We start from the raw sequence: 262,570 nt of genomic DNA, 5'->3' as shown, positions 1-262,570 counted from the left end.
CTGTTGCAAAACTACAACTCCCAGCATGCCCAAAGACTGTCAGGGAATGCTGGGAGTTGTAGTTTTACAAGAGCTGGAGGCACACCGGATTTCCTTGGGGGGGGGGGGGGGGTAGGGGGCGGGGGGAGCAGCAGCGTACAGGGAATCATGGGAAATGTAGCCCATTTTCACCTTTAAAGGGGTACTCCGGGGGAAAACTTTTATTTTTCAATGAACTGGTGCCAGAAAGAAAAGATTGTAAATTACTTCTATAAAAAAATCTTTACTTTTTTTTAGCAGCTGTATACTACAGAGGAAATTCTCTTCTTTTTTTATTTCTTTTGTCTTGTCCACAGTGCTCTCTGCTGACACCTGATGTCCATATCAGGAACTGCCCCATAGCAAACCTCTTCTGCTCTGGACAGTTCCTGACACGGACAGAGGTGTCAGCAGAGAGCACTGTGGACAAGACACAAAAGAAATTCAAAAAGAACAGAATTTCCTCGGTAGCATACAGCTGCTAAAAAGTACAGGAAGGGTAAAGATTTTTTAATAGAAGTCATTTACAAATCTGTTTAACTTTCTGGCACCAGTTGACTTATAAAGACCTATAAAAAAAAATTTCCACCGGAGCACCCATTTAACCCCTTAAGGACTCATGACGTTCTCATACGTCTTCATTTCAGAGTCCTTAAGGACTCATGACGTATGAGAACGTCATGAGCTTTCCCGGCCCCCCGCAGCCAGCTGGAGCGGAGCCGGTGCCCGATGCCTGTGAAATCGTTCAGCAGGCATCGCGGCATATCGCCCAGGGGGGGTCATGATGACTCCCCCCCCCCCCCCATGCCGGCGATGGCCGCAGATCGCTGTACAATTCAGCCCAGCGATCTGCGGCGGATTCCGGGTCAATCGGGTCCCCGGTGACCCGGAATTACTGGCTGATCGGGGCAGTCTCTGACGGCCCCGAACAGCCATAGCCAGCAGGGGTGAGGTGGCCCGACCAATCAGGGCAACTGCTGCGGGTGTCACTCCTGCAACCCGCTCCGCTCCGCCCCTCTTCTGGAGGACGTGAGCGGGTGCGGAAAGTTGACCCTGGCAGCTGGGAACCCCGATCCCCGGCATCCCTGTTGGGATCGGGGCCCCAGGAGCGGGGGCGGCGATGAGGGACTGACCTGTGTGCCGGAGCAGCAGTTGGAGCTGAGTGACAGCCTCCTGCTGTTGCTTAGCAACAGCTCCCAGCATGCAAAAAGGGCATGCTGGGAGCTGTAGTTATGCAACAGCAGGAGGCAGACCACCACAACATTCCCTTATGAGCATGCTGGGACTTATAGTTTTGCAACAGCTGGAGGCACATTTTTTCTATGGAAAAGTGTACCTTCAGCTGTTGTATAACTACAACTCCCAGCTTGCACAATCAGCTAAAGTGCATGCTGGGAGTTGTAGTGGTGCATCTGCTGGTTGCATAACTACAACTCCCAGCATGCCTGTTGGCTGTCGGTGACTGCTGAGAGTTGTAGTTTTGCAACAGCTGAAGGCACACTGGTTGTGAAACACTGAGTTAAGTAGCAAACCAGTGTGTCTCCAGCTGTTACATAACTACAATCCCCAGCATCCCCAGCCAAAGTAGTATGCCTCCAGCTGTTGCATAACTACAACTCCCAGCATGTACGGTCTATCAGTGCATGCTGGGAGTTGTAGTTTTGCAACAGCTGAAGGCACACTGGTTGCAAAACACTGAGTTTACCAAACTCAGTGTTTCACAACCAGTGTGCATCCAGCTGTTGCAAAACTACAACTCCCAGCATGTACTGATAGACCGTACATGCTGGGAGTTGTAGTTTTGCAACAGCTGGATGTCCCCCCCCCCAATGTGAATGTACAGGGTACACTCACATGGGCGGAGGTTTACAGTAAGTATCCGGCTGCAAGTTTGAGCTGCGGCAAATTTTCTGCTGCAGCTCAAACTGTCAGCGAGAAACTACTGTGAACCCCCGCCCATGTGACTGTACCCTAAAACCACTACACTACACTAACACAAAATAAAATAAAAAGTAAAAAACACTACATATACACATACCCCTACACAGCCCCCCTCCCCAATAAAAATGAAAAACGTATTGTACGCCACTGTTTCCAAAACGGAGCCTCCAGCTGTTGCAAAACAACTACTCGCAGTATTGCCAGACAGCCACTGACTGTCCAAGCATGCTGGGAGTTTTACAACAGCTGGAGGCACCCTGTTTGGGAATCACTGGCGTAGAATACCCCTATGTCCACCCCTATGCAAGTCCCTAATTTAGGCCTCAAATGCGCATGGCGTTCTTTCGCTTTGGAGCCCTGTCGTATTTCAAGGCAACAGTTTAGGGTCACATATGGGGTATCGCCGTACTCGGGAGAAATTGTGTTACAAATTTTTGGGGGTATTTTCTGCTATTACCCTTTTTAAAAATGTAAAATTTTTGGGAAACCAAGCATTTTAGGTAAAAAATATTATTTTTTTTACATATGCAAAAGTTGTGTGGGGTATTAAGGTTCACTTTACCCCTTGTTATGTTCCCCGAGGAGTCTAGTTTCCAAAATGGTATGCCATGTGGTTATTTTTTTTGCTGTTCTGGCACCATAGGGGCTTCCTAAAGGTGACATGCCCCCCAAAAACCATTTGTCGCTCCTTCCCTTCTGAGCCCTCTACTGCGCCCGCCGAACACTTTACATAGACATATGAGGTATGTGCTTACTCGAGAGAAATCGGGTTTCAAATGCAAGTAAAAATTTTCTCCTTTTTTCCCCTTGCAAAAATTCAAAAATTGGGTCTACAAGAACATGCGAGTGTAAAAAATGAAGATTTTGAATTTTCTCCTTCAATTTGCTGCTATTCCTGTGAAACACCTAAAGGGTTAAAACACTTACTGAATGTCATTTTGAATACTTTGGGGGGTGTAGTTTTTATAATGGGGTCATTTATGGGGTATTTCTAATATGAAGACCCTTCAAATTCACTTCAAACCTGAACTGGTCCCTGAAAAATAGGGAGTTTGAAAATTTTGTTAAAAATTTGAAAATTGCTGCTGAACTTTGAAGCCCTCTGGTGTCTTCCAAAAGTAAAAAATCATAAAATTTTATGATGCAAACATAAAGTAGACATATTGTATATGTGAACCCAAATTTTTTTTTATTTTGAATATCCATTTTCCTTACAAGCAGAGAGCTTCAAAGTTAGAAAAATGCAAAATTTTCATTTTTTTTCATAAAATTTTGGGATTTTTCACCAAGAAAGGATGCAAGTTACCATAAAATTTTACCACTATGTTAAAGTAGAATATGTCACGAAAAAACAATCTTGGAATCAGAATGATCAGTAAAAGCATTCCAGAGTTATTAATGTTTAAAGTGACAGTGGTCAGATTTGCAAAAAACGGCCGAGTCCTTAAGGTGAAAAAGGGCTAAGTCCTTAACCCCTTAAGGACCAGGCCATTTTACACCTTAAGGACCAGAGCGTTTTTTGCAAATCGGACCACTGTCACTTTAAACATTAATAACTCTGGAATGCTTTTACTGATCATTCTGATTCCGAGATTGTTTTTTCGTGACATATTCTACTTTAACATAGTGGTAACATTTTATGGTAACTTGCATCCTTTCTTGGTGAAAAATCCCAAAATTTGATGAAAAAATAGAAAATTTTGCATTTTTCTAACTTTGAAGCTCTCTGCTTGTAAGGAAAATGGATATTCAAAATAAAAAAAAATTTGGGTTCACATATACAATATGTCTACTTTATGTTTGCATCATAAAATTGACGAGTTTTTACTTTTGGAAGACACCAGAGGGCTTCAAAGTTCAGCAGCAATTTTCCAAATCTTCACAAAATTTTGAAACTCAATATTTTTCAGGGACCAGTTCAGGTTTGAAGTGAATTTGAAGGGTCTTCATTTTAGAAATACCCCATAAATGACCCCATTATAAAAACTGCACCCCCCAAAGTATTCAAAATGACATTCAATAAGTGTGTTAACCCTTTAGGTGTTTCACAGGAATAGCAGCAAAGTGAAGGAGAAAATTAAAAATCTTCATTTTTTACACTCGCATGTTCTTGTAGACCCAATTTTTTAATGTTTGCAAGGGGTAAAAGGAGAAAATACTTATATTTGTAGCCCAATTTCTCTCGAGTAAGCACATACCTCATATGTTTATGTTAATTGTTTGGCGGGCTCAGAAGCGAAGGAGCGACAAGGGGATTTTGGAGAGTACATTTTTCTGAAATGGTTTTTGGGGGGCATGTTGCATTTAGGAAGCCCCTATGGTGCCAGAACAGCTAAAAGCCCCCACATGCCATACCATTTTGGAAACTAGACCCCTTGAGGAACGTAACAAGGAATTAAGTGAGCCTTAATACCCCACAGGGGTTTCACGACTTTTGCAAATGTAAAAAAAAAAAAATTATCTAAAATGCTTGTTTTCCCAAAAATTTGAAATTTTTTATAAAGGGTTAAAGCAGAAAATACCCCCCAAAATTTGAAGCCCAATTTCTCCCGATTCAGAAAACACCCCATATGGGGGTGAAAAGTGCTCTGCTGGCGCACTACAGGTCTCAGAAGAGAAGGAGTTACAAATTTTGCTCTGGAGGCATGCCGCATTTAGGAAGCCCCTATGGTGCCAGGACAGTAAAAAAAAAAAAAAAACACATGGCATTACATTTTGGAAACTAGACCCCTTGGGGAACGTAACAGTGTTACAGTGAGTACTTACACCTCACAGGTTTTTTGAACAGTGGCCCGTAAAAGTGAAAAATTAGATTTTTTTGCACTATATTGATAGTGTTACCCCAAATGTTTCATTTTCACATTGGGTAATAGGGCAAAAGGCCCCCAAAATTTGTAGAACAATTTTCTCTGAGAAAAAAAATACCCCATATGTGGATGTAAATTGCTCTGTGGACGCACTACAATGCTCAGAATAGAAGGAGTGAACATTTTGTTGTAATTGAAGTCGGGGGTCATGTGCATTTATAAAGCCCCCATTGTGCAATAACAGACAAAGATAACACATGTGACACCATTGGTACAGTGGGAAATAACACCTCACAGGTTTTTTGAAAAGTGGGCCATAAATTGAAAAATTTGATTTTTTTTACAGTAAAATGCTGGGGTTACCCAATTATTAACATTTTCACAAGGAGTAATATGAGAAATTGGGTTACAAATTTTGGAGGGCTTTTCCCCCTGACTATAAAAATACATCCACATATGGGGTAACGTGCTGGGCGGGCACACAACAAGGCTCAGAAGTCATAGAGGTCACTTTGTATTTGTGGCCTTTGGCATATCAGTAGCTGACGGTTACATACATTCCGAGGAAAATACAAAAATGAAACACCCACATGTGACACCATTACAGAAAGTACCCACCCTGAGGAATGGGTATAGGGGTAAAGAGGACATTTTAATATTTTTTATGCACAGGTGTTTCCTAAATTTATTTTCCAGGAATGGATGAAGGGTAGCTTTTGAAAATTGCAATTTTCAACCTATGCTCTGCTTCATTTTTCTAGGAACAACTAACATGTGACTCCGAATTGTCGCCTGGAAATACGACAGAGCTCAGCGAGAACTCTTCGCATTTGAGGCGGATATTTGTTACGGACCTAACAGTTACATACATTCAGAGGAAAATACAAAAAAGGAACACCCATATGTGAGATTATTACAAACAGTACACCCCCTAGGGAAGGTGTATAGGGTGAAGTGGAGATTTGGAACAGACGGGTGTTCCCTTCATTTATTTTCCAGGAATGGATGAAGTGTACTATGGGGGGGGGGGAAGAAAATTGCAATTTTAGTACTGATATGCCAATTATTTTCCCAGAATGATGACCCAGAGTACAGCCAAAAGTAAAAATTATGCCCGCCCCAAACCCTATACTCTGAATCATCATTCTGGGAAGGGGATGTGTGGGGCCATCCCTATTCTGTTACCTCAAATGCGCAACCCACTCAGGTGGGGAGAGAGAGCGTTGCGCATTTGAGGCAACTGCAAACCTCCAATGCTGTTGACTGTGTCCCATGATCCATTTTTGGGGGGACAAAGATATGAGGAGCATTGGGAAAGAGGTTTTGGGTTTGATTTTTTGGGGGTAGGGTATTTTGGTATAAAATTTGGAAGATAATGTACCCTGGACTGGTACATTGGAGCTGAATTCTGGGGAATGAAATTTAGGGCAAAGGATGGAAAATTTAGTACTCCATGGAAGTGTGATACTCCCTGAAGCAGCCTATGCAGAGGCCCGGATGATCGGGGCAAGTGTCACACTGAGTGGTGGTGTCCCTCCGTCTCCCCTTCCTGTGACACACTCTGCATCTTTTCTGGGTTCGTCCCGACCTTCCAGTGTTGGGGATCACACCTGGAAAGTGTTGGCCGGGGACGATCCGGGGACCTAAAGTTCCAGAGGTGCTCTGACCCGCTCTTTGGCGGTCACCAAAGATGAGGGCCTTTAGAACTACCTCTTGGAACTCCAGGTATGTCCCTGTGTTGCCAGCATTCTGGTACAGTATAAAAGAGTTGTACATGGCAACCTGTACCATGTAGACCGCAACCTTTTTATACCATACGCGTGTTTTCCGCATGGCGTCATATGGCTTGAGGACTTGATCAGAAAGATCAACTCCCCCCATATACCGATTGTAGTCCAGAATACAGTCGGGCTTGAGGACCAGTCCCGCGGTACCTCGCACAGGGACAGGGGTGCTGCCATTCCCATGAATTGTGGTGAGCATAAGGACATCCCTCTTGTCCTTATACCGGACCAACAACAGGTTCTCATAGGAAAAGGCACAGGACTCACCCCAGGGGATAGGAGCATGTAGGGAATGATGGGGCGGAAGGCCTCTTTGATTCTTCTGGACTGTCCCACAAGCGACCGTGGATCTGGCGGCGAGGGATGAAAAGAGAGGGATACTAGTATGAAAGTTATCCACGTAAAGGTGGTAACCTTTATCTAGCAATGGGTGCAAAAGGCCCCAAACGATTTTCCCGCTAACACCCAGAGTGGAGGGACATTCTGGGGGTTCAAAACGGGAATCTCGTCCCTCATACACTATAAACTTGCAAGTGTACCCGGAGGTACTCTCGCAAAGTTTATACATCTTCACGCCATACCGCGCCCGCTTGGTCGGGATGTATTGCCGGAAGCTGAGTCTCCCCTTGAAGCTGAGTAGCGACTCATCAATAGAGACCTCCCGCCCCGGGACATAGGCCTCCCAAAATCTGGCCCCGAAGTGATTGATGACCGGCCTGATTTTATACAGGCGGTCATACGCGGGATCAGTTCGGGGGGGGACATGCCGCATTATCAGCATAATGCAAACATCTCCGAATGGCCTCGAACCGGGAGCGTGCCATGGCCATACTGTAGTGGGGTGTCTGGTAAAAGACGTCCCCACTCCAATATTGCCTGACACTGGGTTTTTTAACTATACCCATATGCAGCGCGAGGCCCCAAAAGGTCCTCATTTCGGCTGCATCGACTGGAGTCCAGCCGCCGGGTCTAGCTAAAAGTGAGCCCGGGTTAGCGGCGACGAACTGTTGGGCGTACAGATTCGTCTGTGTAATCATCAAATTAACAAAGTCGTCACTGAAAAAATGACCGAAAAAGTCCTTTTCAGTGAACCCGGCGATGTTAATTTTGATTCCTGAGTCGCCAACAAACTCAGGAATCACAGGCTCGTGGTCTGCTGGCTCAGCCAGTCAAGTTGTCCGGTACGAGGTACCAGTGACCTTGGCAGGGGGGCTTCACTAGTATGAGCGCCAGGGGGACTCATACTAGCATGGGGCACAGGGTCAAGGGCAGAGGAGGTTTGCGGCACCGCATGGCGGCGAGTACGCCGCCTTGGTGGCTCATCATCTGAACTAGATGAGGAGGACGATGAAATAAGGAAGGTGGGGTCTTCATCGTCCTCTGAGATGCTTTCAGAGTCGGAGGCAATTATGTCATATGCCTCCTCCGCCGAAAACACTCTGCAGGCCATTTCCCTACTCTAATGGGGATACAGGTATGTGTGTGTGTGTGTGGGGGAAAACTTTATTGGTGTGTGTGCTGCGTGTGGTGTGGTGTGGTGCGGTGTGGTGCGATACTACCTCCCTAACCCGCCCTAACCTAACTAAACTAAACTAACCCGCCCTAACCTAACTAAACTAAACTAACCCGCCCTAACAGAAAAAAATATATAAAATAAAAAGGGGACTTTTAAAAAAAAAAAAAAAAAAAGGGGGGGACTTCTAGCACAAAAAAAAACCCTGTGCAAAGAAAAAAAGCGTTTATCTAATCAGTGGTGTGCGCACTGATTAGCGCTTGTGACAGCAGGGGGCGCAGAAGTCAATGGGGGGTCCGGCCACTCAGCCCAGAACAGTGGCTGGTGGCTTGTACACAGGTCCCCACACAAAAAAAACCGAAAAATGAAATTTAAAAAAACGCTTTACCCCGAAAAAAAATGCACACACGCTTAGTGGAAAAAAAAAAAAAGATCTGCGCCAAAAAAAAAAAAGGCTGGCGGCAGACCGCAGCGACCCAGCAGGTGCTACGGACCCACAGACACCCACTGAGGTACGCCGGAAAAAAAAATTTTTAACTTTTTTTTTTTAACCCTAACCTGTCCCTACCTAATCTAAAGCTATCCCTGGGGATTTCTGTGCCAAGGGGCAACAGAAAGGGGGCAAGGGGCACTTTTTTTTAACTGAGGGGATGGTGGGCAGCACGGGGCTCCGTCCTGCTCGCCAGATCTCTTTGAAATGGCGGGCAGAACGGAGCAACATGCTCCTAGCCCACCAGATCCCCTCCCATTACATTGTGATTGGTGTGGCCACTTTGGCCACCCAATCACAACTGTACTGAGGGGGGTGGCCACAATGCCAGCCCCCAGTACAGCATGGATGGTGATTGGTGGTGTATACTACACCACCAGTCACCATCTATATCCGGGTCACAGGGTCACACGTGACCCTGATGACCCGGAACCGCTGCAGAATGCCAGTAAGGCTGGGTTCACACTACGTTTTCTCCCATACGGGAGCGCATACGGCAGGGGGGAGCTAAAACCTCGCGCTCCCGTATGCCTTCGTATGCGCTCCCGTATGTCATTCATTTCAATGAGCCGGCCGGAGTGAAACGTTCGGTCCGGTCGGCTCATTTTTGCGCCGTATGCGCTTTTACAACCGGACCTAAAACTGTGGTCAACCACGGTTTGAGGTCCGGTTGTAAAAGCGCATACGGCGCAAAAATTAGCCGACCGGACCGAACGTTTCACTCCGGCCGGCTCATTGAAATGAATGACATACGGGAGCACATACGAAGGCATACGGGAGCGCGAGGTTTTAGCTCCCCCCTGCCGTATGCGCTCCCGTATGGGAGAAAACGTAGTGTGAACCCAGCCTAAGTAGTTACCGGCGTCCTGCAGCGATCGCCGGTATAGGAGGTCCTCCGGCACACTGCCGGGATGTCTGCTGATAGAAATCAGCAGACATCCGGCTCCGATCCCCGCCCAGCGAGCGGCGGGGAACGGAATTGCAGCGCATCGCTCGTCTGAATTGACGAGCGATGCGCTGCGATCGCCGACATGGGGGGTCCTGATGACCCCCCTGGGCGATATGCCGAGATGCCTGCTGATCGATTTCAGCAGGCATCGGGCGCCGGCTCCGCTCCAGATGGTTGCGGGTAGCCGGTAAAGCACATGACGTTCTCTTAAGGGGTTAAATGGGTTAAGGACCAGAGCATTTTTTGCACATCTGACCACTTTAAGCATTAATAACTCTGGGATGCTTTTACTTATGAATTTAATTCCGGGATTGTTTTTTCGTGACATATTCTACTTTAACATAGTGGTAAATTTTCGACAATACTTGTATAATTTCTTATTGAAAAATTCCCAAATTTCATGAAAAATTTGAAAATTTAGCATTTTTCTAACTTTGAAACTAGACATACCATATAAATTATATATTGATTCACATATACAATATGTCTACTTTATGTTGGCATCATAAAGTTGACATGTTTTTACTTTTAAAAACGAGAAAGGGGGCAATCCAGAAGTGGTAATCCAATGGACAAGAACTAACATGCGGTGACTGGGATCATAAATAAGTATTGCAGTATTAAGATCAAAAACTGATCATAGTAGTAAAACACCAGGAAGAGAAAATACAGATAAGGTGCATCAATATACTCATGCATAAAAACACATGAGCATGGTATAATGAAGTGCAAACATTATAAACTTTACCAAAGGTGAGTATATCAAATAAAGTGCAATGGGTAAAGGAGGAAAAAAGTGCATAACAATAAATAGCAAATCCTATACTGCATACAAATAGCTACAAATAGGAAAGAGCATATATAAGCATGGTAGCAAATACATAATACAACCTGGAGTACAACGCCCTGGTCACCCGCCAGACCCGATGTTTCGCTTAACGCTTCAACTGGGGTGTGGCCAATAGACACACCTGCCTCTTATTTAACCAGCAATGGAGCCAATCACCTTTGGCCCCCTGCATCAGCTGGTAGCGGACCATTAAAGCATGTAAATGGCGTCCTGTGTCGGTGCCCACATGGCAGATGTTCTTTTAGACCCAGTTTTTGAATTTTTACAAGGGGTAAAAGGAGAAAAAGACCCCCAAAATGTGTATCCCAAATTCTCTTGAGTAAAGAAATACCTCATATGTGTATGTAAAGTGCTCTGTGTGTGCACTAGAGGGCACACAATGGGATTTTGGAGAGTGAGTTTTTCTGAAATGGTTTTTGGGGGGGCATGTCACATTTAGGAAGCCCCCATGGTGCCACAACAGCAAAAAAAAAAAAAAAACATGGCATGCTATTTTGGAAACTTCACCCCTCAAGGATCGTAATAAGGGGTACAGTGAGGCCTAACACACCCCACAGGTGTTTGCCGACTTTTCGTTAAAGTTGGATGTGTAAATTTATTATTTTTCACAAATGCTAGTTTTTCCCCAAATTTGACATTTTTACAAGGGGTAATAGGAGAAAATGCCCCCCCAAAATGTGTAACCCCCATGTCTTCTGATTATAGAAATACACCATGTGTGGACATAAAGTGCTCTGCTGGCACACTACAATGCTCAGAATGGAAGGAATCGCATTTGGCTTTTGGAAAGCAAATTTTGCTTAAATGGTTTTTGGGTTGCATGTCTCATTTAGGAAGCCCTTATGATTCCAGAACATCAAAAACTGGCCACTAGGGGTTCCTCCTGTCTTCTGGGACACATACAAGTCTGCTACGTCCTGCTCATTGCCTACGTCAGGAACGGGATATCCTTGATTGACAGCAGGTCCAGCGCTGCTGTGCTCGCTCCCGGCCCTCTCACTACCCGTGTGAGCGCGTAGCAGCCAGGAGCAGCGCCTGCCCATACATCAGGCACATCAGCAGCAACCCAAGACCAGGGAAGTTGTTGGTATGTGTATGTTGTAGGGCTGCAACGGCTAGGCTGCACACAGCAGCCTCTGTTCAAGTCCTTGTCCCACCCTCCAGGTGGGTCACCAACAGGCCTGCTTCTCTCCCTGACACACTTCTTCAAACTGTAAAATTCAAACTCCCAGCTGTTCTTGAGTGCAGGAGATTGCACCTGTGTAGTGTTACCATGGTGACCGTACAGGTAAGAATATAATACTTTGTGTGATTGTGTGTATGTAGCAGAGTTGAGTGTGTGTGTGTGTGTGTGTAGCAAGTGAATGTATGTAGCAGAGTTGTGTGTGAGTGTGTATGTAGCAGAGCCAAGTGTGTATATGCATCAGAGTTGAGTGTTGTGTGTATGTAGCAGAGCTGAGTGTGTATGTTTATATGTAGCAGAGTTGTGTGTGTATGTAGCAGAGCTGAGTGTGTGTATGCAGCAGTTAACTGTGATTGTGTGTATGTAGCAGAGTTGAGTGTGTGTATGTAGCAGAGCCGTGTGTGTATGCAGCAGAGTTGAGTGTGTTATGTTTTTATGTAGTAGTGCTGAGTGTGTGAATGTGTGTGTATATAGCAGAGCTGAGTGTGTGTGTGTAAGCATCAGAGTTGAGTGTTGTGTGTATGCCGCAGAGGTGAGTGTGTATGCACTAGAGTTGTGTGTATGTAGCAGTGCTGAGTGTGTATGCAGCAAAGTTGTGTGTGTATATGTAGCAGAGCTGTGTGTGTGTATGTAGCAGAGTTGAGTGTGTTGTGTGTATGTAGCAGAGTTGAGTATGTTGTGTGTATGTAGCAGTGCTGACTGTGTGTGTGTATGTAGCAGTGCTGAGTGAGTGTATATATAGCAGAGCTGAGTGTGTGTGTATATGTAGCAGAGTTGAGTATGTGTAAGTAGCAGAGTTTAGTGTGTGTGTGTAGCAGAGTTGAGCATGTGTAAGTAGCAGAGTTGAGTGTGTAAGTGTGTATCTAGCAGGGCTGAGTGTGATTGTGTATATGCAGCAGAGCTGAGTGTGTGTGGTCATGCTTGCACATAATCACACATTCAGCTCTGCTCCATACCCATGTCGCACACTAATTTCTGCTACCAGGGTGCTTCCAGCTTTTGCAAAACTGCAACTCCCAGCATGCCAAGTTTTGCAACACTTGGAGGCATTCTGGTTGGTAAACACTGATATAGAGGTAAGGGGACAGATTGTTCAGCAAAATTACATATTTTTTTTATTGTTAAAACCTAACAACACATCGCCCACCCGACGTTTCACCACAATCAGTGACTTTCTCAAGGGCTTGAAAGTCTTCAAATTCTAACATCATTAGATGTATTGGAACTTATCAAAATAATCATAAAATACTGAATATAGTCCAGAGATACTGGTCACTGCTATCACTTACTGTCGTGGTCATAATACTGTATACAGAATCAGATTGTCAAAAGTATGTATCAAGAAAAAACTTCAACTACATGGCTTAAATCTATGATTCAAGGCTCTCGTCCTTGTGGACGTTGTTTCTTTAATCGTTATATGCCAGGTACAAAAAAATTCAAGAACTCAATCGATAATCGGGTAAATAGGATAAAATATTTCATTACTTGCCAAACTATGAGAGTAGTGCACCTGGCACAATGCAGTTGTCCTAAACTGCAGCAATTACGTAGATGGATTTCTAAACACATCTATACAATAAATACTTATACTGATACTCCTTTATCAAGACATATGAGACAAACATGTTGAAATTTTAGGGTATATCCCAATGCAAATTGGGGCCCAGACGAGGTAACTTAAATCGGAAATTGTTACAGGAGGAGGCCCAGTGGATTCACCAACTTCAAAGGGATTAAATTAAGGATTTACCATCTCTGCCATTCTATAGACATCTATTCTTTTTGCCTGCAGAACCTTAATTCAATTATCTATATAGCCGTATTAGCCTGATATGTTGTGTGATGTGGGAGGATTGTGAAATACATTGGTGGTACAATTATGAGTTGTATACTTTTGGATAGTTTTCAACATGATATATCCCAATATAAGTAGTGCCATTATTATGGCCACTTATTACCACCGTGGGATATAGGTTGCCTGTCCCTGTATTGTGTGGGATATAAGTGCCCCAATATGCAGTTACCTCTTGTTATTAATAATATACTAGTATACAAATGATTGTCCAATAGGGATTAATGATACTCTCCTAGGATATTGACTTCTATTGGATTCTGCTAGCAGAATTTTCGCAGTGTGAACAGGACAGCAGAAATAACATTAATGGCAATGGGCAGAGGAGATGTGCATTAATTTGAAGAGGAGAATCCAAGAGGAATTACTCGAGTAAATTCCTCTTGAATTACTCAGTGTGAACACACCCTTAGGTAAGATGATCACATTCCACTACTGACATCACAATTAAGAGGTTATAAGAAAAAAAAGAAAAAAAAAAACCTGAACGGCTAGTTCACACGTCCGAAATGTTGTTAGGTTTTGACAATCACCTATCTGGTCCTTGAGTATAGTTACATAGTTAGTACGGTTGAAAAAAGACATACGTCCATCAAGTTCAACCAGGGAATTGAAGGGTAGGGGTGTGGCGCGATATTGGGGAAGGGATGGGATTTTATATTTCTTCATAAGCATTAATCTTATTTTGTTCCAGGAATGTATCTAATGCTGTTTTAAAGCTGTTACATTTTCCTGCTGTGACCAGTTCCTGAGGTAGACTGTTCCATAAGTTCACAGTTCTTATGGTAAAGAAGGCATGTCGCCCCTTGAGACTAAACCTTTTCTTCTCCAAACGGAGGGAGTGCCCCCTCGTCCTTTTGGGGGTGGGGTTAACCTGGAACAGTTTTTCTCCATATTTTTTTGTATGGGCCATTTATATACTTATATACATTTATCATATCCCCCCTTAAACGTCTCTTCTCAAGACTAAACAATTGTAACTCCTTTAATCGCTCCTCATAACTAAGTTGTTCCATGCCCCATATTAGTTTAGTCGCGCGTCTCTGCACCCTTTCCAGCTCCACAGAGTAGTTGTGGACTGCAGCCATAGCACCTTATAAGTGCACTTTTAGATTTTTGTTGTTTTACTACGCCGATGAGACCAGTGGGTTGAGGTTACTAAACTAAATTATCGGCTTTAATATAATTTACGTTTTACAATTGGTTTAGTGGATGGAAAACTAGGGTATTTGTGATTGTCTATACCAGGGGTCTCAAACTCAAATTATCTGGGGGCCACTTGAGGTAGCGGCTGGGTGAACCTGGGGCTCATGCGCCCCTCACATATAATGCCCCTATCATGCGACCCTCACACATAATGCCCCCATCATGCACCCCCACCATCATCCACCAGTAGTAGCATACCCATCATCCACCAGCAACCCCCCTACCCCCCCCCATCATCCACCAGCAGTAGCATACCCATCATCCACCAGCAACCCCCCTACACCCCCCCCCCCCCCGTGGTAATAGCTGAGTTGATGGATGATGGGGGTGCTACTGCTGGGGGGGGGGGGGGGAGGGAAACATTAGGTAGGCAGCAGTTTCCCCACATTAGGTAGCCTTAGCACAGATTCCCCACATTAGGTGGCCTTAGCACAGATTCCCTACATTAGGTGGCCTTAGCACAGTTTCCCCACATTAGGTAGCCTTAGCACAGATTCCCCACATTAGGCAGCCTTAGCACAGATTCCCCACATTAGGTAGCCGTAGCACAGATTCTCCACCTGGACTGCACTACTTACATCTGCCTGTGGGGACTTCCTGACGCAGGTGCGCGCTATAAGTGACATAATTTAACGCACTGCGCAGGACGTCGGCATCCCTGCGCGGCGCTTGCGATGACATCACTCACCGCGCGCACCTCCGCCAGGAAGTCCCCGCAGGCAGATATAAGTTTTAGTGATGGGGCAAGACTGGTTGCCCCGTCATATGTGCACCGGGTCCCATGTAGCAGTGTTTGCCGAAGTGTGTGATGTCTTCTGGCATTTAGCCCTGCTTGCCTGAAACAGGGCTAAATGCCTGAAGAAATCACCTGCCTGGCGCCCAAAACTGCATGTCCCGGGTGTTGGGCGATACAAATTCCAGATCCCTGGTGCGGGCCGCAAAATTTCGTTCTGCTGGTCTATACCAACAATTGTGGGTACAAAGTTTAATTAACCCTCCATCCATAGGTCCTTCTTATGTTAATGTTTTATTTTTCTCATTAAGTTATTTTGGGTTAGCATAGCAGGGATCAGTGATATCTACAATTTATTTTGTAGAGTCTGCCAGAAGGCAGACCATACCAATGGATCCGGGAAGAGTAGCATGAAGAAGGTGAGGAGAACCCTGGCTACAATCTGACTTTTCTGACTCCCGCAACCGTGCAGCAGGTAGTCCAATATGCCCTTTCCAAGCCCCACTGATGTCTGCTATTATCCGTGAGGTCCTAGGTGGTGATAGCAGCAGCCGGCTTGGCCTCGTGTCCTCTAGGGGTTAAAGGAATAAGGTGGGTATACAAGACCAATACTACATGGCATACATTTATCATTCTGTCTGATAACAAAAACTACCATTCACTGCTCAGCTTTTATATCTTACTAGCTGAGTACCCGGCGTTGCCCGGTTTTTCCTTCCTAATCCTTTTTGAGGAGGAAAATAAACAAAGGAGGAAGCTTTTGACTTCATATGCAGTCCTCATATCCCGACCTCCTATCCCGTCATCGTATCCCGACCTCCTATCCCGTCCTCCTTTCCCGTCCTCCTATCCTGTCCTTCTTTCTCGTCCTCATATCTCGACCTCCTTTCCCGTCCTCCTATCCCGTCCATCTATCCCGTCCATCTATCCTGTCCTCCTTTTCCGTCCTCCTATCCAGTCCATCTATCCCGTCCTCCTATCCCGACCTCCAATACCGTCCTCCTATCTCGACCTCCTATCCCTGTCCTCCTATCCGGACCTCCTATGTCGACCTCCTATCCCGACCCGTAATATGTGTACCAGTTATTGAAATATCTCCAGCCGTACGGAAGTTATGTGGGAACATACATTTCCCATTGATTTGCATGGGACTTTAAACAAAAAAACCCACCCTCACAAATGGGGGTAGTTAAATAGGGTAGGGTTAAATTAACTATCCTATATTTTAAGTGGACATATCAGTAACGTGACCAAGTATTATCGCAATATCTCCTGCCGTTTGGAAGTTATGCAGTAACATATTTGCCATTGACTTGTATGGGACTTTAAACATAAACCCCGCCCCTGGCAAATGGGGGTGAGTAAGGGTTAAATCACCTATCTTATGTTTGTTCACGCGCACACATTGAGTTTTATATATATAGATCGAACTCTGGTAAAATGAAAGCTGTAAACCAGACAGTTTTTATCCTTTAATACATCTTTATCCCACAGAATGTGTAAATGAAAGATGCAATAAATTAGTGGAACTTGTACTTAAGGAAGTTGCACCATATTTTTTGCATAGTGTATGAGCAGGTGGAGGGCAGACAGAGATACACTGCTCAAAAAAAAAATAAAGGGAACACTTAAACACCACAATGTAACTCCAAGTCAATCACACTTCTGTGAAATCACACTGTCCACTCAGGATGTAACACCGATTGACAATCAATTTCACATGATGTTGTGCAAACGGAACAGACAACAGGTGGAAATTATAGGCAATTAGCAAGACAACCCCAATAAAGTAGTGGTTCTGCAGGTGGTGACCACAGACCACTTCTCAGTTCCTATGCTTCCTGGCTGATGTTTTGGTCACTTTTGAATGCTGGCGGTGCTTTCACTCTAGTGGTAGCATGAGACAGAGTCTACAACCCACACAAGTGGCTCAGGTAGTGCAGCTCATCCAGGATTACACATCAATGCGAGCTGTGACAAGAAGGTTTGTGTGTCTGTGAGCGTAGTTTCCAGAGCATGGAGGCACTATCAAGAGACAGGCCAGTACAGGAGGCGTGAAGGAGGCCGTAGGAGGGCAACAACCCAGCAGCAGGACCGCTACCTCCGCCTTCGTGCAAGGAGGAGCACTGCCAGAGCCCTGCAAAATAACTCCAGCAGGCCACAAATGTGCATGTGTCCACTCAAACGGTCAGAAACAGACTATGAGGGCTAGACATACACAGGTGGGGGTTGTGCTTATAGCCCAACACCGTACAGGACGTTTGGCATTTGCCAGAGAAAACCAAGATTAGCAAATTCACCATTGGCGCCCTGTGCTCTTCACAGATAAAAGCAGGTTCACACTGTGCACATGTGACAAAGTCTGGAGATGCTGTGGAGAACGTTCTGCTGCCTGCAACATCCTCCAGCATGACCAGTTTGGCGGTGGGTCAGTAATGGTGTGGGGTGGCATTTCTATGGGGGGCCCCACAGCCCTCCATGTGCTTTCCAGAGGTAGCCTGACTGCCATTAGGTAACGAGATGAGATCCTCAGACCCCTTGTGAGACCATATGCTGGTACAGTTGGCTCTGTGTTCCTCCTAATGCAAGACAATGCTAGACCTCATGTGGCTGGAGTGTGTCCGCAGTTCCTGCAAGAGGAAGGCACTGATGCTATGGACTGGCCCGCCCGTTCCCCAGACCTTAAAGGGGTTATCCAGCATAAGGTGATTTTAGTACATACCTTGCAGACATTAATGGACATGCTTAGGAAGGATCTGCGCTTGTCTTGGGCTAAATGGCTATGCTGTGAGATTACCATAACACTGTGGCTAGCTTTCTGTGAACTTGTATTTCCTGTTTTCAGTTTTCTTGTTTGCCTACAAATCCCTTGATACCATTTGCCTCCTTCCCACACACCAGCTACCCGACCCAGACCTGTGGTTTTCAATCAGGATGCCTACAGCTGTTGCATTAGTTGCAGATTGATCCCTCCACCCATTGAAGCAGACCGGCTCCCTGTCATCAGCTAACTAGTGAGTCAGGTCTCGGCCGCATTGCAAGCTGGGAAAAATCCGAGACAGGAGTCATTTTGTATGCTGGTAAAAACATATGTCGAGTACATATGTCTATGTAAAAATGGTAATTGGTTCTGGGGCCTTGGAACCATTGTATGTTGAATGCATATCTCTATGGGAAACTGCTAATTGGTTCTGGGATGACCATTGTATGTGGAGTGTATGGGGAGTGTTTAACAAACCAGGGTGCCTCCAGCTGTTGCACAACTACAACTCCCAGCATGCATGTACAGCCATTGACTGTCTGGGCATGCTGGGAGTTATAGTTTTGCAACAGCTGGAGGCACACGGATAGGGAAACATTGATGTATGGGGTGTATAGTGTGTATATGTATTGTATGTGATGTGTGACATCGCATACAGTACTGTACAGTTCTTTAAATACCTTCAGGGGGGACAGAATGTCCTCCATTACAATCCTGCCGACTACAGCTCTATAGGAAAGGAAGGGGAGGGCAGCCAGCAGCTCATTGGATGCCTGCAGCAAGATGCTGCAGACTATTGGCTATGGCTGCACTGGGGGGGCGGGGCTTACATGGAGCTCACAGTGGAAGCCTGTATGAGTTAGCAGGACAGCATGTGAGTAACAGGAGGCAGAACGGGGCACATTAAACAACTGTCAGTTGCTGAAATTGTCAGCGCTGTCAGATAGCTGTTTGTAAGATGGCCCCGACACACAGCAGCATCATATGTCGATGCTGCCTTCAACATACGATGGGCTCTGAGAGGCCATCATATGTTGAAATGATCATATGTCGGGGCCATCGTAAGTCGGGGGGTCACTGTATCTGGGACATCATGTCTCGCTCCATCCAGCAACGTCACGTTGCACCACAGACTGCCCAGGAGTTGGTGGATGCTTTAGTCCAGGTCTGGGAGGACATCCCTCAGGAAACCATCCACCACCTCATTAGGAGCATGCCCTGGCATTGTAGGGAGGTCATGCGGGCACATGACTTGTTTTAAAGGACGTTACATCAGCCTGTAGTGTGGTTTTCCACTTTGATTTTGAGTGTGACTCCATATCCAGACCTCCATGGGTTGATACATTTGATTTCCATTGATACTTTTTGTGTGATTTTGTTGTCAGCACATTCAACTATGTAAAGACGAAAGTATTTCATGCGATTAGTTCATTCAGATCTAGGATGTGTTATCTTAGTGTTCCCTTTATTTTTTTGAGCAGTGTATAAAAACAAAGGAGCTCAAAGGGGAAGCTTGACAACAGACACTGTAAGAAATAGACTGTGGCACTCACCAGTCGGACGGCTGTAAATCACTCCTTTATTGCTTCATATGGACAATGGAACAGTACTTTAGTGTTGGGGAAAAGGGAGTGGAAGAGCTTGTGGGGGAGAAGGTGAACAACAACCGTTTCTCACCGTTTGGGCGCTTCAGTACCAGAAAAAACACGCTAGCGGCAAGAAACTGTAGTTGTCCACCTTCTCCCCCGCACACTATTCCACTCCATTTTCTCCTGCTGTGTGAAGTATTGTTCCATTGTTCATACGGAGCAATATGGGAGTGATTTACAGCTGTCAGATCGGCAAGTGCCACGGTCTTTTACTTACGGTGCCATTTGTACTATACCGTAGAACACAACACAGACAGCTACCACCATCTCCCCTATTGCTACTAACTGCTGTGCCGGGAATTCCATTAAAGGGGTACTCTGCCTCTAGACATGTTATCCCCTATCCATCGTGTGGTGGTGGGGTCCGGCCGCTGGGACCACAGCCGTCACGCTGCCTTCTATAGACATTAATGGAGGGCCGTCCAAAACCGGCATTCTGAACATAAATGTTTAGAACGCCGGGGTGCTGACCCAGAAATACGGCGATAAGATCTTATTCCCTATCCTTTGGGAATAAGATATCTAGGGGAGGAGTACCCCATTTTAAGGGAATATTACCAAGCTATAATACTTCACAGAACATAGCTGTTTTTCTATTCCTGGATAATCCCATTAAATCAAAATTCCAGCACTTGAAAATGTATCCCCTATCAACAGGATAGGGAAAAGGTGTCTGGTTAAGTAGAATGGAAATGGACAATCAAATTGAATCACAAGCTATTTAAAGTTTGTAAAGGGTCTAAAAGACAAACCTCTGGAGGAATGTTTAAACTTATATAAAAAGATACCTGGGCAGCTCAACAAACATCCAGGCAAAGATAGGGTCACATAATAACCTAACAAAACACAGTTAAAGAAGACCAATCAACAATACAAAGAGGCTGCAGAAACAAGCCAGGGGGACCAAATTTCAACATCTTCAAGATCCTCATTTTAATATGTAGTACTATTCTGGATGTCAGATATGCCAGATTACTAATAGCAATGCGTTGGCAATAACCAATCATATGGGAGACACTGCAGCCAAACTAGATATTTTCATAAACATGCGTCATTGTTTATATTAATATCGCCTTCAAAGGTGTACTCTGTCGAAAAATATCTTATCCCCTATCCAAGGGAACACAGAAACTTGGAGCATCCATTTTCGTGACATCAGGCCACACCCTCTCCATTCATGTCTATGACGGAATATGTATAGGGTAAAGCATAATAAATTTGTTAATATATGTAGAAAATAATGGTTATTACTGTCATAAAGCTATAATAATGGATTATAAATCACCTTTACATTCTGCAATGGTAAAAAAAGGAAGATGGGAAATGGTGGTTAGGTGTAGGTGGTGGTACTGCATTGATCAGTATCCGTATTAATCCCCCCCCCCCCCCTCCACACCTTTTCCTAATAGAGAGAAAAATGTAAAAACATATTTGGTAACACCGCATGCAGAATTGTCTGAATATTAAAATGCAAAATGATTGGCATCAACAAAATACAAAATAGCAAATGTCAGAATAGTTTTTTTCTTAATATTACATCCTGAAATATTTTTTTATAAAAAAAATCAAAAAGTCTCATCTACCACAAAATGGAACAGATAAAAGCTAAATATTAAGAAAAAATACAAATAAAAAGCCTTAACATATGGGGGGGGGGGGGGGGGGGGGGCAGAATATGGTCAGAATAAACATAATGAAAACTATATAAATTGGGTATTGTTGTAATTAAACAGACCTGACAAAGATAACATGGCAATTTAACCGTACAGTGTATGGTGTAAAAGCAACCTCCACCACCAACATTTGCATCACTGCCTTTTTTCCAATTTTATCTTAAAGTGCACCTGTCATTAGCAAAAACTTTTTATATACTGTAAAAAATAACATTATATGTATATATACATTGGTTATTTTTGTCCCTGCAGCTATTGCCTGTGTGTCTCTGTGAGAGGAGGCCAAATACAGAAAGTGAGAGCAGGACAAGTAGGGCTCTGTGCAATGAGGACAAGCAGGGCTCTGTGCGTGAGGACAAGCAGAGCTCTGTACACGGAGGACAATCAGGGCTCTGTACATTGAGGACAAGCAGGGCTCTTTGCACTGAGGACAAGCAGGGCTCTGTGCACTGAGGACAAGCAGGGCTCTGCACTGAGGACAAGCAGGGCTCTGGGCACTGAGGACAAGCAGGGCTCTGGGCACTGAGGACAAGCAGGGCTCTGTGCTGTGAGAACAAGCAGAGCTCTGGGCAGTGAGGACAAGCAGGGCTCTGGGCAGTGAGGACAAGCAGGGCTCTGTGCACCGAGGACAAGCAGGGCTCTGTGCACCGAGGACAAGCAGGGCTCTGTGCACCGAGGACAAGCAGGGCTCTGTGCACCGAGGACAAGCAGGGCTCTGTGCACCGAGGACAAGCAGGGCTCTGTGCACCGAGGACAAGCAGGGCTCTGTGCACCGAGGACAAGCAGGGCTCTGTGCACCGAGGACAAGCAGGGCTCTGTGCACCGAGGACAAGCAGGGCTCTGTGCACCGAGGACAAGCAGGGCTCTTTACACTGAGGACAAGTAGGGCTCTTGCATCGTTTTTCATTTGTTTTCTATCAATTTTTCTTTTTTTTTATTATTACTTATCTTTATTATTATTTTTTATTACATTTTTAATTTTTTTTGTTTTTATTTCAATCTCTTCTTTTTTGTATATCGATATTTTCTTCTCCCTCCTATTTTTTGTCTTTTTATTTATTTATTAATTAAATTTTTTCGTCCTTTATTATACATATATTTTTTGTTTTTATATATATTAGTTATTGCTATCCTTGTTTCAACATGGAATATTTTCCTGATCATGACCATGTTAGGAGCTCCTTGATCAGCCAACTTTTGGGTGCAGTTAAAATTAACAGAGGACGATCTTACACAATTAACGGCTCTTTTTAATGACTATGAAAGTTGTTGTAAGTCTGAATTACAGCATAATCTAGATGTTTTATTTTTACAAAGATACCTTAATGATAATTTCACTCTGAGAGGTTTGAGATTACCATTTGAATCCTCCTTTCCGGAGGATCTTCTTTTTACTAAAGAGTGGGATGAGTATACGGAAATTTGTTCTAGGGGACTTGTTACACGTCTCCTGGACAAAAGAAACACATTAGTCCTTTATTATCGGGACAAAGCTAGGTCTATTAAAAACATTCTCGCAACTTTTTCGGGTTGTTCCGAATATCACAAACTTGAGGGACTTATATCTAATAGATTACAAAAATTGGAAATCGAAACCATAAACAAAAAAGTACACAAGTTTAATCGTGACAAAGAAGATTATATGTGTGGCCAAATACATAAATGGGCAAAATATAATTCTCAGAAACAAATGTCTAACAATCCTCTCAAAAACAGGAAAACTCAATTAATCCCACCTTGAGAACATCATCTATCACTCCCTTGGGGACTGATAGAAGAATTGAACATAGCAGAACTATAGTAAACTCAGAATGTTTGGAGTTACTACGAGCTAATTCAAAAAATCCTAACAATAAGAAAAATCAAATTACTTCTGAAATTAAACCATTGGCTACTAAGCCTCCTATGTCTGCTACTAATGTCAATACAAGTTGTAGCCATAAAGTCACTACTATTGCACAGATCACTTCTGCTAATCCTAATAGTAATGTTCTTAACAACACCACCTCTAATATTTCTTCATTACTAGACAGGCCAGCACCTAATATGGTCTGTCCCTTGCTTTCCCCACTTACTTTTCCTGATCCTTGTCATGAGTTGTACCTGGGTCCTGGGGCAGTGGGAGGTCTCTCTGTTGGGCAGCCCTGTAAGCATCTCGACTGCTCCATTGATTCCTCCCTCCTCACGGTACACGAGGTTTCATCGTCTGATATGAGCTCCACACTTATTGATATTTCACAATATGATACTTCTGACACTCCAGGGAACTCTACTCCTGTTTCCACTCCCTCATCTTCTTTTTACAATTGCCCTCCCACTACAAATGTCACCCTAGCGTGCAATGCCAATTTGGATGTACGCTTACGCACGATCACTCAGTATTACCCCTCTATAAAGACACTAAATCGAACTCAATCAATAAAAAGAAAGGAAAACCCAGAGGCTGCAGAGGCGGTCAAAGAAAACGTCACCCAACCTCTACAACCATCCCAAAGACAGAAAAATTAGAAACAAAAGAAAAATTTTCAATTTATCTAGCTATATACTTTCTGAAAATGAAACTAATTTACTTATGAAAGGACTCTCTTTTTGTCCTGCTGTACGTCCGAATGACTTCCAGCTATTTTTAGATTTAAATGACTTTATCCGTAGATTAACATTGAGCCGTCATTTTTTTTATCCAGAACACATCTGATCATCATACTATTAATACTCCCCAAATCTTGAATTTGGGAATTTGTAATTCCAGTGTCAGTAACACTCCTATTCCTGTCACCACACCAGTTGATATGACTCCAGCTCGTCATGTACCAGTAAAACCTAAATCTTCGTTTTACCCTTTACACAACCGTGGCAGCCATCTTGAGACCTTTTATCATATGGTCATGCAAGATTTTTCCAATTTATGTGACAAATCAGTTATTTTTAAGGAGAACGATAATCTCACTTTTGCTGAGAGAACTGCAATTAAATCCATACAGAACAATAAATCCATTATTGTTCGCCCTGCAGACAAAGGTGGGGGGGTCGCTGTCCTGAATAGGGCTGATTATAAAAATGAAGCCCTTAGAATTCTATCAGATCTTGAATATTACACCCCGCTTTCCTATGATCCTTCTTCTCACATCTTTTCACAATACTGTTCACTCATAAGTGGAGCTTTAGAAAATCAGTTGTTGGACAAAAGGGATCACACATTCCTCAATATCAAAAATTATAATTTACCCATTTTTTATTATTTACCTAAATTACATAAATGTTTAATTAATCCCCCTGGTAGACCTATTATTTCTGGTATTGGTTCCATTACTGCAAACCCATTTTATAGATTTATTTCTCCAACCTTACGTTTTGCATTTACCATCTTATTTGAGAGATTCAGCTCAGCTCATTTCCGAACTACACGCTTTACCCTTACCTCCTCAGTATAGTTTTCTTACCTTGGATGTGTGCTCCCTTTATTCCAACATCTCCACTGATTTGGGTGTTCCTGCCATTAGACACTTCCTACAAGAGGACCCCTTACTAAATTCCAGTCAGTCAGAATTCTTACTGGAATCTATTAGATTTATTCTTCTTAATAATGTCTTTGAATTCAATCATACTATTTATCGGCAGAACAGGGGCTGTGCCATGGGGACTCGATTCGCCCCCAGTTACGCTAATCTGTTCATGGGGCGATTTGAGTCCCTTATTATGGCACAGTCCCTGTATTTTAAGTTTGTTTTTTTCTTTCGTCGTTATATAGACGACCTCTTTTTGATCTGGGTAGGTACCAATCACGAAGCTGATCTTTTTGTAAATGAGCTGAATACTAATGAATGGGGCATAAAATTCACTATGCACTATGCAGAAAGCTCTATCCAATTTTTAGACCTTGATATTCACAAAACAGATAATGGTACTATTTCTACTAGGACTTTTTTTTTTAAATCCGTTGATATTATTAGTTTCTTGCAGTTCGACAGCGCACATTATCCAAGCTGGTTAAGAGGGTTGCCATACGGCCAATATCTGCGAATTCGCAGAAACTGTACTTCTGACTTAGATTTTACTTCCCAAGCTGATATTCTAAAGGAACGTTTTATTCAGAAGGGTTACCCTAGATCGCTCCTAACCAAGGCATACATAAAAGTGAAGGACAAAAAAACAATCTGATTTGGTCACATCTATTCCCAAAAAATCTAGCTCCAACCAGCCTCATAATCCTTTTTGATATAATTTTGTCACAAATTTCAATATTGAGGCATCTAACATTAGAAAAATATTAACTAAGAATTGGCCCATTATTAAAAATGACAAAATTTTAAACCAAATCATTCCCCCAATCCCAAATGTCACTTATAGACGCTCCAAAAATCTTAGTAATTTGTTAGCCCCGAGTAGATTTTCTGAATATCCGATACCACAGAATATTCGTACCTCTAAACCACTTTGTTTCCCCTGTAAAAAAAAGCCGCTGCCTCTGTTGCAAATGGATTATCCAAACTGACACTTTTTCCTCCTATTCCACACAACAAACATTTAAAATAAAAGATTAATTAAATTGTGACACCAGTTTTGCTATTTATCTATTAACTTGCGGTTGCGACCGCCAATATGTCGGCCGTACTACACAAACTGTACGCTCCAGGATGAACAAGCACAGATGGAACATAAAACATGGTTTTATGTTACACAGCCTGTCCCGACACTTCACTCTTCCCCATCAAAAAAATACTGAAACATTGAAATTAATCATTTTAGAAACTATCCCCATTCATTTATCTAACAGAATACAAAGATTAAATAATCGTGAATCGTTTTGGATCCATAAATTACACACTTTGCACCCTAAAGGTTTAAATGAATGTATCGATACAGTTAAATAATTTGATAGATTAGGGTTTATAATATCATATTTTTTTAATAGATTAATCTCTACAATATCACATTAACCCCTTAAGGACCAAGGACGTACTGGTACGTCCTTGGTCCTGCTCTCCTGATATAATGCGGGGTTACACAGTAACCCCGCATCATATCACGGCGGGCCCTGCGTCATAGTGAAGCCGGGACCCGCCTCTAATAGCGCGCAGCGCCGATCGCGGCGCCGCGCTATTAACCCTTTAGCCGCGCGCTCAGAGCTGAGCCGCGCGGCTGAAAGCGAAAGTTGCCGGCTAGCTCAGTGGGCTGTTCGGGATAGCCGCGGCGAAACCGCGGCATCCCGAACAGCTTACAGGACAGCGTGAGGGCCCCTACCTGCCTCCTCGCTGTCCGATCGCCGAATGACTGCTCAGTGCCTGAGATCCAGGCATGAGCAGTCATGCGGCAGAATCGTCGATCACTGGTTTCCTATGAGAAACCAGTGATCAATGATGAAGATCAGTGTGTGGAGTGTTATAGGTCCCTATGGGACCTAAAACACTGCAAAAAAAAAGTGGAAAAAAAAGTGACCAAACATCATTTAACTCCTCCCCTATTAAAAGTTTGAATCACCCCCCTTTTCCAATAAAAAAAAAACACAGTGTAAATAAAAATAAACATATATGGTATCACCGCGTGCGGAAATGTCCGAATTATAAAATATATTATTAATTAAACCGCTCAGTCAATGGCGTGCGCGCAAAAAAATTCCAAAGTCCAAAATAGTGCATTTTTGGTCACTTTTTATATCATTTAAAAATGAATAAGTCCTATCAATGCAAAAATGGTATCGTTAAAAACTTCAGATCACGGCGCAAAAAATGAGCCCTCATACCGCCCCATACACGGAAAAATAAAAAAGTTATAGGGGTAAGAAGATGACAATTTTAAACGTATAAATATTCCTGCATGTAGTTATGATTTTTTCCAGAAGTCCGACAAAATCAAACCTATATAAGTAGGGTATCATTTTAATCTTATGGACCTACAGAATAAAGATAAGGTGTCATTTTTACTGAAAAATGTACTACGTAGAAACGGAAGCCCCCAAAAGTTACAAAACGGCGTTTATTTTTTTCAATTTTGTCGCACAATGATTTTCTTTCCCGTTTCATCGTAGATTTTTGGGCAAAATGACTGATGTCATTACAAAGTAGAATTGGTGGCGCAAAAAATAAGCCATCATATGGATTTTTAGGTGCAAAATTGAAAGAGTTATGATTTTTAAAGGCAAGGAGCAAAAAATGAAAATGCAAAAACGGAAAACCCCCCGGTCCTTAAGGGGTTAATACCCGTTTTGTGGTGTTCCCTCTTTGCTGTTCATCTTGGAGCGTCCTACTCAGGATACTGTCTTTTTGTCCCTCACTTGTCCACTGAAATAGGTTTATATGTATGTCTTATGCTGCGTTTTACGCTTATTATTTTTTCTTCTTTTTTACAAGTGTCTATTTATTATTGTTTATGCTTTAGTATCCAGGTTTTATTTATTTTTTGTATGCAGGAACCTCCGTATGTTTATTATAGTTTGCTGTATGCGAAGTTTGATTCTATAGGATGTTGTCATTATTCTAAGAGTATTCACACCTCGCGTTTTGGCCAGGTGCTGTATTTAATACCGCACTTGTTATTGTTATTTTATTCTATTTTTCCTTCTTTTTCCGCTATTCTAAGAAGTATTCACACTTCACGTTCGGGCCAGGTGCGGTATTCAATACCGCACTGTTTATTTTATTCTATTTTTTCGGTTTTTGTAATATCCCTTTGTATTGTTTTCGTTACTGTCCATGTGGATAGTGCAGTCATATATAACTCACCTTTTAAATTTTGTTTTTTGAATTAATGCATATAGTACCTTCAAGGTCCATATGCTTTCTTCTATACTTTACACTTTGAAAAAAACATCCCAAGTGCGGTGTTGAATGCCGCACCTGTGACCAAGTGGTGTGACTTCTTGAGTCGCATGTGGTGTGTATTCACACCACATGCGATATTTATATGTTTAGTGCGGTTTTATTGCATGTCTACATTATTGTTTTATTCTTGTGATTGTTGTTTGTCCATTCATATCTATTGCTTGTTTTTTTTACATATTTTCATATTTATATGTATACATGTAATTTTATGTAACAACTTTTCAAAAAGCACTCTAATGGTTAATTTCTGGGGGTATATATACATGTTACCAGCCTCCTCTTGTTATGCCTGATGAAGCTGCGCATGCGCAGCAAAACACGTTGCATTTAATAAATCCATTGATTTTATCTGGCTTCCTGATGGTTCCTCTCTGCGCCGGACTAACTCCTGAACTCACGGTGATCCTGTTTTGATTCTAAATCCTCTCGGATGACACCTGTCTCGGGAAACGCCCAGTTTAGAAGAGGTTTGCTATGGGGATTTGCTTCTAAACTGGGCGTTTCCCGAGACAGGTGTCATCAGAGAGGATTTAGACAGAAAAGAACAACCTTAATCCTTTCAGTACTTATGAGTCTCTGAAGTTAAGTTTTTTTAATAGAAGTAATTTACAAATCTGTTTAACTATCTGGAGCCAGTTGATATATAAAAAAAAAGTTTTTTCCTGGAATACCCCTTTAATTATACCGTATGGTGAATGGCGTAAACGTAAAAAAAAAAAAAAAGTCCAAAAACGCTGCTGCTTTGTCACATTTTATAAAATTTTTTTTTTTTATAAAAAATGATCTAAACGTTTTATATATGCAAATGTGGTATCGATAAAAAATACAGATGAAGGCGCAAAAAATTAGCCCTCATACCGCCCTATATATGGAAAAATTAAAAAGTTATAGGTTGTCAAAATAGGGCGATTTTAGATTACTGATTTTGTACAAAAAAAATTAGATTTTTTTTTAAGCAGTACAAAAATATAAAAGTATCTAGCCATGGGTATCATTTTAATCGTATTGACCCACAGAATAAAGAACACATGTCATTTTTACCGTAAAGTGTATAGTGTGAAAACAAAACCCTCCAAAATGTCCAAAATTGTGGTTTTCATTAAAATTTCCTCCCTAAAATTTTTTTTTTTTTGGGTTCGCCGTACATTTTATGGTAAAATTAGGTTTCATTACAAAGTACAATTGATCACGCAAAAAACAAGCCCTTATATGGGTCTGTAGATGAAAATATAAAGGAGTTATGGATTCTAGAATGCGAGGAGGAAAAAACGAAAACGCAAAAATAAAATTGGCCTGGTCCTTAAAGGGGTACTCCGCCCCTAAACATCTTATCCCCTATGCAAAGGATAGAGGATAATATGTCAGATCGCCGGGGTCCCGCTGCTGGGGACCCCGGGGATCGCTCTGCAGCACCCCGCTATCATTACTGCGCAGAGCGAGATCGCTCTGCACGTAATGACGGGCAATACAGGGGCCGGAGCATCGTTATGTTCATCACGCCCCCTGCCATAGACTTGCAGTAAGGGGACGGGCCGTGAAGTCATGAGGGGCGGAGCCATGACGTCACGCTGCTCCGGCCCCTGTATCGCCCGTCATTACACACAGAGCGAACTCGCTCTGTGCAGTAATGATGGCGGGGTGCCGCAGCGGCGATCCCCGGGGTCCCCAGCAGCGGGACCACGGCGATCTGACATCTTATCCCCTATCCTTTGGATAGGGGATAAGATGCCAGGGGCGGAGTACCCCTTTAAGGTTAAAATGGGCTTGGTCCTTAAGGGGTTAATGAAACGAACTCCAACAGGAAATAGCCAGTTCACAAAAAGATAGTCTCCGTGTTTAAGTAATCTCACAACATAGCCATTTAGTCCCAAGACAAGCACGGATCCTTCCTAAGAATGTCCATTACTGTATGGCATGTACGATATGGTGGATAACCCCTTTAATTGAAAGTTGTGACAGTCAACACATTTTAGTAGCAAACAACAAAAAGAAAAGATGGAAAAAAATTAAATACATAAAAGACAAGTGATACCTGGCAGGTAGCAGACATACAGATAGGAAGTTGCATTTTCCCAAAGATAAATAAAAGCTAGGTGCTGCATGTCATGAGAGTGTGTTGGTTGTTTTGCTCTCCCATGGATGGACTCTTGGACTATACTTCTGGCAGTGTTTCCCAACTAGGGTGCCTCCAGATACTGCAAAACTACAACTTCCAGCATGCCTGGACAGCCTTTGGCTGTCCAGGCATGCTGGGAGTTGTAGTTTTGCAACAACTGGAGGCACCCTAGTTGGGAAACACTGACTTATGGATAAGTAAGTGCTTGTTGAGTGTATGATGAATGGGACAGAATCTTTTCACCAGACCTCAGTAACTTGGTCTAGCGGAGCTGTATCTAATAGACAGCATTTCTTGCATTTTTTTTTTTTTTACGGTGGTTATCTTTTACACCTTATCTTTTTTAATCAACTTTGGCATTAGAGTCCACAAGTGCTCTGTGTTCTCTAGGCCATTTTAGTATAAATAAGTTGTATGAATTTTCTTTGGTTTAAACATGAGTATATTAACTATCTGATTATTAATTATTTATTGCATTTAATTCTATGTGCACTTTCACACTATTTGGGTGTCTAATTTTATCCTGTCTGCCATTAGTCATACATTACCCATTATGCAATCATAATCATATCCTTTTTCCCATACAGTTCATCATACACTCAAAAAGCAAATATACTAGTAGCAGAAATAGAATGGGCACTAATAATGCGATAACACTAAATAGTTGGAGCAAGTGAATATGTGTGGTTCGGCATTAGCCGAGGGTGAAAATCCTAGCTGGGGTGCACAACTAACAGATGAAGGTAAATGCAGGTAATGTCCAACAGAGGAGGTACAAAGAACAAAGTCCGCACTGACCGGCTGTTAAAAAAATGCTGAAGAATTTATTCAATCCATCACTGTACTATCAATTCATTTAGTCCTAGAGAACCCCTCATTTTAATACAGTAGAATCTCCCAATAGCGGACACTCACAAGAAATTTTAAAAAAAAGTGTCCGCTATTGAGAGATGTCCCCTATTGGGGAAAAAGGCTAAAAAATCTTTCTAAATGACCGATTACTGTACTGTACTCACTCCAGAGTGTAATCACCTATAAAACATGATAAAAAGCAATATTACAGTAGAATATCCCAGTGAAGTTAAATCACCCCTGATCAACCCCCTGTACTATTTCATCTCAACTTTATACCCTGTGCCCCTTTATTCCCCCTGTGCCTTGTGCCAAATCATCCCCCCTGTGCCACATCATTTCCCCTTGATCCCCTCCCCGTGCCATTTCATTCCCCCCCCCCCTTATTACCCTCTGTGCAAATTTGTCACCCCCTTACACCTTGAGCCACATAACTTTTCCCCTTCCCTCCTCCCCTTGTTGTTCTTCTTACCTGTCCAGCAGGCTCAGGTGCAGGGGCTCTTAGCGGCATTCTCCTAAGGTCCTCTGGGTTGCACTTACTGAGAGCAGCAGCGGTGGCTGGAGGAGCTTTACTCGTCAGTGCCTGCAGCTGCCGCGCAGAGGACAGATTAAATAAAGGGGGACAGAAATGGAACAGGGGGTGGTAAAGAGGGGGTGATGAATTTGCATAAAGGGGGAATGAAATAGCACAGGGGAGATCAGGGAGAAATTTTGTGGCACAGGTGTTAAAAAGGGGGGGGGGGATAATTTGTCACAGGGGGAATAAAGTGGTCAGCGAACGTACAGAAGTAGGAGACCACTGTTTAAACAGCAGTCTTCTGCTTCTGTGCTGGGGCTGCTGCAGGGAGGTGCACCAGGGCCAGGGCCCCAATTGGGAGTGTTTTGTCCCCTATTGGGAGTGTTCTGTCCCCTATTGGGTGTGTCCGCGTCCACTATTGGGAGTTTCCCCTATTCGTATGGTACAAATACATCAAGTCTTATAGGACTCTTCTGGGGAATTAAAAACTGTCCGCTAAGGGAGATTTTACTGTATCTTATTCTTCATTTTGCCCAGCAAACCCGGTGCTTTAGAGGATAGCACCAGACTCAGTTCTCGGAAGCCAGTACAGATTGAGCACACCCCACATCTCCTTTTTCTTATATTGGACTATACTAAGAGCACCACTGACAACACGACTACATAACTGTTAAACAAAACACTCTGTAAGCCCACGAGTAGTGTAGGATGTAAGCTGCCCAACATTGTAAGATAAATAAAAACGAATTTTGTCAGTTATTGGTTTATTAACTTTACAGAATAGCAAAACAGGTTATATATTCCAATAGTTAAAGCAATGTTATGAAGGATATAAACATGCACCCTTAAAACAGACAATGTTCTTATGTAATGATACATTGTATTATAACTTGATTTTGAAAGTATTTTGTTTTAGAATTTGTATAATCAGATTCTGTGTATCATAGGGATCCAAACACAAAGTCATTTACATGTGAATGTGTTACATCTACTGACTGTGACAGAGACAAACATCTACAAGCCAGTTATTTTAGATTTATTAACAGTCTGCCAATCTACCGACCTACCTTGTACAACCTGTATTACAGGATATGTTTTAGATGCATATAACTTAGCAGAAAGAAGGAACTTTAACCCAAAAAGAACAAATTCAGTCGGCCCAATGTCAAGGAGCGATGGTCACTCTCTAGCCATCTCTTTTCTCTTAGTCAATAATAGACTGTAGCTGTCTGTTCACGATATGAAGATGCTGCTCAGCCTTCAGAATATTTTCTGCTTCCAGGCACAATGCTGGGAGACTGGATGTCCCATACTGCAAATTTTTTTTTTACCAAATAATGTTTAATAAACAGATAGGGTCAAAGACAATGAATCACAATAATAGATTATATGTCATTGTATTTATCAAATGTTAAAGTCATTGTGACATTTCAACATATTAACGAATACTGCATTTCATATTTGCTACATAGTACAAAGAAACATTAGCATTGATATTCTTTAGGGAATGGTCATATGAATTGTTTTAACATGGGTTTAGCATATGATATGCTCTTATGGATCCTTAAAGACTTAAAAGGATTTATTATCCCATGATAAAAATGGTTGTCAATTAGACAGGGTGGGAGTCTAACGTCTGAGACATCCACTGATCCTGAGCATGATAGACCCCAAGAGCTTGCTGCACAGCTACTCTCCATAAAAATAAATATAATGTAAAAAGGACACTGTGTATTGACTTTATTGGTCAGCTTTTGTAAACATGACTAATATTACAAGATATTACCATTTATATATATATATACCGTATTTATCGGGGTATACCACGCACCGGCCTATAACACGCACCCTCATTTTACCAAGGATATTTGGGTAAAAAAAGTTTTTTACCCAAATATCCATGATAAAATGAGGGTGCGTGTGTGCGCGTGTATACCCCGATATACCCCCAGGAAAAGCAGGGGGAGAGAGGCCGTCGCTGCCCGCTTCTCTCCCCCTGCCTTTCCTGGGGTCTAGAGCGCTGCTGTCGGCCCTTTTCACCCCCTGGTTATCGGCGCCACTGCCCGTTCTGTCCCCCTGACTATCTGTGCCGGCGCCGATAGCCAGGGGGAGAGAAGCGGCGCCGACAGCCAGGGGGAGAGAAGGGGCAGCGGCACCCATTGCCGGCGCCGCTGCCCCGTTGCCTCCCCCCATCCCCGGTGGTATAATTACCTGAGTCCGGTCCGCGCTGCTCCAGGCCTCCGTCGTGCGTCCCCAGCGTCGTTGCTATGCACGGCGCGGCGCTCTGACGTCATGCGCCGCGCCGTTCAGCGCATAGCAATGACGCCGGGGACGCACGACGGAGGCCTGGAGCAGCGCGGACCGGACTCAGGTAATTATGCCACCGGGGATGGGGGGAGGCAACGGGGCAGCGGCGCCGGCAATGGGTGCCGCTGCCCCTTCTCTCCCCCTGGCTGTCGGCGCCGCTTCTCTCCCCCTGGCTATCGGCGCCGGCACCGATAGTCAGGGGGACAGAACGGGCAGCGGCGCCGATAACCAGGGGGTGAAAAGGGCCGACAGCAGCGCTCTAGACCCCAGGAAAGGCAGGGGGAGAGAAGCGGGCAGCGATGGCCTCTCTCCCCCTGCCTTTCCTGGGGGTGTATCGGCGTATAACACGCACACAGACTTTAGGCTAAAAATTTTAGCCTAAAAAGTGCGTGTTATACGCCGATAAATATGGTATATATATATATATATATATATATTTTTTTTTTTTTTTTTTTTGCAATCTTGACAAAATACTTACAGTTTCTTTAATGTGTTTAATGGTTTTTTTAGCTTTGAATTTCATGTAAACATCTTGTAGATGTGCTAGATCGTAAAAGAAAGCTCTTGCACTCTTCAGCGATTCCTGATTTTTCTCCAGCACTGAATATTCCTTTTGCAACTCATTCAATTTAGGCCGTTTCCTAGAAAAGTGAGAAAGTTTAAGGGTGCGTTCCCACTTGGTGTATACGCAGTGTATTTCATGCTGCGCAAAATTTACGGCAGCAGCGGGAAATACACTGCATATTCCTTGCTCACTATACACACAAGGCTTTCCGGCAGCAGCCCTCTGTGTGCAATGCGCTTTGGAGGCGAAGCCGCGTGTCACAGTCACACCGGCACACGGCCCCGCCTCCAAAACTCACTACACACATAGGGCTGCTGCCGGAAAGCCCTGTGTGTATAGTGAGCGAAGAATACGCAGCGTGTTTCCCGCTGCTGCTGCAAATTTTGCGCAGCGTGAAATACGCTGCGTATACGCCAGGTGGGGACGCACCCTAAACTACACATCAGGAGATGCTGCTTCTTAGCTAAATAAGACAAAGAGTTTAATTCAATCTTGGGAACAAAATGCCTCTGTGATCCTCAGCACACAATGAGAGTACTTTGTTTATTGAGTAGTTATCTAAACGTATAATAAACAGATGAGGGAGCAGATAATCTTTAGCCAAGGACTAGGCTGCAATTGGTGTTAAAAGGGGTTATCCAGTAATAAAAAAACAGAATTTCTGCTGAAAAAAAACGCACCACATCTGTCCACATGTTGTGAGTGGTATTACAACTTCTCTCCATTCACTTCAATAGAGTGGAGACACAAAATCACACCCAACCTGCAGACAAATGCAGTGCAGTTTTTGTAAAGAAATTTGCTCTGGCTAATGCAGGATAATCTTTTTAATATGCTAAAGCCCTGTACACTGTATTGCATTGTTAGAAATATTAGCATAGGGCCTTTGAAGATATGGTGTTCCAACCAACCTACATACTTTATAGTGGGGCAACAGAGTCATAGCTTATTTTGAAGTCTACTGCAAGCTTCACCTGTAAAACCAAATTCCACATTAATCCAACAAATAAAAGTAAGCAGCAAGCCTGAAATAAAAGGCAAATCTTATGCTAGGTTCACACAGCGCTAAATTTTTGCCGCATATTGTATTTTACACACGGATAGCACTCAAAAATGCCGCCGTGTTTTATGCAGTGTGAACCCAGCCTGTGTTTGTATTACATTAACATGTACAAGTGACATTTTAATGTTTTCTTTAGGGTCTTTAAAAAGACCCAAATGAAGGGTTGAAATGTTGCGTATACAAATTGATGTTATAAAAACACAAACATTTGCCTTTTATCTTAGTATTGCTGCTTACTTTTCATCGTCCAATCATATTTTTTATTGCAGTTACCCCCAAAAACTGGAAAAATACATTGAGAAATCTCCTCCACTGTTCCTAAGTATTTTGCAGGTCATACATAATGAGATATCCCACCTATATTTATAGTTGGTTTTAGTTCTCAGACACCAGCAGTGAAAATATTAAAGGAAAGGACTGGGTCATGTTCCCAGATTGTTTTTACACAACATAAAAAGGGCTAGACAGCATCCAATACTTGTTATGACCTATTTGCTCCAGTGTATTGCCAGCTCACTCATTTATTTATATGTAACCAAAACAATGCCATTTAGATGACTGGAGCAGTTTTTTTTTAAAGTTGTAAAAATTTCTACAACAAAATCTGCTATACGTATATCCACCACCAACCAGCATATTGGGTACATTTTATTAGTTGGAATGGTATGTTAAGTATATGAAAGGATTGGTATTTTAACTACATAAAAAAATTCTGATAAAAATCCAATATTGTTAAATAGTACCTGCCATCAAACCATATTTTCTAAACTAAATTAGATTATATTCACTAACTACTCCTAACACCCCTCATGCCCTATAAAAAAAATTCCGAGCTTTAGAAAGCTCTGTATCTGGAAAATTGCTGCTAAACTTATAGACCTTCAAACATTCTAAAAAAGTAAAAGAATGTTTACCAAATGATAGGAACAAAAAGTAGACATATTGTAGATGAGAATTAATCAATAATTTGGTGCGGCATGACTATTTATCGTACGAGCAGAAAATGCTTTTCGAAAAATAGTTTTTTTTTTACAAAAAACGTTAAATACCGTATTTATCGGGGTATACCACGCACCGGCCTATAACACGCACCCTCATTTTACCACGGATATTTGGGTAAAAAAAGTTTTTTACCCAAATATCCACGATAAAATGAGGGTGCGTGTGTGCGCGTGTATACCCCGATACACCCCCAGAAAAGGCAGGGGGAGAGAGGCCGTCGCTGCCCGCTTCTCTCCCCCTGCCTTTCCTGGGGTCTAGAGCGCTGCTGTCGGCCCTTCTCACCCCCTGGTTATCGGCGCCGCTGCCCGTTCTGTCCCCCTGACTATCGGTGCCGGCGCCGACAGCCAGGGGGAGAGAAGGGGCAGCGGCACCCATTGCCGGCGCCGCTGCCCCGTTGCCTCCCCCCATCCCCGGTGGCATAATTACCTGAGTCCGGTCCGCGCTGCTCCAGGCCTCCGTCGTGCGTCCCCAGCGTCGTTGCTATGCACGGCGCGGCGCTCTGACGTCATGCGCCGCACCGTTCAGCGCATAGCAATGACGCCGGGGACGCACGACGGAGGCCTGGAGCAGCGGAGCAGCGCGGACCGGACTCAGGTAATTATGCCACCGGGGATGGGGGGAGGCAACGGGGCAGCGGCACCGGCAATGGGTGCCGCTGCCCCTTCTCTCCCCCTGGCTGTCACCAGGGGGTGAGAAGGGCCGACAGCAGCGCTCTAGACCCCAGGAAAGGCAGGGGGAGAGAAGCGGGCAGCGACGGCCTCTCCCCCCCTGCCTTTCCTGGGGGTGTATCGGCGTATAACACGCACACAGACTTTAGGCTAAAAATTTTAGCCTAAAAAGTGCGTGTTATACGCCGATAAATACGATAAATAAATATGATTAATAAAAATTTACTACTAATGTAAAGAACAATATATCACGGAAAAAACAATCTCAGAATCGCTTTCATAAGTGAAAGCGTTCCAAAGTTATTACCAAATAAGTGGAGGCATGTCAGATTTTAAAAATTTGCCTTGGTCATTAAAGGGGTACTTCGCTGTTCAGTATTTGGAACAAACAGTTTGTTCCAAATGCTGAGCAGCGGAGTACCCCTTTAAGGTTAAAACAGGCTAAGGAGTAAAGGGGTTAAGGGGAACATGTCATGAGATTTTACCATATATAACATGTGGCAACTCGTTATTTATGGTAAAAATAGTCTTTGTCACCATGCCCAGGAGACATTCCTGCCCACAGGGATAAGGATATATAGTTTAATAGTGTCCCCGACGGTACTGTAAGTAGTCCTCTGGGTGGGGAGCTGTACTCACCTAATTCAATCTGCTGTGGCTCTAATCGTGCCCCCTCAATGTGACTTATGCTCCCTAAGAAGACGGAACAGAGCGATGACGTGGGCCATGCCTGGCCTGTCCATCGCACAGAGATTTCAGATGCTCTTTGATGGTAGGGTAGCATATTGCTAAACGGTAACAGAAAACTCCCATGACCATTATAAGTTATTATTCATAACATTCTTTATCCACAAGAGACAAGACACCATATTGTGCAGAGCATTAGCTACAGCAATTTAAATTACTTACGCTATGATTTCATTTTTCACTTCCAGTAAACGTTTTCTTTTTCTTCCTATTTCTGAATGCATCTGTAAAATATAATAGGCCTTTTATATGAGTAACTAAATTATATTAACTGTTACAGGGTTTCAAACAAGTGTGCATATACAAGCAATGCAAAACACAAACAATCATACAAAGGCAAACTATGTAAAAGCTTTAATGTGTCAGAAGGCACATATTTATCATCCTGGTTTTGAAGCTCTGCTTACATGTTCTAACACTTTAGATTATATCGGAGAGGTCACTCTAGTAGCCTCACCCTAAGGGACAAACTTCTAACTCCTATTGCTAAGTCTATAGGCCCATCTCCTCTTGCACGCACAGGGTGAGAAGAGGCAATGCTCAGCTACATGCTTTATTCAACGTGTTCTAGCATTTTGACATCTCTCTACAGCATGTCAAAAGTCTTTGGAAGTGACAGTTATATTTTATAGAGCTATAACGGCAATCCAAAGAAATAAACTGAGCTGCTTTCAGTCTTGTGACCTGTAGCTGTCATTTACTAGTTAAAATCAGTTTTCTATCTGTGAAGCCCAGGCCCTGGGGTAGGGACATATATTGCAGATATTTAGCAAATTCTGTGTAGCAGCAAATGTGCAAAGGTAGTAGAGAATCCAGCAAAAAGGGGGAGTAGGATACCTTTCTCTATATTTCTGCTCTAATGCACTGCTGGCTTTGGTTCATTTTCTGCTGCAGAAAATCTGCAGTGTATCTGCTGTGTCTTTTCAGCATTATTAAGGGTATGTGCTCACTGTGTATTTTTCCAATCGTAAACAGACACACACAGGGTATACCCGCCTCCAGGCCACTGAGCAATTCAGTTTTAGTCCCAGAGCAATAGGAGGAGACCGACAGGTCAAAGGAAAAAAAACATGAACTGTTCGAGAACCAGAAGAAAAATTAACTGAACACTCCCTTGGACAGATAACCAAAAAGGAACCCCAGAAAAGGGCGGGAGCTGTGTACTCCAATGGATCCTTCGAGAAAGAGATTTTACGGTAAGTCTAAAAAATCTCCTTTTCTCTATCGACTCCATTGGGGGACACAGACCTTGGGACGTACCAATGCCGTCCCTTGGGTGGGCAGAGAAAAAAGGTCAGGCAGTCGGCTGTACCACCGCCGCCTGCAACACTTTACCGCCCAGACTGGCATCAGCCGATGTGAAAGTATGAAACTGGTAGAATCTCGAAAAAGTGTGCAAAGACGACCAGGTGGCCGCTTTACAGATCTGCGAGGCCGAGGCCTTGTTTCGGAGAGCCCAGGATGCTCCCACAGAACTGGTTGAATGAGCAAAACCCTGAAGGGTGGGATCTTCCCCTTGCAGCGGTAAGCTTCCGAAATAGCACATCGGATCCACGGAGAAATGGTGGCCTTGGAAGCAGGCTGTCCCTTTCGACGACCTTCCGTAAGGACGTAAAAAGAATCGCGCTGACGAAAGGAAGAGGTGACAGAAAGATAAGTCCGAACCACATCCAATTTGTGGAGTAAGCGCTCCCTGGGATGAGAAGGAGCGGGACAAATGGACGGAAGGACGATGTCCTCGTTGAGATGAAAAGCTGAAATGACCTTAGGTAAGAAGGACGGATCTGGTCGGAAAACAACCTTGTCCTGATGAACTATCAGGAAAGGAGAACGGCAGGAGAGAGCTGCCAGTTCAGATACTCTCCTAATGGAAGTAATAGCCATAAGAAAAGCCACCTTCCAGGATAAGAGGCGAAGGGGAACCTCCCTAAGAGGCTCAAAAGGTGCGTCCTGGAGGGCGCCTAGAACTAAGTTCAAGTCCCAAGGGGGAGAAGGAAACCGGTAATGGGGGAAAGGGTGTGCCACGCCCTGAAGGAAGGTCCGGACATGCGAATTGGAAGCCAGAGGACGCTGAAAGAGAATGTAAAGGGCCGAGACCTGACCCTTAAGGGAGCTGAGAGCCAGCCCTTGTTCCAACCCCGACTGCAAAAGGGAGAGGAGACAGGGAACGGAAAAGGTAACTGGAGAAAAGGTCTGAGTTTCGCACCAACGAAAGTAAGCCCGCCAGGTACGGTGATAAATCTTCGCAGAGGAGGAGGGCTTGCGAGCCCTGAGCATAGTGCAAATTACCTGGGAAGAGAAGCCGCGGGCCCTTAGGACCGCGGTCTCAACCGCCAAGCCGTCAAATGCAGAGACTGTAAATTGGGGGTGGCAAAGGGGACCCTGTGACAGTAGGTCTGGACGAAGTGGAAGACTGAACGAAACGTCGTCCAGAAGCCTGACCACGTCAGCGTACCATGCCCTTCGAGGCCAGTCTGGAGCCACCAGAATGGCGGGGACTCCTTCCGCCTTGAGCTTCCTCAGCACCCTGGGAAGGAGGGGGAGAGGAGGGAACAGGTAGGGCAGTACAAAGCCTGACCACAGAATAACTAGGGCATCCATGGCTAGAGCCTGGGGGTCCCTGGACTTTGACACAAACGTCGGAATTTTCAGGTTGTGTCGAGACGCGAAGAGATCCACGTCTGAGGTCCCCCAGAGGTTGCAGATCTGTGCGAACACCTCCAGCAGAAGGGACCACTCTCAGGGGTCGGCTGAGGACCAATTAAGGAAATGCACTTCCCAGTTAAGCACTCCTGGAATGTGAATCGCCGAAATGGCTGGAACTACTTGTTCCGCCCAGAGGAGGATCTTTGTCACCTCGGACATGGCTGCTGAGCTGCGAGTGTCGCCCTACCGGTTGACTTGTCTCGGTTGACCATCCACCCGAAGCGACATAAGGTCTGAAGAGTGAGGCTCACATTCTCCAGAGCCTGGGCTCTGGTGGAGGCCTTGATGAGGAGGTCGTCCAAGTAGGGTATCACTGATACCCCTCTTGACCGTAAGAGCTACCACAGGTGCCAGAATCTTGGTAAAAACTCGTGGCGCTGAGGCCAGACCGAAGGGGAGAGCCATAAATTGATAATGACCTTCCGGAACCGCAAAACTGAGGTACCGCTGGTGTCCGGGAAAAATTGGAATAGAAACCCCGAAAGCGTTCCCTTGAAGGAACCGGGACAATGACACCCTGGATGAGAAGGGACTGAAGAGTCTCCCGAAATTCCCTCGCAAGCCAGGGAGATCAGGGTGCACGGGACTGAAAAAAACGATCCCTCGGAAGGGAGGCAAATTCTATCCGATATCCGCTGGACACCACGTCCCTGACCCAGGAGTCCTGAATGTGCGTGGTCCAAACGTCTCGAAAGAGCAAGAGGCGACCTCCCACCCAAGAAAAAGCTGCGGGTGGGGGCATCCCTTCATGCAGAAGTGGGTTTGCGGTTGCCCGATTTGTCCGCAAAATGGTCGGAACGGTTGGTGTCCGACTTCTAAGAGGGACGCGCCTTGAAAAAGGGGACCTTCTTGTCATGAGGAGGCGCTTGGTTGGACCCTTTAGAGGGGCCAGACGTCCGAAAGGACCGAAAGGAAGAAGACTTTCTGCGGAAAGAAGTGCTAGACTTGTTTTGAGGTAATAAAGAGCTCTTGCCACCTGTCGCCTCAGAGATAATCTCATCCAGGCGCTTGCCGAACAGTCGCGAACCGGTAAAAGGGATCTCGGTGAGAGACTTCTTAGATGCAGCATCCGCGTTCAATGTTTTAAGCCAAATGGAACGATAGAGGGCCACTAGATTACCGGTGGCAAAGGCAGCGCAGCGAGCTGAGTGCAAGGAAGCAGAACACAGAAAGTCTTTAGCTTTGGAACATTGGAGGGCCAGAGCAGACAGTTCTTTCAGGGGAGATCCCGAAAGAATGCCCTGACGGAGTTGGGAATGCCAAACCGAAAGGGCCTTAGACACCCAGGTGGAGGCGAAGGCAGGAAGCAGGGAGGCACCCGCTGCTTCAAAGGCATACTTCGCTAAAGACTCAACCTTTTTGTCTGTCGGATCCTTGAAGGCAGCTGCATCCGCCAGCGGCAAAGTAGTAGCTTTAGAGAGGCGGGAAACCGGAGGATCCACCGCCGGAGAGGAAGTCAATTTGGAGACAAGGTCCTTGGTGAAAGGATATCGCGCTAGAACTTTCTTCAGTCCCTGAAACTTCTTCTCAGGGTGCTTCCAGGCAGATTCTAGAATGGCATCAAACTCAGCTGAACCCTTTGGGTGCCGGTCGGGCACGATGAAATGATACTTCTGGAGCTGCGTCCGAAGTTCCTGGGTCCTCTAGGTTAAAGGTGTCTCTTATGGTCATAACCAAGGAGTTCACCGTGTCCACTGAGTCCGAACAGTCCTCTGAATCGGATGCCGAATTGGAAACCTCGTCCGCCAGCTCTCCAGGAGAGTGCGAACGAGTGGAGGCGGCCCTAGAAGAGGGAGACTCCGACCTAGTACGTGGCTCAGGAGAGCCAGAGCGGTGACCCGGGATCGTCCTCTGGAAGAGTGACGCGTGTGGCCCGAAGAAGCGGTCGGGCGAGACCTGCGAGAGGAACGCCCATGTCTACCAGAAGACTCAGGGGATGAGTCAGAGGAGACACCCCTATTACGCTTATGTGAAGCATAGGGAGAAGGGGAACAGGACATTCTAGAGGGCCGGTGAAGGGTAGACCTCTCCAAGGCAGTCACCACAGAACGGGAGACCTGTGCCAAGTTGGATATAGACTGGGAGAGGGAGGAAACCCAGGCTGGAGGGGCGGCCGAACCCGGTTCTAAAGGAGCACCTGGGTTAGAAATAGCAGGGGGGTCTGGGGGAGCAGTGGAGCAGGCAGAATAGTTTTTACAAGCATAATGGGTAACTAATGTTCCCGATATCTGCTTTGAGGGAGGAACAGTTCTGGGCACGGACATAGCTAAAAAATGAACAGTCTCACCCAAGTCTGTGTCCCAAGGCAGCAGCTGTGAGGAGTCTCCGCACTGTGGCTGTGAGGAGAGAGAAGAGACGCCGGCCAATAGGAGGAAGAGGCCGGGTCAGAGGCAAGGGCGCTATGATTGGCCCCTGCACAGCCCCAAATGCGCGCACGGCACTGACTTGTGACTTATTTTGCGCTGCTGAAGCTCTTATGCGGCCTGGTGGGCGGAGCTAACGCCCGGCGAAGAAATACAGAGACACTAGGAAATGGCGCCCGCTCCGAACCCCGAGCGCACATGCCGCCTTAGTGAGCTCCTATGCGCCCGGGGGAACGGAGCGGGCGAAGCTCCGTTGGCAGCCACGGCTGCCAAAAGTGAAAGTAAAAAGGCGCACCCGCCCGCAGAGAGAAGCCTGCGGCGCGTACTGTAACACACATTGTTAAATAAAGTGCCCCCTACTTTGAAACACTGCCCCTTGCACAACTGCTCCCCCAATAATAAAAAATAATCCCCCTGGAGGGAAGAATAAAGTATCCCACGGCCAGCCCTAGCTTCAGTAAGGATAGGTCCAAAAACAGGGGGTCTCCAGCTGTTGCAAGACCTAGGGAGAGAAAAAAAAAACTTACCTCTGCTGAAGAACCTACCTAAAGAAGTCTTCAGAATGTAGTCTTCAGTCAGCATTGTCACCTGCAGCAAGCCAAGCTCATAGCGAAGCGAACAGGGAGGTAGGGGGACCCGGACCCATGAGGTACAACCCCAAGCGCTGACCGTTGGCGAGAGGGGGTTAACAGTACATCCAAGATGCCTGCCACCTCTCGCAATGGGGAAACAGTGAACCGTAGTTCCTGAGTCCCCACCTGAAAACAGAAAGAAAAGGGAATAAAGCGCTAACACATTCCCTAAACCTAAAAAATTAAAAATATGAGACCTGGTCTTGAGAACACCACACCAGTGTCCACCTCCTTAAGACACTAAGCAAAAACTGAATTGCTCAGTGGCCTGGAGGCGGGTATATCCTGCTGGGAGGAGCCGACTTTTTGGTTACCATAGTGTCAAGCCTCCTAGAAACAGCAGCATATACCCAAGGTCTGTGTCCCCCAATGGAGCCAATAGAGAAAGGATAATATGTTTCATTTTTTATTTTGAACACCAATATTTATATTATTATATAAATTATATATTATTTATATCAGAACACCAATATTTATCTTTATTCAAACAGTATTTGTAAAATGAAAACATAAATAAATAAATGGCAGTATTATAGTTATAAAAAATGTCTGTATTTTTATTTAATTATGCAGTATATTAAAGTCTATGGAAAAATGGCCATCAGCGTACACATTATAAAAAAAAAATGGGCATAATTTTAAACTGAAATTATGGACATTTTGATAACAAAGGCCCAGATTTATCTATTGACCTCAAACAAAAAAATGGTCAGTTTTGCCCATAGCAACTAATCACCACTCAGTTTACATGTGATGCGATTTCTATGGGCAAAACCAGACAGTTTTGGTTTTAGGCAGATTGATAAATGTGGGCCAATGTGTGCACTTACGGCAGCTTTTATAGATACTTTAATAATATCATTAATAAAATGAATTATATATAAAAAATACAGCCATTATTTATACCTATTTTAATGCCTTTTGTGTGGGAACCCAGCCTTAAACTATGAAGATGATGTTTCTAAATAAGACAATAACACATTTTCTCTTTATATCTATATATTTACCTTTGCATTTTTCCTTTTAATGTCTTTCAGCTTGCGTACGTCTGATATCTGTTAAAACAGGTTATTTTAGAGTGTTAAAGCAGACCAAACAGTGTCCTCATTATCTGCTGGCTGTCAGTCAAGTAGGAAGAAGCAAGTGTGCTTGGGAGAGGTGATGAAGAGCACATGGGTGTACTTGCCTGAGCCCTTGCTTTGATGGGGAACACTCTATAGGCACTTGAGCCTCATTTGTATAGTGATAATAAAAGCTTATATCTCAGTGTTGAAGAGGACTATTAAAACAAAAAAAGGTATGCCAGGAACCATGATGAGTAACCATATTTAGCCATGGGTTTATTTAAACCACTGTTTTCCACCTGACAGGTCCGATATAAAATATATCCACATAAATAAATCATCACGTGCGACTGCGGCAAAATATATGTTGGCCTTATATCTAGGGAGTCGAGAATAAGAACACATGAGCATGTAAGGGATATCTTGGCTGCGAAGGAGATAAGTGATATAAGTACATTGAAAACTATCCTGAAACACTTTAAACTTGCCCACAATGGAGATCCACGTGAATTAAAAATAAGAGGAATTGAGAGAGTACATGCTGGCATTAGAAGTGGTGATGTGCGGAATATTCTAGCTAGGTAGGAGAGTAGATGGATTGTGACACTTGGGACAATTGGGGGCATTTATCATTGTCTTTATAGCTGTTTTTGTGTGTAGATTTGTCTCTATTTAGGCGCAGGGCTGCACCTAAGGCTATTTTTTTTTTTTTAAAGAGCGTACAGACCAGCTGTTAAGGGTTAGTCTTGTGCAGTGGTAATCAATTTATCCACTGCGACTTTCGCAAAAAAGTCACAAAACCCACAAAAAATTCGCAATTCTACACCAGCCCAGACCTAGCATAGCTTTTTGGTGTATGTGAAGAGTGAAATTTCAGAAAACGTGTATCCTCCACACAATTTATCAAATTTAATAAATTTGGCACACGAAAAAAAACAAGCAAAAAAACAAAAAAAATTAAATCAATTACACATATCTTAGTAAATGCCCCCCACTGTCCCCAATTGGGTTGAACGAACAATTAAGTTTTTCCTCTTATCTGTAAATATTTCCTTCCCTGGTTTTGTGTTATGAGAGTTTATTTTTTAGAAGGATTTTATATCTGTGTACACCAATAATACTAGTGTCCCATTTTAGTTGGAGGGAAGGATGACCTTTTATAAAAGAAAAAGAACAAATGATAAAGTCAAATATAATGGGTTACTTGATAGATGCCATGATATGTATTAAACCCCCTTTTCCCCTTTCTTTGTATCTATGTTTTTTTTTGTGTTTTGTTTTCCCTTTAATTATTGTTTTTTCCTTTCTTTCCCCCTCTTTTTTTTGGCACCCATGCACTTAGTATTTAAAGAGGCACTGTCATTGTTAAAAACTTTTCATATATTGCAGGACTCATTTTAATATGACATTTCACTATATACACCTGTTAAAAATGTTTTAAATTTTACTCTGAATTTCAAGCTCAAAATAGCCGCCACTAGGGGTCGCCCGTATTTTAGCCAGCCAGGCTAGTCTAGATTTTACAGCATTCTGGATACCTGCCGTAAAGCATACCGGTATCCAGTATAGGAGATTTCTATTGAGTGTATGCAAAACTACAGATAAAGGATGTGTGGACATGCTGGGAGCTGTAGTTTTACAACAGCTGGAGGCAACACTGCTCTAACATTGCGGCTTCAGTTGTTACTAAACTACAACTCCCAGCATGCTGAAATAGTCAAAGCTTTCTCGGACTCCTGAATGACAAAGAAGTTGATCAGACATTCAGGAGTCTGTGAAAGATGAATGACACACATAGTGACAGCTATGCTGATTAGAATCCAGCTTTACTAGGAGAAGATAAAACAGATAGAACATGTATTCATAAAAATGCTGTACTTTTATCTAAAAAATCCTTGCACTAATTTTATAAAGATCTATTCTTCTTATATTTATACATTTTATCCTGTTATGAATTCACAATAATGTCTTCTGATTACTGCAGGCAAGCTCCAAGTATCTTTCTCTGTGTAACATGACACAGCATAAAACCAGAGAGGAAAGGGTTACAGAGTAGAGAGTACTGATTGTCTGACTGCCCAGGCTTGCTCCTGTGAGGGAGACAGACTGACACGCCCCCTCCAGCCTGCACAATGAAAAAGTAACTCACCAGCAGATAAATGCGTATATGTCTGAATATATAGGTCAGAGACACGTAAAATGTATATGCACATGATCAGGATTGGGTCCTGAGTAACATATCACTTTTTTCTTTTTTTTTGCACTATGACAGGTACGCTTTAACTTTATACTAATTTAATTATAGGTAATATATTATATATTTATTATTCCTTTGGTTTTCACATCACTAGCAATGAAACATAGAATGTTTTCACAATTATTGGATATTTAAGAGTCTATATTAGATATGAGATATATTGGGAGAGATTTAGCAAAACCTGTGCAGAGGCAAAGTAGCCCAGTTGCCCATTGCAAACAATCAGCTCAATTCTTTCATTTTGCAGAGGCCTTTCTAAGGGTGCATGCACACCACGTTATTGCGTATCAGGTTTTTGATGAAAAACGGATTCTTCAAAACCGGCCCAAACTGTATCAAAACATATGTACAAATTTCAACCCATATACAGTTAAAAACAATCTACGGTTTGAAAAATTATGTCCAGTTGCATCCGTTTTTTAAGAAAAAAAAGTATACGTTTTTAACTTTTCACTACATTTCGAATAAAGCTTCACTTGTTTGATTGAAATTTCAAGAAAAAAACTATAGAAAGTCAAAAACCATATGGTGCAAACCGGATGGAGCCGTACGTACATATGGTTCTGCACGGTTCCCATTGACTTCCATGTTTAAAAAAAACATATAAGGTTTAATACGGTTTTTCACCCAGATCAAAATTCGTGGTGGTCTACGGCTTTGGGTACGTGTAAAAAAAAAAAAAACGACAAAACCGTATAAGACGCAAAACGGACTAAACCGGATGATGCGTTTGACATGCGGTTTACAATGTTAAGCCAATGCATACAGTTTTCTAAACGGTTCCGTACGATTTTTAACTTGAAATCGAATACGAGAACTGTATAGCAAAAACGTGGTGTGCATGCACCCTAAGAATGTAAGAAGCAAGCTGATTGGTTGCTATGAGCAACTTTGCCTCTGCACTGGTTTTGATAAATCTCACCCATGGTGTGTATTATGTATATGTGGTATGACACGTGATTTTTCTTTTTTTTGTTTGTTTTTGTACACATATTTGACACTTACATAATATTGTATGGTTTTTCACTTATATTTTGGTATGGGTATATGTAATGACTTATGCACTAGCACTGGTATTGTGTTTTTAACAGTGGGTTACAGCATGGCAGTGTATAGGGTTATGATTCTCTCCCTTCACTCTGCTCTGTTGTGCACACGCTCGCCATAATTCCTGTCCGGCTCTGCTTACCCCCGTGTCTGTGAACCCTGATGAATGCCCTACTTTACTAGATGTGTGGTCCCAGAACAGAAGATATGGCTGAATATTGCGGGATAACCAAAGCATGAAACGGGATCAGGTAAGTATGGTTGTCATCTGTGTCACCTGCAGTACCCGTCTGTACCGACAGGTTAGTGCAGGTGAAACTGATGGCAGATTTCCTTTAAAGAGTACCTATCATGATCTTGTTAAATTTTATAACCCTCCCAGTTCACTTCAATTTTATAACCCTCCCATGATAAACCCCCCACTGCCAGGCCATTTGCCCGGCAGGAAAAGAGGTCTGGAGGATCCTGGAGGAAGCATAGACCCTAGGATCACAATGTAACTGAGAAGGCTCAGGTCCACGATACAAACCCTAAGCGGCAGAAGTAGACCCCAGGAGGAGAGCTCTACTTGAGATGGAGACATTAGAAATGCACACAAAATGGCTGATTCTATCCTGAGCCAGTCGCATCTTGGCTGAACTGGGGGAGCTGCATGAATCGAGTCTTGCTGGGTGGGTCTTGGATTTCCAATGTTGAAAAGGGAAAATGTGGCCCTTTGTATACCAAATAGGGAAAGAACAATAGGTCCTCCATATGAGACGCCATGCAGGAATGGCTGGGTAGGATGGCCTGGAGAAACTAGACTCTTTATTGCCTCCTACTGATGCGAAGCTAAAACTGATTAGCTCAGTGCCACTGCTACTTATCGTCAGAGCCTCCTAGAGACAAGCAGCCTATACACAAGGTCTCCTGTGTCCCCTGATGAAACGACAGAGAAAATTAAATATACACATACATTAAGCACCGCAAATTAATCATAACTAATATTATATACATATATTATAATTTTTTTTTTTTTTACAGAATCCACTAGCATTCCACAAATGATGCAGCTAAAATGTGTATGTAAATGGGGTATTGCACCCCCAAAATAATTTTTAGAAGAGAGTCTGGGTGCTATAAAAATAAAGAAAAAAAACATTCACCTGCCTTTCTTCCCTACTGCTGATTTTCTGACAGCCCCAGGTCGCACTGCGTTCTGTGATGTTTCAGCTACGTCACCACTGAGGCCAGTGGCTGGCTGAGTAGGCAGCTCATACAGGGCAAACATGTCACTGAATCCAAGAAGCAGCACGGACCTAGCAAATAAATAAACAGCCACTGAGGCAGCTTAATGCGGTTGCTTTTTATAGCACCAGACTCCCTTCTAAGAAAACATAGAACACCTCTTGAAAACTCCATTCACACACTCAAGCAAGAATCTTCAGGGAATAATAAAGAAGCTGTGGCTGTGGAATACCCCAAGTCAGAAATTTTCTGACAGGATGGCTCCCAATAAGCATTGTGTGCAAGTACTCCTATTCCCTACAATACTTAAAAAATAGACTGTCAGACTGTGCCTCACTGATTTCTGCACAATGTTGTGGAATATATCATTTGAATATAAGTAACAAAAATATTAATACAACCAACAGTGGTTACTGAGCAGAGACATTTATACAAGACAAACCAGATACTTACTGTTGTAGACAACTGTTCCTTAAAACTATGAGAAAAAACATCAACTGCTTTTTTGCACACATCTGTGTCAACCTTTTCTCTAAATAATAAATGAGAAAATTATTTTTAATGTGAAAAAGCAGGAAATCAAAGCCAGACAAGGTCCACCATTTATTCACAACTTCCTAGTTCTGACCATGTATGAGCCAACTAGAATCTGCAGCTGGACAAACAATCCTGTGTGTCTGTGTCTCTCTTGAGGTGCTGCTGTTAGATACACTGGATGTTAGTGTTAACATGTAGGTCATCATTTCTTTAACACGACAAAATACACGTAACAAATCGTGACTTTACATGCTTATCTATATAAGCGTATAGAAAAATTGTACCAGTAATGATAGCGGGGTGCCGCAGCTGAGATCCCGGGGGTCCCCAGCAGCGGGACCCCGGCGATCTGACATCTGATCCCCTATCCTTTGGATAGGGGATAAGATGTCTAGGGGCGGAGTACCCCTTTAAGTGCACCTGTCATTAGCAAAAACTTTTTAAATAATGTGGAAAATAATACTATATGTATATTTGTAATATACATTGGTTAAAAAATGTGTATATTTTTGTCCCCTGTGTGTCTCTGTAAAGAGACCAAATACAGGAAGTGTGGGTGGACAAGCAGGGCTCTGTGCAGTGAGGCTCTGTGACATTCCCCTGGCTAACACAGCAGGATGATTGAAAAGCCATGAGTCTGCACAGAGACCTGCTTGTCCTGCCCACACCTCCTGTCCTTAAGACTCCTCATGGAGACACACAGGCAATAGCTGCCTTTTTTTTTCTCCCAAAAATATACACTTTTTTTTAACCAGTGTATAATACAAATATACATATAATGGTATTATCTACATTATATCAGAAGTTTTTGCTCACGACAGGTACACTTTAAAATGGTGTTTCTGCAGACAATGGACAAAAGCTGAAAGTTGAAAATCATGTAGATGATCGCTGGCCAAACACTTTACCCATTCTGTATATTTGTTTTATTAAAAGAATATCCACCTAGCAGACCCCTTTTTCTACCATTTTTTCATTGTCATTTTGGATAGTAGTTTCAGAGTAGTTTCACTATAAATGAAACATACCTATAGAATTCAATAAGTTTTCCACATTCAAAGTGTACAACATCTAGCTCGTTCACACTTCTGACGGACTTGGGCATATCTTCTGGACTCCAGTTGTCTTCTGGGGCTAATTCCATGTTTCCTTAAAATAAAATATAATGATAACAAAATCTAAATCTACAGACATAATAGTGTGGACTGAAAATGTAATAATAATAAGGAAGAGTATATCCTTAATCTTAGTTTAATTTTTAACACAGTACAATCCCAGTCTCGAACAGGGCAAGGCTGGAAAGTATTTCCACAGAAAAGTATACTTTAGCCCTCTACTCCAGACACACATCAACTGAGACATTTTCACCACCTAAATAGAAGTAGGACCCTAAATATAGAGACATCTTGTAGTCTGACTGTATACTGCAGACAGTGGGAAAAGGGGAAGAGGAGAAGAGGAGTTGGTCCAGATGTTACTTAGCATATGCTTTATTGTATAACAAAATAATCTATCCATAGCATCTCATGGGGGAGGGGATATCATAAAAAATACCAGTACAGGCTACTTAAGTAACTCTTACTATAGTTGTAGGTTAATTTTAAATAAAGGGACGCATATTTTGGGCCAAACTTTTTAACAAAATGATGGTTATGCATAATTATTAACAGGGGTTTTAGAGGACTGGAAAAAAAAAGGAGATTTTTTAATACCGTAAAATCTCTCTCTTTCTCGAAGGATCCATTGGGGGACACAGACCATGGGTGTATGCTGCTGTCTCTAGGAGGTATGACACTATGGCAACAACAAAAAGTCGTCTCCTCCCAGCAGGATATACCCACCTCCAGGCCCTGAGCTAATCAGTTTCAGTACCAGAGCAATAGGAGAGGACAGACAGGTCAAGGAAAAAACACGAACTGTCCCAGAACCAGAAAAAAAAATATAACTGAACACACCCTCGGACAGAGAACCAAAGAGGAACCCAAAAAGGGCGGGAGCTGTGTCCCCCAATGGATCCTTCGAGAAAGAGATTTTACGGTAAGTATTAAAAAATCTCCTTTTCTCTATTGGTTCCATTGGGGGACACAGACCATGGGATGTACCAAAGCCGTCCCTTGGGTGGGCATATAATCAGTCAGGCAGATGGCTGTTCCACTGCCGCCTGCAGCACTTTATGGCCCAGACTAGCATCAATTGATGCGAAGGTATGAACCCGGTAGAACCTCGAGAAAGTGTGCAAAGACGACCAGGTAGCTGCTTTGCAAATCTGCGAGGCCGAGGCTTTGTTCTGGAGAGCCCAGGATGCACCAACAGAACGGGTAGAATGAGCCACAACCCTGAAGGGAGGAATCTTCCCCCTACAGCGATAGGCTTCCGAAATGGCAGACCGGATCCACCGAGAAATGGTGGCCTTGGAAGCAGGTTGTCCCTTACGAATGACCTTCCATAAGGACAAAAAAGGAATCCCACTGACGAAACAAAGAAGTGATAGAGAGGTAGGACTTAACAGCCCGAACCACATCCAGTTTGTGGAGTAAACGCTCCTTAGGATGAGAAGGAGGTCAAAAAGACGGAAGGACAATGTGCTCATTGAGATGAAAGGCCGAAACGACCTTAGGCAAAAAGGAAGGATCTGGCCGGAAGACAACCTTGTCCTGGTGAATCACCAGAAACGGACAACGGCAGGAGAGAGCTGCCAATTCAGACACTCTCCGAATAGAGGTGATAGCAACAAGAAACGCCACTTTCCAAGAAAGGAGGCGCAGGGACACCTCCCTAAGGGGTTCAAAGGGGTCATCTTGGAGGACACGCAGAACAAGATTTAAGTCCCAAGGGGCAGAAGGTGACCGATAAGGAGGGGCAGCGTGCGCCACCCCTTGAAGGAAGGTCCGGACATGAGAATTAGAAGCCAGAGGACGCTGAAAAAGAATAGAAAGGGCTGAAGCCTGACCCTTAAGAGAACTGAGAGACAACCCCAGTTCCAATCCCGACAGCAAGAAGGAGAGAAGACGGGGAACAGAAAAAGTAACAGGAGACAAGACCTGAGCTTCACACCAACGAAAATAAGTCCGCCAGGTACAGTGGTAAATTTTCGCCGAGGAGGGCTTAAGAGCCCTGAGCATGGTGTGAATGACTTGGGAAGAGAAACCACGGGCTCTCAAAACCGCGGTCTCAACCGCCATGCCGTCAAATGCAGAGACTGTAAATTGGGGTGGCAAAGAGGACCCTGAGACAGCAGATCCGGATGAAGTGGAAGGCGCAACGGAGCGTCATCCAGGAGCCTGACCACGTCGGCGTACCACGTCCTTCGGAGCCAATCTGGAGCTACCAGTATGGCGGGAACGTCCTCCGCTTTGTGCTTCCACAGAACCCTGGGAAGGAGCGGAAGGGGAGGGAACAGATAGGGCAGGGCAAACCCCACCCAAGGAATCACTAGGGCATCCACGGCTAGAGCCAGGGGGTTCCGGGACTTTGACACAAATGGAAGAATTTTCCGATTGTGCTGAGACGCGAAGAGGTCCACATCTGGAATGCCCCAGAGGTCGCAGATCTGCGCGAAGACCTCCGGATGTAGAGACCACTCGCCGGGGTCAGCTGAGGACCGGCTGAGGAAGTCCGCTTCCCAGTTGAGCACACCCGGAATGTGAATCGCCGAAATGGCCGGGACCTTGTTTTCCGCCCAGAGGAGAATCTTTGTCACCTTGGCCATGGCTGCCGAGCTGCGAGTGCTGCCTTGCCGATTGATGTAAGCTACGGCCATGGCGTTGTCCGACGCAGACAGGGCGGGACTGAACCATCCAGTCCCTGAACTGCATCTGTTGTAACCACCTGCCAGTGGAGGGGAAGAAATGATCTCCCCTGAAGAAGAAGGGGGGACCGGAGCCACCAGAGCAGAGACTGACGGATCCGACGAGGGAGAGCAATCTTGCGATCGAGAGACAGAGGAGATCTGTCCCATTGAGAGAGAATCGCCAGTTCAAGGGGGCGGTAATGAAACTGGGCAAAGGGTACGGCCTCCGTGGCCGCTACCATCCGACCCAAGACTTCCATGCAAATGCGGATGGAAACTGGGACCTGGGCCCGAAGGGAGCGGACTCCTGACAGGAGAGTCAGACGTTTGTCCGGCGGAAGGCAAATCCGGGCAGAGGCTGTGTTGAATTGAAGTCCCAAGAAGATCAGAGACTGGGTGGGAGAAAGGAGAGACTTGTCCCGGTTGACCATCCACCCGAAGCGATCCAAGGTCTGGAGAGTGAGATCCACATTCTCCAGAGTCTGGACACTTGTGGGAGCTTTGATGAAAAGGTCATCCAGGTAAGGAATCACTGAGACTCCTCTTGACCGCAACAGGGCTATCACTGGTGCAAGGATCTTGGTAAAGACCAGAGGAGCAGTGGCCAGACCAAAGGGGAGGGCTACGAATTGAAAATGCCCCTCCGGAACCGCAAAGCGGAGGTATCGCTGATGGCCGGGAAATATTGGAACATAGAGGTAGGCATCCTTGATGTCCACCGAAGAAAGAAACTCCCCTTGTTCCATGGATGCCCCTACTGAACGGAGAGATTCCATTCGGAAGTGGCGGATGAGAAGATGACAGTCGAGACGCTTGAGGTCCAAGATTGGCCACACAGAACCGCACAGAACGGGGACAATGATTCCTTGGAGAAGTAGGGACTGGAGGGCCTCCCGAAACTGCTTCGCCAGAGAAGGAGACCGGGGGGGCTGGGACTGAAAAAAAAAAAAAATCGATCCCTCGGAAGGGAGGCAAATTCGATTTGGTATCCGTTGGACACCATGTCCCTGACCCAAGAGTCCTGAATGTGTGTGGTCCAGATGTCTCGAAAAAGTAAGAGATGGCCTCCCACCCGAGAAAAATCTGCGGGTGGGGGCTTCACTTCATGCGGAAGTGGGTTTGCGGTTGCCCGATTTGGCCGCAAAACGTCCGGAACGGTTGGTGTCCGACTTCCAAGACGGGCGCGCCCGGAACGAGGGAGCCTTCTTGTCCCGCGAAGGCACTTGCCCAGACCCCTTATTGGGGCCAAAAGTCCGAAAGGACCAGAAGGAAGAGGACTTCCTCTGGGAAGTAGAGCGAGCCTTAATTTGAGGCAACAAGGAACTCTTACCCCCCGTCGCCTCAGAGATAATCTCGTCAAGGCACTTGCCAAAAAGACGGGTACCAGTAAAAGGAAGCTCGGTGAGAGACCTTTTGGAGGCGACATCCGCATCCCACGCCTTAAGCCACATGGAACGGCGGAGGGCTGCTAGGTGACCCACAGCAAAGGCAGCACAACGGGCTTACTGCATGGAAGCTCTGCACAGACAGTCCCCAGCTTTAGAGCATTGGAGAACCAAAAGCAGACAGATCCTCTGGGGGGGGGGGGATCCCGCCAGGATACCCCGACAGAGTTTTGAGCACCACACTGATAGGGCCTTGGACACCCATGCAGAGGCGAAGGTGGGAAGGACTCCAACTTCTTGTCCGTCGGATCCTTGAAGGCAGCCGCATCTGCTAGTGGCAGTGTAGTAGCCTTATAGAGGCGGGAAACTGGTGGATCCAACGAGGGAGGGGAAACCACCTTTGAGACAAGGTCCTTGGCGAATGGGTAACGCACTTGAACCGTCTTCATTCCTGGGAACCTCTTGTCCGGATGTCTCCATGCAGATTCCAGAAGGGTGTCAAATTCAGCGTGAGAGCTGAAAATTTGAGGTGCTGGTTTAGCACGATGAAAGGATACTTCAGGAGTCACGTCCGAAGATCCTGGGTCCTCTAAGTGAAAGGTGTCTCTTATGGCCGCAACCAATGAGTTCACCGTTTCAACTGTATCCGAGCGGTCCTCTGAGTCAGATGCCGATTCGGAAGCCTCATCCGCCAGTTCACCAGGAGAATGTGAACGAGTGGAGGCAGCCCTGGAGGGGGCGACCCTGATCGGGTACGCGGCTCTGGCAAGGCCGAGCGGCGACTCCGGGAACATCCTCTGGAGGAGCGACGTTTGTGACCAGATGACACGGGGGGGGGGGGGGGGCGGGACCCACGCGGGGAACACCCTCGTCTACTTGAAGACTCAATGGAAGAGTCAGAAGAAGCACCCCTAGTACGCTTGTGAGAGCGTGAAGCATGTGGAGAAGAGGAGCGGGACCCTTTAGAGGGCCGGCGAAGGGCAGACCTCTTAAAGGCAGACACCACGTCACGGGAGGCCTCAGCCACCTAACGGGAGACTTGAGTCAAGTCAGCCATATACTGGGATAGGGAAGAAACCCAGGCTGGAGGGGCGGCCGAATCCACCGGGACTGAAAGAGCATCCGGGGGGGGCCAGTGGGTCTGGGGGAGCAGTGGCGCAGGCAGAGCAAGTGGGTTCAGCAGAACCAGGCACTTTGGAATTGCAGCTTTTACAGACAAAATAGGAAACTAACGCTCCAATTGTCTGTTTAGAGGAAGGAACAGTTCTGGGTACGGACATAATGAAAAAAGAACTCTCTCACCCGAGTCTGTGTCCCCAGGCCAGCTGCTGTGAGGAGAACTCCGCTCTAGTGTAGATAGAGAGGGAGAAAAAAAACAGCCAATAGCCAGAGAGGGGCGTGCCTGGAGGAGGGGCACTGCTGATTGGACCCTGCCACCTATAATCGTGCGCACGGCGCTGATTGGAGGACAATTCGCGCCTCCAGTAAGCTCCGGTGGCCCTGTGGGCGGAACTATAGCACCCCGGCCGCCGAAGGAAAAAAAAGTAATGGCGCCCGCTCCTTGCCCCGAGCGCACATGTCGTCCGCATATGCGCTCGCGGGGAAGTGAGCGGGCGAGACTCACTGCCGAAAGTGAAAGTAAGTCGGCGCTCCGTGCGCCCGTACAGCATAAACGCTGCGGCTGTCAGCCGCATAAGTAAAACACACACACACACATAAGCATATGAATAACCTGAGCCCCTTCACCCAAAACATGCCACTGCTCGCCCCGGAAATAAAGATAAAGCCCCTTGTCCAGGCCAGCCCCATTAGACCCTGAAAAGTGGGCCAAAAACTGAGGGTCTCCAGAGGTTGCAAGTCTGCACCTAAGAGAGAAAGAGAATATATACTCACCTCAGTCAGAAGAACTTACCTAATGGAGTCTTCTGTGAGGTCTTCAGTCAGCTTACTGTCACCTGCATCACGCCGAGCTACCATGTGCGAGCGAGGCGAGCAGGGAATAGGGGGACCCGGACCCATGAGGTAAAACCCGAGGCGCTGACTGTTGGCGAGAGGGGGTTAACAGCACATATACGCAATGTCTGTGCCCCCTCAATCGCAATGGGGAAACAGTGAGCCGCAGTTCCTGAGTCCCTACCTGAAAACATGAAAGAAAAAGGAATAAAAAACTAACACATCCCTAACTAGGAAAATAATAAAACATAAGACCTGGTCTGGAGAATTCCAGACCATGTCCACCTCCTTCAGACACTAAGCTTAAACTGATTAGCTCAGGGCCTGGAGGCGGGTATATCCTGCTGGGAGGAGCCGACTTTTTTTTGTTACCATAGTGTCACACCTCCTAGAGACAGCAGCATACACCCATGGTCTGTGTCCCCCAATGGAGCCGATAGAGAAATAGCTGTTTTCTTCCAGAAACAGCTCCACTCTTGTCCTCAGTTTGTGTGTGGTATTGTAGCTCATTTGTATTGGAGTGAGCAGAGTTGTAATACTACACACAACCTGAGGAGAGCTGCAGCTGTGTTTTTTTGCAAGAAAGCACCTATGTTTTTCTAAATCTGGATAGCCCATTTATTATGTGATTATGTAGAACTTTCCAGACCAAGGAAAGATTGTGACTGTTTACCTTTTCTTGATTTCTTTCGATGAGAAGTATTCTGATCTTTCCCTTGAGACTTTGACTTCTTAGCTGATACCTGGTGAACAGTAGCATACTGGTTTCAGTCAGGAGAGAAGGCAAATAGATTCCTACACTAAGCTCAGACTAGCAAGTTTCTTGCAGACGTCTGAAATGGTAAGAAATGATGCAGATATTTAAGTCTCAAAAGTCAAACTACAGCTATGAGGGTGGCGCTGATTGTAGTTCTTTCTAAGCCAGGCAAGGATCAGACTGTGTCAGATTCTTGTCACCCAATTTCTTCTCAATGTAGATATTAACCCCTTAAGCACCCAGGCTTTTTCAGTTTTTTCATTTTCAATTTCTCCTCCTTAACTTCAAAAAAATCATAACTCTTTAAAATTTTCACCTAAAATTCTATATGATGGCTAATTTTTGCATCACTAATTCTACTTTGTAATGACATTAGTCATTTTACCCAAAAATCTACGGTGAAACGGGAAAAAAATCAATGTGAGACAAAATTGATGAAAAAACACTGTTTAGATAGTTTGCCTAATCAAAGACATGGAAGGAAATGGAGAAGAATCTGGGAATCTTTTGAAATACAAATCCAAAATTCAGGAAACTGAGGGAACGTTAGTAAAAACAGTTAGAAAAACAGATTAGGGATGGAGGTTAGAGGGAAGCAGTGGATGCCTAGTGAATATGGAGAGTATGAATGGAGTGGAAGAGAGATCTAAATTGCTTAAATTTTCTTTGTTGTTTAGTATTGCCAAATAGCATTGATTGAGTTTCTTTTCTTGTATGTTTTTTAAAGAAATAAAAAACACAAAAAAAAAAAAAATAACCCAAAAAAAAAAAACCCCACTATTTTGTAAGTTTTGGGGGCTTCCGTTTTTATGCAGTACATTTTTCGGCAGAAATGACACCTTATCTTTATTCTGTAGGTCCATACGGTTAAAATGATACCCTACTTATATAGGTTTGATTTTGTATCACTTCAGAAAAAAAATCATGAATACATGCCGGAAAATTTATATGTATAAAATGGTCATCTTCTGACCCCTATAACTTTTTTATTTTCTGTGTTCAGGGCGCTATGAGAGCTCATTTTTTTGCGCCGTGATCTGAAGTTTTTAACGGTACCATTTTTGTTCTGATCAGATTTTTTGATCACTTTTTATTCACTTTTTTGTGGTATAAAAAGTGAAAAAAAATGTGCTATTTTGGAATTTTGAATTTTTTTGCGCGTACGCCATTGAACGTGCGGTTTAAAAATCGGTATATTTTTATAATTCGGACATTTCCGCATGCGGCGATACCACATATGTTTATTTTTCTTTACACTGTTTTTTTTTTTTTATTCTTGGAAATGCCAGGTGATTCAAACTTTTATTAGGGGAAGGGATAATTCAAAGGGTTAATGATTTTTTTTTACACTTTTCTTATGCAATATTATAGCTCCTATAGGGGGGGGGGCTATAACATTGCATTAACTGATCTTTAACACTGATTGATGCATCTCCATAGGAATGGATCAATCAGTGTTTTCGGCGATTGATTGCTCAAGCCTGGATCTCCGGCTTGAAGCATTCATTCGGCGATCGGACAGCGCAGGAGAAGGTAAGAAGACCTCCTCCTGTGCTACAGCTGTTCGGGATGCCGCGATTATGCCGCAGCGATCCCGAACAGCTCCCTGAGCTAGCCGGGCACTTTCACTTTCGTTTTTAGCTGCGCGGCTAAAGGGTTAATAGCGAGCAGGACCGTGATCGATGTCGCGCGCTATTAGCGGCGGGTCCTGGCTTCACTATGACGCCGGGCCCGCAGCGATATGATGCGCAGCCCTGCTTGCACAGCCTCCTGGATGTAGATTTTCACAATGGCTTCGTTGTCCCACCCTGTGATGACATGCCAGGATCACAAGTCACACAACCACACGTAGATTTTCACAGCCCCCTGGATGTACATTTTCACAGCTGTCAAAATCTACGACCAGGAGCAGGGCTGTGCAAATCTATGTCCCTTCTCTCCTCCTAACGGAGGGTCGAGGAGGGAGCTGTGAACAGGGTCTGAGAGCAGAACAGAACTGTGGTGCATAACTGGGTCCTGGCCAGCTCTGCCTTCCCCTTCTCTCGCTGTATGTTCGGAAACATGGGGTTCCAACGTTTGGACCGCAGCGATCAGACACCTATCCTGTATCCTGTGGATAATGGATAAGTTTATTTTACTGCAGATTTCCTTAAATGTGAAGCAGCGGTTTCAGCTTAATATTGCTGTGTCTGAGGGGGATGCTTCTCCGGGTTATGTGGCTAGTCTAGAAATCTACAAAGCCTTTGACTCTGTGGAATGGCAGTGTTTCTGGTGCCTGTTACGTGTTCTCGGATTTGGCCCTATATTTTGAGCTCAGGTGTGTTTGCTGTATGATAGTCCTAGGAGCCCGAATTCGTACGAATTTAGATGTATTGGAGTCTTTTCCATTGGGACGGGGAACACGTCAGGGATGCCCTTTATCCCCTTTTTATTTGCTTTTGCTGTGGAGCCACTGGCGGCTGCCATCTGGGCTTCTTCTATATGTGGGTTGAAAAGGGGACCCTCAGAGAAGAAGGTTTCCATGTATGCAGACGATACTTTGGTTTATTAAACTGATGTGGAGGGTTCCTTGGTGGCGTTGTTTGACCTCCTTGACCAGTTTGGCTCCTTTTCGGGCCTGCGGGTCAACTGGTTGAAGTCATCCTTGATGCCTCTTTCTAAGACAGTTGTTCTTCCTCCTTCTCTCTCCAATGGTCTCCGGGTGATTGACAAGTTTAGATATTTTGGTGTAGAGGTCTCTGCATGTCTTTGTGAATTTTTGGCCCTTGAACCTATTGTGTCTCCTACTGCTGACCGGCTACAGGCATGGTCTTCCTTGCGCTTATCGTTGGCAGGTAGAGTCAATATCTTTAACATCTATCTCCCTAAGTTTCTGTATATGTTCCACCAGTGATCCCGGGGGTTGGGTTGCTATTGCAGAACCGAAAATCAGCTCAGGCCCTGAAGGCCGTGAGATGGACCTAATGATGATCAAGGTGGAAGCCCCTGTGTATTCCCCAGTCATCCACTGCACCTCCTGTGGTGCGGTGGGTGACTGGGGAATACACAGGGGCTTCCACCTTGATCATCATTAGGTCCATCTCACGGCCTTCAGGGCCTGAGCTGATTTTCAATTCTAATATACTCTCTGCACTTGTAGCATAGCATTTATATTGCTAACACTTCATTGTATATTATTTTTGCACACTTGTGCTGCATACATTCCTTTTCTGGAGACTGCTGCTAGATACACTTGCACCTTACATGATTACATATTTAGGTGCTTATTTGTATGTCTGTATACCTCCATTGTATGACTTTCTCATACTAATTTTGTCTGTTACCATTCATTGCTTGTCTTGCACTGGGACCTATGCACCCCCCTTCCCTGGTCCCCCACCAAATTATCTGTGTCCATGCCATTTTTGTGTTTTTAAACTTCTCCTGTTTTGTGTAGATTGTATCCTGTATAGTTTGGGAGCTCGCGCTGCTCTCTGGAGTATTGTTTTCTTTTTTTTTTTGCCAAAAAAATTAAAATAAATACCTTAAAAAAAAAATTAAAGTCAAACTACAGGATAGAAATAGAAGATAATGCATCTTCACTCATCAGTTTTATGATCATGGTCAGAAATAATGGTATCTATGAAGACCATTAACCCCTTGGGGACGAAGCACAATTTGACCCTAAGGACGAGAGCATTTTTTTGCAAATCTGACCTCTGTCACTTTATGCATTAATAACTATTTTTGCTTTTACTTATGAGAGAGACATGACATATTGTACTTTATGTTAGTGTAAAATTGTCCTCGATACTTGCGTAATTTTTTTGGGTGAAAAATTACATTTCATAAAAATTTTGCATTTTTCTAACTTTGAAGCTTAATGCTTGTAAGGAAAATGAACATGCCAAATAAATTATATATTGATTCACATATAAAATATGCCTACTTTATGTTGGCATCATAAAGTTGACAATATTTTTACTTTTTGAATACATTGGAAGGCTTCAAAGTATAGCAGCAATTTTCCAAATTTTCACGAAAAATTCCAAATCTGAATTTTTCAGGGACCAGTTAAGTTTGAAGTGGATTTGAGGGGCCTTTCTGTAAGAAATCTCCCATAATGGACCCCATTATAGAAACTGAACCCCTTAAAGTATTCAAAATGACATTCAGAAAGTTTTTTTTTTTTAACCCTTTAGGTGTTTCACAGCAACGTGGAGGAGAAAAATCTAAATCTCCATTTTTTTACACTAACATCTTCCTGTAGCCCCATTTTTTTTCATTTTTACAAGGGGTATAGGAAGAAAAAGCCCCCCAAAATTTGAACCTAATTTATCTTGAGTATGGGAATACCTCATATGTTGGCATAAAGTGCTCTGCGGGCTTGCAACATGGCTCAAGAGGGAAAGAGCAACTGTGGGATTTTGGAGAGCGAGTTTTGCTTTCATGGTTTTTTGGGGGCATGTTCATTTAGGAAGCCCTCATGGTGCCAGAAGAGCAAAAAAAAAAAACTCCACATGGCACACTATTTGGGAAACTACAACCCTCAAAGAACATAACAAGGGATATAGTGAGCCTTAACACCTCACAGGTGATTGACAAACTTTCGTTAAAATGGGACATGAAAATGAAAAATGTGATTTTTTTTCATTAAAATGCTGGTGTTACCCTAAACTTTTCATTTTCACAAGGTGTAATAGGAGAAAATGCCCCCAAAATTTGTGCCCCCAAAATTTGTAACCCCAGTATAGAAATACCCCATATGTAGCGCTAAACTGTTGCCTTGAAATACAACAGGGCTCCACAGTGAGAGCTCCAGGCGCACTTGAGGCCTAAATTAGAGATTTGCATACGGGCGGACCCAGAAGCAAGCATGGCGCTTGCCTCCTCCACCAAAAATACCCTATGGCAGTGTTTTCCAAACAGGGTGCCTCCAGCTGTTGCAAAACTCCTTCACTCTGCCCGGACACCCATGAGTGGGCAGAGTGGGGAAACTGAACTTTAACCCCCCCGCCCTTTACGCCCTCTGTCCCCAACAGGTTAATCTGTATAATACACTGCTTGTAAACACCACCTAGTTTTAACCCTTAGAGGACCCATGATGTAAATGCAAGTCATAGTGCCCTGGTACTTAGCAAAAGACAAAATGGATTAACCCCATAACCCCTTAAGGACCAAGCCAATTTGGCCTTAAGGACCAGGCCAATTTTCATTTGTGCACTTTCGTTTTTTCCTCCTCCCCTTCTAAAAACCATACAACTCTTTAAATTTAGCAATTAAACAGATATAAGGGCTTGTTTTTTGAGTCAATTGTACTTTGTAATGACATCACTTATTTTAGAACAATCTGTGGCAAAACAAAAATAAACACCATTTTGTAACTTTTGGGGGCTTCTGTTTCTACGTAGTGCACTTTTCGGTAAAAATGACACCTGATCTTTATTCCGTAGGTCCATATGGTTACAAGAATTTACATAGGTTTTATTTTATTTTACTACTTAAACAAAAAATTATAACTACATGCACCTAAATTAGTATGTTTAAAATTGTCATCTTCTGACCCCTATAACTTTTTTATTTTTTCATCTACAGGGCTATATGAGGACTAATTTTTTTGCGCCATGACCTGTAGTTTTTGTTGGTTTATTTTTGTTTTGATGGGACTTTTTGATCGCTTTTTATAAAAAAAATTTTGGTATATGAAATGACCAAAAATACAGAACTTTGGATTTAGGTATTTTTTTTTTACGTGTACGCCATTGACCGTGCGATTTAGCTAACCTTATATTTTAGAAGTTTGGACATTTACACACGTGGCAGTACTACATATGATTATTAGTGTTGAGCGGCATAGGCCATATTCGAATTCGCGAATATTCGCGAATATATGGACGAATATTTGTCATATATTCGCGAATATTCGCATATTCGTTATATTCTCGTTTTATTTTCGCATATGCGAATATTCGCGTATGCGAAAATTAACATATGTGAATATTCGCATATACAAGATTAGCATATGCGGAAATTCGCATACGTTAATTTTCGCATATGCGAATTTTCGCACGCCAGTCTCACGCAGTAGTATTACAGCCTTCTTTACACCACACAAGCTGGAAGCAGAGAGGGGTGATCACTGTGATGTGTACTGTGAAGAAAAAAAAAAAAAAAAAAAAAAAAAAAAAAAAAAACGAATATTCGTAATTACGAATATATAGCGCTATATTCGCGAAATTCGCGAATTCGCGAATATGCGATATTCGCGAATAATATTCGAATTGCGAATATTCGCGAGCAACACTAATGATTATTATAATTATTTTTTTTTTTAACACAAAAATAAAGTAACAAACATACAAACAACCCTAATAGCTAATGCAAAGAGCACAGGCGAAAGGGGACACCCATGCCGTGTTCCCATCTGCAAACTAAAGGGCCCTGACAGCTGACAATTCACTCTGAAGTCGGGAAACAGGGTCCTGGTACAACAACTGAACACAAGATAGAAACCGAGGTCCAAAACCCATAGATCTCATCACCCGCCACAAATAGTTCCATTCAACGCTATCAAACGCCTTAGTAGCATCCAACGAAACCAGCGACCTAGCACCAGCCCCCTCCTGTGACATCTGCAAGTTAAGATAAACTCTACGAATATTACCACCTGTAGATTTACCTGGCATAAAGCCGGTCTGATCCCTGTGAACTAGCGATAAGACAGCCTTAGTCAGTCTGTGAGTACCCGAGCCAGCAGCTTCACATCAGCACATAAAAGAGAAATTGGCCTGTAGGAGCCTGCACACAACAGGTCCTTATCAGATTTTGGAAGGAGCTTCCATCATGGAACGGGGCAAACCGCCCTCCTCCACTGCTGCGTCGAAAACCCGCCGCAGTTGCGGCAAAAGAACTCCCTGAAATTGTTTATACACCTCGCTAGGGAGACCATCAGGGCTAGGGGACTTCTCATTAGCTGTATCTTTCAGGGCCAAATCTAATTCTTCCAGAGACACAGGCGAGTTTAGCTCACCCCTCTGCACTGGAAAAAGAGAAGGCAGAGACACCCGTCCCACATAGTCCTCCAAGTCCACCTCAGAGCATTCAGTCTTGGATGAGTATGCAACTTTATAAAAATCCAACATCACACGTACAATGTCCCTATCCTCCGTAACTTCCCTCCCCTTAACATCTCTCAGACACCCGGTGTACGTAACCCCCTGTTGAGCACGAGCAACAGGTTGCTTGTACCCTCACCACATTCAAAATAATGCTGTTAAGTAAAAAAACATTTGTGCTCTACAGCCTCCTCCAAGTAGACATTATCAGCAGCCTGGGCCTGCAACCAATTCCCCTTAGACTCAGAGGAAGGAGCCGAAATGTAAGCACCTTCAGCCCCAATTACCGCATAGCGCAACATGTCCCCTTTTCACTAGTAAAGGATTTATGGATTCTAAGGTCACGAATAAAAAGTCCACGGAGGAACGCCTTAAGTTAGTTCCAGACTATGGAGACCGAAGCTGAACCGGCATTAAGTTCATTACACATACAATCTGGCATTAAGTTATACACATACAATCTCTGCCGTAGTCAGCAATTGTAGCCAGAATGGGTTCAGCCTTCACAGTGAGCACTCTCCTCCAGCTTCCCAATGGACCTGCAATTTTAAGCAGACAGGAGAGTGATCACACAAACCTCGTGCCAAGTACGCAACCTCCCGCACCAGATCCATCATGTCCACATTGCCAATAGCGAGTGGCAGAGTAGCAGGAATACCTGTTAGTAGTCGGATTGCGATGGCGCCACAGGTCCAGTAAGTCAACCTCACCCAACATTCTAGCAAGGCCAGCAGGCGTAGAGGGGGGGGCAGGGCCCGGAGTACCCAAAATTTGTCTGCCATGGCTGGTTGGGAGCTTTAGACCACCGATCGTCCTCTCAGCTGATCAGGACATCGCGGTTTCACCATGATGATCCCAATCAGCTCTGCTGAGCTGCCAGGATACTTTTACTTTCGCTTTAGACGCCGCAATCAACTTTGGTCACGGCATCTAAAGGGTTAATGCCAACCATCGGCCCGATTGGCGGTGCCCGGCATTAATCCTGGGTCTTGGCTGCTGATAGCAGTCGGGACCCTCTGGGTTTAAAGCGTGCTCAGTTGGTGTGCAAGAGCATACCACCTAAATCAACCGAGACATGGTCAAAAGGAGAGATAGCTGCAGTTTTTTTTTGCTTGTTTTAGTGTCTTTTGGGGGTCTCAGTTGGGTATCTCCTCAACCAATACTACCTACTGATGTGTTTCTATTATAAGAAAATAGCTTTTTTTTCATACTCAGTAGGAGGTAAATTTAAATAACCAGTCGGCTTTTGGTCTTGTTACACATACAGGCTTTTTTCTATATTGGTAATAAGTACAATGTGAGATCATAAAATTATTAAATACATTCAAGACAAAAGAGAAGGTGTTGCTCACCACACTTGGGGTAGTTTTTGGAGCTTGTGATAAGGGTGGTGCTCCATCAGCCAGATTTCTGGAAGTCCCATGCTTCTTAGAAGGCCCTTGTTCTGGAACATCTTGTGCTTTCTTTTGTGGAGTATGAAAACACATATCATTTTTAACATATGATTTTAGGTAAAATGCAAACAGTTCTGCACGCTATGTTCAAACTAAACTTTGTAGAGATATGTCAGATGGTTGTCCAGTCAACCTACTGCTTAAAGGGGTTCTCCGCCCCTAGATATCTTATCCCCTATCCAAAGGATAGGGGATAAGATGTCAGATCACGGGGGTCCCGCCGCTGGGGACCCCCGTGATCTCGGCTGCAGCACCCCGCTGTCATTACTGCACAGAGCAAACTCGCTCTGCACATAAAGAAGGCAATACAGAGGCCGGAGCATCGTGACGTCAGGGCTCTGCCCCTCGTGATGTCATGGCCCGCCCCCTCAATACAAGTCTATAGGAGGGGGCGTTTCGGCCGTCACGCCCCCTCCCATAGACTTACATTAAGGGGGTAGGCCGTGACCTCACGAGGGGCAGAGCCCTGACGTCACGATGCTCCGGCCGCTGTATCGCCTGTCATTAGGCACAGAGCGAGTTTGCTCTGTGTGCAGTAATGAAAGCGGGGGGCTGCAGCCGAGATCACGGGGTCCCCAGTGGCGGGACCCCCGCGATCTGACATCTTATCCCCTATCCTTTGGATAGGGGATAAGATGTCCTGGGGTGGAGTACCATAGAGCAAATTTCTTTCAAATAGAGCACCATACTTGTCCTCAGGTTGCGTGTGGTATAACAACTTATCTCCATTAACCTCAGTGGAAGTTAGCAAAAATACCACACACAGGTATGGTGCCGTTTTTTGAATAAATCAGCAGTTTTTTCTAATTCTGGATAACCCCTTTAAATGAAGTTCTGCCAATTGAATAAGGGTGTTACTATGTTACTATAACTGTCAAAAAATATCTGCCTTGAATCAATTGAAAAATGAAGATGAGGGCTGAGATAGCTGCAGATTTAGGTATTTAGTTACCAGAACTAACTGTTGATTTGTTTCTCTCATAAGAAAAAGGAATTTTTTTTGTAATACTTAGTGGAAGGTCAATCTAAATGATCACACTACCTCTCTTATTGCTAGACATACAGGCTTCTCTATATTGGTAATCATTTTTTAAAATGCATACAGACAACATAAAAGGCATACAGCTGTTGTTACTCACCACACTTCTATTTGGGGTAGTTTTTGAAGCTTGTGATGAGGGTGGTGCTCCATCAGCTAGCTTTCTGGAAGTCCTATGCTTCTTATTAGGCCCTGGTTCTGAAGCAAGTTGTTCTCTCTTTTGAGGAGTCTGAAAATATATACCCTTTTAATATATGATTTTAGCATGCTGGTTAATGTCAGGATAAAATGCAAACAGATCCACACATTAGGGGAGATTTATTAATACCAGTGCAGTGGAAGAGAATCCAAATATGCTCAAAAGAAGGGTCCCGGCACTCAAAAATTCTTGCTCAATCTTAAACTGTTTATTTATACATTAAACAGCATATCTTACATCACAGTATGCGTTACAGCTCAGCAGCCTTTATCAACTGTATATAGGTATCAGTGACGAGGCAGTTAGACAAAGCGGGTATACAGATGGTGAGATACCTCTGGAAGTACACGGTGGGGACCCTACTATCACGGCAGAGGAGGCTACTCCTCCTCCAGCTCGGGAGGTGATTTCCAGCCACGCCGAGCGTGACGCCCCCCTTTTTTACAGCAAAGGTGAGGACGCCAGGGAGGCCGCCATCATCGGCGCACCTACAGGACCGGTGATAACAAGATCGCAGGTTTAGCGCCTCCAGATAATATTGTGATTAATATTTCCTCAAAGTGTCTCATCTGTGGAGAACTGGATGCTACAGAAGGGACTATCGTTCTGTCCGATAGACAGACTGGACACTATTCAATTAGACATTGATCTGGAGCGTTTTTTTCTGCAGTGTCAGAAAACTTCTTCACAGATGGACTTACGCAAGATTCCACATCCAGAGGGGGATCAGAATTGAACCAGACTGTGGAGACCTCGAAATTGGAGGACTTTAATTTAAGACAAGACAGAAATGTTATGCCCCCAAAGTACTACCATCCTGTAGAAACTAATTGTAAGCTGGTAAAGAATGAGGATGACAGGTTGGTGAAGGAAATACAGAGGGGGAACACAAGTGCATGGTAATTTCTCAATATTGGAAAAAAGAGCTTTGTCTGATCTGGCAGCTGACTGCACTATCACATATAAACCAGGAGATAAAAGGTTGCTATATTATGGTTAGGGATGCACTTAAATTTCGGCCTTTTCGGCTAAGGGATTTTTCTGCCGATAATTTCGGTGGGCATGGCTTTAAGTAGGGCGTGGCTTAGAACCTATATAAGCAAGTCTGGCTGATGATGCCCAGTAAGTGATAAGTACCAGCGGGAGCATGATTTGTGAAGCAGGGTAACGCGTGCTTTATTTCCCCCCCCCCCCCAAATAGTCCCATAGTTTATAAAGTGTACAGGGCGTGATGGGAGTATTGAATTATTTAGTATTGCCGACTCTCTCCGGCGCCACACTGCCTCCTCCTCCCTTGTGTCCCTGGCTGCGGAAGGGAGCTTGGGGAGACTGAAGTACCCCCTTTGCTGCAACGTGCTCCCCCCTTCTCCGGCCAGGTCCCGTCCGTACCCTACATTATTAGAACACTGTCTCTCCTCCCAGCAGTGCAGAGAGCTGGGAGGTGAATTAACCCCTCCACGACTGGCCGCTGTATGTATACAGCGCAGTTGTGCAGCGGGTGTATGAAGGGAGCTCAGGAGCTGAGCCCTCTTCATACTGGCTAATGCCGGGCATCACCAATCCAATTAACTTTCATCGTGGCATCTAAAATGTCAAAAACAATCTTCGGTAGCTCAGTGGAGCTGATCGGGACACTCGCGAGGTCCTGATCAGTTGGGAGGACGTACGGAGGTTCCCTACCTGCCTCCGGCTTGTCCAATTAGCACTCCAATAATGCTGGCAGCCTCAGCAGCCTGTAGTAATGGAGTGCTGATAACACCGATCAGTGCTGTGCTATAGATCAAGTACAGGAGTGTCTTCAAGCACAGAAGTGCATCTGTGTGTTTCCAAGCTGTTACGGAACTACAACTCCCAGCATGCCCTACATGCCCTTTTAGCAATCTCTGGCTCTGCCATAGAGCTGCATAGAGGGTGCGCGTCTTTGGCACCTTTGTGCTTTTAAGCATAGTGATATATATATTTTTTTATTATAAAAAAATATATATATAAAAGGGGAAGATTTATCAAAACGTGCCGAAGAAAAATGGAGTAGTTGCCCATAGCAACCAGATAGCTTATTTTAGTTTTCAGAGGCCTTTTAAAATAAAATTGGTTGGTTGCTAGGGACAACTGCACTTTTTTTCTGCACAATTTTTGGGCACAGAAAACAATCAAGGGGCAGGCTGGGCCACCGCCGCCTGCAACACCTTACAGCCCAGACTAGCATCAGCGGATGCAAAGGTATGAACCTGGTAGAATTTAGTAAAAGTGTTCAAGGACGACCAGGTAGCCGCCTTACAGACTTGAGAGGCTGAAGCTCTGTTATGGAGAGCCCAGGAAGCTCCGACAGAACGCGTGGAGTGAGTTGAAACCCTGAAAGGAGGGGTCTTCCCCCTGCAATGGTAACCTTCTGAAATGGCAGACCTGATCCACCGCGAAATGGTTGCCTTCAAAGCAGGTATACCCTTACGGTAACTGTCCGTAAGAACAAAAAAGGAGTCACATTGAAGAAAAGAAGACGTCACAGAGAGGTAGGTATGCACCGCCCGTACCACATCTAGTTTATGAAGCAAACACTCCCAGGCATGAGATGGAGCGGGACAAAAGGACGGGAGGACGATATCCTCATTAAGGTGGAAGGCAGAAACCACCTTAGGTAAAAAAAAGAAGGAACCGGACGAAAAACAACCTTATCCTTCTTGCAGCTCTGCCCGTTAGCTGAGTTCAGTCAGCGGGCAAAGCTGCTCGAAGGTGCCAGGGACCGCCCCCTGTGAGGATTGGAGCCCCCTCAGGACCCACGATCCCCCATAGAGCAGGGACAGAAAACCCACCAGGGAAAGGTAGGAAAAAATTGTGTAAAACAGTAAAATAAAAGTAAAAAAAATAAAAACCCTTATAGGTCCCCAAGGGTCTGGCGGAGATTTTTCAGCTTAACCCGGGCCCTATTAGGGGTTCAAGGCGCTGCATTTGGGCCTCCCCGTTATATATAGTATACACCAAGCACACACACTACATACATCCCCGCCACCCCCCACACACACCCCCTCCACCCCCGCAGAAAAAGGCGATGGCTCGCCGGGCATTTTCGGTAGCGGAGGCATACACTTTTCTTGCCTCCGACTCCGAATCTGTCAGTGAGGACAATGAAGATCCTACATTCCTGTGTTCTTCGTCCTCCTCATCATCTAGTAGTGATTATGAGCCCCCTGCATGGCGGCGGAGACGCCGCCAGGTGAGGCCATGCACCCCCCATGAAAGTGCCCAAGTGGCTGTCACTAGTGCGAGTGGTGATGCCGCTCGTACTCGGAGTCCGACCCCCCAGGCGATTCTACCGGAGCCCCCTTCCGGTGAACCTGTCTGGAGACCCCCAGAGGGTTATCAGCCACGGATTCCGGAGTTTGTTGGCGACTCCGGAATCCGGATTGACATTGCTGGATTCATTGGATTTGACTTTTTCAGTTATTTTTTTAGTGACAGCCTGGTCAATCACATGGTGGAGCAGACGAATCTGTATGCCAGGCAGTTCATCGCCCAGCACCCTGATTCTTTTTTGGCCAGGTCCAATGAATGGTACGCCGTCAGTGCAGCTGAAATGAGGACATTTTGGGGCCTCGTGCTGCACATGGGCCTGGTCAAAAAGCCAAGTGTCAGGCAGTACTAGAGCGGGGACGTCCTATACCAGACCCCTCTGTACAGTATGGCCATGGCACGGAAGCGGTTCGAGGCCATTCGGAAATGCCTGCATTATGCAGATAATGAGGCCTGTCCACCCCGAGGTGATCCCGCCTATGACTGGCTTTACAAAGTGAGGCCGGTCATCGATCCCTTTGGGGCAAAATTTTTGGAGGCCTATGTACCGCTTAGGGAGCTCTCTGTAGATGAGTCTCTCATCAGTTTTAAGGGGAGACTCATCTTCCACCAGTATATTCCCTCAAGCGGGCGCGGTATGGCGTGAAGCTATATGAACTTTGTGAGAGTACCTCCTCAAAATTTTGTTCAGACACCTATGCCCAAGGGTGAGTCCCGTACCCTTACCCATGAAAACCTGTTGCTGGTCAAGTATAAGAATAAGAGGGATGTCCTTATGCTGACCACTATTTATGGTAAGTTGCGGTCTACTTGGTACAGGTTTCCATGTACAACTCTTTTGTACTGTACCAGAACGCTGGCAACACAGGGACATACCTTCAGTTCCAAGAAGAAGTCCTAAAGGTCCTGATCTTTGCTGACCGGGAAAAAGCAGGCCAGACTTCCCAAGGAACTGAAGTTATAGGTGCCAGGATCGTCCCAGGCCAACACTTTCCAGGTGAGGTCCCCCACACTGGAAAGAAGGGACGATCCCAGAAAAAAATGCAGAGTGTGTAACAGGAGGGGGATTCGGAAGGACACCACCTATCAATGTGACACTTGCCCTGATCATCCGGGCCTCTGCATTAAAAACTGCTTCAGGGAGTATCAAACTTCCATGCAGTACTAAATTTTCCCTTTTCATTTTAATTTTCCATAATTTGACCACAATGTACCAAGTCCAGAGTACATTCCAAGTTTTAACCCCATAAAACCACTAAATTGCCCAAAAAACTCTCATAAAAAAAACCAAAAACTGATAAGACCTCTGGGGGTATTTTTTTTCTCTGGGTCATGGGTCACTGAGTCACTATCATCGGGGAATTTTTATGTTGCCTCAAATGCGCAGCGCTCTCTCTCCACCTGAGCGGGTGCGCATTTGAGGCAACAGGTTAGGGACGGCCACACACATCACATTCCCAGAATGATGATTCAGAGCATAGAGTTTGGGGTGGGCATAATTTTTTAGTTTTGGCTATGCTCTGGGTCATCATTCTGGGAACATAACCTGTTTTATCCTTTTATGTCCCACTGTACCCCTTGTTAGTTATTAGTGTACCCCATATAATGCCCCTTGAGGGGGGGGGGGTCCCACTGTTCAGGCTCCATAGGCAGAAGCTCAAGGCCCCTGACTGCCCTCCTGTTCACCGTGACCAGTGTGCACCCGGAGATCCGTTTTACGCCCAGATATGTATTTACGCCCAAATGTATTTACAAATGTAATTTTTTTTTGCTTTTCTGGCAGTAAATGCGACATGCCCCCCCCCCCCCCTATTTCAGCAAAATTAGCAAATGTGACTCCTTCTCTTCTGAGCATTGTAGCACTCCTGCAGTGCATTTGACGTCCCCTTATGGGGTACCTCCACACTCAGAAGAGATGGGGTTACAAATTTTGGGGGGGATTTTCTGCTATTAACCCTTGCAAAAATGTGAAATTTGGGGGGAAACACACATTTTAGTGAAACCCCTGTGGGGTATTAAGGCTCACTTTATTCCTTGTTACGTTCCTCAAGGGGTCTAGTTTCCAAAATGGTATGCCATGTGTTTGTTTTTTTTTTTTGCTGTTCTGGCACCATAGGGGCTTCCTAAATGCAACAAGCTCCCCGAGCAAAATTTGCTCTCAAAAAGCCAAATATGACTCCTTCTCTTATGAGCATTGTAGTTCGCCCGTAGTGCACTTCAGGTCAACTTATGGGGTACCTACATACTCAGAAAAGATGGAGTTACAAATTTTGGGGGGCATTTTCTCCTATGACTCCTTGTAAAAATTAAAAATTTTGGGGAAAACTAGCGTTTTAGTGAAAAAAAAAAAAAATATTTACACATCCAACATTAACGTAAAGTCGTCAAACACCTGTGGGGTGTTAAGGCTCACTAGACCCCTTGTTACATTCCTTGAGGGGTGTAGTTTCCAAAATAGTATGCCATGTGTTTTTTTTTTTTGCTGCCCTGGCACCATAGGGGCTACCTAAATGTGACATGCCCCCCCAAAAACCATTTCAGAAAAACTCACTCTCCAAAATCCCACTGTCGCTCCTTCCCTTATGAGCCCTCTACTGCGCCCGACGAACACTTGACATACACATATGAGGTATTTCCTTACTCGAGAGAAATTGGGTTACACATTTTAAGAAAATTTCTCTCTTTTTACCTCTTGTAAAAATGCAAAAACTGGGTTTACAAGAACATGCGAGTGTAAAAAATGAAGATTTTGAATTTTCTCCTTCAACTTGCTGCTATTCCTGTGAAACACCAAAAGGGTTAACAAACCTTTTGAATGTCATTTTGAATACTTTGAGGGGTGCAGTTTTTATAATGGTGTCATTTATGGGGTAATTCTAATTAGAAGGCCCCTCAAATCCACTTCAAAACCTAACTGGTCCCTGAAAAAATCCGATTTAGAAAATTTTGTGAAAAATTGGAAAATTGCTGCTCAACTTTGAAGCCCTCTGATGTCTTTCAAAAGTAAAAACATGTCAACTTTATGAAGCAAACGCATATTGTATATGCGAATCAATATATAATTTATTTGCAATATTCATTTTCCTTATAAGCAGAGAGCTTAAAAGTTTAAAAAAATGCAAAATTTTCAATTTTTTCATCAAATTTTTGAACTTTTCACCAAGAAATGACAAAATGTTACCGCTAACATAAAGTAGAATATGTCAAGAAAAAACAATCTTGGAATCAGAATGAAAGGTAAAAGCATCCCAGAGTTATTAATGCTTAAAGTGACAGTGGTCAGATGTTAAAAAAATGGCCGGGTCCTTAAGGTATATTTGGGCTGGGTCCTTAAGGGGTTAATGCATAAATAAACAGTTTGAGATTGAGCAAGAATACATAAATGCATAAACTAAACTAAGAGATTGACATCATAATTAAATACAAGACAGCAAAGAATGTGTATAGCTGCTCAGAAGAGCTACTCACCACATTTCTATTTGTTGAGGTTTTTGGAGCTTGTAATGAGGGTGGTGCTCCATGAGCAAGATTTCTGGGGGTCCCAGGCTTCTTTGCAGACACTGGTTCTGGAACATGTACTTTCTTTTGTGGAGTCTGAAAATATATGACATTTTAATATAGAATATAGAATTTTAATATATAATATCGAAGGAATACAGTGCAAATGAAAAGTGCCTATTACAGAACACCAGAACCCAACATAGTTCCATAAATTGTAAGCTTAAAAAAAAATAAAAAAATAAATAAAAATAAAAACACAAGTTCCATCAAGTTTAACCTAAAACCCTACTGTATTGATCCAGTTAAAGGTTAAAAAAAAAAAAAAAAAAAAAAAAAAAAAAAACTATAAAGCGGCAAATGCTAACTGCCCCATGACAGAGGAAAAAAATTCTTCTCAACTCTAATATGGCAATCAGAATAAATCCCTGGATCAATATTCTATCCACATATATTTTTCTAGAAAAACATCCAGCCCCCCCATAATGTTTATCGAGTCCCAAGATGTTCCATAGTCTCACTGCTCTTACAGTAAAGGTCACTAGAAAGATCTCTGTACTGTCCATTTATTTATATGTACATAATGACCAGATCGCCCCTAAGACTTTTCACCAAACTAAATAACCCCAAGCTTGATAACCTGTCTTAGTCCTGTAATCTTTCCATACCAATAATTATCTTTGTCACCCTCCTCTGCACCCTCAGCAGTTCAGACATGTCCTTCTTCTATACAGGTGCCCAAAATTAGACACAATACATATTGAAAAGTGGGCCCAGCACTGACCCATGCGGTACCTCACTTGTAACTATCACCCAAACACAGTAAGTTCCATTGACACTCAACCTTTGCTTTCTGTCACTAAGCCAATTACATATATCCTCCCCTAGTCCCAGCATCCTCATTTTATGTACTAACTTTTTGTGTAGCACAGTAACAAACGCCTTAGAAAAGTCCAGATATATAACATCTACAGCTTCACCCCAGTCCAATCTATAACTGACCTCCTTATAGAATCTGATCAGAGTAGTCTTATAAGACCGATCCCGCATAAACCTATGGTGGCACTGTATTAGAAGGTTATGTTCATTAAGTTAATCCAGAACGGTATCTCTCAGAAAACCCTCAAATTTTACCCACAGCAGATGTTAAAGGGGTACCTCACATAGCAAACATTATTCATATTTTGTCCCCTCATGGCCAGAACAAGCCATCATACCAACAAGCCACACCCCTTCTAGAACTGTCCAACCAAGTCACCCGCCTCTCCTATAGCTCATCAAGCCACAACTCTTCTGACATCATAATGGCAAGCCACTCCCCCTTGCAAGCGGTCTCAGCAGCGAGGACTGCTGTACAATGTAGTTTTAATAGGGTGTGCAGGAGGAAGGAGCAGAGAGAGAAAATAGAGCAGTGGGCCGAGGAGGACAGTGCATCAAGAAGCATGTCAGAAACAAATCAGGGCGATTACTTTAGACAGAGAATGTCCCTCATAGCAGGTGCATATTTAACTATATCTCTGTAGGACAACACTGTGCGGTAGGGCTAATAATTAAACTCGGCAAGGTAATGAACTTGGTAAAACAACAAACAATTTATTTAGCAAAAGCATGCGAACAACGCACTTCGAGGGGCGGGACCCCCTCTTCGTCAGGTTCTAGAACCTGACGAAGAGGGAGTCCCGCCCCTCGAAACGCGTTGTTCGCATGCTTTTGCTAAATAAATTGTTTGTTGTTTTACCAAGTACGTACCTTGCCGGGTTTAATTATTAGCCCTAGCGCACTGTGAGGAGAGTGCCGCTGATTGCACCATTTCATCGGGAGATCATTCTTCCATCACCTGTATTCTATTCACCGTCCTCCATCTGTTGGAACGGGACCAGTGAAGGCTGCACTCCTCTATATACCACTCATTGTGGGAATAAGCGAGCTGCGGTGTTGTGCTCATAGCGCAACACAGAAAGGTGAGCACATCCAAACCTATTTTTCATCTTTCCTTCTCAATAAGGATAATTGCGCTTAGATGCGCATCGGTCTGTCTGTTTTTTTGTCTTTCATATCATCAAATTTATTAAGAGGAATGCACCTCTATTCAAAAAAACTGACTGGGACTGAATGGGACTTCACTGCTAGGAAGAGTTAGGGATATCACTTATTACATAAGCCAAAAGAAACCCAAAAGTGGCCAATGTTGGCATAGAAAGTAAATGAAAATGTAATATGTAGGTACCAAAATAAGATAAATAACCCCTTTAAAATAAATACATTAAATAAATAAATAAATAAGTCAAGTGAAATTTCACCCACCCTCCTTGGTTCAGCAAGCTCAGGCTGAGCACTGTGTTTTGTGTTGGTTGCAGGCTTTTTCTTAGATTTTACGCTTCAAAAAAGTGAATGAACAGTATAAATTACATACAGATTAATACAACATCAACACCCTTCTTGTGGAGTCTAACATTGTGATAATTCACATGGAAAAATAAAGCAGAAAAAAAAAATAACCTAAAACTGCTTCTATAGCTTTCAATGCCAAATTGTGTCCACATTGAAGTCAATGGAGCAAAAATGGAAGCACCAAGAAAACAAAGTATGCTGCTCTTAAATCTCAAAGGGGGAGATTTATCAAAACTTGTGCAGAGGAAATGTTGCCCAGTTGCCTACAGCAACCAATCAGATTGCTTCTTTCATTTTGCAGAGGACTTGTTTAAAATGAAAGCAGCAATCTGATTGGTTGCTATGGGCAACTGAGCAACTTTTCCTCTGCACAGGTTTTGATAAAACTCCCCCAAAGTGATTTGTCAGACATTTTGGCCGGTGATTGTCCGAGGTTTGAGACCCCTGGATTGCTATAAAAAGTGGGCAGAAGGGCTAAGATGAGCTATGTATGTGCACGGGCTCAAAGAAAAGGGACAGATTACTCATTTTTTTTATGTTAATAAAACTGTCCAAAGACGGTTAACACATTCCTGGAGCTCAAGTCAGATAAAATCAGCAAAAAACGAGATTAGAACAAATGTCTGTTGTTGATCTTAGCATATAGTACTCACTAGGATTAACTGCAGCAATGGTTACCTAAAGCGAAATGGACATTTTTCTTTGCAATTATCTATGATGACTACCTTTTCTCCTGGACTACAGGTGGAACAGGAGAGCTCAGCTTTGCTGGCATTTGATCACTTCCATTAGTCAGCAGGGGATCATCATCATCAGTATAGACTGCTGTACTGTGCAAAGGAGGATCTACAAAACAAAACATATAGATCACCATTCAAGTATGTGTTCTTATGTCATCAATTATATTTCTGTCTAAACATGAGATACTGGATACTTGGGATTAAAGGGGTACTCCGGTGCTTACACATCTTATCCCCTATCCAGAGGATAGGGGATAAGATGCCTGATCGCGGGAGTCCCGCAGCTGGGGACGCCCGTGATCATGCACGTGGCACCCCGTTTGTAAACAGTCCCCGGAGCATGTTCGCGCCGGGACTCATTACGGTCGACCGCAGGGCCGGTGGCGTGTGACGTCACACCCCCGCCCCCGTGTGACGTCATGCTCCGCCCCTCAATGTAAGCCTATGGGAGGGGGCACGCCTTTGGATAGGGGATAAGATGTGTAAGCACCGGAGTACCCCATTAAGAGTGTATTCACACATACAGTATCCTGTGCATATTACATGCACAGGATTTGATGCTGCATATTTCAATGTAAACTAAATGACTGAACACAGCTTCAAACCTGTGCATTAAATATGCACAGGATCTTGCATGTGTGAATACACCCTAAGGGTATTGAAGTTAGGTATAAAAATAAGCTGCACAAAATATGCAGCAGATCCTGCACGTGGCAACATACCCTTAGGGTAGGTTCACACATGCGTATTTTTGCTGCAAATTTTTCTGCCTATTGAAGTCAATGGGCAGCATAATCTGCAGCAAAAATAAGCACGTGTGAATGTGCCCTTAGGGTACGTTCAGACAAACAGATCCACAGCATATTTTACGTTTTACGAAGGACCGCTACAGGGTGCTTATAGATGTGCCAGCTCGGAGCGGCAATATGCCGCTACGAGTAGACACACTGCGATGTGAGAGTCGCATGCACAGTATACTCGCACATCATAGCTGCTCTCGGCCTAGCTCAGAGTGCAGGGGGAGCGGACGCAATGCGTGCGAGTACACCGTGCATGTGTGGCGACTTGCAGCAGTGTTTCTGTAGGGGTCCCTCGGCGGCGGATTCGCAGCCTAAAATACGCTGTGGATATGCTCGTCAGAATGTACTCTAAATGTATAAAATGTCTCTGCAGCCTTTGAAATACAAACAACAATGGACACTTTAAGAAATTTCAGTGTAGTTCAGAGCCTAAGTAAGTGGCATTTAATGCCATGCCTCTTAAAGGAAATCCGTCATCCGTTTCACCTGCACTAACCTGTTGGTACAGACAGGTAGTACAGGGGACACTGATGACAATACTTACCTGATCCCAATCCGTGCTCCCGTCCTCCCGCTATCTTCTTCGGGATCTCCCGTTCTTTGTGACGTCACCGCTCCTACTTCTCTGCTGGGTCCCGCTGAGCACGGGATAAGATGTTTTCTAGTGGAGTACCCCTTTAAAGGGGATTTCTCATCAAGGCATCCCCTTAATAATGCAGGCACCAGGGTGATCAGCTGATTGCAGCAGGCTTTGGGTTTGACACCCTTGACAAACAGGACTTTGCTGAGGAAAGATGTGGCCAGCAACGTGGTATCATAAAGGCAACCATTCAGATGACTAATTTTCCTTTTAGATCAAGGATGCCTCAACTCTAATAGAATGGGAGGTACTTTGATAAAACAGCTCTTTTCTGTGGCTCATAGAGAAAGGTCCCAAGGTGGGACAGCTAAATTCCTTATTCAGGGATGAGAAATCCTCTTTAAATTTTAAAAATTGGGCTGATGTAACACCATTTGGGTTGTGTAAATACAATATCAAATTAATTTATATATACACACACATATATACACAGTGATCCCACAACTTACAATGGCCTCAACATACAATAGTTTCAACATACAAATTCTTTTCTGGACTATTGTAACTTGAAACCAGACTCAACATGCAATGCAACAGACAGTCCAGATCTGTAAAACATGTCAATGACTGAAAGAACTGACCAATCAGAATGGGCATTCACTGGTAAAACACCTGTATTACTAAAGTGCATGCACTGACTGTCTGTCTAGTAGCGCCCCTACAGTACAGGGAGGTATTACATGTTCTGTACTACTCTTTACCTGTGCCACGGTTAGCTGTCCCTTTGGACATCAGGTGAGGGCGGCTCCATTTAACTTTTTTAGGACATTGCGTGTACTGTATAGAACCCTGAAGAAGCTCCTGTCCTCTACATAGACAGTGATTACAGCTCCCAGCAGCTCTTTCTTACTTATATATGTAAAGATTTGCTTTATCTGTATCAGTTATCTACTTTTTTTTGTAATCCTCACTTTTCCTTATTTTTGGATGACATTTTGTGGTCTTAAGAACCAATTACCAGATTTCCATAGAGTCATGGTCTCAACATACAATGGTCGTCCTGGAACCAATTAATATTGTAACTTGAGGGACCACTGACAACTGGCTGCTATTTTTCCTAAACTTTTGCTCATAAAATAATCATTCCTTTCTACATTGCGGTCACTTACTGAATGAGTCTTCTCCAACATCTTCTTGCAATGCATCTCCTGGTTCCTTTAAGATACTGGAAATGTCAGCATAAGCTAAGATTTTTTTCAGCAACGGAGACCTGACTTTTTTACTCATAAGCTCCTTCACCTTGTCATCAGAAAACTTGTTTGCATCTGCCTAGAAGGGAAAGGATAGGAACACTCCAAAATTACACCAATGGCAATAAATATGGGTTTTGACTGCAATCTGTAACGTTACATAATTACAACTGGGCACTGGTTTTTAAAGGAAAATACATGGAAAAATATACTGCAGTACTCCCTGTGCTGAAGCGTGTTCCCCCCTCCTCCGGTCAGGTCCCGTCCGAACCCTCCATTATTAGAACATTCTCTCTCCTCCCAGCAGTGCACAGCCCTGGGAGCAGGTGAATTAACTCCTCCACGACTGGCGGGTGTATGTATACTGTGCAGCAAGTGTATGAAGGAAGCTCAGGAGCTGAGCTCACTTCATACTGGCTAATGCCGGGCATCACCAGTCCGGGTGATGTCCAGCATTAACCCTTTAGACGGCACGATCAAAGTTGATTGCGACATCTAAAATGACAAAAACAATCTTCATTAGCTCAGTGGAGCTGATCGGGACACTCGCAGGGTCCCGATCAGCTGAGAGGACGGGCGGAGGTTCCCTAAGTGCCTCCGGCTTGTCTGATCAACGATCCAGCAGCCTGTAGTAATGGAGCGCTGATAACATTAATTAGTGCTGTGCTATAGATCAAGTACAGGAGTGTCTTCAAGCACAGGAGTGCATCTGTGTGTCTCCAAGCTGTAACAAAACTACAACTCCCAGCATGCCCTACAGCCTTTGGCTGTCTGGGCATGCTAGGAGTTGTAGTTCTGCAACAACTGGAGGCACACTGTGGAAAACACTGCCCAATGGGGAGAAAAAAAGTGCAGAAAAAAAATTAAGGCAATAATTGTAAAAAAAAAAAAAGCCTAAAGTTTAAATCACCCCTCTTTTTCAAATAAAAGTTAACAAAAATAAACAAACAAATTCGTCAAACACCTGTGGAGTGTTAAGGCCCACTATACCCCGTGTTACTTTACGTGAGGGGTGTAGTTTCCAAAACCTGAGGGACTTAATCAGAGGTTAGATATGCTGTTATTTTATTAATTATGGTCCATTACCAGTACATTGTTATTTGGAGCTTCACATGAGTTCTGTAATTCTACATATATATGTATTTTTTATCGTTTCCAAATCTTTGATACTACATGCTAGTAATGTATGAATTTAGGGTTAATTTCAGGACCGATACAGGAAGTGATGTGCACAATAGGGAGGAGCTATACAGTCATGGCCGTAAATGTTGGCACCCCTGAAATTTTTCTAGAAAATGAAGTATTTCTCACAGAAAAGGGTTGCAGTAACACGTTTTGCTATGCGCGTTTATTCCCTTTGTGTATATTGAAACTAAATCAAAAAAAGGGAGGAAAATAGCAAACTGGACATAATGTCACACCAAGCTCCAAAAATGGGCTGGACAAAATTGTTGGCACCCTTAACATAATATTTGGTTGCACACCCTTTGGAAAAAATAACTGAAATCAGTCGCTTCCTATAACCATCAATAAGCTTCTTACACCTCTCAGCCGATATGTTGGATCACTCTTCCTTTGCAAACTGCTCCAGGTCTCTCTTATTGGAAGGCGCCTTTTCCCAACAGAAATTTTAAGATCTCTCCATAGGTGTTCAATGGGATTTAGATCTGGACTCATTGCTGGCCACTTCAGAACTCTCCAGCGCTTTGTTGTCATCCATTTCTGGGGGCTTTTTGACGTATGTTTGGGGTCATTGTCCTGCTGGAAGACCCAAGATCTCGGACGCAAACCCAGCTTTCCGACACTGGGCTGTACAGTGTGACCCAAAATCCGTTGGTAATCCTCAGATTTCATGATGCCTTGTACACATTCAAGGCACCCAGTGCCAGAGGCAGCAAAACAACCCCAAAACATCATTGAACACCCACCATATTTCACTGTAGGTACTGTGTTCTTTTCTTTGTAGGCCTTATTCCATTTTCGGTAAACATTAGAATGATGTGCTTTACCAAAAAGCTCTATCTTGGTCTCATCTGTCCACAAGATGTTTTCCCAGAAGGATTTTGGCTTACTCAAGTTACTCATTTTGGCAAAATGTAGTCCTCCTTTTTTTTTTGTTTCCATTCAGAAGAATTTTATTAAGTGAGCAATAAACAAACAGTATCAAAGAGCATTGATAGAGTACTCAATGAGAATCCTCAGCAGTCGAATCAATAGAAAAAACAGCATGAAAAAGATAAGGCAATGAACATCTGGTACAAAGTATCAATAGGAAAGGAATGTCATCTGAGGGCAATATACAATGCCGTGGATAGTAACAGGTTGTACTAGATCAAACAAGTAGTTAAACATTCAATAAACATGTCTCTATATCCTTATGTGGTTAGGAAGAGATAAAGGTCAGTGAAACGAGAAAACAAAAAAACAAAAAAAAATAAATAAATAAATAAAGGGGTAAAGGAAAAGAGCAGGGGAAGACGACAAGGTAGTCCTCCTTTTTTATGTCTCTGTGTCAGCAGTGGGGTCCTCCTGGGTCTCCTGCCATAGCATCTCATTTCAGTTAATTGTCGACAGATAGTTTGCGCTGACACTGATGCTCCCTGAGCCTGCAGGACAGCTTAAATATCTTTGGATCTTGTTTGGGGCTGCTTATCCACCATCCGGACTATCCTGCGTTGACACCTTCATCAATTTTTGTCTTCCCTCCACGCCCAGGGAGATTAGTTACAGTGCCATAGGTTGCAAAGTTCTTGATAATGTTGCGCACTGTGGACAAAGGCAAATCTAGATCTCTGGAGATGGATTTGAAACCTTAAGATTGTTGATATTTTTCCACAATTCTTCTCTTTCTGTTGTCCATGCTTAGTGTGGCACACACAGACACACAATGCAAAGACTAAGTGAACTTCTCTCCTTTTTATCTGCTTTCAGGTCTGATATATTGTATTGCCCACACCTGTTACTGTGTTTAAAGGAGCATCACATGCTTGAAACAATCTTATTTATCCACAATTTTGAAAGGGTGCCAATAATTTTGTTCAGCCCATTTTTGGAGTTTGGTGTGACATTTTATCCAATTAGCTTTTTTTCCCTCCCTTTTTTGGTTTAGTTCCAATACACACAAATAGAATAAACGTGTATAGCAAAACATGTGTTACTGCCATTTTACGGCCATGACTGTATATTTACCTGTATATTTATTCAGCACCATGTGTTCAGACAGACCTTGAAAAAGGCTACATAGCCAAAACGCGTCGGTCATTGTTCTTATCCATTTTTGCTACCTTAATGTTTTTTAATAAGGAAGAAATAAAGTTTGTGTTTTAGTCATAATCGTGTCTGGAAGTGCTGGGGGACCATCGCTCCTAGTGAGAAGTTTTCTTCAAAAAAGATTATCAAGTATAAGAAGGTGAAGGGGACAACCGTGCTAACAGCATACTAGTAATTATAATAACCGGGTTGATCCAGGGTCCTAGAACTGATCATCTTTTTCCATAGTCAAGAAGGAATATCCCCCTGTAAAACATTGGCTGACAGTGTCCAGGGGTTTTGCCTTCTTCTGAATCAACAGCTTTAGGGATAGGATCAACAATTTAAGGGAAAATCATAATAATACTAATATAATAGTAAGGAAAGCATGATTAGATTAAATTAGATTAAACAGAGCACCAACAATAATGATAGGAAAAATAATGATAGTGGTAGACGTGGATGATGGTAATAATAATAATAATATTAATAATAATAATAAAAGTATTAGAAGAAGGGTTGATCCAAGGTCCTAGGACTGCTCGCCTTTTTCTGAGGTCAAGAAGGAATTTTTCCCGTCTCACAGATTGGCTGATAGTGTCCAGGGGTTTTGCCTTCGTTAGGAGCAACAGCTTTAGCATAGGTTAGGGCTGGCTTAAAAATGAACTCTTGATTTATTTAAATCTTATGGGTGATTCTTGTTTTTTATTGGGTGCTTTTTTGTTCCCTTTATTTAAAAAGAAGAAAAAAAAAAGTTAAAGCATTGGCACCAGGAGATATACACACGTGGAAAACATTTATGGTACCCTTTTGTTAAAGGCAGAAAAAAAAACAATTCTCCCTGAAATATCTTGGAACTGACAGAAAAAGATAATGAATAAAAATATGCTAAGAATAAAATAATGAGAATCAGACTTTGCTTTAGAATTGTGGTTCAACAGAATAATTTTTAAATAAAACTGGCCTGGACAAACATGATCTTTCCCTGATCTTCATATTTTGTTGCAGTCACTGCAGTCAAGCGATTCCTGTAACTCTCAATGAGACTTCTGCACTTGTCCCCAGGTATCTTGACCCACTCCTCATAGGCAAACTGCTCCAGTTGTCTTAGGTGTGAAGGGTGTCTTCTCCACACTGCTCGTTTTATAAGATTCAGATCATGTCTCATAGAAGGTCACTTCAGAATAGTCCAATGTTTTGCTCATAGTAATTCTTGGGTGTCTTAGGTGAGTATCCTGTTGGAGGATCCATGACCTGTGACTAAGACCAAACTTCCTGACACTGAGCAGCACATTTTGCTCCAGAATGTCTTGATATTCTTGAGATTTTGAGTAGAAACAAGGTAGAAAAAAAGTACGGAGCACTGACCGGTTGATATGAAGCAGGATACTTTATTTTCTTTCACAGGAACACCATGTGCGGGGGAGCGGACTGCTGGGCAGAACTTTGGGCAACGGACCATATCACGTGTTAGCGCTTTCTCAGGCCCTACGCCAGCACGTCCGTAGGTGTGCTTTAAAAACAAACCTGTGTGGTCATGGCAACCAGACAATGCTTGAAAAACATATGGACAGGTGAGTGGGGCTACATATAGGATAAGGTATACAAAATGAAAATATACAATATACAGAAGGAAATATAAAAGAATACACATGATTGTGAGTCCATAAGATGTAGTAACTCTAAACAGGTTAAGTTAGATAAAAACGCTCATCTCATTGTGGTCGTTCAGACCTAATGGACCAGTTGCGTTAGTATGCAGGATCCAACGTGATTCCTTGACTAACAGGCATTTGTGCCTGTCACTTGTGTATGGTGAGGGTTCTAAGAGTTCTAATGTTGTGAACTTCATGGCTTTTGGATCACCATTGTGGGCATCTATCATGTGGGATATGAATCTCGCTGAACCACGTTTGGTTTTCAATGACTGTATGTGTTCTTGGATATGGTGGAACAGTGGATGTATACCGGTAGTTTTATCCACATAATAATCGCCACAATCACACATAAAGCAATACACCACGAAGTTGGATTTACATGTGCCAAATTTCTAAATTTTGACTCTATATCCTCCCAAAGTAATTTCTTTAGGTTGTGCATTGTAAGAGCAAAAAGAGCAAGATCCACATGAATAATTACCTATTGGTCTACTATCAGAAATCCAATCCTTTTTTTGTTGTTTAGTTTTCCTGTTTAGTTCTCTTTTTTAAAAAAATCTAAAATAGTACAATTTTTCTTGTATGTTATTATGGGTTTCTTTTCTGCTACAATTTTTAGTCCCTCATCTTTTTTGATCATGTACCAATTGTTTATGGTTCTTTTAATGTGTTCATTCATTGGTGTGTTTTTAAATGGGAAAAAAAAAAACATCTATTTTGTTGTTTCTTGGGACTTTTTTCTACAGAACAAAGTGAGTAGCCGTCTGCCCAAGTAAAGTCTTCCAGAGCTTTGATGAGGTCCCAAGTATCTTGCAAAAAAGTAGGGATGTGTTCAAGGAGTGGTGAGAGTAACCAGTCTAAATTGCTGGACAGGTACTCCGTAGTTGATCCAATGCCCGCCACTATGGGACGTCCCGGCAGCGGGATCACGTTTTTATGAACTTTGGGGACTAGATATCATTTAGGTTGTTTAGGGGCAACGGGTAATAGCTTTTCTGCTGTTTTGGTATCTAATACACCTCTAGCTGCATATTTTTGTAGATGTGTTCTCAGTTTCTCAACCACCTTGGTGATAGGGTTGCTGTCTAATCTAAAAATTTACTGGCTTCATTTTCATAGTCACTACGTTTCCATATGACAATTGATCCGCCCTTGTCAGCCTTTGATACCAGCAAGTCTTCTCTACCAGCCAGTCGGCGCAGTGCCATCTCCTCATGAGCAGGAATATTTGGCTATGACTTAGGATATATTAGGGCTCTGATCTCCCTACATACCACTTTATGAAAAAAGATCGATCGCACTGCCCGGCTGGATGGGAAGATTGAATCTTGAGGGGTTTCCCCATCTGGTAGTTGAATTAAATTATGGAAGGTCTCGACATCTTGTGCTGACATATCTTTAATTGGCAAGAACCCCAGGGGGCCTATAGAACATTGTGTTTCTCCCTTCCTTTTTGGATGTAATAACATTTTTATTAGTTTTGGTATAAAAAAAAAAAAATCAGATTCAGTTTTCGTGTAGCACGAAATAAGTCCTACACAAAAGTTGGATAGTCAAAAGGCTCATTTAGCCCGTAGTTCAGACCTCTATTAAGGGCTTCAATACAGGCTGGGGAAAGTCTCATCAGTTAGGTTAATTACTAAGTTCTCTCGTTTGGATGACGCCATGTAACTGTTCTCCGTTTTTTCTTGTCTTGCAGGCCTGTGTGTCGGGTGTCCGGCGCCCTCCGTGGCGCGTCCTCCTCCTAAAGGGACCACTGTGTCAACTGCTGAGGTTGATGAAGTCGGTCAGGTGTCGCGATTCTCATCTGATTGGCTTGAATCTGAGTCAGTGGTAAGATAATCATAGACATGTTTGCCTTTATGTTTCCGCAGTCCCAGCCCATTCCTCTGATGTGGCTTACCTCCTTTCATTTTTATATGGGAGCAATGTTTATTCCATGAAAAAACCTGGTTGGATTCAGAGTCACGCTTGCCGCGTAAAAAAATTGTCTCTTTTGGTTTCTTTTATAGTACATTGTATCACTGAGTTTTTTCTCCAAAGCTTGCATGAATGTATTAAAACGCTTTATCTAACAATCTCGTCCGGAGCTCACATTTAGCTTTACATAAGTCCATAGTAGTAGCTTCATACTCAGATTGTTTTTTCTCTAGGATATGTTTTGTTGATTGAGTGAATGTTGTATGTGGAGTTCTTCCAATTTTTTAATAAAGTTAGCATAGTCTAGGAACTGTGATGGATTCTTGTAGATCCGCAATCCCTGTGGTGTGCGGTTATTGGTGACACATGCTTGTAACGAGTTAACAGTCCAAAAAAGTCAGACTTTTTTTAAGCCAAAGTTTGGATCCTGAACTCCAGTGCTTTAGTGCTGAGCACCTGGAGTTCAACATCAGACTCACATGACACGAAGAAGTCTCCGGCATCCACCCTCCTCAGTGTGTGACTATGAAACTTTTGAGGAGGACTTATTTCGTGCTACCCCTCCAGGGACAGCACTGAGGGAGGAGGAGAGAAATGGCAGGACCCAAACTACAGATGGTGCTAGACCGGCTGTCACCATACAGCATAAACTCCTCCAACAGAGGAGAGTGCCAAGTCTGTATAAACAGCAGTAGATAACCAAGAAACAGGAAGAAAGCCAGGGTGCAAAAGTGCGCAGCTCATCTGATTGCTCTCAGCAAAAAACAAGGGCTAAGCCAGGTACTCCACCTATATAGAGGAGGGGGAAAAAAAAGGGGTGGTCGCTATGAAACCCAGGCCCAGACCATGCCGAGCTCCCTGATCCCTGTACACCCTGTGGAAGGGGGGTGATCAAAGTGCGCCAGGCACTATAGGAGCAGTGAAATACCGCCCGAAGATAAGGGGGCAAAGTACTGGGTGGACATAGTCCCCAGAAAACCTGCAACAACATATCAAAGAATGAAGGAGCTAATTTGAGTCCTGACTACGAATGGAAGTTAGAAGCACACACAACCAAAGCGTTGAGAGGAAAACCTCAACGTGGTTTAACCCTGGACCAAAAAAACACGTCAACTGAGCCATTCTGATAATTTCCTAAGGCAACAGAGTAGGTGTCTGAACCACCCTGCACAGGAACCCACGACAGATACCTAGAGGCATGGAGGGGGCTGAACCGACTGTGTCGCCCCATGCCAGAGCAGAGGAGTTCGACTGCCTAAACCTGTGGAAACAAGATCACCGGAAGGCCCGAGGCACACCCAACAGAAAAAAAAATGTAAAAAGGTGGACTCTACACATGCAGAGGGGCCTAGCATATGTAGGGACACAGAAGTGGTTACAGCACGATACAGGGGTACCAAGACTGCAGACACGAAAGAAACTGCAGACAATTAAAAGTCCGGCAGCATGGTGTCACAACCATGCCCCTAGCAGACCAACATTGCACCCTTAGAAAGGGGAACAGAGAGTTCTGCTCTTTCTGTGAAAGTCCATGGAAACTGCAGGAAACGCCCACACCCCAGTTCCAAATGGGGCCACACACCAGGACTGCTGTCGCAGACGATAAAGGATGTATGTGGAGCAGGAATCATGCAGACATAGTCTGACTGGCAAGTAGGAACTTCACCTAGGAAATGAGTCACCGGACTGTAACCGCAGGAGCGGCAAGAATGGGGAATGTTACCTGGCAGGGTAGAAAACCATGCAGACACAGTCTGGCTATCTGGCTAAAGTGGGTTACCAGCCTTCAGCCGTGAGAGCGGCAGGCATGTAGGGAGGAACCTGGTAAAGGAGGGAACTCGGCGAACCAGTATGTGGTGTATTGTACAAAGCAACATTAGAAGTTACTCACCTGTAACTACATCTTGGCAGTGGATAACCTGAACTACCGTCCACGGTGTGGTAGTGGACTTGACATAGTAATAGTAGACCATGCAGACAACTGTCTGGCTGACTGGTATAGGATTCCTGAATGCTAAGGGACACTCCATTGAACCCCCCCCCCCCCCATAGAAAATGGGGTATTGGAGTACGACCGAACTAATGAGCGACCTGGCGGTGTAAGAGACCAAGCAGATGAAAGTCTGGCTGACTGTCATCAGCCACGAGTACCTGCAGGGACCTTCATCCAGAGTCCTTACACCAGCAGAGAGGTACGGGAAACCTGACCAAGCCTGCGGCAGCCCAGATATGGGAGACCGACAGCAATGGAGACCGTGCAGACAACAGTCTCGCTGAACAAGTACACTTTCAGGGGCTGGATAAAAGGGGACAGCCAGATAGGCGATCACTGTGCCCCACTGCCGCATGTGGGAGGGGAGGCCTAGGAGCCACAGATAGTATCCCCGCCACCTTGGGAGATCAGGGGAGGCTGAGCAGCCGTGGAATGCATCCCTGTAATCCATCTAGGGTCTATAGGACACGCTGGGACACATCTTCATACACCTCCACAGCAGTGGGGTACTGGAACTCCAGCCTCAGATATGAGTGACAGGCGGCTGAGGAGACCACCCAGACCACTGTCTGGCTTACTGGTATGGGTCCATAGTATCCAACAGGTCACTCCTTCAGACACCTTGCATCAGCAGTGGGGTACCGGAGTGCCAGCCGCGGACGCAGAAGCTGAGAGATGAGCGACAGGCGAGACTACTGTCAAGCATATCGACTTCCACGGAGACCTCTCACTAGACGGGAGGATCCAGAGCCCTAGCTGCGGATGCGGCAGCCTGTGGAGGAAGGAATCATATTGTATGACACGCAAGAATGCCGCCCCATTATGGCTGACCGGCGGACATGACAGAATGCCCTTAGCCTCCGCCAGGAAAAAAAAAAAAAAAAAAAAACTTGCAAGGGAACCCAACCAGTGTCTTGCCTCAGTAGGGAGGGACTGGAATTCAGCCGTGGGCATGACATGGCATGGCACTCAGTGGTAGACACTGAATATATCCCTGACAGTTTCCGAGGGATCGAGAAATCCCTGGCAGTAACCCGCCACGATGGTGCGCATATGTTCCCTGACAAAGTGAGAACCCTGCAGAAAATAGAAACGCCAGAGGCATACCTCAACTGATAATGTAAATAGTCTAAAGCAGGCCACCGTACGGGGTGACTGAAGTAATAAAGCAGCCCCCCCCCCGTCCCTAGAAAAGGAACCCTGCAGATATTAAACTGATAAAAACAGATGCGACAGGACAAGGCTGTAACAGCGTTTGGATGCCACAAGGGGGAGCTCAAGAAGCAATGAAAAATCCAGGGCACAATACAATTGATGGCCACAGGAGAGTGACAAACACAACCAAATGAGTGACCAGTGGTGATTTAAATTTTTTTTTAAATTAATTTATTTTTAAACTTTGACAGACAGCGCAGCCCGCCAAAAAGGGAGGGCACGCTAGAATAACACAGCCCCCGGAGCCGGCCTCAGACAAGGAGAAGCACGGGGAGGGGGGAACTTGTGGTAAGATGCGGCACCCGGCCACACGATCTGTGGACATTAGAGGGCTGGACTGGCTGAAAGAGGCGGCCGGTACCTCCCCCAATGGGGAAGCGCCCGGCCGCATGGGGAGCAGTAAGCATGCTGGTGTGCCCGCACGTGGGATCGGAGCCTGCAGCTGTAGGTCTCCGGTCAGCCCATAAAGAGCGCGGCCAGGACACGGCACCTGGCCGCAATTATAGGAGTAAGCCTGGGACTAGAGGCCTCCGGTCAGTCTATAAGAATGCGGCCAGGACATTGTGCCTGGCCACAGCAGATATGAGTAAGCAGGCTGGTGTGCCCACACTAAGAATGCGGTCAGCCGCGTGGGACCACCCGCTGCCTGCAGCTGTAGGTCTCCGGTCAGCCTAATAAAGAACACGGCCAGGACACTGAGCCTGGCCACACAAGGTAGTAAGCGGGCAGATAACGTCCCCACTGGGGAAGTGGATGAGACCCGCTGCCCCAGAGACTGAAAGTGGGGCAGCAGCATAGAGTCTCCGGCTGGTAGTGAAGATAAGGTGGCCAGGCTACTGTGCCTGGCTGCAATACATGTGGGTTAGAAATGCGTGGCCCGAAGAGAGGGGGGGGGGGGAGGGAAGGTTCACAGGACTGTCCCCTCTAGAATGGCGCTAGAGGCCATGAGGGGTCCGGCCCAGCACAGCCGCGTGTAATGGCAGCTGAGGAGCTGGGCATGAGAGAAAGTGGACCCCTGGATGAGCAAGAGGGAGGGAGAGGGGGATGGGGAGGTTGTAGTACATACACACCCATGGCTCCATCTTCTTATACTCACCCTGAAGTCTTCAACCAGCTTATGGCCACGCTGCATCATACCAAGCTAAGATAGCGGGGCGAGCAGGGGCAAGTGGGGGACCCGGACCCAGGGTACTACCTCCAGACGCTGGCCGTTGGCGAGAAGGGATGAACAGTGCATACTCTATGTCTGTGCCCCTTTGTCAGATATGGGGGAACAGGTAGCACCATGCTCCTGAAACCCCACCTGAAAAAGGGTAACAAAGAGGAGAAAAAAACCTAACTAAACAGCCCTTACTAGAAAATAATAAAAAAAAAGACCAGGTCTGGAGAACTCCCAGACCTGTGTCTTGCCTCTTACTGACACTAGCTAATACTGATTACCTCCCTTCCAGTGGGCGGGTATATCCTGCCAGGGAGGATCTGACTTTTTTTTTCCTAGTGTCAGCGCCTTCTCGTGGCAAGAGCATATACCCATCAGTATAGGTGACCCCCAATGAAGAACGACTGAGAAATAGATGTTTTGTTTTTTTTTCATTTAAAAACACACCAATGAATGAACACAATAAAAGAGCCATAAACAACAATTGGTACATGATCCAAAGAGATTAGGATCTAAAAATTGTGGCAGAAAGGAAACCTATAATAACATACAAAAAAAATCATACTATTTTAGAAAAGGATTGGATTACTGATAGTAGACCAATAGGTAATTATTCATATGGATCTTTTACTCTTACAATTCACAATCTAAAGAAATTACTTTGGCAGGATATAGAGTAAAATTAAGCAATTTATCACATCCAACTTTGCGGTGTATTGCCTTATATGCGATTGTGGCCATTATAATGTCAGTAAAACCATACGTCCACTGTTCCACCATATCCGAGAACACATACAGTCATTGAAAACCAAACGTGGTTCAGCGAGATTCATATCCCACATGATAGATGCCCACAATGGTGATCCAAAAGCCATGGATTTCACAACATTAGAACTCTTAGAACCCTCACCATACACAAGTGACGGGCACAAATGCCTGTTAGTCAAGGAATCGCGTTGGATGCTGCATACTAACGCAACTGGTCCATTAGGTCTGAACGACCACAATGAGATGAGCGTTTTTATCTAACTTAACCTGTTTAGATTTATTACATCTTATGGACTCACAATCATGTGTATTCTTTTATATTTCCTTCTGTATATTGTATATTTTCCCATTGTACACCTTATCCTATGTGTAGCCCCACTCAACTGTCCGTATGTTTTCCAAGCGTTGTCTAGTTTCCATGACCACACAGGTTCGGTTTTAAAGCACACCTACGGACGTGCTGGTGTAGGGCCTGAAGAAGCGTTAACGCGTTATACGGTCTGTTGCCCAAAGTTCTGCCCAGCAGTCCGCTCCCCCGCACATGGTGTTCCTGTGAAAGAAAATAAAGTATCCTGCTGCATATCAACTGGTCAGTGCTCCGTACTTTTTATGTACCTTGTTTCTACTCATTGTCATGCTTACCGCTATACGTAGTAGCACTGCATACCGGGAACAGCATAGTTGTTTGTTCAGACACTGTTAACCATAACGCAGCTGATAAAGTGTATAGAAGGGTGCGGTGACTTGCTGTCTATCTATTGAAGAGAGTATATTCTTGAGATTTTATTGTACTCTGTACAGATTCAAGACACATTGTGCCAGATGCAGCAAAGCAGCCCTGAAACATAATTGGGCATCCTCCATGCTTCACAGTAGGAACTGTGTTCTTTTCTTTGTATGCTAATTTTTTTGGATCTGAAGTGACTTGTCAAAAAGCATCAGCTTTGTCTCATCTGTCCAAAGGACGTTCTCCAAGAAGCTTTGTGGCTTGTCCTTTGGACAGATGAGACAAAAGCAGAGCTTTTAGGCAAGTTGCAAGTCACATCAACTATATGGTCTCAGACATTAAAATGAAGCATATAAAGAAAAGACACTGGGGGAGATTTATCAAAACCTGTCCAGAGGGAACGTTGCTGCATTGTCTTTAGCAACAAATAGCAATCACTTCTTTCATTTATTTATTTTTTTTAAACTGTGAGAAATGAAGGAAGTGATCTGATTGGTTGCTATGGGCAACTCAGCAACTTTTCCTCTGGACAAGTCATGCTAAATCTCCCCCACTGTACCTACTGTGAAGCATTGGGGGGGGGGAGGGGGTGACTCAATTATTTTGTTTTGGTTATCTGATAGAAACATTTCCAGAGATAGAGGGATAAAGCTTAAAGGGGTACTCCAGTGAAAACCTTTTTTCTTTAACCCCTTCAGGACGGAGCCCATTTTGGCCTTAAGGACCAGAGCGTTTTTTGCACATCTGACCACTGTCACTTTAAACATTAATAACTCTGGAATGCTTTTAGTTATCATTCTGATTCCGAGACTGTTTTTTCGTGACATATTCTACTTTAACATAGTGGTAAATTTTTGTCGATACTTGCATCCTTTCTTGGTGAAAAATCCGTAAATTTGATGAAAAATTTGAAAATTTTCCATTTTTCTAACTTTGAAGCTCTCTGCTTGTAAGGAAAATGGATATTACGAATACATTTTTTTTTGGTTCACATATACAATATGTCTACTTTATGTTTGCATCATAAAAGTGACGAGTTTTTACTTTTAGAAGACACCAGAGGGCTTCAACGGTCAGCAGCAATTTTCCGATTTTTCACAAAATTTTCAAACTCAGTATTTTTCAGGGACCAGTTCAGGTTTGAAGTGGATTTGAAGGGTCTTCATATTAGAAATACCCCATAAATTACCCCATTATAAAAACTACACCCCCCAAAGTATTCAAAATGACATTCAGTCAGCGTTTTAACCCTTTAGGTGTTTCACACGAATAGCAGCAAAGTGAAGGAGAAAATTCACAATCTTAATTTTTTACACTCACATGTTCTTGTAGACCCAATTTTTGAATTTTTACAAGGGGTAAAAGGACAAAATTTTTACTTGTATTTGTAGCCCAATTTCTCTCGAGTAAGGACATACCTCATATGTCTATGTAAAGTGTTCGGCGGGCGCAGTAGAGGGCTCAGAAGGGAAGGAGCGACAAGGGGATTTTGGAGAGTACGTTTTTCTGAAATGGTTTTTGGGGGGCATGTTACCTTTAGGAAGCCCCTATGGTGCCAGAACAGCAAAAAAAAAACACATGGCATACCATTTTGGAAACTAGACCCCTCGGGGAATGTAACATGGGATAAAGTGAACCTTAATACCCCACAGGTGTTTCACGACTTTTGCATATGTAAAAAAAAAATAGTTTTTTTTACCTAAAATGCTTGTTTTCCCAAAAATTTTACATTTTTAAAAAAGGGTAAAAGCAGAAAATACCCCCCAAAATTTGTCACACAATTTCTCCCGAGTACGGCGATACCCCATATGTGACCCTAAACTGTTGCCTTGAAATACGACAGGGCTCCAAAGTGAGAGCGTCATGCGCATTTGAGGCCTAAATTAGGGATTGCATAGGGGTGGACATAGGGGTATTCTACGCCAGTGATTCCCAAACAGAGTGCCTCCAGCTGTTGCAAAACTCCCAGCATGCCTGGACAGTCAACGGCTGTCCGACAATACTGGGAGTTGTTTTGCAACAGCTGGAGGCTCCGTTCTGGAAACAGTGGCGTACCAGACGTTTTTCATTTTTATTGGGGAGGGGAGGGGGGCTGTGTAGGGGTATGTGTATACGTGGTGTTTTTTACTTTTTATTTTATTTTTTGTGGTAGTGTAGTGTAGTGTTTTTAGGGTACAGTCACACGGGCGGGGGTTCACAGTAGTTTCTCGCTGGCAATTTGAGCTGCAGCAGAAAGTTTGCGGCAGCTCAAATTTGCAGCCAGATACTTACTGTAATCCTCCGCCCATGTGAGTGTACCCTGTACGTTCACATTGGGGGGGACATCCAGCTGTTGCATAACTACAACTCCCAGCATGCCCGTTGGCTGTAGGTGACTGCTGAGAGTTGCAGTTTTGCAACAACTGTAGGCACACTGGTTATGTATCACTGAGTTTGTGACCTAACTCAGTGTTTCACAACCAGTGTGCCTCCAGCTGTTGCAAAACTACAACTCCCAGCATGTACGGTGCATGGTGTACGGTGACTGCTGAGAGTTGTAGTTTGCAACAGCTGGAGGCACACCGGTCGTGAAACACTGAGTTAGGTAAAAAAAAACTCAGTTTCACAACCAGTGTGCCTTCAGCTGTTGCAAAACTACAACTCTCAGCAGTCACCGACAGCCAACGGGCATGCTGGGAGTTGTAGTTATGCAACCAGCAGATGCACCACTACAACTCCCAGCATGCACTTTAGCTGTTTGTGCAAGCTGGGAGTTGTAGTTATACAACAGCTGAAGGTACACCTTTCCATAGAAAGAATGTGCCTCCAGCTGTTGCAAAACCATAAGTCCCAGCATGCCCATAAGGGAATGCTGGGAGTTGTGGTGGTCTGCCTCCTGCTGTTGCATAACTACAGCTCCCAGCATGCCCTTTTTGCATGCTGGGAACTGTTGCTAAGCAACAGCAGGAGGCTGTCAATCACCTCCAACGATCCAGACGCTGCAGGTCAGTCCCGCCGCCGCAGCTGCTCCTGGGGCCCCGATCCCAACAGGGGCGCCGGGGATCGGGGTCCCCAGCACCCGGGGTGCACGTCCCGCACCCGCTCACGTCCTCCGGAAGAGGGGCGGAGCGGGTGCGGGAGTGACACCCGCAGCAGGCGCCCTGATTGGTCGGCCGGTAATCCGGCCGACGAATCAGGGCGATCGTGAGGTGGCACCAGTGCCACCTCACCCCTGCAGGCTCTGGCTGTTCGGGGCCGTCAGAGACGGCCCCGAACAGCCAGTAATTCCGGGTCATCGGGTCACTGGAGACCCGATTGACCCGGAATCGCCGCAGATCGCTGGACTGAACTGTCTAGCGATCTGCGGCGATCGCCGACATGGGGGGGCATAATGACCCCCCTGGGCGATATGCCGGGATGCCTGCTGAACGATTTCAGCAGGCATCCGGCTCCGGTCCCCAACCGGCTAGCGGTGGGGGCCGGAATTCCCACGGGCGTATGGATACGCCCTCGGTCCTTAAGGACTCGGGATGCAGGGCGTATCCATACGCCCTATGTCCTGAAGAGGTTAAATCAACTGGTGGCAGAAAGTTAAACATATTTGTAAATTACTTATATTAAAAAAATCTTAATCCTTCCAGTACTTATTAGCTGCTGAATGCTACAGAGGAAATTCCTTTCTTTTTGGAACACAGATGACATCATGAACACAGTGCTCTCTGCTGACATTTCTGTCCATTTTAGCAACCATGCATAGCAGATGTATGCTAAGGGCATAAAGGCAGTATGGTGGCTCAGTGGTTAGCACTGCTGCCTTGCAGTGCTGGGGACTTGGGTTCAAATCCCACTAAGGACAACAATAAATAAAGCTTTATTATTATTATAATAACGTCATAAGAGAGCATTGCAAAAAGAAAATAATTTCCTCTGTAGTATTCAGCAGCTAATAAGTACAGGAAGGATTAAGATTTTTTAATAGAAGTAATTTACAAATATGTTTACCTTTCTGCCACCAGTTGATTTAAAAGAAAAAAGGTTTTCACCGGAGTACCCCTTTAATTCTTCATCTTCTAGTCTAGGAATAGAGATCCCATAAACCACTATTGTATTTTACTGATAGCGCTATGGAAAGCAAGTGTCTCATATTACCTATACCAACTCTACACATACATGGAGCACCTCCATTCACAGGGGTAAATTCAGTTCTCCGATGCATTTCTTCATAAAAAAAAAAAAAAGACAACCCTGTCATTATGCACTATTAGGGGTATAGTGAGGGGGATCCCCCATGAACCAGAATGGAGAGCTGCACTATGAGAGCAGCTCCTGTTCTGCTGGACTCGAGCCATCTTTGTATTACATGGATGGTAATCCATCTATATGCCGCCATGTAATACCACATGGTGTGGCAGTAGAAAATTAGTGTGGTGAGCTGCCAAGATCAGGAGGCGGGTGATCAACTGATCGGACACATTCTGGAAGGGATTGTCTCTGATGTGACAACTACTAAAAAAATAAAATTACATATCTTAAAGAAGGCGTTAACATCAAGGTACAGCTTACTAAAGTAAATAACTTTTAGAAGTGAAGCAAGACATGGCAGGAAAACTTACTTTGCTGGGTCCCCTGTTTCTGACATTTTGACTTCTAGGGCTTTTTGTTCTAAAAAATAAGAATAAAATCACAATGGGGTAAAAAGGTTATTGTACATTTAAGACTGATAACATGACCTAGCGACATAAGAACAGGAAGCAGAACTGGGTCTCTATAGGTCTCAGGGCAGCCTACTCTTACAGGAAATCCTAAAGTATAACTTTTATGTTAGAAAACTTTTGACATGTCAAAGAAATGTGGGGTGCTACATGTTGAGCACTTCTTCCTGCTGGTCTAAAGATTGGTGGGGGTCTCAGCACCCAAACCCCACTGATGGAAACTTTAGACTTGTCTCTATGACATGTGATAAGTTTTCTAAAATGGTAGTAACACTTTACGGTAGGGAAAATGAAGACTGTATCAATTGACATTCTCCAATCTCTACCGCTAATATTAGATATTAAAGGGGTTATCCACCATAAGATGACTTTAGTGTTTGCTTGCCAGACAGTAATGGACATGATTAGGAAGGATCCGTGCTACTGATTTCTTTTTTTGAAAGTGCCATTTCCTGTTGGGGTTCCCTCCCTCAAACTACAAGTCCCATGATCCCTTGTTTGTAAGTGTGAGGTCATTTTTCTCCCTCTCACACATCAGTCACCCCACCCATTGAAGAAAACCTAAGCTATGTATGCTGTTCATGAAACTACAACTTCCTGCAGCCGTGTGGAGAATGATCTTCTTCCCACCCAGCAGTCGCCCCACCAGTTAATGCACAGACAGACCCCCTATTAACACCTGACTAGTGATGTAATGCCTTGGGATGCAGTGCAACCTGAGAAAACCTGAGACAACAATAATTTTGTATGCTGTTAGAAATAAACATCAGGGCAAAGTTCACAAAAAAATTGCGGGACCAGCCATCAAACATAAGTAAAGACATTATATTATGATATATGCTTACTTTACAGCCCCTGTAGCACAAATTTCTAAATCTGATTTTTCAGGGACCAGTTCAGTTCTGAAGTGGAATTGAGGGGCCTGTATCTTAGATACCCCCCATTTAATAAATTGCACCCCTTAAAGTCGTCAGAAAGGCAATAAATAAGTTTATTAACCCTTTAGGCGTTTCACAGAAATGAAAGCACAGTAGAGGCCGAATTTTAAAATGTTATTTTTTTTTGCCGATTTTTCATTTTAGGGTGCATGCACACCACGTTTTTGTAATACAGTTTCCGTATCAGGTTTTTGATGAAAAACAGATTCCTCAAAACCTGACTAAACTGTATCAAAACGTGGGTACATATTTCAACCCGTATACGGTTTGAAAAATTATGTCCAGTTGCATCCGTTTTTTATTCGTTGCATCCGTTACTCACATATGGTTCTGTACGGTTCCCATTGACTCCCATGTTAAAAAAAAAAAATTTATACAGTTAAATACGGTTATTCACCCGGACCTAAAAACGTGGTAGACTACGGTTTTGGGTACGGGTAAAAAAATAACCGACAAAACCATATAAGACGCAAAAAGGACTAAACCGGATGAAGCGTTTAACATACGGTTTACAATGTTAAGTCAATGCATTCCCCACATTAGGTTGGCAGTACAGTTCCCCCGCATTAGGTGCAGTATCGTTCCCCCGCATTAGGTGCAGTATCGTTCCCTCGCATTAGGTGCAGTATCGTTCCCCCGCATTAGGTGCAGTATCGTTCCCCCGCATTAGGTGCAGTATCGTTCCCCCGCATTAGGTGCAGTATCGTTCCCCCCCATTAGGTGCAATATCGTTCCCCAGCATTAGGTGCAGTATCGTTCCCCCGCATTAGGTGCAGTATCGTTCCCCCGCATTAGGTGCAGTATCGTTCCCCCGCATTAGGTGCAGTATCGTTCCCCCGCATTAGGTGCAGTATAGTTCCCCCGCATTAGGTGAAGTACAGTTGCCCCACATTAGGTGCAGTATAATTCCCCCACATTAGGTGCAGTATAGTTCCCCCACAGACATACAGCCTTCAGCCATATACAGTGTATGGCTGGAGGCTGTATGTCTGTGTACTGCCTCACAGTGCTCCGTCCACCGCTCCTGAAGAGCGGTGGTCGGAACACTGAAGATGAAGTACATACAGGTAACTTACCATGCGCGCGCGTCCTCCTCCTCGCTGCTGTGCTCTGCTGTAGCTATGGGCGCAATTTTTTTGTTTTCTGTTATTTTAAGAGTGTAAATGATGGAAATAAAATCTAACTTTTGTTGACATATTATAATAATGTCTAATCTGTAATTTGATGCCTTTTGGAGATTTTTCCATCTTTCCTTGGCTTCTTTATGCACATTAATACAAATTTTTACCTGGGGTGCCCAAACTTTTGATCCCCACTGTACAACTCCCAGCATGTACGGTCTGTCAGTGCATTCTGGGAGTTGTAGTTTTTCAACAGCTGGAGGCACACGGGTTGGAATCACTGAGTTAGGAAACAGACTCTAGCTCAGTGTTTCCCAACCAGTGTGCCTACAGCTGTTGCAAAACTACAATTCCTAGCATGGCCAGACAGTCAGAGGTTGCAGAACTACAACTCCCAGCATGCCTGGACAGTCTGGGCATGCTATAGGAGTTGTAGTTATGCATCACCTTGGGAAGAACAGTTTGGAGACCACTAAGTAGGGGTCTCCAAACTGTAGCCCTCCAGATGTTGCAAAACTAAAACTCCAAGCATGCCCAGACTGTCCAGGCATGCTGGGAGTTGTAGTTCTGCAACATCTGAAGGGCCAGATATTACAGAACTACACTCCCAGCATCCCTGACTGTCTGGGCATGCTGGGAATTGTAGTTTTGCAACATCTGGAGGGCTACAGTTTGGAGACCACTGTATAGTGGTCTCCAAACTGTGCCACTTCAGATGCTGCAACAACTCCCAGCATGCCCAGACAGTCAGTGCATGCTGAAAGTTGTAGTTTTGCAACACCTGGAGGACCACAGTTTAGAGACCACTACACACTGGTCTCCAAACTGTGACCCTCCAGATGTTGTAAAACTACAACTCACAGCATGCTCAGACAGCCTTTGGCTGTGTAGGCATGCTGGGAGTTGTAGTTTTGCAGCTTTTAGAAGGCCACAGAGAAGATCACTTACCGCGATCTTCACTGCAGCCTTCTCCACGCCGCACTTTCCGGCCGCCACTCCTCCTGCTGCCGTAGATGCCGCCGCTGGTCCAGGATGCCGCCTCCGCCGGTCCATCCAGTAAGCCGGGTCATGCTCCCCACCTCGACTTCGATCGGTGGGCAGAGCGGGGGAAATTAACATCTAACCTCCCCGCCCCCAACTGCCATTGGTCATCAGCCTGATCGACTAATGGCAGGGGATAGGAGGGGGTGGCAACACTGCCACCTCGCTCCTATCCTTTAGGATGGTCGGAGCTGGCTCTGACAGCTCCAATCATTCTTATTTTCCGGACAATCGGGTCACCAGTGACCCGGATCGTGGCAAATCGCCGTTCTGAATTGACGACATGGGGGAAGGGGGGGTCTCAGGACCCCCCTAGGCATTGCCACGGGATGCCTGCTGATAGATGATAGCAGTCATCCCGGTCCGATCATCACCCTCCGTCCTTAGGTCCATACGCCCTCCGCCCCCAACAGGTTAAGGTGAAACTGGGCTTGGTCCTTAACCCCTTAAGGACTCGGGGGTTTTCTGTTTTTGCATTTTCGTTTTTTCCTCCTTACCTTTAAAAAAATCATAACTCTTTCAATTTTACCCAAAAATCTACGGCAAAACAGAAAATCATTGTGAGACAAAATTGAAAAAAAATAAAACGCCATTTTGTAACTTTTGGGGGTTTCCGTTTCTACATAGTACATTTTTCGGTAAAAATTACACCTTCTCTTTATTCTGTAGGTCCATACGATTAAAATGATACCCTACTTATATAGGTTTGAATTTGTCGTACTTCTGTAAAAAATCATAACTACATGTATACGATTAAAATTGTCATCTTCTGACCCCTATAACTTTTTTATTTTTCCGCATATGGGGCGGTATGAGGGCTCATTTTTTGCGCCGTGATCTGAAGTTTTTAGCGGTACCATTTTTGAATTGATCAGACTTATTTATTTTCATGATTTAAAAAGTGACCAAAACTGCACTATTTTGGTCTTTGGAATTTTTTTGCACGTACGCCATTGACCGTGCGGTCTAACTAAAGATATATTTTTAGAAATCGGACATTTCCGCACGTGGCGATACCACATATGTTTATTTTTACACATTTTATTTTTTTTTTTTAAATGGGAAAAGGGGGGTGATTCAAACTTTTATTAGGGAAGGGGTTAAATTTATTCACTTTTTTCCCCCACTTTTTTTTTGCAATGTTATAGATCCCATAGGGACCTATAACACTGCACGCACTAATCTTTTACATTTATCAGTGGTTTCTCATAGGAAACCACTGATCGATGATTGTGCCACTTGTCTGCTCATGCCTGGATCTCAGGCACTGAGCAGTCATTCGGCGATCGGACAGCATGGAGGCAGGTAGGGATCCTCCGGCTGTCATGTAAGCTATTCGGGATGCTGCGATTTCGACATGGCGATCCCGATCAGCTCCCTGAGCTAACCGGCATGGTTTTACTTTCACTTTAGATGCGGTGTTCAACTTTGAACTCCGCGTCTAAAGGGTTAATAGCGCGCGGCACCACGATCAGTGCTGCGCGCTATTAGCCACAGGTCCGACCCGCTATGACCCCGCGCTATAGAAGGGGAGCGGACTCAGGATGTACCAGTACGTCCTGGATCCTTAACAGGTTAAGGGGTTAAAGGGGTACTCCGGCGGAAATATTTTTTATATCAACTGGTGCCAGAAAGTTAAACAGATTTGTAAATGACTTCTATTAAAAAATATGAATCCTTCCAGTACTTATTAGCTGCTGAATACTACAGAGGAAATTATTTTCTTTTTGAAACACAGTGCTCTCTGCTGACATCACGAGCACAATGCTCTCTGCTGACATCTCTGTCCATTTTAGGAACTGTCCAGAGCAGCATGTTTGCTATGGGGATTTTCTCCTACTATGGATAGTTCTTAAAATGGACAGAGATGTCAGCAGAGAGCATTGTAGTCATGATGTCAGCAGAGAGCTCTGTGTTCCAAAAAAGAAAAGAATTTCCTCTGTAGTATTCAGCAGCTAATAAGTACTGGAGGTATTAAGATTTTTTTAATATAAGTAATTTACAAATCTGTTTAAATTTCTTGTACCAGTTGATAAAAAAAAAAAACATAATAATAATTATTCACGCCACGACCCCTCCATCCAGGTCTATGGGAGGGGGCGTGATGGCCATCACGCCCCCTCCCATAGACACGAATGGAGGGGGCGTGGCGTCACGTCCCCAGTCCCGGAGGTTTCCGAAAGTGGAGACACAGCTCCGCATAGAATGCGGGTGACGCAGGAAGATCGCGGGGGGTCCCAGTAGCAGGCCCCCTGCGATCAGACATCTTATCCCCTATCCTTTGCATAGGGAATAAGATGTTTTTTCATGGAATACCCCTTTAAGGTCAAAATGGACTTCATCCTTAAAGGAGTAGTCCAGTGGTGACCCAGTGGTGAACAACTTATCCCCTATCCTAAGGATAGGGGATAAGTTTGAGATCGTGGGGGGTCCGACCGCTGGGGTCCCCTGCGATCTCCTGTACGGAGCCCCGACAGCCCGCGGGAAGGGGGCGTGTCGACCGCCGCACGAAGCGGCGGCCGACACACCCCCTCAATACAACTCTATGGCAGAGCCGAAGCGCTGCCTTCGGCAATCTCCGGCTCTGCCATAGAGATGTATTGAGGGGGCGTGTCGGCCGCCGCTTCGTGCACTCCCTAAATCCCCATGTGATAGACGCAGTAGCCAGTCAGTGGGACTAATCGATAGCTAGTATAGTGCTGGGCATTTGCTGTCATTTTTACAGAAAATGGTGATGGTCACATATATGAACTACTACTCATCAATATACACCACGAACTACTTAGGAAACGGCTATTCTTCTGATCAGTCAGGATCCTGCTGGCGGTACCCCCTGTGATCATGTGCTCTGTGGAAAAGTGATAAATACTAATAGTGAGGGATGGCTGTTCCTAATCACAAGCGTTTTATCATGGCCAGCATCAAGTGTGTGTAAAGAAAAACTGCTTTTGCCCAATGAGTTTACATCCTCCATTTCCTGCAGACCTGCCGCCATAAGGCTCTTGTCACACATTATTATGGTGTCTGGCAAGGGTATATGTCAGGGGAGTCCCCGACCTATCCCTCCACTGTATACCTATAAAGTATGTGGCTACACATATCACAGAAAGAGGTCATAGCACTGATCAGTGTACGCAATCTACAGACTGCATGTAATAGTCGCCTTTTTCCCCCACTTAAAAAAAAATAAAAAATAAATCACATGACTTAAAAAATAAAAAGTATTGGTAACTGGTATCGGTACTCGTACTTGGTCTTAAAAAGATGGTTTTGGACATCCCTAGACATGGATGATTTAACCCACATGTCCCTATAGATCTATACTGTATATCAAGCGGTCACCGCTCAGCTTCCATTTTACCCAAACAATGTGAAAAACGAAAGCTGGGCTGTGATTGGTTGCTATAGGCAACGCAGAGATAAATCCCCCCCACATCAATGACAGAAATGCAAGGGGCGGGTGAATAGACATAGTAAGCTTGAGAAGACATGCTGGGAATTATGGTTCACCGCCAGCCCTAAAGACAAAGACTACCTCTCTTCAGATGTTCACCTCACAATGTAAATTAAAAACGAGTTATATGTGAACACTGTATGTACACATACCGCTCGCTACCCCGGCATAAAATAAGATGCAGGAGCTCTACGACATACAATATATATCAGACGTTCCCTTATTACCTGTCCCGATACATAATTACACCACTTTGAATATCGCGTCAACCATTGGTTTCCATTCCTGATTACGTCATCAGCTAAAGTATAGGCGCCAAAGAGAAAGAGAGGCTTGGAACGCAAACAGCGCTTATTTCCGCTATGAGGACGCTGGTCTGGTACTTCCGGTTCCATGGTTTCCACATAGATGTAGAAATTGTCTCTTTGTTTTCATGGCGGCTTGGTACAAGGACGTGCAGCGATTGTCACATTAACTTGATAACGTATGTGAGCTCAAAATTATCTATTGTGCATGTGTTATTCACTCTGACGCCAAGGTAAACATCGACATATGTCTACCATAGCACCTGGGGGGCCTGATAGAGGACCTGGGGCTGCCCAATAGAATGCCTGTATAACACAGACAAGGAATGCTGTGGCATATTAATTATTCCCATGGTAATGACACACTGTCCTATCATGGAAGGATTTCAGGGGCAGCCACAGCAAAAAAAAAAAAAAAACATGGCATACTATTTTGGAAACTACACCCCTCAAGGAATGTAACAAGGGGTACAGTGAGCCTTAAAGGGGTACTCCGGTGAAAACCTTTTTTCTTTTAAATCAACTGGTGGCAGAAAGTTAAACATATTTGTAAATTACTTCTATTAAAAAATCTTAATCCTTCCAGTACTTATTAGCTGCTGAATGCTACAGATGAAATTCCGTTATTTTTGAACCACTGATGACATCACGACCACAGTGCTCTCTGCTGACATCTCTGTCCATTTTAGCAACCGTGCATAGCAGATGTATGCTAAGGGCAGCATGGTGGCTTAGTGGTTAGCACTGCTGCCTTGCAGGTGTGTGCCTGACTCAGTATGTTCCAACCAGTGTGCCTCCAGCTGTTGCAAAACTACAACTCCCAGCATGTACTGATCGCCGAAGGGCACGTTGGGAGATGTAGTTATACAACAGCTGGAGGTCCGCAACTACAACTCCCAGCATGGTGAGACAGCCTTTTGCTGTTCGTGCATGCTGGGAGTTGTAGTTTTGCGAGATTAAGAGGAACACGGTTTAGAAACCACCGCACAGTGATCTCCAAACTGTGGCCCTCCAGATGTTGCAAAACTACAAATCCCAGCATGTCCAGACAGCAAACTGCTGTGTGGGATTGCTGGGAGTTGTAGTTTTGCAAGATCTAGAGGGCCATAGTTTAGAGACCACTGCACAGTGATCTCCAAACTGTACCCCTCTAAATCTTGCAAAACTACAAATCCCAGCATGCCCAAATGGCTGTCTGGGCATGCTGGGAGTTGTAGTATTGCAACATCTGGAGGGCTACAGTTTAGAGACCACTTTAGTGTCTGTACGAGGAGTCGCACGTCATCGCTGCCCGCCGCCACCAATTGCAGGTAAGGGACCTCCACCGCCGGTCACGCTACAGTTCCCCTGTTCTGCTCGGATTACGGTCTGTGGGCAGAACCAAACATTAACCCCTCCGCCCCCGATCTGCTTTTGTTTGGTCGCTTCTGACCGACCAATAGCAGGGATAGGAGGGGTGGTACCCCTGCCATCTGAATTGACCGGCAATTGCCAACATGGGGGATCTCAGGACCCCCCTCGGCGATGTGTCGGGACCGGTCCAGTCCCCGACCAGCTAGCGTCGTGGACCGGAATTCCCACGGGCGTATGGGTCCTTAAGAACTAAGGATGCAGGATGTATTGCATACACCCTGAGTCCTGAAGAGGAATGCATTGATCAGTGTTTTCTGCGCTTGATTGCTCAAACCTGGATTCCAGGCTTGGAGCAATCAAACGCTGATCTGACAGCCGGGAAGAAGGTAAGGCACCTCCCGCTGTCCTCACAGCTGTTTGGGGTGCCGCGATTTCACAGCAGCGGTCTTGAACAGCTCCGCTGAGCTAGCCGGTATGGATTTCTCCCGTTTTAGACAATGCAATCAACTTTGATCGCGGCATCTAAAGGGTTAATGCCGGACATCAGCCCGATCGGCGATGTCCGGTATTAGTCGCCGGTCCTGTTTGCTGATAGCAATCGGGACCCTGCAGATACGAAACGCGCTTCACAGATCGGGAGCCGGCCATGGACGTAAATATACGTCTGTGGTCATTAAGGGGTTAAAAACTGTCAGAAAAAAACCTGTGTGGAAATCGATCCTAGAAGACAAAACCATGTCCCATCACTGAAAATGTTTCATCCATTAGCATACAAAATTTTTACATAACTTGTGAATTTTGCATCCAGTATCACAGTAGTTTTGTTCCTTGTGGTTAAAGGGGTTTTCTAAGATAAGAATATTGCTAGCTTGTTCTCTTCACTGGCTATGGCACTTCTGAACATAGCATGGTTAAAAGGAGATCTGCATCCATAGACACTTTATCCCTTATTCGCAGGATAGGGGATAAGTGTCTGGTCGCGGGGGGTCCAAACGCTGGGACCCCCTGCGATCTCTTGTACGGTTCTCTGGCTCTGCCGTGGCTCTCCCGAGCAGGAGGCGTGCCGGCTGCAGCATGATGCCGAGGCAGACACGCCCCCTCCATGTATCTCTTTTGGAGAGGCATGCATCCCCGCCTCTCCCATAGAGCTGTATGGAGGGGGCGTGCCGTTGAAGTGAGGTCGAAGACATGCGCATTAGCCACGGCAATGCTGGGTCCCTCTACGGGAAATGGCGGGGGGTCCTGCGGATAGGGGATAAGTGTCTAAGACTGCAGTACTCCTTTAAACACTCAGTAATATTCAGAGGCCCTATAGAGAATAAATAAAGCCAAAGTTGAGCGCATACCCTGCCACTTCATTCACCTGAGGGATAATTGGCCTCTATACTTGTGATCAATTGAGGTCCCAGGAGTTGGATCAGCTAGTTCTCCTCTATATTGCAGGTAAGGGATAACCAATTTAATCTTTCGCAAACATAAAATATATATTTTTTTAAGTTTCTGTTCTTGTGTGTATGTACAATCAATCGTATAGCCAACACCGGTGGTCTCCTGATGTGTCTAGCTTGGTTCAGTGGGATAAACTGAGTAATTCATAATCCATTTGACAAGATTGTGTGTGTGGACTGCAAAAGTCTCTTAAGTTTGATAAAAACTGGGTCTTGTTGGATAAAGAACCTTGCCATCACACATTAATAAGGCTGTTTTATGAGGATTGGAAGCAGGCAAGATATGCCATGTGTTTAGTAGTAATCGTATGATCCCAATTTGTAAGTAAAACAAAGACAAAGTCTACTATTTTCCTGAAAAATTGGTTTTATCCATTCCTGTTTTTGAATGCTTTTCAATAATTATTGACCATAGAACAGTGGTTTATTCTGCTTACTGAAATGCAAGATGTCTGATCCCTCTTTTACACCTTCTATTGGGAAAGAGTGCTGAGGCCCCAAATACAGACAAAATCGTAGTTTGGACAATAAAAATCTTAAAAGGGGTGTTCTGTTTAGGAAAACTTCTTTCTATAATACTATGTTCATAAAATTAAGTCACTTTTCTCTGCTTCGTTCTGTTTTTTGCTGCAGCACAGATAATCACTGCCCGTAGTGATAACCCACCTCAACCAATGAAATGCTGAGCTGCACTGTGATGTATTGAGCCCCAGGACAGGTCTTCTAATATGTCACACTGCCGCTCAGCCAATCTTTCAGCAATTAGCTGAGCATCAGTCTGATGCATTGATCCTGGCACCAGTAAAAGGACCCTAAATTCCTGATGGAAGTCATAGTTGTATCTATATTTCATCAGCGATGAGAAAAGGAATGGACCAGTCATCAATATTCTTATGCTAAGAATGCACTACTAATGCCCCTGACACTTTGGGGGAGATTCATCAAAACCTGTCCAGAGGAAAAAAGTTGATGAGTTGCCCAGAGCATCCAGATTCTTTATTTTTGAAAAGGCCTCTGAAAAATGAAAGAAGCAATCAGATTGGTTGCTATGGGCAACTCAGCAACTTTTCCTCTGGTCAGGTTTTCATAAATCTCCCCCTTTGTGTGTATAGATGTGAGAGGACTCACATATCCAGTACACATGTGCTTCTCTATCCTGACACAACTATTGAGGTTCAAAACAGTCCTTTAAATTGACATAACCTGCAGAAAAAAATAAATAAATACAAAATTGATTAAGACAGGGCCAGTGCGAGGATTTTTGTCTTTACCAGCTAGGGTGAATTTTGGTGCTCACCACCCCAACACCTATTTCCAGGTAGATAGGTAGGGAAACCCTCTATCCTCTCTCTTCCCCCCCCCCCCCCAATTTGGTAGATACCACCAGATAGGTAGGAAATCCTCCCAGTAGGTAGGGAATTTCCAAGGTATATTGGTATGGAAATCCTCTTTCTACTCCCCCGGACCTGTGCAGAACCCGGTACTGAAGCCCGACCTGTGGAAGCCAAAGACCATCTACAAGCTCATCCGAGCTAACAGCCACGGCAGAGACTGTGTGGGCCAATGTGGCTTACCAATGGAAATAAGGACTTGTTGTGGATGGCCATTATGGGAAGATTGTCTTTTAGGTCGTTCATGCATGCCCGCGACCTGTGCAGAACCCGGTACTGCCCCATCGTGGAGGAAACACCTTTGCACGCGTTTTGGCATTGCCCCTTTGCGCAGGGTCTGTTGGATGCCCTGGAACATGAACTCAGAGACTCTGTACCCAGAAACTGCCTATCGTACCATTCGGTGCTTTACGGTCTGTTTCCTAGGACCCATGACATGGAGGCAATCCAGGAGGCCTGGTGCCTTATGAACTGTTTTAAGGATGCTGTGTGGCTTGCCAGGAACCTTGTGATCAACAGGGACAACATGTTCGTCCAGGACTGCTGCAGGTTCATCCAGAGCCTGCTCAGAGACTATTCCATCTTGGACAGCCGGCAGTCGATGAAGAAGAGGAGTGAAGACCCCTCTCCTTCCCCCATGTCCCCCTGAAGATGTCTCCCAGTAGTTTCAACCCTGTGATCTGACCCCTCCCCTACCCCACCCCACAGTCTCCCCCAGCCCCACCTCCAATCACAGATTGTATTGTTTGGTTTTCTCAATTTCTTGTGTTTTTCTCTTACAGGATTGAGTGGAGTGTTAGCGTAGCATGATGTGCGATGTATAGCTTAGGGAACTTTTGCTGTGTATTGTACTGTCATGCTTTGTGCGATTGTAATTTATTGTATGACTTGTAATGACTGAACGATCAATAAAGCTCTTTCAATAACTCCCTCCCTCCCCCCCACTCATGTGATCTATCATGTGATGGGGCCAGCTGAGGCAAGTCCCAGAAGTTGCGCAGCGTGCGCTGGCTTGTGCGCCGCAATGAAGACAGGCAATTTACATCAGCCATTCAGGTACACGATATCTTTTACAAAGTATGCAATCTGGTAACCCATTGGATAGTAGTATGCATAAATAGTCTCTGCACGGAGAGGACGCCACCCTCAGGACAAAGTATATCTCCGAAACGTACGTTGGGGTGGCGTCACTCCTGCTGCACTAGCCACTTTATTTTGTATTGAGGACAGTATTGTACATTGATTACATTTATATATTGAACTTGTATCCCTGCACTTATGTTAAGACGTCAGTCTTTTGTTACCAACCATGTACACTTACCTTGCAACTTATATGTTCATATGATTACAATTGTGGCAGCAGTGACGCCTCTTGTTGTCCTTGTTCCCCTGCTGTGTTTGTTTCCCCTCAGCATTTTTTAATTTTTATGTAATAAAAATTAGCATTTTAATAATCTTTACAAATGACTCCATTGTCTTCTTAGTGTACTCTCCCCCCCCCCCCCCACACTTAGTAGATGACCATTAGTTAAAGAGGCACTGCCATTATGAAACTTTTTATATTTTATAGTACTACTGATATATGGATATTGAAAAAAGTCATCTTATTTAAAAAAAGTTTTACTAAAATAAATGAAAATAGCCGGCACTAGAGGTCATCTGTCTTTATGCAGACAAGCTACTCTGTATTTTGCAGCATACTGAATACCGGCTGTTGCACCACTACAGCCTTCAGATGTTCCTAAACTACAGCTCCAACTCTTGCAAAACTACAACTCCCAGCATGCTTGAACAGCCAAAGCTATCTCTGACTCCTGAATTACTAAGAAGCTGATCAGGCATTGAGGAGTCTGTGAAAGCTGAATGACACACATAGTGAGAGCTATGTTGATTAGCATCCAGCTTTACAAGGAACAGATAGAAAATGTATGCAGAAAAACTACTGTGCAGTTATTTTCAGACTGCCAGGCTGCTCCCAGACTCATATCAGATGAGTCATCCACAGTGAGGGAGACAGATGGACAAGCCTCCTCCACAAGGCAAGAAGAAAAAGCAAGTGAGCAACATATAAATGCTATTTGTTAGGGATATATAGGTCCTAGACACAAAAATTATATGTACATGATCAGGATCAGGTGCTGAGTAACATTTTTTCTTTTGGCACTATGACAAGTACGCTTTAAGTAGCCAACCCCATTGCCCCCAAAAATAGGTCCCCCATAGAAAAAATTCTTACAAAATAGAGTTACCTTCTTTTTGCTTCTCTTCCAAGCTGAATGCAATGAGATGACCGTGTTGTGCTCAGCGTGAGCACTGTGCCGCTGTGTTAAAGTACAGGAAAAGTGATTTCTGTTCCTTTACAGTACTGAATGTGGCAATACATACACTGTAAGCATTGCCACTAATTTTACTGTCCTAGGGAGGAGTCTCTGCTCTGAATCCCCTGCCAGCAACTGGGGATTTGGGCTTGTGTTCTGTGCCCTAAGGCAGCTGCCCAAGCTGCCATATGGAAAGTACTGGCCCTGGGTACAGATATGCTGCTGAGAATTTACATGCTGAATTGCTGCAGATTTTCCATCATGTGTGTATGAACTCAAGAAGATCACATTTTTATGTTTCTGACTTCAAACGCTAAATGCCAGAGAAAAACAGCACCATGTCATCACAGCATATAGCCTCATGGATGTCTTCTAGAGAAAAGTAATTAAAGAGTATGAATAATCATTTATTTTGGTTTCCTTCATTTTTTGGAAGGGACTGAAAAGGGAACTGGGACAGAAACATTTTGGTTCTTACAAGATCAAAAACCGTTAAGCAAACATTTAAATTCCATTTTAACAAGTCACATATCATTTGGATAAAAATGTACTCTGTTTCATTAAGCAGCTATAAATGATCTCAACCTAGAATACATTGCATCATCATAAATCACAGGTCTTTACATAGTGCAAACCATTGTTGTGCTTGTTATATACAACTCCCTTGTGCCTTGCATTTCTAAAAAGGAAAACATATTATTGTACTAGGAAACCTAAAAAGGCTTAAAATGTGTGGTTCTGATATCTTATACCCTCCCTCCCAAAAAAGTAGACATTCCCTTAATGTAAAATTCACTCCCTTCCACAGATCTCTGCAATAATTGCACTTTAAATTTCCACAGGACTGGCAGCAAAGACAAACAGATGTATCCCAGGCCTCTAGCAGCTTTCTGACAGTGACAGATACTCCAGAATAAAGGAGCAATTCCTTTGAGATGTGTTTTTATACATAGTGCATTACCAAGTCTCATTTACATTTAGAAAAAACATGGTAAAATTGTACCATCACCACTTTAAAACACTTCTATCTGACTTGTATATATCCCCAAACAGGTTAGAACGATACATCTTTTGTGCGTTGTGTTTTAGATAAAGTTAGAAAAGTGATCTGGTTTGGCAAGCAAGAAGTTTTAGCTTTGGAGTTGAAGTGTAAAAAGTCTTTTGAACACAGGAAGAAAAATCCAATTGATTTCAGACAGGAGATACAGATGGTGACATTTGTAATAGGGACGTCCAAATTCTTCACAATTTTAAGGCTTAGTTTAGAGATTTTAGGTCACAGTACAAAGAACAACAATATAGGTGACCCATAAGGCATTGTAGAGAGGTCTTCATTGTTATTCCTATGACCAGTCATTGTCTTGTTGGTGGCAGAGTACAGTTGACTATGGAGGTGGACTTATACTTTGTTATTAGCATAAAGTTCTTCAATTTGGGCTTGGAAATATTTTCTCAGCTCAGGCCTCTTTGCTTTCAATGTAGGAGTCAGCAAGCCATTTTCAATAGAAAACATTACTGGGTGTAGAGCAATGTCTTTTACCTGCAAAAGAGTCCAAATACACAATGCGTGAGATACCCAAACAGAACTGCCCAAAGTGCAACAAACCAACATTTCTTAGGCTGCATTCACACCTCGTTTTTAAGTTACGGGTGTTGGATCCGGCTGGGGGAGGGGCAAACTGGGCTCTCCCATACCCCAGCCGGACCAGCGCTGAAATCCATTTACTTGGTCGTTTCAATTTTGACCTGTATGCGGTTTCCTGACCGGACCTAAAACTGTAGTATACTACAATTTTAGGTCCGGTCACAAAACCGGATACGGGTAAAAAAAAAAAATCAGCCGACCGGAGTCACCGTTTGACTCCAGTCAGCTCATTAAAGTAAATGGATTTCAGCGCTGGTCCGGCTGAGGTATGGGAGAGCTCGGTTTACCCCTCCCCCATCCGGCACCCATAACTTAAAAACGAGGTGTAAATGCAGCCTTACAAAAGAAAAAAAATATACAATTTCCAAACTTCCTTGTACAGGGAATCTGTTTTACACGCCACAACAATCAGAATACAAGCAGAGTTGAACTGAAGTTTGGAGGGCTGCAACCTGCTCAACCAGTCCTTTAAAAGAACACTTTACTTGCACTGACTAAGAAGAACAGCTGACAGACAATCATCCCATCTAGTAGTGCCCCTGACCTTTTCAGAGGACAAAGCGAGCAGCAATGTGAACAATGCTGGTATACACTTATCACTACAATTTATGACAGTTCTAGGATATTTCCATTCTATAGACTGACAACATTTTAGTAGCATTGGAATATAGGTAGCACATTTTAGTAGCATCGTACCACTATATGTTCGTGTGCACAGTATTTCCCAATTCTTCATCATTACACAGTGTCAGTGCAGCAACACAGAAAAATTGCAAAACACAATTTAAAGAGACAGGTGTTACACACTATTACAATGCATTTACTTCCCTAAACAGAAGCCATTCTAGGACAGGTACTAGACTTGCCTCTTTGGAAAACCTTGATTGATCCTTAATTTACATGAGGGGCCCTTTTTCCAGAGATAGAGGCAGGTCCCAGAGGTGGACTTGCATCTACAAGACATTTATGACATATCCTGTGGATATGCCATTAATGTTACTGATCGGAATACCCATTTAAACAGACAGTCATTTAACAAAAAAAAACTTTTGAAAAGTTTTGATCTGTCGGGGTCTGAGTGTTCAGACAGTGACAGAAAGCTAGAACTAGCTGGAAGAAGAGCACAGTAAGCGAGAAACATTACAATGTAAGGGGGATTGTCTCGGGGAGGGAGGAGGTGTGCTGCTGCAGCTCAGCACCACCAATATGACTTTTCAGCCAACAGAGGCGATTTACAAACCGCGATCAGCAAAGCTAAAAAGGTATGGTCAATTTTATCCCTCTAGCACCTGGAACCTGTGACACTTATGGAGGTGACAGATTCCCTTTAACCCGTTAAGGACACAGGGCATACAGTTACGCCCTGGTACTTAAGGACACAGGGCGTACCTGTAAGCCCGTGGGAATTCCGGTCCTCCTCTTGGGAAATCATTCAGCAGGCGCCCAGTGCAACCTCACCCCCCCCCCCCCCCCCATGTCGGCAATCACCGCAAATGGTCAATCAATTCAGATCGGCGATTTGCAGCGATACCTGGTCAATTGGGTCCCCGGTGACCCAGAAAAAATAAAATAGTGATCGGAGCCGTCCAAGACATCACCTATCACCCTTTAGCAGCAGGAGTGAGGTAGCACTGGTGCCACCTCACAATCGTCCTGATTTGTCGGCCAGAATCAGGACTCCTGCTGTGGGGGGGTGCCTAACAGCACCCGCTCCGCCCCTATTCCGTAGGGCGAGAGCGGGTGCCATGGAGTCCATGCCTGAGTGGGGGCCCCCTCCATCGGTGGCGGGATCGGGGCCCCAGGAGCAAAGTCTTTGGCGGCTGCTGCAGGCACTAAAGGGCATGCTGGGAGTTGTTGTTATGCAACAGCAGAAGGCACAATTATAACTCCCAGCATGCCCTTTGGTAGTTTGTGCATGCTGGGGGTTCAAGTTATGCAACAGCTGGAGGCACATTTTTTCTATGAAAGCATGCACAAATTACCAAAGGGCATGCTGGGAGTTGCAGTAGTGTGCCTCCAGCTGTTGCATAGCTACAAGTCCCAGCATGCTGTGAGTTGTAGTTTTGCAGTTTGTAACCTAACTCAGTGTTTCGCAACCAGTGTGCCTCCAGCTGTTGCAAACTACAACTCCCAGCATGCACTGACAGACAGTACATGCTGGGAGTTGTAGTTTAGCAACAGCTGAAGGCACACTGGTTGCGAAACACAGTTAACCTGTGTTTTGCAACCAGCTGTTGCATAACTACAACCCCCAGCATGAACGGACAGCCAAAAGGGCATGCTGGTAGTTGTAGGTGTCTAACAGATTTGTTTGAATGGTGATCCATGAAAAATTTTAGTTTTTCATTTGCACAGCCCACTGTTCCAAAGATCTGTCAAATGCCAGTGGGGTGTGAATGCTCACTGCACCCCTTATTACATTCTGTGAGGGTTGCAGTTTCCAAAATAGGGTCACATGTGGGGGGGGGGGTCCAATGTTCTGGCACCACCAGGGCTTTGTAAATGCACATGGCCCCGATTTCCATTCCAAACAAATTATCTCTCCAAAAGCCCTGTAGTTGGCCTGCAGAGCACTTTACATCCACACATGGGATATTTCCATACTCAAACTGTGTTACAAATTTTGGGGAGCATTTTCTTCTATAACCTCTTGTAAAAATGGCAAATTTGGGGGGAAAAAAACAGCATTTTTGTGAAAAAAAAATTTACACATCTGACTTTAACGAAAAGTCTTAACACCTGTGGGGTGTTAAGGCTCACTGTACACCCCGTGCTACGTGCCTTAAGGGGTGTAGTTTCCAAAATAGTATGCCATGTGTTTTTTTTTTGTTTTTTTTGCCGTTATGGCACCACAGGGGCTTCCTAAATGCGACATGCCCCCCAATTTCCCCCCAACCTTTTGGCTAAGATCAAGTGTAGTATCTGTTCTTATCAGTTTCAAGTTTGTGTGGAGCTGGTGGGGGTCAGGTGTAACAGGGCGTTTCAGGGCTGGTTCTGAGGAATCAGCTCGACGGCTGCCCCAATGCGACCTGTTTCCTCTGGGTCTCGCCATGAGGCTGAGAGGGTCTAGAGCCAAGGTACTTTTTTGTCCCCGAGTCACTTTTTATGTGTTGTGTTCAAAGGATTGCTAGGATGCGGTAGCCCTTCTGGGTGTCCCTCCTAGCAGTCTAGGGGAGGTGTGTGTGGCCATCATCAGGTTCCTCACCTCCCTGCAAAAACCCCAGGTACTCCTGCATGGGCAGGGTACCAACCGTTTATGGCTCTGCAGGCAGATACCTTGGCTAACGCCAAGGGGGAGGTCGGGAGCATTTTTGGTCCCTTAGTAGCTTCGGTGAAAAGGGACATCGAACCTGGAGCCTTGCAGGTACCTTTTGGTCTGGAGGCAAAGGGTAAGGTCTGTTGGGGGGGGGGGGGCTCTCTCCTGTCAGAGAAGGGCTTGCGATAGACCGCATCCTTTGTACACTTTTTCTTGCACTTGTTCCTTAGTTAAAAAATTCCCCAGGAAATGATGCAAGTATCAACGAAAATTTACCACTATGTCAAAGTAGAATGTGTCACGAAAAAAAAAAAAAAAATATCGGAATCAAATTCTTAAGTAAACGCATCCCAGAGTTATTAATGCTTAAAGTGACAGGGGTCAGATGTACAAAACATGCACTGGTCCTAAAGATTATAATGGGCTTGGTCCTTAAGGGGTTAAGCGTGAAGGTTTATGGGGGAAATCAGAACATAGCAGTTGACAGCCAATATCTACCTTATAGCTTAAGGGTAGGGTCACACGTAACGGAGCCGCAGCGTATTTTATGCTACGAATCCGCCCATGACCGGCCCTAGAGTGTGCTTCTTGCTATGTCTGCTCGTACCAGCAATCCGCCGCTATGAGCAGACACACAGGGACCTGCGAGTTGTTGCACACATGCACAGTGTACTCAGACATCGTGGCTGCTCTTGGCCTAGGGGAGCAACCTTGTTGTCTGAGTACACTGCGCATGCATGCGGCAACTAGTGTGTCTACTCGTAGTGGACACAATCTTCAGTGTGTGAATATACCCTGGTGTCCCTTTGAGAAAGGTAGATCTACTAGGGAAACATTAGGGCAGGTGTAGGATTCTAGCCAGACTGTGCAGAGGGAGAGAGAGGATTTACTCTTGAAGTTTTCCATAGAGACTAAGAGAACAATCAGTGAACAGTAAGATAAGCAATCCACTGAGACTTGTACAAGAGCACCATCTAGTGGGCAAAACAGTACTCAACCCTCTACACAGTCTGATAATTTTAATCTATCTTGTGTGTCATTTCAAAATAAAGGTTTTAAGTGTAATGAAATAAAAATTATGTTTCTTGGTCGGTCTTCATTGGGGGTCACCTACACTGATGGGTATATGCTCTTGCCACTAGGAAAAAAAAAGTCAGCTCCTCCCTGGCAGGATATACCCACCCACTGGAAGTGAGGTAATCAGTATTAGCTAGTGTCAGTAGGAGGGAAGACACAGACCTGGTCTTTATTTTATTTTTTTCTAGTAAAGGCTGTTTCGTTCGGTTTTTTTATCTCCCTTTTATTTCCCTTTTTCAGGTGGGGGTTCAGGAGCATGGCGCTACCTGTTCCCACATATGCGACAAAGGGGCACAGACAGAGTATATACTATTAACCCCTCCTCGCCAATGGAAAGCACCTGGAGGTTGTACCCTGGGTCTGGATCCCCCACTGCCCCTGCTCGCCCTGCAATCTTAGCCTGGTATGATGCAGCGTGGCCATAAGCTGGCTGAAGCAGTCAAGGGGTGAATATGTGGCAACTGAGGAGAGTATGCCCCCCATTAAACACCCTCCCTTCCCCTCTGACAAATGAGCATTAGTAGCCCAGCTTCTGGGGCTGTTCATGGCAATTAGGGTGGGAGTCCAGGCAATGGGGGGTTAACACTGGCTCTCGGCAAGTTTCTATTCTGGCGGTCCCTCTTTTTTTGCCGGGAGCCACCAGCACTTCTCTTACTGCGGCTCCGCGCTCAGCACCAGAGCCACCTGCATGCAAACTGGTCTGCTACAGACCAGCCGGCTCTCCCTAGCTCCTAACATGAGCCGGGAGCCGCCACCCGCCTCACCTCTCGCCTGGGTCTTCACTCCTGGGGTTGTTCAGCCGGCGGGAGTCCTGAACCAGCAAGTGATCCGGGAGCTCAGGTTTTAGGGGTTATGGTGGGACATGGCTCTGCCCTTCTTCCCCCTCCTGTAACCAGTGCATGAACGGGTGTGGGGGGGACGGGGGGGGGGGGGGTGCTAAGGCCTGGCAGGAGCTCTTCCTATCCGGCCCGCTCTAGTCCCTGGCCTTAGACCTGCCCAGCGGCTTAGCAGGTGCTTCTCAGCGCACTGCTCCGAGCCATCACCACTCCTGGGGCATGTTTCCTGCCCCACATACTTTCTTCATCTCTTGTGTCTGCAACAGCAGTCCTGGAGTGCAGCACCCTTAGGATATGGGGCGTGGGCTTTTCCTGCAAGTTCCATGGACTTTCACACCTACAGCAGTATCACTCTCTGTTCCCCCTTCTAAGAGTTCCACGTTGGTCTACTAGGGGCATGGCTGTGATACACCATTGGGTGCTGAGCCTGTCTTCCATACTGCCGGACTTTTGGATGTCTGGTTTCTTTCGGATCTGCTGTCTTGGTACCCAACTACTATTGTGAGGAATACATGTCTGTGTCCTTATGTATACTTCAGTCCCTCTGCACCTTCAGTTCTGTCGGTGGGGTGTGTCTCTGGCCTTCCTGTAGTCTTGTTTCCACAGGTCTGCAGCGGTTTAGCACCTCTGTTCTGGCATGGGGCCTGGCGGGGAGTCACAACCAGTTCAGCAAACCCCCCCCCCCCCCAGGTATTTTTCCTCTGGCTCTGTCGGCACTCATCTGCTGCTCCTATAGTACCTGGCGCACTGTCAATCCCCCTTCCACGGGGGTTTGGGAATCAGGGGGCTTGGCATGGTTGGTGCCTGAGTTTCATCTTGACAACCCCTATTTTCCCCTCCACTAGGGGGACTTTTTTGCTGGGTGCTTTCTACTGCCGAGTTGGAACCATCCCTCTCTTCCCGCTATATAGGTGGGGTTTCTGGCTGGGCCCTTGTTTTTCTCTGGGAGCATTCAAAAGAGCCTTTCACTGTCTATGCCTGTGTGCTTTTTGCCCACTATTGCAGCCTACCTCTCTGTTTCTTGGTTATTTACTTCTGCTCATGCAGCCTTGGCACTCTCCTCTGTTGGAGGGGTTTATGCAATCAGGTATGGCTTGGCGATGGCCGGTCTAGCCACCGTCTGTCGTTTGGGTCTTGTCATTGCTCTCCTCCCCCTCTGCACAATCTCCCTAGTTGTGTTCCTTCTTCCCTTGACGGTGTGTCAGTTGCACTACACTGACACCGCAGTCTTCTGGAGTAACCTTCCTGTCCAGAGCCTGGGAGTCTTAGCTAGGTTCCCTTTTGTTTCCCTCTCCGTTCCCATCTTGCCGTTTGTTGTTTCGGAGCTCTCTGGTCCGATTGGACCGATGGGTCTAAGACCGGTTGGTCTCCTTGTCTTGGACACCATTTTGGGATGCTGTGGCATGCCTTCTTTTCTAGGTCGGCCCCCCTGGTTCCTTGGGCCTTAGTGACAGTTGAGGTCTCGGGCATGTGTAGCAGACTATCCAGACTTCCCTGCGATCTATTTATGGGGCAGTCTTTCTGTACAGCACTTCTTCTGGTTTCAGCACAGATGTTTGTCACCAGGAGCATTTCGCGGTTGTTGATTTTCTGGTTTCCGCCTTCGGTGCTCTTTCTGCTCAAGCGTATGCGGTTCTCCGTGGTGTTTTTCCGCCATGTTCTCTTGAATCGGTTGACTCTGGGTAGGGTTCTCTTTTTGTGCCCTTTTCCATTTTTGTTTTCCAGCCGGGTTAGCCCTGTCTGGTTCTGTGTTCCATGGAGTTGATTTCCTACCTCAATGGTTCCGGCCCACCTGGCTTCCTAGTTGACTCTTCTTTCCCTATATGGACCGGGAGTTTCTGCCACGGACAGTCCCTTCCTTTGGTGTCCCAGTCCATCTCCATGGACGGGGATCTTCCGAGAGCTGGGTTTTTGGGCCTTGGTTATCTCTGGCCTGGGTTTTCGTCAGAAGGCCTTACGGACGAATGGGTTCAGTCTCGGGACTGATCACCTTTCGCTAGTGGTTGTTCTTCCAGATATTCTTTTCCGGTTATTTTTTTTTATCCGGAATGCCTTTCTAGGGTCCTTTGGACATATTTCTTTGTTTGCTTCTCCTACTGCTTTATGACAAAACTGATTACCTCACTTCCTGCCAGGGAGGAGCAGACTTTGTTCCCTGTGTCAGCACCTCCTAGTGGCAAGAGCATATACCCCATCAATATAGGTATCCCACAATGAAGGCTACGAGAAAGATTTTACGATGAGTACAAAACAATATCTCCTTTTTATGTGGGTCTTTAGTGAAGGGTATTATTCCCCAGAGGGGGTTCCCCTCCCCCACTCAAATAAGGGGATTGGTAAATTGATTAGTTATTCCCAAGACTCACTGGGGACTTTTTGAATTGATAAGATATTGTGATTAAGATATTGTGAATATGCCCTAACACTGTCAAGACCCTGTTACCCTGCCTAGCTAGATAATACATTGTAAAACACCTGGCTGACCAAAACTTCCATCTGCCAAAATATGCAGGGATGCTGGAAGCTGTACCCACTGTAATCAGCTGATTGCCACCCCCTAGCTCCTTTTTGAATTGTTATTTATAAGACAATACCTGCTATCCTCTGAGCCTATCAAGTCTTACATAGCATACATAACTGAAATAGCTATATAAAAAGGAAAATATTCTATTTGTGCCCCAAAAGCCATTTTATCTCCTTAGTCACTCTTGTTGCTTGCTTACGGCAACTGAGAAGCTCCCCCCTCCGCCACTGCTTTGCCTACAATGTATGGCCAACAATCTTTAAGGTCACCTTTAAAGTGTTACTGTCATTAGAAACGACTTTTTTTCTGTTTAATACTCCCTTGAAAACTAAAGCATTTTCCTAATATACTTCATCAAAAAAATGTAATTGCTAAAGATGTGAAAAAAGGGTTTAGAAAATGGCTACTAGGGGCCCCTGTCTTTTTAATTTTGCAAACGAACCCTGAAAATCCTGCCTTTTTGGTCCATCAAAAAAAGGACCAGAATCTCTGAGGGGAGGGAGGTGTGGTTATCTCCATTCTGATCCTGAGAACTTGCAGTCTTTATAAAGATCATTACTATGCACATTGACAAGCAATACAAGGTGCTAAACTATTTGTATGGAAAATTGTTTGTCTTTGGTTATTTTATTAACTTAGTTCCTGTGTATTTGCACCATATAGGTTCCAAATGGCTGCTTTAAAGGTTATAAAAAGCATGTATTTTGGTTACAAACTGTGCCAAAAAATAAAGATTTTAAAATTGTCACTAAATGCAGGTTTTTCTTCTGTCCTTGCACTATATAGTTTCACCAGGCTGCATCATATTTATATAGAGCATGTATTTAGGTAAAAAGCTTTGCAAATGTAAATTAATGTTTGTGCAGATCTTGTGACAGGGGAGAGGAAAGAACATCATACTCCAGAGGAAACGCCCCCAGCCTCAGAGGAATTCAGAAAGACTAATCACAGTAATACATAGATCAAAAGGTATTTTACATATTAACACATGCATATTAATATGCATACAGGTCTCAGGGCACATTACTACACTGATTTAAATATTTTTTTATATTTGTTTGTTTTTAATGACAGTAAAGCTTTATACAAAGACAGCAAGAAATATATCCAAGTGAACAGTGTTTTTCAAAGGTTTTTTTCAAAGTCTTATAGAAAACATAAGGCTGGCAAACAGTGTAGGAATTATTTTCTCTGGTTTACTATAAATTCCCATCTCTAACATTTTTGGCATATCCACAAGAAAGAGACTGGGCTGCAGCATGCAACACCTTCTCCCTGCTTGAAATTTAGGATTGATATTCAGGGATCAGAGCGGGAAGCCAAACAGGGAGGAGTAGGAGAGAGAGGCAGCATACATGCTGCAGTTTAGGCCGACATTAACAACTCGAACATAAGAGGAAAACCTTATTTTATATCTTTGTACACAGCTATCATCTGAGAGGCAGGTTTTATTTGCTTTATCTGCAGCTCTAATCATGATATACACTATAGTGGACAGAAACCTTTTAAATGAATAGGGTCAGTCACAGTTCCCTGTGGATGGCCTAGAGTGCTGCTGTTCATGAAGGACCTGAAGGAGCCCCAGAGCTGAATGCTTTCTCAGAATCACTGGAGGTCCCACAGGTTAGACTGCCACCGATCTTTAAGTAATGACATATCCAAGTGAAAATAGAAATACCTTATTTGAGGTTTTTATAAAGGTCAAAACAAGTGACAACAGCAATTGTTGTCAGCATCAATGTTGTGATGTAAAGAAACAATTCTCTTACTTGTTCGAATGTTTTCAAACCAGCCTCTTTTCCCAGTTTTATTAAATCTTCAAGAACTACATTTTTGAAATCCTGGGAACAAAAAAAAAGAAAAAGAAATAAAAAGTGCATGAATTAACAAATGTCAAAGTTCTAGGGTGACATTTCTGAAAATTATTATTAGGAATTTCAAGGGCCCATCATATCTTTATACGGCTGCGAAAACAACTCCTAACAAGTCCTCCCCCTCATAGCTGTATCATTATTAAGAATAATGTTCACTTAAGACAACTACTTTTGTTGGAAGAAACTGACCACCGGTTGTCAGGGACCTACAGGTCAGGTTGTCTGTAGAAGAATCTGCAGCAAGTGTTCCATTACCCTAAGGCTAAGATTCCACACACGGTTTTTTTCTGGTGTTTTTTCAAAGATTGCCACTGCAGTTTTGGAGCCACAGTCAGAAGTGGATTTGGTAGAAAAGAGAAGTTTATAAAAGGCCTTCTTTTATATTCCCATTCCTTTTGAACACACTTCTGACTTTGGCTCAGTGCAGTGGCAGTTCCCCTACCCCCCCCCAAAAAAAAAAAAAAAAAAAAAAAAAAAGCCTGAAAAAACCTGTGTGTGGAAACCTAGCCTAACGCAGTACTCCTAGACTCCTAAGTCCCAGCTCACCTGGCATCATGCTGTGTGTGCATCTGCTGCAGCATATCTTCCTGTGCTGCCCCTCGGCCCCCACTATAAGTCACCTAGTACTACTGCAGCACTGCGGTGGTACCCGGCGTAGTACGTTGCATATGTACAACAGCCACAGGAGTGGCCTTGGTAGTAGAAGCCAATACAGGCCAATGACAGCAGCACAGTGTTAATGGCAGGAACACAAGTATTTTCTTAAGGGATAGCTTTTCAGAAAAGATGGTGGTAAGTGGAGAGAAATGCTTTGATTTACTTTTCTGGCGAAGGTTGGAACCCCTGCAGCAGACTGAGAAGCTCAGGTTCCATGCTCACGAAGTTTAGCACAGGAAAACGCCGGACTAGTAGGGCCCTGTCCTGCAGGGAAGTGAGGCAGCTAGTGCAAAGACTTTAGGGCTTTTATGGGGTAAGGAGTCATTTTTGATCATTTAAGTGATTTACTATTGTGTTAGAAAATACACAGAAAATACACATCAAATGAATACAAGTTGTTTTAAACAGTGCCCATTTAATGCATGGTTATGCAAACAGTCAAACTGATCAGAACAACAAGAGACAACCCCTATTTTAAGGAACAGCTTTAAAGAGTTGCACCAGATTAGTATACAGGTCTGCTTTCTTCCTCAAAAAAAAAAAAAAAAAAAAAAAAAAAAGAGTGCCATACTTGTTCAAAGGCAGTGGTTGCCCTTCCAGCCCCATTCAAGTAAATAGGGATAAGAAACAATACATGGACATTGCCTATAGACATGGGCAACTATATATATTTTTTTTTTTATCAATAAATACAAAATAAACACCGCCTACCTTATTCTTGCAGAGGTCTTCATAGGTGCCACCAAATTTCTTCTTTTTTGCCCAGTTGAGTACATTATCAGGATCTGGAACCACAATTCCCACAAGGAAGGCCTATAGACAGTAAAATATTAACATGTGTGCAGTTTCCAGCCCACAACCCATCATATTTATCAGGTAGTTCCAGTTACCTGTAAACTCTCTCCATGAACAAAGACCTGCACCGCTGCTTCACTCCTTGTGTAGATGTTCTCAATTTTTTCTGGTGCAATATATTCACCCTGGGCTAATTTAAATATATGTTTTTTCCGGTCTATAATCTTTAACGTACCATTCTAGGGAAGAGAAAATAAAAGTAAGACTAGGACTAAATTCATTTTGAATATACTCAAACTACAGAGCACGTGAGGCAGAAATGTCTCTACTGTGGATCTACCACAATTCCACAGCAAAATCAGCATGTGTTACTTGCTTATTTTGCTATTCACATTACCACTTTACATTTAAGGGGTAAAATGTGTCCTCCCTTTTCCATGCAGAATATTACCCCTACATGTGGATGGGGTTTTCAAACTTTTGGGTTCAAAACAGTAAAAACAGTTTTAATCAATGCAGACACCATGAGATAGCAGTTAAGGTAAAAAGCAAACTGTACCTTTAATGGAGTTGATGGTGGTTGCCAAGTGTATAAAAATCACCTTTATTTCTTAGTTAAGTGTCAAGGAGGCAGAGCCTAGCTGCTCAATCACCACAGCCTGGCACAACCCTTCACAGAGCCCTGAAAGTCAGTCAAGAAGGACTGGGAGGTGAGGGCATGGAAGGAGGTGGTGGCACTTTAGCAGCTCGGTTCAGCCTTCTTGACACTTGGCTTAAAAACCACACGTTTGGTTTTATACCTTATAAGCTACTGCAGCAAAGATGCAAATAAAACTGACAGGCTCATTTAAATTAGCTATAACAAAAAACATTTCTGCCCGCTTAAAACTTTATAGTACTTTAAACGGATTAATCTGCAGGTGTTCAACCAGATTAGGTTCTCAGATAACATTTTACTTACAGGCAACCATTTCCCAACATCCCCTGTATGTAGCCAGCCATCCTTGTCCAAAGCTTCAGCTGTTTTTTCATCATCCTTTAAGTACCCTTGAAACACATTTGAACCTTTCACACAAACCTGTTAAAACAAATATTGTTGTTACACGTATTGCTAAAACTCTGAAGACTTAAATGATGAAAATTCTTTCACTGCACATACCTCACCCTCTCCCTTTGCTGCAAAGTAGTTCATTTCTTCCACATCCACCAACTTTATATAATTGCAGGGCATAGGTGCGCCAACGTGACCTGGTATGGAGGTACACATTTACTAACAGTGACTACTGAATACAAAGTGATGATCACATTACAGTCCAATATATGAGGCATCAGAATTCTCTGCAACCCGTATAACTTTCTTCTGTATTCTGAAGAGCAGTCATAAGGAAATAAAATTCTTGTTCTGTTATAACATGCGTAAATATAGAGCACCGCCAAGATGACACTAAACTAATCTAATTTCTCTTTCACTTTCATCCTCAGCAAGAGTCATCGACATCAGGATATTGCAGGTAATACAATTTCCTTGTAAAGCCACCTGTGTATTTTCAAATTGCAAATAAACCACAGACCGCAGCAAGTTCAAAGTGGCATCTACATAAATTCAAAAGGTTTTAAACACATCTGTGAAAAATATAGATTATCTTGGTGTGGTCCAGCTGGTATGGAGTCTTTAGGGCATGGCTCCATATAAGAAGCAACAGAAACAGTTTTCCCATTTTAGACAGAAAAGTTGAATTTTCCTTGATTTAAGTTATCTCCCCCCTGAAAGATCTTCTAAGTCAGTGTTTCTCAAACACGGCCCTCAAGACCCCCCCCCCAACAGGTCTTTCATGGGTGAAATAATTATTGTCAGTGAATCAGGCATCACCACAGATATATCACCAGTGAAAGAAAATCCGGAAAACATGACCTGTTGGGGGGGTCTTGAGGACCGCGCTTGAGAAACACTGTTCTAAGCTGTTTTATAGAAAAATAACAAAAAGGAATGCTCCCTTGTGTGATACCCTTGAATAAAATGAGACAATCAGGTGAGCCAGGGATCAACTCACCTGAATGGGTTGTGCAAATAACGGCACAACACGCGTTAAAGTGTATTCATGTAAGGCTGCTGCACCTTCCTCCACACGTTACAAAGCCCTGAATAATAGACTCCAACATGCACCAACCACACTCCACGGAGGGTCACAGGGCGCTGCCGACAGAGCAATCCACTAGACTGACATAGAATATATAGGTTTTATTTAAAAACGTACTATGCGTTCCGAAACTGGTACCGGAAGAATAAACCGAAACTGGTTTTGTAACGCGTAGTACGTTTTTTAAGAATAAAACATATATTATATGTGAGCCTAGTGGATTGACATTTAATATGGTCATAAATTAGTTTAGGAGCAGCAGAATACAAAAGAGAAAGGCTGATAAGAACCCGATGGAGCAGTGTTTCCCAACCAGAGTGTCTCCAGGTGTTGCAAAAATACAACTCCCAGAATGCCTGGACAGCCAAAGGCTGTCCAGGCATGCTGGGAGTTGTAGTTTTGCAACATCTGGAGGCACCCTGGTTGGGAAACACTGCAATAGGGAATAGCTCCTCTAACAGACATCACTAATAAACAGGATACTGCAGGAGATTGCAGATTTTTTTTAATTAAGGGCCTATGGTAAAACAGTGGCATAACAGTGTTTAATGTCAACCTCACACACCTCTATTAACTTCTGAACCTTGGCAACAAAAGTGAGTACACCCCTAAGGGGAAATGTCCAAATTGGGCCAAAAGTGTCAATATTTTGTGTGGCCGCCATTATTTTCCTGAACTGCCTTAAATGGGCACTGTCAGATACAAAAACTTGATATGTTGTAAAGCATGCAAAACCAATAGGTTTTGCAATTGCTTTCATTAGAAAATTTTCAGTATTTCATACAGAAAAAGCCAGTCAAACAACTGCCCCCCCCGCCCCCCCCCCACCCCGCGCTTGGACACATACTAGTCCTGCTGTGTCCATGCATCATCACCTATGTCATGGACACACTTCCTTGATTGACAGCTGTGAGCGCAGGGCTCAGAGCTGGAGAAAAAATCCTCCCACTGTCAGCTTGTGTCCCGCTACTGTCAGTGAGGACAAGCTGGGAGTTGTAGTTTTGCTAATGCTAGGGGAGATGTGAGCAGACAGCATACTGAGGGAGGGGGCGGAGACCTGCACAGTGAGGCCACGCCCCCTCCCTTTGAGAGGAATTCAGACTAGTGAGCTAAATTAAAAGTGTAATAAAATAAATAAAAAGGTGCTAGACAAAAATTAGATGTACATGGTCAGGGTTAGGTACTGAGTTATATTTAAAAATAAAAATTTTGATCTGAGATTTAATACCGGGAAAAATTTAATTTTGTTTTAATTTTGCTCAAAACAGAGCAGGGAAGAAGGGAAGATTCTAATGTACAGTTATAAGCACTGTGTTGGGTCATTCTAATAGGACCAAGTAAAGAGAAGCCTTTTTGTAAATATGGTCTTTACCAAAGACAGGGTTGACAAGACCCATGTCTAATGCAAATACTGATTTTTTTTTTTTGTATAATCTATAAATACAAAATATGAACAATTCCTACCTGCTGTCCAGTCACCAGGAATTGTCAGGGAACAGCCAGCAGTGCATTCAGTCTGTCCATAGCCTTCATAAAACTGATAAGGAAAGAATTTAAGATATTTTTATATTGACAATGGAATCAAAGAAATCCAAACATGATATTAATATTTTGTCCAAATACTAAAGGAAATGGATATGATTCAGTTATGGTGCATATATAGATCTATCAACCTAGAAGCTCAAGGTTTACAGTGCATCCATGAGGAATATTCTTTAGGTGTTCTTGTCTAAAATAGAGCAAAACCCTGTACCTGCAGATCCAGAGATTTAGGTCCAGGGACTAAATTGTCAGTAAACAGCAGTGAGAGCACATCAGTAAAATTGAGAGCACATTCAATGTCTTTACTTAGACCACAAGCCAAGAAATAATTTTTTTTTTTTTTAAATATAGATAAAAAAAAATAAAAAAATAAAAAACACATTTTTAACATTTATGGGTGGATGTCAAACTGCTTTCTGTGGCACTTTCACAGGGTACGTTCACATTGAGGGAATTTAGCAAGGAATTTCCTCAGTGAATTAGTGCAGTTCAAAATTATTCAGAATTGGTGTTTATGTTCGCAGCAAATTGCCGGACGTTCACATGATTGAACTTCCAAAGTGTGAATGGAGCAATGGAATTCCCATTGAAATCAAAGGGAGAGTGCTGCAAGAAGAATCTTTGTAGGGTGAACATCCCCTTATTTTTATTTTATTATTAAAGACACAAGTGGACCTAGCAGGAAGTCCTCCCTTTCCTTTTCAATCCACTTTTGGTCTTAGCTGAAAAACCAAACAAGAACAACAAACAAATTAAAAACTGGCACAAAATGCTGTGTGTGTGAAACTCTGCTAAAAAGCATGTGGTGGTTGCACTTTTCGGTAATAATTACAATTGATCTTTATTCTGTAGGTCCTTATGATTACAACGATACACAATTTATATGGTCCTCTTCTGACCTCTATAACAATTTTCCCGTATACGGGGCTGCATGAGAGCTTGTTTTTTGCACTGTGATCTGTTGTTTTTATTGGTACCATTTTGTTTTGATGGGACCTTTCGATCACCTTGAGATTTCATTAATGTTATATTTTAATAGTTCAGAGATTTACGGACACGCGGCAACACAACATATGTTTTATTGAAAAAATGGGAAAAGGGTGATTCCAACCTTTATTGTGGGAGGGGCTTATTCACATCTATTAACATTTTTTCTTTGACATTTTATTCACCACTTTTTAGTCCCCATTAGAGAATATTACATGCATTCTTTCAGTTGCATAGACTGAGCAATGCTGTGCCAAAGCACTGCACTGATCCTTGTTATCAGCACTTAATTACTACAGGCTGCATAAAGTGTTTGAGCCCTGACCGAACGGGAGGTAATATGGTAAGAGACCTCCAACCGTTCTCTCAGCTAATCAGGACGCCATGATTTCACTGCGGTGGTCCCAAACAGGCATTCGTTTTTTTTTTTCTTGTTTTAGATGCAGCGATGGGCATTAGCCATGGGACCTGGCTGTTTCCGCTAGGGGTTCATGAACTCCAGTTTTTTTCATGCACACTTACCACTAGTCCTACAGCGACGTTTTTTTTTTACTCCAAGGCAGCTGCATCCATGTGTTTTATTACTCCAACAAGCTGAATACCCGGTGTTGCCCGGTTTTTCCTTCCTAATCCTTGTTGGGGAGGAAAATAAACAAAGGAGGAAGCTTTTGACTTCACATCCCGGTCCTCCTATCCCGACCCGTAATATGTGTACCAGTTCTTGAAATATCTCCAGCCGTACGGAAGTTATGTGGGAACATACATTTCCCATTGATTTGCATGGGACTTTAAACAAAAACCCTGACCCTCACAAATGGGGGTAGTTAAGGGTTAAATGAACTATCCTATATTTTAAGTGGACATATAAGTAACATGTGACCAAGCATTATCGAAATATCTCCAGCCGTTTGAAAGTTATGCAATATATATATATATATATATATATATATATATATATATATATATATATATATATAGCACAGGAGAAATAGAGCAGCACGTCCCACAATGTTGTGATAGCGGTGCAAGCAGCGAGTGGAGCCCCGGTCAAGGCAATTCAGACATCTAAGAAGGATGCCGCAGCACACGGAAGGTTCAAAAGTGTAAACAGTGGTTTATTCCATGATAATACAAGTTAGCTAACTTGTATTATCATGGAATAAACCACTGTTTACACTTTTGAACCTTCCGTGTGCTGCGGCATCCTTCTTAGATATATATATATATATATATATATATATATATATATATATATATATATATATATATATATATATATATAGTCATATGATCACTAGTCTGACTTAAAATCTTTCTGTGCTTAAAAGGGGTTATCCAGGAATAGAAAAACAGATATTTTCTTTCAAGAACCACTGCCTGTCTGTCTCCAAGTTGGGCGTGGTCTTGCAGCTCAGTTCCAAAGAGTGAATGGAGCCAAGTTGTAATACCACACACAACCTGGGTACAGACGTGGAGCAGCTTTTGAAAGAAATTAGCTTTTTTTCCCCTATTCCAGGATAACCCATTTAATGGTTACAACAGGATGTCAGACTTCGCTTTCCTTTGGACAACAGGATGACATCAGCTACCAGATCCCAGCTCTATCTGCTACCTCTATGGGATAAGGATATATACATCCCCTGAGGCTGTGTTCACACATTGCTTTTCTTGCTCTTTTATTCTGTTTTAAAATTGAGATTGTACTGCAATTGTGCAAAATATGGTAAAAACATTTTTACCACATTTTTGAAAAAATCACAGCAAAAATAGCTAAAATGCTGTGAAAATCGTGTAAAATGTTATGGCCTAAACCAATCACAGCCTATACACTTCAAATTTTAATAAAAACACTTCAATTGTTATTACAGGTCAAAGCACCTTTGCCTCATGACAATATTTCTCTTAAAAAGACAAAAAAAAAAAAAAAACACACTGAGTAAGAAAACGCATCAAAACATCATGCATGCATACATACATCAGTGAAAATAGTTAAAGGGGTACTCCGCCCCTGGCATCTTATCCCCTATCCAAAGTATAGGGGAAAGATGTTAGATCGCCGCAGTCCCGCTGCTGGGGACCCCGGGGATCGCCGCTGCGGCACCCCGCCATCATTACTGCACAGAACGAGTTCGCTCTGTGCGTAATGACGGGCGATACAGGGGCCAGAGCAGCGTGACGTCATGGCTCCACCCCTCATGAAATCACGGCCCGTCCCCTTAATGCAAGTCTATGGCAGGGGGCGTGACGACCGCCACGCCCCCTTCCCATAGACTTGTATTGACGGAGGCGAGCCGTGACGTCACGAGGGGCAAAGCCATGACGTAACGATGCTCCGGCCCCTGTATTGCCCATCATTACGTGCGTAGCGATCCTGCTCTGTGCAGTAATGATAGCGGGGTGCTGCAGCATAGATCCCGGGGGTCCCCAGCAGCGGGACCCCGGCGATCTGACATCTTATCTCCTATCCTTTGGATAGGGATAAGATGTCTAGGGGCGGAGTACCCCTTTAAGCAGAAGGCTTACACAAAAACATGTACATTATTCTTTAATAGTCTATGTTGCATTATATAAAAGGAAAAAAAGAGTCCAGTAATACTTCTTTAAACAAAGTTTTAAATAACACTACAATAAACTTGTATGTACCCACCTGACAGCCTAGTGCTGCCCTTAAGAATGTTAGTACAGTAGGGGAAACTGGTGCTGCACCAGTAATCATAAGTCGTACTCGCCCCCCAAGGCTGTCCTATAAAGAGAGATAAAACAAGGTCAGCATGCAGGAATAGAAGGATATTTACAACACACTTCAGTGTATTTAAATAATAAAAGAGACTTTCATGTGAAATAAATGCATGAACTATGGATCCAACAAAGGTATAAGAGGCTCATCTAAATTATAAGCTATATTTAATTCCACAAGCAGTTATCCAGAAATTGCCCAGAGAAACTGTCTCACCTTTATCAAGAGCCAAAAAAAACAAAACACGATGGATAAAGAAAAGTACAGCAGTAAGGAAAAGGTCAGATTGCATAACAACTAATATGCACACACCTTCCCTTTAGACATGTATTAGGGCCCATTCACACTACGTATTTTATTTTTATTTTGGACCACGGTACCCGAAGATACTGCCATATCGGGTCAATGCATAGAGCGACTGAAGCAAGCTTCGAAATCGGCCCCAGTTCTCAAAAAAAAAACCATTTAATATATGGTCCCCAGATAGGGGACGTATCAGATATTAAACTTATAAGAACAGCAGAATTTCGCTCCGGAGTATCTTTAGGTGGAGATTCTGTAGTATGAATGAGCCCTTAGTCCTTTTCCTTTGTTTATTTTATTATGTACATACAGGTCATTATGGTTACATATTGTATTGAAGCACTGAGCATTTTTGATTAAGAGGTATATAGGGGGAGATTTATCAAAACCAGTGCAGAGGAAGAGTTGCTGAGTTGCCCATAGCAACCAGATTGCTTCTTTCATTTTCCAGAGGCTTTGTTAAAAATGAAAGAAGCGATCTGATTGGTTACTATGGACAACTTTTTCTCTGCACAGGTTTTGATATATCTCCCCCATGGTGTTTTACTTGAAGAGCTGTAAACCACTGTTTCTGTTCCCAGTGTTGTTCAATCTGGATAAAGATGGGGCCCTAATCTACTGAACTTTGAGCATCAAATAGTTATTAGACAAACTATAAGAAATTTTGATAATGAGATAAAAAGCTCAAATCCACATCGAGTCCCCTGTTTTTGCGTGAAATGTCTTTCTCTTGTGTGTTTTTGAAATTCCCTCTCAGCATCCTGATTGTAAGGTCATGTATGGAGCGGCCTGTTTGGGTAAAATGGTGTCCAACTGGGGTGCAGTAGTCATTTTCTTTATGGTCATTTAAGGAAGGTCTGTGTAAATTCATCCTTTCGTTGAGTTTCCGGCTGGTTTCACCAATGTAGCATCCCATGTCACACTTGGTGCATTGTATCATGTAGACCACATTTGGGGATGTGCAGGAGTATAGTCCCCTAATGTTATATGTCTTGTTGTTGTGGGTGGCTTCCATCTTGGTGCAGATATGTTGGCAGAGTTTACAGCGAGGTTTGGTGCAGGGTTTAGTCTCAGTCTGTCTGTTCTTTCTGCAGGTTATTGTCGGCTGACCAGCTTTTGTTTTAAATTGTGTGGTTGTCTGGAGGCCAAGATGGGAGGTTCAGGGAAGATTTCTTTTAGGATCTCATCTTCCGCCAATATCGGCTGCAGGTCGTTGATAATTTTGCGTATTTCTTCAAGGGCCAGATTGTATGTGGCCAGGGGCATAGCTAGAAACCCCAGGGCCCTGGTGCGAAAAATTGCCCTCATCCTCTGTATGAAGACAGTAATCATTATTAATCTGCTAAATACTGTACCCCCTGAATATAATACTGCCACATACTGTATCCCCTGAATATAATACTGCCACACACTATATCCCCTGAATATAATACTGCCACATACTGTATGCCTGAATATAATATTGCCACATACTGTTTGCCCTGAATACTGCCACACACTGTAACCCCTGAATATAATACTGTCACACACTGTATCCCCTGAATATATTATTGCCACATACTTTTTGCCCTGAATACTGCCACACACTGTAACCCCTGAATATAATATTGCCACATACTGTATCCCCTGAATATAAAACTATCATCCACTGTACCTCCTGCATATAATACTGCCACCTACTGTACCCCCTGACTATAATACTGCCACCTACTATAACCCCTGAATATAATACTGCCACCGACTGTACCCCTAAATATAATACTGCCATCCACTGTACCCCATAAATATACTTCTACACACTGTATCCCCTGAATACTGCCTCCTACTGCACCCCCTGAATACTGCTACAACTGTACCCCTTAATACTGCCTCCTAATGTGCCCCCTGAATATTGCCACAACTGTACCCCTGAATATAATACTGCCACCTACTGTATCCCCTGAATATAATACTGCCACCCACTGTACCCCCGGAACATAATACTGCCACATACAGTACATACACACACACATTCATACATACAGTACATACACATCATACACACACATGCCGCCTCCAGATTTCCCCCCCCCCACAGAATACATCTCCACACATCATACATACATCTTGTTTACACACATCTATCATTCATACACACACATCATTCATACAGTACATACACTAATCATACAGGCACAAACATCAGCAAAATCTGATGAAGCAAATATGCAGCAAAAATACGCACACGTGAACACACCCTTAGGGTAGGGTCACATGCAACAGATCAATGGTGTATGTTACTCTGCTGATGAGTCAATGACCTGACCCTATAGTGTGCCTCCAGCTGTTTTCCCCCATGTCCTGCTTACAGCAGCAATCTGCCGTTACACGATGTCTCAGAGTACACTTCATGAGCCCACGGTGACTCGCAGGTCCCTGTGTGGCTGCTTGTTAGTGGCAGATTGCTGTTGTGAGCAGCGCACAGGGGGGGGGGGGGGGGGGGGGGGGGGGAAAACAGCAGGAGGCACTCTATAGAGTCAAGTCATCGGCGGATCCGCAGACATGTAACCCTACCCTAATGTTAATTTGTACAGGATGATGTATGATGAGAGGTTTCCACAATATATAATTTTTTTCTCTAACTTAAAGGAGAACTCCAGGATGCAAAAATTTTCATTCAGACGCCGGCAGTAAAATAATAAATATATATACGCACCAGGGGAGCGGCCTCCGCCGCGATCCATTTCCTGGTTGGCGATGGTCGGTGAGTCACACTGCCGCTCAGCCTCTCTCTGGCCGAGGCAGGACTTCGCTGCGGCCGGTGATTGTCAGTATGCCTCACCAACCACCGGCAACCAGGAAAAGGATCGCGGCGGAGGCCGCTCCCCTGGAGGCACCTGGGGAGCGACAGCAGGTATGTATATTCATTATTTTACTGCAGTCTGAATGCATCCTGGAGTACTCCTTTAAGATATTTACTGTTAGTCATTGTTTTCTAACCATGGCACCTCCAGCTGTTGCAAAACTACAACTCCCAGCATGCCCAGCCTTTGGCTGTCCAGGCATGCTGAGAGTTGTAGTTTTACAACAGCTGGAGGCACCATGGTTTGAAAACACTGGCTTCTGAGATCAGAGGATGTCACCAGGCGCAACTACTATGAAGTGAGCGCAGGAGTTCCTGCACTAACTTCATAGCCATGCCATAAATGAACGGCGCTTCATGCCCGTTTTCTAACCCAGTCCTCCTCCATGCTCCTTTTTTCCACCCACCACCCCTCCCCTCCTCCTTTTTCCAACATCCCCCCCCCTCTGTCCTCCTCCATGCTCCTATTTCCCCTTTTCCCCCCAACACCCCCCCCCTCCTCCATCTCCATGCTCCTTTTACAAAACCCTCCCCTCCTCCATGCTCCTTTTTCAGGGGGTATGGGAAAAGGAGGACAGAGGGGGGCTTATTCATGTCCCCCCCATCTGTCCTCCATGTTCCTTTTGCCCCCTTCTGTCATACTCCATGACAGTATTTCCCAAACAGGGTGCCTCCAGATGTGGCCATACTACAACACCCAGCATGCCCAGACAGCCTTTGGCTGTCCAGGCACGCTGGGAGTTGTAGTTTGGCCACAGCTGAAGTCACCCTGGTTGGGAAACACTGCTCCATGCTCTTCTAGCCAGCAAACCCTCCCCCGCCACTCTCACCTCTGACCCTCCGTCATTCTTTTCCAGCCTCGTCCACCTCCTCGTCTTGCAGGGAGGATGCAGCATCTCTAGGCGGCGGCGGGATGTCCTCCTTCTCCTGCGCAACTGGGGCAGGGACCGTGACATCAGGTGCGTGCTTCCGACGTCTGCTGCTCTTAAAGCGGCAGTGTCCCTTCCCCCAGCCGACGTGACTTGGGGCCGGGGGACCGGACTAAATGAGGCCCCCCCTTCAGCGCCACCAGAGAAGGGGGTCTCCCGGGGAGCAGAACTGCCAGGGAGGTTTTCTTTTTTTGTAAATATGGCAAGGGGGGCCCTCCTGGCGTGGGGGGCCCTCCTGGTGTAGGGGCCCGGTCGCCATGGCGACCATTGCGACCTCTATAGCTACGCCACTGTATGTGGCTACCAGTTGTACGCGTGGTGATGGTTGCATCTCTCTGTATTGTAGCAGGTTCCTGTGGTGTTTGAAGGAAAGTGTATTTTCCTATTGATTATCCTTGGTTTGTATCCATTTGATTCCAAAAACAGGGGACTCATTCGAAGCTAAAACAGGGGACTCAATGTGGATTTGAGCTTTTTATCTCATTATCAAAAATTCTTATAACCTGTGCTATACTGGATTCTCTTTTTCATCTCACTTTTTCCTATTAAATTACAGTCTCTCCCCTGCTCCCCCCCTCCCTCCCCCTTTTTCTGATCCTTATCTATTTAGTCTATGTTCCTATAGCAGGACAATTTATGGCCCATTTTAGAGGGAATTCTCCACACCTATTGTCTTAACCCCTGCATATTTGCGAGACGTAACCTGTGTTTTCTGCTTGTGAGCTTAGATTTGCTTTGGACTTGATAAAAGGAAGGAATCCCGAAAGCTTGTCTCTACAAAATTCTGTTAGTCCAATGAAAAAGGTATTACACGATACTGCAATATTTTTTGATTTGCATCTGCATCACTGGACTAACATGGCTACTCAAATTTACTACATTTAAATTTGGATAGTTAAAGAAGTATCATGGAAAAAAAAAAACTTATCCTCCTTCCGAAGGATAGGCAATAAGTTTTTCATTGCGGGGGGTCCGAGGGCTGGGGCCCCCCGCAATCTCCTGTATGGAGGCCCGGCTCTCCTTCACATCGGCGCATCACGACTCCCGCCCGAAGCGGGGGCCGCTACGGCCCCTCTATATAGCTCTATGGGAGAGCAAAAGATTGCCGAACAGCTCTCCCATAGAGCTATACGGAGGGGACGTGGCGGCCCCATCTTCAAGTGGGGGTCATGATGCGCCGCTGCGAAGGAGAGTCGGGCCTCCATACAGGAGATCGTGGGAGGCCCAGAGTGATCTAAAACTTATCCTCTATCCTTTTCTTCCATGATACTTCTCCTTTAAAGGTTTTCTTTTTGTGCCATTTAAAAACTGCACCCATCACTTGAAATTGGGTTTAAAGAGTAAATAAAATAAAACCTATTCAAAATCTTTTAAAAGAAGAAGTTCAGCAAAATTCATTGATGACCTATCCTCAGAATAGACCATCAATAGCTGATTGGCGTGGTACTGACACCTGGGACCCTCACCTATTAGCTGTTTGGGCGAGCTGGGGTGCTTGGATGTAAACAATGTACAGACCGAGGCTTTCAGCTCTGTACACAATGTTTACAACTGGGTCCGCAGCTCGCCCCAACCAGCTGATAAGCAGGGGTGCCAGGTGTCCGTACTCTACCGATAAGCTTCTTATGGACTATACTGAGCAGAAGTCACGTGTTTACTTTGGCTGCAGAGGAGCCATTGGTATACAGGGTCATAACTGTATCACTAGCTTCAGCGGTATATGGCATGAGACCTATGAGGCCTGTGACTGGCTGCAGAGGTCATGTGGTTATCTGGGCATGTTATCGCTGCAGCAAACCCCTGAAACATCTAAAAACACTAAACTACCAGTAGTCACCTGATCATAACATCACAGCATTACACCCCCCCCCCCCCCCAAGTTCCAGCAAGAAAGCTTCCAGAAATCTAAATTTACAAGTAGTATTCCCTACCTGAACTTTTTGAAATATGAGCTTGTCCCAAATACTATCCTTTCGGATAATTCCACTACGGAGTTCTGCTTCTTTTCTTTTGGAAGCAAATTCTAACAGCCAACGTTTTAAGGTTGTGTTTGCTTGGCCAAAGATCTGAATGGCAAAAAGAAGAAAAAAAAAATGAGAGAGAATGTTCTATAACCAAGTGCAGAATATAAAAAGAAAAAATGTATATATGGTGTATTTATACTTACCCGGTCAAACATCCTATTTAACAGACGAGGAACGACTGGGAAAATAGTGGGTTGCAAAACTTTCAAGTCATCCATTAACAAGCGAATGTCTCCTTGAAAGAAGCCAATCCTTGCTCCATGGCAAAGTACTACACACTAAAAACATAAGATTTCACATTTTTATGCTTCAACAATTATTAGTAATCATAATTCTCTCTGGATAATAAAGATGAAGTTTTGTGCCATACCAATGGGTTTCTTTTAGACAGTTGGGCTATAAAGGGTTTACAATAGTTGTACTATGTACATGATTTATTACAATAAATTCCCACACGGCGTATACGCAGTGTATTTCACGCCGCGCAAAATTTACAGCAGCAGCGGGAAATACGCTGCGTATTCCTTGCTCACTATACACACAGGGCTTTCCGGCGGCAGCCCTATGTGTGCAGTGAGTTTTGGAGGCGGGGCCGCGCGTCACAGTCACGCTGGCACACGGCCCCGCCTCTAAAACTCACTACACGCATAGGGCTGCCGCCAGAAAGCCCTGTGTGTATAGTGAGCAAGGAATACGCAGCATATTTCCCGCTGCTGCTGTAAATTTTGCGCAGCGTGAAATACGCTGCGTATACGCCGTGTGGGAACGCACCCTTAAAGGGGTAGTCCAGTGATGAAAAACTTATCCCCTGAGATCGCGGGGGGTCCGACCGCTGGGGCCCCCTGCAATCTCTCTGTATGGGGGCCAGGCTCTTCGGCCAGATAGCGGGTGTCGACCACCGCATGAAGCGGCAGCCGACACGCCCCCTCAATACATCACTATGGCAGAGCTGGAGATTGCCGAAGGCAGCCCTGAGGCTCTGCCATAGAGTTGTATTGAGGGGGCGTGTCTGCCGCCGCTTCCTGCGGAAGTAGACACGTCCCCTTCCCGCAGGCTGTCGGGGCCCTGTGCAGGAGATCGCGGGGGGCCCCAGCGGTCGGACCCCCCACGATCTGCAACTTATCCCCTATCCTTAGGATAGGGGATAAGTTGTTCACCACTGGACTACTCCTTTAAAGAAGCATTTAAGTAGTTTAAAGTTAATCTATCAGTGTGATTCTTTCTGACCCATCTGAAAACAGCATATATTGGTTTATTTGGGTTTCTGAGTGAAAAGAGTCCATACTAACAGGACTCCTAGAAGAGGCAATGAGGGTCCTGATCATCCCGCCCATCCAGGCTGATTGGCAGTCTCCTTTGTAAAGACACTGATACAGGAGGAGCTGTCAATCACTGTGTGTGGGGTAAGCAGGACTCTGACAACCTCTCCTAGGAGTCCTCTCAGGATTCACCCAGCTTTTTTTTAAATAGGTTAACATGATTAAAAACAGGATTAAGTCACAGAGCTCAGCTTGTGTCACTCTACAGGTATGTGGAAATCCTATCGTCAGACGCCCGGAACAAGTAGTTTTGGGCACCGGGCAGGTGAATTTTTTATAGATTGAGCCCTGCATCGGGCAAGCAGGGACAGACAGACTTCTCCCTTATTTTTCTTTAATGCCGGTGTGAGGTGCAGGAGCCGATGCAAGTCTGCACCTCACACCGGCGCTCAGAGTGTATGGAGGGGGCAGTGGCGGCCCCCAGCTGATTTCAGTAGCTGGGGGCGGCTGCTCAGAGCCCCCCAGCCGGTGTGAGGGGATCTCAGGAGCGAGGGCAGAACCCGAGGTCGCACATCTGCAGGAGATGATTAAGCCACGCCCCCTCATCCCCCCTCCCGGAGGATTGAGAGCGCAGCTCTGCATAATACAAGACGACAGGGGGAGAATGAGGACGTACACAGCTCCTCCCCCACACACAGCCTCTCCCTTCCCCCTGCTCTGTCTACACAGGACCTCATTTATCACGGGGAGGTTTCAAGTATTCACGGGGGAAAATATAGAGCGGGGAGAGGACGTGTGTGAAGGAGACTGCACTGCACGGGCTGGGGATTTCACCTCACACCGGCTCAGGTGAGGAGGCTGAGCATGCAGGTGGAGAGAAGGGTGGTTGTATATGTATGCAATGTATGATTAGGGGTGGTGCATGTATGATGTGTGCATATGTATGGTGTATATGTATGATGTGTGCATATTTATGGTGTATATGTATAATGTGTGCATATGTATGGTGTATGTGTCATGTGTATATATGAAGTGTATGTGTATGGTGTCCGTGTATGATGTGGGGTGTATCGGCAGCGGGTGTATGTATAATGTGTGCATATGTATGGTGTATGTGTCATGTCTATATATGGTGTCTGTGTGATGTGTGTATGTAATGTATGATGCAGCGGCAGGTGTATGTATGATGTGTGCATATTTATGGTGTGTGTGTATATATGATGTGTGTATGTAATGTATGATGGGGGGCAGCGGCGGGTGTATGTATGATGTATGTATGTATGTATGTATGTAATGTATAATATAGGGGGCAGTTGCCGGTGTATGTATATGTGTATGTATGTATGTTTTGTACAGGGGCGGACTGACAAGTGCTGCTGCCAGTTGTGCTATCTCATTTTATTTATTTTTAGTTGTTTCTGGCCACCCGCACTAAATTGCACTCTCAGAATCCCACCCTTTATACTCACCCACCGACCAAGAGCCCCACGGATGCACGCAAACACGCCCCAACCAAAACTACAACTCCCAACATGTTGCACCGTAACCTAAACTGTAAAACTATAAAGTGTAACATGCTGGGAGTTGTAGTTTTGGTTCGGGTCAGCTACAGAGCCATAGGCTGCATCAGGGCATGCTGGGAGTTGTAGTTACTAACTGTAATTCCCAGTATTCCTTGACACATCCTATGGCTCTGCAGCTGACACAAACCAAAACTACAACTCCCAACATGTTGCACCGTAACCTAAACTGTAAAACTATAAAGTGTAACATGCTGGGAGTTGTAGTTTTGGTTCGGGTCAGCTACAGAGCCATAGGCTGCATCAGGGCATGCTGGGAGTTGTAGTTACTAACTGTAATTCCCAGTATTCCTTGACACATCCTATGGCTCTGCAGCTGACACAAACCAAAACTACAACTCCCAGCATGTTACACAATAACCTAAACTGTCCTACTATACAGTGCAACATGCTGCAACACCCACAGAACCATAGACTGTATCAGGGCATGCTGGGTGTTGTAGTTATCTAGTAACTAAATGCAACTTCCAGCATTTTCTGACACATAATTAGAGTAAATAAAATGCAGCACATAAACTGGAGAAGCAGAAACCCCCCCCCCCCGTAACACAGCGTTGTTCAGTGTTATCCAATCAAAAGACTCCGTGTATAAGTCCCTATGAAGACTGAACAAGAGTGATTAAAATATTTTAAGAAGTGCGTATATATGTGAATAAGCCCCTTTCCTAATAAAAGTTCCGATAAAAACTACAGATTAGGTCACACAAGATTACCCTCATCCCTGTATATGGAAAAATTGGAGTTCTAGGGGTCAGATGGGAGGGCGCAATTTTCTGGGCTTGCCTCAAGTGTAAAAGGAGCTAGCTACAGCTCTCCCGCCACTAATAGCCTGGCATGCTGCGATCGCCATGGCCGGCTATTAAACCATTAGATCACCGCTGTTAAAGATGACAGCAGTGTCTAAAGGAATCTTATATCAATCCCTGGTGGTCTAGTGGGGGGGGGATCGTACTATTTTGGTTGAAATTATTTTATCTACCAGGACAAGTAGATTGTGGTCCGCTTTAGTCCCTTGGACAAGTAGGTTTTTTTTTAATTTATTTATTTTTTAGTTTCCACACCCCTGCTCTATTATATGCTGCTCTCAGATGGAGTAGTATAAATCACCTGACAGGTTTCCTTTAAATACTGATGACCTTTTCTTTATATTTTATTGGTGGGGTCAGATTGCAGGCATCTGTATGATCGGCAGAATGAATGAGACTGAGCCGCAATCTAGCACTGTGCCTCTAAACAAAAAGGGTACGATTGGTGGGTATTCCAGGAGACAGACCTCCACAATAAGATTGTGGGATGGCCTAGCTTTATGATAGACATTCACAAAGACCCATTAAGAACAGCGCAAAAGTAGAGGATTTATAAAAGGGCATTGTTTAGGAAAGGAAGATATAAAGATTGTATTATGAACTCGCCTGTATATTTGTTTTCTTCAGATAGATGCACCTTTCATAAATGTCTACTGTTTTTGCACTTTACTACTCACATACACAATGGAATTTACGTACTACCTACCTTCTATGTCTAGGCTATGGAAGGATCCACAAAGACACTAAAAGTGATCTTACCTGTACCAGTCTTTCAAACATGTGCGCCAGAGGCAAATAGGAAATGTGTAAATCACTGGCGTTGAGTGTAAGCATGCTCTGGAAAATATGACAAAAACTGCTAAGCATGTAGAACATACACCCTACTTTGTGCCTACCTCCACAACTCTCTCAAACATATGCGCCAGCGGCAAGAAAGAGAGGACAACATCTTGAGTGGAAGGAAACGCCAAGTCCTGGACACCGAAAGGAAGAGATAGCACACCATAAAGATTTTTTTTGATTAAGCAAATTATAAGGATTAGTAAGAGGATTAGTTGATTTGCTTGCAGCAACCCCAGAAGAACAAAAATTAAATAAAAAAATTTGCAGCAGCCAGCTAAGTTGACTAAAAGAATAAAGGGGGAGAAGTCAGAGGTAGGGAAGGCAAGTTAAGTCTAATTAAATCAAGGCATGTACGAGACCGTAGGCAAGCAGTATTCAACCTCTATACCAGAGCTTTCCAAACTGTGTGGCGTAACACTGTGTCTTGACAGTCTGCAGCAGCTGTTTGTCACTTCTGTGGCCAGTCCACGTGCTGCCAGATTATAAACTGGTAGCAGGCACTGTGGCCACTTTAAGTCAGTGAGCAACGGTGGCTCACCAGACGTCAGATCTGAACGGGAACTGCCAGGCCGGCACATTGGCCTGCCGGAGCCGAGTGGGGAGACACGGGCTAGGAGTGTGATCATTCAATGGCACAGGGAGTGATGAAGCGAATTAATGAAATGGCACAGGGGGCTAGCAGCCACATTTGTAATGCTGATTTTAAATATTCAAGATATTATATGTAGTTTACTATTGTGGCACTATGGAGCTCCCTTATTGTTGGTCCCTCCCCTATAGCAATGTAGGAAGTACATGCCATATGATCTGTGCAATTGGTGTTATGTCGAGGGGGATGTTACAGAACTATGCATGTCTAAAAAGCATGTCACCAACATGAGAAGTATGGAAAGCTCTACACTATGCATTCTCCAGAACTCTGAAGAAAGGGTAAGAGATCACACATGGTGCATTAAACTATTACAAGCTCTTCATATGTAATGTATTACTCTCTCTTTCAGAAATGCAACTTAGGAAATAAAAAGGTTAATCAAAAGCAAAGACAAAAATGCATATAGAAAGGTTACATGCAGAAAACACAAATCTGAAGATCACACACAATGCTACCAAGAAGTTTTTTTTTTTTTAATTGACCTGAAATAGCAAGGGTGATTCACAGGCTGGGAGTTACTATTAACCCAATACCGGCATTATTGTATTTGCTCATTTAAGCTCTAGCTGTATCCACAATGCAGCAAGTTTGTTTGATAAAGATCTTGGATATACTGACTCAAGTAGAAAGGGAATCAGTCATCACTTTTAAGCTGCCCTAAGGACAGTAGCAGGTTATCTCTGAACATGCTGTTGGCTTTGGTAAACTCATGGTACATTCACACAATTCTAAAATCACAAATCCGCTGCAAGTTACGCTACCATTCACGTCAACAGTCAGCCGGCAATCTGCAAATCTGCCACTACTGCAGACTTTCGGCGGGCCCAAAGTAGTAAATGGTAGCGTAACTTGCAACAGGTTACAATCATGTTAAAATACGAGTTTCGCATATGCAGTTTAAGCCAAAAGGCAGAAGTGTATCCAGCAAGTAAGGAGATGTATACAAGTCCTTCCTTTTTAAACACACTCCCCAAATTGGCTCGAAAACTGTAGTTTTAAGAGTCAAAGTTAGAAATGGAGGTAAAAAGGAATAGGAAATACATAGAAAAAAACTTTAACTTCTACCTACTGTATGCACTTACCAATTTGGTTTAAATAATACTTTTTTTTCTCTCCAGCATTTTGTTATTGTAAGGAGAAGAAGACCAAGCTCAAACAGACTTGTGCATCCTGAAGTGTCTTTTTTTTATTAAAAAAACAACTAGCAGAGTAGATTTTTTTTTTTAAATAGTTTTTAACCCCTTAAGGACGCAGACCATTTGGGCCTTCAGGACGCAGAAAATTTTATTTTTAAGTTTTCATTTTTTCCTCCTCGCCTTCAAAAAATCATAACTCTTTTCTATTTTCATCCACAGACTAGTATGAGGGCTTGTTTTTTGCGCAGCCAGTTGTCCGTTGTAATGCCATCACTAACTTTACCATAAAATGTATGGTGCAACCAGAAAAATACTATTTGTGTGGGGAAATTAAAAAGAAAACCGAAATTTTGCTAATTTTGGAAGGTTTCGTTTTCACGCTGTACAATTTACGGTAAAAATGACGTGTTCTTTATTCTTTGGGTCAACACGATTAAAATGATACCCATGATAACATACTTTTCTATTACTGTTGCGCTTAAAAAAAAAATCAAACGTTTTCACCAAATTAGTACGTTTAAGATCCCCGTATTTTGAAGACCTATTACTTTTTCAATTTTCCGTATAAGCGGCGGTATGAGGGCTCATTTTTTGCGCCGTGATCTGTACTTTTTATTGATACCATATTTGCTTATATAAAACTTAATACATTTTTTATAAATTTTTTTTGGAATAAAATGTTATAAAAAAAGCAGCTATTTTGGACTTTTTTTTACGTTCACTGTACGGTATCATTAACATTTTATTTTAATAGTTCAGATATTTACGCATGCGGCGATACCAAATATGTACATAAAATATTTTTTAACACTTTTTGGGGGTGAAATAGGGGAAAATGGGGCAATTTACGTTTTTATTGGGGGAGGGGGTTTTTCACATTTTTTTTACTTTTATTTTTACACTTTAATAGTCCCCATAGTGGACTATTTAAAGCAATCACTCGATTGCTAATCCTGTTCAGTGCTATGTATAGGACACAGCACTGATCAGCATTATCGGTCATCTTCTGCTCTGGTCTGCGGGAAGGCAGATCAGAGCAGAAGACTCCCGGAAGACAGCGGAGGCAGGCGAGGGGACCTCCGGCTGCCGTGCTGGATGATCGGATCGCCGCGGCAGCGCTGCGGGTGATCCGATCATCCAATTAAGTGACCGCGATGCTGCAGATGCCGTGATCGGTATTGATCACGGCATCTGAGGGGTTAATGACGGGATCGTGGATGTCTGCCATTACCGACGGGTCCCTGACTGCGATCAACAGCTGGGACCTGCCGCGCATGATCCGGGCATCGTTTCGATGCCCGCAGTTATTCTTAGGATGTAAATGTACGTCCTGGTGCGTTAAGTACCGCATCACCAGGACGTACATTTACATCCTTCGTCGTTAAGGGGTTAAAGAGAAGTCTTTCAAAATAACTTGATTTATTCAGGTAAAGCTCCGTCTAGATTCATTGACATAGAGAAAGCCTTAACCGCTACTCTGTGATTGACATACCTGATAGGCTGTCAATTGATATTGACACCTGGACTACTAAGCATCAAATAAGCAGGAACTTAACTTAATAAATGACAAGTTATACGGAATCTGCTCTTAAAACTATATCAATCCACTCTTTACAAGTGAAAATTCAAATGCATGCAAGATTAGAGAGCACATTAGTAAAGCAATAGTAAGCTACACACATACGTGGTTATGCCAAACAATGTTAAACAACAGAAAGCCCTGGAAAAATTACCTCTGTTACTTTAAGAAAACCAGCACTGTTGCTCACAATATTCCTGTGAGAAAGCTTTGCACCCTTTGGATTTCCTAATGGAAAATGTATACAGGAGTTAAATGACAAGTTGTATACATTACACACGATGTGAACAATATAGGTACATGTAAAATGCATTATACCTGCCTAATGCAATATGGAATATATTAGTGCTATATAATATTGTACTTAAAAGAGTTTGTGTCATTTGTAAAGACTTTTGACATGCTGTCCAGAAAAGTTAGAAGTATAGATCGCACCCTGTCTCAGTCCTGAAACCTGCTGCATTTGAGAATAATAGCCAGGTAAAGTGCATGCTTCACTCTCCGGCTGTCAATTCCAACCCTTGACAGGTCTAAAAACATTTTTTTACAAATGACACTAATGCATTAAAGGACAACTGCAGCACAATATACACTTATCCCCTATCTACAAGATAGGGGATAAGTGTTTGATCGCGGGGGGTCCGACCGTTGGGACCCCCCTCGATCTCCCTAACGGGGCGCCGCCATTAGCGCTCATAGTGAGCGCTGAAGGCGCGTAGCGTCGACCTAGAGGTCGACGGTGACGCCCCGTCTCCTCCCCATCCCAATACAGTTCTATGGGGGAGACTGGGAGGCAGGAACACTTCCTCCCCGCCTCTCCCATAGAGATGTATGGAGGAGGCGTGCTGGCCGCAACGTTATGCTGCGGCTTGCACGCCCACTGCACGGGAGAGCCACGGGAGAGCCACGGCATAGCCGCGGCCCCGTACAGGAGATCACAGGGGGTCCCAGCGTTCGGACCCCCCGCGATCAAACACTTATCCCCCTATCCTATGGATAGGGGAGAAGTGTTAATTACGCTGCAGATGTCCTTTAAGCACAATTTTTTCCACTAAGAAAACCATGATAAATGCACATCTCTTCCTATTTGTCACTGCTTTACTATAAAAAGGGCCAAGATGTATCCAGAGCAAGCCACTTTGCAACCAGATGGCTTCTTTCATTTCTGAAAAAACCTGTGAAAAATGAAGTAGCAATCCGATTGGTTGCTATGGGCAACTCAGCAACACTTCCTCTGGACAGATTTTGATAAATCTCCTCCATTGTCTCTTAAAAGGGGTACTCCGGTGGAAAACATTTTTTTTTCTCTTTAACTTTCTGGCACCAGTTGATTTCAAACAGATTTGTAAATGACTTCTATTAAAATCTTTACCCTTCCAGTACTTTTTAGCAGCTGTATGCTACAGAGGAAATTCTTTTCTTTTTCAATTTATTTTTTGTCTTGTCCACCGTGCTCTCTGCTGACACCTGATGCCCGTATCAGGAACTGTCCAGAGCAGGAGAAAATCCTCAATACAAACCTTTGCTGCTCCGGACAGTTCCTGACAGGGACAGAGGTGTCAGCAGAGAGCACTGTGGACAAGACAAAAAAGAAAAGAATTTCCGAGTACTGGAAGGGTAAAGATTTTTTAATAGAAGTCATTTAAAGATCTGTTTAACTTTCTGGCACCAGTTGATTTAATAAATAAAACATGTTTTCCACCGGAGTACCCCTTTAAGTTTAAGTTTAATAATTTCTGCAATGTCATGGAGAAAACATTTCTCCAATATATTGTAACATTACAGGCCATGTCAACATACGTCCAAGGAGAATGCAGAGTACTAGCTACTGTGCTTTGCAAATATTTTCACAGAGCATTTGGTATCCGTGTCAGACATCATATCCTACTAAACTCGGGTATACAGTTTGCAGTGAGGGGAACTGTGCATGTAAGTTGCAGCGATTCACTAAAGGTAGAGTGTGAAAGTCTAGGCCAGATCTAAATTCTGTGGTCCGGAAACTCAATTGACAACTGAGTAAACAATCATTAAATTATGTATTGTCATATTTTGATCTACTAGGCTAATGGGAAAAAGGCAAAAACAAAAATTAAAGGATTTTTACTATATTAAATAAAAATTCACCTGTTGTTCCGCTTGTGAAGCAAACTACTGCCAGGTCTTCTGGCTTTGGTGGCTAAAAGGAATGGAAACACATTTAGTATATATGGATTACAAAAATACTTGAGTCTTTAAAGGGGTACTTTGCCCCTAGACATCTTATCCCCCCGCGATCTCTCTGCTGAACCAGGCGTTAATTTAGAGCTTCAGGTGCAGTGCTGGAAGCTCGTGACGTCACGGCCACGCCCCCCTCAATGCACCCCACAGACTTGCATTTAGGGGGCATGGCCATGATGTCACGAGCGGGGCGTGACATCACGAGCCTCCGCCCCAGATTGCCAGTCAGCCGGCACAGAGCTAAGTTCGCTCCGTTCACCGGATGTCTGGGGTGCCGCAGCCGAAATAGCATGGGTCCCCAGCGGCGGGACCTCCACGATCAGACATCTTATCCTCTATCCTTTGGATAAGGGATGAGCTGTCTAGGGGTGGAGTTTTCCAGCGATTTTTTTTTACAATTAAATGTAGCTGGACTGGGGTAAAACTGTGAAGAAGGTGTACTCACCTTCCCCTAATCCCACTGCAAAGCACCTTCTGGTCTCAGGCAGGTGGATCGGGGGGGGGGGGGGGGGGTTTGTGGGGGGCGGTATTGCAAAGTGAAAATTATCTTTTGGTAAGATCTATCTTGCTGGTAAGAGCTTAGAGACCACTTGGGACTGCTGGAGAGTATGGCGATTTAACAGGCAACTATAAGCAGTTTTATTATATTATACAACCACTTTAAATATGCCTCCTCCATAGAATAATCATGTATATTTACCTCTTTATACTACAATTTAAAAAAAATCGCCCAATAGCATGCATCACCACTCAACTTACCTTTGGTTTCTCATGATGATTCCTTCCTTCTTCCTGGATTGGAGGACAAACAGCATTAAATTAATGAACAGCATAGGTGTTAAAAAAAAAAAAAAAAAAACTAAAACAGCACCTTCCATGGGCACTGTGAGATCCAAAAACTTGTTATATGCTGTTACTGATGAAACTTAAAGGCCTTTTGTAATATGATCGCTTCAGGTTTTTTTTTTTTTAAATATTTAATAAAGAAAACCACTACTGAAAAACCCACCACTAGGGGTCCCCTTTCCTACTGGGACACTAACCAGTCCTGCAGCAGCATCAGGATTGCCCATGGGTCATGGACAAGAAATTACTTGTCCATTACCTGCATGAAAAGATGCACCAATCACCTCCCAGCACCACAAGCTGAGGTGCTGGGCCCCTTCCCCTGAGAGGATTTCTAACATTGTGAGCTAATGAAAAGAGGTATTTTTATAATAAATATAGGTGATAGAGGCATTCAAATTTTGATGTAAATTGTCAGGTACTGAGTAACATTTATGGGATCTGACAGGGTACGTTTTAAAACAAAAAGCACTCACTCTCCTGCTTTTATTACATTAACTTAATACGTTTGCCTATTATATATCTATATTACCTATAAAACCATATAGGCATTACAGAAACCATATCGCTCCCTCCCTATATAAGCACCACTTGGTAAAGGTCCCCATAATGGTGCCTCAATTCAGCTAAGCGTCGTAGGTTTTATTCCAAATAACGAATAACTACATAGATTTTACTCCACATTGGGCTGTTTGACTAACTAAGAGCAGTAACAAACTAACGCTTTTGGATAGTTCCTGACAAAAATTGTCTGAAAAACATGTTAAAGAAAAGCCAAAAAGCATCTTAAATTTCATATATTATTTCAGCTGTAAAATACAGCTCAAAAAGCATAGTGTGCATACAGCCCAACACAAATATGAACCTGAATATTAGTAAGAATATTTTTATGAATACTAACCTCGATGTCTTTTAAGCTGACTACTTCAACTCCACACTTCTTGCCTCTCTCCACGAGGTCCTCATCAAAGGGATCCATCAGTACAACTGTCTGAAGGCCGGGGGTGTCTCCCTTTTCCACATTGTCCAGTAGTAATTTAGCTTTTTCAGTATTGTCACAGAACACCAGAGAAATCTCCGCTAGAAATAGTAACACAGGCTCAATATTGTCACAAATCAACAGAGAAATCTCTGCTAGAAATAGTAACATAGGCTACTGAACAAATTCACCATTGTCTAATACAACAGTTTTAGAACACCCAGCCAAAAACCAAAAAGGAATTATGTATTTCTTCAGAATTCCCAGCACTGATTGTATTTTAAAAATATTCAGTCAATAGGGAAAGAAGCTATAACAGTTCTAGAACATATTTCATGTAAAAAAAACATGGCTCTGAATGTAGTATAAATCTAGCATAAACCGGATAAGCCAGAAAATCTGGTACCTTTGTTTACAATGTAGGTAATCGCCTCCGCTCCGAGGGTATCATAGAGAGGCACAGCCACCATGGAGTAGGTGTAGCAGCCCAGTTCTGTGATTATCCACTGTAAATAGAAGATTTATAGATTCATCACATTATTCCCAACATTGGCAAGATAGGACTTGACAGACCTTTCAATATAACTGCATAAGGGTGGGGGTTGCAATTTATATACAACACTGAGATATATTACAGGGAATTGCAGAAGTTATTTGTATTATTCTACTAGCTGAGTACCCGGCGCTCCCCAGTTTTTCCTACCCAATTCTTTTGGGAGAGAAAAAGCAACAAAAGGAGAAAGCTTTTGTCCCTAAATCCCCTCCTCATATCCCGACCCCAAATCCCCTCCTCATATCCCAACGTCCTATTTAGTCCTCATATCCTGTCCTCAGGTGGGGCTGAGCTGTGATGAAGATATTGTAAGCCGAAAATAGAAGGGGACGTGGCTTTGTGGGAGTGATTTGTAAGCCAGACTAATACACAAAAAGGGTAGAATATAAAAAGGGGTGTGGTTTAAATGGTGGATGTGTCTTTGCAAGATGGGGCGGGGCATGGCATGCTGCCAGCCGGCGTGACACATTCACGAGGGGATGCAGAGCGGAGCAAGGTACCAGAAGTCCCATATACGTGCATGGGACTTGAAACAAAAACCGCATTCTTCACAAGGGTTAGGGTTAACTTAACCATCCTATATTTTTACTTGACATATAAGTAACATGTGACCGAGTATTATCAAAATATCTCCAACTGTTTGGAAGTTATGCTGGAACATACATTTCCCATAGACTTGTATGGGATTTTAAAAAAGGTAAGGGTTAATTTACCTATCCTATGTTTGTAGTTGACATATTGGTAACGTGTCAAGTTTCATGTTATTATCTTTAGCCATTTGGTACCCACACAGGGGGAGATTTATCAAAACCTGTCCAGAGGAAAAGTTACTGAGCTGCCCATAGCAACCAGATTGTTTCTTTCATTTTTGAAAAGGCCTATGAAAAATGAAAGAAGCAATCTGATTGGTTGCTTTGGGGAACTCAGCAACTTTTCTTGTGGACAGTTTTGTTAAATCTCCCCCATTGAGTTTATATATACACACATACATACATATGTACAGTATATATACTGTATTTATCGGCGTATAACACTAATATTTTTAGCCTAAAGTCTATCTGCCTGTTATATGCTGATAAGTCGCTGCAAAGTGGGCGCTTTAAATCAATGAACTGCAGCGGCTTTTGCAGGTGCAGAGACCTGCCGTCGCTGCCGGCTTCTCTTCCCCTGCCTGTCCTGGGGTCCAGAGACTGACGGCGCCGCTGCCCCATTGCGCTACCCCCCTGGTTTTTCTGACCCCGCACAAGCCCCCAGGAAAGGCAGGGGGAGAGAGGCCGTCGCTGCCCACTTCTCTCCCCCTGCCTTTCCTGGGGTCTAGAGCCCTGCTGCCGCCGCTTCTCTCTCCCTGGCTATCGGCGCCGCTGCCCCATTGCCTCCCCGGTTGTATAATTACCTGTTGCCGGGGTCGGGTCCGCGCTGCTTCTGGCCTCTGGTATGGCGTCCCCTGCGTCGTTGCTATGCGCTGCGCAATGACGAGTGAAGTCACTCGTCATTGCGTCTCGCAGCACATAGCAACGACGCAGGGGACGCCACACTGGAGGCCAGAAGCAGCGCAGACCCGACCCCGGCAACAGGTAATTATACAACCGGGGATGGGGGAGGCAACAGGGCAGCGCCGGCAATGGGTGCCGCTGCCCCTTCTCTCCCCCTGGCTATCGGCGCCGTTGCCCCACTGTCGGCGCCGCTTCTCTCCCCCTGGCTATCGGCGTCGGCAATGGGGCAGCGGCGGCATCAGGGCTCTAGACCCCAGGAAAGGCAGGGGGAGAGAAGCGGGCAGCGACGCCCTTTCTCCCCCTGCCATTCCTGGGGGCTTCTGCGGGGTCAGAAACAGTGTATCGGGGTATACACATGCACACACACACACCCTCATTTTACCAAGGATATTTGGGTAAAAAACTTTTTTTACCCAAATATCCTTGGTAAAATGAGGGTGCGTGTTATAGGCCGGTGCGTGGTATACCCTGATAAAAAAGGTAATAAATATAAATCTATACATATACACACACATACATTGTGTGTGTAATTAATATATATATATATATATATACATATATATACATATATATACATATATATATATACACACACACACACACACACACACACACATATACATATACATACACACACACACACATATACAAACACAGGGCCAGTTTTAGGCTTAGCGTGGCCCTAAGCAAAATCAAAAGAGGGGTCCCAAAAGTCGTAATAGTGCACTAACCAGAGTTGCACATTTTTGGTCACCATAAAAAAATTATCTAAAAAGCAATTGAAAAGTCCCATCAAAAACAAAAATGGTACCGATAAAAACTACAAATCAAAGCGCAAAAAATGACCCTCATACATCCCCATATACAGAAAAATAAAAAAATAAAGTTATAGGGATCAGAATAGTACAATTTTATATTTTGTTTAGTTTCCCCTCCCACATTAGGGGTGCAGGACAGTCTCCCCCCCCCCCCCCCCCCCCCCCCACATTAGGGGTGCAGGACAGCCCCCCCCCCACCACCACATTAGGGGTGCAGGACAGCCCCCCCCACCACCACATTAGGGGTGCAGGACAGTCCCCCCCCACATTTGGGGTGCAGGACAGTTCCCCCCCACATTTGAGGTGCAGGACAGTTCCCCCCCACATTTGAGGTGCAGGACAGTTCTCTCCCCCCCCCCCACATTAGGGGTGCAGGACAGTCCCCCCACATTAGGGGTGCAGGACAGTCCCCCCCCCCACATTAGGGGTGCAGGACAGTCCCCCCCCCCCCACATTAGGGGTGCAGGACAGTCCCCCCCCCCCCACATTAGGGGTGCAGGACAGTCCGTCCCCCCCCCCCACATTAGGGGTGCAGGACAGTCCCCCCCCCCCCCACATTAGGGGTGCAGGACAGTCCCCCCCCCCCCACATTAGGGGTGCAGGACAGTTACCCCCCCCCCCCCCACATTAGGGGTGCAGGACAGTCCCCCCACAGACATACAGCCTTCAAGCCATATACACAGTGTATGGCTGGAGGCTGTATGTCTGTGCATTGCCCCACTTCAGTGTTCTGACCACCGCTCCTCCGGTCCGGGGTCATGATCTACTGCTATGGCCTATAGACCATAGCAGTAGGTCCCGGGACCGGAGGTCGGAGCACCAAAGAGGACGTTCTGCCAGCTGGTGCTGGTGACCATTCCGACTGGCGCGCGTCCTCCTCACAGCTCCGCTCCTCCGTTGCTATGGATGTCAGTGACGTCCCTGCGTGCGCTAACTCCCGGCGACCCCTGCGTTTTAAAAGTGAACGCGGGGGCCACCGCAGAAAGGTAACAGGACATCCTTGTGTCCCGAAAAGATTTTCCGGGACACAGGGATGTCCAGAATGTGACGGGGGCCCCCTGCGGGCTGCTCAGTGGCGGCCCCCCCGGGCTTGATTAGGCCTATGCTTAGCAGCCGGCAGGGGGGCCCTGGTCTTCCCCGCCCTAACGCCGGCCATGTGTGTGTGTGTGTGTGTGTGTGTGTGTGTGTGTGTGTGTGTGTGTATATATATGTATATATATATATATATATATATATATATATATATATATATATATATATATATATATATATATATATATATATATATATGTTAGTCCCATTTAAGTTTTTGGGCTACATTGCACAAATATGTCATAATACTTGCTCAAAAGGTATTCCGTGACATACGTGTGCAAACAACCACTGACTAGTATACATCTGACGTATACTGCCAATACACCCACACAAACCTAATACAGCACAATAATTCTGTCTTTGTCTTGTTTAGCTGAAAATAAAAAGTGCCAAATACCTTCAAATATATACACATTTGAGGAGTGTTGCAAACCGGTTAATGTATTATACACCATGTTACTGTGTTTCCATGGCTTATTTTTATTAAAAACAAAAAATAAATAAAAAAAAACATACAGCAGAAATCCATGATATACTGTTTTCTTCTGCAAATTTACTATTCTTTGCATGCAGACTGAAATTGAGAACAATGAAAAGCATATTTCACATAGTGGAACTCCTCTCCTCTTACCTCCGGCCTGTTTTGTGCAAAAATGCCAATAAACTGTTCCGAGCTTGGCTTACAGCCTCTGTGCAGCAAGGCAGACCCCACATACTCTGCCCTATCTGACACCTTTGGAAGAGAATGAAAATAAAAAACATTTCAGTTACATGTAGTAGAAAAAACTGCATGTGTCCATTTTATATCCATCTAAATTAATGGGTCTCTACATTACATCAGAGAGAGAGGACACCTATTTTACATTCAAACAAACATTATGGGGGAGATTTATTAAAAAATATCTAGAGGAAAAGTTGTTGAGTTGCCCATAGCAACCAATCAGATCACTTTTTTCATTTTGTAAAAGGCCTGTGAAAATGAAAGAAGTGATCTGATTGGTTGCTATGGACAACTCAGCAACTTTTCCTCTAGACAGGTTTTGATAAATCTCCCCCATTACTATTCCAAGTTATAATAAAGATGGTTAACAACTACATGTTAAAATAACACAAGGAAAAGAGAAATAAAAAAAACACACAACAACATACAGTAGCTAGAGCCAACTATCTTGTAACATTTTTCCTTCATAAAAAATGGATAGGGGATAGGGGATAAGATGTTAGATCGCCGCAGTCCCGCTGCTGGGGACCCTGGGGATCGCCGCTGCGGCACCCCACCATCATTACTGCACAGAGCGAGTTCGCTCTGTGCGTAATGACGGGCGATACAGGGGCCGGAGCAGCATGATGTCATGGCTCCGCCCCTCATGACATCACGGCCCGTCCCCTTAATGCAAGTCTATGGCAGGGGGCGTGATGACCGCCACGCCCCCTTCCCATAGTCTTGTATTGACGGGGGCGGGCCGTGACGCAACGATGCTCCGGCCCCTGTATTGCCCGTCATTACGTGCAGAGCGATCTCGCTCTGCGCAGTAATGATAGCAGGGTGCTGCAGCGGCGATCCCCGGGGTCCCCAGCAGCGGGACCCCGGCGATCTGACATCTTATCCCCTATCCTTTGGATAGGGGATAAGATGTCTAGGGGCGGAGTACCAGGCCAATTTTATTTTTGCATTTTCGTTTTTTCCTCCTCGCCTTCTAAAAATCATAACTCTTATATTTCCACCCACAGACCCATATAAGGGCTTGTTTTTTGCGTCACCAATTTAACTTTTACCATAAAATGTACGGCGCAACCAACCAAAATAATTATTTATGTGGGAAAATTAAGAAGAAAACAATTTAGAAAGCAATTTAGCAAATTTTGGAAGGTTTTGTTTTCATGCCGTGCACTTTACGGTAAAAAATACAAGTTTTCTTTATTCTGTGGGTCAATATGATTAAAATGATTCCCATGTTATATGCCTTTTTTTATAATTGCTCCGCTTAAAAAAAAAAATCTCATACTATTTTAACAAAGTTAGTATGTTTGAAATTGCCCTATTTTGATCAGCTATAACTCTTATTTTTCCGTATAGGGGGCGGTATGGGGCTCATTTTTTGCACCGTGATCTGATTTAATTTTTTTTATTTTTTTATCAGTACCACTTTTGCTTATATTTTAAAGTTTTTTTGAATTTTTGATTAATTTTTTGGGGAATAAAATGACAACAATGCAGCAATTTTGATTAACATTTTTATTGGGGGGGGGGGGGGGAGGGGATTTTTCAAAATTATTATTATTTTTTTTATTTTTTATTAACACTTTAATAGTCCCCATAGGGGACTATTTATAGCAATCATTTGGTTGCTAATACTGTTCAGGGCTATGCATAGGACTGATCAGTATTATCGACTATCTTCTGCTCTGGTCTGCTTGATCTCAGACCAGAGCAGAAGACAGCCAGAGGCAGGTGAGGGGACCTCTGGACGCCATGCTGGATGATCGGACCCCCACGGCAGTGCTGCGGACAATCCGATCATCCATTTAAAGTACTGTACTGCCGCAGATGCAGATGAGGGGTTACTGGAGGACATCTGCGCAATCGCGGATGTCCGCCATTACCGGCGGGTCCCTGGCTGCTGAGAGCAACTGGGACCTGTGCTCGCGGTCATGGCGGAGCGTAAATATACGTCATGGTGCGATAAATACCACTGCACCATGACGTCCATTGTCGTTAAGGGGTTAATATACTGCCCAGACCAAGTTTGTTTGGCTTATCAGTAGACATCCTAATCATTACCACCCCCACGAGCACACACAGATTGCCTAATCCCCAAAACAAGCCTTCAGTCCTATTTTATTACTTTGTTTTTCACCGGACTACCCCTTTAAACTAAGGTTTTCAATACTCCTGACTCCTCTGTATGTGTTAGGAACTGTCTAGATTAGAACAGTTCCTTACACATACAGAGGTGTCAGCAGAGAGCACTGTGGTCAGACTGGAAAGAACTTTACAACTTTCTCTAGAGCATACAGCAGTACAGGAAGGATCAAGATTTTAAAATAGTAATTTACAAATCTGTTTAACTTTCTGGCACCAACTGATTTAAAAACAATTGTTATCCACTGGAGTACCCCTTTAACTCTGCATGAAGCCTCTGATTCCTGGCAGTTTACATAGCAATTCACTGAAGACTAAGCCCAGACTAAGCACCTTTTACAGTTTCTTGATACACCCTTTAATTCCAGAGATATTAGGATTAATAGTTTGTCTGACAATTCAGGGAATAGTCAGATAGGCGTGAACTCATTTTTAATAATGAGAGTGAATATCGGGAAATGGGTGGGATTATAGAGTTAAAGGGTGTGTATTAGGCATACGTGCCTCAATGTACAACATTCACACCCCGTCACTGTATAATCCCGCCTTTCACACAATAACTATAATTAAAACACTGATGTAGCTATAAAATTTGGAGGAAGAGGAATAAAAAAATAAATAAAAAAAAATGCAGTAAGTTGATATACACAAGAAAACTTTGCGTGTCATATTGTCTGGGTTATTTCCTCTATTTTCTGTAAAGGAGTAGAACTGTGATCAAAGTCTGAGTAAAACCTGTATTACCTCTTGATAAGATATCCACTGATATGGCTGATTAGGCTTCCTATGTCCCAAACAAGGTCCATTATCTAAGTAAAAAAAATAAAAGAAAACACAAATCAAATGATTAAAATGTTACACTGCAAAAGTAGATTTATAAAAAATGTGTAAAAAAACCAAAAAAAAACACCAACAGTTTATGCATTTAACGTAAGCGATGTGAAATGGATCTGCCATGCTTACAAGCTTTAATTGTTATGTAAAACAATTGTTTGGCTTCTTTCACATTGCTGTTTGAACACGGCAGTGCAACGCACGTCAGAATAGCGGGAGAAAAAAAAAACATCATGCAAAGTCTTTTTCTCCTGCCATTTCCCTTAAAAAAAATAAAAAAAATAAAAAAAAGAGCCCTAACGGAAGTTTTCCGACTGGGCACAACGGCAGTGTGAAAGGGGCCTTATATAGACACCGTAATCATTACACAAGATAGTCTATAAAGTCTACAGCCAGCCGCTTCACCCACACTAAACCCAACATACCGGGTTATAGTGCGGGTGAATGGGATAACAACAGAGACACCCATTGTATTAGCCTCCATTGCTAATAGTCAACTTGGAGGTGTGATCTATGCCACTACATCTGAAGTGTCAAAAAGGTTAACCCCAACTATCTTTGCAAACAGATCAACATTCAGAGCTCCAAGTTTTACCCATAGCCAAAACTGTATGCCAGGTTTCTGGTGGGCAAAAGTTACTATTTTTTGGACAAGCTGTGATATAGGCAATACATTTCTTCCCCCCCCACCCCACCCCCCCTGCTCCTCTAATCTTAGTTTCTTAAGAAGTAGGTAGTGTAAATTTTCCTGGCTTAACAAATTTACTACACTGCTCAAAAAATAAAAAGGAACATTAAGATAACAGATCCTAGATCTGAATGAACTAATCGCATGAAAAACTTTCGTCTTTACATAGTTGAATGTGCTGATAACAAAATCACACAAAAATTATCAATGGAAATCAAATTTATCAACCCATGGAGGTGTGGATATGGAGTCACACTCAAAATCAAAGTGGAAAACCACATTACAGGCTGATCCAACTTTGATGTAATGTCCTTAAAACAAGTCAAAATGAGGCTCAGTAGTGTGTGTGGCCTCCACGTGCCCGTATAACCTCCGTACAACGCTTGGGCATGCTCCTGACGAGGTGGCGGATGGTCTCCTGAGGGATGTCCTCCCAGACCTGGACTAAAGCATCTGCCAACTCCTGGACAGTCTGTGGTGCAATGTGGTGTTGGTGGATGGAGCAAGACATGATGTCCCAAATGTGCTCAATTTGATTCAGGTCTGGGGAATGGGCGGGCCAGTCCATAGCAAATGCCATCATCTTGCAGGAACTGCTGACACACTCCAGCCATATGAGATCTAGCATTGTCTTGCATTAGGAGGAACCCAGGGCCAACCGCACCAGCATGTGGTCTCACAAGGGGTCTGAGGATCTCATCTCTGTACCTAATGGCAGTCAGGCTACCTCTGCCAAGCACATGGAGGGCTGTGCGCCCCCCCCCCCCACAAAGAAATGCCACCCCACACCATTACTGACCCACCGCCAAACCAGTCATGCTGGAGGATGTTGCAGACAGCAGAACCTTCTCAACGGCGTCTCCACAGTGTGAACCTGCTTTCATCTGTGAAGAACACAAGGCACCAGTGGTGAATTTGCCAATCTTTGTGTTCTCTGGCAAATGCCAAACGTCCTGCACGGTGTTGGGCTGTAAGCACAACGCCCACCTGTGGACGTCAGAACCGCATACCACCCTCATGGAGTCCATTTCTGACCGTTTGAGTGGACACATGCACATTTGTGGCCTGCTAAAGGTCATTTTGCAGGGCTATGGCAGTGCTCCTCCTGCTCCTCCTTGCACAAAGGCAGAGGTAGCAGTCCTTCTCCTGGTAGCGCCTCCATGCTCTGGACACTACGCTGACAGACACAGCAAACCTTCTTGCCACAGCTCGCCTTGATGTGCCATCCTGGATGAACTGCACTACCTGAGCCACTTGTGTGGGTTGTAGATGCCGTCTCATGCTACCACTACGGTGAAAGCACCGCCAGCATTCAAAAGTGACCAAAACATCAGCCAGGAAACATAGGATCTGAGAAGTGGTCTGTGTCACACCTGCAGAACCACTCCTTTATTGGAGGTGTCTTGCTAATTGCCTATAATTTTCACCTGTTGTCTGTTCCATTTTCACAATAGCATGTGAAATTGATTGTCAATCAGTGTTTATTCCTGAGTGGACAGTGTGATTTCACAGAAGTGTCATTGACTTGGAGTTACATTGTGTTGTTTAAGTGTTCCCTTAATTTTTTTGAGCAGTGTATAAAAAAAAATAAAAAATAAAAAAAAAAGTACAACAAATATTTGTGTAAATTATATTGAATATCTTTATAAAAGGGTATCCAGTGGAAAACAATGGTTTCTGGTGACAAAAAGGTAAACAGATTTGTATACTACTTTTATATAAAAATCTTTATCCTTCCAGTTCTTATCAGCTGCTGTATGCTATAGAGAAAGTTGTGTAGTTCTTTTCTGTCTGACCACAGTGTTCTCTGCTGACACCTCTGTCTGTGTCGGGAACTGTCCAGAGTAGGAGCAAATCCCCATAGCAAACCTCTCCTGCTCTGGACTGTGGTCAGACTGGAAAGAACTACACAGCAGCTGATAAGTACAGGAAGGATTAACATTTTTAAATAGAATTTACAAGTCTGTGTAACTTTCTGGCACCAGTTGATTTGAAAACATTTTTTCCACCGGAGTAACCCTTTAAGCACAAAGCTGACAGGCGTTTCAGTTAGAGGGTGAACAAAGACAGCAAACGATACATTTGGCGCATCTTACTCGCTTAATTAAAACTAAGATAAGTTAATAGGTTACATGGAAATACGTTTAGCTACTAAAGCATGACATCTCTTCTAGTATATGACAAGCAAATATTAACTTCTTGAAGACTTTTTTGCTATTGTCTATCAGCATTTTGATAGGTCATCTTAATTTCTACAAAGACAAAGCTGTATGTAGCCACCTTATATTATGTAAGAAGCAATGGGAAGTTTAGTCATCACATATACATAGCCTCAAATCTTTTCATGTGAAAACACTGAAGAAATGACACCCTGCTACACTATAAAGTAGTGAGTGCAGCATGTATAACATTGCTTAAAAGGACATCTGCAGCACTGGTACCTAAAAATAAGTTTACCTCATATGATAGCTCTTTGAAAGACCTTTCCAACAATACATCATTTGTACAAATCCGTCCAGCCTTTCTCTGGTAATTGCCGCCCGAAGCAGTAAGCAGCCATGTCATAAAGACTACATCTCCCATGATTCCCAGTAAGCTGCTCCCCCCCCCCACAGCTCCTTCCCATCCTCACCACATGTTCTCCCCTGTCCAATAGGAGAGCACTCTGCAGAACATACTAGCTAAGAAAACACACATTGCTTACATAGCTAGTAGCCGAAGCAGGGAGGCAGAAGTAACACCATCATAAGATGCTAAAACACAAACCTTTCCCTATAAAGCAGTCTCTAGATGTTGTAACACTACAACTCCCAGCATGCCTTGACTGAATCTTGCTATCCAGTCATGCTGCGAGTTGCAGTGGTGCCTCCAGCTGTTGCAACACTACAACTCCCAGCATGCCCAGACAGCCAAAGTTTAAGCTATCAGCAAGTGTCACCTACAACCATTAAGACAAACCTATAAATCAGTATTTTAGAGGGAAAACTTTAGACATCCAGGTGATCATCTCTTTTATTGTCAAGTGTTTTATATCTGTCATTATTCATGACTACGGCTTTGTGGAATTGTGAAATGCTGTAGAAGGCTGATTTCAAACCAAAAAATCATTACTTCTTATAATATAAATAAAAGCTTAAAAAGGTGTACGCCGCCCCTAGACATCTTATCCCCTATCCAAAGGATAGGGGATAAGAAGTCAGATCACAGGGTGCCCGCTGCTGGGAACCCCCGCAATTTCTCCAGCAGCATCTCGAGTCATCTTCTGCATGGAGCGAGCTTTGTTCGGTGCCTGATGATGGGCGATACAGGGGCTGGATACAGTGACATCACAGCCTGCCCCCTCAATGCAAGTCTATGGGAGGAAGCTTTGCGGTCATCATCAAGCACGGAGTGAAGTTTGCTCCGTGCAGCCGATGACGGGGGATGCTGCAGGAGAAATTGCGGGGGTTCCCAGCGGCTGGACCCTTGTGATCTGACATCTCCCCTAGATGTCTAGGGGCGGAGTACCCCTTTAATCTAGTAGTGGTTGATAATTTAAAAGGAAAAAAAAAAAAAAAAAAAGGCTCAAACCAGTCTGCAAAAAATTTTTTTGGGGCAGAGTACAATAATGAATATAGGATCATTAGCAGCATAAACACAATGGTGACAATTTATTATTGGAAAACCAACTTTTTTTGCACCACAATTCTGGTGCATTTTTTTTGTGCAAACTTTTTCTAGATCGTGTGGCAGATGTTGCCCATAGTTTTTTTTAGCTACAAAAAGGAGGACCTGTGGCCTCCCCAGACTGTGATTATTTCAAATAAAAGCTTAGGGTGGCCTTAGTCTAAATGGTTTTTTATCAACTGCCCTACTATCGGGATGTATAGGCTTTTGTACCCCATCTAGCGGTCACTGAATCCATCAGATTGGCGTCCCCTACATAAGGTGCACAGAGCCTCTTTGTCTTCACTGTCTGTGTGAAGCCCTTCTGCCCATCCCCGTCATGAATGGACCCTTAAAAAGTGTACTTACTTTATATAATGTAGGTAGTAGCTTTATATGTAAAAATGTTGTCTTGTCCCTGCAGCTTTTGCCTGTGTGTATCTGTGCAGAGGAGAAATGCAGTGTGGCCAGAGCCCTCTTCATTGTATTCTAGCCTAGGATATCTCTTGCCGCCCCCCCCCCCAATTATATTACTTACAGGCTCCTGTTATACAATACCTGGCTGTAGTACAATAAAAAGGGCTCTGGACTGCTAAAGGGTTAATCTTTGGCAGAGGGAAGACTTGCACACAAAGACGACATTGGCCCTCATTTACTATTGCAAACCCGACATGTTTTGTCTGGATGTGAGCCAGATTCTGGCATATTGCACCAGAAATTCTCTCTGCGCCAGAATAGAAAAAAAGAACGACATTGTGTGTCCCGACATTTTCACAAAAAAAAAACAACATATTTACTAAGGTTTCCACAGAAAATGTGGTGGATTTGTGCTGAGGAAATCCAGACAGATCAGAGCATGTGTAAAAAAACTAAGTGTAGGGAAAGTGGAAAATGTAGGGAAACCTAAAAATTTGGGGAAATTAAAACCCACAAAGAAACCTACACAACACTCTTAGTAAATCAGGGCCATTATCTGCTACTGATAACACCAGCAATGATGCCATTCTGCACACACTCCTGCCTGGTACCTACCTGCCCTAGGAATCTTTAAAGCTGCTTAGTGATGACTATACCTACAGGTTAGTTCAGACAACAGTAGCAGTAGGAGGGGAGACACGGGAGAAGCTCTGTGCCCATCAGACTGATTTACTGTCATATGGGGTTCAAAAACCTTCATATCTCTGGAATTTGGGGGGGGGGGGGAATAAATTAAGAACCCCCCTCCAGAACCAGGCACCCTAAGCTTTCAGAATGTATAAAAAAAATAATAATAATCAATGTCTGGTCACAGGCCTCTTTAAGCAAAATCTAACTATTTGGCAAATAAATTTAGGTTTTTCAATATGGAAAAGATAGTAATTGTTTATCTGCCGATTTCTGTTTGTACGTGTATTTTATTTTTAGAAAACAGTACAAATTTTGTATTGTTTTACACCAAATTTAAAAAAGTTATCGTTAAGGACCGGATGGGGATGAACCTGTAGGGGTTATAGGGTCAGCATCATTCTGGGCAAACACAAAACCAAACCAACCAACATTATTAATAAATTCCCAACAATGAAAAAGAGGGCTTCTTACTTGACACTCTCAATCCTCTTTGAAACACTTCATATACTGTTCTGACATCATCATAATAGTAAGTGATGACCTCATCATTATCCAGCAGAGTTGATCTACGTGCATTCTCATGACCCTAAGTTTATAGGAAGAAAAAAAAAAAAAAGTTAGCAAGATTTACAATAGTAATTGATAATTTCAATAAAAGGAGACATTGGCACAGATTAATCCATCTGCCTGAAACTAAAACAGTCTGATTTTGCCTATAACAACCAAACACAACTCAACTCTCATAACAAAGGGGTACTCCGCTGCTCAGTGTTTGGAACAAACTGCTCTGAACACTTGAGCCGGCGCCAGTAACTCGTGATGTCATAGCCCTGCACCCTCAATGCAAGTCTATGGGAGGGGGCATGACGGCTCTCATAGACTTGCATTGAGGGGCAGGGTGTGATGTCATGAGGGGGCGGGTCTATGATGTCACAAGCTCCTGGTGCCGGCTCCAGCGTTCGGAACAGTTTGTTCCAAACGCTGAGCAGCGGAGTACCCCTTTAACCAGCTCTGGTAAAACGAAGGCTGAGTTCTGATTGGTTATTATGGGAAAAGCAGAAGCACAAATACCAAAATGTGAACCCATCTTTACTTTAAATAAATAAAATTAAATAAATAGAATGAAAGAAATATTTGCCTAGAACCTAAACACAAGACATTTTCAGGACTTCCACTAAATGCCTGATACCAAATTATTCAGATGCAACAAAATTATCAAATTGTGAATACTTTGAAATTTACACCCACTAATCTAACAATCTATCCATTTTTTTTTTTTTTTTTTTTTTTTTTTTTTTTTTTTTTTTATATATATCAACTGGCTCCAGAAAGTTAAACAGATTTGTAAATTACTTTTATTAAAAAATATTAATCCTTTCAGCACTTATGAGCTTCTGAAGTTAAGGTTGTTCTTTTCTGTCTAAGTGCTCTCTTCTGACACGTCTCGGGAATCGCCCAGTTTAGAAGAGGTTTTCTATGAGGATTTGCTTCCAAACTGGGCGGTTCCCAAGACACGTGTCATCAGAGAGGACTTAGACCGAAATCCTTTGGATAGTGGATAAAATGTTTTTGCCCGTAATACACCTTTAAAACATCAGGACAATGAAACAGAAGAGAACATCCTCTCCTCACCCCCTTATACCCCTTCTACTCTTTTCTCTTCAAATTTTCCATTCTCCCATTTCTCAGAGCCTCCTTTCTATTTAACAAATACATTGTCCATAACAGTTGTGTGTAAAATTATTGCAATTAACTGTTCAGGTCATGTTATCTCCTTTGATAATTCTAATTTATAATATAATTATTCAATAATATACATTAAAATTACTGTAAACCAATGCTAGAGTGGTTTTTCCTATAATAGAAGCTTCACCATATAACTGCATGGGAAAGTTGTTACATGACACTTGTTTACAGCATGGTTCCCGGTCTCCTATGAAGTCAAAAGCTGCAGGATTTCTGACAGTGGCCTTCTCGTCAAAAACCTCAGGCCATCTTCATATGTCCGGAATTCCGGAGATTCCGGAGCAGGAGAGTCCCATAATATTCAATGGGATTCTGCTGTGCACATGGCAGAATTTCCTCACCAGATGTTTCTGGAACAGAAATTCCACTTTGTGTCCCCAGAAAGAATAAACCTGTTCATTCTTTCTGTGGACTCCGGGCAGAATGCATAGCAGTCGATGAGATGGCACATAATATGCCGGCACCCCCAGTCTCTTAAATGTCAGCACAGAGATTTTCCGTGTGGACATTCCAGGAGTGTGAACATAGCCTCACAGGTACGCCATTTATTTGCACTATATGCAATAATAATACCAAAATGATTTGTTAGGATATGTTCACACAGATAAAAATTTACTGAGATTTTCAGGTCCAAATCAGTGCATTTCTACATGGAAATCCTTCTCCAATTGACTTTAATAGCGAATGGCTTTGAATGTCCACACGGCACTACACGGTGTGATTTTATCAGCGCTGAACGTACAATACCTCTAAGGGCTCATTCAGGTCAGACAAATGTGAAATGAAGCGCTAATGTATTCATACACAGAAAGGCACAGGCCCCACTGATGTCACTGCCCTAAACATGGTCTGCTAGTGGACTACATTTTTTTTGTGATTTTTTTTTTTAAACATACAAGAGTTTTGTCTTGGACAAAAAAAGTGGTGCAATCCATGTTAATAAAATTACCTAATATAAGTCACCTGCTGACCGCTCAAGTCATGGAAAGAAGTGGGGCCCATGTCTATCCATATAAATCTGCATCAAAATCTCTGAAATACCACCAGATTTCCGCACTGAAATTTTCAGCCTCTTAATTTTCTCTTAATTTCCTATTTAAACAGGCCCCTATCCTACCTAGAGTCTTGCTCATGCCATGTACTTTCCATTTTTAACAAACAATGCCCTGCAAATGTGTAGCTTTAATCCTTTCGATTAGGTTAATGCACACAATAGGTTAACTGTTTGTATATGGAGGCGTTTCAATTCTGGCAAAGCAGTAGAATTATCTCCAAGTAATATCCCAAACAAATCTACAAAGATACACACACAGCTACATAAACATCCATTATACTTTTGTTTAACTTGTTACTTAACCCCTCAATGACTTATCAAACCTTTTGACAGGTCTTAAAGGGTTACTCCACTACCCAGCGACCGGAACATTGAGTTTCGAACTCCGTGTGCGGGCTTCCGTGTTCACTCCCGCCCCCTCCTCAATGCAAGTCTATGGGACAGGGCGTGACTGCCGTCTAGCCCCCTTCCCATAGGCTTTCATTGAGGGGTTAGGCCGTGACGTCACGAGGGGGCGGGCGCGAACACGGAAGCACGCACACAACGTTCGAAACTCAATTTTCCAGACGCTGGGGAGCAGAGTAACTTTTTAAAATAAATAAAAAAAATATGACAGGGACACAATGTTTAAGTAGGTATTACCCAAGTATAGGCTTGTATTTAATAATAAATAATTCTGGACCATCTTAGAGGGACTGAAGTACAAATAAATTGAAAAGGCACTAGAATACCCAGTTGTTAAAATGGAATGTCCCTACATTTAAAAGGGGTATTCCGGGCAAAAACATCTTATCCCCTATCGAAAGTATAGGGGATAAGATTTCTGATTGCGGGGGGCCTACCGCTGGAACCCCCGCAGCAGCCCGCATTCTATGCGTAGCTGCGTCTTAAGTTTCTGAAACCTCCGGGCTTCCGAAACGGGGTCGTGACGTCACGTCACGCCCCTCCATTTCTATGGGAGGTGGCGTAACAGCCGCAACGCCCCCTCCAATAGACCTGAATGGAGGGGGTGTGGCGTGACGTCACCTCCCCGTCTCGGAAGCCCGGAGGTTTCCGAAACTTCAGACGAAGCTATGCATAGAATGCGGGTTGCTGCAGGGAGATCGCTGGGGGTCCCAGCGGCGGGCCCCCTGCGATCAGACATCTTATCCCCTATCCTTTCGATAGGGGATAAGATGTTTTTGCCCGGAATACCCCTTTAAACACTGCCCGCTCAGTACTGAGGGTGTCAGACTGATATACCCTATTGACAGAGCTAACAGTAATTGAACGGTTGGCACTTTACTCAGATTTTCAGGAGAAATACAACAGAGAAATGAAAAAAGGCAAGTGTGTCCACATTGGATGACATCTCTCCTTAAATGCAGTGTTGTATAGTATGTCTTACTGCAAGTTACCATGTGGCAAACTACTACAAATTGCAATGCTTCTCCTGTAGAAGCTGGGCTAGCTAAATATGATATTACATAGTTACATAGTTAGTACGGTCGAAAAAAGACATATGTCCATCAAGTTCAACCAGGGAATTGGCCCTAAACTAGATTGAGTCATGGTCTCTAGAACATTTCATAAATTAAAAACAAACTAAAATAAAACTAGTATATAGTAAGAGCCTACTATACATTTAAAAAAACTCCCTTTATTTTAGAGGTTTATATTACCTAAAGAGTAACGATTGCCTGTCAACTCCAGACCCATCCACCATACAAGGAGTAAATGATTTACAAAAACAAGGGATTTAGGATAGAAAGTATGTGTTGATCTCATTAGTCTCTTATTAACGAGGCCACAACAAAACTCTGTACTTTGGAAAGTATTAGAAATATGAAACCTGCTACATTCCAGTTTCCATGAACTAAAGCGATTAAAGCATCAAGTCTAGAGTACAAAATCTAAATTCCCCTTAATAGGATTTTAAAGGTAATGTACACTGTCCACATGAGAAATTCAGACAGGGACACTAGTCTATCAGGTTATACAGACTGGCGAGTTATAAAGAGAAGCCTCGGGCCGATGACTATTTACATAACCTCCCAGTATAAAGTCATTACACAATAGACAGGTGTTTTCTTTCCCTGTTAAGCAGGTTGATAAAATATATCCGCCCTAACCCCAGTAGACACAAAACGCTTCATTCATTTTAGAGCTATCACCTGTTTATGGAAATGTATTACCCTCCATGTGTTGTTGCTCCTCATAACATCCAGCACAGCCCTATAATTTAAAAGGGAACACGTCATTACTTTCATGCTGCCTTAACCACAGGTCACTGGGGTGGTCTCCAGTGGCTTCTGCCTTTCCCAGTGGTACTCCCTTGCAAAACCTCTTGGCCCCTATCCACAAAATAGGCTATAAGTGTCTGATCGTAGAGAGTGACTGCTGGGACACCCCCGCCATTTCCAGCCCAGAGGCCTGGCTCCCCGTATACGGTTACTGTCGACCACCGTACAAACCGGCTCTCCCATAAAGCTGCATGGAAGGGTGTCTTTGTGTGGCAGTCAACAGTAATCCATGCACAGAGCAGTGATCACACCGTCCATGGAGAGAGCCAGGGTGCCTGGCAGGAGATCACAAGGGGTTCCAGCAGTCGGCGCCTCCGCGATTAGACTTATCCCCTATCCTGTGGATAGGGAATAAGATGTTCCGCTATAACTGCCTAATCTCTCCCCTATACTCAAACAGGAGGTGATCAAGCAATCAAGACTGGTGGGGTGGGGATAAGCCACCGGGGACCACCGTAATTACTCCTGCTTCAGGCAGCATGAAAATAAGGACAGGTTCCCTCTTCAGTGCCGGCACTGCTATAGCGAGTAGTAAGGCCTCAGGCACGGTGCTGTGTTGCTAATATTTATTACATATGTAAATATGGTGCCCGTAGACATCTACGGACCCATACAATAGCCCTAATTTCATACGAAGGTATACACTTTTCTTTTACAGCATGCAGTATAAAATGGCACCATACTGTAACACAGAATGTCTAGAGCACTGTTGTCCAGGCATGCTGGTTTTTAAGCTATACACTGCATCAAAATCTGCCAAAAGCCAGATCTGGATAAGCAAAAAGATCAGCTAGACTTCTTCAGTTTAGAATAGACGTCTTAGTCATAGACCAAAAAGAGATGGACTGACCTTTAAGCTTTGTTGGCAAATTTCTGCAACATTCAAGATTTTAGGAGTGTGGAGAAAGTCCTGCAGACTCTGAAATGCATAGAAGATATTTGCCCACCCATTACTATGCTATGTTCTGGCTTCAGTGGAGCTTGTTATTCTTCTTCAAAGACAAACAAAGGCGATATTTAATGAGGTAACCTGCAGAAGTGTCTTGGAGTTGTAGCAGGAAACCCCAAAGCACCTTGGGTAGGCTTCAATTCAACGTTCCCACTGGAAAACTATGTAACAAGTTCTAAGTAACAAATCCTTGATGGATTTTGTACTTTATACAATCTAAACAACCACGATTCAGTCATTTATTTAATTATAATAAAATGTCCCTCTGAATATAGTGCATGCTAAACTCCTGACATTCCATTGGACTTGCCGATGAAGCTCCATATAAAAGAGCCCAACGGCAATATGAGTCCTAAGGCACAACCAGTTGCTGAATCATGGCCTTAAAGACTTGAAGATGCAAGAAGCAGATCACTACTGGTTCTGGTAGAGGGGTGTATAAAGCTGTGACCAAAAAAAAAAAAAAAAAAAAAAAAAGGCTAAATGGCCATGTTAGGATCTTAGTGGTTCTGACTCCCTTGATCAATGGGTGATGGTATATTCTAGTTATATGCCTAAAAGCAAATAAATAAATAATGGATATCAGACAGAACTGCCATGACTGTGGATTAAACTTTCTTTTTCCTCTTCTGCACAAAATCTAATTTATCTTTCAAGCAAAGAATTTATCTTGAGGAAAGTACAACACACCCTTGTGTTGGACTTTCCTCAGAAGAAATTCTTTGCTTGAAGGATTTTTTAGCACCAAAATTGCTGAGTTTGGCGCCAAATTTTACATCACAGAAAAGTCTGGCAGAAACATCTCATGAAATATTCAATTTTTTTTTTTTTTTTTAATAACATTTTTCAATAATAATTATGTTTTTTTTTAAATAATTACTTAAATAACACCTTTTCCCCAAAAAATTAAAACTACAAAAATGTTTGCGATTTCTACACAAAAAGCTGGTGTAAAATTAAGCAGACAATATATGTGGACAAGTCCACTTTTACAAAACTGATGTGAACAGTGTAAATCATGGCACAGAGCTCTTTGAAAATGTGGTCGATACTTTTCGCGCCAAAATGTTGGCGTGAAATTGATTTTTTTTTTATTTGAGAATCTCCCACATAGTGTGCTTTTCTATTTTGCACAAAAGTGCAAAAGTGTTCCTATTCCTTATTCCAACATAACCATCATATCTTTCATCCATATTGCTAAATGCTTAACTCTATGTCCCAGAGCAAGACTGGCGACCAATCACAGCTCAGCTTTCATATCTTAAGCCATTAACGACGTAGGACGTAAATGTTCGTCCTGGTGCCCTGGTATTTAAGGCACCAGGACGTACATTTACGTTCTCTACATGACGCGAGAACAAGAACGGTGCTCGCATCAAGCACGGCAGGTTGTGCTGATGTCTGCCATTAACCCCTCAGATGCTGTGTTCAATATAAATCACGGCATCTAAGGCAAAGGCACTTTGAATGGATGATCGAATCGCTTGCTGCACTGCCTCCGTCAGTCCTCCCGACGTCGTCACTGATAATAATTTGCTTTCAAAATCTGATTGCAAAAAAAGTGAAAAAGCCTTTCCCCCCCAATAAGAATTTAATGGCCCCTTTTTCCCCATTTGACCCAAAAAAGCGTAAGAAAATAATTATTAACAAACATATTTGGTATCGCCACGTGCGCAAATGTCCAAACTATGACAATATGATGATAATGATCCCGTATAGTGAACGGCATAGACGTAAAAAAAAAAATCCAAAAGTTCAAAATTGCTGCTTTTTTATGGGTATCATTTTAATCATACTGACCCACAGAAGAAAGAAAAGAAAAAAAAAGTTATTTTTACCATAAAGTGTAGTACAGCGTGAAAATGAAGCCTTCCAATATTTGCGGTTTTATTTTCAATTTCCTCAAACAAATAATATTTTTGGGGGTTTTGCTGTATATTTTATGATAAAATAAAAGCTCTACGGTAATTACAAAGTACAATTGGTCATGCAAAAATAAAGCCTAATCTGGGTCTGTGGACGGAAATATAAGAGTTATGATTTTTAGAAAAAATGAAAAAGCAAAAATAAAATTTTCTGTGTCCTTAAGGCCAAAATGGCCTGTGTCCTTAAAAGGTTAAGGATCTCTGGTAACATGAAAGCTGAGCTGTGATTGGTTGTTATGGGAAAAATCTCTCCAGAATCTAGGCCCAGATTTATTAAATTATGTGGGAGAAAAACTGAAGCCCCATAGAGTGTAAATGGAGCAGTGGCTGGACATGCATGCTACTGAGGACAAGCAGGGCTCTGTGTCCCCGAGTCACACAGCAGGATGACTGACAAGCCACACAGGCAATAGCTGCAAGACAGCATGTGTTCACCCCAAGAGTTTTGAGCAGCATGAAATGTTGTTTCAGACTCAGAGTCCAATCTATTTACTATGGGGACACACAGGTGGGGAATTTCCAGCCATTAAATAGGTATTCCAGGAATTTTTTTTTATTTGATTATGCTACAGGGGCTGTAAAGTTAATGTAGTTCATAATATAGTGTCTGTACCTGTGTGTGACGTTTTCTCACAATTCTTCTGTGATTTCCACCCCCTTATTTATTTTTAACAGCATACAAAATGACTGTTGTCTCGGATTTTTCCCAGCTTGCAATGCGACCGAGACCTGACACCCTAGTCAGCTGATGACAGGGAGCCTGTCTGCTTCAATGGGTGGAGGGATCAATCTGCAACTAATGCAACCGCTGTAGGCACCCTGATTGAAAACCACAGGGCTTTTGTTTCAATGGGTGGGGTGGCCGATGTTTGGGATGGAGGAAAATGGCATTGTGGGATTTGTAGTCAAAAAAACATAAGTCAAACAGGAAATACAAGTTCACAAAAATCTAGCCACAGTGTTATGGTAATCTCATGACATATCCATTTAGCCCCAAGACAAGGGCAGATCCTTCCTAAGCATGTCCATTACTGCCTGCCAGGAACGTACTAAAATCGTACGTACTTAACCCCTTTAATTCACAGGATTGTGTAATTTCAATAGTAAACAGGTCACATAAGAACGCACTCATTTTTTCTACCAGCCACTCCCCTTTCCGACTGAAAAAAATATATAAACTTTTCCAGGTTTGATGGGTTTGTAGGTTTATTTTGGCCCACAAATTCTGTGACAGACCATTTGTGGCACACCTCACCACATTTTGGTGCACAACCCAACTAAAGCAGGTCAGGATAAGAAATCTGTTGGAAGTTTGTGAGAATATCACATTAGGATTGTCACTTCTATGATTACAATCTGTGTACAGAGCTGCATTATATGGCGACAATATACAAGCAATGGGAAAAACTGTAACGTGTGGCAGCAGGCATTAAATGTGAATAAATAGCACTCGACCCTGCTCCGTTTACTATAGCAGTAAATTATAAAGAGAATGCGCAGAAAATTTCCAGCATACTTCTAATTCCACCCTAGGCTACAATCACTTGTTGTAATGCAGAACTGGCTGGGACAGTACAAGCTGTACAAAGGTATTAATGAAAAAATATAAGTCATAACAGAGTGACAAAAATGTAATTTGGGGTAATGAATTGAATTCAGAGAAAAAATAATAAAAATATATATTTTTTCTTTATTTATTAAGATCATGCTTCATGTTCATGGTTGTTGCATTCTTTGTGATCAAATCAGATTAGAACATTTGATCTTTAAACCTGATTTGGCACAAACTTCAAGACCCTCAATGTAACAAGCAAATCTGGACTTCAATATTCCTTATGGACTTAATATAGGTTGAATAAAGAACAAAGGTAAAGCCTGGGGCATTTTCTGTGTATCGTGTAGTAATGAATCACATTGTTATAGATGGTGCTTATGAGCTTTGTCTCCGGATTCTTCGATCCTATAACTAGGATATAGTCAATTAAAGCTTATACAAAGCAGAAGTAGCCTTGTATAGTCGGGATTATAGGCGCAGGGCTAGCTCAGGGGTCACCACACCTGTAGCTCTCCCGCCATTGTGAAATTACATTATCCAAAAATCCACACGCCTAACCATATAAGAAAAAAAAGGTTTACAAGAAAAGTCCCCAGTTAGGTTAGTGCTAGGACAATACAGTGGTCCCTCAAGTTACAATAGTAATTGGTTCCAGGAAGACCATTGTATGTTGAGACCATATGGAAACCTGGTAATTGGTTTTGAAGCCACCAAAATGTCATCCAAAAATAGGAAAAAGTGAGGATTAGAGATAAATAAGTAGATAACTAATATAGATAAAGAAAGTCCTTACATATAAAAGTAAGAAAGATCTGCTGGGAGCTGTAAATCACTGTCTATTTCAGTGTTTCGCAAAGAGGGTGCCTCCAGCTGTTGCAAAACTACAACTCCCAGCATGCCCGGACAGCCAAAGGCTGTCCGGGCATGCTGGGAGTTGTAGTTTTGCAACAGCTGGAGGCACCCTCTTTGGGAAACACTGGTCTATGTAGAGGAAAGAAGCTTCTTCAGGACTCGCAATGTCCTTAAAAAAAAAAAAAAAAAAGTTAAATGGAGCCGCCCTCACCTGGTGTCCAAAGGAGCAGCTAACCCTGGCACAGGTAAAGAATATAGAACATGTAGTACCTCCCTATACTGTAGGGGGCGCTACCAGACACCAGTCAGTGCATACACTTCAGTAATACAGGGGTTTTACCAGTGAATGCCCATTCTGATTGGTCGGTTCTTCCAGCCCGTGACACGTTTCGCAGATTCCATAGCATTGTATGTTGAGTCTGGTTTCAAGTTTCAGGTCCAGAAAAGACAATTGTATGTTGAAAATATTGTAAGTTGAGGCATTACTGTATGCTATCAGCAGTGATCCCAGATGGTATGAAGATTCCTTATATGCGTTTTATATGATATATTGTCCACAGATTTTCATAACTAGTTTTATAAGTTATTGTAAGTGCAGGGATAATATAATGACTGTAACTAGAAAAATAGTATACATTATACATGTGCTGCAGCTTTAAAAAGGCAGAGGAGATAATAGAAATAAAAAGACTTTACCTTTACTTCCACAGACTGCATGGCCAGGTCACAGGGGGGTTTCAGAGCTTTAGGTCTCGTGGCGTACCAATAAGTTGTCAGAGCTGCAAAGGCACCAAAACCCATCAAGGTGTTTGTGGGAAGAGTGCGAACATACTGCCGAACATCCCCCAGCTCTGGCATCCGGATATTCTTGAATATCTCATGTGCTTGCATTGTTACTGGTGCTCTCTAAACCTGTGGGCGGAGAAGAGACGGGAGGGGTAATGTATTAGGTAGGTGAACAACATGACCACATACTTGAAATCTATTACTCGTGCAGGAAAATCTAAAGCCATAAAATAATGTTCATGGTCACATGCCCCTGTATGCAGAATGCTGGCTCTTCTGTTCTTATCGTTCAGTACACAGACTGCAGGCAGACAAAACATTTCACATTTACATGTTGTTTACATATCATGTACTAGTGTCTTCAGTACAAGAGCCTTAAAACTATAGGGCAAAAGGACTGACAATGTCAGCTTACATTTAGGCTAGGGTCATACATGGTGGATATGAAGCAGATTTTGCTCACCATATTAGAGGAGGTCAGGGGGGAGGGGGTCAGATTGCTTCATTCATTTCTCAGAGGCCTTTTAAAAAAAAAAATTAAAGAAGCGATCTGATTGGTTGCTATGGGCAACTCTGCAAATTTTCTTCTGGGGGAAAAAAAAAAAAAAAAAAAGTCTAATAGGGTGGGGTACAACCACCGGGATTTCCCACAATGTCCTGTACAAGTCCCGGCTACTAACACGTCCTTGGAGGAGAGCGACCCCCACCTTCTTTGACTAACACAAAAGCCGGTCCACTTAGCCAATTACCGGTCACAGAGAAGCCCCGGGCATCACTTGTGTTCGTCCAGGAAAGTGGGGGGGCCAGAGTGCACCGAGGACGGGCAAGTAGCAAGGGTCTTGCACTGGGGATCAGGGTGGAAGGGGGGGGTTCCCAGTGGTCTTACCACCGTGATCACTTATCCCCTAGCTTGTTAACTTGTGGATACGGCATAAGTGTCTGATAAGTTCAGGATAGGGGATAGGTGTGATAAGTTCAGTTCCTAGACTACCCCTTTAAATGACTGATGCCCTTCCTCAGGCTTCCGGCACCCCCCATCAACTGTTCGCAAGAGCAGCGACACGCTGCTCTACACAGTGAATGGGACTTTTCATTTAGGGATAATTTCAAAACCTGTGTCCATAGCAACCAATCAGATTGCTTCTTTCATTTTTAAAAGGGCCTCTAAAAAATATTCGATTGGTTGCTATGGTCAACTTTTCCTTTGCACAGGTGCTGATAAATCTGCCCAACTGCATAGTAATGGCACCGGGTAACTGCAGCTCAGCTCCTATTCACTCAATTGGTAGCTTAGATGCAGTAACGTGGTGCCAGAGATAGACCGCTTCCGGCCAGGTTCACTGTAGTGCAGTGTGCCGCAGCTCTCACGATTAGTGACGGCCTATCCTGAGGAACCCAAAGTGGATGACAAAGGAATACAAAAGAACACATACTTCTGCATTCTACTTTATTCACTTCTGACTTAGGCTCTAAACTACTGACACCAGCCAAAAACTAAGTTAAAAAGCGGTTATTCAGGATTACAAAAAGGTATAAGCCCTTTTTTCTTTTGAAAATTAAATAAAAAAGTATGTCTGTCTAATTGTATTTAACTTGTAATGCAACACTCTACAGACTTCATTGAATAAAACTAAAACAACAACACACTATACATATTTTGACAAAATTACATGTGGATGTCTGTCCCATAGAAAACGGCTACTCTGGTGGAAAACTTTCTCTCATAATCAACTGGTGCCAGAATGTTATATAGATTTGTAAATTACTTCTATTTAAAAATCTTAATCCTTCCAGTACTTGCTGCTGTATACTACAGAGGAAGTTGTGTAGTTCTTTCAAGCCCGACCACAGTGCTCTCTGCTGCCACCTCTGTCCGTGTCAGGAACTGTCCAGAGTAGAAGCAAATCCCTATAGCAAATCTCTCCTACTCTGGGCAGTTCCTGACACCTGAGACAGAATTGTCAGCAGAGAGCACTGTGGTCAGTCTGGAAAGAACTACACAACTTCCTCTGTAGCATACAGCAGCTGATAAGTCCTGGAAGGATTAAGAATGTGAAATAGAAGTAATTTACAAATCTGTTTAACTTGCATCTGGCATCAGTTGATTTGAAAACATTTTTCCACTGGAGTACCCCTTTAAGTACATCACCGTATATTGTTTTTTTATTTTACCCACTAACATGTACTTGAGATGTAGGTGATGGTTATAAAGCCTGTAGGATACAATAACAAATGTTAGATTTTCCGTTGCAGAAAATGATGCGCCAAATCTGTTTCATAAACGTTAATGGAGTTGAAACTTTTGCACATTGATTTTTACATCTCTCAGAAGTAAAGCAAATTTCCACAAAAAAAAATAAATATATATATATTATATTATATTAATTATATTTAATATATATATATATTTAATTTGCTTTGCCTGAATTTATCCTCACCCTACTCGAAAACAATAGAATTAATTGATTTTATAAAATTGTACGGACTTTTAAAATATCTGTACTGAAAATAAAATGTTAGGAGCCGACAATATACAGTAATCCCAGAATATTACAGGATTACAATTCTGTCACCATGCCAAAAAGTGAAAACATAAGCAGATGACGTGTGTAAGTGACATACGGACACTGCCCCCTTTTGGACAAGTTTGGGACTTGCTGAAAGGATCAGGAAAGAGCAATATTTACAGTATAAGAACAACCATTATCATAGGATACAACAATGACAGATGGAAAAGATTGCTCTTTCATACAGATTTAATATCCAAACGTCCAAACTACGCAAATATCGAGGAGAAAACGGGGTGCAGCGGCTCTTAAAGTGTATACAGTATTGTATTGTGTGTTAAAAAAAAAAAAAAAAAAAAAAAGGAATAAATTAGTTTTTATGAATGGTTTGCCGTCAATGTGTCCAGGGCTTCAGTAGATCAACCAATGTGTCTAACTGTTGCAAAACTACAACTCTCAGCATGCCCGGACAGCCTTTGGCTATTTGGGCATTCTGGGAGTTGTAGTTCTACGAAAGCTGGAGACACCGTTTGGAAAACGCAGATTTAAAACATTTTAGGCATTGTCCAATTACATTTGTGGCCGCAAAGGAGAAAAATAATAAAAAAAAAAAAAAAATAAAGAGTATAAGTGGATCAGGAATTTATTTTTTTTAAAGTGTAGGAGCCCCATCTAAGGGCACTACAACCCCCAACTATGCATAGACATGCTACAATTATCTGCATTCCTCACGAACAAGTTTCGTCAGTTCTCTACAGACAATATAGGACTCACCGTGTTCTCTGCTCAGCCTTATGAAGTGCAACCTGCTGCGGGGGAACTTGTCATCTGCTGTCCCAGCTGCAGGCAAGGACTCTCAGGACAGAAGTCACATGCAAGGACCTGCTACTTAATGCCTAGTAGGCAAAAGGTAACAGGAGGGTAGGAGCCAATGACCGTGTAATCTGCAGAGAGTCACCCCACATGAGGAGGGTGGCATCCCTGACACAATGGCGCAAATATTGGTCATAAGAACAAAAGGACAAGTGACAGACAGATATTCATTCACGGTCCCTAGCTGGCAGAGAATATTAACCCTTTCCTATCATGGTAGACGTCAACTGTTCTGCATGAAGAAAAATTCACATAGTGACACAAGATAGCCACCAGGAGGTTTAGAATGTGAGGTCTGACAGAACCAAAAACCCCAAAATGTTAAGTTTTATAGCAGAATTTATTACGTTTATTTTTTTTATATATGTTTGAATTAGACTCGTAACTGGTAATACACAGACCTATCTATGTGGATTTGTCACCCCCAACCACTGGAGTTACCCTTTGTAATGACAAGCTTTTCTTATTTTTATTCTTATTTTTTAATATATAGTTTGAGTAGAGAGAGTTGGTACATTTCACTAACAATAAAATGAATGTGAAGAATAAAGCTTTGCAACAGGATTGTTTCTACATTGCTCACTCCTGGTTACAACCTTATCTTTTCTATACACCTGAAGGTCATACAAAGTAAATAACCTGGCCAGTCACTTCTCTCATTGATTCTCTAGAGTAAGGAAAAGGAATGTGAAACATTCTCCCTAAGGGTCTATTCACACGTACAGTATTCTGCGCAGATTTGATGCACAGGATTTGAAGCTGTATTCAGTCCTTTAGTTTACATTGAAATCTGCAGCAGAAAATCCTGCGCATCAAATCTGCGCAGAATACCGTAAAAGGAAAAGAAAGCTTAAAGGGGTACTCCGCCCCTGGCATCTTATCCCCTATCCAAAGGATAGGGGATAAGATGTCAGATCGCCGCGGTCCAGCTGCTGGGGATCCCCGCTGCGGCACCCCGCTATCATTACTGCACAGAGCGAGTTCACTGTGTGTAATGACGGGCGATACAGGGGCCGGAGCAGCGTGATGTCATGGCTCCGCCCCTCATGACATCACGGCCGTCCCCTTAATGCAAGTCTATGGCAGGGGGCGTGACGACCACCACGCCCCCTCCCATAGACTTGTATTGATGGGGGCGGGCCGTGACGCAACGATGCTCCGGCCCCTGTATTGCCAGTCATTACGTGCAGAGCGAACTCGCTCTGTGCTGTAATGATAGCGGGGTGCTGCAGCAGTGATCCCCGCCGATCTGACATCTTATCCCCTATCCTTTGGATAGGGGATAAGATGTCTAGGGGCGGAGTACCCCTTTAAAGGGTATGTTAACAAATTGTAAAATTTCCCAACCAAAATAAGAAAAAAAGTCTATACCCATAACTGTGCGACCCATGTTTTCTTAAACTTCTGTATTTTACATCAGCTGGTGCCAGAAAGTTAAACAGATTTGTAAATTACTTCTACTTAAAAATGTTAATCCTTCCAGTACTTATCAGCTGCTGTATGCTACGGAGGAAGTTCTTTTCTGTCTGACCACAGTGCTCTCTGCTGACACCTCTGTCCATGTCAGGAACTGTCCAGAGCAGGAGCAAATTCCTATAGCAAACCTTTCCTGCTCTGGACAGTTCCTGACATGGACAGAGGTGTCAGCAGAGAGCACTGTGGTCAGACAGAAAATAAATTAAAAAAGAAAAGAAAAAAACTTCCCTCTGTAGTATACAGCAGCTGATAAGTACTGGAAGGATTAAGATTTTTAAATAGAAGTCATTTACAAATCTGTTTAACTTTCTGGCACCGGTTGATTTAAAAAACATTGGCTGACATTTATCATTGCCTTTAGACAGTTTTTTGTGTCTACAAAAGGCGCAAAAAAGGCTTTGTGCCTTTTCTGCGCCTTTTGGTCTACACATTTCTGCTGTTTTTGAGTTGCAATCCACTGATTTTGGCAATACACATGATACGGAAGAGTTTTATGTACTGTGCCTTTTTGTGAAAAGGCGCAAAAAAGGCACAAAGCCACTGAAAAGTCTCAAACTACACCAGCCCAGACTTAGCTTAGCTTTTTGGTGTATTTGAAGAGAGAAATTTCAGAAAATGTTTACATGCACAAATGCATGCTCTGTGACCATTAAATAAATTTGGTGCTCCTACAAAAAAAAGGTGCAAAAAATGCTTCACTAACACCTACTATGATAAATGCCAGCCATTGTGTTCCACCGGAGTACCCCTTTAATGCCATGTTTTTGTCGGTGGTCATGGCACCTTGGTTCACGTCCGGGTCCTGTGCCATTCTGGAGCAACGGTTTGTCCAGCATGCATTAGGGTTTACACCTTTTCAGGGAGTGGCAACACAGTTCAGGGCAGAAACAACAGATTTAGGGGTGGATAGTACCGCCAGCTGGTTTGTTACATGTAGGTTTGTAAGGTTGGCGCTCCATGAAAGGCCACTAGACTAGACCTGTTGCTCCTGAGGAGTTGGGAAGATCCTGAAATAGTGATCTTTATTATATGGATCCCAGCAGACATATGGGGGAGATTTATCAAAACCTGTGTAGAGAAAGACAGAGTGGTACAGTTGCCCACAGCAACCAATCAGATTGCTTCTTTCATTTTGAAAAATGAAAGAAGCAATCCGATTGGCTGTTATGGGCAACTGCATCGCTCTTCCTCTGCAGGGGTTTTGAAAAATCTCCCCTATAATGTTTATTATGTCTACTAATGCTGAGTTCATTTCAGGTTATCACCCCTATTTTTATTAACCCTTACTAGAATATATCAAGTTTATCTTTTATCCCTTAGGTTCACATGTCTGGCGGTTTGGCATAGTTTCTCTTTAGCATGGTTGTGCCAGATTAAACATTCTGATTGCAGTTATTCGCCAAGTTGACGGCTCTAATGTCAACAACAAAGAGAATACAACACGTCCCAGCATTCCCATTCAGGGCTACCATCAGGGCAATACTGGCATTACTGCCCAGGCCAAATTAAAATGATAAAAGGGGCCTCCTGCGGCTGGCTCTGTCCAATTCCCCTATACTGTCTGGAGGAGCAGTTGGCTGGGCAGTATGGGACCCCAAAATTTCTGATGGCGGTTCTTGCTGTATATGAATGAACCCTACATAGCTTCCTCTGTCATTCTATTCATGAACTAGGAGCTCAAGACTACCAGCGGTTTAGGGTGTAGTGCATAGAAAGCGGTGTTTTTAGTAAATGTTGATTATTATATGTAAGCAAGACTAGATTCATACTACGGAATCTCCAGACCGAAATATTCAGAGGGGGGCTGGAGCCAACTGAATCAGTTGGCCCTAGGACTGAGCCAACGTTGCCCCACCAACCACTGAAATTTAGTAGTGTGCATTGTGCATTACAATCCTAATGATAGAAATTTCCAAGCAGAATTTCAAAAAGCAAAACTCGGTAGTGTATATGGACCCTAACTCTGCATCTGTAACAACAGTCTCCAAAGAGCTGCAAACGTAAAGAAGGAAAAAAAAAAAAAAAAAAGTGGTTAAAACTTTTAAGTTCCTATACATTTTTTAGTGGACATGGTAATGTATTGCTAATAGCAGACACCACATTGGCAGATTAACCCATACTGTGAAGTCTCCGGAAGCCTCCATGCTTACAGCGTAGGGGCGATTTAATTCACAACACACAGCAACATCAACTCCCATCTCCTGATCAAGCTGCACTCGCCCCACTGGGCAAAGAACAAGAGACTATATTGTAAGCTGTGCACACTTCACAAAATAAGCTATTTGTTCCAGCTATCTGGAGAGCTGTCACTAAATGTGAAAGGGCCACTCGCCACTTATTCATCTACTCCTCCTACATGTGCGCACACACGCCCGGAGTCTTCTGTATGAATTGGATCCACACCCCAGCAATAGTTTAGAAGTCTGCACCCACTTGGTGACGGGCACATTTATTCAATGAAAAAGAATTTAAATGGCTAAGTGACCAATGCAGACCAGAGGACACAGCAAACTAGCAGAGATGTAAGGCATGACAAATATTACCAGGGAACAGAACTATATAGAAGTAGTCCTAGAGACTTTTGGCCCTCCTTACAAAAATATAAATAAGTCTATGACGTTGCAAATTTCTAAGTTAAAAGGGGGTTATCCACAAATGAAAAAACAAACAGCTGCTTTATTCCAAACAGCACCATAACTGTCCTCAGGTTGTGCATTATTTTACAACTGACTCATTTCAATGGAACGGAGCTGTAATAGCACACACAACTTAAAGGGTTATTCCAGGAAAATAAAATTTTATTTTTATATCAACTGGCTCCAGAAAGTTAAACAGATTTGTAAATTACTTCTATTAAAAAAAAATCTTAATCCTTTCAATAATTATCAGCTTCTGAAGTTGAGTTGTTTTCTGTCTGGCAACAGTGCTCTCTGCTGACATCTCTACTTGTCTTGGGAACTGCACAGAGTAGAAGAGGTTTGCTATGAGGATTTGCTTCTAAACTGGGCGGTTCCCGAGACACGGGTCATCAGAGAGCACTTAGACAGAAAAGAACAACTCAATTTCATCAGCTCATAAATACTGAAAGGATTAAGATTTTTTTAATGGAAGTAATTTACAAATCTGTTTAACTTTCTGGAGCCAGTTGATATATAAAAAAATATATATGTTTTTTCCTGGATAACCCCTTTAAAAACACAAATATGGGGGGGGGGGGGGGTTGATTTAGCAAGAAAGAAGCATTTTTCTTATCATGGCCAACACTTTACCATGGCTGTGTAAAACAGAAGAGGATGGATAGTAAATTGCTAAGAGAGACATCAGTGTCCCTGGGCTGTGAGCAAAGTCCCCACAGCTGCACCGATGTGTGGTGAGAAAACCCAAGAGCCAACAAGTAGAGCTGGACAATGAGTTGAGTATGAAAAGGGAGTTGAGTAATGGATGCAGGGAAAAGCCCTGACCTATGTGACTGCTGGTGGTAACCAACACTTTTCCACAGCTCATCAGGTACAGAGAGGGCAATGCCCAAGTTGAGTAAGGGCAGCTATATAGACAGCCAAGGCCATGGGACTACTATAGCAGTAGTGGGGGGGGGGGGGGGGGTCGGTCTAAATAGGTAGAGAATGCAAAGTAGTGTGCCCTTTGTCAGAGATACAGACTGAACCACTGTGCCCCTGGCCCAAGGGACGGAGACTGACAATGAAAAACATTGCCGCAGCAAGATTGCTAGCTACCACTGCCTACCGTGTACTGACCTATGGCATTTATATGGGAACCCCAAGAATACAGTCATATCCATGACAATCATTAGGCCGCCACTAAACCATTGGGCACTCAAGAAACCAGCTAAACACCACCTTGAAACACAACCGCTAGAAAGCACATTCAGAGGACAGCTCTGTCAGCCAGTACCTCTCCGTAGATCAGAGTTACTAAGAAAGCGATAGAATAAAACCAATGCACCGTTAAGCAATTATTAAAAGTGCAGCTTGGCACTAGAAACGCATTGGTTTTATTGGGGGTACTGGCAACATTTCTAGTCGTTGCGTTATGTTTGAACCATTTTACAATAGGGATGTAAGAAAAAATCGATTCTCGCGATAATCGCGATTTTTCATTTGCCGATACAGAATCGATTCAAAATATTTTTGAATCGATTCTTTTAGGGATGTGGAATTTTTAATAAAACGCACTTTTCTTACCTGCCAACGAGCCCGCGGAGCTCCGGTACAGTCCGGTACAGGTGTTCGGTCCCCGGGCTGTATTCTTCTTACTTCCTGTTAGTCCGGCACGTCACATGGAGCTTCAGCCTATCACCAGCGGAGGCGGGACATCGCTGCGGCTGGTGATAGGCTGAAGCTCCATGTGACGTGCCGGACTAACAGGAAGTAAGAAGAATACAGCCCGGGGACCGAACACCTGTACCGGACTGTACCGGAGCTCCGCGGGCTCGTTGGCAGGTAAGATAAAGTGCGTTTTATTTTATTTTGCAGCCCGGACGGGATAACATGAGAAAAGTGAGCACCGGAGTACTAGATCGCCGCTGTCAAAGCTGACAGCGGCGTCTATTGGGATCTATGAATGCTCCCAGGTGGGCGATATATCGCGATGTATCGTCACCTAGACGGTATCGCGATATATCGCGATATATCGAATCGCCACACTGGTATCGCGATTCGAATCGAATCGCCAAATTCTTGGCGATTCACACCCCTATTTTACAATAAAGGACCATACACAGAATAGAAGTCACGGCCTTACCACGAGTTTACTGATACTAGTTCTCTTTTTTGTTCTATCTTTATTTTCTAGTTTCCTTATTTCACTGTATCCCAGCAATGTTGACATATAGGAATAGTTAGTGATATACACCAAAACTGATTGTATAGCTGAACCGAAAAAAACTTGATACATTGAAATTCTCTTTTATTCTTTTACATTATTTCTGTGTTGTAATGTTATTTGTTTGGAAAAATTCAATCAAAATGAATTTAATACAAAGTCACGGCCTATCCAACTGCACATGAATTGATTCTGAAAATTAGCCATATGGTTAATATGGCTGCAAAAGAGAAAAAATCTGGATGTCCCCAAAAACGTCCAGGATTAGTGCTGGACCACTGGGCAATATCCTAAAACCTTATAGGAAATGGACTTCCAAGCCTAACGTTCCAGATTCCTAAGAGCTGTATTAGAAATGATTAACTGTTCCATTTTGGTCTGAGGAGTGCCGAGAGGGACAGAGGGCAGAGCTTTCCAAAAGAAGGGAACGCAGTGTCTTTATATATCCTGCCAGAGTCCTCAATGACCTCTGAAGTTGGCAGCCATTTGTCTAGATATAGCTACCTCCTTACACTGTCAGGATACACCATTGCCTAGAGACTGCTGAGGATTCCTGTATACAGCCTTTTTATTAACTGAATAGTATTGTATATATAATTCTAGTCTGTCAATTTTATATAATTATTCAGTCTGTTACAGCTGTGCTCTCAGGGCATGCTGGGAGTTGCAGTTTGGCTACAGGTTGGAGATCACTGGTCCAGAGGCCTCCCAGCACAATATGCATTGTATTAGTTCCCAAACCTCTCATCACCACTATTAAACCATGATCGCTAAGCTCCTGCTCCAATAAAACTACAGATATACTTTCTAGAACATTCTAAAAAGGCCTTTTCTAGTTATTTTTTTTTTTTTTTGCACACCTACCGTATATACCCGAGTATAAACAGAGTTTTACAGCACAATTTTTCGTGCTGAAAACGCCCCCATCGGCTTATACTCGAGTGAACTCCCCACCTGTTCAGTGGTCTTCAACCTGCGGACCTCCAGATGTTTCAAAACTAAAAAAGCCTATGGCTGTCCAGGCATGCTGGGAGTTGTAGTTTTGAAACATCTGGAGGTCCGCAGGTTGAAGACCATCCAGGCGTTCGTCATCATCCAGACCCATCCAGAGTTTTCTACTCACCTCCTCTCGGTGGGAAGGAAGGGTGAGCTGGTCCGGGCCATCTATGCTGCAGGGACCGTCCGGTGGGGAGGGTTAGTCGTATCGGGCTGTCTTCACCGGGAGGCCCTCTTCTCCGCTCCGGGCCCGGCCCCGGATTAGTGACGTTGCCTTGACGACGACACACAGCGTCCCTGCGCATGAACGTCCCTGTGCGTCGTCTTCAACCTGCGGACCTCCACATGTTTCAAAACTACAACTCCCAGCATGCCCGGACAGCCATCGGCCATCATGCTGGGAGTTGTAGTTTGGCAGCATCTGGAGGTCCGCAGGTTGAAGATCACTGGATTGACAGGCGGTGATGATGAAGGTGGGGGGTGGGATGATAGGCGGTGATGATGAAGGGGGGGTGTGGGGGATGATGACAGGTGGTGATGATGAAGGGGGGGGGGATGATGACAGGCAGTGATGATGAAGGGGGGGGGGGGATGATGTATTTCCCAACCAAGCTTACAGTCTAGTCATTAACTTTTCCTGGGTTTTTGGGGTATTTGACCACAGTTTCAGTGACAGTAACAAGGTCACATGGCCTATCACTTCTACAACAATTTGGTCAGTAGTCTCCAGTCTATAGCACTCTGAGCATGATGGGAGTTATAGTCTACAATAGTGGAGACCCATGTTTTTATTCTAGACTTGTAACTATAAATTATACAGGATAAGAACATGATCCAAAAGATTTCACTTAGTATGAACTTTAGCATGATTTGCGTAGAAAAATGTGGACACAAAACTCCTTCTGCAATGTATTCATAGAGAAAAGCATCCCCCAGACTGGACAGGTGGTTAAATACTTTATAATGCCAGTTAAGCTGTAAGAGCCTCATGTATCCTACTGAGGGCAGAGCGAGGAGATAATCGCTTCTTGTCTTGGATATTCTCAGTAATTAGCAGCTCTGCCAGGCAAGGACTTCACATACTATCTGCAAAAAGACAAAATGGCCCTAAATTTACTAAGAGTGGAGTGGAGGTTTCTTTGTGCTTTTTAATTCCCTACAGTATTTACTAAGGTTTCCCCACACTTTGCGCTGCCGACTGCCGCTGCCGACCACCACCACCCACCACTACACATGCTCTGATCTGTCTGGTTTTCCTCAGCTCAAATCCACCACATTTTATGTGGAAACCTTAGCAAATATGTTGTGTTTTTGTGAAAATGTCGGAAACACGCCCCTATTCCGGGACCACGCCCATTTTCCAGGCGACCACGCCCCTTTCAGGTTTTCTTAGCAAAATGGAGAGTTAGTCGGGTTTTTTCAATTATGGCACAAATTCTGGCGCAGACAGAATTTCTGGCGCAATGCAACAGAATCTGGCGCACAACCCGACAAAACATGTCGGGTTTGCAATAGTAAATGAAGGCCATTGTTTTTTTAATGCTGAGGACAATACTAAGAAAAAAAAATATGCATTTCAAACTTTTAAATGCAAAAATGTTGCAGTGAGGGCATGCAGCTCAATAAAGAAAAGAAAAATTTAAAAAAATAAAAAAAGTACCAACAAAAAGGTATGCTAACTTATACTGTGGCATGACCAGAATCATGTTTTCTCCCAGAATCCACAAAATACAAGTATACATTCAAGAAAGGGCAGACTCTACAGTAGACTATGGGCGAGATAGAGAGAGATAGAGAGAGAGAAAGAGAGAGAGAAAGAGAAAGAGAGAGAGAGAAAGAGATAGAGAGAGAAAGAGATAGAGAGAGAAAGAGAGAGAGAAAGAGAGAGAGAGAGAGAGAGAGAGAGAGAGAGAAAGAGATAGAGAGAGAAAGAGATAGAGAGAGAAAGAGATAGAGAGAGAAAGAGATAGAGAGAGAAAGAGATAGAGAGAGAAAGAGATAGAGAGAGAAAGAGATAGAGAGAGAAAGAGATAGAGAGAGAAAGAGATAGAGAGAGAAAGAGATAGAGAGAGAAAGAGATAGAGAGAGAAAGAGATAGAGAGAGAAAGAGAGAGAGAAAGAGAGAGAGAGAGAGAAAGAGATAGAGAGAGAAAGAGAGATAGAGAGAGAAAGAGAGATAGAGAGATAGAGAGATAGAGAGATAGAGAGAGAGAGAGAGAGAGAGAGAGAGAGAGAGAGAGAGATAGAGAGATAGAGAGATAGAGAGATAGAGAGATAGAGAGATAGAGAGATAGAGAGATAGAGAGATAGAGAGATAGAGAGATAGAGAGATAGAGAGATAGAGAGATAGAGAGATAGAGAGATAGAGAGATAGAGAGATAGAGAGATAGAGAGATAGAGAGATAGAGAGATAGAGAGATAGAGAGATAGAGAGATAGAGAGATAGAGAGATAGAGAGATAGAGAGATAGAGAGATAGAGAGATAGAGAGATAGAGAGATAGAGAGATAGAGAGATAGAGAGATAGAGAGATAGAGAGATAGAGAGATAGAGAGATAGAGAGATAGAGAGAGAGAGAGAGAGAGATAGAGAGATAGAGAGATATCTATATATATATATATATATCTATATATCTATATCTATATCTATATCTATATCTATATCTATATCTATATCTATATCTATATCTATATCTATATCTATTATATATACATACACCCTTTAAGGGTATGTTCACACTGCTTAGCTCCCGCGGAATTATACACAGTGAACATTAACAGCAGTGTGAATGGGTCTTCCGCAAGACCCATTCAAACTGATGAATTTCAGTCGCCGAAAATTCTGCCGCTGAAATTGATTCGTGCAAGGAAAGAACATGTTCATTCTTTGCACGGAAGTCCGCAAGCCCTGCATTGCTGTCAATGGTGAAAGCGCAATGCCGCACGGTCGTATCGACAAAGAATTTAGTATTTAGTTTGCGCTGACACTGATGCTCCCTGAACCTGCAGGACAGCTTGAATATCTGTCAACATTTAAAGAGGTACTCCGGTGGAAAACTTTATTTTTTTTAAATCAACTGGTGCCAGAAAGTTAAACAGATTTATAAATTACTTCTATTAAAAAAATCTTAATCCTTCCAGTACTTATTAGATGCTGAATACTACGGAGGACATTTTTTTTTTTAATGGAACACAGTGCTCTCTGCTGACATCACAAGCACAGTGCTCTCTGCTGACATCTGTCCATTTTAAAGAACTGTAGGAGAAAATCCCCATAGAAAACATATGCTGCTCTGGACAGTTCCAAAAATGGACAGAGATGTCAGCAGAGAGCATTGTGCCCGGAGTACCCCTTTAATTGCAAAATTAAAACCTTAAGTGCAGATCCTGCTCTGTCTTGCTCTGTATCCTGAATGGAAACCGGAAAGGCTTACGAAGCCATAGAACACAGCTGGTGCGTACTTGCTGTTTGTTATAAACAACTTTTCAATTATTTCAACAACTATCCCTATCATCCAAAATGTAAAATCAACTTTTTCCCCAGATATTGTAGGTCAGCGGTCTCAAACTGTGGCTCTCCAGATGTTGCAAAACTTCAACTCCCACCATTCCCGGACAGGCAATGGCTGTCGGCATTCTAGAAGTTGAGGTTTTGCAACATCTGGAGGCCCACAGTTTGAGACCACTATCTTAGGTCAACATCTTCAATGCTCTTCTGTGTTGAAAAAAGGCTCTAACAGTCTTCATCAGATGATCTTAATATGCTATTTATAGATGCTAAAGTCAGCAGTGTACAGGCAGCTTTAACATAATGATCATTTATTTACGGTCAGACTGCCTGAGACTAAAAGTACAACAACAATACATAGTAATGCTAACAACGGTAATAGTAATAACGATAATAGTAATGACAAAATATTAATAACGAGCATGATAATCCTACTAATGACGATCATAGTAACTACAATAATAGTAATGACAGTCATGTAACAACGAGCAATGAAGATTATAGTAATAACGATCATAAAAATACCAATCACCATTACAATATAACAACAACAACAAGAACAATAATAACATACTTACTTCGCGGTCAGAAGTGTGCCCAAAACTGCGATCGTGGGCTCGGCCTATAGAGGGCCTACCCAGGTAGAGAATGGTAAATATATGGGAGGGTTGGGCAAGTGTCGCCAAACGCCATAACCTCTTGCAGGGCCCTGTCCATCAAGGGCCAAAGACCCAAATAATATCCTTTGATTCCCTACCACCACCTGTCATTGATCTAACTTCTCTGAAAACGTGTCCGTAACAATAATTATGCAGTGCTTTGCCCTGCAGACGTGGCAGGCATAACAAGTATACTACCGCCTATGAGTTGTGATATTATTGTTCTGAAAACATGTCAGTAACAATAATTCTGCAGTGCATCCCCCTGCAGACGTGGCAGACATAAGGATACTACCGCATATGAGTCGTGATAATATTGCTCTGAAGAGGAGTCAGTAACAACAATTGCAGTGCATCCCCCTGCAGGCGTGGCAGGCACAACAGGTATAGTAATGCCTACGGTTCATAATATAATGCTCTGAATATGTCAATAACAATAATTACGCAGTGCATCCCTCTGCAGATGTGGCAGGCACAACGGGTATACTACCCCCTATAAGTCGTGCTATTATTGCTCTGAAGATGTGTCAGTAAAATTAATTACGCAGTGCAGAAAATTATAACAATTTTTTATAATAATAATAAAAATAGCGAGAGCCAGGGCAGAGACTCATTTACCCCGACGGGAACCTAAAGAAACACCACCCCAGCTCACGGCCTTACCCGACCTCCACTTGCTGTATCAGATCCCGCCACTGCTACGGGCAGAGCCAGTGCACGTGTGGCTCATGAAAGGCAGGATACGCCATCTGGGTAGCAAAACTACCGGAACCATCCTCCCCCACATAGCTCATAGATCGAGGCAAGCTCCGGGACTCCAAGCAGCCGCCTGAGCTTGAAAACTGGCGGGAGATACAAACGTCTGCCGGAACGAGCTGCCACACCCCTTCACGTCAAACGCCCAACACGCCCTGACCTGTATGCAGGGGAGCGTTCTATACCCCCACGCCCCTCCCACAAATACAGCCTAACAGGCTTACACATAGAGCAAACAGATGACACAGCACTTTACATACAGGGAGAGATTTATCAAGGGATTATGGGCTCTTTTTTTCTTCTTCCAAAAGTCATATGTGCGCCTAAGCAAATTTTTCTGCGACTTTTGGCTGTAAGCAAAAAATTACAAAAAAGAGCATACCAAAGCAAATGTACTAACATATTAGTGTTTTTTTTTCTTATTTCAAATCCGTTTATGGACTACAACAATTTATTTATTTAATAATAATTTTTTTTTTTTTTACAGGCTTAGTAGTGGAAGCAGTCTTATAGATGGAATCCACGGAATCCATTACTAAGCCAGGGCTTAGCATTAGCCCCCAAAACAGCTAGCGCTAACCCTCAATTACCGCCCAGGGACCCACTGCCACAGGGGTGCCGGGAAGTGCCAATACCAACAGACCCGAAGCGTCAAAAATGGCGCTCCTGGGAATAGGTGGTAACAGGCTGGCGTTATTTAGGGTGGGGAGGGCCAGTAACAATGGTCCTCACCCACCCTAGTAACATCAGGCTGTTGCCAAATGGTTGGTATCTGGCTGAAAAGTTTTTCAAATCAACTGGTGCCAAAAAGTTAAACAGATTTGTAAATGACGTCTATTTAAAAAATCTTAATCCTTCCAGTACTTAACTTCCTCTGTAGCATACAGCAGCTGATGAGTAGTTATTTTCTGCCTGACCACAGTGCTCTCTGCTGACCCCTCTGTTAATGTCAGGAATTGTCCAGAGCAGGAACATATCTTCATAGCAAATCTCTCCTGCTCTGGACAGTTCCTGACAAGGACAGAAGTGTCAGCAGAGAGCACTGTGGTCAGGCAGAAAAGAACTACTCAACTTCCTCTGTAGCATACAGCAGCTGATAAGTACTGGAAGGATTACGATTTTTAAATATAAGTAATTTCCAAATCATTTAACTTTTTGGCACCAGTTTATAAAATATATATTATATATTATAAATATATATAGTTTTCCACTGGAGAACCCCTTTAAGCTTTTCTCTTAATTACGGTAGTGTTTTCTTTTCGGGGAGGCAGGAAGGTTCATTTTCCTTGGCTACTAGATGACAGCTCCATCTACACCTTCATGATGAATCCTATTGGAATTTATCAGCACAGTGCTAGGCAGTAGGAATAGTACGTGCATATGAATTTCCTATTATCTTCAGATGTAAAAAAATATTTTGGGTCATAGGAGGGCATGCACAAATACACAGATCTACTCTTTACGTAACGCATTCATGCAAGCTCAGCAGTTACAGACCATATTAGGTGGGTACAACACAGATAAACCATCTAGGACTTTGTAACAAAGCTCAAAGTACTACTATCTCACCATGAGGCTCAAATAGTCGCACTATACACTTACACAGGACAAGGTATTAAAGGCCCAGTTAAAATTTTTTTGGGTGCAGATTTTTCAGCCAACAGGACTGCAGCCATGCAGGAAGACAAGTATAGTTAAATTTTGACAACAAAATCGGCCCCAATATTCAAAAAGTGTAAACTGGTCCTTAGGGAAATTAATGTGATATTGAACCACAAAAATCCGTTCATAGACTTATGTTCTCAGTTCCAAATGTCCGCACAGAAAATCTCCAGGTGGACATTCCGGAGACTGTGGGCGCTGGCATAATATGCCAGAACCGCAGGGGAATGCGGCATCTCATAGACTTCTTTGCCTTCTGTGCAGAGTCCACAGAAAGAATGAACAGGTTCATTCTTTCTGCGGACACTAAATTCAGAATTTCCTTGCCAGAAACTTTTGGCGTGGAAATTCTGCCATGTGCACAGTGCAGCAAAATCACTGCAACAATCGGAGATTTCGTTGCAACCGAGTCCCATTGAATTCAACAGGAATTTCCGTGCTAGATGTCTCTGGCACGGAAATTCCGATTTCTGTGTCCGCAGAAAGAACGAACCTGTACATTCTTTCTGCGGACTCTTCACAGAACGCTTAGCCATCTGTTATGCTGGTGCCCACGTTTTCGCAGTCTTTCGAGATTTTCCGTGTGGGCATTCCGAAGTGTGAACATAGCCTAGAAGGACAGCTCGTGGAGGCTTCTGGGAATACTACATGAGTACATATGGCATCCAATGAGGCATGCCACAATATGGAGGTACAGTAGCCGGCTCATACGTCTCTATAAGGCTAGGTTTCCACACAGGTTTTTTCCTGGTGTTTTTTTGGGGAATACTGCCACTGCAGTTTATTTACTGAAGTCAGAAGTGGATCCAGTAGGACAAATAAGTATAAGTCCTTTCTTTATATTTCCTATTCCTTTGGAATACACTTGTGGCTTTGGCTCAAAAACTGCAGTGGCAGTTTTCCCCCCAAAAATGCCAGAATAAAATCTTTGTGGAAGCCTTGCCTTAGAATTCTAGAATGACCCCCCCCCCCCCCCATGCATTATATACACTACCATATAGTGGCTTTTTACATCACAGTATGAACTATTATTGGACTAATATTGTTCCCCAGATTTCTCTTAGTCATCTAGGTCTTCGATAATACACAAATGGTGACATTCTTACTAAAATTCCATATTACAGAGATTCTCCTCAAGAAAGTGGGGGGTGGGGATAGATCCATAACACATTACCATATAAAGTCACAGGGTCTATAAAGGCTCTGTCCAAAAAGCCCTGCCATGGACATGAGGCCTTATACTGTCACTGCTTACTGGAGAAGGGGACATTGCAATATTGAGCGATCGCATATTCAGAACCCTAGATAGAGTCCTGTGCTCAGTACCATTATACCAGTTGCTTCCAGCTGCGATTGCTGTATTAATCTCCAAAACTTTGTAGTCTGCAGATACAATATTAGGAAGCCTGTGGTGAGAAACTGATAAAGAAATAAAATGATATTACAGAAGACAATATTGAGGCAGACTGCTAAAACAGAGTTCAGACAGCCGTAATATGCGGTGAGCCTCAGTTATATGCAATGTTATCTAGAGAAAAAAAGTAATTTAACCGAAATGCGCCATGTCCAGTCACAGGTTAGCAGCTTTCAGTCACTCGAGATGCACCCTCCTGCGCCCGTCCAGCCTGGCTTGATTGAAATCTTTAGGAAATAGAGTGAAACACATTAAAAGGTGAGGTGTGGGCCTATTGGCTAAGATCATGTGTAGTACCTGTTCTTATCAGGTAGTCCACTGGTAGGAATGGATGGCTGCATGGAGGAGCGGGGTACCGGGGCTGGTGCCACAGAACCAGCTCAACAGTTGCTCTGATTTGCTCCGTTTCCTCCAGGTCTGGTCATGAGGTTGGGGAGTGTAGAGCTGAGATACATTTGTGCCTCAGGGAGCGGTGACCCTGAGGTGCCTAAACTCACTGGATGGATTCCCCACTGAGTGGAAGCACTGCTATCATAGATGAATTGATTATTATATCCAGTATATATATATATATATATATATATATATATATATATATATATATATATATGAAATAGTGTGATTATTATATATTGTGTATATATCTAATACGTTTTTTTCTCCTAGTGAGTACAGTGCAATAATACAAATGAATTGTTTATTATATCGGCCTATATCCATAAAATCTCGTGTGACTTATGAACTATTACTCCTAGCATAGTTTTGTTAAGTTTTATTAATGTATATTTTAGTAAAAATTTATTGTGTTGTTAATTTGAGCAAGTCATTGGGCTAGTTAAACTTTTGCACAAGAGTTTATTTTTTACTCGTGAATAGAACGCTGGCGTAGGGTATGTTCACATGCGCGGGTTTTCACAGCGTATTTAGATGCGGATCCGCTGGTAAAGGCCCCGCTCTATGCTGGCTTTACATGTACCTGCTGGTAGCGGCAATACGCCGCTACCAGCAGACACACTGCAGCGATGTGCGCGGCGTACTCCCACATCACGGCCGCTCTCCCTGCTCTGAGCTAGGCAGAGAGCTCCCGCGATGTGCAAGAATACTGCGAGGCGCACATCGCAGTGTGCCTGCTGGTAGCGGCGTATTGTCACTATAAGCAGGCACATGTAAAGCCAGCATAGAGCGGGGCCTTCACCAGGGGGGAGATTTATCAAACCCTGTCCAGAGGATAAGTTGCCCATAGCAACCAATCAGATCACTTTCATTTTTAACAAGGCCTCTGCAAAATGAAAGAAGTGATCTGATTGGTTGCTATGGGCAACTTTTCCTCTGGCCAGGTTTAGCTAAATCTTCCCCATAATGTCATTATGTAAAAGTTTTTGTAAATGACAGATACACTTTAACTCCTGAAAAATGCATCAAATTGTGTTCTAAATCTTTTTATCTATGGTGTCGGCAACGGTTATAACTAAGGTTCGTTTCTCACTACAAAATTACTCGGTTTTAAAGATCCGTACGAAGTTCAGTCTGAAAATCGGCTGTAAAACGGTAGTCACAAAATCCCATACGGCCGTTAGAAAATCCCATTATAGTCTATGGGATTTTTCTAATAGCCATTTTAACCCGTTATTTTGTGACAGAAGATAGTAACGGGAGAAATAGTGCATACACTATTTATTTTGTGATAGTGCATACACTATCACAAAATAACGGCCTATAATGGGTTAAAACTGCTATTAGAACAATCCCATAGACTATAATGGGATTTTCTAACGGCCGTATGGGATTTTGTAACTACCGTTTTACAGCAGATTTTCAGACGGAACTTCGTACGGATCTTTAAAACGGAGTAATTTTGTAGTGTGAAAGGGGCCTAAGACATCTACGAACCATTCACATGGTTACCATTCACTCGCAAGTTAAAACACTGGTTTCTCCAAGAGGAGCAGACCCTTCCATAAAAGCACTGACCCCCTACGGTACAGCTACAACCAGGCAGCTAGGTGGCGCTGCTGCTGTGCAGAATGCATTGCCACATTGTAGCCTGCAGCTGAGTACTGAGGAAAAGACAACACACACATTATAAATACTCCCCACACAATGCAGAAGTGTCCCCATGGTGGATGTATAAAGCCTAACAAAACAAATAAAAAATCCCCTAAAAATGCAGAAGCTCAGAGAAGATGATTTGTACAATAAAGCAACAGGAAACCGCTGCTATCTGAACAGAAACTACAAGGAAACCCAAGCTATGATCTCCTCAGGACACAAGACATGTCGGCAAAGCCATTTCATTCTACACAGAGCAGTCAATATATTCTAGCAATGGACAAGAACACATTATGCACCCCATACACCAGGTGTTTCCCAACCAGGGTGCCTCCAGCTGTTGCAAAACTACAACTCCCAGCATGCCCGGACAGCCTTTGGCTGTCCGGGCATGCTGGGAGTTGTAGTTTTGCAACAGCTGGAGGCACCCTGGTTGGGAAACACAGTCATACACCAATGTTCTTATAGAGGTGTGGAAAGGAGGGTGACTAATGTAAACCATAGATTTCTTATAGGAAGATAATGGATATTACAGTCCAGTAGAGAAATATCTCAGGACATAGGAACTGAAGGGGTTAAGTTACCCAGAGGAAATAGCAGTGTGTGATAACAGAGGCATCACAAGAAGATCACAGCAGAGCCCTTCATGCCTTAATCTACAGTCATGGGACCTTTAAATAACACAGGGCAATGCTGGGGGCAGACTCAGCTCTGCTATTGCCCCATTTGCCCCGACCCTTGGCAGCCAATACCCAGATCTGGTATCAAGTGAGCAGCAGAGGCCGGACACATGTGAGCCCTGCACACCCGCCAGTGCACAGACACCCACAACCCCCAGCAGGCACAGTACAGCACATAAAGCAGCCTCCTGACAGGGCACATTAATGGACTCCATTCTGATTCCTTCTAGACGTGAACTATGGCGATGGTCACTTACCTCCCCAAACCTACAGGGCAACGTGCATGCCGGGCCGGGCTGTGCTATTTATATAGATATGGACAGATCAGGGCCGTGGTGTGAGCAGCGTGTATACCCCGCCCATGCTGCACTCCCCGGCTATACGGATCTGCATATCCTGGTCCTCCCCCGGGGCTGGCTGCATGCTCCGTCTGCACATACACAAACTCCTCCCGGAGCTCTGGAGCTCTGCCCCCCTTCCCGTCTGCCCGCCCCCGGGTCTGAAAAGAGGAAAAACCACGCATCCAGTACTGTGGGGGGTAATTAATGTGCAAGCCCACAGTTTATTATGGGGTCCCCAACAGAGGTGAGCTGTTACCATATAAATAGCTCCTCCAGCTGTTGCAAAACTACAGCTCCCAGCATGCTGGGAGTTGTAGTTTAGCAACAGCTGGAGAGTCATTGGCTACACAGCTATAGTCACACCACGAAAAAGCTATTGCTGTATAAGGGTGCATTCACACTGAGCAAATCAAGAGGAATTCGTGCTGAAAAATTTACGTGCAGAAAAAAGAAATTTATTTTCTCGCGGAAATGGGGGAGAAAGAAGTGAAGGGTTTTTCAGCCATTTCCGTGCGTATCCCGCGTGAAAACGATGTTGGGCGGAATTTTTTTTTACCATTGACTTATTGATTTCTGCTAGCGGATTCCGCTTGAAGAATGAACATGTCCTTTCTTCAAGCGGAACAGAATTCAGCGTCGGAATTCCGCTAGCAGAATTTCCGCAGTGTGAACAGGACAGCGGAAAAAATATTAAAGTCAATGGGCAGAGGAGATGTGCATTAATTTAGAGCGGAGAATTCAAGAGGAATTACTGTACTCGAGTAAATTCCTCTTGAATTACTCATAGTGAACGCACCCTTAGGCTAGGTTCACACTGCAGAATTTCTGGGCAGAATTTTTGCCAGAGATCGAGCAGGCAGCGCTAGGACCAAGCAGACTGCATTGCTGCCCCCATAGACTGCAATGCATTTCTGGGTGGATCTTTTGGGAGAGCTGCTCAGAAATACATTGCCATCTATGGGAATGGCAATGTAGTCCGCTCGGTCCTAGTGCCGTCGGCTCGATCTCCGGCAGAAATTCTGCCCAGAAATTCCACAGTGTGAACCTAGCCTAAGGGTGTGTTCACACGTCGGAATTCAAGAGGAATTCGAGCAGAAAAAATTATGTCCGAAAAATCGAAATTTCATTTTGCGCGGAATTACGCGCGGAAAGGGGGAAGAAGGAAGAGGAGGGTTTGTGGGAGGGCCAAATCGGCCATTTTATGATTGTGCTAGTCAGAAATTAGTTTCTTAATAATTAATATCATTAGTTCCGCTAATTTTTAACAGATTTTGGAAAGACAGCACTTTGCTCTGCTTCTATCTTGTCCTAAAATGGCTGACGAGTAAAAAAAGGGTGGAGTGTGGGGTGGAGAATGGGTGTCATCTTTTTTCCATGCGCTGTCTCTTCTAAATTTTACCGCACGAATTCCGCGTGGAAACGATCTCGGGCGTAAAAATTTTTTCCCATTGACTTCAATTGAATTCTGCTAGCGGATTCCGCTTGAAGAATGAACATGCTCTTTCTTCAAGCGGAACGAAATTCAGAGTCGGAATTGCGCTAGCGGAATTTACGCTGTGTGAACAGGACAGAGGAAATTACATTGAAGTCAATGGCAGAGGAGATGGCAATTCTTTTGGAGCGGATAATTCAAGAGGAATTACTCGAGTAAATTCCTCTTGAATTCCGACGTGTGAACGGGCCCTTAGGGAATAAAAATAAGAAATAATGAAGATCTGCTTTGCCATTGACTTCAATGTATTTTACTCTGCACTGTTCACACTGCGTAAATTCCGCTCAAGGAATTCCGCCGTGGAATTCCATTCCACTAGAAGAAAGAACATGTTCATTCTCCTTGCAGAATACGCGAGCAGAAGTCCATTGAAGTCAATGGTAAAAAAAATTCTGCTTGAAATCGTTTCCACATGGAATTTGCGTGAAATTCGTGAAAAACTCACGTGGAATTTGCGTGGAAATTCCTCACAAAATAAATAAAAAGGGAAATTCCAATTGGTGGTTTTAGTCCAGCAAAAAAAACAAAAAAACAGTTTCCTCCTATATTCGGCGCAAAACAAAAAAATTTGTACGCATTAATTCCGCGTGATTTTGATGGAGAATGTGCGCAAAAAAAAACTCAATTCTGTGGCTGAATTTTAAGGCAAGGAATCCTCTCCTATTCCTCAGTGTAAACGCAGTCTAAAGTGCACACCTGTAATTCTGTAAATAATTTATAAATTCTTTATTACAATATTACACAAAATAGAAAATACATAGACAAGGGTGTTAAAAACAATTAAAAGTGCGCATAACAGCAACACACAACATGGGAGAAAGGTTCTTCTGTGGCCCCCTCCCGTGTACTATCCTGCTGCTCCTCGTTTGTTTTCACGCTGTACACTTTACGGTAAAAATGACATGTTTTCTTTATTCTGTGGGTCAATATGATTAAAATGATGCCCCTTTTATATGCTTTTCTATAATTGTAGCACTTTAAAAAAATCTCAAATAATTTTAACAAAATTAGTATGCTTGAAATTGCCCACCTATAACTTTTGCCTCGGTTTTACTTTTTTAACAATATATTTTAATAGTTTAGACTTTTACGCATGCAGCAATACCAAATATGTGTATTAATTATTTTTTTTACGTTTTTTGGGGGGTAAAATGGGAAAAACGGACGTTTTACCTTTTTATTGGGGGAGGGGATGTCCGCCATTAACGGCGGGTCCCTGGCTGCTGATAGCAACCGGGACCTACCGCACATGACGCGAGCACCATTCCGGTGCTCGCAGTCATGGTGGAGCGTAAATGTACGTCATGGTGCCACTGCACCATGACGTACATTTATGTCCATTGTTGTTAAGGGGTTAATGAGAGTGCCCATTTAACACAGGTTTGTGTATGTTATTGTGAAGACAAGAGTTAATGGAAAACTAGGGGGACACGTTATTATTTCTGTCCTTTCTTTTTTTTTTTCTCTTTTAGCAAGGTGGAATTCCCATTAAACATTATTGATACAGTACAGCATAACCAACTATTATTCTCTACTTTTGGTTGTCGTCCTACTTTCCGTTCTACCTAGTTCCATCACTTGAAGTTATTTTACCTGGTATGTCTGCAATACGAGTGCAATAAATTTCCTTTTGTTGTTAACCACATAACATCTAACATTTTCAACATAAGTAGACATTAAAGGGGTTCTCCGGTGCTGAAACATCTTATCCCCTATCCAAAGGATAGGGGATAAGATGCCTGATCGCAGGATCATGCATGCGGCACCCCGTTTGTAATCAGTCCCCGAAGCGTGTTCGCTCCGGGACTGATTACCGGCGACTACAGGGCGGACGGCGTGTGACGTCACGCTCCGCCCCTCAATGCAAGCCTACGGGAGGGGGCGTGACATCACACGCCGACTGCCCTGTAGTCGCCGGTAATCAGTCCCGGAGCGAACACGCTCCGGGGACTGATTGCAAACAGGGTGCCGCGTGCATGATCCTTGGGGTCCCCAGCGGCGGGACTCCCGCGAACAGGCATCTTATCCCCTAGTCTTTGGATAGGGGATAAGATGTTTCAGCATCGGAGAACCCCTTTAAAGGAGAACTAGGGGATTGAACATTTTATCCCCTATCCTAAGGATAGGGGATAAGTTTCAGATCGCGGGGGGTCCGACTGCTGGGGCCCCCCACGATCTCCCATACGGGGCCCCGGCTCTCTGCATAGAGAGCGCCTGTCGACCACCGCACGAGGTGCCGGCTGACACGTGCCTTCCATTTACTGCTATGGGAGAGCCGAAGCGCAGTGTATGGAGGGGGCGTGTCGGCCGCTGCTTCGTGCGGTGGTCAACACGCTCTCTCTAACCAGAGAGCTGGGGCCCCGTACGGGAGATTGCGGGGGGGCCCCAGCGGTCAAACCCCCCGCGAACTGAAACTTATCCCCTATCCTTAAGATAGGGGATACATTTTTCCATCCCGTAGTTCTCCTTTAATAAACAATAGCATTATAGGCCTGGATATGGTTACCAACTTTTAGAGTCCTCAGTAAAATAGTCTGAACTTAGGTACCAAATAGTGCAAACTGGTGGTGTATCACCATAGTCTATTATCTGTACTGCTGCATTCCTGGCAACACTACTGGGTTGACCCAAAGTGTCAGAACTTTTGGTTGTCTCCTGTTCCTGCTGGGCTGTATCCTGCGCAGCGGAAAGGCATCAGAAGCGTCTTCAAACTCGCCTTCATGAAGGTCAACTGTCTTTGTGGATTTTTCTGGTGAGGAGTTCTCTTCTTCTGTGTTCTCTGATGGACATGTAGTGTGTTCTGGTTGAATCACAGGTTTGTCCTCAGTAGTTTCCACTGTAGCTTCCTCTGTATTTTCCTCGCTTGTTTCCAACTGGCAAGGGGAGAACTCTGCTGCTTCCGGATTTAGTTCTGTGTCTTCCCTAGTGTGATCTGTTTGGGTTACAGGTATGAATGATCTCCATTGCTCTTGTTCAAGGTCCGATTCATCTTCTGATTTTCCCTCCGATATCTGTGTCACTGGTTGAGGAGTGTTTGAACCTTGACCTCGTCTTCTGGCACGGGGTCGGTCATGTATCTGCTGACCTTGGTCGACAGGTAAGTAATCGCAAGGCAATAACAAATTGCGATGTAGAATTCTGGTTCTGCCTTTTCCAGTTTCTGGCTTTACCTCTGGGCTATCTTTACATTTTTTTCTCAGGACCACATGTACAGTGTCTTCCCAGAATGATATTTTCCTGGTCCTCCTCTTTCATTAAGGTTTCTTACAAGGACTCTACTGCCAGGTGAGAGTTCTACTCAGTAAATTTTTCTGTCGTAGTATTCTTTTCCTCTTTGCACAGCTTGGGTAGCTAACCTTGAAGTGACCTGATAGGCTTCAGTCATCCTATCTGTCCACGTTATTATATACTCAGAGTGGTTCTTATATTTTTTCGTTACTGGGGTGTCAAACATACTGTCTATTGGTAGTCTTGGAGATCTCCCAAACAGTAGGAAAATAGAGAATACCCCGTAGCTTCACTTTTCACTTTTGGTGCAGCTGTATGTGTGTAATACCTGGGCAAGTGAGTTCTTCCAGTCTTTCTTGGAATCTTGTGACAGGGTTCGAAGCATAGACAACAGAGTACGATTGAATCTTTCGCATTGCCCATTACCTTCTGGGTGATATGGGGGTTCTGAATGTGGCAGTGTTTTCCTAAGGCCAAGAATAACAGTTTTTGGTTGCATAGGCCTGAGCAAGCCTGGTGAAGTGGTCTATTACTACTAGTATGTACTCATAACCTCCTTTGCAGGTTTCCAGATGGAGAACGTTGATAGAGACCATCTCAAAGGGATAAGTGGTGATAATATTGTTCAATTGAGCTCTGGTAGGCTTATTGGGGCATTTGTCTTTCAGACGGGTACATTGGTGATTAATATACTGCTCGGCATCTCTCTGCATATGAGGCCAGAAAAATCTTTCTCTGATGAAATTTATATTCCTTTTAACTCCTAGGTGACCCATTTCTTCATGGAATTCTCTCAACACCAATGAATGATACAGCTTGGGTAACACTAGTTGAGAACCTGAAGGTGTTTTCTGTCTCAAGATTCCATCTTCGTCAAGGTATAATTTGGTCCATTGCCTCATTAGTATGAAGAGATCAAGTGGTCCACTTTGTCGTTCCTGCTTTGATGGGAACCTGTTTTGGTTTTTGTACTATCTTCTTTTTCTGCTGCCCTGATGGTCTCTTTAGGTCTCTTTTGGGTACCATCTATTGTTTATGTGGTATTCGCGATGGTTATGGGACACAGCCAAGGTGTTTCTTCTTCCTGTCGTACTTGAAGTGCTTGAGTAATGCAATTGATGACTTTTAGGTCAAATTCTTGCAAACACTGTTGCATGTATTGTTCAGGACTTAGTGGCATACGAGAGAGTATGTCCACATCTGCATTATTCTTTCTTGGATAGTTTGGATAACTTTGATAGTTCTGCAACCTCGGTGGCCTGTTGCATTTAAGGGGTTCTCCGGTGGAAAACATTTTTTTAAATCAACTGGTGCCAGAAAGTTAAATAGATTTGTAAATTACTTCTATTAAAAAATCTTAATCCTTCCAGAACTTATTAGCTGCTGAATACTACAGAGGAAAATTATTTTCTTTTTGGAACACAGTGCTCTCTGCTGACATCACGAGCACAGTGCTCTCTGCTGACATCTCTGTCTATGAACTGTCCAGAGCCGCATATGTTTGCTATGGGGATTTTCTCCTACTCTGGACAGAGATATCAATTTCCTCTGTAGTATTCAGCAGCTAATAAGTACTGGAAGGATTAAGATTTTTAATAGAAGTAATTTACAAATCTAATGTGCAAGGAGAAGGTGAAAAAAGTCGGCAGACTCACCAAGGCTTCTTTTTTCAGGGTTGCTTCTTTATTAAATACTCACATACAAAACTTTGTGCGAAAAGGGGAGAGAGGATCACATGGAGGGGGGTATTCACTGTCAGGCGACAGAATCTGTTTCACTCGGTAGTCGAGCTTCTTCTGGCCAGAAACAGATTCTGTCGCCTGACAGTGAATACCCCCCTCCATGTGATCCTCTCTCCCCTTTTCGCACAAAGTTTTGTATGTGAGTATTTAATAAAGAAGCAACCCTGAAAAAAGAAGCCTTGGTGAGTCTGCCGACTTTTTTCACCTTCTCCTTGCACATTGTATTTGACTCGTCTTACAAGTCAGAGCACTACCTCAGCTTCGGGGATTACTCCTATTCATCCTAGATCCAGGTCCTCTTCAGTGGTCAGCAGCAGTGCCGGACATTGATATCTCTGTAATTTACAAATCTGTTTAACTTTCTGGCACCAGTTGATTTAAAAAAGAAAAGTTTTCCACCGGAGTACCCCTTTAAGTTTAGCCGTAGTTAGGACATAAGTTAGTGGCTTGTTGTCAGTACAGACTACAAAGGATGGACAGCAGTATAGACAGCCTCTGAATCTTTCACATATGGCCCACTTCATCGCGAGGAATTCTAGTTTTCCTGAATGCATGTGATAGTTCTTCTCGACAGGTGTGAGAATCCTGGACCTGTAAGCTATTACTTAAAATTTTCCCTCCTGCTCTTGGTACAACACAGCTCCTAGTCCTTCTTACGAGGCATCACAGTTCAGAAAAAAGATTTGCTGTAATACGGTTAGCCCATAACTGGAGGATGAGTTAAGACCTCAATAGGCCAGTTCAGCACTACCCAGTAATGGTCAGTCCAGACTATAGGCTGATGTGAAGGTTGTTGACCTTTTAGTTTTGGTGATGGCTTCTTCTTAGGTTGGTGAGCCGGTATTGACGTAATGGCTGGTGTCGTCTCCGCTGATAGCAATTCAAACAGGGGTTTTGCAATCCTGGAAAAGTTTTGCATATAAGGACGAAAGTAGGAGATGAATCCTAATAACTTCCTTAGTTCTCCAACAATCTTTGGCTGGTTGTTCCTCAAGGACAGCACAGGCTCAATGTCTGCTGGATCCATGGAATAGCCATCTTTGGACATGATCTTGCCCAGGAATTTGACTTTGTTTCGGAAGAGTTTACATTTCCTCGCAGTTAACTTGACTCCATGTTACTGATACCGTTGCAGTACCGACCAGACATGTTACACATGTTCTTGGAATGATCTGCTGTGAACCAGGTTGTCATCTAGTTATGGCAGACAGACCTTATCCCTCAGTCCCATTAGGCTGTTAAGTTTCCCATAAGTTTCAATGCTGCATTGAAATTAAGTTGGCACAGAGCTAAGACCATGCGGTATTCTGAGCCACTCATACAGACCACAAGGTGTGATGAAGGCAGTCAGTGGTCGACTGGATTCTTCCACAGATCCTTGATGGTAGGCTTTCCCTGGTCAAGCACCGAAAACCATGAACTTCCTCCTAGGCTGTCCAGCATGTCTTGGATCCGAGGGATTGGATGATGGTCAGGGATGGACTTCTGGTTCAATACAGTCTTAAACTACCTTCTTTCTTTCTCCCACACACAATAGGTGAATAGTATGATGATTTTGACTCGGCTACCCATCCGTGGTTCAGTAGATCCTGCAAATATTCTTTCACCTCCTGGTGTAGTGGCTTATGCACGGACATGTAAGTTCCTCTTACTGGTGTATTGTCTTTGAGGTGTAGTTGCAACTGTAGGGAAGGGATGCATCTGATCAGAATCATCCTTAGCAAAGGCGTGGCATTCCTCCCTTAGCATTGTCTTGACTATCTGTTGGTCTTCCTCTGGTAGGGGTTCTATAGGTACTGGTGGATCCCAGTGTTCTCTATGAGCATAGCTTGCTGGTTACATAGTTACATAGTTAGTATGGTTGAAAAAAGACATACGTCCATCAAGTCCAACCAGGGAATTGAAGGGAAGGGTGTAAGGGGATAAGGGAAAGGGATGTAGTTTTATAATTCTGCATAAGCATTAATGTTATTTTGTTTCAGGAATGTATCTAACCCTGTTTTAAAGCTGTTAATTGTTCCTGCTGTGACCAGTTCCTGAGGCAGCCCGTTCCATAAATTCACAGTCCTCACGGTAAAGAAGGTGTGTCGCCCCTTTAGACTAAACCTTTTCTTCTCCAGACGGAGGGAGTGCCCCCTCGTCCTTTGGGGGGGTTTAACCTGGAACAGTTTTTCTCCATATTTTTTGTATGGGCCATTTATATACTTATATACGTTTATCATATCCCCCCTTAAACGTCTCTTCTCAAGACTAAACAATTGTAACTCCTTTAATCGCTCCTCATAGCTAAGATGTTCCATGCCCCATATTAGTTTAGTCGCACGTCTCTGCACCCTTTCCAACTCCGCAGTGTCCCTTTTATGAACAGGCGACCAAAACTGAACAGCATATTCCAGGTGAGGCCGTACCAATGCTCTATAAAGGGGGAGTATTATGTCCCTGTCCCTTGAGTCCATGCCTCTTTTTATACATGACAATATCCTGCCGGCTTTGGAAGCAGCAGCCTGACATTGCATGCTATTCTGTAGTCTGTGATCTACAAGTACACCCAGATTCTTCTCTACCAGTGACTCTGCCAGTTTAATCCCCCCTAAGACATACGATGCATGCATGTTATTAGTACCCAGATGCATAACTTTACATTTATCCACATTGAACCTCATTTGCCAAGTGGATGCCCAGACACTTAGTCTATTCAAGTCATCTTGTAACTTATGCACATCCTCTATAGACTGTACCGTGCTACAAAGCTTGGTGTCATCTGCAACGATAGAAACAGAGCTGTTAATGCCATCCTCTATATCATTGATAAATTAAACAACAGCGGGCCCAGTACTGAACCTTGGGGTACACCACTAATAACCGGGGACCAATCAGAGTACGAATCATTGACCACCACTCTCTGGGTACGATCCATGAGCCAGTGTTCAATCCAGTTACAAACTAAAGTTTCCAAGCCCAAAGACCTTAACTTATCTGTCAGACGTCTGTGAGGGACAGTATCAAACGCTTTGGCAAAATCCAGAAACACTATATCCACAGCCATTCCTCTGTCAAGGGTTCTACTCACCTCTTCATAAAAGCAAATTAGATTGGTTTGACAACTTCTATCCTTAGTAAACCCATGCTGGTTATCACGTATAATACTATTACCCCCTATGTATTCCTGTATGTAATCCCTTATAAGTCCTTCAAACAATTTACCCACAATGCACGTTAGACTTACCGGTCTCTAATTGCCTGGCGAAGACCTAGAGCCCTTCTTGAAGATTGGTACCACATTAGCCTTGCGCCAGTCCCTTGGCACAATACCAGACACCAGAGAATCTCTAAATATCATGAACAAGGGTACGGATATTACTGAACTTACCTCTCTAAGAACTCTTGGGTGTAGTCCATCCGGCCCTGGAGATTTGCTTACATTTACTTTACCTAACTTACCTTGTACCATCTCTACATTAAGCCAGTTCAATACATTACATGATGTGTTACCAGCACTGACCTGGCCAATGTCAGCTCCTTCTTCCATAGTATATAAAGAACCCATTCAGTAGCTCCGCCTTCTCTTGATCGCCCATGACAACATCCCCATTATCATTATTAAGGGGTCCTACATGCTCTGTCCTTGTTTTTTTTGTATTTATATATCTAAAAAAATATTTAGGATTAGTTTTGCTTTCTTTGGCCACCTGTCTCTCGTTTTGAATTTTTGCTGTTTTTATTACATTTTTACAGATTTTATTAAGCTCTTTGTACTGTTTAAATGTTACAGCTGACCCATCAGATTTTAATTTTTTGAAGGCTATTTTTTTGTTGATTTTTTGCTCTTTTAACATCATTTGTCAGCCATGTAGGATTTAGTTTTAATCATTTATACTTGTTCCCCTTTGGTATATATTTAGCTGTATAGTTATTTAGAGTTGATTTAAAGATGTCCCATTTACCTTCTGTATCAGTATTTGAGAACACTTCTCCCCAGTCGATGTCCTGTAGTGCATCTCTCCGCTTAGGGAAATTTGCCTTTTTAAAGTTATATGTTTTTGCCTTCCCCGTCTGTCTTTGTTTTCTACATTTTAAGTCAAAAGTAACTATATTGTGGTCGCTATTACCAAGGTTTTCCCGCACAGTTACATTACCAACCAGCTCTGCGTTGTTGGAAATGATCAGATCCAACAAGGCATCACTTCTTGTTGGGTCCTCCACAAACTGGCCCATAAAATTATCCTGCAATAAATTTAGGGATTTTCTCCCCTTTGTAGTTTTAGCCAGCCCCCGGCCCCAATCTATATCTGGATAGTTAAAATCTCCCATTATTACCACTGTACCTGCCCGGGCGGCCCTCTCTATTTGTTTATATAGCTGACCTTTAAGCTCTTCAGTGATATTAGGGGGTCTGTAGATTACACCAAATACTATTTTTTCAATATTTCCCTCCTTTTGTAATTCTACCCACAGTGATTCCACATTCTCAGAATCATCACACACTATGGCATCATTCACATTGACTTTCATACCTTTTCTTACATACAGACAGACTCCACCACCTTTTCTGTTCATTCTATCTTTGCGAAACAATGAGTTGGTACTTGCTCCTCCATCTGGTGAGATCAATGGTTATAACGGAAATCTGTGGGCCCCATCAAGTCCAAACAGGGGTGATAGATTTTCTACCCCTATGTTGTCCTTTAGCCACTTATAGCAGAACCCTCTAATCTCTTCAGTTCCAATTTCCTTTGGCATCCCTACTATTCTTAAGTTATTTCTTCTCGACCTGTCCTCCAGATCTATTACTTCTGCTCTCAGGTCTGTTACTTCTTTTTTTAATAACTCTATTTCCCTTGTTACAGACAATACACTTTTTTCCAATACAGGAAGAGCTTTTTCCATTTTTTTTGTGCGGTCCCTTATTTTATTAATATCATCCTTAATAATCATAACATCCGATGATAATGCTTCTATTTGCGTGTGTAATTCTACCAGCGGCTGCATCCCTGCACCCCTTTTAAGATCAAGTCCACCGTATTAGCTTTTATCCCTTGAGATTCCTCCTTCCCATCATCCTCCATCTCTTGTAGCACGTGTACCTTGATCCTGTATTTTCCAACAGATTTTTGACCAGAGAGGTTTGATTACTCTGCATTTTGGTCCAACCTGGTGAAGATTTCACATACTTATCAATTTCTCTTGCCCCTATCACTCCTTTAGGGGAGGTGGATCTCCTCATTCCAGGTTTTGGGGGCATATTTCTCACCAATGCAGGCTACCAGCCGTTGGACCAAGTTCATTTCTGGGCTCAACTGCTAATAAATATCAACAAAATCTTCAATATAGAACTTACAAATTATCCCAGACTGTTCATCACATTTGTTTCTCTCCATAAAAGGGTCCACTACATAAATTACAGTTGATTCAATCTGCCGGAGGTCAGAAATATAGCCAACTATGTAGGAAGATAAGGCTGGGTTCACACTACGATTTGTAACTACGGTTCCCGTATACAGCTGGGAGGAGGGGGCGGGGCTTAATCGCGGCGCCTGCACTCAGCCTTATAGGGGAACCGTATTTAACCTGTTAAGGACCCAGGGCATAAACTTACACCCTGAGTCCCGGTCCTGCGATATAACGCGGGGTCACACGGTGACCCCGCATCATATCGCGGCGGGCCCGGCGCCATAGTGAAGCCGGGACCTGCCGCTAATGCTATTAACCCTTTAGCCGCGCACTCAAAGCTGAGCTGCGCGGCTAAAAACGAAAGTAAAAGTGCCCGGCTAGCTCAGGGGGCGGTTCGGGATCATCGCGGTATAATCGCGGCATCCCAAACAGCTGTAGCACAGGAGGAAGGTCTCTTACCTTCTCCTGCGCTGTCCGATCGCCGAATGAATGTTTCAAGCCTGAGATCCAGGCTTGAGCATTCAATCGCCGAAAACACTGATTGATCCATTTCTATGGGGATGCATCAATCACTGTTAAAGATCAGTTAATGCAATGTTATAGCCACTTATGGGAGCTATAATATTGCATAAGAAAAGTGTAAAAAAAATCATTAACCCTTTCAATTATCCCTTCCCCTAATAAAAGTTTGAATCACCCGGCATTTCCAAGAATAAAAAAACTGTGTAAATAAAAATATGTGGTATCGCCGCGTGCGGAAATGTCCGAATTATAAAAATATACTGCTTTTTAAACCGCACGTTCAATGGCGTACGCGCAAAAAAATTCCAAAGTCCAAAATAGCCAATTTTTGATCACCTTTTATCCCACAAAAAAGTGAACAAAAAGTCTGATCAGAACAAAAATGGTACCGCTAAAAACTTCAGATCACGGCGCAAAAAATGAGCCCTCATACCACCCTGAACACAGAAAAATAAAAAAGTTATAGGGCTCAGAAAATGCCAATTTTAAACGTATAAATTTTCCTGCATGTATTCATGATTTTTTTCTGAAGTGATACAAAATCAAACCTATACAAGTAGGGTATCATTATAACCGTATGGACCTACAGAATAATGATAAGGTGTCATTTTTGCTGAAAAATGTACTGCGTAAAAACGGAAGCCCCCAAAACTTATAAAATAGTGTTTTTTCATCAATTTTGTCGCACATTGATTTTTTTTCCCGTTTCACCGTAGATTTTTGGATAAAATGTCATTACAAAGTAGAATTAGTGACGCAAAAAATAAGCCATTATACAGAATTTTAGGTGAAAATTTTAAACAGTTATGATTTTTTAAAGTTAAAGTGAAAATGAAAAAAGGAAAAACCCGGTTCCTTAAACGGTTAATGCATGTCTATGAGCCGACCGGAATGAACCGCAGCCTCCGGTCGGCTGCTTTTTCGGAAGTATGCAGTTTCCCGACTGTAGGCAAAAACGCGGTCGACCACGTTTTTGCCTGCGGTCGGGAAACCGCATACGGACGAAAAAGCAGCCGACCGGAGGCTGCGGTTCACTCCGGTCGGCTCATAGACATGCATTAAATACGGTTCCCCTATACGGCTGAGTGCAGGCGCCGCGGTTAAGCCCCGCCCCCCTCCTCCAAGTCGTTTACGGAACCGTAGTTACAAATCGTAGTGTGAACCCAGCCTAACAGACGTTTTCCATCAGATCATTTGCCACATATTTGCAACTTATATTACATCAGAGTTACAGGACAGTATATTTACACAGACTTACAGTTATCCCGGGCAGGAAGCTCTTATTAGTCCGGGCGGGCAGATGACTCTATTTATATAGCTGAAGTGGGGCTCATTTAAGTTTGCATAGGGCCCACACGTTGGTCCGCTGTCCAGAAAAGGAGAGAATATAAGCAATAATTCCCCTCTCCTCAGACCATCAGCCCAATTATCCAATTTAGAAATATCGCTGCCTAATGTAGGCTTCCCACCCTCACATATCACCCCCACCATCAAGAGGGAGGAGGGGAGGTGGCGGAGACCCGCCCCCCCTCCCCCCCCCATATCACGACACGGGCAACATGTACTAAAGCAGCCCACAATAACCCAGTCATACGACCACAGTAATAGGGGAAAGTTCACTCACAGTCCCAGCAGATTGCTCTCCATGCCAGCCAGGTCCCGCCTCATGCCGCCGCCCGCAGCACATGACTGACTAGCTTACCTAACAGACCATATATGGTCCGACGCTACCATTCTCTTAGCGGGGGAGACCTGGCCGGAGCCTTCCCTGGCTCCATTTCCATATCTCACCACCAGTACAGCGGAGCCCGTTCTGTCCTTCTTTTCTTACAAGGGGTACCCCAAAAGGAGACCCCCGACGGCCCCTAGCATCCAGGACACACCATCTCCAACTTCTTCCTAGCCTCCAGGACAGGTTCTCCCTCCCATATCTGCAGGCTCCCAGCTCCATCTTCCTTCCTCATACACAGCAACTACGAGGCATCCGTCGGAACAAACTCCCACCGTGCAGTCGTTGCCAGGAACCTTGGTTCTTGAGGACATTGTAAGGTGTTAGACTGACATTCCTTCCCTGCTGTGCTGATATTTCTTTTACTTCTGTTCCCTTTCCATCTCCATAATAGCGGCTTCATTATTTTTCTCTACTCATCTGGGTAGGAAGGGTCGTCTAAATACTGCTTCAATTGGAATTTGATGTGGTCATTTCCCAGTCCAGTACCCAATGATCTTCGAAATTTCTTTTGTATCAGCTCAGTCCCGAAATGTTCATCTGAGCCTTCCCCTTGGGAGACAAATAGCAACCGATCTTTCAATTCAATCGCTCTGAACAGGAAATTCTGTGGGGTTTCATTGATCTTCTGGGAAATGTTTAGGAGTTGCTGGTACAGTTCAGAGGCGTTCTCCTCCTTTTATTGACTTTTTAAGATTCGTCTAAGTTGCACTAGAGTCAGTCCATTTTTCATCTCCAACATATCTCTGAGGCTTAGACCAGGGCTAATAGATTTGACCACTGTAGTCCCAGGTTGATTTGGTGCATCAGATTGGTGTAGAACAGCTTATCCTTCTGTTCTTTATCTCCAATCTGGCCTGTGATCTTGAAGTCTTTTCTGACCTCTGGCAAGCAGCCATGGTGTAGTCTCTGAGTAAGCAGAAATGGCTTGGGTTTTGGCTGACTATCACTCGAGTCTTTACTTTGGTATTCAGTTCTATAATCTGTTCCTCAATTATTCTGGCTGTTTCCTGGAACTTTTCCTGCATAGTGTGATACTGTTGTTTCAAGTTGGCCAATTGCTGTTCTGGTTGGGGGTCTTTATCCCTGAAGCTTGGAACTTCTGCATTGTCCCTCCTCTTCTCTAGCTCGATAATGAATTTTTTTGTAGCTTGGAGAAAGGGTACCACCATTTCCTCATTTTCAGCTTCGACCAGTTCATCTATGACCTCATTAATGATCCGCATAAAATGGTGCTGGCTTTTTCCTTTCTTCATGCTGGCATCGGGGGTTTTGATGAACTTGCAAATCTCGATGAGGTCACCCACTGACAAGTGGATCAGGTGTCCACTGATTTCATCCTACAGCCTCTCTAGATCCATCTGCGTTCACTTGCCGTGCTGCAAGGGTTAAGATCCTAATCTCCTATGAACTTTGCGTAACCGCGCTCCTTACTTCCGGGACCGCATCTTCTCTACCCGCTCCCTGTACGGGCCACCAACTTTGTTGCACATATGCTGAAAGTATGGTCAATAATTGTTATGTGCGAAGGGAGCGGGCTGGGTGAAACCAGAAGTAGTATTATTGAACAATTTTCCCTGTTTATTTCCCTTCATGTGTGTTCTCTTACCTGCAATGACAAATCATAGACTTTCAAGTCTGGTGGACAGGATAGTAACAGCATATTCTGTCCGTCCAGGAACTAAAGGTTTGTCATTTAAGTCCCCCCCCCCCCCCCCCCCTGCTATTTGCAATACTTTGTCATTAAGGCTTTAAACACCCTACTGCCATCTACTGGCAATTTAGTAGAATTGCAATGGATTTAACTTTCCCATTATGACATAAATATGTGTTAGTTTACTTTTAGGGGGTGCCTCTTCTTGACATAACTTACAAAAGCGATATGATTTTTAGAACGGGAGGAGGAAAAAACAAAAGTGCAAAAATGAAAAATGTCCTGGTCCTCAAGGGGTTAAAGAACATTGATGGCATTTGAACTCAGAAAAAACTATTATAAAGTATTGTTATTTTTCCTTCAAGAAACAGTTGTAGGACCTGTTAGTGGAATTGATTTTATTATAAACTACATTGTATTATCAGAAATAATAGTAGAATATTGCCAAACATATTTGTCTACTTTCAAAACATCTAGTTGGTCCATATATAACCCTGCGAGACATTCCTAAACGCCTCTGCAGAGTCTGCAGCTACAGGAGAAGGATGCTGACTGTCAGTGACAGGCAGACTCCCAATACAATAGGTTATTACCATCTTTGACTGGTGTGTACACATATGCCAATGCCGCCAGAACCAGATCTGTTCTGCAGTCTCTGTCAGAAGGCTATATTTCTGTAGGTCTTCACCAATCCTCTGGATGAATCCTTTTTGTTACACCATTATTTTTGGGTGCCTGAAAGTGTTCTGGCACCTTACTTATCGTATGATCATACTACTTTGTTAAAGGAAAACAGTCACTCGTTCACCCGCACTATAAACCGATTCACCAGGTTATAATGTGGGTGAACAGAAGACCAATGCGGGGTCTAGGACTGCTATACCTACCTGCAGTCCGGAGCACCAATCCTCCAAAGGTCCCCCTCTTCCAGTGCTGAATTGCGCTTTGAGGCGGGCCCAGACGGCTAGATTTAAATATTCATAAGCACCAGTCACGTGAGCAGTCAGACCGTTTTCCTTTAAATGGTGTTTCAGTAGACTTTTCTGTTGAACTGATTGATCACAACAGCTTTGGTAGATTGTTTTTGCTTGCTTGTTGTTTTGCAACTTTTTGTGACTTTTTATTGATTAGAGACTCCCCCCACTTTATTTTTAATGACTTTTTAGCGGATAGTGACATTTTAGAAACATTTTAAAGAAAAACTATCACTAAACTCCCCCGCACTAACCAGAGGTACTGGCTGGTAGTGCGGGGGATGCTGATAAATATGCTGCCTACCATGTCCGTATCCGTCTTGCCATTCGCCCGTTATCTTCATTATTCTTCATATGCAAATTATCTATCTGGCACGGGCGTGGTTACAAGGCTCCATCTGGCACTCTGATGTCAGCGCTGCACCGCCCAGCTTATGAATATTCATCCCCTCCCTCCACCTCTCCCTCTCCTCCCCACTCTGTACAGGACTCCACTGCGTTGAGGCCGCTTCTGGGTGTTCACACTGGGTCCATTTTTCTTCTCGTATTCAATTTTATGGGCGGATATACCGCAAAATGCTTTGAATTGTATGCAGTGTGAACCCAGCCTTGCATGGAGGCATGGGTAGGCAAGTAATTTTGTAGGCAACATGAGTGCTAACACCACAGAAAAATCAACTGGAAACCAAAAATAACATTACCACAGGTGTACTCATATATGTTTTTGAATTATAAAATAAAATGTTTAAAAGTCTTACATCTACTACATAGGATACTAGAGCAATTAATAGTATGAAAAAACAGGCATGTGTCTTGACATCTTTAACCCCTTAAGATGCCAAGACCCAGCCAATTTTCGTTTTTGCACTTTTGTTTTTTTTCTCCTCCCCTTCTAAAAATGGTAACACTATAAATTTTGCACCTACAGGCTTGGTTTTTGCTTCACCAATTGTTCTTTGTAATGAAACCCGTGGTAACTGGCCGGTGAACGGAACCAGATGCCTGCTGAAATTGTTCAGCAGGCATCCTGTGACAATCCTGAGAGCCCCCCATGTTGGCGATCGCCGCAAACTGTTGGTCAATTGAGACTGGCAATTTGCGCCGATTCCGGGTCATCCGGGTCATGCACCAGCTGGAAGCACAACTACTACTCACAGCATGTCCTTTGGCTGTCTGTGCATGCTGGGAGTTGTAGTTATGCAACAGCTGGAGGTACATTTTTTCTATGAAAAAATGTACCTCCAGCTGTTGCATAACTACAACTCCCAGCATGCACGGAAAGTCAGAGGGCATGCTGAAAGTTGTAGTTGTGTGCCTCCAGCTGTTGCATACCTATAACTCCCAGCATGCCCTTTGGCTGTCAGTGCATGCTTAGAGTTGTAGTTTTGCAACAGCTAAAGGCTCACTGGTTGTGAAAGACTGGGTTAGGGTTTGTTTCATAACCAGTGTGCCTCCAGCTGTTGCATAACTACAACTCCCAGAATATATGGTCTCTCAATGCATGCTGGGCATTGTAGTTTTGCAACAGCTGGAGGTTTGCGCACTACTCCCCATGTGTACAGTGAGACAGTGAGTTTCCCGCTTCAAGTTTTCCACCGCAACTCAAACTCCCAGCAGGAAACCCACTGTAAACCCCTGCCCGTGTTAATGTACCCTAAAAACACTACAGTACACTACACAAATACAAAATAAAGAGTAAAACACTACATATACACACACCCTTGCACAGTTATCCCCCCCCCCCCCCCCACACACACACACACATAAAAATTTTAAATGTCTAGTACGGCACTGTTTGGAAAACGGAGCCTCCAGCTGTTGCAAAACAATAACTCCCAGTATTGCTGGACAGCCATTGACTGTTGACTGGGAGTTTTGCAACAGCTGGAGGCACCCTGTTTGGGAAACACTGCCGTAGGGTATCTTTGGTGGAGGAGGCAAACACCATGCTTGCATCCAAGTCCGTCCCTATGCAAATACCTAATTTAGGCCTCAAATGCACATGGCGCTCTCTCACTCAGTGCCACACATGAGGTATTTCCGTACTTGGGAGAAATTGCCTTACAAATTTTTGGGGGCATTTTCTCCTTTTACCCCCTTATGAAAAGGAAAAGTCAGGGTCTACACGAGCATGTTGGTGTAAAAGAAATTAAATTTTTTTATACTAACATGCTGGAGTTGCCCCATACTTTTCATTTTCACAAGTGGTAAAAGGAGAAAAATCTGTAACGCAATTTCTCCTGAATTACGTCAATACCCAATATGTGGAGGTAAAATGCTCTGCGGGCGCATAACATGGACATGAGGCCTAAATTGGTGATTTGCACAGGAGTGGCTGATAGTTGCAGTGGTTCTGACATAAACGAAAAGAAAAAAAAAACACCCACGTGACCCCATTTTGGAAACTTCACCCCTCAAGGAACATAATAATGGGTGCAGTAAGCCTCAACAGGTGTTTGATGAATTTTCGTTAAAGTTGGACGTGAAAATGAAAAGTTTTATTTTTTTTCACTAAAATGCTGGTGTTGCCCTGAAAACTCATCTTGTTATTTTCCATGAGGGGTGTAGTTTCCCAAATAGTATGCCATATGTGGGGTTTCTTTCTCTTCTGGCGCCATGGGAGCTTCCTAAATGCGACATGCCCCCCAAAAACCATTTCATCAAAATTCGCTCCCAAAAAGCCCAATGTCGCTCCTTCCCTTCTGAGCTCTCTACTGAGCCAAAAGAGCATTTTACATCCACATATGAGATATTTCTTTACTTGAGAGAAATTGGGTTACAAATGTTGGGAGGCTTTTTCACCTTTTACCTTTTGTAAAAATAAAAAAATGGGACTACATTTACATGTTAGTGTAAAAAAAGAAGATTTTGAATTTTCTCCTTTACATTGCTGCTATTCCTGTGAAACACCTAAAGGGTTAACAAACTTTCTGAATGTAATTTTGAATACTTTGAGGGGTGCAGTTTTCATAATGGAGTCCATTATGGGGGATTTCTAATATAAAGACCCTCAAATTCACTTCAAAACTGAACTGGTCCCTGAAAAAATCTGATTTTGAAATTTTCATGGAAAATTGCTGTTTAACTCTGAAGCCCTTTGATGTCTTCAAAAAGTAAAAACATGTCAACTTTATGATGCCATCCATTTTCCTTACAAGAAGAGAGTTTAAAATTTAGAAAAAAGCTAAATTTTAAATTTTTTCATAACTTTTTTGAATTTTTCACCAAGAAATAATGCAAGTATCGACGAAAATTTACCGCTAACATAACGTAGAATATTTCATGAAAAAACAATCTTGGAATAAAATTCATATTTTCATAAATTCATAAGTAAAAGCAAGTTATTAATGCACAAAGTGACAGTGGTCAGATTTGGAAAAAATGCTCTGGTCAAAATGGGATTGGTCCTTAAGGGGTTAAGTACCAGGGCACAATGGCGTACCCATACTCCCTGTGTACTTAAAAGGTTAAAAAATTGTATTTGTAATAAAAAATGTTTTACATTAATTCATTACAAGGGTACTATTTAATCATTATATAACCAAAACAAGCAATCCATTTTGAAGATTATAAATATTACACAAAAATAAAAAAATTTGAAATCAACCTTCCCACCAACATAAGGCTTCAGGTTCTATAAATGAACGAATTAAAAATTAAACTAGTTACTGTTAAAATTAGTGATGTTAGCATACTTGTTTTTTATGCATTGTGAATCCCTTAAAGGGGTACTCCGCTGCTCAGCGTTTGGAACAAACTGTTCCGAATGCTAGAGCCGGCGCTGGGAGCTTGTGACATCATAGCCTGCCCCCTCATGACATCACACCCCGCCCCTTCATTGCAAGTCTATGGGAGGGGGCATGCTGGCTGTCACACCCCCTCCAATAGACTTGCATTGAGGGGGGGGATGTGACATCATGAGGGGGCGGGCTATAACGTCACAAGCTCCCGGCGCCGGCTCCAGCGTTCGGAACAGTTTGTTCCAAACGCTGAGCAGCGGAGTACCCCTTTAACAATACAGCCCATTTTGGCATTGAGAACACAGACAATTTTATTTTTGCATTTTTATTTTTTCCTCCTTATCTTCCAAGAGCCATAACTGTTTTTATATTTCTAATTTCTTACCCAAGTAGGGTTTGTTTTTTTGCGTGACCAATTAAACTTTCGAATTACTTTTTTTGACACAAAATGTACGGTAAAACAAATATAAATATATTATTTGTGTGGGGAAACTAAAGAAACAAACAACCCCAATTTTGCTAATTTTGGAGGGTTTCGTTTTCAAGCTGTACATCTTACAGTAAAAATTACATGTTTTCTTTATTCTGTGGGTAAGTACAATAAGAAATTATACTCATGTTTACATGCTTTTCTATTAATGTGCTTCTTTAAAAAAAACTTTTTATTTTTAATTTTTTTATTACCATATTTTGACCCCCTATAATGTTCTAATTGTTCCCTATACAGGGCTGTATAAAGGGCAATTTTTTATGCTGTGATCTGTATTTTTTTTTTGTTATCACCTTTGTGTAAATGTGACTTTTTATTCACTTTTTATTATTTTTCTTTGGAATGTGATGTGACCAAAAAGCAGCAATTTTTTCATTACACGGAATCATGTGCACATGTCCAAACGTTATATTTTGATAGTTCGGACATGTGCCCATGCGCCGATACGATACCAATATGATGTTTCATTTAAATTTTTTTTTTTTACACTTTTTGGTTAAAAATGGGGGAAAAGGGTTGATTTAATATATATATATATATATATATTTTTACTATTTATTTTTCATTTTTTATGTCCCGATAGGGGGATAGCAATTGTTAGATTATACATTGGCATAGCACTGATCAGTATAATCAGCGATCTACTTGAAGGCAGACCAGAGAAGAAGACCCCGTGAGAGCGGCCGTAGGCAGGTAAGGAGACCTCCATCTGCCATATTTGCTCATCTGATCCCTGCGGTTGTGCCGTGGTGATCTGATGAGCTATCAGAGCTGCAATATTGCCACAAATACCATGATTAATATTGATCACAGCACCAGAGAGGTTAATGGCAGACATCAGCGCGATCGCTGATGTCTGCCATTACTGGCAGGTCCCTGGCAACTGATAGCAGCCGGGTCCTGCCGTGCAGCTCTTGCACTCCCTTCATGTACAGGACATAAATGTATGTCAGCAGGCTTGTAGAACTTTCAAAAAAGTTTGGTTTTAGGCAAACAAGTTGTACGTAATCCGGAAATGCAATAACCCTGTAGGCGGGAGAGTGTCGGCTGCCCCTTACAGGAGATAGAGGGGGTTCCCAGTGGTCGAACCCACAAGTTTTTGTACATGATTTATTTCCTTTAAGGCTAAAAACACACTGCATAAAGTACTTGTTGACAGATGCCTATCGTTAAAATGCACATGATGGTTTTGGAAAATGCAATGGCTTTTTCCAAGCGTTTCAAAAATTCTCCCTTTTGGGAGTTGCAAAATAGTTTAGAAGAAAAAGCTTTTGTAAACATTAAAGGGGTTATCCAGGAATAGAAAAACACAGGTAATTTCTTTACAAAACTGCTATCTGTCTGTCTCCAGGTTGGGTGCGGTATTACAACTTGGCTCTATTCACTTCAATCAAACTAAGCTGCAGAACCACAACCAACCTGGAGACAGACGGGGAGCGGTTTTAGAAATAAATTACCTGTGTTTTCCTATTCCTGAATAACCCCTTTAAAAAGTTTTAAAAAAAATCGAAATTTTTATGGGACCATGGTGGGTTTTGTATGTGTTGGCCTGGGCGGTAGTAGAAGTACATCCCTTTGGTATAAAGCTTTGCCATCATGTACTCCAATGTGAAAATACTGCTGTTGCTCCTGCCTCTTGCAGGGGTAGTGGTGGCAGAGGAAGTGGAGCATTGACTAAGCAGAGAGAGTGGACCCTCGTTCGGCAGGTGTTCGATGTTGGAAAGGCATAGCAAGCTGTTCCCTATGAATACTAAATATAGCCTCCTTCTCGAAAGGTGAACATTTTTCCCCCAATTTTGAAATTAAACCAAGGGTCTAATAGTGGGATTGGTTTGTCAAAATAACGAATAAGAAATAGCTTTTGTAAACAATAAAAAGTTGAAACTTTTTTTTTAAATTCTCCCTTTTTGGAAATTGCAACAGGATTGGTGTTTAAAAAATCGCATAAGTACACCACTACCCGAAAGTGCCCCTCTTCTGGAAGGTTTTCTTCTCGAGCTCTTCATACCAATAGGCCTACATCTGGTACATTTGACAGATGTTCTGGCCCTACCTTGGCTTTGCTCTTCTTTACTGACAATAACACTACCCTCCTGCTCTAAACATGTCACCTCCTCCTCACCTGGTTATCATGTCCTGTACAATACTACATCATCATTATCAAACTCCTTCTCATCGTCCCCGCCACCACACACTTACCACACCAGTCCCACTAGTGCTATGCTTGGCCACTGCTTCTTAATATGTTACTATCATTAATTAGCCTAGTATATTCTGATAACACATCTTTTCGCAGTTTCTTGATATGCCTTGCCATTCCTTAGATTTGTGGGTTTATAATTTGTCTGACAATTCAGGGAATCAGTCAGATAGGGGGAATCCTAATTTTAATAATGGGAGTGGCCATCAGGTGATGGGTGAGATTATGCAGTCAGAGGGTGTGTATTAGGCCTACACACCCCTTAATGTAACACACCCCCTGACTGTATAATCCCACTCATCACCTGATATGTATCAGCATTATTAAAATTAAAGGGGTACTCCGCCCCTAGACATCTTATCCCCTATCCAGAGGATAGGGGATAAGATGTCAGATCGCCGCGGTCCCACTACTGGGGAGCCCTGGGATTCCCGCTGCAGCACCGCGCTCTCATGACAGCACAGAGCGAGTTCGCTCTGCACGTAATGACGGGCAGTACAGGGGCCGGAGCATCGTTACGTCACGGCTCCGCCCCTCGTCACGTCCCGCCCCTTTCAATACAAGTCTATGGGAGGGGGCGTGGTGGTCATCACGCCCCCTCCCATAGACTTGCATTAAGGGGACGGGCCGTGATGTCACGAGGGGCAGAGCCATGACGTCACGCTGCTCCTTTCCCGGATCCCGAACTCGCTCTGTGCTGGAATGAGAGCGGGGTGCCGCAGCGGGGATCCCAGGGCTCCCCAGCAGCGGGACCACGGCGATCTGGCATCTTATCCCCTATCCTTTGGATAGGGGATAAGATGTCTAGGGGCGGTGTCCTCCTTTAAGTTTATGCCCATCTGACTATTCCCTGAATTGTCAGACAAACTATAAATATCTGGGGAACTGGAGGGCAGATCAAGAAACTGTAAAAAGGTAAGTGATCCGGGCAGCCTAAGGTACTTAATAATAGAAACATCTTATTTTTGTTGGGTGGGCTACAGGTCTTCTTGAAATAAGAGTCAAAAAAACATGTAAGCCCACATTTATCATTGTCTTTAGACTGTTTTTTGTGTCTAAAAAAGGGTCAAAAAAGGAGCAAGCAGGGTTTTTTACGCCTTTTTTTGCCCCTTTTTGTTTACACATTTCTGCTGATTTTGAGTTGCAATCCCCTGATTTTGGCAATACACATGATATGGAAGGGTTTTATCAACTGCGCCTTTTTGTGAAAAGGAGCAAAAAAGGCACAAACCCACTGAAAAGTCACTAAAACTACACCAGCCCAGACTTAGCTTAGCTTTTTGGTGTATGTGAAGAGAGAAATTTCAGAAAATGTGACCTGCACAAAATTTATCAAATGCTCTGTGAACATTTAATAAATTTGGTGCTCCTACACATTACCCGCACACAAAAAAAGGTTGTAGAAAAATGCTTCACTTACACCTACAATGATACGCCCCCTCCCGGGCGTCTGCGCATGTGCGACGGCCATATTTGTGTAGTTGTTTACAGTTTGACCTCTAGTATTTGAGGTCGGCCATTTTACCGAGGCCATCCCCGTTATTTCTGGGCTGACGGCGTTCTTGTGGGCAGCAGGGGCTAATGGCGGCGGAGTGTAACTAAAGGTAAACCATCTATACCAATTAGTATGCCGCTACATGATTGGTCCACCGCAGTATAAGTTTCACCTCACCCTGATGACCCACCACTCCTGGACAAAGCCCCGCTGGGCGAAACGCGTCGGAGGTTTGGTGGGTTACCGGGGAGTGTGTGTGTGGGGGGGGGGGGACTGTTGCACTTTGCTTTTCACCGTGCGGATGTCTTTTTGTATGAAATAGTCGGCACTGTTCTCCGGCTTCCTCTGCATTTTAACCACCTGGTGTGTCTATTATGCTTATACTTGTACTGGTTTTCTGCTTTGCTATCGTCAAGATTTCTATGACAGCTTGATGCAGCTTTTCTTACTTATGACATATGCTTATGGATGTAAAAATCTTTTACTACAATCTTAGACTATCAATTTACTTTCTCCTTTTGTCCTCCCTACCTCCCTGGTTCCCACCACCATTTTTTGTCCATGTCTCATTGCAGATTTAAATGTTGTTTAATTTATAAACTAATAAAGTATGATATTTATTTTACATAGTCCGTTTGGTGGTTTTTCCCTATATTGCTTCTAATGATAAATGTGAGCCGTAATATATATCATCTTAATTATAGTTACAACTCATACAACTAATTTTAAAGGATTATCTAGCACAAAATGAGTCCTCAAGTGGTTTTAAGGTGTTTCAGTTAAGGCCCTGTCCAAATTTTCTATTAGGGCATAGAGCAGAGACCTACAAAAAGCACTACAAAAAGTGTCTTTAACTACTCAAGACATGGCATCACGTATTGAATGGTTTGCACTAAAAAAAAAGTTATGGCTTCCCCCGATAATATAGACCCACTGAAAGGCTCTGAACCACAATTTTGAAAGAGGTAAATGCTGAAGCAAAAATATGCTATTCAAGGAACTTGAAGCACTTTAAATATTTCACCCAACTCCTCATAATGTTAGATTTTGTCATATTATGAAAATTCCCTGGTGCTACTAGATAAAATTGCAGACATATGGAGAATGGAAAATATGTTCGCTATGGTGGAGAACAGACTGGATGCTTTCCGGACATTGTGGCGCCAGTGGGATGAATATGTGGAATCCCTGAGAGTGGTCAGAGGCGGTGGACGGACCTCGAGGAGCTGGAGCCAAGCAGATACTTCATCTTTATTCTCTTTATCTCCCCTACTTACTTGTCTCTTTCTCTATATAACCTCTCCCCATTTTCTACCTCTTACAAGCCTTCTACCTCCTACTTTTTAATGTACATTATTTTATATCTTCTTCATTGTATGTTACTTGGATTACTGACCATAAGCTGAGGTGTAATAGATCCGGAATTCTAGAGATATTACTAGTACCCACTAATACCACTTCTCTTGTCATAAAATCCTAGCTTCATTATTTGGCAAATAACAGCTTTTATTCATGCTTAATGTCCTTGAAAAAGTGGGGCCTTCCCCCGATACTCACGGAGCCAACCTGGAAAAAATCTGGACTTTCCAACATCTTGACAGCCGGATCTATGCAGATTACCATATTGCAGCCTGGTCTTGTTAATATGTAATGACCTTTGTTTTTTATTCTATGTACTTATATTTTCTTTACTGTCAAATATTTGTTTTAACGAAAAATTATTTAATAAAAAAACAGTTGAACAAAACAAAAAACAAAGGAGAGCTTCTATAAGGTAGTATGAGTCTTCCATTTGCATTCTGCTTTGAATATCTTTACCAAATCCACAATGTGTTTTAGACAATAAGTAAGTCCATTTTATTGTCCTATAATAATGTCTCCAAAGCCTAGTTAGGTTATCCCTATTATAGTAGCTTTCCAATTGTTGAGTTACCAAATATAGTATACTACTTAGGGTGATTGTACATAGACAAAAGAGAGATCTGAAAACACGAATATGTCAGATTACATGTTACATGGGTAACAAGCTCATGTATGCTGCTTTGAAGTACATATCACTAGACAGATGCAGAATCTGCAAGGACAAAATGTGCCGTACCACCTGAGCCAACAAGCAGAGCAGGACGTGGTCTATTGGTTGTGTAATCTGAACTTAAATGTCAGTAGAGCTATAAAGCAACTGGTTTATCTTCTGGGTGACATCTCACAGTTCTTTGTGTCCTGCTCTAATTTTGCACAAGTCAATTACAATAGGTTTTATCTTAGATCGATATATAGTGGCACAATTTAGCTCTTAGCCTTTACCATTCCTAATTATGACTGCTGTATGTAATTCATCCATTCCCCTGCCGCAGGCCTGCTGAATTATCTGTGCTATTCTTCTGTTATTCCTTATCAGTCTATTTTCCACATTTGCTGAAAAGGCCATCGGAATAAAAAGCATTGACATCAGTCAATTTGCAAACAGTGTTTCAGAGTCAATGGACAAAGCATAAAGAGTGACCGTGGTACACGCATTATTCCTTATGAGCGGAAATATTTTCAAGACTGTGAGATGAAATTGTCTTTGATGATACAATGAATTACTTTTCAGTGAATTTGTGCCAGAACATTTATTTGTACAGTACGCACATGCTTTTTGTAACATTCTTATTCTTATTCAAATGAATAACTGCATTTTGTTATTTTCTGCATATTAAACAGGAAAGTTAAAAAAGACCTATTGACAGCTTATAATTTGCTATAAAGTAAAGCCCCCCTGCTACCAGTGAAGCTTCATTTGCTATAAGTGAAGCTTCATTTGCTATAAGTGAAACTCCACCTGCTATAAGTAAAGCTCCACCTGCTATAAGTGAAGCTCCATCTGCTATAAGTGAAGCTCCATCTGCTATAAGTAATGCTCCACCTGCTTTAGGTGAAGCTCCACCTGCTATAAGTGAAGCTCCACCTGCTATAAGTAAAGCTCCACCTGCTTTAGGTGAAGCTCCACCTGCTATAAGTAAAGCTACACCTGCTATAAGTAAAGCTCCACCTGCTTTAGGTAAAGCCCCACCTGCTTCAGATGAAGCTCCACCTGCTATAAGTGAAGCTCCACTTGCTATAAGTTAAGATCCACTTGCTAAGAACAGGGGTTCTATCTCAGCAGATGTTTGGCTGAGTAGGCTGTCACTCCCACATGTCTCCAAGGGTGGGGGCCGCATTGCTCCAGGGATGGGGGAGTAGCTGGGTCCCATTGTGGAGATCCCCAACAGTCGCCCCTCTGCTATCAAACACTTATACCCTATCCCGTGGATAGAGGATAAGTGTAATTTCTTGGAAAACCCATTTCATTGGCTGCAATGCACAACACATTAAATAGTCATTGTCATTTCAACGAACTCCAGTACAAACAAATATATGAAAATTTGTAATATAACTTATCAGATAAAATGCATCTTCTGGGTACAAACTACAGAATTTCCAAGCGAAATTCCTCCCAGAAATTTCAGTCCAGCAGAGTCATATTGCTTTCAATGGGATTCCGCTGCATAGTGCATGTTACAGATTTTCAGCGGTGGAGCTTTCCTCGGAAATACGTCCGCCAAAAGAATGAACTTGGTAATTCTTCCAGCAGAACATGTCCAGAATACATTGCTGTTGATTTGCCACTGGCCGCATGATATCTTCAATAACTAAAAAACTGTATGAAAGAAGAATACGGAGCACTCACCAGGTCTTTCTTGCTTCAACTTTTTTATTGTTCAAATGAACGTGCAGGGTAAATCAGGCAGGGGAGTAGGTGGATAAGACGTGGGGGGTACAGAGCTGGCGACGGACTGTTGCGCGCCGAAGCGCTTCGTCAGGCCAGGTATAATGACGTGCAGGAAAAGTTGTGTTTTTAACATGCAAGGGTAACTATTGATACATAGGTGAACACAAAGACATATTGATTCATTCACAAAGGAAACATGACATCATTGTTAAAAACAACCTCGTCCAGTGAATCGATAAAGTGGTCACTGGTGAATATTTACAACAATGACCCTCATCCCTGTCATTGAAGCCGAGCGGGACCGTGGCATTTGTACGGATGATCCATCTGACTTCATTTCTTAATAAATGCTGATGTTTATTTAAACCCTGCTCTGGAGTCTCGATCATCTCTATAGCTTCAAACTAGAAAGCATTAGGATTGCTATTGTGGACACTTTGCATATGGAAGATGAATCGAGAAGCGCCTATGCCTGTTCTAAGGCTGCTTTCACACTATAAAATTCATCCATTTTAAAGATCCATTTGATGTTCCGTTATGAAAACCCTGAAAATCGTCCGTTAAGCGGCCGTTACAAAATCCCATTATAGTCTATGGGATATTTACATTATCCATTTTAATCTGTTATAGCCTGTTATTAATAACGGACGTTATTTTGTGACGGAAGATAGTAACGGGAGAAATAGTGCATGCACTATTTCCTCCGTTCATTCTCCCACCACAAAATAACATCCATTATTAATAACGGGCTATAGCAGGTTAAAACGGATAATGTAAAAATCCCTGCAAGAATCTGTCTTCAAGCTCAGAAGCCTGTTTGGCAAAGATGTCATGACTGTTATTTATTCTTTTAAAGTGGATAAGTTGGCTTAGTGGAATAGAGTTCTTCGTGTGGGTGGGATGGGACGTGGTATAATGTAGTTTAGAGTTCCTGGATGTGGGCTTACTATATCCTGATGTAACAATAGAGTTATTGATGATATCAATCCTCACATCCAGGAACTCCAAGGAATCATTACCAAAAACTGAAGTGAATGTCATGTTCATAGTATTTATGTAATTCAGGTACTTGACAAAACCTGTAAATTCCTCCTCTGTCCCATCCAACACCACGAAGATATCGTCAACAAAGCGTAAAATTTTTTTTATGTGGTGAACATATGGATTTAATGATGTAAATACGTCATTCCGTTCAAAAAGTGGCAATTTCTTTTAGCAAAAGCGCACAAGATGGGCATGCCCATTGCCATGCCTAGGCACTGCTTAAACTATTTGTACTGGAAACAGTTGTTAGCAAGGATGAAGGACACGGATTCAGCTATAAATTGGATTAATTCAGGGGATTTATTGGAGCTCTCCAGGAACTCACGGACAGCCTGTACACCCGCATCCTGAGGGATGCGGGTGTACAAGCTCTCTACGTGGCACAATACCCCTTTAAAATGTAACTTTTATTTAGACAATAAAATACGACCAAATGGGACCATTAATCTTGTCTGTATGGTGCATATCAGGGCATATAGGTAATAGATACAAGATATATCACTGAAACAAGTCAAGATGTACCAAATCAATATGTGAATCCTATATTGAATGATACGTAGTATTCCTATGACCTGCGTAAGAGTACCATAATATATAAATGTCATGTATAGTTATATATACAGCAAAGATATATATGGTTGAAAAATCACTAACAGTTTTCCGCCAACGATAGCAGGACAGACTGGTCCACTTAGGAAGATTGAAGGGTGTATTCTGTTGGAATGGTGGTATAAAGATATAAACCACATAGCAATTACTATCCCTAGGATACAATCCTACAATTGCCCTACCTGACAGTGGAGGATGAGCCCCCACTTCAACCGTTGACTGTCCGCTATATGGCCCTAAGTAACCCTATACAATGATAGGATCCCTAATGATGATGCATCACCACTTACAGACTAAAGATAAAATACAGTGCAATAATGTGCTCAAAATAATATAGATAATAACAGACTAAAGATAAAATACAGTGCAATAATGTGCTCAAAATAATATAGATAATAACAAAAGGTAAAACCTAGACTTCCTCTACGCGTTTCCCCCCATGTTAGATGTTATTGGGGTTCTTCAGGAGGGAGTGAAATAGATATAAAATTATACACTATGAGAGAACATGATAGAAAAACTAATGTAACAAAATCTCTCCATAGTTGAGGTGCACATTGATGCCGTGCGTCCCTTGTGTGACAAGATTAATGGTCTCATTTGGTCGTATTTTATTGTCTAAATAAAAGTTACATTCTAAAGGGGTATTGTGCCACATATATAGTTACACGATAAGTTTCCTTACCCTCAATTATAATTTATTTTGGTTAGTACAAGCTCTCTACGTCTATAGAGGCTAGCTTGTAGCCCTCCTGCCACTCAAATTCGTCTAAAGATGAGATAAGATCTCCTGTGTCACGGACATAAGAAGGGATGAGGGGTAACAATGGTGAAACCAGCAAATCCACATAACTGGAAAGGAACTCAGTTGGGGAACCTATCCCCGCCACGATGGGGCAGCCAGGTTGAGGGCTGACTGATTTATGAATTTTAGGCAATATGTACCACCTAGGTTTTGAAGAACATTCAGGTAACAACCTTTCTGCATGTCTTTTGTTATTCTGGTTACTGTGGAAACACCCTGTTCTCTGGATGGTCAGCTGACCTCATTGGTTTTTCACCTGCTTAGCTCCCTATTTAAACCCTCAGTATTCATCCATGCTTTGCCTGCGAAAGAGCTCCTACTCCTAGCTAGCATTTGTACTGTATTTTGTATTTGTGGCATATTTGACCCATTGGCTCCGCTTTCTGGCTCTTCTCCTGTTTCTGCAATTTGGCTTATCTGTTATCTCTTGGTACTGACTCGGCTTGAGGACTGTGACATATTGTGTATGTATGTTTAGTTATTATTTCTGTTAGTGTGTTTGATTCCATACAGTGTCCCGACCTCCATCTGTATTGTAAGTTTATTTTGTTGACGTTTTACTCCCTGCACTTATTCAGGCAGGGACTGTCACCGTGGTTGTGGACCCGTCGCCTAGGGCAGGTACGCAAGTAGGCAGGGCAAGTGGGAGTAGGTGAGTTCAGGGCTTCACTCTTCCCTGCCCATACATGACAAAAAAAATCTGTGTATTTATGTAACAATGTTCTAAAGCCATCCATAATTTTCCTTGTGGGATCCTGTTTTAATTTGTACACGTACACAATAATGTTCCCCAACTGGTTTTGTGCCTCATTTTTATAATCTACCTTGATACTATTGAACCCCCCTTATCAGCTTTAGGCACTACAATATTATCTCTCTCTCTCTCTCTCTCTCTCTCTCTCTCTCTCTCTCTCTCTCTCTCTCTCTCTCGGGAAGCCAATTCAGGGCTTCTTTCTCTTTAATTGAGACATTCCAATCTGGATTAGGGTGTACCTAGGTGGTACATATTGCCTAAAATTCATAAACCAGTCAGCCCTTCACCTGGCTCCCACATCTTGGCGGGGATAGATTCTCCAACTCCAATAGTTCCTTTCCAGTTATGTGGACTGGCTGGTTTCTTATGTCCGTGACACAGGAGATCTTATTTCATCTTTTGATGACTTTGAGTGGCAGGAGGGCTACAAGCTAGCCTCTATAGATGTAGAGAGCCTGTGCACCCGCATCCCTCAGGATGCAGGTGTACAGGCTGTCCGTGAGTCCCTGGAGAGCTCCAATAAATCCCCTGAATTAATTCAATTTATAGCTGAATCCGTGTCCTTCATCCTTGCTAACAATTGTTTCCAGTGCAATAACCAATGGTTTAAGCAACAAGCATGCCCATCTCATGCGGTTTTGCTACATTTTTCAGTAAATTTTTGAACAGAATTACGTATTAACATCATTAAATCCATATGTTCGCCACATAAAAATATTTTTGCGCTTTGTTGACGATATCTTTGTGGTGTTGGATGGGACTTTACAGGTTTTGTCAAGTACCTGAATTACATAAATACTATGAACATGACATTCACTTCAGTTTTTGGTAATGATTCCTTGGAGTTCCTGAATGTGAGGATTGATATCATCAATAATTTTATTATTACATCAGGATATAGGAAGCCCACATCCAGGAACTCTATACTACAATATGCCACGTCCCATCCCACCCACACGAAGAACTCTATTCCACTAAGCCAGCTTATCCACTTTAAAAGAATAAATAACAATCATGACATTTTTGCCAAACAGGCTTCTGAGCTTGAAGACAGACTCTGCAGAGGGGGTACCCACCTGAAGTTTTGAAGACAGCACGGGAAAAAGTTGATGACATTCAAAGGTCTAATTTACAAAAAAGAACAACAAAAAATCAAAATAGATTTACATTCACTTTTAAAAATACCCCAATAAATGGTTTAATTAAACATGCCATTCTTAACAATTGGTACATGCTTTAACTGGACACTGATTTAGAGAAAGCTATAGAACAAAATCTAATCATTGCATATAGAAATAACATTTTTATACAAGATTACATAAAAAAACAGAAAAGAAAAAAATCATCTAAAAAAAAACAGGCTTAGTGATGTCCATCAGGCAATTTTCCCTTGGTTCATGTAATTACTGTAAATACAACAATAAATGTAGTTTGCTAAATCTAGGCGGGTGCACCATTAATATCAAAACATTTTTACTTGCAGAACCCCTTTGTAATTTATTGTCTCTTATGCAACTGTGGTAACTATTATATAGGGAAGACAATTAGGCCTCTGTTCCATAGAATCAGAGAACACATACGATCTCTTAGAACAGGCATAGGCGCTTCTCGATTTATCTCCCATTTGCATTGGTAGGTATGGCCTGGCACCCTATATGATTTATCCTACTATCAATGTCCAGGTTTTGCTTTATTGCCTTGTCTCTGGTGTTATATGCATGTATATTATGTACTGTTACTTGGCATTTCATTTCATTGTAGCGTTTTACGCTCACCACCAATGGGTATAGCCTACATATCTACTCTCTGCATGTGCTCTGGTGCCTTTGTACTTTTGTATGTTTTTAACCATTTGAATTCAATTAATCAAGATATATTTGTGTTTTGGTATCTTGTGTTTGGTGCACTATTTTTATATTTTGATGTAGCATCTTTTATGTGCACCTTTACCTATGTTGTTGTAGGGTTTTGTCTAATATCGGTGGTGAGTACACCATTAATATCAAATTTTTTTTAACTTGTAGAACCACTTTTGTAATTTATTGTCTCATATGCAACTGTGGTAACTATGATATAGGGAAGAAGATTAGGCCCCTGTTCCATAGAATCAGAGAACACATACGATCTCTTAGAATAGGCATAGGCGCGTCTCGATTCATCTCCCATATGAAAAGTGTCCACAATAGCAATCCCAATGCTTTCAAGTTTGCAGCTATAGAGAGGATCGAGACTCCAGAGCAGGGTTTAAATAAACATCAGCATTAATTAAGAAATCAAGCCAGATGGATCATCCGTACAAATGCCACGGCCCGCTTAGCCTCCATGACAGGAATGAGTTAGGGGCATTGTTGTAAATATTCACCAGTGACCACTTTATCGATTCACTGGACGAGGCTGTTTTTAACAATGATGTCATGTTTCCTTTGTGAATGAATCAATATGTATTTGTGTTCACCTATGTATCCATAGTTACCCTTGCATGTTAAAAACACACCTTTTCCTGCTCGTCATCATACCTGACCTGACGAAGCGCTTCGGCGCGCAACGGTCCATTGCCAGCTCTGTACCCCTGCGTCTTATCCACCTACTCCCCTGCCTGATTTACCCTGCACGTTCATTTGAACAATAAAGAAGTTGAAGCCTGAAAGACCTGGTGAGTGCTCCGTATTCTTTTTTCATACATTTATGAACTGGGACTATATCTGTTTTTCCACATGCTGGCACCAGACAGGCTGAACTTCAGATCTAGGGGCCATGTTCTGCTCTATTGCCAGTCTTCACACCTGCAGCTTACCATATACTTGGTGGTGCCGAGTATACTTCTATTTAGATTTGCACTCTAAAAAACTGTACAATCTGTTTTGAGGCAGATCCCCTCACTACATTCGGTAAATTCCTCACTAAATTTGGCTAAAATCAGGTTACAGCTGCCCACACAAGTCTTTGGAGAGGGGAAGGGGAATTGTGGGAGTAGCTGGAGAGAAACAGAGGCAGACAGAGACACAGTGACTGCACGAACTTGTAATGGGTATTACAGTCATGGCCGTAAATGTTAGCACCCCTGAAATTTTTCAAGAAAATGAAGTATTTCTCACAGAAAAGGATTACAGTAACACATATTTAGCCGTACACATTTTTATTCCCTTTGTGTGTATTAGAACTAAACCAAAAAAGGGAGGAAAAAAAGCAAATTGAACATAATGTCACACCAAACTCCAAAAATGATCTGGACAAAATTATGGGCACCCTTTCAAAATTGTGGAAAAATAAGATTGTTTCAAGAATGTGATGCTCCTTTAAACTCACCTGGGGCAAGTATCAGGTGTGGGCAATATAAAAATTACACCTGAAAAAGGAGAGAAGTTCACTTAGTCTTTGCATTGTGTGTACCACACTAAGCATGGATAACAGAAAGAGGAAAAGAACTATCTGAGGACTTGAGAACCAAAATTGTGGAAACATATCAACAATCTCAAGGTTACAAGACCATCTCCAGAGATCTAGATTTGCCTTTGTCCACAGTGCGCAACATTATCAAGAAGTTTGCAACCCATGGCACTGTAGCTAATTTCCCTGGGCGTGGACAGAAGAGAAAAATTTATGAAAGGTGTTAACACAGGATTGTCCGGATGGAGGATAAGCAGCCCCAAACAAGTTCCAAAGATAGTCCACGCTGACACTGATGCTCCCTGAACCTGCAGGACAGCTTGAATATCTGTCAACAATTAAAGAGGTACTCCGGTGGAAACCTTTTTATTATTTTTTTAAATCAACTGGTGCCAGTAAGTTAAACAGATTTATAAATTACTTCTATTAAAAATTATTAATCCTTCCAGTACTTATTAGCTGCTCAATACTACAGAGGAAATTCTTTTTTTTTCAGAACACAGTGCTCTCTGCTGACATCACGAGCACAGTGCTCTCTGCTGACATTTCTGTCCATTTTAAGAACTGTCCAGAGTAGGAGAAAATCCCTATAGAATACATATGCTGCTCTGGACAGTTCCTAAAATGGACAGAGATGTCAGCAGAGAGCACTGTGTACCAAAAAGAAAATTATTTCCTCTGTAGTATTCAGCAGCTAATAAGTACTGGAAGGATTAAGATTTTTAAATAGTACACTGGGAGCCCTACAGCTATTGTCTTAGACACCTTACTGCACCCTGTGAGCTGGGTTTGAATGTATCACCATATTGTTGATTGTTGCCCCATTATTAATATTAACTTTTGTTAAAAAAAATAAAAAAATTCTGTGATGTTATATATAAGGAAAAAGATTTAAATGGAAGTAATTTACAAATCTGTTTAACTTTCTGGCACCAGTTGATTTAAAAAAAAAAAAGTTTTCCACCGGAGTACCCCTTTAAATGAAATGAAAGTCTATGGCAGGAGACCAGGAGGACCCCACTGCTGACACAGAGACATAAAAAAGCAAGACTACATTTTGCCAAAATGAACTTGAGTAAGCAAAAAATCCTTCTGGGAAAACATCTTGTGGACAGATGAGACCAAGATAGAGTTTTTGGGTAAAGCACATTATTCTACTGTTTACCGAAAACAGAATGAGGCCTACAAAGAAAAGAACACAGTACCTACAGTGAAATATGGTGGAGGTTCAATGATGTTTTGGGGTTGTTTTGCTGCCTCTGGCACTGGGTGCCTTGAATGTGTACAAGACATCATGAAATCTGAGGATTACCAACGGATTTCGCACTGTACAGCCCAGTGTCAGAAAGCTGGGTTTGCGTCCGAGATCTTGGGTCTTCCAGCAGGACAATGACCCCAAACATACGTCAAAAAGCACCCAGAAATGGATGGCAACAAAGCACTGGAGAGTTCTGAAGTGGCAGCAATGAGTCCAGATCTAAATCCCATTGAACACCTGTGGAGAGATCTTAAAATTGCTGTTGGGAAAAGGCGCCCTTCCAATAAGAGAGACCTGGAGCAGTTTGCAAAGGAAGAGTGGTCCAACATTCTGGCTGAGAGGTTTAACCCCTTAATGACCAAGCCCATTTTCACCTCAAGGACCAGGCCAATTTTATTTTTGCGTTTTTGTTTTTTCCTCCTCGCCTTCTAAAATCCATAACTCCTTTATATTTTCATGTACTGACACTGTTTTTTGCGTGGCCAATTGTACTTTGTAATTAAACCTCTCATTTTACCATAAAATGTACGGCGAACCCAAAAAAAAAAATTTTTAGGGAGGAAATGTAAATGAAAACCAAAATTTTGCACATTTTGGAGGGTTTTGTTTTCACACTGTACACTTTACGGTAAAAATGACATGTGTTCTTTATTCTGTGGCTCAATACAATTAAAATGATACCCATGGCTAGATACTTTTATATTTTTGTACCGCTTAAAAAAAATCTAAAACTTTTTGTACAAAATCAGTAAAATCGAAAATCGCCCTATTTCGACCACCTATAACTTTTTCATTTTTCCGTAAATAGGGCGCTATGAGGGCTCATTTTTTGCGCCATCATCTGTACTTTTTTAGATACCACATTTGCATATATAAAACTTTTAGATAATTTTTTATTAATCTTTTTTAATAAAATGTGACAAAAAAGCAGCATTTTACGTTTACGCCATTCATCGTACGGGATCATTAACATTATATTTTGATAGTTCGGACATTTACGAACGCGGCGATACCAAATATGTTTATTTAAAAAAAATATTACGCTTTTTGGGGGTAAAATGGGAAAAATTGACAATTTTCCTTTTTATTGGGGGAGGGGATTTTTTCCTTTTTTTTTCCTTTTTATTTTTACATTTTCCAACTTTTTTTTTTACACTTTTTATATCCCCATAGGGGACTATCTATAGCAATCGTTTGATTGCTAATACTGTGCAGTGCTATGCAGAGGACACAGCACTGCTCAGTATTATCGGTGATCTTCTGCTCTGGTCTGCTCGATCGCAGACCAGAGCAGAAGACCCCGGGAGACGGCCGGAGCTAGGTAAGAGGACCTCCGGCTGTCATGCTGGATGATCGGATCCCCGTGGCAATGCCGCGGGCGATCCGATCATCCAATCAAAGTGCCGCAATGCCGCAGATGCCATGATCTTGTATTGATCACAGCATTGGAGGGGTTAGCGGCGGACATCCACGCGATCGCGGATGTCGGCCATTACGGGCGGGTCCCCGGCTGCTGCTAGCAACCGGAACCTGCCGTGTATGACGCGAGCACCCTTCCGATGCTCGCGGTCATACACGGGACGTAAATGTACGTCCTGTTGTGGGAAGTCCCGCCAAAACAGGACGTACATTTACGTCAGTGGTCGTTAAGGGGTTAAGAAGCTTATTGATGGTTATAGGAAGCGATTGATTTCAGTTATTTTTCCCATAGGGTATGTTTTCCATAAGGGTGCCAATAATTTTGTCCAGCCCATTTGTGGAGTTTGATGTGACATTATGTCCAATTAGCTTTTTTCCCCTCCCCTTTTTGGTTTAGTTCCAATACAAACAAAGGGAATAAACATGTGTATAGCAAAACATGTGTTAGGCTGGGTACACAACACGATTTGTTAAATACGGCTCCCGTATACGGTTGGGAGGAGGGGGCGGGGCTTAATCGCGGCGCCTGCACTCAGCCGTATTCGGGAACCGTATTTAATGTATGTCTATGAGCCGACCGGAGTGAACCCCAGCCTCCGGTCGGCTTCGTTTTCGGCCCTATGCGGTTTCCCGACCGCAGGCAAAAACGTGGTTGTACACCATTGACCATGCAATTTAATTAATAATATATTTTTATAGATCGGACATTTCCGCACGCGGTGATACCACATATGTTTATTTTTATTTACACAGTTTTTTTTTATGGGAAAAGGGGGTGATTCAAACTTTTATTAGGGAAGGGGTTAAATGACCTTTGTTAACTTTTTTTTCACTTTTTTTTGTGCTATAGCTCCCATAGGGAGCTATAGCACTGCACACACTGATCTCTTATGCTGATCCCTGCAAAGCTATAGCTTTGCATGGATCAGCGAAATAGGGGCTCGATTGCTCAAGCCTGTAGCTCAGGCTCGGAGTAATCAAACCCAGATCGGACACAGTGGAGACAGGTAAGGGGACCTCTGCTCGCGTCCTAGCTGATCGGGACATCGCGATTTTATTGCGATGTCCCGATCAGCCTGACTGAGCTGCCAGGAAGTGTTTACTTTCACTTTCAGACGCGGCAGTCAACTTTAATCGTCGCATCTGAAGGGTTAATAGCACGCGGCACAACGATCAGTGCCGCGCGCTGTTAGCCCAGGGTTCCGGCTATGAATAGCAGCCGGGACCGACCCGGTGTGATGCGGGGTCACAATGTGACCCCGTTTTAAACACCGGGACTGGGCGTAGGGCGTACAGGTACCGCCCTACGTCCTTAAGAGGTTAAGTATTGCACAAAGCTGCTTCTGAGGGTGTATTCACATGCCAGAATTTCTGCACATCCGCACCATTCTGCTACCACATTAATTTGAATGATTTCTGGCTTGTGCAAATTTTGTGTAGAATTGGTGCTGAATCCGCATGCGGAAATTCAGAAGTGTGAATGGGAGTGCAGAATCCCAATCTATTGGGCTTTAATTTGAGGTGAAATCTGTATACGGAATCTGTGCCGCATTCCGCATGCGGAAATTTTGCCGTGTGAATAGACCATTAGAGAGTGCTATAAAGATACAGAAGAGCAGGATCTCTTGTTCTGTGTGTGTTTGTGTGTGTGTATACAGTGAATGGGAGACATCATAACAGCTAGTCTTTACCCACTATCACAGGGACAACTAAAAATTACCCGTAAAAGCTTTCAGAGCAGAAATCTCACATATTTGACAGCTTATCATAGTAACATAGTAACAAAGTTTGTGAAAGTGAAAAAAAGAGTCCATCGAGTTCAACATAAAACTCTACTGTGTTGATCCAGAGGAAGGCAACCCCCATATGAGGCTGATGTCAATTGCCCCATGACAGAAGAAATATTCCTTCCCAACCCCAAAATGGCAATCAGAATAAATCCCTGGATCAATTTTCTATCCCCATGAATCCAATATCCATAACCTCTAATGTTATTACTATTTTGGGGTTCTTTTATCCTGGAAAGCTATTTGAAATGACAGGTATGCTTTAACATCATGGACTGAAGTCCTTGTTTTGAACATTTATAAAGTCATAAATGGAAAAATTTGTAGTATAAACCACATGGTATTATGCCTTTTCGTGTAGTGCGCCTTCCTCAGATGCTTACATCTCATAGTGAAGCAAAAATCTGCCTTACATTACCTCACATTTTTTTACCTAGTGTTAGACATGTCTGGACAGAGATGCCAGATTAAACCTGCCACATATCTGGCAGCAGCAATGTGAAGCGGTATTAATGGCAGAAGATTACAGAGGTGTCCATATCATCAATTCAGATAGAAGAATAAGGCAATCATAAACCGGTTCCGTGGTTACCATGAAATGAACAAACAAAAGACAATAAGGGAGATTTATCAAAACTTGTCCAGAGGAAAAGTTGCTAAGTTGCCCATAGCAACCAATCAGATCGCTTCTTTCATTTTTCAGAGGTTTTTCAAAAATGAAAGAAGAGATCTGCTATGGGCAACTCAGCACCTTTTCTTCTGGACAGGTTTTGTAAATCTTCCCCTATGAATTTCAGTACCTGAAATTGTTTAACTTGCTGTTCTATTTTCCTATTCTTCTGGCTTAGATATAACAAGCATGTATGTTTGAGCTAGTGAAGATGATACAGCAACAACTTAGGGGCTGGCAAACTAAAATGGTCCATTTCAGGGAACTTTAAAGGAGTAGTCCAGTGGTGACCCAGTGGTGAACAACTTATCCCCTATCCTAAGGATAGGGGATAAGTTTGAGATCGCGGGGTTCGACCGCTGGGGCCCCCTGCCATCTCCTGTACGGAGCCCCGACAGCCCTCGGGAAGGGGGCGTGTCGACCTCCGCACGAAACGGTGGCCAACACGCCCCCTCAATACAACTCTATGGCAGAGCTGAAGCGCTGCCTTCGGCAATCTCCGGCTCTGCCATAGAGATGTATTGAGGATGCGTGTCGGCCGCCGCTTCGTGCGGAGGTCGACACCCGATATCTGGCCGGAGAGCCTGGCCCCCGTACAGAGAGATCGCAGGGGGCCCCAGCGGAGGACCCCCCTTAGGATAGGGGATACCTTTTTCACCACTGGACTACCCCTTTAAGATTACTGTAAATTTACTAGTCTTTGTTGAGTTCTGTCATTTTTCTCCCTTAAATTCAAACAATAAATTTTCAAAGGTGCTATTGAAGTGAAATTTTCACCAGATGTTGGTACCAACACATGAAGAAAGTCACAAAAAGTCAAGATAACAGCATCTATCAGTAGTTAAAAAACAATCCAGCCTCTTGTCAGTGCAATTCAAAAAGAAAAGAACTTCCTTTGTAGTATACAGCAGCTGATAAGTACTGGAAGGATTAAGATTTTTTTTTAATATAAGTCATTTAAAACTCTGTTTAACTTTCTGGCACCAGTTGATTTAAAAAATTTTTTTTCCACCGCAGTACCCCTTTAAGCTGAAAATATTTGGCAAAATCCTGGGTGTGCATGCAGGGCCACTAAACCCCATTTGCAGGAAGCCACAGGAGTGCAGTGCAGGAATCACAAAATGTTGCATAAACCAGAGGGTTTGTGCAAAATTTTCCACCTTTTGGCCGATCTGCACTAGATGTAGCCCCTAGTAGGTTCCTCCATAGTGTCTAGTGCAGGAGAATTAGTTTAGTTTGTGCACAGTTTATTCATTATTTCTTGCTGTGTGTATTTCACCATCACCTTAAGCCTGATATTACCTTTTCAGCCAGCTTCTTGTGGACACACCCAGTCACATCATTTGGCAGTCTTTTCATTCAAGCATTTCTACACACATTTTTTGTAGTTCATAGCACATGCACTTGGTAGATGATAAATATGAGCAAAGTCTTTCTGGCCAAAGTTCTGTCCTACGCGAATTACTCTTTAAAGGAATTAACTGGCTTAAATGTTTCTCATTGGCAGGCCTGCTCGCATAGAAATGGAGCTCCCATTATTCCCCTCTCCTGCATTCTTGCTTTGAAAGCCTACTCTCCCGCTCTATAGCTGATCACGTTACTGCTACCTTTCATTGCATTACAGTACCCACTCACTGTAGACCCATTGCTCTCCCCTTTCCCAAAATAGCTCAAAAGCATAGCCCTACTGGGAGTTGTAGCTGTGCAACATCTGGAGGGCTGCAGTTTGGACTGCTGACATAGCAGTTATGGTCACAACCTCTATGACACCATAAGTGAGGATGAAGTGTCAAACTTTCATCCAACTCTTCTAGGTGCTATATTTATTATACACAACCCATTAAGGCGAGCCTTCTTTTTTTTAGTCAGGCTAAACTTCTACTTGGTTTTTTGTCCTGCGTTTTTTGGTCTGAGAAACGACAGTGCAATTTCCTGCATCTGCCGTTTTTCTGGCATTGTTTCTGGCGTTTTCTCATGTGTGTGCATTTCTGGCCCCTTTGGCGTTTTTTTTTTTGGTACCCAAAATTTGTTGGGTACCAAAAAAAAAAGGATGCAGTAGTGATGGAAAAAAAAATTCTTTAACGAAATTTCAATTTTTTGCTAAAACATTTTTTTATTCATTTTTAATAAAGTGTGTGTGTTTAATAGACATAATAGACATATCGCCCCGGGTGTCACTCCTGACACCCAATGCGATCGTCCATAATATAGCAGAGATGTGGAGCGGCTCTATACAGTGCTCACATCTCTGCACTGTATTCTGGCCAGTGATGTGAATAGAAATTCACCTCACTCATTCATATTTTCCGCCCAGAGTGGGGATTGGCCAGATGGTTGCAGCCATCACAGCTCTCAGAGGGAAATATGAATGAACACACATATATATCTATACGCTGTATAGAGCCGCTCCACATCTCTGCAATTGAAAGGACGATCACAGCGAATGTCAGGAGTGACACCCGCTGTGACCTTTCCTTAACTGCAGGTACTACTACTCCCATCATGGAACAGTGTGTGTTCCATGCTGGGAGTAGTAGTACCACCTAAAAAATAAAGAATAAAAAGTGAAAAACACACACACTACATTTTTATCATTGTCCGCTACATTTTTAGTGCCCTGTCCACCCACATGAATTGATCCCTGTTTAAAAATTTATAAAAATGTTGTTATAAAAAAGATAAATTTCGTTAAATACAATTTTTTCCATCACTACTGTATCTTTTTTATTTGTTTATTTTTTAATGGTACCCTACGAAATTTTATTAAAAAGGTATATCCATCACTTTTTTGGATCGCTAAGGTCCAAAAGAGAATAAAAACCGCCTGAAAAAACACCAAAGTTAAAACCCACATGGTGTTTTTCTTGGCGCCACGATTTCAGGGAAAAAAACGCCCATGCGCCGAACAGCAGCATACACCGAGCGAGCAGGGAGGGGGATTATGAAGATGGAGGAGCCGGGCGGAGCGCCACCTGGCTAAGATATGTCACAGTGCCCGGAGCAAGGATCGTAGCTCCATCCATGCCCCAAGCAACTAATTTGCATATACAGAAAAAGAATTACGGCGGAACGGAGCAACGGATCAAGATGTGGTAAGTATCATTTTGATCAGCATCACCTGCACTTCAAGCCTGTATGAGCCGAACATCTTTCCCATAGAGCTATATGGAGGAGGCATGGCAGTCCCCGCTTCAGGCGGGGGTCGTGACGCGCCACTGTAAAGGAGTGCCGGGGCGCTAAACAGGAGCCCCAGCGCTCTGATCCCCAGCGATCTAAAACTTATCCCCTTTCCCGGCTGCTAACGATAGCAGGGACCCTGGGCTAATAGCGTGCGGCACCGATCGTTGCGCTGCGTGCTATTAACCCTTTGATCGCCGCGTTTATTTAAATTTTTAGACACGGCGATCAACTTTGATCGCCGCGTCTAAAAATTTAAGTAAACGCTTCCTGGCAGCTCAGTCGGGCTGATCAGCTAGGACGCGAGCGGAGGCCCCTCTACCTTGCTCTGTCGCGTCCGATCGGTGTTTGATTGCTCCAAGCCTGAGCTACAGGCTTGAGCAATTGAGTCCCTATCTCGCTGATCCATGCAAAGCTATGGCTTTGCAGGGATCGGGGTAAAAGATCAGTGTGTGCAGTGTAGGTCCCTATGGGAGCTATAGCACTGCAAAAAAATAAGTGGAAAAAAAAAGTTAATAAAGGTCATTTAACCCCTAAAAGTTTGAACCACCCCCCTTTTCCCATAAAAAAAAACATATGTTAATATATATTGTTAATTAAACCGCACTGTCAATGGCGTACGTGCAAAAAAATTCCAAATTTCAACATAACATATTTTTGTTCACTTTTTATATCATGAAAAAATGAATAAAAAGCGATCAAAAAGTCTGATCAATACAAATGCAGTAATACCGATAAAAACTTCAGAACACGGCGCAAAAAATGAGTCCTGATACCGGCCCATACACGGAAAAATAAAAAAGTTATAGGGGTTAGAAAATGAGAATTTTTTATGTATAAATTTTCCTGCATGTAGTTATGATTTTTTTCTGAAGTACGACAATATCCAACCTATATACGTAGGGTATCATTTTAACCGTATGGACCTACAGAATAAAGATAAGGTGTTATTTTTACCGAAGAATGCACTGTGTAGAAACGGAAGCCCCCAAAAGTTACAAAATGAAATTTTTTATTCAATTTTGTCACACAATGAATTTTTTTCCATTTTGCCCTGGATTTTTAGGTAAAATGACTAATGTCACTGCAAAGTAGAATTGGTGGCGCAAAAAATAAGCCATCATATGGAATTTTATGTGCAAAATTGAAAGCGTTATGATTTTTAGAAGGTGATGAGGAAAAAATAATAATGCAAAAACTGAAAAACCCTGTGTCCTTATGGGGCTAAAATCCATGCAAACATGAAACATTCATGTGTCCTTGAGCCATAATAATAATTTTTAAGACATTATACATATATTTAGAAACACACATAGAAAACAGAGTCCGGCACTCTGGGATCAGAGTATAGGAATGCTGCCGCAATGGTAATGATGATGACAACTGACCGGCTATCCACGGGTGCTTGAACTTGAACTGAAGAACATGTAACTACGGGCATAGAAGAAACAGACTGTACAGCACTCACCAGGAAATTTCGCCGGGATGGCACTTTCTTTATTACATGTAAGACGGGGTTACAGCAGCATGCTCGGAGGAAGAAGAACGCAAGCTCAGAGAGCTCGTGGGTAACCGGTTTCGCGGTTGTCCACTTGGTCACGCCCACTTCTTTTGAAGAGAAATGACCCGGCGCTGAAATATATGAACTCAGCGCCGGGACAGGGATCAGCTGATGAACGTGTTGTTGCCTACATATATTTAGTATCTAGAAGACGTGCCTTGTGTTTCTTCTAGCATATACACGGTGTTGGAGCCAATGCCATATCTTACTACACTTGAAGAAGAAATAGTAGTCCAGAGTAACACTTATAAAAGTGTGCTTGTCTTTAATGTGATCCGGAACACATAAAGGATAAGTGAACACCACAGACAGTAAATAACTACTGTACAAAGATCAAGTTCACAAAAAAAAAACATTACCAGATCTTCAATATTTGATCATTTGTTTTGAAACACAATGGCCTTTGGGAACTAGGTTCTTGTATTTCGATCCAATTACATATCCCAGCTCACTATATGTTGGTTTTATAATCCAACCACTAACTATTTTCACACCTGCTGATTTGAAATTATCTTTGCTTCAGCAACCAGGGAGAATACGCTTATTGAAACCACAATCCTGGAACAAGATTAAATTACTTTATACAATAGAAAAATAAGTAACTGGGTGGCTACACACTCAAAAGATAGTGGGGGAGATTTATCGAAACCTGTCCAGAGGAAAAGTTACCTAGTTGCCAATAGCAACCAATCAGATCGCTTCTTTCATTTATCAAAACCTGTCCAGAGGAAAAGTTGCCTAGTTGCCAATAGCAACCAATCAGATCGCTTCTTTAATTGTGCAGAGACCTTGTTAAAAATGAAAGAAGTGATCTGATTGGTTGCTATGGGCAACTGGGCAACTTTTCCTCTGGACAGGTTTTGATAAATCTCCTCCAGCTTGCCTAAGGGGCTGAGATGCACTTTACCTAAAGTTCCAACTGGATAAACAATCATAAAAAGGGGGTTTCAGACCTCAAGGTGTAAGCGAAAAGGTGCTAAATTAATAATAGAGATATCATATGAAATGATGATGAAATGTAGCTGGTTAATCTAAAAAATACTGGTTTATTGGTTCAAGATATTTTTTTTTTTATTTGTATGTAAAAGGATAGCAAAAATGGACTGGTGTCTGAGCAGGGCCCTTGCTGCAGATCCAGTTTGGTTATATATACAGTGGTCCCTCAACATACGATGGGAATCCGTTCCAAATGGACCATCGTTTGTTGAAACCATCGTATGTTGAGGGATCCGTTGGCTGTCTGGGCATGCTGGGAGTTGTAGTTTTGCACCATCTGGAGGTCTGCAGGTTGAAAACCACTGGTAGAGGAAGTTGTACTCACCTGTCCCCGCCGCTCCGGACCGTCACCGCTGCCCTGGATGTCTCCCTCCATCGCTGTTGCCGTGTCCCCGACGCTCTGGCAAGGCCTCTGCTTCCCCGGCATCTTCGCTCTCTGTCGCCGCCATCACGTCGTTACACACGCCGCTCCTATTGGATGACGGGACGGCGTGCGCAGCGAAGTGATGACAATGATGGAGAGCGCCGACGATGCAGAGGATCCCGAAGAGGACGCGCCGGAGCCCCGAGGACAGGTAAGTGACAGGTCAGTGGATCACATGGGGCACCGTAAACGGCTATCCGGCGGTGGCTGAAGCAGTCTGCGCTGCCGGATAGCCGTTTATGCGATGGCCCCGACATACAAAAGCATCGTATGTTGATGCTGCCTTCAACATGCGATGGCCTCTGAGAGGCCATCGTATGTTGAAATGATCGTATGTCGGGGCCATCGTAGGTCGGGGGGGTCACACTGTATATGATACAGATTTATGCAAATGAAATTACAGTATAAAAATACAGTATAAAATACAAAATATAACGGATAATAGCAATGTAGTGTAAGTTAGGGTAAAATGATAGTATGCCCCTTTGCTGTATTGTTTAATAGTGCCTTGAAGTGGTAAATCGCATTGGAGTCGGTGGCGCAACAATACACGTGATCGGCTATGGTTGTCACCAATAGCAGCAGTCTAGAAATGTTGTCTGCCCCGGAGGTTCCGGGATTAGCAGATATAGATATGCATCAAGTTCAATTCAAAGGATGTTTCAAAAAGAGTAAGTACCTTATACGTGAATGGGTGATTTCACAGGTTGGCGCGGGCTGCTCCTGGCCTCTTGGTAAATGTTACCTGTGGTTTCCAATGAAACAGCTCGCAGTAGTGAGGATGGCATTGTAAGCGGGGTGTCTGCTTGTCCTGTGAGAAGAAGCTGGCAGGCTCCGCTGCGGGGTAGGGCGGCTCTGTGTCCGGCTTGTTGGCAGTGTCCAGGCAGTGGGATTAAGGCAATGCAGACTTCTGTAACCGGCGTCCTCGTGCGGCAGTTGGAAGTTTCAGGCGCATGCACACACCTTGCGGTGGTCTCCTATTGCGGAGACTGCAGCGCTTGAGAGGTAATAGCATATACAAGGCAAACTGTATATCAAGTTGTGGCAGCAGAAGTATGGCAGTACTGGGCAAATGATAGCCAGACGTGTTTCGGGGAAGTACCCCTTTTTCAATGGTTTGATGACATCCTCACTACTGCAAGCTGTTTCATTGGAAATCACAGGTATCATTAGCCCAGAGGCCGGGAGCAGCCCGCGCCAACCTGTGAAATCATCCATTCACGCATAAGGTTCTTACTCTGTTTGAAACATCCTTTGAATTGAACTTTATGCACATCTATATCTGCTAAACCTGGAGCCTCCGGGGCAGACAACATTTCTAGACTGCTGCTATTGGTGACAACCATAGCCGATCACGTGTATTGTTGCTCCACCGACTCCAATGCGATTAACCACTTCAAGGCACTATTGAACAATACAACAAAGGGGCATACTATTATTTTACCCTAACTTAGAATACATTGCTATTATCGTTTATATGTTATATTTTATACTGTAATTTTTATACTGTAATTTTATTTAAATAAATCTGTGTGTATATATATATATATATATATATATATATATATATATATATATATATAACCAAACTGGATGTGCAGCAAGGGCTCAGAAACCAGTCCATTTTTGCTAACCTTTTAAATACAAATTTATTTTAAATATATCTTGAACCAATAAACCAGTATTTTTTTGATTAACCAGCTACATTTTATCATTTCATATGATATCTCTATAATTAATTTAGTACCTTTCTGCTTACACCTTGAGGTCTGAAACCCCTTTTTTAGGATACTTTATACAATAGTTAACAAAATCAGTGGTGTAGCTATAGAGGTCACAGGGGTCGCAATCGCGACCGGGCACCATTGCCTGGGGGGGCCCTGCCACTACACTATGCTACATGCTGGAGCAACAGGCCGGGACCTCGGACACAGCCCGAGGGCCCAAGCCCGCAGCTGCCAGCACTATTTTAAAATTACCTGCAAACGGCGCGGGCTCTTTAAAAATAATTTCTGGGTCGGATGGACAGACCCAGGGGCTCATGGGAGTAGATGCGCACTGCGTAGGTAAGCACGTCTGCTCCCAGCCTCTGACCCCGCGTTGCAGTGGGAGTGACACGAACAGCAGCCTTCCCCGCATCCTCACACCGCAGCACCGCCTATCTCCAGGAAGGTAAGGTGACCAAGGATCAGGTGCTGGGGGTGGTGTAATATTAATGAGCAGGAGAACGAGGATGGGGTTTGGGATGGGTAATTGCAATAATGATGAGGAGGGGGTGCAATGATGAGGAGACTAAGGATGGGGTGTGGGGGTGGGGAATGCAATGATGATGATGAGGAGGGCATGCTGGGGGGTGCAATGATGAGGAGACTGAGGATGGGGTGTGTGGGGGGGATGCAATGATGATGAGGAGGAGGAGGAGGGGATGCTGGGGGGGTGCAATGATGAGGAGACTGAGGAGGGGGTGTGGGGGGGGGATGCAATGATGATGAGGAGGAGGAGAAGAGGGGGGTGCTGAGAGGGGGGGTGCAATGATGAGGAGACTGAGGATGGGATGTGGGGGGGATTGCAATGATGATGATGATGAGGAGGAGGGGGTGCTGGGAGGGAGGGTGCAATGATGAGGAGACTGAGGGTGGGGTCTGTGGGTGTGTGCAATGATGATGATGATGAGGGGGATGCTGGGGGAGGGGTGGAATGATGAGGAGACTGAGGATGGGGTGTGTGTGGGGGGGAATGCAATGATGATGATGAGGGGATGCTGGGGGGGGGTGCAATGATGAGGAGACTGGGGATGGGGTGTGGGGGGGAATGCAATGATGATGATGAGGAGGAGAAGAAGGGGGTGCTGGGAGGGGGGGTGCAATGGTGAGGAGACTGAGGATGGGATGGTGGGGGGGATGGCAATGATGATGATAAGGAGGAGGGGGTGCTGGGAGGCTGCAATGGTGAGGAGACTGAGGATGGGGTCTGGGGGTGTATGCAATGATGATAATGAGGAGGGGGTGCTGGGGGGGTGGAATGATGAGGAGACTGAGGATGGGATGTGGGGGGGGGGTGCAATGATGATGATGAGAAGAGCCAGGATGGGGGGGGGGAGTCAATGATACTGAGGGTGTGTGTGGGGGGATGGGGGTGCAACAGGGGGGGGGTGCAATGATGATGATGAGGAGTCTGAAGGTGGCGGGGGGGATGCAATGATGAGACTGAGGATGGGGGGAATATTATGGAGGCCGGGGGTGAAGAGCCAAGGATGTGTGGGGGGGTGTTTGATGAGGAGACTGAGGGTGGGGTGTAGGGTGTATGGGGTGATGAGAATACCTGGGGCGGAGGGGAGGGGGCATTGGGGTGATAAGCTGACCAAGCATAGGATGGGGGGCTGATAAGACAGAGTATGGGGTGAGGGGTATATGATGTATGGCAGTATTATATTCCGGGGGTACAGTGTGGGGCAGTATTATATTCAGAGGGTACAGTGTGTGGCAGTATTATATGCGGGGATACAGTGTGTGGCAGTATTATATTCAGAGGGTACAGTGTGTGGCAGTATTATGTTCAGGGGTAGAGTGTATGGCAGTATTATATTCAGGGGTACAGTGTGTCAGTATTATATTCAGGGGGTATGGTGTGTGGCAATAATATATTTAGAGGGTACAGTGCGTGGCAGTATTATATTCAGGAGATACCATGTATGGCAGTATTATATTAAGGGGGTACAGTATGTGGCAATAATATATTTAGAGGGTACAGTGCGTGGCAGTATTATATTCAGGGGGTACAGTGTATGGCAGTATTATATTCGTGTGTACAGTGTGTGGCAATAATATATTTAGAGGGTACAGTGCGTGGCAGTATTATATTCAGGGGCTACAGTGTATGGCAGTATTATATTCAGGGGCTACAGTGTATGGCAGTATTATATTCAGAGGGTACAGTGTGTGGCAGTATTATATGCGGGGATACAGTGTGTGGCAGTATTATATTCAGAGGGTGCAGTGTGTGGCAGTATTATGTTCAGGGGTAGAGTGTATGGCAGTATTATATTCAGGGGTACAGTGTGTCAGTATTATATTCAGGGGGTATGGTGTGTGGCAATAATATATTTAGAGGGTACAGTGCGTGGCAGTATTATATTCAGGGGGTACAGTGTATGGCAGTATTATATTCGTGTGTACAGTGTGTGGCAATAATATATTTAGAGGGTACAGTGCGTGGCAGTATTATATTCAGGGGCTACAGTGTATGGCAGTATTATATTCAGGGGCTACAGTGTATGGCAGTATTATATTCAGGGGGTACAGATTGTGACAGTATTATATTCAGGAGTACAGTGACAAATTAAGGAACCAATGATATCCGGATGCCAGACTCTGCAGAGAAGATGGAGCTGGAAGAAATCCTGGTATCTGAACCAGATAAAGAAGGAAAGGAAAGACAACAGAGAAGACGTCACTCAGGTCAGTGATATTATTGTGTGCTCTCCTGACTGTCCCTTCAGCTGGAGTCACTTGTAAGTTCCACAGTGATGATGGGTGCAGTGGCGTTGCTAGGGTTGGTGTCACCCGGTGCGGTAGAAAATGGTGTCACCCCCATACCTACCCCCTCCCCCCAGTAAGTTTTTAGCCTGTTGTGACAGACACCACTGTTGTAGCGCATTGTGAGAAATTCCAGTATAATAATCAGATATACCAGTTGCCACAGAATAGGAAAGTGTTAAGGAAGTTTTCACCATTTAAATATACAGCTCCCAGAATTACTAAGGGGTACTCCACTGGAAAACATTTACTTTTATATCAACTGGTGCCAGAAAGTTAAACAGATTTTTAAATTACTTCTATTTAAAATATTAATCCTTACAGTACTTATCAGCTGCTGTATGCTCCACAGGAAGTTGTGTAGTTCTTTCCAGTCTGACCACAGTGCTATTTGCTGACACCTCTGTCCATGTCAGGAACTGTCCAGAGCAGGATAGGTTTGCTATGGGGATTTGCACCTACTATGGACAGTTCTTGACATGGACAAAGGTGTCAGCACAGAGCACTGTGGTCAGACAGAAAATAAATTAAAAAAGAAAAGAACTTCCTGTGAATCACTTATACAGCAGCTAATAAGTACTGGAAGGATTAAGATTTTTAAATAGAAGTAATTTACAAATCTGTTTAACTTTGTAGCACCAATTGATAAAAAAAAAAATGTTTTCCAGTAGAGTACCCCTTTGAGCAGTGGTGAGGTTATGCTGGGAGTTGTCGTTTCACTCACCATAACTGTAGAACTTACAAGTGACTACAGCTCTGATAGGACATAGAGAGGAGAATGTACAATGATATCAGTGACTACAGGTGACGTCTTCTCTATAGTGAGGAGAATACACAATGATATCAGTGTCTACAGGTGACGTCTTCTCTATAGTGAGGGGAATACACAATGATATCAGTGACTACAGATGACGTCTTCTCTATAGTGAGGAGAATACACAATGATATCAGTGACTACAGGTGACGTCTTCTCTATAGTGAGGAGAATACACAATGATATCAGTGACTACAGGTGACGTCTTCTCTATAGTGAGGAGAATACACAATGATATCAGTGACTACTGGTGACATCTTCTCTATAGTGAGGAGAATACACAATGATATCAGTGATTACAGGTGACGTCTTCTCTATAGTGAGGAGAATACACAATGATATCAGTGACTACAGGTGATGTCTTCTCTATAGTGAGGAGAATACACAATGATATCAGTGACTACAGGTGACGTCTTCTCTATAGTGAGGAGAATACACAATGATATCAGTGACTACAGGTGACGTCTTCTCTATAGTCTTCCCTTATCTAATTCAGATGGTACATACCGCCAGGACTTGTTCCAGCTAAAACTTCTGTCTGCAGAATGTGATGCCCAGACGTCTCCTCTCTATGTCAGCGCATTCTCATCCTCTATATGAAAACATTTATTATTATAAACCTGCCAGACACTGTATCCTCTAAATATAATACTACTATACACTATACTCTTTGATTATAAACCTTCCATACACCATACCCACTGAATATAATACTACCACACACTGTACATTCTGAATATAATACCAACATATACTGTACACTCTGAATATAAATCTGCCACATACTGTAACCCTGAATATAATACCGCCACACACTGTACCCTCTGAATATAATACTACCACCCACTGCGCCCTCTGAATATAATACTACCACCCACTGCGCCCTCTGAATATAATACTACCACAAACTGCGCCCCCTGAATATAAATCTGCCACATAGTGTACCCTCTGAATATAAATCTGCCACATACTGTACCCCTGAATATAAATCTGCCACATACTGTACCCCTGAATATAATACTACCACCCACTGCACCCTCTGAATATAATACTTAGAGATGAGCGAACTACAGTAAATTCGATTCGTCACGAACTTCTCGGCTCGGCAGTTGATGACTTTTCCTGCATAAATTAGTTCAGCTTTCAGGTGCTCCCGTGGGCTGGAAAAGGTGGATACAGTCCTAGGAGACTCTTTCCTAGGACTGTATCCACCTTTTCCAGCCCACCGGAGCACCGGAAAGCTGAACTAATTTACGCAGGATAAGTCATCAACTGCCGAGCTGAGAAGTTCGAGACAAATCGAATTTACTGTAAGTTCGCTCATCCCTAATAATACTACCACAAACTGCGCCCTCTGAATATAATACTACCACAAACTGCGCCCTATGAATATAATACTACCACAAACTGCACTCTCTGTATATAATACTACCACACACTGCGCCCTCTGAATATAATACTACCACAAACTGCGCCCTATGAATAACATTGCCATACAGTGCACCCTCTGAATATAATACCACAACCGCAGTAACACCCCTCAACATCCGTTAGCTGATGCTATTACCACGGGAGGGGGGGTATTGGTGGTGTTGCTAGTGGATAATGGGGGTGCTACTACTGGGGGGTGTTGCTGGAGGATGATGAGGGTGCTACTGGCCATCCCCCCTGGCAGTACCACCCCCATCATCCATCGGCAGGATCATCCTCCTGGCAGGAGCACCGCCATCATCCACCACCAGGATCTGCTGATGGAGGTGCTGCTGCTGGGGGGTGGGTGTTGCTGGTGGATGATGAGGGTGCTACTGCCAGGGCGGGAGCATTAGGTAGGCAGCAGTTCCCCCACATTAGGTAGGTAGCAGTTTCACCACATTAGGTAGCATCTTTTCCCCACATTAGGCAGCATAGATTCCCCACATGTGGTACCAGTTCCCCCACATTAGGTAGGTACCATTTACCCCACATTAGGTAGCAATTTCCCCACATTAGGTAGCACAGATTCCCCACATTATGTAGCAGTTTCCCCACATTATGTAGCAGTTTCCCCACATTATGTAGCAGTTTCCCCACATTAGGTAGCATAGATTCCCCACATTTGGTAGCACAGATTACCCACATAAGGTAGCATAGACTCCCCACATAAGGTAGCATAGACTCCCCACATAAGGTAGCATAGACTCCCCACATTAGGTAGCATAGACTCCCCACATTAGGTAGCATAGACTCCCCACATTAGGTAGCATAGACTCCGCACACTTGGTAGTAGTTTCCCCACATTAGGCCGCAGGTTCCCCACAATGGGTCAAAGTCTCCCCACATTAGATCGCCCCCCCCCCCCACCACACACACACATACACACAAAAAACACATACAAACACAGAGAGACACAAACACACACACAGTCAGATAGACACACACTCACAGACAGACACACACACAGTCACATACACACACAGTCACATACACACACAGTCACACACACACACAGTCACACACACACAGTCACACACACACACAGTCACACACACACAGTCACATACACACACACTGTCACATACACACAGTCACATACACACACACAGTCACATACACACAGTCACACACACAGTCACACACACACAGTCACATACACACACAGTCACATACACACACAGAGTCATACACACACACAGTCACACACACACAGTCACATACACACAGTCACATACACACACAGTCACATACACACACAGTCACACACACACACAGTCACACACACACAGTCACATACACACACAGTCACACACACACACACACACACAGTCACATACACACACAGTCACATATACACACACAGTCACACACACACACACACACAGTCACATATACACACACAGTCACACACACACACACACACACACACACAGAGTCACATACACACAGACAGAGAGACAGACACACACACTCACCCATCCAGCGCAGCGCTCCTTCTCACCTGGCGCCCTGCGAGTGACGTAACTGACGTCCTCCTGCGCGGCCATGCAGTGTGACGTCAGGCCGGCGCAGACGTGGGAGCGGAGGCCGGGCACAGTGCTTGTGACGGCGAGGGGATGTGATGACGGACGGGCGCACAGTGCAGGTGAAAGAGGGGGGGGGTTGCTGACGGACGGAAGGGCGCACCGCACACACAGCGCGGGGGGGGGGGGATGTGCTGACGGATGGGAGGCCGGTCGGGCACAGATGGGGGGTGTCTGTGTAGCGGGGGAGGGGTGGGTGCTGCGGAGCATCTTGGTGTCACCCCATTAGTTTGGTGTCACCCGGTGCGGGCCGCACCCCCCGCACCCGGGTCGCAACGCCACTGGATGGGTGACACTGTACCCCAATCTGAGGCTCACCAGCAACCTCCTTAATTCCTGAGGCTCTTCAGACATGATGGGAGCTGCAGCTTTGAAACAAGTGATTGGTGGGGGTCCCAGCAGTCTGACCCCCACCATAAAAATGGGCTGCTTATTTTAAAATGCCTGGGCCTATTTTTGGTCCCAGTCCAGCCCTGCCTGTAAGTCACTTAAATCACTGTGTCCCATCAGTGCTGTAGTCACTGATATCTTTGTGCAGCCGAGTAAGGGGGTTGTCAGTGATTGGGGATGCGGGTCATCAGGGGGTAGGGGGCCCAGGAAAATTTTTCTCATCGGGGCCCTTGGAGTTTCTAGCTATGCCCCTAAACAAAATTATTTCTATACTACCTTAAATAAGGTTTTACAAAGGGTTGGATTGTAGATAAAATGATATATATATATACACAGTACACACTGCTCTGCACTTCCACATAAGGCTAGGTTCAGTTCACACTTACATACAAATTACATTAAAAAAAGGTTCTTTTCTTCTGACATGGTATTATGGATTATTAGTTTTGTGTTGAGCCGCAGCAAGCATTGCATCCAAAAAAGTGCACTCATTATCTTGAGAACTATTTATTAATAGATATGGAGATGATTTGCGTTAGTTCATTCCTTTATTCCCATGATACTTGGGTAACAGACGACTTTGTAGAAATTCCTGTCAGACACATCTGTTTACATTCTGGCTTTGCACACTTACATTTCCTACCACCACAGACATGTGGAAATAGCTCGCATTTCATTGTAGCACTAGACTAAATGACAAATGTAACAGTAATCTCATACATATGACTTTCTGTCAATGTCAAATACAAACTGAAATTGTAGAATGATGCTGGCCATATCCATTACATAGGTGTCAGCCAGACCCACTCATTTTTACAATTTTGGCTGCTCATCTAATGTCATCTTCCCAATTCAAACCAGACAGATTACGCCAAGGGACAGAAGGATTGGGAATGTAGGATTGCAGTGCCTGATCCTTTTATTCTCAGGGAGATCAGCTGCTGCCAGAGGAGTCAGGAGTCACCAAGTCTGGACTTGCAGTGGATCTGTGGGTAATCTGCAGTAAAATCCCCAACAATAGGGTTTCATGTAAATTTTACTGGAGAGGTTGACTTTCTTGACAATTTGACATCCTAGACCAGTGTTTCCCAACCAGGGTGCCTCCAGATGTTGAAAAACACTACAACTTCTAGCATGCCCGGACAGCCTTTGGATAAAAATGTTTACAGGTAGAAGTGCTCAGAGTGACAGTTAGTGCATATCTCCTGTTGACTTTAAAGGGGTACTCAGGTGGAAAACCTTTTTTAAATTTTTATTCAACTGGTGCAAGAAAGTTTAACAGATTTGTAAATTACTTCTATTAAAAAATTGTAATCCTTCCAGTACTTATTAGCTGCTGAATACTACAGAGGAAATTCTTTTCTTTTTGGAACACAGAGCTCTCTGCTGACATCACGAGCACAGTGCTCTCTGCTGACATCTCTGTCCATTTTAAGAACTGTCCAGAGTAGGAGAAAATCCTCATAGCAAACATATGCTGCTCTGGACAGTTCCTAAAATGGACAGAGATGTCACCCGAGAGCACTGTGCTCCTGATGTCAGCAGAGAGCACTGTGTTCCAAAAAGAAAATCATTTCCTCTGTAGTATTCAGCAGCTAATAAGTACTGGAAGGATTAAAAATTTTTTAATAGAAGTAATTTACAAATCTGTTAAATCTTTTCTATAATATAATTTACAAATCTGTTTAACTTTCTGGCACCAGTTGATTTAAATTTTTTTTTTTTAAAGTTCTCCTTTTATAGGAGTTGCACAAATGTCATAGTCCTGCTACACTTTTTACGTAAGTCCCTTGACTCCCAGCCAAGTTTTTTCAAACCTACCCAACCCTACCCTACTGTTTACATAGGCTCATGTGTGGCCAACTAACATTGATTTTTATCCTGCTAAAATGATCCGATCATCCCACAAATAAGCACTTGCTCATTCATCAGCTAATAGCTTGGTCTATTACACAAGTCAATATCAGCCTGTATGACTGTATGGTATAGGACCCGAAGAGGACTGAAGTAGCAGTACATATCACTATACCATATGTGGTGAGCTTGGGGATGTAGAGTGAACATGGGTGTTACGGAGTAATGTTACAGGGTTTAGCATTGACCCTTGATTGTCGTGACGCCAGGGTGAGGGCTTCCTCAATGTATATGTCCTACCGCCACCCATCCCAGGAATGATAGGGAGGAATAAAGCATTGTCCACAGCAGAAGTTGTAGTAAACTAGAAATAACTTTACTGCAGATTTTATGCAGATGATGATAACAAACAGTCTTTTACAAGAGGACCGGGATTTAGGCTCCTCACAGGTTGGCTGGAACTTTGTAGTAAAATAAGCTTTGATTTTGCTGTATGCTGTTCCACTGAATTTAGGGGTATGTTTAGGTTCAGTAGTCACGTAGGATTGGTAAGATTGGAATCGGATTAACCCCTTAAGGACAATGGACGTACTCCTACGCCCCCGTTTCCGAGTCCTTAAGGACCGAGGACGTAGGAGTACGTCCTGTCCATTCCCGGCCCCCCGCCGCTAGCCGGAGGGGAGCCGGAGCCCGATGCCTGCTGAAATCGTTCAGCAGGCATCACGGCATATCGCCCAGGGGGGTCATTATGCCCCCCCATGTCGGCGATGGCCGCAGATCGCTGGACAATTCAGTCCAGCGATCTGCGGCGATTCCGGGTCAATCGGGTCTCCAGTGACCCGGTGACCCGGATTTACTGGCTGATCGGCCTGCAGGGGTGAGGTAGCACTGGTGCCACCTCACAATCGCCCTGATTCGTCGGCCGGATTCCCGGCCGACCAATCAGGGTGCCTGCTGCGGGTGTCACTCCCGCACCCGCTCCGCCCCTCTTCCGGAGGACTTATGGGCATGCTGGGACTTATGGTTTTGCAACAGCTGGAGGCACATTCTTTCTATGGAAAAGTGTACCTTCAGCTGTTGTGTAACTACAACTCCCAGCTTGCACAAACAGCTAAAGTGCATGCTGGGAGTTGTAGTGGTGCATCTGCTGGTTGCATAACTACAACTCCCAGCATGCCCATTGGCTGTCGGTGACTGCTGAGAGTTGTAGTTTTGCAACAGCTGAAGGCACACTGAGTTAAGTAGCAAACCAGTGTGTCTCCAGCCGTTGCATAACTACAATCCCCAGCATCCCCAGCCAAAGTAGTATGCCTCCCGCTGTTGCAAAACTACAACACCCAGCATGCCCTTCCGCTGTCCGTACATGCTGGGGGTTGTAGCTTTTGCAACAGCTGAAGGCACACTGGTTGCAAAACACTGAGTTTGTTGCCAAACTCGGTGTTTCACAACCAGTGTGCCTCCAGCTGTTGCAAAACTACAACTCCCAGCATGCACTGATAGACCGTACATGCTGGGAGTTGTAGTTTTGCAACAGCTGGATGTTCCCCCCCCCCCCCCCCAATGTGAATGTACAGGGTACACTCACATGGGCGGAGGATTACAGTAAGTATCCGGCTGCAAGTTTGAGCTGCAGCAAATTTTCTGCTGCAGCTCAAGCTGCCAGCGAGAAACTACTGTGAACCCCCCGCCCGTGTGACTGTACCCTAAAAACACTACACTACACTACACTAACACAAAAGAAAATAAAAAGTAAAAAAACACTACATATACACATACCCCTACACAGCCCCCCTCCCCTCCCCAATAAAAATGAAAAACGTCTGGTACGCCACCGTTTCCAAAACGGAGCCTCCAGCTGTTGCAAAACTACAACTCCCAGCATGCACTTATAGACCCTACATGCTGGGAGTTGTAGTTTTGCAACAGCTGGATGTTCCCCCCCCCCCCAATGTGAACGTACAGGGTACACTCACATGGGCGGAGGATTACAGTAAGTATCCGGCTGCAAGTTTGAGTTGCGGCAAATTTTCTGCCGCTGCTCAAACTGCCAGCGAGAAACTACTGTGAACCCCCCGCCCGTGCGACTGTACCCTAAAAACACTACACTACCACAAAATAAAATAAAAAGTAAAAAACACTACATATGCACATTCCCCTACACAGCCCCCCTCCCCTCCCCAATAAAAATGAAAAACGTCTGGTACGCCACTGTTTCCAAAACGGAGCCTCCAGCTGTTGCAAAACAACTACTCCCAGTATTACCAGACAGCCACTGACTGTCCAGGCATGCTGGGACTTTTACAACAGCTGGAGGCACCCTATTTGGGAATCACTGGCGTAGAATACCCCTATGTCCACCCCTATGCAAGTACCTACTTCAGGCCTCAAATGCGCATGGCGCTCTCACTTTGGAGCCCTGTCGTATTTCAAGGCAACAGTTTAGGGCCACGTATGGGGTATCGCCGTACTCGGGAGAAATTGTGTTACAAATTATGGGGGGTATTTTCTGCTATTACCCTTTTTAAAAAATCAAAAATTTTTGGGAAACCAACATTTTAGGTAAAAAATTATTATTTTTTTTACATATGCAAAAGTTGTGAATGACCTGTGGGGTATTAAGGTTCACATTACCCCTTGTTACGTTCCCCGAGGGGTCTAGTTTCCAAAATAGTATGCCATGTGTTTTTTTTTTGCTGTCCTGGCACCATAGGGGCTTCCTAAATGCGGCATGCCCCCAGAGCAAAATTTGCTTTCAAAAAGCCAAATGTGACTCCTTCTCTTCTGAGACCTGTAGTGCGCCAGCAGAGCACTTCTCACCCCCATATGGGGTGTTTTCTGAATCGGGAGAAATTGGGCTTCATATTATGGGGGGTATTTTCTGCTATTACCCTTTTAAAAATGTAAAAATTTTGGGAAACCAAGCATTTTAGGTAAAAAAAAATGTTTTTTTTTACATATGCAAAAACGTGAAACACCTGTAGGGTATTAAGGTTCACATTACCCCTTGTTACGTTCCACGAGGGGTCTAGTTTCCAAAATGGTATGCCATGTGTTTTTTTTTGCTGTTCTGGCACCATAGGGGCTTCCTAAATGCGGCATGCCCCCAGAGCAAAATTTGCTTTCAAAAAGCCAAATGTGACTCCTTCTCTTCTGAGACCTGTAGTGCGCCAGCAGAGCACTTCTCACCCCCATATGGGGTGTTTTCTGAATCGGGAGGAATTGGGCTTCATATTTTGGGGGGTATTTTCTGCTATTACCCTTTTAAAAATGTTAACATTTTGGGAAACCAAGCATTTTAGGTAAAAAAAAATGTTTTTTTTTACATATGCAAAAACGTGAAACACCTGTAGGGTATTAAGGTTCACTTTACCCCTTTTTACGTTCCCCGAGGGGTCTGGTTTCCAAAATGGTATGCCATGTGTTTTTTTTTTGCGGTTCTGGCACCATAGGGGCTTCCTAAATGCGGCATGCCCCCAGAGCAAAATTTGCTTTCAAAAAGCCAAATGTGACTCCTTCTCTTCTGAGACCTGTAGTGCGCCAGCAGAGCACTTTTCACCCCCATATGGGGTGTTTTCTGAATCGGGAGAAATTGGGCTTCAAATTTTGGGGGGTATTTTCTGCTATTATCCTTTTTAAAAATGTAACATTTTTGGGAAACCAAGCATTTTAGGTAAAACATTTTTTTTTCTTTACATATGCAAAAGTCGTGAATCACCTGTGGGGTATTAAGGTTTACTTCACCCCTTGTTACGTTCCCCGAGGGGTCTAGTTTCCAAAATGGTATGCCATGTGGTTTTTTTTTTGCTGTCCTGGCACCATAGGGGCTTCCTAAAGGTGACATGCCCCCCAAAAACCATTTGTTGCTCCTTCCCTTCTGAGCCCTCTACTGCGCCCGCCGAACAATTAACATAGACATATGAGGTATGTGCTTACTCGAGAGAAATTGGGTTTCAAATACAAGTAAAAATTTTCTCCTTTTTACCCCTTGCAAAAATTGAAAAATTGGGTCTACAAGAACATGCAAGTGTAAAAAATGAAGATTGTGAATTTTCTCCTTCACTTTTCTGCTATTCCTGTGAAACACCTAAAGGGTTAATACACTTATTGAATGTCATTTTGAATACTTTGGGGGGTTTAGTTTTTATAATGGGGTCATTTATGGGGTATTTCTAATATGAAGACCCTTCAAATCCACTTCAAACCTGAACTGGTCCATGAAAAATAGCGAGTTTGAAAATTTTGTGAAAAATTTTCAAATTGCTGCTGAACTTTGAAGCCGTCTGGTGTCTTCCAAAAGTAAAAACTCATAAATTTTATGATGCAAACATAAAGTAGACATATTGTATATGTGAACCCAAAAAATGTTTTATTTTGAATATCCATTTTCCTTACAAGCAGAGAGCTTCAAAGTTAGAAAAATGCAAAATTTTCATTTTTTTCATCAAATTTGGGGATTTTTCACCAAGAAAGGATGCAAGTTACCATAAAATTTTACCACTAAGTTAAAGTAGAATATGTCACGAAAAAACTATCTCAGAATCAGAATGATAACTAAAAGCATTCCAGAGTTATTAATGTTTAAAGTGACAGTGGTCAGAATTGCAAAAAACGCTCTGGTCCTTAAGGTGTAAAATGGCCTGGTCCTTAAGGGGTTAACTCACGGTTTAGAAAGCGGCTGAAGTGGAAGGCATCAGGCCTAGCTTGTCTTGTAGCTGTGATAACAGATCTGCTCAGTTTGGTAGTCCGGAACTAAGAGAGAGATTATTGGATGAAGCGCCCTTATATACAGAAGGGGCAGGATCAAAGCTTATTGGTCCCCAAACCTGTCGGTCCTAAACCAAGGCATTATAGTTACATCACATGACCTAGTCACATGACCCAAAGGTCCTTAAAGGGGTACTCCGCCCCTAGACATCTTCTCCCCTATCCAAAGGATAGGGGATAAGATGTCAGATCGCTGCGGTGCTGCTGCTGGGGATCCCCGGGATCCCCGCTGCGGCAGTGCGCTATCATTACAGCACAGAGCGAGTTCGCTCTGCATGTAATGACGCGCAATACAGGGGCCGGAGCATCGTTATGTCACGGCTCCGCCCCTCGTGACGTCACGGCCCGCCCCTTTCAATACAAGTCTATGGGAGGGGGTGCGGCGGTCGTCACGCCCCCTCCCATAGACTTGCATTAAGGGGACGGGCCGTGATGTCACGAGGGGCGGAGCCATGACGTCACGCGGCTCCGTCCCCTGTATCGCCCGTCATTACGCACAGAGCAAACTCGCTCTGTGCTGTAATGATAGCGCAGTGCCGCAGCGGGGATCCCGGGGCTCCCCAGCAGCGGCACCACGGCGATCTGACATCTTATCCCCTATCCTTTGGATAGGGGATAAGATGTCTAGGGGCGGAGTACCCCTTTAAACCTAACATAACACAATTCACTAGAAATCACGTGACCAAAGGTCCTGTACATCAATTACATTATCATAAAATATATTAAATATATACATGTCTAAATGACATTGTGAGGCGACTAGAGGTTAACCCACCAGGAAAGCCCTACCAGCATGGAGGAACTCTGACTGTGGGGACTTATGACAAAGGTACAGTACCGGGACACCACAAATACTATGATCTTCCCTGCAAAAAAAAAAAAAAAATGCACATGCCTGCTATCTCACAAACAATCTACCCAATTGTGTCAACAGGGAAGATTATATCTGCATACCAGTATAGACTGGAGTGAGGGATTTCCACACGCTACAGCAGTGTTTGGCAACCAGTGTGCCTCCACCTTTTGCAAAACTACAACTACCAGCATGCCCGGACAGCCTTTGGCTGTCCGGGCATGCTGGGAGTTGTAGTTTTTCCACAGCTGGAGGCACACTGGTTGGAAAACACTGCACTACACTATGCTAATGGCCGCATGAGAGGATAAAGGCTATCTCTCACAAGGCACCAATACAGCCTGCCTTATCTCTCCTCTGAGACCTGATGAAGCAAGGGAGCGTTGCGAAACGCTTTGTCTCTGCATGTATTGTACCCAATAAACCTGTTTGGTTTCACCTCCGCTGCCCTCCGTGCATTTGTGACAGGCAGCCACCTTGTAGCGCCGAACTGCCATCCACACAAGTGAGGGGTGCACACCTCTCCATACCTTTGATTCACCAGACCGCCATCCTCGATGACCGGGACCAGGACGCAAGGCCTCCACAAGGATCTACTTTGAGTATATACACTCATCTATGCGCATTACAGTGTTGTACCTGCAGCGCAACACTAAAAGGTGAGTGTGCAATCTCACCGTGTATCTGATAACACAAATTAGCCCTTTCTGCATTTTCTGACAATTATTGGGAAACTGCTACGCTTAGAGAGCGCCTCTTCTTTTTTCTGTTCCTTCTTTATATATGTATCTTTCCTCTAGTAGGAAAAGAAAAAGAGACAAAATTCACATTGAGACGCCTAGAAACTGATAACTTATAAACCTTGCAAAGTCTGTACATAATGTCCAAAGCAAAGAGAATAAGCCTCTCATACAAATGACTGTTTTTCTAGACATATTTTCATTCCTAGCAAACTATCGGATGTTCTGAAGGTGAATACAATGAAGGAAAACAATAAAAGCCCCCTGTTAGGTGATACTTTAGTAATAACATGGTGATCTCAATTATCAGCCCTGTTGTACTTAGCACTAGACCTAGAGGTTTATTTGGCTAAAATGAGTCCTTCAGTCGCCCTGTCATCTTGGCAGCTACATGGTAAGGCATAGAGGGACTGGTCATTGTTGTGGAAGGCAGGGACATTGCCCCTGGTCAACGTGGCTCACTTTTTCAGTCTTGGTGGTTCCGTGTCACTTGTCCAGCATTGCCTTTTATTCAAAAATAATGGACTGGGGTGATATCACAAAAACCTTTTTGATCAGGTAAGTGTTAAAGGGTTATAGGACCTTTTAGGACATGCAATGACATCATCAGGGCCTGGAAGGTACAGCGTAAGTGCTCATAGGCAGTTGATCTCCACTTGTCTGAAGGCTTGTTCCTCTCCTTTTGAAGCCTCTTTGTTCTTGGTCAGTTTCACAATAGCATGTTTGGCTTCCATTGTATCAGTGAGATCCCCCCTCCACTTTTTAAGCAAAATATGGGAAGATTGCAACAAGACAATACTACACTGTTAGCTTTTTTCTTTAATTTTAATTTTTTATTTTATTTACAGATTCATGATTCAAAAAAAAAAGAAATATATATATATATATATATATATATATATATATATATATTTTTTTTTTTTTTTTTTTTTTGTTGCTTTGATTCCACTTCAACAGATCTTAGGCCCTGTTATCTTAGTGAACTGTAGAAGAAAAGGATTGTCCAACGCTCGGCTTGCGGATAAAAGCTTGTTCTTTATTTGGAAAATTTACAGAAATCACTTGACAGAGGACAACGTCTGACGCGTTTCGCACGTCAGACGTTGTCCTCTGTCAAGCGATTTCTGTGAATTTTCCAAATAAAGAACAAGCTTTTATCCGCAAGCCGAGCGCTGGACAATCCTTTTCTTCTATAGTTGTACAAGGCCAAGGGCGGGACCTGCGTGTCCGTGCGCAGGTGTAGTGGAATTGGTCGGTGCAGAGAGCGATACTGGAATTTGCTGCTTAGTGAACTGTGTTCCAAATGTCTTGTCAATTAAAGGGGTACTCCGGTGGAAAACTATTTTTTTATTTTTTTTTCCAAATCAACTGGTGCCAGAAAGTTAAACAGATTTGTAAATTATTTCTATTAAATAATCTTAATCCTTCCAGTAATTATCAGCTGCTGTATAATACAGAGGAAGTTGTATTTCTTTCTGGATTTTTTTTCTGTCTGACCACAGTGCCTCTCCGCTGACACCTCTGTCCATGTCAGGAACAGTCCAGAGTACAAGCAAATCCCCATAGAAAACCTATCCTGCTCTGGACAGTTCCTGATATGGACAGAGGTGTCAGCAGAGAGCGCTGTGGTCAGACAGAAAAGAACTCCAGAAAGAAATACAACTTCCTCTGGAGCATACAGCAGCTGATAAGTACTGGAAGGATTACAATTTTTTATAGAAGTAATTTACAAATCTGCTTAACTTTATGGCACCAGTTGATATGAAAAAAAAAATAGTTTTCCACCGGAATTACCCCTTTAAGCCATTATGTATCAATTTCAAAAACACCAGGATGGCAGATCAACAGGCATCTATTCCAGGTGGTTTTCGAATATTGCCTTAGAGCTGTTGGGGTCAGTTGATAAGACTTCGGTGCCCACCCTTTCAGGATTAGAGATGTCTGCTGTAGGGGCATTGGGTAATTGCACTTGACATAGGTTCTGCCTTAAGTTTTTGTAATTATTAAGGGGTATACAGACTTTTTTTTAATTGGTAAGGGGTGTACAGGCTCTGTCATGCTTGTCGAGCAATGCCATTTTTGCGACTGACAAAATTAATGATGTCCTCCTCCCTTTTTTCTAAAACAATATTAGTATGGTTGGAGATCATACCATGCATGGTCTAGCAAGGAGCTATATATGTTAAGGCTGTGGAAAATGCAAGGAGAGCGAAGTGTGACCATCTCCTAACTCTCCTACTGCTAGGCATACCTGTTCCAGTTGAAAGTTCTATCATCTAAGATATATCGGGGTCATGTATGCTCTACATACCGGGTATCATCACTCAAAATGTATGCGTAAAGAGTAAAAGTATTGCACCACAGTAAGCCAAAGTAGAGTACAAGCTAATTGGACTGTATGCTGTCTGCAACTTCATCTACATTGGTAAAATCGTTTCCATGAGTACAATGTTTACTTGGGACTCTCCTTTCAGTATAACTGCCCAAAACCAATTTTTAAAGGGACAGTGACCAAATTTATCGGCACAAGTCTGTAACATTACTTTCTGTGCTGACAAGATTGAATTACATTTTGATTCACACACGTAATTTCCTGCATGTACAGCTTTGTCCAATTGTTTTGGTTGAAAATACCTTTATTAGCAATCAATCATCAATAACTTATACAATAAATAATACATTCACCATATATAGCATGACAGCACAATATAAAGCACATGTTTCCTACGCTATATTAATGCTACATGCCACACTGACATTCCTGAATAGATTCTAAAAAGGTTATCAAAAACAACAGTATGTACAATGTCAAACAACAAAGCATAAAGGACCGCAATTGGGCAAGAGAGTCGAAAAAACAGGCGATAGGGAGGGGAGATCACAGGCCTGAAGCTTTATTAAAAGACAAAAGGCACACAAGGGAGAGGGGGAAAGAAAAGGGGTGTTAAAGGGGTATTCCAGGAATTTTTTTTATTTGACTATGCTACAGAGGCTGCAAAGTTAGTGTAGTTCATAATATAGTGTCTCTACCTGTCTGTGACGTTTTCTCATAATTCTTCTGTGATTTTCACCCCAATATTTATTTTTAACCAGCATACAAAATGACTGTTGTCTCAGATTTTTCCCAACTTGCAATGCGGCCGAGACCTGACTCACTAGTCAGCTGATGACAGGGAGCCTGTCTGCTTCAATGGGTGGAGGGATCAATCTGCAACTAATGCAACGGCTGTAGGCACCCTGATTGAAAACCACACTGATTTGAATGGATGCATCTCATTTATGTTTCAGTGGTGGGGTGGCTGATGTGTGGGAGAGAGGAAGATGGAATTATGGGATTTGTAGTAAAAAAAAAAAAGAAAAGTCAAACAGGAAATGCTGGTTCACAAACAGCTAGCCACAGTGTTCTGGTAATCTCACAACAGCCATTTAGCCCCAAGACAAGCGCTGATCCTTCCTAAGCATTTACTGCCTGCCAGGTATGTACTAACATCACCTTCTGCTGGATAACCCCTTTAATCCTCTTCCTCCTCGGCATCCGGACTGTTCATGATGGAATAGTTCCTCATCAGGCTGTGGATCTTATTATAAACTCTCCGAGTTTATAATAGGGCGTTTCCTGGCAAACCACAAAGCGTCATTATAGCATTTCATTATAGCGTCATTATAGCCTCCTGGATTGCCCCAACAGTGCAATCTCCAGGAAATAGTCTCCAGGAAATTAGTTGTGGCTTCGGAGTGCCCTGGAATAGACTTCACTGAATCCTATGCTTAGATGAGTTTGTTAACAGTCTTTGGTTTCCACAATTTGGGCTTTAGACCGTCCAGCTGGTATTCTCTCATGAACTTGGGAACTTCCTGGTATCCTGGTAGTACCAGGGGAGTTCCCAGTTGTAAGGGCAGGAGTTGTTCATTCCAGCCAGTCCATTTTACTTTTTGGAGCCCCAAGTAAAGTGAAAGACAGTCTTCCGATCGACTTCTGGGGTTGTAGTACATTACTTGAAAGTGATAACAGCAGGCACAGCAGGCTCGTGTGGGTAAACAGGATCCACCGGAATGACATTGTGGCAGATATGTTTCTCCAATCCGCAGGTCGGTGTAGAGCAGGCTTTGCTTTTTGCTGGGTGGTCCTCAGAGACCTGTGTACATATAAAAGGGCTGCTTGGTGATAGTTAATAAAGTTATGAGGAGAAAGGTGCTGTGAAGACCAAATTGCCTCCTGGGAGTCTGGCGGTTGACATACTAATTCTCATCCAGAAGTCATTATGTACCTTAAAGTTGTTATGTATATTAATGAAAAGCTGTGACCGACCACCACACAGCAAAAGAGTT

The 262,570-nt window shown here is 43.4% G+C and overlaps 2 protein-coding genes and 1 non-coding gene across 9 annotated transcripts; all 3 read right to left on the bottom strand.

The window, feature by feature from the left end:
* Positions 1–32,771: 32,771 nt before the first annotated feature.
* CENPU (centromere protein U) lies at positions 32,772–104,536 on the bottom strand. 2 transcript variants are annotated; one of them, XM_056560099.1, is made up of 15 exons: positions 104,280–104,536; positions 97,400–97,448; positions 80,038–80,197; positions 77,474–77,594; positions 76,662–76,734; positions 74,328–74,453; positions 67,473–67,601; positions 66,232–66,342; positions 57,702–57,771; positions 50,929–51,049; positions 49,817–49,895; positions 44,776–44,823; positions 38,230–38,291; positions 34,501–34,663; positions 32,772–33,027 (listed from the first exon to the last, which is right to left on the bottom strand). In XM_056560099.1, exons 1-15 carry the CDS (start codon positions 104,291–104,293, stop codon positions 32,920–32,922), a joined length of 1,434 nt encoding a protein of 477 aa, XP_056416074.1. In that variant the 5' UTR covers positions 104,294–104,536; the 3' UTR covers positions 32,772–32,919. The 2 variants fall into 2 exon arrangements, with proteins under 2 accessions (XP_056416074.1, XP_056416079.1); XM_056560104.1 differs by lacking the exon at positions 104,280–104,536 and adding an exon at positions 83,914–84,094 and having other exon boundaries at positions 97,400–97,425.
* A 6,717-nt stretch (positions 104,537–111,253) lies between these two features.
* ACSL1 (acyl-CoA synthetase long chain family member 1) lies at positions 111,254–242,180 on the bottom strand. Of its 6 annotated transcripts, XM_056560065.1 has the most exons (23): positions 241,915–242,180; positions 227,633–227,680; positions 225,043–225,102; positions 173,086–173,301; positions 162,498–162,612; positions 156,497–156,561; positions 153,521–153,622; positions 149,337–149,436; positions 148,853–149,031; positions 147,865–147,897; positions 147,013–147,064; positions 145,043–145,116; positions 141,575–141,652; positions 137,177–137,311; positions 136,941–137,075; positions 130,846–130,941; positions 127,134–127,206; positions 124,691–124,779; positions 124,493–124,609; positions 123,627–123,770; positions 123,448–123,549; positions 121,975–122,046; positions 111,254–112,407 (listed from the first exon to the last, which is right to left on the bottom strand). In XM_056560065.1, exons 4-23 carry the CDS (start codon positions 173,278–173,280, stop codon positions 112,267–112,269), a joined length of 2,097 nt encoding a protein of 698 aa, XP_056416040.1. In that variant the 5' UTR covers positions 173,281–173,301; positions 225,043–225,102; positions 227,633–227,680; positions 241,915–242,180; the 3' UTR covers positions 111,254–112,266. The 6 variants fall into 6 exon arrangements, with proteins under 6 accessions (XP_056416040.1, XP_056416043.1, XP_056416031.1 ...); XM_056560068.1 differs by lacking the exon at positions 227,633–227,680; XM_056560056.1 differs by lacking the exons at positions 225,043–225,102; positions 227,633–227,680.
* LOC130342448 (U2 spliceosomal RNA) lies at positions 131,300–131,490 on the bottom strand. The gene has a single exon (XR_008882093.1). It is a non-coding gene; the product is annotated as a U2 spliceosomal RNA (small nuclear RNA).
* Positions 242,181–262,570: the final 20,390 nt, after the last annotated feature.

Source organism: Hyla sarda, chromosome 1 (genome assembly GCF_029499605.1).
Source record: "Hyla sarda isolate aHylSar1 chromosome 1, aHylSar1.hap1, whole genome shotgun sequence".
NCBI lineage: Eukaryota > Metazoa > Chordata > Amphibia > Anura > Hylidae > Hyla > Hyla sarda.
The sequence above is the reverse complement of the archived record's forward strand: the minus strand, read 5'-3'. Positions and strand labels throughout refer to the sequence as shown.

Coding starts and splice junctions, on each gene's coding strand:
- CENPU (XM_056560099.1), bottom strand. Junction 80,198..97,399: donor GAAACAGGGGACCCAGCAAA/GTAAGTTTTCCT, acceptor TTTCCCTTCTAG/GCAGATGCAAACAAGTTTTC. Junction 67,602..74,327: donor CCTCAACAAATAGAAATGTG/GTGAGTAGCTCT, acceptor ATATATTTTCAG/ACTCCTCAAAAGAGAGAACA.
- ACSL1 (XM_056560065.1), bottom strand. CDS start 173,280: ATGCAAGCACATGAGATATTCAAGAATATCCGGATGCCAGAGCTGGGG. Junction 149,437..153,520: donor TTGCACAAAACAGGCCGGAG/GTAAGAGGAGAG, acceptor TTCTATTTACAG/TGGATAATCACAGAACTGGG. Junction 147,065..147,864: donor ATCATCATGAGAAACCAAAG/GTAAGTTGAGTG, acceptor CATTCCTTTTAG/CCACCAAAGCCAGAAGACCT.